The sequence below is a fragment of the Bombus flavifrons genome, chromosome 15, assembly GCF_040668555.2.
Source record: "Bombus flavifrons isolate JBK064 chromosome 15, iyBomFlav1_principal, whole genome shotgun sequence".
Classification (NCBI taxonomy): Eukaryota; Metazoa; Arthropoda; class Insecta; order Hymenoptera; family Apidae; genus Bombus; species Bombus flavifrons.
In genome coordinates, this window is record NC_138456.1 from 1637172 (window position 1) to 1868004 (window position 230833).

The following is a 230833-nucleotide window of genomic DNA, read 5'->3' on the forward strand; positions in this document are numbered from 1 at the left end:
GACACGACAATGTATTCCGTGTCAATAATGTAAAGTCACCAGGCACGTATCTTCACCCGTCGGAACATTCGGAGAATTATCAGGTCATTTTCAACACATACACTTAGACATTATCGTGATGCCATATTCACAAGGCTACCGATATTGTCTAACGTGTATCGACCGTTTTTCGCGTTGGCCCGAAGCCATTTCTATCGCTAACATGGAGGCGTCGCTTCGGCCCTCCTTTCCACGTGGATATCTCGTTTCGGCGTGCCTTTAAAAGTAACGAGCGATCAAGGACGCCAGTTCGAATCGAACCTATTTAACGAATTATGCCGGTTGCTCGGCATCAGGCATTTGCGCACGACGGCCTATCATCCCGCGTCCAACGGGATGGTAGAGCGCCTGCACCGATAACTAAATGCAGCAATCAAATGCCACGGCACGAGCAACTGGGTAGAAATCTTACCAATAGCTCTATTAGGCATACGAACAGCTATTAAAGAGGACATGGACGCGACGGCAGCCGAAATGGTTTATGGCACCGGCATACGATTGCCGGCAGAATTCTTTTTGCCGACTAAGCAACAGGCCAACTCGGAATACGCAAGTCGCCTAAAACACCAAATAGAAAAGATCAGGCCTCACCCAATTACGCGACACGGCGAAAAGAGAACCTTCGTGTTCCGCAATCTCGAAACATCGCCTTACGTATTTCTGCGCCACGACGCCTTCGGAGACCCCTTACAACCACCCTACGACGGACCGTATCAGGTTATGGAGCGAGGAAAGCAGACCTTTACGATTAAAATTAATAACAAAAACGTAATAGTGTCCATAGACCGATTGAAACACGCATTTTTACTTGACGATAACATTGAACACCATAGCACCGAAAAGCGTAATGTAACAACACCGCCTGGTGTCCGAAACGAACAAAGCGAAGGGAACTCAAGTGTTCATCACACTACACGCGCAGGCAGGAAAGTTCGCTTTCCCGACCGTTTCCAGGCAGGCCTTAGATAAGCTAACATTTAGATCTACCTGCGACATAGATATAAGAAAAAACGATATCACTGGTAAGGTACTGTGGCGGCACGGGCCACGGAACTTTCCAACGGCTCCGGATACAAAGCGCTACGCCGTCAAAGCGCAACACCGACGTGCCCAATGTGCCATCGATATCTTCACGCTCTTTCCGTCGAATTCTCAGAAGAGCATACACGTGCCAACCGCGGCGGCACATCTAATGAACGCACGCTAGTGGGGGATATCGATGGGCAACGAAGGGAAGAATTCGTTCGATCCGGAACAAAAGGACAAGCAGTCTGTCTTGAGCCGTTAAATAATAAAGTCTTCAGTGCCATTCCGTAGCAAACGCGTCGTTTGAACTCTTGGTGTCAATTGTTAGTTGTTAACCGTTAATAGTTATTTGTTGATCATATCTGTTAATTGTTATTTGTTGACTCTTCTGTTAAATTGTTTTTAATAAACTATTGTTCGTTAAACATCTGAGTATTCCTACACATCTATCACGACATACCACCTCAAATTGGTGACTACCGACGTGATTTAACGTGATATATAGTGAAAGAGGTGACCGTGATAGTGCTATCGTTTTTTTAACCACCGATATTAAGTGCGACGCGACGATGGAAAATAATACTCGGGGAACTTTAGCCAGCCAGGTGGTCAGTATGTCTCCACAGCTGCCCACGAACACGGCGGCATGGTTTGCTCTTCCGGAGAGACAATTCGAGGCAGCCCGGATTACGGAGGACAACGTAAAGTATGTGACGCTAGCAAAGTGCCTCAATGATCAACAGCTTCAGGACGTCGAAGACCTGGTGACGAACCCCCCAGAGACCAGACGCTACGAAAAACTGAAACACGCGCTCATTCGCATATTATCCGACACGGACGCATCTCGGATAAAGAAGTTGGTGGAAAGCGAAGAGATGGGAGATAGAAAGCCATCTCAGTTTTACCAACACTTAAAAAAACTCTCCACGCCCGATGATTTTATCCTCACGCTGTGGAGGAACCGATTACTCGCCCGCATCAGGCGTATCCTCGCCGCAGTCGACGACTCGGACCCGGGAAGGTTATTGCTGTAAGCGGATCTGATCGCTGAAGAATTCAAAGAAGATTATCAGCGCACCGCCCGATTAACAGCAGTAATGGACCCACCAGCGCAAAACGCTGGAACATATGAACCGATGGCTGCCGCAATCAACGTGTTGAGTGGGCGAATGTCACAGATGCAGGCACAGATAAACACGTTGAGCATCACTAATCATCGTCGACCACGTCCACGATCACGCTCGCGTTCGCGATACCACCAACGTACGCGCTCCCGAGATCCGCCGCGGCAAGATGGTCTTTGTTTCTACCATGCAACGTTTGGAGAACACGCGAGGAGCTGTCGTTTCCCATGCACGTGGAATTCGGGAAACGAGACCAGCCGTCCGTAGACGCGGCAGACGACGACGGCCTGAGATCCCGCCGCATCTTCGTTACGGACAATTGAACGAAGATCTCCTTCCTCGTAGACACCGGCGCCGACATCAGCGTATACCCCCGGAGTAAAATACATAGACACGTCAAGAAAAACGCGTATGAACTGTCCGCGGCCAACGAGACGCGCATCGCAACGTATGGTACCACGGCGATTTGCCTTAACCTGTCCCTAAGACGAGCCTTCAATTGGAACTTCGTGATTGTTGACGTTCAAACGCCCATCATAAGCGTAGATTTTTTGAGCCATTTTGGGTTGCTTGTGGACCCGCGAAATAAACGACTCCTCGACACGACAACCCAATTATCATCAAGGGGATATGCTGCCACGACAGAAGAAATATCCATTAAAACCGTAATCGGCGAATCGGTCTACCATCGACTTTTGGCGGAGTTTCCGGATCTAACTCGTCCACCGGTCTTCGGACGAGAGAAAATCCGACACAGTGTGGTACACCACATTGAAACCACACCCAGGCCACCCGTTTACAGTAGACCCCGACGTCTCGCACCGGATCGACTCAAACAGGTCAAGGCGGATTTTGCAACAATGATTGAGCAAGGAGTGATGCGACCATCGAAGAGTCCATGGGCATCACCCCTGCACGTGGCCCCAAAGAAGGGCGGAAGACTACGACCATGCGGCGACTAAACCGCGTGGAACGCTCGCACTATACCCAACAGGTACTCCCCACCGCATATCGAAGATTTCGCGCAACATCTGTACGGTAAGCGAATCTACTCAAAGATCGACCTTGTCCGCGCTTACCATCAAATTCCGATCGTGCCCGAAGACGTTAAGAAAACCGCGATCACGACACCTTTCGGACTTTTCGAAGCAGCCAACATGATGTTTGGGCTTCGAAACGCCGCGCAAACGTGTCAAAGATTCGTCGACGAAATTACCCGCGGTCTAGACTTTGTGTTCGCATACATAGACGATTTCTTAATCGCCTTCGAAACCGAAGAACAACATCGCGAACACCTACGAATTTGTTTGAACGTTTAAACGATTATGGCGTAGTCATCAACCCCGTAAAGTGCGAATTCGGTGTGAAAGAAATCACATTCTTGGGACACACCGTAAACGCCGACGGGATAAAGCCGCTAGCCGAACGCGTTGATTGTAGAAGTACCGCTCCCCGAGACCGTTAAAGCACTACGCAGGTACCTCGGTATGATTAATTTCTACCGACGCTTCATACCGGGGGCCGCAAAAATTCTTCAACCCCTAAACGACCTATTAAAAGGAGAAAAAAAGGGCAACGCGCCCATCAAATGGTCAGCGCAATCCGAAGCTAGCTTCCGCGAGTCGAAACGCGCCCTCGCTAACGCCACGATGTTAGCGCATCCGATACCTGGCGCACCTGTTAGCCTCGCGGTAGACGCATCCGACTATGCAATTGGAGCAGTCCTCCAGCAACGCGTCAACGACTCTTGGCAGCCGTTAGGTTTTCTTACCAAACCGTTGAACTCCGCGCAGCGAAAGTATAGCGCGTACGATCGCGAACTACTCGCTATGTACACTGCGGTCAAGCGAATTCGACTTGGCATAGGAGAGAGAAATTCCGTATTTTTCACCAACTATAAACCCCTTACATATGCGTTCAACCAAGATCCTGATAAATGTTCGCCGCGACAGTTCCGACAACTAGATTACATCGGAAAATTCGCCAGCGACATAAGATACATCAAGGGGTTAGATAATAATGTAGCCGACGCTCTGTCACGCATCGAAGCGATAGGAAAGTCTGTGGACCATCGAGCCCTCGCCGCCGCGCAAGAAATCGACGACGAACTAAGCAACATTGTCAACTACGGTACATCTGCGTTACGGTTAAAGAAAATACGTTTCCCCGATCACGACGTAGAAATATATTGCGACGTATCAGGTGACTTTGTACGACCGTACGTACCGAAATCTTTGCGGCGCGTCATATTTAATTCGTTCCATGGATTTTCCCATCCAGGGATACGTGGTCTCCTTTCCACGTGGATATCTCGTTTCGGCGTGCCTTTAAAAGTAACGAGCGATCAAGGACGCCAGTTCGAATCGAACCTATTTAACGAATTATGCCGGTTGCTCGGCATCAGGCATTTGCGCACGACGGCCTATCATCCCGCGTCCAACGGGATGGTAGAGCGCCTGCACGGAATAACTAAAAGCAGCAATCAAATGCCACGGCACGAGCAACTGGGTAGAAATCTTGCCAATAGCTCTATTAGGCATACGAACAGCTATTAAAGAGGACCTAGACGCGATGGCAGCCGAAATGGTTTATGGCACCGGCATACGATTGCCGGCAGAATTCTTTTTGCCGACTAAGCAACAGGCCAACTCGGAATACGCAAGTCGCCTAAAACACCAAATAGAAAAGATCAGGCCTCACCCGATTACGCGACACGGCGAAAAGAGAACCTTCGTGTTCCGAGATCTCGAAACATCGCCTTACGTATTTCTGCGCCACGACGCCTTCGGAGACCCCTTACAACCACCCTACGACGGACCGTATCAGGTTATAGAGCGAGGAAGTAAGACGTTTGCGATTAAAATAAATAACAAAAACGTAATAGTGTCCATAGACCGATTGAAACCCGCATTTTTACTCGACGATAACATTGAACACCATAGCACCGAAAAGCGTAATGTAACAACACCGCCTGGTGTCCGAAACGAACAAAGCGAAGGGAACTCAAGAGTTCATCACACGCGCAGGCAGGAAAGTTCGCTATCCCGACCGTTTCCAGGCAGGCCTTAGATAAGCTAACATTTATATCTACCTGCGACATAGATATAAGAAAAAACGTTATCACTGGTAAGGGGGTACTGTGGCGGTACGGGCCACGGAACTTTCCGACGGCTCCGGATACAAAGCGCTACGCCGTCAAAGCGCAACACCGACGTGCCCAATGTGCCATCGATATCTTCACGCTCTTTCCGCCGAATTCTCAGAAGAGCATACACGTGCCAACCGCGACGGCACATCTAATGAACGCACGCTAGTGGGGGATATCGATGGGCAACGAAGGGAAGAATTCGTTCGATCCGGAACAAAAGGACAAGCAGTCTGTCTTGAGCCGTTAAATAATAAAGTCTTCAGTGCCATTCCGTAGCAAACGCGTCGTTTGAACTCTTGGTGTCAATTGTTAGTTGTTAACCGTTAATAGTTATTTGTTGATCATATCTGTTAATTGTTATTTGTTGACTCTTCTGTTAAATTGTTTTTAATAAACTATTGTTCGTTAAACATCTGAGTATTCCTACACATCTATCACGACATACCACTTCATTTACTTGGAAGGAAAACCGACAACGATATGCTTCATCAATGGTAGTGAGTGTCCAGCCAAAATAACCAGTCTTATCGAAAACTCAAATACATACGATCAAGTCTTCACATTTAAAGATTTAGCCAGACTCTCGCATATAGAGAAAACTCTCCGCGAACCAATCGAAAAGATATTGCTGTTTTACCTCGACGTATTCAATTTAGAGCCCAACTTTTTACCTTGCACTAACCTTACTAAGCACACAATAACGTTAAAAGAAAATAAAGTCATTAACACAAAATCCTACCGATCACCCGAATGCCACAAAGAGGAAATTAAACGACAAATTGACGAAATGCTACAAAAGAACATCATAGAACCAACTGATACCGCGCAAAGAGGACTTATAAATAAACATTGCTTTGTGTATTTAGACGATATTATACTATTCGGACAGTCGATTGAAAAGCACAATAGCAACCTCGCGATAGTATTGCAACGCTTATGTGAACTCGGACTCAAAATACAGCCGGATAAATGTGAATTCCTTAAACCAGAACTAGAATATCTCGGACATATAGTAACCGCCGAAAGTATAAAGCCAAATCCTAAAAAATTAGAGGTCGTTAGTAACTTCAAACAGCCGCGTAATCCCACAGACATCAAATCTTTCCTAGGACTAGCAGGTTATTACCGCAAATTCATCAGAAACTTTTCTAAAATCGCGAAACCATTGACTGAACTTACAAAGAAAGAGACACCATTTCATTGGACAGATAAAACCCAAGAAGCATTCCAGACATTAAAAGACAAACTCTGTTCATCATCCGTACTAAAATTCCCAGACTTTGCAAAACAATTTACATTAACGACCGACGCCAGTAACGAAGGAATAGGTGCTATCCTATCACAGGACGGACATCCATGTTGTTCTGTCTCACGAACTTTGAACCCACCGAAACGAAATTATTCCACAACTGAAAAAGAACTTTTCTCAATCGTATGGGCAGTGAAACGCCTCCGACAATATCTGTTAGGCCGGAAATTCCTTATTCGAACCGACCACCAAGCGTTAAAATGGCTATAGAACTGCAAAGACCCTTCATCATGTCTGATGACATGACGACTAAAATTAGAGGAGTATGAGTACGATATAAAATACACTAAAGGAAAAGACAATACTGAAGCCGACGCACTATCTAGAATACATGTTCTGACGAGACGAAACGAAAATTTAATCATAGAACTCGATAAAAACTATCACGATTGGGAAAAATCTACCGACACGTTACCCAAAATTCTCAAAATGACTCCGAACGGTAAATATTTCTATCAATTATCCAAAACAGAGCTAGGAAGTTACGACAGAATCAACTGGTTAACCAAATTAAACGAAATCATTCGTAAAAACGATAAGATAGGTATAGGTGACGACAGTTTCACAGAAACCGAAAAGAATGCGAATTTTATTATTCCTGAACGACACCGTGAAAGAATTAAATTTTGCATGGGGCCCAATCCAAACATACAGCGACGACGAAATAGACGAATTGTTAAGGGAAAATCACGATTTAGTAGGACACCCCGGTATACAAAAGACATACGACCGCAATCGTAAACGGCCAAAAATACCAGATTTGATGGAACGCACACAGCAACACGTAGAACCATGCGACACCTGCCAGACATCTAAAACTACACGTATCAGACCGCGGGAAGAACTTTGTATCACTGACACGCCCCTCGAACAGAACGATAAAATTGCTATGGACTTATTAGGCCCATTGAAAAAGACAAAGAAAGGCAATCAGTACATTCTATCCATACATGACGAACTGACAAAATATTTAATACTCGTACCATTAAAGACTCAGCAAACGGAAACAATTTGGAACGCACTCTTGAATCATTACATCTATATGTTTTCTGCTCCAAAAAAGATATTAACCGACCGAGGACAGAATTTTATATCTAGTTTGATGCAACAGTACGAAGACGCATTTAAAATCAAATATATTAAAACGACATCATTCCACCCACAGAGTAACGGATCTTTAGAACGAACACACGCAGTAGTAACCGACATGTTAAAATCGATACAGCGAAATTCAGATGAAGAATGGGACAATCAACTTAACTTTGTGTGTCTTGCATATAACACGACGATACACGACTCCACTGGTTATACGCCATTCGAACTCACATTCGGACATGAAGCCAATCTCCCCTCTTGATATCACAAATCTCGAACAATTACAGCTATGATAAAATCCAGGCTAGACTACTAGAAGATGTTCCCAAAATTTCCAAGGAACGGCTTCGGCTTTCCTTTCATCTCCGACACGGCCATTCTGACTGTCACACGTCCTCAAAAAAAACATTAAAAATACAAAAAACCTCACAAAAAAATTAGAAATATTTTTCAAAAATATTAAAGGGCGTCAACGTATATTCATCTCACGAAATTTTGGCGAATACATCACAAAGAAGGTTCATGAATTCTTCGGTCACGTTGGAAGGAACCATATACTAAAGAAAATCCGACCTTTCTACTACTTCAAAAATATGGATCAGATAGTCGACAAATTCTGCAAACAATGCGAAATCTACATTAAGAATAAAAGCAGAACAAGAAGACCGATTGGATTTATGTCGAAACTAAGACCAGCTAAGAAACCGTTTGAAGTAATGTCATTCGGTCGGAGATTTTTCTAATAACAACTCACCGAAGAAATCTATGCACATTCTTATTGACTCTATTCTCTATTTATTTTACTCTAATTCTTATTGTTTTTATGTCCACATCAAAAACACAACGCTCAGACGATATAACAAAACTTATAGATTCGACGAGAGAAACCGACTCTATAAAAATGATCCTCGCAGCCCGATATCCAGTACTGACATCCAAAGAAATCCAAGAATACGCAAGGAAAAAGAACATCAAATTAATTTTCACCCCGAAGTATAACACCAAATTCATCCCAATCATAAGACATCGACCTCGAGTCTCAGGCACGTCACCACCTTATCATCATAGCCTACACCAATGCTGTGACGCAGCTTAGTCCACATCACAGATAAAGGGTTCGACCCCTGACCTTCGACACTTCTCCGACTACACAGAAGCTATGACACACCTTAGTCTACATCATAGATAAGACATCGACCTCCGACCTTCGAACACTTCTCCACATCACAACCCACACCTAGCCCCTCAACATCCTAAAACCAAGATATATATAAACTGAGACTTCACCCAGCTCGGGCAGTCCTAGTCCTAGTTCTTGTTCTTGTTCTAGTGGCTGTACTCATACTACCTATTTTCTCCGGTTCAGTGTCATCTCTGTAAGTGTTAAGATTATAATAAAGCTTTATAAAAGAAAACTAGTAGTTGGGTTACGACTCAAACTCCTTAGTACATTCCAAGTACCCATTTTACGTGACATTTTGGCGATCCTGCCAGGATAGTGAAAATTGTTTGTTCGGAAACCAAGACATTCATCATCTACGGAAGATAGAATTACTTGGGACTACGGTCATCCGCGACAACGAAGTAACTATCAACGAAACCGGAAGAAACACTCGTAAAGCATAAAACATCTACAGACGCTAAATCGCAGGATTGTGAAACATCGCTTCGTCTAGAAAACAAGGGCATCCATACCTACGGGAAGGACTAACTTGGACTACGGTCATTCTCGACGACGAATTCTTAATCCACGAAATCAGAAGGCCTTTGGAATTGGAAGCATCTATGGAAGCTAACAAGTCAAGGTAAAATTTTTACATATGAAGACAGACAATTTAGCTTGAACAAGACTCAGACAAAAGAATTAGAAACAATGTCGAAAGGTAAAGTACAAAGGTAAAAACAAAGTACTGAAATGCCAAGCCAAGTACAAGAAGAACTCACGCAAATACACAGACGCATAGACCTTTCAATTCAACGAGCAGATGAAGAGAGCAAGCAAAGGGTTAAAGAAATCGAACTATTGGGACGGTAGCTAAATTAAAGGTAGCATTGGACGACGGTCGAGACACGTTAATAACAGAAGACTTTGAATCAGTCCACGATAATGTACCTCGGCGCACCCGGCCGTCTGCACCAGAGACAGAAAGCGATGACGATGACGTACAAATGCAGTCAAGGAACACACGTGAGCCCCTTTTAACAGCAGAAAAAGCTAGAAGATATATCCCGATACTAAACGGTGATAACGACGTAGGTGTAGAGGATTTCATAGCAGATGTCGGGGCAATAAGAAACTCATGTTCGCAAAAGGAATTACTACTAAGGGCCATTAAAATCGAGAAAATAATAGGCCGAGCAGCACAAGGCATCCGGAATATACGAACAGAAAACTATGCCGATCTATTCGACGCATTACGACAAAACGTAGTCGCACAAGTGACGTCCGACGAATACGCAGACCAGCTCTGGGAACTAAGACAAGGAAGAGACGAGTCAGTTCAATCTTTCAACATTAGGTTCCGACAAGTGCTTAACAGAGTGACATACGCAATAACCAATGAGAATCCGCAACCGTTGTCACGAAAAATAACACTTGAGAAAGTAATGAAGGGAACAAGCCGGACATATCTGAGAGGACTACGCATCGAGATAGGACGAATGTTAATGGCGAGTAAACCATCAACCTTAGTAGAAGCCGAGAAAGAAGCTGGAGATATCGAAAGATTCTTCAGGGAAGAACAACAAAGACGGGTACAACCTATGAACAGATACCCAGAGAAACGACCCCAAATGGAAAGATTCATCACGGGCCGAGGAGCTATACCGCGCAGGATCCCAGTACGGACGAATGACGCAATGCCAACCAAATGCTTCAAGTGTGGTAAAATCGGACACATCGCACCTCATTGTCCAAATTTTCAGTCACCAAATAGAGAGGGAACCAGACTACGTATCGGAAGAAATTAACCAGAAACAATGTTATTGGAACAAGAAATACCAAGGGTCAACGCGATCTCGGGAAGATTGCTCACCGTGCAGTTTAGGAGAAATGACGGACCAGTGACGCACTTAGTCGACACAGGAGCCGGCATCAATTTAATCAAGGAAAACCGAGTGATATCAACCGTCTATAGTACGAACGAACCACGAACTTTTTATATGGGACAGAATAAATATAAAACTAACAAATACGTTCTGCTTAGAATATTTGGTAAAGACCATACATTTTTTATAGTACCTAGGGATTTCCCATTAATTGAAGATGCTATATTAGGTCTGCCATGTCTAGAAAAATACCGATACGAAATATCCAATGAGACATTAAAATTAGACGGTAACGATCTGCACTTCCAGAAACCCATAGTAATCCGACTGGGAGAAAAGAGAGTCCAAACGATCTACTTGGAAGGACAACCAACGAGAGTATGTTTCTTCAATACTGGACATTCATCGTAATTACAACACTAATTCACGCTAAGCTTGGGACAGGAATTAACGTTTTACCATTGGATGACAATGGTATATTTTATGAGAAAATTAAGCAAGCGTATTTATATTTCGACGAAATTAATATGTATATAGGGACCGATATAAATGACGTATTCGAAAAATTGAACCACATGAAAGCAAATGTCATGTTCATCGAAAAAGTATGCAAAAACAAATTAAGATAAGCAATCCCTCTATAATTCAATCTCCAGACGAACAATGTCATTTAATATTTAACGATAGTATAATGAAAATAGGACAATCCAAAGTCAACGTAACGTTTGATTATAAACTTAAAACGATTCCTTTTGAAAACGATACTAGAATAGACTACCTGCTAGACAAGATTGAGAGAACACCTAGAATCTTTAGTCACATTCCAGAATACCAAAACGATTTGAACCAAATATATGATCAAATTGATCAACTGACGTACTCTCACCGAGTACAATCGATTAAATCATGGGGACTTTCATGTCTGCAAATAGCAGGTTACGTTGCCTTAGGAATGTATATGTATGTATATGTATGTTCTTTTCTCCGGTTCAGTGTCATCTCTGTAAGTGTTAAGATTTATAAAAGAAAACTAGTAGTTGGGTTACGACTCAAACTCCTTAGTACATTCCAAGTATCCATTTTACGTGACAACAGACTGTCCATCCTCGAACGGATTAAACGAAAGAGTAAACCAAACACTAGTAAACAGGATCCAATGCAAAATTAATTCAAACAAAAAAAAGAAAAACTGGACAAAAATCGCAAAAGAAAGTGTGGAAGAGTACAATAACACCAGACACAGTGTCACAGAATTTACTCCGAGTTACTTACTGTACGGGAAAAGAATTGAGATCGCTCCCAAAGGAATAATTGAGAACAAGACAGATTTAGAAAGAGACAGGGAAGAAGCATTTAAGAACTCAATGAGAAACTTCGAAATTAACAAACAAAAATATGATAAAAAAAGAAGAGAGCATGAATTTAAAATTGGCGATATGGTTCGCTCACAATAGCAACAAATTAAATAGAAATAAGTTGGAGGAAATCCGGAAAAGACCTTTCAAAATTCTGGGAAGGGTCTCAAATTCTATGTACAAAGTGGATAACGGTAATCGTAAATCTGGAGGGAATTTCTTCCATGCGAGTAAACTAGTCCCCTATGAAAAGGACAATTAGCGATGCAATTGTCAACACGAGGACGGGAGGTGTAAACTCCCTAAGAGTTCAAACGCGGATAAATAAAGGGACTTTCTCTGTTTAACGGACAGTATGACCTTACTTGTTGTTACGGACAACCGATTTGCCAAATAGTCATTTGGCAAATCAAACAGACAGACGGTTAGAGAAGAAGAAGGATTTCGAGCGTTAGAAATAAACACAAGCATAAGAGAGAAATTATTATTTAGAGTAATGAAGATTGACAGAGGAAGAGTGGTAGTTTAGGACGTGGAAAATCGATTCTCGATTTTCAGGTAGACCTTGTACAAAGCTTTGTTATTTATTATTATTTATCGTTATTAATTATCATTAATTGTTGTTTACCTCTGTATTTTATTTAAGTATTGTTACAATAAACTCGATTTTCAGACTTAAGAATCGATCCCTGAATTATCCGAGAATTGAACATTATATGTATATTTTTGAAGTTGTTGTCTATGATTAAATCATATTTTGATTTTTACATCAATCCGACATATAAATACTGGACATATATATATTTTTTAACAACACGTTAGAAAACTTATGATATCAGTCTTCACGTTTATGTGCTAAGAATTGCAAAATGGAAAATATATATCTGTAAACTTAAATTACTATATAGTTAATGTTATATGTATGTATAATGTTACACTGATGAAGTATCCTAATGATAGGAAGTACTAAGATACGCAAAATACATTAAAACTCTATTTATAGGAAACAAATTGTGTTTAGTGCTCAATTAAATGAAATTCTGCGCAAGAATACATACGAAAAATTACTAAGAATAGGCAGAAAAATGCTACTCTTATATGTCGGAGACGAAAGGACACCAGGGCCTCCACTTTGGAACTTTAGGAAAAACCCTTAAAATTATAATCTAGGTTCTTTAGTCAATCCGACTGCATTTGTTCAATATTTGTAATAGTGAGCTTGGGCTCGAGGCGACAACCAGTCGCTGAACGTAGCCGCGGTCATGGGATGAACGCTTTGTCTAAGAAAGGTATGAAATAATTCTATAGAAGTATAGAAAGTCATTCTCTCGTGAGGTCTCATTAGCGAGTTACATAGCGTCTTTACGCTGGGCGAATATTTTACGTTTTAACAAAGAGCTAGTTTAGTAACACTTGTATCGTAGACAAGTAAATCGAGTCCAACCTAGACTTTGGAAGAAAGTACATTTGTTATCCCGTTGACCGCGGATTCGTTTTTGACCTTAAGACCATTGTCACTAGTGTCTAATCACCGCGGTTACTTGTCAATTCTAAAATATCCACACTTGTACTAATAATCATATTTGCACTAGTCAATGTCTTCTCTATTGCATAACAAGAATGTGTAATCCTAATGAAGATTCGTTTCACGCCCCTAACCCTAATTCTAGTGTAAACCCGACATATATAAACACCGGTTGCATGAATTGTTTGTGAACTGATGAGTACACATAAATGAGCTCGTATAAAAGTTGTCGTAATAAAAGTCGTAATAAAAGTTGTTTTTTATTACAATCAAATATATATTGCTATTGTTATGAATAAAATGAAGTAACTTCGCAAAATGTCAACTTTACATTTTCAATTTGGGTATTTAACTTCATATATACATATATATGTCTTTAATCTAATTACTATAATTATATATGCACACACAAACATATACACAGCATTTTAATGAATATATATATATTAATATATCCAAGATATATACATACATATTGCATTTTAATTAAATTTAAAAATAATGCATTCTAACTACATATTATATTTGGTTTTGAATGTTAAATGTAAATAATGATGCTAACCCGCGCTTTCGACTATACACTAAAGTATGCTTGCTTAAACTTCAGTGTTGCATTGATGAATTACTTTTCATAAATTGTTATCCGACGTACCAATTTCGCATGTATTACACTATTCGCTATATCTCACGAAGTGCATGAACAATCCATAGTACCATTCATTCATACATATGTATCAATTGTACTGTTTCTTGCAATAATGTTAACTTTCGTATCATAAGTTATTACGATTTATTATCTTTAATTATAATTTATTATCATTCTGTTATTATATCATTGCAAATATGTTATCCTTTTATTATGTCATTATTATTTTGTCATTATATTATTATCTCCTGCTAAATGATTAAAGCCTTGGAGATACTTTTTTTAACAAAACACAGAATGGTAAGCCAAAGTTGATTCACAAAATTATCCAACTTCTTCCGTTTAGAAAGTGTAGGGAAATGAAGAAAAGCGTGAATTGCATTTTTATGCGTGGTATAAAAATTATCGAACTCTTATGTTTACGAAACATATGATTGACTGTCCAATAGACAACACTTTTGAATCTTGAAGCATTTAATAAACCAATTACACGGTTTATGAATTAACAATTTTTATAAATTCAACTTAATCCAGTGAACGAAGAAATTCCTTCACTCCTTTATTGTTTTCCTTCTTTCGGTATAGTTTGCATTTCATTATTTCACCTTCACTTTTATTCCACATAAATTGCGATCAGTTAGTGCAAGACTTTTAGGTACAAATACTTCTGCACAACATGTAGCTTTATTCGTTTCAGAGAAAACTGGAGAACTATATGTCTTCTTTCACATGGTGTATTTTTTTTCGTTTATTAAATGAACTAAATGCAATCGTCTAACATTCTTAGAGATTTTTGCGCTTGCGCCATACTCGATGGGAAGAGATATGCGTTCTTTTGCCAACATTTGGTGAAACATGCAGTTGACAATTAAGTTTAACAACTGCAAAACCAGTTAGTATATAACTATCCTCAACTTTTATTAAGCATTATTAATCCTGATAGAATGGTAGAAGCTTTCAGTGAATAAAGCATATTTTATACCACTTCTTTTTCCTTCTTTCGATATCTTCATATTACAAATTAGGATTATTCCGCTGCTTGAATGAGTACTTCTTACGACGATAAATTAAAGTTATCTGTGAAATTATGTGCAAACAATTACAAGGATTAATTACTTTTGAGCTCCTGTGCTACATTTTTCCTTAAAGAAGTAATCCAACGATTATTAAATTTTTTCTAGAGAATACGTTTGCAGAGAAAGTAGTATGGCAATTACATTTCACACGATTGAATGAATCATGAATGAATCGTTGCCTTATTTATATTGAATAAGATTTACTTACTTATATTGAACAACTTGCGTAACAAATCTTCCATTAATTCACACTATTATAGAATTCTTGTATTACTGTGAATGTCAATTATTGACCATGAAAGATGCGACCATGAAAGAATACTGAAATGCTCGTATACTTCTGCATTACAGTAAAATATCTGAAGCTCGTCTTCTCACTTGGTATTCGATGACAAATTTATTTTATATATAATATAATCAACTTTATCATTCTTGGGAGAAGTAATTCACCGCTACAACTTCTCTGGTGACACCGAACTTCAATTCTTTATTATATCTGTTTGTAAAAGGTTGTGATAAAAATACACTTATAACACTTTCCTTCGGCGAATTTGAACACTATCTTCATATAACATCCAGTTTTTAAGTCAACCATAAGCTAGGAATTCCAACAATAACGTTCTGATCTCATTATTTACATCTATCGCACCCCAAATTCTTGAATTCACGATCATATCCTGCTTTTTGTTATTTAGCAGTTGTTATGTTTCGTTGTTATTTGTGATTTTTATCGAAACTTGTTTCCACAGTTTTTATTATTAATATTGTAAATTACAAGAAATGTGCGATCTATTACACCGATCCACAGAACAGTTATTGAGAATTGAAGCGGTCGCGAACGTCAGTACCGACAATGGATTATTAAATGATTCAATTTTTATAGTGTACATTGCATAAATCATTCACGTACCACTCGATTGTGTCCCACATACCAGCGATTAAGAATCGCTGGTGCATTACAATGATACTACATAGTTTGTATGTATTACTGAATCTGTGTGATAAGTAAAGAAGTGACACTTTTTTAATTTCTCTTGAGCTTTATATATGTAGAATGGTTGTAGCCAATTTGTTGAGACGATTCTTCAATCATAGCTGATACTACTTGTTGTTTGGGCTTCTTTTCATCCCTTTTCATGCCGACATCAATTTTTTTGGATAATTTATCAACTTAGAATATGTATACCAATCTACATTCGGTTTAACTGTTAGTATCTTGCTTTACCATTTTTCTATAATCGTTGTTCGTATTGAACGCCACGTTTCAGTAATAGTTGATAAACAATCGACTCTTCAAAGCATATTTGAAAATTAAAGAGAATATTGAGCACATTCTTCGTGTGATTTATTATCCAGTATCAACATTCGTCTTTGTCACATAACGTATTCTTATGTTCTTGCAAAAGCAAGAAATTTCGACAAATATTTTGTGCCTGCAATGCAACTGCAAAATGCAGTGTCACGTTATTATTAATAACTGCGTAAAAACCAGTAAAATTTTAGAAATAAAGGTATAATTTTGTTCCTGTTACATATAATGTATGAATGAACTACGAAAAGGTGCACAAAAATTTTCTAGCAAAATTTTATACAGTTCAGCTCATGAACGACAAGTATTTATAAGCGAAGCAATCTTTAGTTGCAATAATTGAATATGAAATACAAAGAAATGATTTACGCATTTAGTATATCGTCTTATGTATATATTGTAGCATGAATAGCATAATAACATAGTTATAGTAAATCATAGCAAGTAAATATTTTAGTCGAGCATTGTTGACTTAACTTTTTCGATGAAAAGTAAAGATGAGGATTAGTAACATAAGATTGATTTTTACTTCTTGTAATCAAGAACAGCATATTCATAAGATTAATATCTATTCATAACAATTCTATTGCAATAATTTGAGTTTACAATTTGAGTTTATAATTTGAGTCAGATGTAACTTGTATAGAACGCACTCACTAATTGTTTCATCATTTTTACAACGATATATTTTGCAAAAAAGAACAAATTGTATCAAATATATCTTGTGTGTATGTGTGTGAGTGTGTGAGTGTGTGTGTGTATGTGTATGGCGTTAAATAAGCAAATCTTATATAAATATAAGGTTTGATTACATGCTTATTTTTTATTTAATGTCAGGATCGTATTTCCTTAGGGGCATGAACCTGTTAAGGACTTATACTATATATTGCATTGTTGAGAATATAAGAAATGGAACTGATGGAACTAGAGACTCGTTTCACCGACTATATAAATGTTATACGAGATGTTCTATAAATCAGTATTCTAATTTGAATGTTTTATATATTTTTGCATAGTATGAACACTTTCTGCATTTTGTATTTTGTAATTCACCGCAAGTCCACCAATATTTACAGTATAATCGTGAGTAAACTATTTGCTAATTATAAATGCGTAATTTGAAAAGGAAAGATCAAAGAATATGAAAATATTTATTTCAAATTTTCTAAAATTTGAACGTTTGAACATTAAGTATGGAAAATAAAAGTATCTTTAATATTTCCATATGGAAGCGGGGTGCGAGGCTGGAATGTGTCAGCTGAACGAATGAGTTCAAAGATCATAAAGGCAATATATGGATAATATATGCATATACCAATATATGCAATAACGTGTTGAGAAAAGTTAGGTTGATATGATCGCTAGTTACTACAAGCTAAGTTGGTATGACTTCTAGCGATGCTCTTTTGTCTTAGAAGTCGACCAAGTGTATCCTGTGAGTTAAGACGTGTTGTACGAGGCGGAGAAATATATAGAGAAAATCGAATCTGTGTGAATCGATTAATTATCAACCCCAAACCTACATCAATTAACAGGTTATGTGCACAGGGCAGTAGACTGCGATAGTAAAGAGTATTATTTGTTGAGTTTTGTGTTTTCTGAGATTATCCGAGAAGAAACCACGCCATGGTCGACCAGGAGGGAATAGGTGATGTGGACAAGGATATGAAGGCGATCCTGAAAAAGGGGAATTATAAATATTGGAAGACAATGACGGAAGCCTCGTTAGTTTTCCTGGGCTGCTGGGATGCAGTAGCGCCAGGATTTACGGCAGCAGAAAGGTTGAGACCAGAATGCATGAGAATGGACAACAAGGCACGTGTGTACATTTTCCGACATGTTTGCCCCGAGTATCTCGGGGATATTTTTTGGAAACTTGATCAGGTAGGAACAAATAGATTGATACATGAAATAGGATTGATTCTATGCTAGAACCTTGAAAACAGCGAGGAAATGCTGGAAAGCTCTAGAAGACGTCCATAGGAGATCCACGTCGATGGACATCGTTTTATGCATGCGGGAATTGGGAACTATGGAGAAGACCCCCAGCATGGATATCTCCACATACTGCGGGAGGATCCACGACCTATGCGACAAGTTGTCCAGCGTAGGAATAAAAATTGAGGACCATGTGATGGCATGTTTCCTTTTGGCCGGCCTCGTGGCGGACCCAAATTACGCAACATATCTTAGGACAATAAGGATCGATAAAGATCTAACCGCGAGGGTCGTGAAGTCCGATCTTCTACTCGAAGAAAGAAGGGTCGATGCGGCCGCGGACTCATCCGAGAAGAACAGCGGCCCAAGCCTCAACAAAGTAAAGATGGCGCGAGGTTAAAGCACAGAGACCCAAAGGACCAGAAGTGCTATAAATGTGGAAAACGAGGCCACATGTCGTACCACTGCCAAGAGGGGAAGGGAGATAAGGAGGAGCAAAACCAAAGAGACAAAAGGGAGAGAGAATCAGAAGACAAATCGAGGTCCAAGGAACTTATCTCTACGTTAGCTTTATCGTCTATCGGCCACATGGAAAGGGGCAGGATCAGCTACCTTGACTCGGAGGTCTCAAATCACATAACTCCGGACAGGCATCGGTTCGTGGACTTCGTGCCTGCAACTGGACAAATCAGGATTGGTAAGGGGTACCTGGAGGTCAAGGGAAAAGGAACGATCGTCGTGAAGATGACTAAGGCCTGTGGCGGGTGGACCCTATCCTTGTCGAACGCCCTGTGGGTACCTGAATTAGATGTGAATCTAATCTCAATCAGTCAATTGGCAATGAAGGGTGTCACCACAGTGTATACGAGGGATGAGGCCATCGGTACATGATGATGGGGACGTTATATTCAATTCAAAGGTAGGAGACAATGTGTACTACCTAGAGAAAATACCATCTGAAAGGCATGTAGCAAACGTTTCCGTGGAGAACGATCAGGAGAGGCCTGGGAAAGATGACGAAGATATTGAGGTCATTGAAGCGAAGGCATACAAAAGTATTATCGTATCGTATTATTATCGTAGCGATGAGGAAAATCCCTGTAAGTTGCGTGAAGGAGAACTCGAGGAAACATGAGGAACTATGCGGAATCTGTGTGAAAGGAAAAATGACCAAAGTACCATTTCCGAGGACAGCTCACCACATGTGTCAGCGCCCTTTAGAGATTGTTCACAGCGACATTAGTGGCAGAACTCAATGCAAGTCGCTAGGCGGAGGTAATTATTTTGTGACTTACATTGATGATTTCTTTCGTTTCATGTACGTTAGGATCATCAATAGGAAGAGCGAAGTACTTAAGTGCTTCGAAGAATACAAGATGGAAGTGGAGGCTTTACACCAGTCCAAAATAATTGCCCTCCAAACTGATAACGGAGGTGAATACACAGGGGTCAATTTTGAAAATTACCTGAAAGAGAAAGGCATCTTACACAGGAAGGTCGTTCCTAGGAACCCTGAGCAAAATGGGGTTTCCGAACGAGCAAACAGAATCCTGTTTGAGATGTCTAGATGTTTACTCATGCAATCAGGGCTCCCTGACTATCTGTGGGGGGAAGCTGTGAACACGGCATGTCACATAAGAAACCTATACCCATCCGCTGCTATCGGAGACAAGATCCCACTGGAATTATGGAAAGGTAAGGGATGTGACATCCAAGGGGAGATCAACAGACTGAGAGTGTTTGGATGCAGAGTCTGGTATCTAAAGAGTCCAAGCGGAGGAAAATTCGAGAGCAGAGCGGATGAGGGGATATTTGTGGGATATGACAGACAGGTCAAAGGTTATAGAATTTACCTACCGAAGACCCAAAAGGTGATAATATCCTGTCACGTCAGATTCGAGGAGAGACAAGCAATATAAAAAGGAGATCCTCAGAATGGATATGGGACGTAGAAGATTTTGAACTTGGAAGGGGAGTTGACCAGACTGACGTCGAGACACAAAGTGATGGCGAAAACGATGAAGGGGAGACTAACTACTTCATGGACAATTTAACGAGTGAGAATAATCCGGGGGAGGCTGTGAGTGTACCGATTGTGCCCAGGAGGTTGGCAAGATTACATAAACCAAAGACATGTGATAGTTGCGCTCATACTGCGACCGTTTGCAAAACTCAAAGCATGTGTGTACCTGTGAATGTGTACGAAGCCCTGGGGGGCCAGATGCTCAAAAGTGGACTGATGCAAAGTAATAAAAAGTAAAGATGTGTGGGACATTGTGCAAAGGCCCTTGAACAGAAACGGTATAGACTGTAAATGGGTGCTTATAATAAAGAGAGATCCTGATAGATATAAGGCTAGGCTTGTAGCTCGGGGATTCTGGCAGAGACCTACAGTAGATTACTCAGGAACTTTCAGTCCAATAGTAAAACGCAGAACTCTAAGAATTCTGCTTGCTCTGTGTGCGAAGAATGAGTGGGTTTACGAGCATATCGGTGTGGAATGTGCATATCTCAACAGTCCTCTGGATGAGGATATATACATGGAGCAACCAGAAATTTTTAGAGTTCCAGGAAAAGACAAGACTGAATTTGTGTGAAAACTCAAAAAGAATCTGTATGGACTGAAGCAAGCTGGGAGAATGTGCTGGGTTTAGGTACATAAATAGTATCTTGAAAGGTATGAGTCTGAACCCATGTATGAGTGATCCGTGTGTGTATGTGAATGCGTCCAAAGATCTGATTGTAGCTGTGTATGTGGATGACATTCTTGTGTTTGGGACGGATTGGATTGAAGCGTTCAAAAATAGAATTAAGGACAAATTAGACGTTAGGATGCTAGGTACAAATACTCAATTTTTATCCATCCACCTGAGTAAGCCAAACAGTACCACTGTCGTATTTGACCAATCCGTACAGATAGATCAAATGCTGGATCTGTTTGACATTGCTCATGAGATTGGAGTGTCGACATCGCTAGCTAAGGAATGTGAAGCCGGTTTTGACATTGAGTGTGATGAGTCCTTCGATAATAAGTTGTACGAACAAGCTGTGGGGCATATAATGTATGTCGCAACTGTGAGTCGCCCTGCTGTCACGTGTGCAATAAGGAAATTAAGCCAAACATGCGCAAATCCGACTGTATCCGATTGGAAAGCAGTGAGGCGGATTTTTAAGTACCTGCTGAAAACCAAAAACTTAAAGCTAGTATACCAAAGGACAGGACAACCTTTGAAGGTGTTTTGTGATTCGGATTTTGCGGGCTATACGGTAGATAGGAAATCGAGGAGCGGGTATGTCTTAATACTCGGTGGTGGTGCAATATCCTGGTTGTCTAAGAAACAACCAATTATAGCTCAATCGACGTGCGAAGCGGAGTTCGTGGCGATGCAGGAAGCAGCAAGGGAAACTGTGTGGATTTCCTTATTGTTAAGGGAGTTGGGTCAGTTGTCATATTGCCCTCGCCCTTGCGAGATTTTTTGTGATAATATCGGGGCTATTTGATGGTCAAAGGATGAAGTAGTTGCTGAAAGTTCCAAGCATGTCCAAGTACGTTATTTTTATGTTAAGAACTGCGTGTCGAAGGGAATATTATTAGATTATACATATATACCTAGTCCTGAGAATGTCGCTGACATTCTTACCAAAGGCTTAAATAGAGTTAAGACTCAGTATTTTACCAAAGCTATGGGGCTTGTAGAAACTACGATCAAAGGGGAGTGTTGAGAAAAGTTAGGTTGGTATGATCGCTAGTTACTATAAGCTTGGGGAGCACGGGGTGGGTATGGGTTCTCAGGGCGTAGGACCACGCCCTGGGAAACCCCGATGGATCTGATGTTCTCCTATAGTCGGGTGGCGGCTGGTCGGTGCCTTTGGTACCCGTCGGTTCGCTGATCCGGTGCGGAGAATTTCGGAGAAGTTGGTGGGCCCATATCTGCCAAGACCACTCACCTCACCTTCTCGTGGGGCTCCCCGTCACCCTGCACCGGCCTTGACCGGGGTAGGGTGCGAAAGAGTGAGTGGCACCAGGATGGAGATTAGTCGACGACCCGGCAAACAAACATCACTCAATCATGGCAGACACAAAACTAGGTAAAAACGTTTACGGTGCAGGGGAGGGAGACCCCAGTACCGGCGCAGTCGTGGGTAGTCAAGTGGGCCCCGCTGCGTCGTCATCTCACGACCACGGCCGTTCGAGGGTGGACCGCCAGGCCCCCGGACGTGTTTCTGCGTCTGGCGAGGACAATGGGATGGAGATTACGGAGGAATCTCCAAGGAGGAGGAGCACGAGGAGCTCGCTCAGGAGCACGGACAGGTCGGAGTGCGCTTTTCTCGCTCCGCCCCTGGTAGACTATGCCACGTCATCGGTGGCAGTAGGACCGCGGACGCGAGTAAAGTCCGACGACGAGGAGTCTGTCGCCTCGATCTCGTCGCGTTCATCGCTGGCCTCTGCGACGTCCAGGGGTAAGAAGAGGAGGGTCGCCATTACAACCCCGGACGTGCCCGAAGAACTGGACATCCTGGTAAGGACGAGCTCGCCCGCGGAAGTCAGCGCGGAAGTGACGATGCGCATCTCCGAAATTATGAGGGTTGCGACGATATCGTCCAACCTGAAGGGGACGTGCATTAGGACGCTGAAAGACGCGGCGAGCTATCTCACCGCCGCTTGGAAGCACGAGTCCTCCAGGAGAAGGACCGGACCGGCGCGCGACAGCGATGCCGTAGACACGAGGCTGAATGCTCAGGACGCAGCGACCGAGAGCGCAAATCAAGAGACAGGGATCGAAGAATCGAGGCCCTGGAAAAAAGAATGGAGGAGCTGGGGCCCCAGATTGCGAGGGACATCCTAGACCAACTGAGGGGGTAAAAGACTAACTCCCCCTCAAGGAAAGCAGGAAGGAGTGAACCTATGATAACGTCTTCGGTCAGAACAACTATGGCCCCTCCGGTAAGACAAGAGGAGAATGAGTGGACAGTGGTGACCTCTAAAAAGGCAAGAAAAAAGAAGAAGAACATCACCACCACCACCACAACCCAAGGGAACGAGTAAAGGCTATGCCGAAACGGAGCGCAAGCTTGCCGAGGCCAAACGGCCCGAAGAGAGGGCAAGAAAACGCAAGCGCAAGGACAGATTGCAGCCATAAAAATGTTACTCCGTACCCCACGAGCTTCGGCGGTAACAGTAACGCTGAGCGAGGCTGCTAAGACGTCCTACGCAGAGGTGCTGGCTCGCGCAAGAAACCACATATCCCTGAAAGAACTGGGGGTAGAGAGGATGGAAATGCGTAAGGCGGCGACGGGAGCCATTGTAATACGGGTTCCCGGAGACAGGGAAAGGGATAAGGCCGCCAAGCTGGCAATAAAATTAGCCAGTGTGCTGGACCCGGCTGCGGTGAAAATAGCGGCACCGCTCAGGATGACAGAACTAAAAATCGAACGTATTGACGTTTCGGTCAATAAAAAGGAATTAAGACATGCCCTGGGCGTCGCGGCGGATTGTAAAGAGGAGGAAGTGCAAGTGGGAGAAACTGGCATAGCTAGAGGGAGGCTCGGAACGGCATGGGTGAGGTGCCCAGTGGCCGGAGCTAGAAAACTTGCACGGGATAGGAAAATAACAGTAGGGTGGTCCTGGGCCACGGTCACGGCCATCCCCAGACGCCCACTGCAGTGTTATAGGTGCCTAGAGCTGGGACATGTGAGAGCAACATGCACGTCGGCAGTGGACAGGGGCAACCTGTGCCACCGATGCGGCAGAGAATGTGCGGCAGCCAAGCCAAACTGCCCTCTGTGTGAAGCGCTAGGCGCTCCAGCAGGGCACCGAATGAATAGCATGTGTTCCCCCAAGAACCAGAAAGAGGAGACCCCCGGGTCAAGAAGTCAATAATAACTACAGAAGAGGCCCGATTAACGTAATGAGGAACGACCCGGGGGAGGTCATGGAGACGGGTTAAATTCAACCCCAAAACCGACCAACGCCGCCAACTGGGCGCAGGACATGAGCGGAAGAGTAGCTATAACCTGGTCTCCAGGGCTGGGCCCCCACGGCGTTCTACTCGACCGAGGCAATGGATACGTGGCGGTCTAGTGGGCAGGGATAGCAGTCGTGGGAATATACGTCTCCCCCAATTGCGGATTGGAGGCATTCGGGGACTTCCTGGACGAAGTGGGTGGCTGTGTCATAAGATGCTACCCCCGCCAGGTAATGATCCTCGGAGACTTTAATGCCCACTCAACGCTATGGGGGACGAGGCGAACGATCTCCAAAAACAAATGATGATAGTGTGCGATGCAGCGATGCCACGCGTCTCCAAAAACAAGAATACCAGAAGGACGATGTACTGGTGGAATCCAGAGATAGCCCAACTGAGGGAGCAGTGCAACCAGGCTCGCAGAAGATTTGCACGAGCCCAACGTCGCAGGTGGAAGAGAAACGCAGAAGAGATCTCCCGAACGTATGCAGCCTATAGAGGAGCGAGAAAGGTGCTACAACGGGAGATCAAGATGGCGAAGGATCAGTCCTGGAAAGAACTGATCGAGGCAGTCTAATCAGATCCGTGGAGGCGGCCGTACAAAGTCGTACTATCGAAACTGAGGCCACAGGCCCCCCATAGACTGAGAGCATGGACCCGGAAACCCTGGACAAGGTAGTTGGAGCCTTGTTCCCCAGACAGGAGGCACGCTCTCAGGAGCCAGAGAGCTTCCCCTCTCTCTCACACTCGGACAGCGAGGAAGAAGAAGAGAGAAGTTCTTCCGAGTGGAGGGAGAAGGAGGATGAGATTACCAACGAAGAACTCATGAGGGCAGTAAGGAAGATGGCCTCCCGGGATGTTGCATCGGGTCCAGACGGTATTCCAGGCCGAATCTGGGCCGAAACAATAGATCTGATGGCCCCCCGCATGCGACACCTCTTCAACCGGTGCTTGAGGGAAGGAGCGTATCCCCGAAGTTGGAGGGTAGCGAGACTGGTGCTGCTCAAGAAGGAAGGGAGACCGCCGGACTCCCCATCGGGATATAGACCAATATGTCTCCTGGACGAGGAGGGCAAAATATTCGAACGAATCATCGCCGCCCGTCTGGAGACGCACATGAAGCAAAGGGAGCCCGGCTGGCATGACGGTCAGTATGGATTCCGCCAGGGTCGCTCGACCATTGCTGCGATAAAGCATGCCATCCGGTCCACCATGCATGATATCCGGTCAGGGGGTGGCAATAGCAGTCTCCCTCGACATCTCCAACGCATTCAACACGATTTCCTGGTACAGGATCGTAGAGGCTCTGCGTCGCTACCAAGTACCGAAGTACCTGGTGGAAGTGATCAGGACCTACCTCAGCGACTGCTGGGTAGAGTTCAGCAGCCAAAGAGGGATAGAGAAGAAACCGGTCGAGAGGGGGGTCCCGCAAGGATCAGTGCTGGGACCGATTCTCTGGATAACAGCTTACGACCGGGTGCTGCGCTGCCCGAGACCACTGGGTACGGAAGTGGTCTGCTACGCAGATGATACTCTAGTCCTTGCTGGGGGTCGGTGGTGGCACGAGACTGCCAACCTGACTGAGGATGCGCTGGCGTGCGTGGTAAGGGAGATAAAGAGGCTCGAACTATGTGTATCGCCTACCAAGTCGGAAGTGCTGGGGTTCTATGACAGCCGGCATAGAGGCCCCCCGCCACCAGGATTGGCCGTAAGTATAGGTAAAGGAAAGGTGATGGTGGGACAACGAATGAAATACCTGGGTCTCACCATCGACGGCCAGTGGACCTTCGAGCCGCATTTCGAGCAACTTGCGCCGAAGGTGGCCACAGCGGCCAACGCGCTGTGCGGCTTGCTGCCGAACCTGGGAGGAGCGGGACTAGGTGTACGACGCCTCTATGAAGGTGTGGTGCGTTCTCGGGTCCTGTATGGAGCCCCGGTATGGGCAAGGGAGCTGAGTGCGAGCCGGCGTAGCTTGACTCTAGTAAGGGGGCTTCATAGGATGACAGCTATAAGAATTATCAGAGGATACAGGACAGTGTCGTACACATCAGCGACTGTCCTAGCTGCATCCCCCCCCCCTTTCGAGCTGCAGGCCCTCTAACTCGAAGAAAGATATGAAAGCAAGAAAGTATTACTGCAGGAGGGACCCGAGGAGACACCCAGGCACGTCGACTTAGGGGAAATACAGCTGAATATATGGAGACGCTGGCACGCATGGCTGGAGGAAGAAACCCGGACAAGACCACACCGGGCAGTATGCGCCGTGCTTCCCAACTGGGAGGAGTGGAGGAACAAAAACGAAGCTCCACTAACGTTCAGGATGACCCAGATACTAACCGGACACGGGGTGTTTGGGAAATTCCTGCAACCTTCTGTATGCAGATACATACATTCCTGCAAAGCGGCTAATATTTTTCTAAATCCCGTTGCATATTAGGCAAAAACATTTCTATTATCAATTTGTTTCTGAATAAATATTAATTCAATTGGGCTAGAGAAGTTGATTCTGGTTTGGCCGGTTCTTAGTTTAACAAGGAACATCCTTTTATTATTTAACATGCAAAATACAAAAGTTTTTAGTGAAAGCGATGACAACGAATCTAGTGATAGTGACGTGTTTGTATCAATCAGAAAGCGTCCAAGGAGTATGATTATAGATGAGAGTAGTGAAGAGGAAGGTACAACGCGTCAATCATGGATTTGACAGAAAGTAAAAACACACCAATAGTTTGTAAGTATTCTAAAGCTCATGACATAAAAGCGTCTGTTTTATCTCTAATTTGAGCGAGGATCCAAAAATATTAGACCTACTTTCTATTATATTTGATAACAAACTTTGGGAAATACTTGTTACAGAAACAAATCGCTTCGCACAATTCACGACGAGCGTAAAAGATGGAAAGTGGACAACACTTGGTATCCTATTCCTTAGACGAAATAAAGGCCTACTATGCACTGTGTATTTTGATAGATCAAGTAAAAAAAATCATATATCCAACTGTATTGGACTATAAGAGCAGTAGTAGAAACGTCAATATTTAGAAAAACAATGCCTTTCAAGAGATTTCGGCAAATTTCGAGATTTTTACATTTTTCTGATAATGAAACTTTCAATAGTAATGATCGACTTCGAAAGGTAAGACCTATCATCAACCTCTGCAATGAAAAATTTAAAGAAATTTACACACCCAATAAATATGTCAGTACAGATGAATCCTTGATGAAATATAAAGGGCGTTTAGTGTACAAACAATTCAATCCGTCAAAAAGAGCTCGATTTGGATTAAAAATTTACAAATTGTGCGGGGCAAGTACTCGTTTCTGTCATGGATTTAAAATATATACTGACCAGAACACAATTAATCGAAATGATAGTGAGTTGGAGAACGTTTGTGATAAAGTTATCAAAACCTATAATAAACAAGGGATATACTTTATTTCTGGACAACTGGTACTCTTCACTCAACCTCTTTTTAAAATTACACCAGAAAAAGGCAAACGTCATCGGGACAGTACGTAAGAATAGGAAAAATATGCCAAAAGACATTCAAAAGCGTATTTTGAAGAAAGGAGAATGTGTACGGAAGTGTTGCAATAATTTTATAGCTCTGAGATGGAAGGACAAGTGCGTCGTATATATAATATCAACAAAACACGAAAGTGTAGAGATGGTTGAGCAATCAGACAAAGAATTACAGAAAGTAATGAAGCCTAAATGTATCCTGGAATATAACAATGGTATGGGTGCAGTTGATTATCAAGATCAGATGTTATCCTGTTTCCCAATCATGAGAAAAGTCATCAAAGGATGCTGAAAACTTTTCTTTTACATATCGAAGAAGTCGCACAGTCGAAAAAGGGAAACTTATGTTGATTACCGAATAAATATAGCAGAGGAAAAATTTACCGGACTACAAAACACGTGTGAAATCTATATCAATTGAACCTCTTCGACTCCAAGCACAATATGGGGCTCATTTCCCAAAAAATATCGATTCGGCGCCTCGAAAGAAGCATCCAAGAAGGTGGCCGCCCCATCGATCTCGGACGACCTCGTCCTGACGCTTTGGAAGAACCGTCTTACAGTAAATACGCAACGGGGCCTGGCCGTCATAAAGGAAACGAATGCGGACGCCCTGGCCACGACGACAGACGGTATCCATGAGATACACCCAGATATGTATTTGTAATTTTTTGAAGATTTATATAGCGTCAGATTTAAACAGCGTCAAGGACACTTCACCATCAACGTTTGGGCAGAAATCACTGAGAATCATGTTACCGAACCTATTTATTTACCTACTTAACTAGCAAGTGCGGCGTATCTGCGATTTCTGCGTTTTCATTTAATACGTGAATTACGATCAAGTTATACCAAGGTACAGTTGTCATTCCTTTTTCTTCATCCATTATAATAGTGCAAGTTAACCTACTAACTGAACTGCTACTAACTAAATATAAGAACCAGAAATTCCAAATATACGGTCGATCTCGAAAAGATTCGAACACTATTCAATTTTAATCTTTAAGGTCAACATTTTCAGTAAATACATAAGGACCAATAAAAACGTATTACATTATATTATATTCCACTGTATAGATAACGAGGCACCATTTAATAAATGTGGAATAGGTAATATATACAACGAACATCTTTGCGTAAACAAACGCAAGCACATGAAAATCAACACCTATTAAAGCAAGCAAATTGCACATTTTTAGTAAATACCAGTATAGGAATTTTGAATAATAGAAACATTGGTCCATTTAACTTGTACGCGTACGAATATGTGCTTCATACGTCTACCAACACAGTGTAATGCATGTTTTCTAATATGAGAGTCGTGATCATGAATTGGGTTATATCGGACGAGACAGAGAAATGGATACAAAAATAAAAACAAATATTATACTGTAGCAGAAAAAAGTCCTTATGCACATGATTGCGAAGTACTCTGATGTTTTCTCTATAATTGTTTTGTATCGCCAGGCATTGTTTATTCAAACTACTCGCTAATTTACAATATATTGCATGACATAATTATTTCGGATTAAACTTCAACTAAAGATTGTACAAAATAGGTTTGGGGTTTTTAAAGATATCAGTCAGAATAGCACAACCTTGCTTTCAGAAGAAACTCATCAAATATTATAACTCAGTTCTGTCCGAACAGTCGAGCTATACGGATATGTGAATCAGTGCTTCCGTAAGTGCGACAAGTGGGAAAACAAAATGACTTATAATAGAACCAATCGCTGAATGATGGAAAACATGCAAAAATTACCACCAATAAAAATATTAAACAAAGGTGAAACATATTCTATAAACAGAGCTGTAGATAAAACAAACCCAAATAAATCAACAAACGAAGATCAGGATTGCTCAGTTATAAATGAAATAGAAATGGAAACTACACAAAATAATGATGAGAAGAATAATATCAATAACTATCTACCACACCAGAATAGAAGCTGGAAGACTGTAACTCCCAGCAAAAAACGAAAAATAACATCAAACACAAATGTTAGGAGGGCTTTAGAAACAGAAAGGCAACAATGGCTACAAGAAATTCCTCTCCAAAATTCCTTCAGCGCACTGCTAGAAGAGAAGGAATCAGACCCAGCTGAAAAACCAATAACACACATTGCCAAACCACCACCAATCTACATAGATGCTAAAATAATAGACCCCCTCATTGAACTGCTAAACAGAACGGCAGGAAAAGAAAATTACAGCATTAAACAACTAAAATTTGATCAGGTAAAAGTAAAAACTAATATCCCAGAAATTTTTAGAAAAGTGACAAAAGCACTAAAAGAGAAAAACGCTGGGTATCATACTTATCAGCTCAAAACTAATAAAAGTTACAAAGCAGTAATCAGAGGATTACACCCAAAGACAAATACAAGTAACATATGCGAGGAATTAGTCAAAATCGGATACCAGGTAAGAACAATAAATAATATAACTAGATATGATACTAAACAACCATTACCGCTATTTCTAATAGAACTTGAACCTAAAAATAATAACAAGGAAATTTTCGAAATTAAAAAAGTTCTAAACACAAGAGGTTAGAACAGTTTTCGAAGAGCAGAATCATATCGACAGTTCACAGAAAACTTTCAGAGAACTGAAAATATTAGGCTAAGGTAATTATAGCTTTAGCATAGATTAAAGCCACTTCTTGCAGATTTTTTAGATTTTTCTATTTTTAATTTATAGAATTTCTTTATTTATTGTTTCTAATTTTTTAGTTGCTTCTTTCTTTTTAATTATATATTTTTTATTTAATAACTTGGGTGTATTGTGTGTGCAGTGCGCATAGTGCGTGTAGTGTAGGCGTAGTGCGTGTGTTGTGTCCAATATAGCCGTACTTTACGTCCTCCATTATTTATATCGCCTATTACAAAATGTGATTTTTTGACCTAATCTACTGTAAAGAATCCCACATTTTTCTCTGGTTGAATTGTAATGCGATAGACCTTTATAAAAGTTTTTTGGGAAATTTACTATCGCGAAAAAGTTCGATCGTCGAAAAATAAAATCTAGCTTTATCGGAATATCCTAAGTCTATCACTATGGTCTCCTGGAACAACTTAGAAATGACATCGTCATTCTCGAAAGAAGGTCCCAAGGTTGTACGGATTGATACATCTATATATCGGAAAGGACATCGGAGCATTCCCTTTGGAACTTCGGAAAAATCCCTTAAACATTAACAATTAATTAAACAATTAATTAAGTAAGTAATTAATTAATTAAGTAAAAACAATTGTCGTCATTCGATCCGATTGTATTTGTTCGAGATTTGTGATAATGAGTTTGGGCTCGAGGCGGCAACCAATCGCCGAGATTTTAACCCGGGTCCTGAACGTTCGTAACCTAAGGCGCTAACCACTACGCTGCCGTTGTCCGGTGTTAGTTAGTGTCGAGTGGTGGTATTTGTGCTGTCGAGTGCCGCCACATATATAACCTGATTAGATTGATATATTCCGTCACACGTGAATTCATCCGAATCTGCATCCACCAAGAAAGTACTCATAAAGAAAAACGAGAACTGGATAACAGTTATCCGAGGAAATAAAGGAAAACCTAAAATGTAAAGGCGCGATCGGCCTCAGAAGCGGTTGGGTTGCATGACCCAAAATAATTCAAATTTCAGTTCAATCACAGGCAAAGACGCAGTGATTTTTACCATTTCCTACACGCATACTGCCCGTATAAATAGAAATCTCGGCTCGATCATCTTGATTATATTTTTAATACGGCGAGTACCACATCAAGCTATCAGTTTATAAGCATTCGTTCATAAAAGAATGTTACGTGGTGAGAGTGACCGTACGCGGAGAGACGCGGTCGCGAGGAAAACGCGTCAGCGAGAGGCGTAAATTCTCGCTACGATTCTGTTAATCGACGCCGCGAAATAGTAGTTCCTCTGTTTCGATTAGGATAACAGAGGTGGTTCAATGAATGTAACACTGTATTAACAGTGTTAACATAAAATAGTATATTTGACAATAATATGATGAACACGTCACGAATTGTTTAACAATGAATACTGTAAATATGTTACAGAAAGTCGACCCGATTTTACGATGAATTCGTTAGACTATGCATCTTTGATTTTGCTCGTCAGACCTCTCGATGTATAACGTTTGGCTCGTCAGAAGGGACTGATTACCTTTCGATAATTTCTTTGTCTTCTTTGGAATACGACCCCCACTATGCTCGTGTCACGCCACCGTTCGCGCCTATGATTACGTATGCCGCCTTCTTGTGTGGAAAACGTAACGGACAAAAATCGACATTTCTAGAACTCCCTGCTTGGCGACAACTATGCGCTCGTCGATACATTGTATATGTTCTGTCGGACAGATAAGACGATCTGCCTGCGACACTATAGGACCGCGAGCGACGGTTAGAAATACAGCCTGTGGTAAGCCTCGTGGCGTAACAAAGAGTATAGTACATTACCTAATAAATCTGTACTAATAAAAATGAAAACGCATGATTACATGCATTTTGTAATAAAAATAATTAAAACGGACTCACCGTACCAGTATAGGAGAAGATTTATCACGATGTGCCTCACTGAGGAATAGGTTTACCTGAATTTTACAAAGTCCATATATAAGTTTCTGGAGACCCAAACATCGAAAGCCCTAAAAAATGACAACAGATTAGAAAAATTAAATGTAAGTATCTAAATTCAAGCACAATCATTTTGTAAGAGCATAATTGTATTATATATTTAATACCTGCAATTAAGTTAAGATATTACAACAGCGTATCATTATTTGTTTAAGTTTCATCAAATACTTTTAAATAAGAGAATTTTAATAAAAACAAATAATTTATAGTACTAAAATTCTTTACTATTCTTACGGTATATTTATTTATAAGTTATCATTGAACTTATCGCTATAATATTCAAGAAACCACATAATATTCGCAGGATCTATCTCGTTACCTTTGTTAAAAAATTTTAATTTTTCTGTAATTTGCATGATTTAGGCAGATCCTTTTGTTAATCATTGATCAATCAAATTGATTATATTCTTAAAATCTGAATGGAGTTAGAAGAATTGATTTGAAAATACCGAAGTATAATACTAGATCTAATATTTCATAACATGTACATAGAAAAAAATAATTTTAAAGCAATCCAATTTATATAAAAAAGAACATTATTACAGTTTAACATTGTAAATTGTAATATATTCACATTTATAGAACTATTCATAAATGTAAAGGAAATAATCCGTCAACTGTTAATGCTTCATTTGGATTGTTTTGGGTGACAGAAATATAATTTCACTTGAACCAATTCTTGACAACTGAAACGATTCTAAAATCAATGGAAATGTATAATAATTTATAAGCTATGACGAAAAGTAAAAGATTCTACAAAAGTTCAATATTTTAATGTTCCATGCGTATTTATTACATTTATAACATATATTCATTTTATTTATTTGCGGTTTATTATATTTATTACATATTATTGTTATTGATAGTGGTTTTGAGACAGACAGGTTTCAACATGTAAAGTTTACTTTTAATACGCATTAAAGAGAATTGAGTAACTGTATTCTTAACATTATAGATATTAAAGGTGTACTAAATTCACTTGATATTTGTCACAATTCCTTCTTTATGTTATAAATAATACATTGGGGCACCAATCGTTTAAGTGCTCAAATTACAGAACATGATCGGACAGTGTTTAGTACAGATAGATATTTTTATAATAGTCAAATATACTACATTATTATTAAATATTTAACAAAAATGTTTAACATTTAATTTGCGTCGTGTATTCTAATTCTAAATTAATAGGTTTACACCTATAATAGAAGAAAAGAAAAAAATTGGACAGATAAAAAAGGTACAGCATATATACATATCTCAAGGGCGTAATGTAACGAAAAGCGTATTCAAACGCTTGAAGGTGAACGATGTTTATATCGAATGTCCGGAAAGAACGTTATATGTTCAATAAATTCGGTTGATGTTTGAAAAACTAATCCTATACATCATACTACATATATATCACTTATGACTACTTTATCACATTTTGCATAAATTTATTAGAAGCATTAATAGTAGCAAATTATTTTTAGGATATTTAACCTTCTATGTATACAACATAATATCGTTATAAATTAACGTTAAACATTTATTAAATATTAGAAACTGTAACGAAATAGATTCTTTTCATAATTTTCTTCGAAATTATTTTGCAAAATTCTTTATATTTTCACGTTCTTTTATCTTATGTTATCGTTATTGCTATATGATAAAAAATTAAATACTCTTTTTTATGTACAATAAATTAACAAGGTAGAGTCTTTTGTTAATAAAACAGTACAGTTTTAAATTTCTTTTAACGGAATGTTTCATGCGGACTATAATTTTTATTATGGATAAAGTTGGAAAACAAAATTACAAAAAATATTATAAAAAGGGCCTGTAGTGTAAATAAATATTCAATGCATAAAATCGAAGGATACTTACCTTTTTAATATACGATGCTGCTTTATTTTTCTTGAAACAACAGCGGCATCAGTCTATGATGCATTCAATCACCTGAAAAATACATATTTTTATCAATACATTTAACATATATTTAAAAGTAACATGGTAAGTAATATAATAAGAAAATAGTATATATTACAATGCACAATGGAGACACAGTCTTGGAAGTGAAAATTAAGTTACAATAATAACTTACCACCAAACTCTACTGAAGAACATACATCGCAACGTAACGCTCAACAGTTACTGATATCGACAATCGAGATCGAGATCGTCCAACGTTGCCGACTAGATTCCCATTTCTAGTGCGCAGGATTATATTGCCCGCAACAAGAACCAATAGCAAAGCAGTTTAAAAGGAAGGACGATTCTAGAAAATATTTTATCTTATCTTCATTTGAATTTTTTAAACAAAAAGAAATATAACTAAAGAATAATTTTAATTAACTTTGGGGAATAATACACATAATATCATTTAATATTATAATATATCTTTTGAATTTATTATTTCATTAAATGCATGAAGATATTACCAACCTAAGAAATGGTGAACATACTATACAAAAATGAAATCCTTCTTTTGCTTGAAAAAATAAACATTTGAATAGACGTGTGAATATATCTTGCTTAAGTGAATCTAAAAAAATTAAAGGTTTGGATAATATATGTATACCGCAGAAAATGAATATGTAAAATGAAAATGTTCTTACAATTCCTTGAAACGTGCCTCGGAGCGCCCTCTGAATTATTGTAAAGTACTTCATTTTTTTAAATTTATAAAGTATATGGTTTAAATCTCTCTCTCATTCTCGGATCTTCACTCTATTGGCAAATTCAAATAAAAAGAAAAGGGATAGCGGATTGCTTATTTCGGGTCAGTGATCAGTTATACATTTCAAGGAAAAACTATATATGCGAAAGTACTAATTAGAACTGGAACTAGGAAATAATGTTTTTCTGTTTCTAATATCATCCTTTCTTCACAAATATCAATGACGCTTTTTTTTCGAAGACTGTGCACAGATGCTTTGTAATGATATTCTCGGCTCATATGTACATAGCTATTTATATGGGAGAGACTTTATAGAGGTCGAAAATAGGTAGTAATAAAAAGTTTTTGAATCGATGATAAACTTCGAAGAAAAGATGTGGTCTACAGAAGAATATACACTTACTCAATCATATATATAGAATTCACATATACAGCTTCTCTGTATTAATTTATTTTAGGTTAATTAATTTATTTTTAATTAATTTTCCTTCTCTTCGTGCCACGATTCACGAATGTACGAAAATACTTTCTAACAATATTTTACAAAATGCGACAATCGTCGCTGTCGTTGGTTAAATGAGCAATTGTTTGAGACTTAATATGAATCGAACAACATATGAAATACAAAAAAGTAACGAAAACACGATTAGAAAAAAAATGAACAGCGAAAAACAACGACTTTTGAATTTTATATTTCGTTTTTTGTTTCCCTGTGAATGATATTTTTTCTTTGATTTCTTTAAGTCCAGTGGTATTTCATACGTGCTTATTTTCTTCAATATCTTGTTTTTATTTGGCGCGGAAAGTTGTCCTAAAGTATTCTCCTTGTTTCGAAATGCTGTCTTCATTTTTATTAACTTTCTCTTCAACGTTTCATTTCTTTGCTTCAAAGCTTCTATTTCGTTTAGACCTAATGAACAATCAAATTTGTAAAAACGTATAACAAAGAATTAAGGATATGTGATGTAAATAAAATTAATTTTAATGTAAATGTAATGTTATAAGTAATTGTAATAAGTAATTGTAATTGTAATTGTAATAATTTACAAATCATATTAATTTATAGTTATTACAATATAACTTTTGAATTAAGTTATAACAATAAAAAGATCTTGTAAAGAGGTTAATTTTTATAAAAGTAGTAAATGAAATATGTAATTTTGTAACGTTAAGTTACCTTCTAGCGGCAAAAACTATTCGCTATCGATTTCTCGATCTGACCCATTGCTACTGCTATCATGTATCTTCATCGCTCAAGAAATCAATCATGTGATTTTCGAAGTGTCTTGACTGGTCTCATATAATATTGTAATAATAGCGTCATTTTCAGTCTTTAAATTCGCTGAACAACTTGATTTACTGCGTTTATTAATGCTTGAGTAGCTTATAGACAACCAGTATTGCGAATTCTAAAATGAATACAAATTTCAATTTTCAGTTTTAGCGTTAGTATAATTTAATATAATTTTCAATTAATTCTTAAAAATAACTAAAATATTAGATCATTATACAATTTCTGTTACAATCATAATATGATATTATGATTACATATTTATTTTATATAGTAAAAGGAACTTGAGTATATATTTATTTTGTCAATTATAGTGCATCAAAAACGTCAGCTATTTCATGAATTAGTTGCTTAAAAAGAATGAAAGTAAAAATTATAGAAGTTAGAAAACTATATCTACAAAATTATTATTCAATAGATACATGAGTCCCTACAAGTACATTCAAACTTTCAATCAATTTCCTTTCCTCGAATGAGCTGTTTAAGACTAAACAAGAAAATGAAGATACGTTTAATAAAAATGTAAAAGCTAACATTACGTATATACTTGATATTCTTGTACGTGTATACTTGATAGTCTCTGTAAGTGTTGAAGAAACGTTACTAGAATTTAGCACCAAAAACGACAAACGCAATGCAGCGAGAAATTTTTTTTTGTAACATATTTTATTTTACATGTTGGTTTTTATCTTAGCAGGCTGTACAGATGTTATCCCTAGGCAAGAATGTGTTTAAAAGAAATAAGATCTTGCTGAAACATTACAAGATGATGATTTTGAAAATACCTGAACTTAAGACCATTTTTGCTCTGGTTTCTCATCGTATTCTCAGAGGTAAAAGACACATCGGAAATATATCCGACGAAACTATAACCTTTCTTTGCAACTACACAGCTACTTTTTGATGAAAATCTCTTTTTATTATTATTTTGTTTTTTATTTACTCAATCCTTAAGCTGATTATTTGGGTCATTAGGACTTCATATAACTATAAAGGGAATTTTATTTGGTACATGAAAGGAAATTGCAATTGTGATTATAACAACTATTCCTTGTTCCAAATCGTAGGCAGCAAATCTGGGAAATCTGTTGTATATTTCTGTTAGGTAGATAATACATTTGCCCTGTACACGTGAATGTGTGTAAGCGTCAGAGGGCGTCCAGGTCTCAGTTGAGACAAAATGCGATTGGAAGCCGTTAGAAGAACCTGGTGGGATCGGTTGACAACAAGCGTGCGCGCAAGAAGGTTATCGAAATCCTCAGAATGTAATATATATGTATAGCAGTTGTGTGTGAAATAAAGTAAACTAATCCTCTAACCGAACCCTCTCTATACCTTAGCAATTTCTTTCTCGTCGTATCGCAGTTTTGGATTCAGTTAACTTAACTGAACTCGAAAATGAATTTTTCAGGTCGATATCATGCTTCTGGAGGGAGAGTTTTATAACGTATTCACAATTTGATCAGTCTAACAATAACAGAGTTGGTACTTGATATCGTTTTGTACGTCACGAGTAACAATGTTCGATACTGATGGTTATTCTCCTTATTATTTATTATTATTATTCTCCTTATTATTCTCGTCTCTATCAGGGTTATTGATTTGACCAAAAGATTAATGTCACTTTTTTTCTTATCCGTTGATATCGTGCACTATGCTTTCTGATACAGCAGAACTCCATTTTTCTAAACTTGTCAAGGGACAAACAATTTATCTAGGGTCATTCTTATACTGTAACTGACTAAGCTTCCTTTAAAATGAAGGGAGGCAAAGCAGTGGTTAGCGCCGTAGGTTACGACGTTCAAGACCCAGGTTCAAATCTCGGCACTCGTAGTCCGATTTTCCTTCCACGACACCTGAAGGAAAAGAAAGCAGTAATACCTCACAGCGACCTTATACACCAGCAGCAACACCATCATCTACCGATATATCCACCTCAAAACTACACGCAATATACTAACTAATCCTAATACTATGTACTTCCATTATAAATTAATACTAATACTTACTAATATTATATTATACTCAACATCATCACAATATTTTTATTTCTAATAAATACATAATTATTCTCGGTGCTAGGAATTTCTCCCCTGTACTCTTTGCGTAGACATGCTGCTTGGTCTTCGTTTCCACGATTCAGTGTTTGCCCTAGAAAGGTACTGTCGAAACGTTCCAATACCGTTCCTGCCTTCAACAAAAACCTATGTATCTTAAAGTGAACAATAACTTGGCGTTGTGGACTTCGGAGACTTCATAATGCATTAGCTGTCCATTCGACAAAGGTATCAAATTGGTCTCGCGGTCGCACAATTAAACTGTTCATCGAACTATTAAACTGCCGCAGCCAACATTGTTGCGTTCCGTTCTCAGCCGCGGCGCGGGGCCTTTTTTCCTCTTTTCTTTTTTTTTTTTTTTTCGCGAGAAGGGGAAAAATTACTCATACCCAGTGCCCGCGTCATTGGGTTAAGTGGGACTCAGCAGATGGTCGCCATACCCACTAAAAACTCCTCTTTTATTCGCTCTTCTTATGGTACAAGTACCAATCCCGGAACTGACTTTCGGCATTATTTCAGGGTTGGTCCTAACTTGTACCCTTCCTTCGCTACATCTTATCAATTACTATTTCTGTCAGCTCTTATTCTTCTTCTCCTTTCTACGTCCATCTCCTGTTTATGTCTCGCCGTCATAATTCTTTTACATAGTGCTTGGAACTTATTCCAGTTGTCCTCTTTCTTAATTCCTCAATAATATTTCCCGTCGTTAATGTCGTGCCAACATAGCTCTCCAGTTCGGCCCTATCGATGATCCACCTAGGGCAGTGTAACAACGCATACTCCGCGTCGTCTACGCGTGTTTCCATTAAATATTTTATCATAAATTTCGTCGAATCTTAAAACAACTTTATTTAAATCAGCATCCTTCGACGTATACCTAAAATTTTCTAGGTTACGCCTCGTCTTTTTCGTTCTAAAATCGTGCAGGACATACATGTGTTCCGACGTTGTCCACACCTTTGGTATTTTCCCTCCCACGTATTTCTTGGCCAATCCTCTATCGGTACTTACCACGTCGATGAAGCTCGTCCCCCCGTTCCTACAGAACGTATAGCTTTCCTTCATGTTAATGGGTACGATGCCGTTCTTCACCAACATATTCATCAGGCTCGTATCCCTGCGATCAATTTTCTGGTCACACCACGCATTAGATTTCGTGTTAAAATCGCCGGCGATCATGAGGAATAACTCCGCCTGTTTGTCCGGATAATGGTCTCCATTTCCCTTAGGTAGTAGTAAAATTCTTCTAGCTTGACATTGGGGGAACAATACCCCCAATGCAAAACACGTCGCTGACACAAATGCTCACTAGTCCGTTTCTGGTTGTCAGAGTACTTTCATCCCAATGTTTTCTTCTGAACAGGGTCACCCACATCGATGCATCACCTTGTACCAGTAAGTCTGCTGTCGATAGGGCTCTGTGATAAAGACCACGTCGACTTTGGCTTCGCAGACATACTGGTACATCAGCTCCTGAGCCAACCTGCACCCATTCCAATTTATTATTAGGATTTTTATCTCCTGAATGTATTTCCTCTTCTCATCCTGTCTTTCACCGCTGGACATGCCAGCGATCCCGCTATATGTCTCAGGTTGGCTCTTCTTTCCGCCGCGCAGATCGCATGCCTTGGCGTCTTACCACAGCCGTTTATAGTGTGAACGCCATCGCCAAACCTCCGACATAGCTCCTTCCCAGGACTTAATACTGTGTATCTCGCCTCATTATGCCCCAGTATATGGCATCTATAGCATCTGAGGACATTCAGAATAACTCTAGCTGTCGCTATCGTCAACCCTGTCCTAATCCTGATGGTGAGTTTCTTCCTTGGAATGCTATTTGCCGGAATTACCACTAACGCTTGCTGGGTTGCCCAAGGTGTCATTCTCAGCGATCTGTAGTGTTTCGACCACTCGCGGAGAGACGCGATCGCGAGAAAGCGCGTCAACAGGAGCCGTAAATTCCCGTTACGATTAGATAATCGACGCCACGAAATGATCGATCCCCTATTTCGGTTAGGATAATAGAGGTGGTTTAATTGAATATGACACTGATATAACAAGTCATAAATCACAGCTTATTTCAACAACCTCGTAAAGAAGATAGTTGCGCTGGTGCGTATGTATAAGATAAGTGAGTGACTGATCTACGGGTGTAAACCCGGTTAACAAGATGTTGACTGTTTGAAGGATAGAAAATCAGTGAGGTTCAGTGATGATGCTGTGGCGGAGGAAAGCTAAGGATGGGTGTGTCTAGCGCACGGGACCATCGGATTTGTTGGTGACGATTTTGGCTAATAGAATGAGGTGAAATAGGCTTCGTTGTTAATTGGTTATTTGCTATAGTAGTGGGTGAGGAAGGATGCTAACCGCCCTCGAGATAAAGTCGTTAGTGGGAGGCCTCATACGTGAGAAACGGCAACTTTCCCGTGTCAACCCGTGGTGGGCAATAAACTTTAGAAAACAATTCAGCGAAAGAATATCTGTTCGGTTTGAAGGACCTCGACTAGGAAATTCCTGAGATTTATGGAGGGTACTTGAGACTATTGAGGGTACGCAGTAAGGACGAGCGGACATCTGGTTACCATCTTGCCCGCGGTGTGTGGCCTGGTCTAGGTAGAGTAATACTAGACCGACGTAATACTAGAGTCTCCCTATTTGCCAAGGGCAAAATTTCTATGTCCTTCTTCATGGCCGTCTTCAGCTTCTCTGCAACCTCGTCTGCCGATACCTTATTGTTTACTTCAATTGAGATGTGCCCTGCCCTGGTCTTCTTTACATCAGTTGTTTCCCCGAGCACATCCTTCGCTTCCCCTATTTCTCTGTAAGAGTCGATCCAGTTAGCGTTCTGGTTAACTTTAACCAGGATCCCCTCGTTCCTTCTCCTTGATACTATATCTCTTCTTTCCTCCCTACCGCCTTTACTTCTAGGTGCCTCCTCATCGGTCTTATCGGCTACACTCCTAATCCTTCTTCTCCTGCCATTCACCCCCGCTTTCAACATTTTCTCTATTCCTACCACATGCCTCAGCATATGTTAGCTCCTCCTGCCTCGGCTTTTTCCTTATTATTAGCTGTTCTTCTTTCCTCTCATGGCGAGATTTCTTTCCTTTTTGCCGACTGGCCGACTTCTGTTTGGACAGCTACCGACACTCTACCATGGTGTATTTCATCTCACTCCTTAGGGGTCATTTGGGTAGCCACCGTTCTCCTGTCCTGTCGTCTCCTTTTCATTTCGGCATTAGTGTCCATCCAACGCCTCACATTCATTATTTCGTTTTACATTATCTGTCTTTAACTTCTCCAATATCGGATCTCCCTTGCTGGTACTGCTGATTCTCCTCATCATTATCTCCATATTCCTTATAAAGAGTTCCAGACTCTTTATGAGGTCCCCGACATCGGTTAGCCCTAGCATTCGGCCTCTGCCTTCGTCCGCGGAAGACCCATCCTCCATGGCTACCTCGTTATTTCTTTTGACTCCCAACCCTTTCTTTTTTACCAACGTTTTTTCTTCCTCTTTCACTCTCCCCTCCTTTCTAGTTCTGCTCGTATCAGGTGTAAAGTAACTACTTTGATCGGTCAACTCCGCTTGGAAGTCAACCTCCATCTCACTATCCTGACCCACCAACTTCTCCTTTACAGTCGGGCTCCTTTCCCGTCTTCACCGCGGTTTGATGGCGTCCACCTCCTTAGTGCTCTCCTTCGTTCCGATTAGACTATTCGGAGCCTCCCCTAATCCTCTCTCCGTGTCACTCTCCAGAAGCGCTTGGTCCCAGATCGCTTTTACCGCGCGAGAGGTAGCCCTGGGACCGACCATCCTCTCGTCGTTTCTCACCCAGTCATTTGATGACCTCAATCTTTCTTAATACAGACTTTCTCCTGTGAATGATCTGTTGTATCAATAGTGTGGAGGATTAGTCTGTTTCTGGTGGAGCGAAATAACGAAAGCGAATTATTGCCGTCGCAATCCGTTAAATATATTTTCGAATAAATAAATTAATTACAGACGAATTGTGAGTCCGCTGGTACAAATTTAAGTCACGAAATAAATACCCGGTAAATACTCGGAGAAACTTTGTAGATCACTGTGATGCTTGTTTATACGTCAATACTCTTCGACTCTGTTCGATGAACTCTCTCGTTCGTGATTACGTATGTTTATTTATACTGATCGGGGAACAGCCGGAAAATTTTAACTCGACTGCGTTTGACGGTTGTATGTAGCGGCGACATTATTTTGCTCGGATTTCATTGCTCCTTACAATACTTGTGACCTAACGGTTGTAACGTCAATTCACATCAGAGACCAGACCACACACCGCAGACAGGATGGCACCCAGATGTCTGCACATCCTTGGAGCGTACCCTCAGTAGTCCTAAGTACTCACCAGGGGTCTTGGAATTTTCATAGTTAAGGTCCTTCGGACCAAGCGAGTATCTCTTGTCTTAGATTTCCTTTACGTTTATTGTCTACCATGTGTTAGCATAGAAAGTTGGTTTTCTTCACATCTGGTATGTTCCGTTAGCACCTTTCTCGCGAGGGCGGCTAAAACCCTTGCTGGTCCACCAACCCTCTTATTATCCAATCGGAGACGATGTCTACTGCCCTCACTTCCTTAACCGAAATTGTCATCAACAAATACGATAGTCCCGTGTCCTTAGACACACCCACCCCTAGCCTTCCTCAGACACAGTATCCGAAGACACCGAAGCGCGTCCAGGACCTCTGCCGCGTCCTCGCCGGTCAGTCCTCTCAGGGTGAGAGTACCACACCCTCACCCTTTCCGCGGCCTCTTTTCGAAGCATGACTTGCTCACAGAAGGAGGTCACGGCCCTCCCCCTTCTCTCGCTTACCAACAATGCCTCGAGGATCGTCGGCGGTGCGAGATCCCAACCGATTTCCACGATGAGGTCGTGGCGCGGCCGCGCCCACGCCGGAACAGTATTCCAGCGTGTGCTGGAAACGTCCCAGTTTGGAAGGACGGCCCCGAGGACCCTTATCCCCGACGCACCCGCTCTCGTGTCGAGGCTGGCGCACCATCTATCGAGCAAAGCTCGCCGAGCCCGAACCCTGACGACGGCGCCCACCAGGCCCGCCCCGTCCGACAGACCCCGAGTGTGGAGATAAATCTCACGACACCAAAGGGCCTGCAATTCGAACGGGGGAAACCCGGTGAGCACCGCCGCTACCGCCGCCGAAATGGTGCGGAAGCCCCTCACTACCCTGATGGCCACCGTCCTGTGCAGCCTCCTGACCAGTAGGAGACTGACATGTTGGTCATCAGGTCACGCCCAGCCGAGGCAGCAGGCGTCCTAAGGCGTTCGCCGTCGCCTCAACAGACGGCGTCAGGCGCTCGAAGTGAGCGCCGAAGGTCCAGTGGCTGTCGAGGGTCAGGCCCAGATACTTCATGCTGATTCCGACCCCGATCTCAGCCCCTTCCAACCTCAGGCGGTAACCCGCTGGAGGCGTCCCGTGATTGGCCTTGCGGCAAAACCACATTGCCTCGGACTTCTCAGGGGACACCCTCAGTCCCAATCCCTTGATTTCGGCGACCACGCAGGCCACCGCCAGCTCCGCCAGGCGGACGGTTCTACCCCATGCCGTGCCCCAGACCAGCACCAACGTGTCGTCGGCGTAGAACGCCAGTGCCGAGTTCGGAGGCATCGGCGTCCGAAGCACCGCGTCGTACGCGATGATCCACAGCAACGGGCCCAACACCGAACCTTGCGGGACCTCGCGGTGTACAGCCCTCCCGCTCAGCCCTCCGCCCCGGACGGTGTAGACGATACTCCGGTCCCGGAGGAACGCCCAGACCACATCTCGCAGATACGCGGGTACCCGATGAAATTCGAGGGCCCGGCATATCCTGTCCCAGGGGATGTTGGTGAAGGCGTTGACCACGTCCAGCGACACGGCCAACGCCACGTAACCACGCCGCTGGGCCCCCTCGACAAGGGAGCGGACACGGGCGACAGCGTCGTTCGTAGACCGCCCCCTCCGGAAACCGAACTGGCCATCGTGCAGTCCGGGTACGCTCCGGGACAAATGCGACTCCAGGCGGACAGCCACCACTCTCTCCAGCAGCTTGCCCGCCTCGTCCAAAAGGCACACCGGCCGGAAGGCGGAAGGCGAGTCTGGAGAGCGCCCCGGCTTTGGCAGCAGAACCATCCACCCCTCCTCCCACGAAGTGGGGAATTCACTTCGAGACAGGCATCCGTCGAACAGACGCATTAGTCTCGGGGCCAAGACCTCGGCGACGTCCTTCCACAGGCGGGCCGGGACTCCATTGGGACCCGGAGCTTTCCGCGCTCCGATCCACTCGACGGCCCCGGCCAGTTCTTCCTCGGTGACCCTCGATTCCAGGCTCCAAATTCCCGCAGTGACCCGTGATTCTTCTTCCAGCGGTTGAGACTCCTGCTCCTCCTCTTCGGTAAAGCTGCCAACTCCCTCGTTAGCTGCTCCCGGGAACAGGGTGCCAACGACCTCCTCCAGGAACCGAGGGTCCATGCTCTCCGTTAAGGGAGGCGCCTATGGACGGAGTTTGTTCAACACCATCTTGTAAGGGCGCCCCCAGGGATCAGAGTCGAGGCTGGCCAGAAGCTCGTCCCAGGCCCGCCTCTTCGTCTCCTTGATGGCTCGTTGCAGGGGCCTCCGCGCTTCGCGGTACAGACGAGCCACCGTGCCTTCGTCCTCTCGTCGTCTACGGCGGGATCTGGTGTACTGGCGCCGAGCGTGGATACACGCCTCGCGGTCGATCTCCTCGGACCACCAGTACACAGCGCCAGCGCGGCACGGCGCTCCAGACCGTGGCATACACGAATCACAGATCGCGTGCATGTCGCGCCTCAGCCGGGTCGCTCCCACTTCCGCGTCCTCGTCGGTCGGGGATTCTTCCAACCAAGCCACGGCTATAGCGGCCGCCGCCATGAAGTCCTCAAGGGGTCACCGCCCACCGCGGGAATTTTCTTCTCCTTCCCGGTGGGCCGATGGGCCCGTGCGCACCCGACGAACGGTCGCCCATCGCACCGCCAACCGCCACCTCCATCAAGATGGAGATGGTCCGAGAGGGTCTCCTCCGGGGAGACCTCCCAACCGGAAACGCGGCGGGATGCGGCGGGGTTTGCCCATGTGAGGTCCACTATGGACTTGCCCCGCCACGCCACGCACGTACTGGACGACCCCCGGTTCATAAGCCGGAGGTCGAGTTCGGCCGCCCAGTCCTGTACGTCGCGCCCCTTCCGTTGGTCCTGCGGGAGCCCCACGCCCAACGTTGAGTGGGCGTTGAAGTCCCCGAGGGCCAATGACGGGCAAGCACCCAAACGTGTCGTGCAAGCCGCGAGTCCGTCCAGAAAGGAGGCGTATTCTGTCCGGCTGCTGTTGGGCGACACGTAGACGGTCACCACGGCCAGGTCGCCCCATTTCACGACCACGAAGCCCCGTCCCCGCTCAATCACCGAGCAGGAAGGGCTTCTCGCAATCCCAGTCCAGAATATGGCGACCAAGCCGATCAGATCCCCAGCGTCTCGTGACGCGTCGGGTATGCTGTACGGCTCGGCCGGTGCCGTCAGAGCAATCCGCCGCTCCGTCAGGCTCTGAAACATTAAGTTCTGAGCGTGGCGGGAACGGTTAAGATTGCACTGCAGGAGCAGTTGTCCTCCTCCTCTTCTTCCGCTCACGTCGGAGAAGGCTCCGTCTCCATAGCCTCCTCCGGGCCGTTCCCCTCGCAGTCGTTGTGTCCGACTTCTCCATTCTCTCTTCTGTCCTTCGTGGGGTCAGTTGACGGCGGTATTGTTTCCTTCCTCGTCACCGCATCCCCACCGTCGCCTGGAACGGTCCTTGCTTCCTGTGCGGCCCTCCTCTTACGGGCAGGCGGTTTGTATGCCGGTGATCCCATACGGTCCGACGCGGGCAGTCCCAGGTCCGCGCACACCGGAAACGTGGGTACTCGCGCCGAGCAGTCCCTGGCGCGTTGTCCTTCCGCCCCGCACCGGTAGCAGCGCTCCGACCGGTCGGCCGTCGATGTATAGTCCCGGCGCACGTGACCCGACTCCATGCACCTGAAGCATTGGAATCGGCTCGCCGGGAAAGCGGAAACCCTCGCCGCTGACCAACCTGTGTTAATCCTACCTCCTGGTCGGCCGTCTCCTCCTCTGCTGATTTTCCTGGCCGCTGTCAGCGGGCAGCGTCGCCACACCCGAGGCCCCGAGGAGGGGAGCGTATAACAACGTTGATTTCGTCGGCGCGACAGCCCCCGCCCTTAGCAACGGCGGCTACAATCTCCTCCGAGATGACCGAGTCCTCCAGTCCGGTCACTCTTAACTCGGCCGTCCTTCGCGGCGCGGTTACCTTAACGGGCAAGTCCTTCAGCGTGGCCGCCATCCTCTCGGCCAGTCGCGATGCTTTGCTCCCAGCATCCTGGCCTGAGATCTCGAAAAGCAGCGCCCCCGTGATCGCCCTCCTCCGTCTTAACTCCATGATGTCGAGTTCGGAGAGCTTGACTTCCCTCTTCACCACCGACATCGCATCCAAGTACGTGAAGCCCCAGTACGGCACACCGTGGGGGTCGGGAAAGGCCCGGCACTTTCTCGCAGCGCGCATCTCGCCCACTAGCGTTACGTCTCTTTCCTGCTCCGATAGCTCCGGATTCATCGCCGCTGCCCGCTCCTCACATGGATTCCTTTCCCGTGCAAGGACGCACCGGAGGCCGAGCGGCCACCTCCGCGAAAGTCCTTGCCCTTGTTCAGTCATTGCCGGTCGCCGTCCCGGACGCCAAGGCCCCTGTTCGCAACGTCGACGGCAGCAAAGACGACGATACCCGTCCCTTCGTTCTTGCGTCCTTGGTCGGCGCATGGACCGTTGGGAGGAGTTGCGCCGTTGGCTTCCTGTTCTTTCGCCTCGCTCTCACTCTTCCTCCTTCTATGATGGTAGTGAATCCTGTCTCGCCGGCCGACGACTCCACGGTCGACCGCGAGGTGTCTCTCGTCAACCCCAATCGTGCTTGTACGGTTCTCGTGGCGACGTCAGCGTCCGTAGACGGGGGGATCGCCCCCCCCCTGGCGTTATTTCTCGTCGACACTTCTCCAACTTACGGAGGAACAGGATCTAGAGATCTCTAGTGGATCTTGAGGTCCTGGACCACCAATCCTATCCGTTTTCTTAGTTTTTGTATTACTCCCCGACCCGTCGAGTCAGCGGAAGCGGCGTGACGCTGACCGGTGGTGTGGGGGAAGTGGTGGAGGGGGACCCATAATCGTTCTCGTTGGGGCCTCCGGAGCATTTTCTTTCGTCCCCCTTGTAGAGGTGATCCCCACCTCTTGTCCTTCACCGTCGTTGTTACCATCTTTGGTTGCCCTCTCCGTGCATTCCTTGGTCAGCCGTTCCACCGTCTTTTGGAGACGACTGACCTCTCTCTCCAGAAAGCGCGCCCTTCTTCGCAGGTATGCGACGACCTCCTCTTCCTGACCGTGGGTTGGTTCCGCGTCCTTCACGGTCACTTGCTTGTCATTTCGTCACTCCGCGTGTCGTCGCCGACGTCGGGACCGCCGCGGATGGTAGAGGCGGAGGCAGCCACGGTGGCAGCCTCGGCGTCTGTGTCGGTGTCGCTGTCCGTCTCGCACCTCGCGCCCATCTTCTTCCTTTTATCGGGAGCCGGCAGTAGCGCGGAGTCCGGATACCCCGCGGACGCGTCCCCCCGCCGTGTGCGACGTCCGGTGCCACCACCGCGACTATGGATACGAGTCTAAGGATACGAGATTATCGGATTCGTTGAGGAAAGCGTTGGTTCGAAAAGTGAGGGAAATGGACGTCACTGTTAATTGGCTAAATTTTGAGTTAGTGGTTGGAAAAGGATGCTAACCATCCTTGAGAGAAAGTTGCTAGCAGGAAGCGTCGTACGTGAGGAAAGCAGATTTCCAGTATCTTCCCGTAGTGGGCGGTAGGTATAGGAACTGTTAAGACAAAGACTATTTGTTCCTTTGGAGGACCTTAGCTAAATAAATCCTAAGATTTATAGCGGGTCCTTAGGTTAGCTGAAAATATTCTGTAAGAATGTATCGGCATCTGGCAATCATCTTATCCGAAGGGTAGGGTCTTTGTGTAGCGAGCCACGGGACAGAAACCGTTGGGAAGTTTGCTGTCGAGTGCCGCTACAGATTCTAGGAATATAAGGAATGGAGCTCAGAAAGGAATGGAAGTAAAGAGAGACTCGTATCACCTCCTATGTAGATATTATATAAGACGTTATAAGTTCGAAGTAAAGTCTCGAAGGTTTTATATATTTTTACATTGCATGCGCATTTTCTGAATTTTGCATTTTATAATACTCAGTAAATACCAATTTAAAACAGACCAACAGCTGTATTATATTTAATCGTCGATATAATGTTCGTCGAATTTTCGAAAAGTCGACAAACATCTGTCTCCGTATAGCTCTGAGGTGGTATGTCGTGATAGGTGTGTTAGGAATACTCAGATGTTTAACGAACAATAGTTTATTAAAAACAATTTAACAGAAGAGTCAACAAATAACAATTAACAGATACGATCAACAAATAACTATTAACGGGTAACAACTAACAATTGACACCGAGAGTTCAAACGACGCGTTTGCTACGCAATGGCATTGAGGACTTTATTATTTAACGGCTCAAGACAGACTGCTTGTCCTTTTGTTCCGGATCGAACGAATTCTTCCCTTCGTTGGCCATCGATATCCCCCACTAGCGTGCGTTCATTAGATGTGCCGCCGCGGTTGGCACGTGTATGCTCTTCCGAGAATTCGGCGGAAAGAGCGTGCGATATCGATGGCACATTGGGCACGTCGGAGTTGCACTTTGACGGCGTAGCGCTTTGTATCCGGAGCCGTCGGAAAGTTCCGTGGCGCGTGCCGCCACAGCTCTATCTAAAAAGAGTCGTATGTTATGTGCTGTTGAGGTTATTAGATGTATGAACAGAGGAACGCGTGGATAAATTGTAAAGTAGAAAATATATTTTAATACAGAAGTGTAAGTACATGTAGAAATATAATTTGAGTTAGTCCAGATCCGCACGCCAGCAGTGTTACCCTATAACTGAAAACCCCGAAGCCATTGTGACATCAATCACATCTCAACCTACATCAGAGATAAGACATCGACCCCCAAGCTTCGGACTCCCTTGAACACATCACCACCTTATCATCATAGCCTACACCTTAGTCCACACCAAAGATAGGATATCGACCCCTGACCTCCGGACACTTTTCCACATCATAACGTACACCAAGCCCCTCAACATCCTCAAACTAAAACGCATATAAGCCGAGACTTCAGCCAGCCCGGGCAATTCTTGTTCTAGTTCCTGTTCTTGTGCAGCCCCTTTCTCCGGTTAAGTGTCATTCTATTCTTGTAGGTGCTTAATTTATAATAAAGTTCGATAAAAGAAAATTAATAGTTAGGTTACAACTCAGCCTTCTTTTCTTTTACAATCCAAGTGTCAATTTTACGTTACATTTTGGCGATCCTGCCAGGATAGTGAAAATTGTTTGTTCGGAAACTAAAAGACATTCATCATCCACGAAAGATAGAATTATTTGGAACTACATCTACAGCACGTAATGAACAATCACCACAGTAACACCAACACCGTTGGTAGCCGAAGCTACGCGCAAGTAGTCAACCAATCGCCACCCCTAGACAATCAAAATCAGAACAATTACAGCAACGACACTACAGAAATCAAGGAACTGCTCAAACAATCCATCAAAAACACCGAAATGCTAACAAAAATGATAAGCGAACAAAACGCAGTCCTCAGACAGCAAACGGAACAAATCACAGTCATGCTACAACTACTTACAAACATGCTAAGCAAAAAATAAAAATGGACATGCTTAAAATAGCAGCCTGGAACTCCAATGGCCTACGACAAAGGGCCCTAGAAACTAAAACATTCCTGTATAACTATAATATCGACATACTACTCGTATCAGAAACATATTTCACTACAAAAAGCTACATAAAAATACCGTACTACACCATATATGATATCAAGCATCCCTCAGGAAAAGCACACGGAGAGACCGCAGTAATAATAAGAAACGACATTAAACACCACTTACACAGCCAAGTTAGTAAGGAACATATACAAGCAACCACCGTTACTGTACAAACTAGCAGCAATCACTTACAGTTGTCAGCAGTATATGTACCACCGCGACACAAAATTACATCACAAATGTGGGAAGAGTACTTTCAACACTTAGGTGACAAGTATATCGCAGCAGGAGACTACAACTCAAAGCACACACTATGGGGATCAAGAATCACTACACCTCGAGGTAGAACCTTGGAAAACTACATTAGAAACAATAACCTCAATATATTATCCTCAGGAAGATCGACATACTGGCCGACAGACCTAAGCAAAATACCTGACCTACTTGATTTTGCAGTTACAAAGGGACTAAACGCAAATAAACTAAACATAGCACCCAGCTTTGAGCTTACCTCCGATCATACACCCATAATAATTACATACAGAAACAAACCAATACTTCACACCAATTCAGAGACACTATGCAATAAAATCACCAAATGGCAAACATTTAAAGAAATAATTGAGAGCAAAATCAACTGCAACATAACATTGAAAACACCTGAACACATCGATCAAGCAGTAACAACACTTACAGAAACTATTCAAGAAGCAGCATGGGCGACCACTATACCTGAATCAACCAACAGACAAACAAAAATAATTCCATCAGACATCCTCAAAAAAATTAGAGAAAAAAGAAAAGCGAAAGCAAAATGGCAAAAACATAGATCAAAAGAAAACAAAAAACGCCTAAACAAACTTGCAAAGGAAATAAAAAACAAAATAAAAGAACACAACAACAACGAGTTCACAAAATTCATAGAGTCACTATCCGCACACGAGAACACCAACTACTCCCTATGGAAAACAATAAAAAAAAATAAAGAAGCCAGTAAAACTAGTCCCAGCAATCAGAAAAGCAGATAACACATGGGCAAGAAGCAATGAAGAACAAGCGGAAGAATTTGCCAACCACCTAAGCAACACATTTACACCACATAATATCAATAACAGCAACCTCAATTGTCATACCGACGAGGATGCAGTAACCACTAGTACCTCAACTGATAAACACTACATCATACCTAAAACAACAGCACAAGAAATTAGAAACATAATCGAGAAAACAAAAAACAATAAAGCACCAGGAATCGACCTAATCAATGGTAAAATCCTAAAACACCTTCCTCCAAAAGCGGTACGACTAATCACAATAATTTACAATGCAATATTAAGAATCCAATACTATCCTAAACTATGGAAACTAGCACAGATCAAAATGCTACCTAACCCAGGCAAAGACCCACATCAAACAGCATCATACAGACCAATTTCACTACTTCCCGTACTATCCAAAATACTAGAAAAAATAATTTACGCCCGCTTAAAACAAATAATAGATAAGGAAAAACTGATACCAGATCACCAATTTGGATTCAGAAACAAACACTCTACGATAGAGCAAATGCACAGACTCACTAATGAAATAATAACAGCATTAGAAGGCAAACAATACTGTACAGCCCTCTTTATGGACATAGAGAAGGCATTCGACAAAATAAACCACGAATGCCTACTACAAACAATCAGGAAACAATTCCCGGAACAAATATATCATTTATTAAAATCTTACTTAAGCAGCAGAACCTTCGTAGTAAAAATTAAAGACACATACTCGGAAGTTAAAGACATCAAGGCAGGGGTTCCGCAAGGAAGCGTCTTAGGACCAATACTATACACACTATACACGGTCAACATACCAACAACTACCAACAGCAAAATACTGACATTCGCGGACGACACAGCTGTACTAGTCTGGCACACTAACCCAGAAACAGTAGTCAAATTACTACAAGAACATATCACAAAAATAGAAAAGTGGCTGCAAGATAAACAAATAAAAGCAACCCCCGATAAATGCAACCATATTACATTCACACTGCGAAAACAGACACCACCAAACATCCTACTGAACGGCACGCACATACCGCAAACAAGGCAAGTCAAATACCTAGGACTCCACCTAGAAACACAACTCACATGGAAATGGCATACTAAATCAATAATAGACAAAATACAGACAACAGGAAGACAAATGCATTGGCTAACAAATCGAAAATTCAAATTAAGCATAGAAAATAAATTAAAAATATACAAAACGATCATAAAACCAATCTGGACGTACGGAATACCACCATGGGGGACAGCAGCAATGCGCCATATAAGCAAAATAGAGACAGTACAAGCTAAAATTCTTAGAACAATAGTAAACGCCCCATGGATCTGGTAATACCAACGGTCAAAGAGGAATTTAGCAGATACGCAGGAAAATATAAAGAAAGAATAGGAACACATCCAAACCGACTAGCTGTGGAAACGATCAACACCTCAAACATGGATAGAAGACTGAAAAGGAAACACCCAGCAGACCTCACAAAGGACACAACCTAACAAACACGAAGATAGTATCCCACTGGGGGTAGCTACCCACATGATAATCAAACAGCTAAAAAATTCTACCAAATGTTCAAACTGGACAAATTGTGAATGTAAAGAATTAAATAAAAAAAAAAATTCCTATGCAAGTTCGTAGGAGCTCCGACTGATCGACAGACTTTCAAGAATTGGGTAGTCTTATCTCTATTTTTTAAAGCAGTTTTTTAAACAAATCCAAGTAATATTTTTTCGCATCTATAATTCGCTTCCAAGGGACAAAAACATCAATGAATGTACAAAATCTGTAATCATGTATGACTTTTGCAAAAAACTATTGATGTAGTTTAATTTCTCTAAAAAGTACATTTCTATGAAAGCGCCTGACTGTTCTTCTGACTGTTTATTGCACTCGGTAATTAACCAAATTCAAGTACACTCGACAAATATTCGAACTCGTTTTTCTTGAAAACTAAGCCTCCTACTAGTTTTTTCCATAAGCAATTACCTCCATATAATACAATTACAGTATTGTTTTCACAAACGAAATGCGTTAAAAGATTTTCTTATTATGAAACTGTTTATTTACATTTATTACAGTTAATAAAATTATAAGAATCTTAAAAAAACGCTAATATAGTGAACACGGTCCTTTATATCCGAAGTCATCGTTGTGCGGCTTATTCTATTACTATTACTTCTTCCGTTTCAATTTCTCTAATTCACTCTGTTGCACTGAAACTTTGCCAGATTTCTTGTACCTTGCGCTTAACGTTCTTCATCGCTCTTAATCTGTTGTTTTATTTGTAGTTTCGTTAAGAAAGCTCTGTCTCTTCGTATTTCACGCATAGCACCTTCCATTTCTATTTTATTTTGTGGAACAATTTTCTCTTTCACCTTTCTCCATGGACACAGTCTTCTGTTTCTTACCGTCATATTTGTATAGAATATACGACTCTAATGTAAGAGTAAGTATAAAAAGATCCTTTGAAATATCTATTTCATTTTTAATACGACATCCAAGTAGTATTTCAGACATAAATATTGCACAGGCGATAGTTACAGGATGTCTGAAATCAGACATTGGAAATATCAAAGAAACCAATTTGAAGAAAACAAGCTGAAAGAAAAAGATGTTTATTAGAAGATTATGATTAATACTGTTGAAAATATATCTTTAATATAATTATACGTTAAACATACTATATCTAGGCCAGGGTAATTCTTCTTATTTTTCTCAAAGTCATGGTGCTTTTCGTTGATTATTCCTTGTAGAACAGATTTGGCATTCCATGGATTTAAATGAGCAAGATCGTATCAGAAAGGAGACTAACTGAAATAAATATGTATAATATAATATGGATATAATACAAGTAACTAAATTTTATTAGAAAGTTATATATTACCTATCAATAATTTGGAAACCTTTAACTATACTTTCAACATCATTTCCTATAACATGATCATTTACGTGTTATAACTAAAACAAAAGTAAATTTGATAACTTTTCTTTATCTGTGTTATTCGGTGACCAATGATTACATTTAATTATACTATCTGCAATAATTGACTGGTAATCAGCATCGTAATTTTGCAAAAATTCTTGTAACTCTTCAAAAGTTTCTAGAACTTCGTACTTGTAAGGTAATTCCTTCCTTGCACTCTCCATGACGTTATTCATTTTTAAAAGACCATCCCCAATTTTTTGCTCTCTAGTCTCACCATCCAATTTCATAACACTTGTTTTTGATTTTTCTTTTGAACCATTTATCATATTGCTTTTGTTTAACTCCTTTTCTTCTTCGTTACAAGATTCTGACTCCTTTGGATAAGTTATCTCCTTCAGAACTTTCAGATCCTGAGATTTCACCGTTACGACCTTCAGCTAATTCCCTTTTGACAGAATTCTTTTTATCTATCTTCCTTTCTTTCTTAATAAGGTCATTCATTGCAGTAGTATTTAATTGTTTATCTCCCTGGATATTTATAGTCTCTTCATTATTTGAACCTGATTCTGCATCTTTAATTGAATTTTCTTCATGTGCTGGGACTTGGTCATTTATAGTTTCTAGCATAAAACCATCATCAACATTTGTGTTTAATCTCATTACTTATATTATTTACAAGTCCTTTCATTCTTGCCAGCCGATCTGCTTCTAAAGCTTCCAATTTCTCCTTTTCCTCTTTTACAATCTCTTCTTCAGATCTTAATTTATCTGACGGTGTACCTATAGCTTCAAACTTCAACTTACGTACTGCAATATCGTAATCATCAGCCTTTGTCTCGGTAGTTCTTTCTTTAACATTCTTATTAGTTGCTGAAACAATTGGAAGGAGATCCCTCCACTCAGAATCAAGTTTCTCCGTTAAACTTATAGCTTCCTCACGAATTTTCTGCTTCTCGGCTTTGCGTTTCTTTGATTCCACTATAAGTTGATGTATCAGGTCTTTCCTAGACTCTTCAGACCTTGATATAGACGAAATACCACCACCAAAGTGAACTTCACCAACAAACTTATGATCCAGTTTGCCAGCTCCACTTTCATCATCGCTATAGTCATCTTCGCTTCTCGGGTCATCAAATTTTTCAATTTCCTCTAATGTCTGACCTCTATGCGTTAATATTTCGTTGTCATTCAAATTATAAATATTCTTTTTTTTTATAAGCTCTCCTACGTTCTACGACAAATCTAGCCAAGGCTTTATCTTCTTTGTTCAGGCACGAATTTCTTTCACCTATGCGCTTATCTAAAAACAAATTATCCTTGTTTTTTAATTTGTACTCTTGAAGAAGCGTCTCTTTTTCCCCTCTTAATTGCTTTTGCACGAGATACACCTGGGAGACCTTTCATCTGTTTTGCTCTTTTTACCCAATACATTTTGTTTGTTCCTATTTACATGCACCTCAAACGGGTTCGAGGATTTCTTCTTTTGTTCATTACGTTTTCGTTGAGAAATTTCCGATAATAACATCTTTTTTGCTTTAACCATTTTTATTTCCTGCCCTTAACGTATGTATCTCCCATATATTTTAATTTAATTTTAAGAAATTTTAATTTTGTATTATAATTATCGTTTCGTAATAACTTATTGTTCGACCGTTATCCCGGAGAAACGTGTTCGCTGTGTAACTTGTCAACGAGAGTCGCAAGATGTCGTCTCGATACGATAATCGACGCCATGAATCAGCCGATCACTTATTTCAGTTAAGATAATAGGGGTGGTTTCAATGATTTTCACAGTTTAAATATCACTATTTATTTCCAACAACTTTTAAATGTGCGTTTAAATTAAGCGTTTGTGAATGTTGCGACCGAAGAGAAGTTGTAGTGTTCTTCCCGTAAATTTGATTGAAAGTGAGGATCGGTGACGATGATGTCAAGGAGGAAAACTAACGATGGGTTCTGCCTGCCCTCTACCAACTATCGCTCGCAGGTAGAAGCGGCCTTCGAGTATCGTACGTGGGAAGCCCGCTTTTTTCGTGTTGAACAGTGATGAGCAATAACCCCAAGGAGATTCTACCTGATGAATATATTCTATAAATTTGTGAAGGGCCTCGACAGTAAAGTGAAAAACGCTAGATCTTACGACGGCCATAGACTTGATCGTCGTAAAGAGAATTTTAAACGCGGCAATTAACGGTTCCTTGGGATTATTGTGGGTCTGTGCAAATATGTCGAAACAGCTGTTGAGCATCTTGGCCGAAGGATGCATTAGAACATATGTTCGGGTCACAGGACGTAACACATATTATTGCGAAATATATATGGATCATAATTAACATCGTTTTTTAAATAAAGCGTATTTCTCTAAATGTTATAATCATATACATTTATAAATGTAAAGTACAATATTGAATTCATAACCTATCTTATTGAAAGAAAGATGTATTAAATTATCCAATGATCGTAAAGTTATAAAATCAGAATACGGTCTTATTGAAAGAAAGATGTGTTAGATTATCCAATGATCGTAAAGCTATAAAATCAGAATACGGTCTGTTTGTGATATTGCAAATTAAAATAAAGCGTCGTTATTCAATAACAATGTTGTCGAAGATTTTATTCGATAAGATTCTCTTCAGGATTAAACGTGCTGCTCACGTGTATACGTATGATATACTTCAGTTCGGAACTATCAGGAATCAGAAATCAAGACATTCTCACGGAATTGTCAAGATCTTATGAGTCATAGAAACACGTATATAAAATTTCTTCGAACATTGCTAATTCCAGACTAGGTAGAAGTAAATAATCAGATTATTCTAGATGTGAAAATAAATCGGAAATGTAGAATAAAATTTATTCACAAGACGGTTTGTTTTCGAGAAAGATAAATTTGCAAATCTAACACACGTGTACACGAGGACAATTCTTAATTAAATTTCTTAATTGACAAATTTTATATCACACTTTTAATTCATTTTCGCGTGCAGAATAACCTTCTTCTGACTGTTTATTGCACTCGGTAATTAGCCAAATTCAAGTACACTCGACAAATATTCGAACTCGTTTTTCTTGAAAACTAAGCCTCCTACTAGTTTTTTCCATAAGCAATTACCTCCATATAATACAATTACAGTATTGTTTTCACAAACGAAATGCGTTAAAAGATTTTCTTATTATGAAACTGTTTATTTACATTTATTACAGTTAATGAAATTATAAGAATCTTAAAAAAACGCTAATATAGTGAACACGGTCCTTTATATCCGAAGTCATCGTTGTGCGGCTTATTCTATTACTATTACTTCTTCCGTTTCAATTTCTCTAATTCACTCTGTTGCACTGAAACTTTGCCAGATTTCTTGTACCTTGCGCTTAACGTTCTTCATCGCTCTTAATCTGTTGTTTTATTTGTAGTTTCGTTAAGAAAGCTCTGTCTCTTCGTATTTCACGCATAGCACCTTTCATTTCTATTTTATTTTTGTGGAACAATTTTTCTCTTTCACCTTTCTCCCTGGACACAGTCTTCTGTTTCTTACCGTCATATTTGTATAGAATATACGACTCTAATGTAAGAGTTAGTATAAAAAGATCCTTTGAAATATCTATTTCATTTTTAATACGACATCCAAGTAGTATTTCAGACATAAATATTGCACAGGCGATAGTTACAGGATGTCTGAAATCAGACATTGGAAATATCAAAGAAAACAATTTGAAGAAAACAAGCTGAAAGAAAAAGATGTTTATTAGAAGATTATGATTAATACTGTTGAAAATATATTTTTAATATAATTATACGTTAAACATACTATATCTAGGCCAGGGTAATTCTTCTTATGTTTCTCAAAGTCATGGTGCTTTTTGTTGATTATTCCTTGTATAACAGATTTGGCATTCCATGGATTTAGATGTGCAATATCGTATAAGAAAGGAGACTAACTGAAATAAATATGTATAATATAATATGGATATAATACAAGTAACTAAATTTTATTAGAAAGTTATATATTACTTATCAATAATTTGAAACACTGCTTCACAGAGCTATGGCGATGAGTTCTTCGGCTATAAAACTAATAGTTTATTCCGGAATATCGCAACATGGACAATTGTAGCTAGCTCAAAGACAGGTACGATTATTTGATTGCCCTACTGATTCGACTAGTGCTATGGTGCGCTGTTTCCGCTCAAAGCCTGTAGAAAACTTCTCGGACACGTTTCGCGACTTATATGTGAGTTTGATATAACAATATAGACCCAGCATGTAAAAATCTGGTCAACTAGGAACATTAGTGATATTATATTTTTGACAGGATTGGCGTGGAAATCCTATTGTGCTCTGGTCACCAGTTGTGGAACCGGAAGTTCCTGGTGTGTAAACGTTCCTGTTTGAACAGCCGTCCGACGCGATAAAGCACGAGAGTTTCTATCATGTTCCTTTAATGATGGGAGTTACGGAAGTCGAATTTAGCGGTATACCTGCTTGTGAGTATTCGAATTAAGATATTTTGCATAAATATATTATAAAGATATGAAAATTGAGTATATCCAATTGTTTTATTGAATTGCGCAGTGTATGAAAATGCCACATTAGGAAGTAATTCTGTGTACCCTGAGTTGAACGATAATTGAAATGCTCTCGCTCCGATCGTATTTATCTACGATCGTAATACATCGCGAGCGAATTACGTCAGTAGGGAATTACGATAATTCTATTTCAACGATCAGCCACTTAGCTGGGCTAGCTACAGAAAGCTCGGTGATGTACGTATCAAATTCTCTTCGTGCTCTAATTGTAATTTGTTTACCATTGAAATCATAAACAAAATATCAAATCTTTTTCAGATATATGGTGATGCTATAACTAAATTTCCTATGTACCGAGTAATCAAGTTATTTGTTACGTATTCGAAATTCCCGGTATATTTTTATAAATTTGCTTTCCAAGGACGATATAACTTTTATATGTTGAATGCCGCTATACCATATGGTAAAACTGTTTACTCTTCGTTTCTCTGGAAACACAATGAGTACCATATTTTAAACGTTTTACGTGTCCTTCAGGTGTATGTCATCATGACGATCTTCAGTATCTTTTTTTCATAAAGAGCCGTTTCCCATACTTCAACAGCGACGCACCAGAGATCCCTATGATGGAAATTTCTACCAGCATATAGTCGAATTTTGTTATGAACGGCGAACCGATCCGTAAGCACGATGGTCAACTCAGGAATGTAAGATGGGGTAGATTGGTATCCGAGCATGGCAATTTCCTGGAGCTGAATCTTCATCCATCGATCAAATTTGAGTTCTTTCTTGAAAGAATGCGAGAATGGGAAAGATTGTTCCCTACACTCTAAGTCTCAAATGCGATGGAACATTAAACACATAAATAAGAACCTATTTCTGTGATTGCTAATTCTATATTATATTATATTTTCAATAGAATATTACGCGAGTGCAACATCAATGGTTATTATTTTTCTAAATCAAATTAGAATGTGTAAATGAAATATGAGAAACGTATTACTATTTCTCGATTATCACTTTGCGGGATAATTAAATACAAATCATTCATACAAAAAGTTTAACGAATTAGAAGCCTTTTAATTACAGAAAATTTTCAGTTTTTAAAATAGATTACATAGATTTTTTACATAGATTAACAAAATATGTTTATGTGAACTATTATATTTTTGGATCTGATGATTGGAGTTTCACCATGGTTTCACTGAGTTCCCAAAACTTTTTACCTTGAGATGGATTCTTTATTCCGTGAGGAAGTTCGGTTTCCTAAAATTAATGATATGTAGCAGTAAACAATATCATCGTTATTTAAGAAATGCTATTTGTAAACAACAAATTGTGGCAAGTTTTGCTTACACGACAATCCGAAAAATATTTGCCAGAAATTCCACTAACTTCACTGGACACTGCTAGATGTATCGTTGTTTGCGCGCCCTGTTCGGTTGTTTTGGAAAATGTGTTCAGCAAAAAATTTAATCCCCAAGAAAATGGAGGCGGAACACTTTTCCAGATTCCAGTGCTTATTAGACCAGGATGCAGACAATTGGCTGTCACACCAGAACCTTCAAGACGTCGTGCTAATTCTAGTGTAAAAACGATGTTTGCATATTTGGAAACATAGTACAAATAGCCAGGCAAGGCCGTCGTTGGATTTACATTGTTTAAATTTAATCTCGCTAAGTAATACAGTCCCGATGCAACGACGATTATTCGACTTGGTTTCGATCGTTTTAGTAAGTCTGCAAAATAATTCTGCAAGTAGTATCTTAGGATGAAGAAGGAAATCGTTAAAAATGAAATTGTCGTACCGATCAAAAGATGTGTAAGTAAAAATGGACCATAGTGATTTGTTCCCATAGTCATTTCCAGACCGTCTTCCGTCACTTTTTTTTTGAATAAGTCTGCAGTTCCTGCGTTATGAATTAATACATCCAACCTAGACTCTTCACGGTTTATTTGCTGCGCAAATTCTCTTACCGAAGTCAGTGACGACAAGTTTAACTCTCGAGCAACGATGTTCTCGTTGCCTGATTCTTTTATTAATTCCTCTATGAAACAACAAATTTGAATTGTGAAATAAAAAATATATAAAACAAGAAAGTTTTGTTCTTTAAATATATAGCGACTTCCAACATACATGTTCATATACATGCTGTATACATGCTGAAAATTTCGATACCTGTCGCTTGTTTCTACATAAACTGATATCGATAAAATTTTTAGCATATATATAACTGATATGAATGTTCAATATGTGTTATTTAAATTTTCATTACGAGCCCAGATAAAAAAGTTGAAAAATTCGATCTCTACCTTTTTCTTCGCGAGCAATTACAATTTTTCAAAATATTTTTTGTACGTCATTTAATAAACTGATCCTTTTAATTTCTCAAAAAACCCAAGTCGTTGATTCAATTTTAAAAAAGTTATTTAGTTTCAAAGGTTGTTGCAACAGCTGCGGAAGTGTATCATATTAATATATCATTTTTCCTCTAAATAGTTTTTTACAGTTTTGTAGTTAAGTGCTAACCAAGTTACAATTAGCAATACAAATGATTTCAAAGATTTAATGTCTATTTATAGTATAAACATAATCGTCTTACTTAATTTGAATACATTTGTAATTGATTATATTGCCTCATCTTAAACAAATCCTAAGGACCTTTTGTTTATTTAAAACGCAATAGAACTTGAACAATGATGGTGATTTAATTTTATTATGATAAAAGTAAGATTTAAGATGAACCTTTTAATTTGTTCGCTGACTCCATATTTCGACAGGCCATGATCAATCTCGCTCCTCTTTTCGCGATATCTTTCGCAGTTTCTTTTCCAATGCCGGATGTGCATCCAGTGATTATCACTGTCTTTCCATCCATTCTGTTCTTACTCTTGCAAACTCCGAACGTGTACTGCATGAAAAAGTAGACCGCCAAAAAGAACAAAAATACAGCAAGCAATGCAGCTGCAGCCAGATACAACGTCGTGCAATGTAGCATTTTTGCTAACATGAGCTAAATGGATAGTATATAAATTGCCAGTATATTATAATAACATTTATTGAAATGTAATAAAGAAAGAACATTGCGGAGTAAATTTACATAGACAATATAGATATCGAACGTGTGTTAATTCAATTAGAATCTGGAGGCTTTATACAATTTTCAGATCTCGATGGACTTAACAAATTATGAAAAACAAAATTTTCTTCTCATATACATATGTTTATACTTAAGAACCGGAAATTTTATTCTTTTACGACATATGCAGCTAGTAAAAAGTAGACGACCATGAACGCGAACGATTAGAGACTGAAAGTATGACGTTCTACCTCATAGAATAAATTGTACAAAGTAACGTGTAAAATAGCTACTCTTTTTAGGATGTAGTATCCTAATATTAAAATTTCGTTTCGTGAAACTTGTGCACCTGTGCATATCTTGTTACGGTAACGCATGTATATGCGATAAAACATTTTCTTCATACTTACATACTTTCCAATTATATGTAAACTATTCTGCACAAAATTATGAAATTTATATATAATTTCATGAAAATTATTAAATGGAGTAATTAATTTTGCAATTTGTGTTCATCTACAGGCGTAGAAAGCCATTTTACTTGCAATAAATGAAACAATAGAATATATTAATGTGATTACAGTCGAATGAGAACGGTAGACGAATTTCAAAAGAACAGCGTTAAAAGTGTCAAGCAGTAAGCACAAAAAGCCGGCAGAAAAATTCTGTTAATTTAACGTTGAATTATACTCACACCAGTCGCTACCAAATTTTCATTCAGACTGGCTCAAGAGTCGCCGTTTCTGGCGAAGTGTTGCCTCTGTACTGACATTGCGATACGTGACCCTGCACCAAGCATTACCCCACTCTCTCTTCGTAGAGAACAGTGATGAGAGAGTGGCTTTTACAAACCTTAATGTCAAGTTTCTCGTAGCCTCGTTTTGAAAAGGAGCTCGTTACATTTTTCAATCCCGAGCGTCTTGAATATATATGTATACGTATTCACGTAGTTAGTCCATGTCAAGTGTGTTTCTCTTTGCCTTTACAATGTCGAATGTAGTCAAATAGCATGCGTTTTTGTTTTATCGTCTTTTCAGATCAGTGTGACGATTTTCAAAGATAAAAACTTCGTGTCGAGTGAAACATTATAGTATAAAGTGTTTTCTATTTTTATTTAAGTGCCACTTTCCTCCAATATCAATCGTTTCAGACTGATGATCCTCTAAACGTTAGCATAGTGTGTCGCCTCATTAATATTCGTTATAACGTAAAAAAAATCTTGCACGTATTTAAACATTTAAAATTCATATTTATGACGTAGTGAATATGAATGAGAGCGATCATACACAATTAGGAGTATACGGAACGAGTATTATTACACGAAGAAATTATCACTAAACGTTTCGTTGAAGTTATGTAAAAGTAGAAGTACATAAAAATTTTATGATTGTAACTAGTATATCTAAATCATACGTGGAGAATTAATATACATCATCTTTAAAAAAGATAAAGCGACAAGTATCCTAATTAGTTCTATGGTAATTGTATTTATTTAGTATCATTGGCACTGTTTCTCTATTTTTACTTTTTTCTGAACATCATGCGATCGAAGTTTGTGCATCGTTTATTTGGTTTTTTGCAAATTGCTTGGATTCCACAGTGTTGTCTATGATCTCCGACGTTAGGTTGGATATTCGTAGGTCTTTCAGCTTTATCGTGCTCTCAAGGTACGCAAGCTTGTGATTTAGGGTGCAGATAATATCGTCGATCTTCCGGATTTTTCGTCTTAATTGCGCGTATACGTGACGAGGAACAGCGTCTTCTTCGTTGATATTCTCCAATGTTCTTTGTGTTCTAGACGCCTCGGCATCTTCTTTCACTTTAACAGGTAGAAAAATATGTGGAAATTCTTTTGCAGAGGAATTCATCTATATACTACCATCTTTTAATTTTGGTAGGTATACATACAACTTACATGAATTTTGATTCTCTAATTGAAACTTTATATTTTGAAAGTAATTCCAGGTGTATAGCCAACTTATGAGCCATTCCAATATAAAGTAGAACATTTCTTTGGCGCGTGTAAATATTGATCTCTTACAATCAAGAGCCTTCAAAATTGGGTGACCAGCAGGACTTGACATTGATTTCTTTGATAACTTTGCCGTAACTTTTATATTATTGCCTAAACAAAATATTATACACTTTGGAAACATTATGATTAAATTCATATCAATATGTATCTAATGTTTGTATTACCTTCTTCGATAGAGTCATTTTGTGGTAGGTCCTGAAGATTCCGGGGTTCAATTCCATCTTTTATAATTTTCTTTCTTATTTCTAATAACATATTTTCAGCAGCTCCAGGATGACAGTTTACTAACTGATTAATAACATTTTTAGTTAATTTCATGTCAATTTTATTTAGTACTTTTCGATTTAACACTTTCCAATTTTCTGTCTTCGTAGTTAAACTGTTGGCTGGTACGTAATTATGGAGATCAACATAGCGAGGGTAATACATTTTAAGGATTTCCGCTATTATTACTAAGGAACAGGTTTCCTAATTATTTTAATTACAAGAAGCTAAATGAATTTCAGAATAATTGTTTCGTGCTATAACTACCAGCATCCGAAAGGTCTCTAGATAAATTCTTTGTTGATTTTGAAAGTGGAATCTTAGAGATCCATGCGTACAATTCTTCTACTTGATTTTTGGTATCCTTCTTATTTTCTTCGGCCATTTCTGTATGTATGATAGATATTTGTGTTACTATATTCTGAAATTAATTTAATAAACGCAATGGCAGAGATACAAGGTTGTATCGAAGATATTTTTCTACAATGTGCAAAATTTTGCACTATACATTGATATAGGTCGTAGAAGAATTTATTAGTACGATAAATCTTATTTTTTGATGGTATTCGTTCGAAATATTTAGTTAAAAATCGTCATAAAATTGACATTTTTCTTTTATTTGAAGTTGGATCCTACTATATAGAACCATTTTTTGATCATTTTTTAATCAAACACATACTTCGCATCGATAAAAGGATTTTTCACGGATTGTCTCGAGGAAATGCAAGATTTCCAAAATTTTGATTCATAATGGCAGAATTTAATAGATAGTAAGTAGATAATAGCAGATAAGTGTAAAAAAAAATGTACAGAAATTTTGATTTAAAAGTATAACCACAAATTTATATAGCAACACAAAATATCCCTAGTATAAAAATCCCTGTTGTTCTTCGTTCATGCATGTTGCCAAACCTTGCACCGAAAGTTTCACTGTATTTAGTAACCTGTATTGTTGCAAAGTAATTGTCATGGCTTCGGAACGATATAGCTTCTCGTTAACAACTTTCAGGTAAATGTTGTCATTTCTTATAAGAATTCTTTGACTTCAACGAATAAATTCAACTTCATAATTAATATCGTCCACTTCTTATGGTTTAATAAATTAGTAAAATTTCTCATTAACCTAACCTACAAATGAAATACATTTATCAGTTTACAGGATTTATTATTGAATATATATTAACAAGAAGGCAAATTTTTTCATGTACTTTTATTTATCTAAGGCTAGTTATAAAAATTAATATTACTTAATCTATTCTCTTATTGAAAACGAATTGATTTCAATGGAGTATATAATGACTCGTCAAATATCTATATAGAATAAGTTTCAAAACGTAAATATCTCACAATATACTTTGTTACACAGCCCGTCTGGAAAATTGGTGCAGATAGAATATGCTTTAGCTGCAGTTGCTGCTGGAGCTGCTAGTGTTGGTATCAGGGCATCAAATGGAGTCGTTCTTGCTACAGAAAACAAACACAAATCAATATTGTACGATGAACACAGCGTGCAGAAAGTAGAAATGATTACGAAACATATTGGTATGGTCTACAGTGGGATGGGTCCAGATTACAGATTATTAGTAAAACAAGCACGTAAAATTGCACAGCAGTATCAGCTCATTTATCAAGAACCGATACCTACTGCGCAATTGGTGCAGAGAGTTGCCACGCTCATGCAAGAATACACACAGTCTGGGTAAATATCATTTACATAATTTTTTAATTTATTGAACATTCAATACTACTAATATATTGCAAAACTATAGAGGAGTCAGACCCTTTGGAGTCTCTTTGCTAATTTGTGGCTGGGATAATGGGAAGCCATGTTTATACCAGTGCGATCCTTCTGGTGCATTCTTTGCATGGAAGGCTACAGCAATGGGCAAAAACTTTGTAAATGGAAAAGTATTCCTTGAGAAGAGATATAGCAAAAGTTTGGAACTGGATGATGCTGTCCATACTGCGATTTTAACTTTGAAGGAAGGATTCGAAGGGCAGATGACTGCTGATAATATAGAAGTTGGTATTTGTGATGCAAATGGTTTCAGAAGATTGGAACCCTCCAATGTCAAGGATTACCTTGCCAATATTCCTTAACTAATTCCTTATATTACGTTATTACAGTAATCTTCACACGATCTAAGGCGAATAAACTAGATTCTTATAATGACATGTTTTATTGAAAATAAAGTTATTAATCCTTTATTTGTGACGTGTATATGGAAAAGTTCTTTTTTTATTTCTGAAAGGTCGATATATTTTTGCTTTATTGGGAATTCATTGGAAGAAGATTATTAAAATAATTTTAAAGATATAAAATTTGTGACCAATTAAAATCATATGTTGCATAGAATTCGTTCATTAGATTCGATTTTTGAATTATATGAGGAAAATATAATATTTCTCTGATAGAGCGCGCCACGAGCATTCATGTTAGTTGGGCGCGATCGTGCGCAAATGTGAACGAGTTTTCGTAGTCGGTGCGCGGCCGGCCGGTTGGTTTGTTTCGTGTGTTGTTGCGTAGTGCTGTCAGTTTTCGGTGGTATTTAGTGTTGTCAAAAAATCGAGCAGAACACGTGACGGCCTCATCGGGCTATTTCTCAACGGATGTGCGTAGGTAAGCTCGCATTTCATTGCAATTAAAGTGCGTTTCGTGATGCTCATCTTGCCACTCGCAGTCTTGCTTCATCCCGATTATCGGAGTATTGTATGTACTTGTTTTTGATATCGAATATATATTCCAATCAGAGTTACTTTTACACGTGTTAATCTTCGCATTCGATAAAAGATCGTATCTATCGAAAATGCAAAATTATTAGTAACTGTCGATAACGGTCATTTATCGAATCGCGTGTTCGTCGCGTTGCCGGTTGTTTGTTTATGTCAGCCATTAGTCACGATCGGTCGTGGAAATATTATTTATTATTTACTTATGCGTACTCGTCTTTTGCAAAGGTCGCAATAGTATGTTGAAATTATTTACGTGTAATGTTCTCGTCGGATCTAACACCTAATTTCTGAGAGGTAAGCAGTATACATAATACGTATGAGCCTCTTAGAAACCGAACTATTCAACTCCACTCTTTGTAAGTTTCTCTATTTTATTACTTGAATACGTGATTAGTATTGAATTTTTGAAAGAAACAAATTATCTATTTCCATGATTTCATTTACCACAAGAAAATGATATATATTCCGAATACTTAAAAAATTCGAAACTCGTTTCTTTACTTTTCAATTTGTGGAGTTAATCAATATCGCTTCTTTATTCTTCTTTAAATTTATATTACTAAGATGACGAATTGTATTAGTAGATTTCTTTTTATCGTATTTCATTTATCTTTAATTACGCAAACCTAGAAAGAAGCATAACAAAATGTAAAAACTCAGTAGGTCTGTGAACGTTGGAATTAACTATCATGGATTCTCGATATTTATGTTTATTTTTATATTAGCAGAATATTACGTCAGTTTATGAGTCGCAAATTCGCGTTTTCTAGAGCACAAACCGCGGGCCTATAATAATTTAAAATCACGAATCCCGGCTAATCCCCGATCATCCCTCGGTTTCTATCTGTCCTTGTCTCGCTGCTATACCCTCTCTTTTTCTTACTAACTCACTTTTCCAAGCGTCGTCTGCATTCGAAACGAACAATACCAGACTTTAATATGACGCATCCGCAGACGCGTTTCCACGAGTAACGCCGGCTTTCATTTACTGCTGCTCGAACAGTGTTTCCACGTTGGTACTTGAAGATTTCCGCGGACAATCATGCCCGTCCAAAGTAAGAGAGGGAATTGCGAGGGTGAAAGAGATGGCTAAAGAGAGACACACAGTCTCGCGAAGACGAAGGCTTGGCTGTGCTGGTTGCATGGTTTGCAATTTTAATGTCGGCATTACAAGAGGCCAGTCAGTTCTTCCTTTCCAGCTGGCGAAAACGCTGAATTTACATTTCCGCTTTTGCAGAGAATCGCAAGCGTGCCGATGTCGCTTATTAAAAATTCTAAAAAGCCATCGAGCTCTCCCTCTTTCCATTCTATATTCTTCGGCTTTTGTCTCGGTCTATTGGTCTCTTGATGTCGCCACTTCTTTCCTTTCTGTCTTCTGCCTCTTCGATCTGAGTGTCTTCGAGATCCGGCACCTTCAGATCGACCGTCGCTTCCACCATCTTCGTTTAACACAGTCGCTGGTTGTTGCTCACTATACGGGGGAATAAGACTATAATGACGCAAATAAAAATTGTCAGAACTTTAATTCAATCATGTATTTCTTAAAAATATTTTTTAAAATCATCATTTATTTAGTTTCATGCTGGAAGATACAGGATGTCAGAAATATTGGCGAGAGGAGTAGAGATAGAAAAGAAGTCGTTTAGTAGAATGAATCCTTTTTTTATTCTAGAGTTTCTTTCCTTTTTATTCTAGACGTTTGTTCTACAACCTTCTTTTATTCTAATAAAAATTGGCTGAGAATGAAATTCCTTCTAAGTAATATATATATATATATATATATATATATATATATATATATATATATATATATATATATATAGAAGTCGTGTTTAATGCTTTTCGGACTTTTGCTTCCGAAAGTTGGGGACATCTGTCGCGACAGTTTGAACCGTACTAGGGTCTAATTACGGGCATTTTTTTTATCCTTTTACTCCTTCTCTTTCATTCCTTCTTTATCAGAGGTCAGCCAGTTGGACTTTACGCGCGAGACAAACAATATGAGAGTGAAATTACACGCTGGTTAATTGCGTGTTAGGTATGCAAGACGCGATCCGTTTGCACGAAAAACGTAATGAGCGTTGACACTTTTGCGGACGGTAGCATAATACCGATTCGATCGTGTCCGCATTTGTTCCTTTGTAATATTCTGCATAATCGACATACCGATTAGTTCATTGGATAATTTTGAAAGTTGGATTCTGACGAACGTAACGCAGTTTGAGTATATTTATTAACTATATTTTTGCAAAATGTCGTTTTTCGACACTCTGTATTTCTAAAAAATGTATATTCTGAATTTATATTCTGAAATATTACGTTCTGAAACTTCAAAATTCTCGATACGAAATTGTTAGAATTAATCTCCGTTTAAATATCACATTTTATCAAATTTATAAAATATCAAATTTATGAAACATTAAGTACTTGAATCCAGCTCGTTGAAATACGAATAAAATAATAATTATATGTTGCTTTCACGCGCTAAAAGTTTCGTTTATTATTTTACTATGTAATATCAGTTGATTAATGTTTAATTAAAACCACGAGAAACGTTCATTTTTCTCGCCACGTACATTAACGAGTCACGAGTCAGTGAAGCGAAAGGATTTTCGTCGACAAGTAAATGAACTTTGCCATCGTCCCCTTTTTCCACGGACGTTAGTAGGTATCCAAAGCTATAATACCACGTATCTATATATCTATATATTTAGAGCTATGCTATATGTATAATGTACACCGATCTAGTAGAACAAGTTCTTAAACTATGTCAGTGGTGTTCGTGTCCGAGAAGCTTCGGTTTAAATAATCGCGCGGTTAGTTCGATAACGATCATTCCAACTCCTCTCGTTACGGTTATAGCTGGCGATATTAGGTATTCGCTGTTTATTTGACACGTTGTCTACATTGCAGTGACTACCGATATCGAATAAACGTACAAATAGGAGGCTGTTATCCACACGTGTTCGACACTCGGACTCTCGTAACGTTATCCACGACGCAAAGTGGAATATTAGGCCACGTAAATAGAGAATTCGTCATCGATGACTGACTGAAGTGGTTGTTGAAAATCAATCACCAATTACTATATAATCCTATAATACGAACAGCTTCGAATCTCTTCTGCCAATTAAACACTCGAAATTTTTTCAAGCGAATGTACTATGGAAGAATAGCAACAAAGTTCTCGATTCATCGACTTAATCTTGTCCCCTCCTGTCTTTGCGTTCTTAATCATTTATTCCTGCAAAAAAGTTGCAGTGTCACGGAGAGCCATCTGTCGCATCCTGTAGGTTTTTACTAGCGAGAAAGGTAGGTAGGTAGGAAGGAAGGAAGGAAGGAAGGAAGGAAGGAAGGAAGGAAGGAGGAAGAACGCAAGACAAGCAATTTAGTCAGACATTTTCGCCGGCGTCTCGCTTCTTCTCGTATGTGTCTACTTTCCACGTTTCGAAGCTTCACCGACGCTGAAGATAGATGGCGAATACACACAGAGAAAATGATAAAAGATTCCTACGATACTTCTTCAAGGTTAGACAGCATTTTCCTTAAAGAGTCGTAGGTCTGATTTAACGCATCTTTTACGCGTTCTTCCGTTGCTTGATTCTTAATGGACTAATCTAGTCATCGGCAAAATCGCTCGTAGAATATCTATTCTCTATTTAATTGAAACCTAGTTCAATGTGGTCGACAGGAAACCAAAACTACGGTGTAGAGAAACCAAAATGGCCTGACATGTAACAAACAGGGCACGATTTCTGAAACGTTTCATTGGATCGCCGGTAAACCGATGGTCCATATATTTTCGACGTAGCTCGTGCGAGTAAAATATAATAGGCAGAACGTGTCCTTCTTCGTTGCAAGCGCAGCTATCCGAGATGTCTTTGTCTCTGTTTGACGAGAAACGGCATTCGGCCGAGCGATCAAAGCTTCCAGAAGCTGACAAGCCCCGGATGACGTCGATCGCTTCGGTTTCCCGTCGTCGCAAGCTCCGATGAACAGCTTTTTTCATCCCGGCCTGCACAAGCCGCCCTGCAGAAGCTCGTTTTCCCTTTTCACTGTGTGGGAGACCGTGCCCTCCCTCTCGGTCCACGGATAAAATTAGATCGTTGCCCGATCTATCTTCTCGCGCCATTTTTCTAGCTCTAGCGGTTTTGCTCGCACACGTTCACCTTGCTTGCTAGCTCTGTTCCTTTCTAGTTTGTTCGCCGTGGGAACACCGAGTTCGTGCAGACCAATGATTGGACTTGTTAGCGATAAAAAAAAGTTCTCCTGATGAACTTTTGTTCATCGTTTGGTGAATAGGTACCATAGAAACAGGTACACTAGCGTCCATAAGTATTTGCACATTTCGAAATTATTGCGAACGTGTGAAATACACTTGGAATGAATCTAAGAGACGTGGAAAAGAAAAGGACGACGAAATGCTAATACTGTTTCAAAATATTTCGAGTAAGCGGCACGATAGATTCATAGAAGTTGGTCGCAAATGTTGCAATACTTTGGTGTATCACTGTGTGGGCATGAGTGGTTGCGTATACGAAATCAAACTAATTTTCGCTGTATGAGCGCGATGCAGATCACTCGCGTTACCAGGGAATTCCTTTTAACGTTCAAGGTGTCTTCGTCTTTGTCCTGGGAAACATAACTTCGTCCAAGAATACAATGAGCGGCGAACATCGTGGAATGTAATTAAGCCGGAGTTACTGACGGAACACGGCTGATGTCAAATTATGGGGTTGCCTTACCCTCTCCTTCCCTCTCGCCCTAGTTCGTCATACTGATTTATTTCCTGCCAACCAATAGCTTCTGACGTTTTGCGGCGCACGTTCCATCCTTTTGTGTCCAATATCTTGGGAATTCTGTGTATCTGAAACTTTCCTCAATGACGGTGAAAATATTTTTCTAATTTTCATATTTTTCCACGGATAAGTGCTTTGAGTTATTTAAATTATCGAACAGAGTTACGCGGAAACGAGCATAGAGGTTTTAGATAGAGCGAAGAATGAAATTTCTCCGCTCACGTTTAGACGAGTTTGCTAGTGCAACGTAGTCACTAATACTGAAACCATACGGTAACCGACGTGCAATCAATACTATCGTCGCTCGAACGTTATTTCATACCACCTCAATAATCACCAGCACGCGCCAAGTTATTTTCGAGAATGTGTCATTTTAATTGAGATACAGGAATTTTGGAAGCTCTGTGGAATTCCTTTGATTTCCCAGATTGCGAATAATGAAAAAGAAACGAGTAGCAACGATCTTAAAGAATCTTTTCAAATTTACCAAGTTAATCATTGCATTTCGACCTACAAATCTTCGTTGCTTCTCTTTTACTTAAAAAATGCATTAGCCATTCGCCATCGAGGAAAGGAACTTTTCTTAATTACGGAGAAAAATTGCTCGGCATTTTGAGACTCGCGTTCCTCGGATCGTAATTATTCCGTAACTCCATTGTCGCGCTTGAATCACGTCTACCGGTTTATTTTTGTCTTGACTTTGCTCTATTATTCAACAATATTTCCATAACTATCGCTCTCGCGCGCAGCAATTACGAATTTTCTACGAATTCCCTTGCTATAGCTATATTTTCTAAAAGAGTAGGGCAGTTTCAATCACATTCGTAAGAGTCGTGGTCGATTATTCGACTCGCGTTGGATGTAAATGACGAGAAAAAGTCGTGCTTTTAACTGCACGCCGTCCGCCCCTGAATTATAGCAGTTTCGCTGGAAAGTTCTCAAACAACACATCGTTCGCTCGAGTATGTGTTCCCGGCGCTCATATACGAACGAATAGGTAGGAACAGCTCTGGATTTCGACAGAGGAGAACGATTCAACCAACACGGGAGAGGACTATTGCCAAAGTTTTGAGATATAGGAATACTTGTTTTTGCAAAAGCTCGCCAGACCCCCGTTTAAAGCGCCTAAGGCCTACGATTTCTCCGGGAAATCGCCAACAACGAATCGGTAATTCGTTCGTGAATCTGTAAACATCGGACATTTTCCAACTTCGACGCTTAGATTATGAAAATATGATTCTCGAGCGTGTTTAGCCGAAACTACGATGTTGTCTGCTGTTTCATTTGCTAAAACGCAATTTACTGCTACAAACTGGTATAACCCGTATTTGATTTTGGCCGAACGAAAACTAAACGCAAGTGTTACGAGGTTTCTCGAATCGCTCGTTTGACTTCTTACTTTTCAGAGAATAACGCAACAGACAAACAATGACCCCTGCAATTATTTTGTTAATAAACGTGTATACAAAACGCCGACGGTTATTTCCATGCTTCTACATATTGCCTAAAGTTTCGAAAGGATAAGGCTTGTTCTGAAATAAGAATGTATGCGCGGCATCCGCGTTATTTGTAACGCAAAATGCAGCAGCACTCGGAAAGTTGGGAACAACGTGGAAACTGAGTTACGACACTTGGCGCGTTCATCGAAAAAGTTACGGCGGTTGATAAATTTATTAAAAGGTAGCGCAGCGAGACGGTTGCTCGTGGTTATTACTTTCCCATGTAAATATTGTCGCTGGCGTAATTTGTTAAAAAAGGATCCGGCGGAAAGCTGCTTGCGGCTTTTAATTGTGGCTCGTAAACAGAATGCACATTTTCCTGCGAGAAAAGTTTACTCTAGCCCGGCTTTTAACGGGCGTATTGCATGATGTGTACAGTTTTACAGGATAGAAAAGATATTTCGCAAGGCAATTTGAGCTTTCAGCAAATCGCTGTAACTTTTTTCGTTACGTTTCGAATTAGAGGTGAACAAATTTATTTCCCATACGAGCAAAAATATCTTTTAACGCATGTATTCTACGAGGTATGGGGTTTCCAAAGACGGAGAGAATTCTTTATACGTGCGGCAATTTTTATAATCTCTGCTATGTTTCAGGTGAAAAAAGAAAAATTGCTTATTAATATAACTGGAAAATATGGGAATATTTGGAGTGGATTGATTTTACCGGTAGATGCTGGTGATAGACGAGTTTGTCTCGGGTTGTACACGGGATGCTAGGTTGCGGTTAGCCCTGCGCATCCTGTGGTATCAGTCCATTATCTCCTTTCCGCACGTATCGTAACATAGTCGCGTAGCAGCGATTAGTTTACTATTTTATCGTCTAAAGCCGAGTTCATTGCGAGCCGCCCTCTCGATGCCGCGGGGTGAAAGATCGACGATGGTAAGTCGAACCCTTCGGTAACTTGAGATGTCGTTTCAACCACCGGTTACCACTCGTCAGCTTTGCTCTAACTACCACAAGATCACTCTTTGAATGCTTTCGAACCTTTAATGCAACCGAAATGTTCGTTCGCACCATACACGTCGACGTAGATTTTACTTTACGCGTAACGTCACGCTTACGCTTCATCCCTCGTTCAACGAATTAATTATTTCCTTCGGCTATAAACATCGGAAGTTTCGTTTTTGAGAAAATCGAATTTGAAAACTCATTAAATATTCATAATTTTGGTCGTATTTTGAACCACAGAATCTTGCTGACTTTAGTCGAATCACACGACTTACTATTTAACATATAATTTTCATCGTTTCCATTTGATTCGCTAAGTAGGTGAATTTCTATCTTTATCTCATAAACTTTTAAACTTCTGTCTATTTCATTTATTTTGGTGTATACGAAACAACGATTCGAGATCCTATTCATACATATAAGAAAATTTACATCACGCTAAGGATGATCTTACCTATTCGACATGACGAATACGACGGCCAGGCGGTTCCTAGACAACAAATATCTGGATTCAGGCTTGCGTCAGGAAAGGAACTTCAAGCTCGGATAAAACAATGGAGATTCGAGGCGAAGACAATGCGGGTTGCCTTGCTGGTACACCGCAGCACCCGACAAGGTGCTCGAGCAGAATTCTGTTCATCTACGCGTATCTAAAGTAACTGCAGCTCCTTCTCGTGAGTTTAGTTTCACCTCCGTTATTCTCCTTGCGTTTTATGTTTCACCCTGTAGTCATTTGAAAACGATAAATCGCTTGATAATTAGGATCATCCACTTGCAAGCAAATTATTTTTTCTTCAAATAAATTTATACAAATATTCGTATGTTGGGGTAGGATCGTTCTAACGATTCTCGTTTTCGCAATTTTGTTATTTGGATCAGTGGCATAAAGTTGAGTGTCACTGACGTATTTTGGAATAATAGGTCGTTTATCATTTAACGTGATTTGCTTTTAAGCAAATTGTTGTTTCCTTAAAAAATTCTAACTAGGTATTCGTATATTAGAAGAATATTACTTTTTCGATTTTGGTACCTGGATCGGTGGTGCGAAGTTGAGAGTGTTTTCTAGACGGATGTAAAAGGCGACGAAGAAAGAGATCCAATCGGGAGGAAACAATTTGCAGGCGGGTTCGATCGCGACATTCACCGTTCGATCATCCCTTATGGGCTGCTCAGGCTCGACCCTCGTAATTGACCAAAGTTCCAATCCCCCTCTACGCTCGTACCACCATGCGCAAGATTAATTTCCGTAGGTTCAAGGTCTTTCTCTATACCGGAATAACCGGTGGGCATTCTTAATCAGCTCGCCGAGCTTCGATCTCACCTTGTTTCATCACGTTTAGAGTCGTTGGGATGAAATTTTCATTGTCGAATAGGAACAAAACTTTGTCGCTGAATGCTGAATCTGCAAGCGTAATACAACGTACCATCAGTGTCCATTAATTTATGAATAATTTATTAGTTCCGGAAACTTGTCAGTTGTAATTTGTAAATTTCATATACATTATATTAATCATATATTAATAAATTAGTCCAAAATGTACGACTAGGTAAAACGTACCACTTGATCGAGAAGAAAGTTATTGCTGGTCATATAAAAATCGTAGAGAAAAAAAATTATATCGACGGAATAAAAATGAGACGAGGAGTAAGAATCCTTGGGCTTTGCGCATGCTTTTCATCTCTCGTATCGGTATTTCCGCTTTTGAATCGAATTCTTGAGACCACTACGGAAGGATCTAGCAGGATCGATAACCTGATCCTCGTGGAACCGTGAGTTACGTTCGCGCCCGACTTTACCTCTGATATTTCGTCGTTATTTTGCTTTTCTCAAATGGAAACATCCGCGGACACGTTCCTGAGAATAGCGACTTCCTCGCGAGCTTATAACTTGGGTGAATAGAAATCGCGACTAGTAATTCGTTCGAGTAGATTTTTAATTAAAGTCTACCGTAATTGCTCGCTGCTTGAGGATATTCTCAAGGAGCTCCGTGATCTTCGAAACGCTTTAGTAGTCAAGACCGAAATGAGAATGAAATTTTAATGGATTCTTATCGCGTTTCCTTATATCGTGTACCCAAATTGCCCAGACCTCCATCATCTAATGTCTAGAAGGCATTTTTCGGGCTGGAAAATTCGTGCTGTTATTATAGATCTGTACAATTTTATAGGTACGAGTTTGTATCTATAGCTTCACGTAGTCTCGATGAGTCGATCATTATTCTGGTAAGTTTACCACTTTGTATTCGGCTTGCGAACACTTTGCTCGCTTACTCGCGGGAAATTATGCCGCTCGATTGTTTCTCCAGAAAGTGAAACGAAGTTTCCAACGTTTACTCGGGTACCCAGGTGTCTCCGGCAGGAACTTTCGCAGAGTCCCTTTAAGCTTCGTAAATTACAAATTGCCAAGTTTTTCTACCGATAGTATTTACTTATTCTGCTCCGCACTGGTCTCTCTATTCTTAGTCCCAAGAAATGTTTATGAACAAAATAGATATCTACGTATCGCATTCGTTGGAATGTCCTCAACGAACAAACGCAAGACTAATGAAAAGTACTTTTGACAAAATTTTGCAAAGTCACTTGACATATTTTCATTTTAATTGCACCTCTTGAAAACTGGATGCAAAAATTCGCGTCCCTTTTGATTAAAAGGTTGCGCACTATGTTCTCTCGATGTCCTCTGAATTCGTTACGCGGATAGCGATAGTTTGAACAAACAAGTTCTCCACTGTAATAGGTTAATTATTAGTTGTTTGTGTAGCTGCATGTGTACGTATCGCTTACGCGTGCACGCAAATAAATACAGGACAGAAATTATGATTGTATCGTTGTTAACGAGTCCTGGCACATGCAGGAAATAATCAGATTATTTTCTATACAGTTACTTAACTCGATTATTTTAACGCGACGCGGCACGGGTCTACATTACGCTCGCTACTGACGAGTGGTTTCGAAACACGTATTTTATTATGGAAAAATCAGTCGGAACGGGTAACCTAAAATGCAAAATATTCTACGCGAATAATATTTCTTACTTACCTAATTACTCGTATAGAGGCTTTCCAGTATATACGTTATTTGGTGATTTTTGCGCAGGAATTATTGCTACAAATTAACCCTTTGAAGGTGGATTTTTTGTAACGTTGAATAATATAATGGTAGAGACTATAATACACCGAAGGTTGAAAAAATATAGGTCGATTATAATATTTTTAATGAGGTATGTGACTTCATTTTTCATTTATAACGAGATTCTATATTTCAGTAAGTCACTCACGCTGACGCCAGAAATATTATAGCAATCCGGTAGTAGTATTCCTAAAAATTCCTTCGAAATTTATCGTAAGAAGTAAAGTGATCTATCAAAAAGTGTTTAGGGTCACCGTTTGTACAAAATTAAATCGATCAAGTAAAGTTAATTTTACTGAAACATCATTGTGCCGTATCATAGAGGACTTGTTGCGACTAGCAAGGAATCGCCGACATTTTGATATTTTTCATTAGATTCGCTTTAAACGGCGAGATTAAAATTCGTTATCGCCGTATCTGAAACACCTTTAAAGAGCTTTTAAAGGCTTTAACAGAGGGGCGGTGGCGTACAGCGAAGGGTGGATATTTTATAATTAACGTAATAATTTATCTCTCTCTTTTCGTCTCTCTCTCTCTCTCTCTTTCTCCCTTGCGATGGCAGGCACAAGAGCTACGACTTTTTTTCATAAAAATTCCGGGGTCAATGGAAAAATAAATAAAAAGAGGGAGACCGACTACCAAGCGGAGAAACCGTGGAAAATGATGTTATTAAAAGTAGCGCGATGGTGCGCGTGTATGCGCGTTTTTACACGCCCACACACGCAGCTTCCTTTCATAAATCGACCATGCTTGTATCCCGCTGGCTGTGAAAAATCTGCTGCTTCCAGTAATTAGAATTATCTCTAAATCACTTGATTAAACAATTAAACGAAACAACGATCGTCCGTTAGTTTCAAAGCGATCCTCGATCGTTTTTGCTCAAACGCAAAATTTAAACGCCAACGCGTCTCCGTTTTTAATTCATTTCAATATCAATTCAATTTCTATTTTGGAATTTTAATTATTCGATTGCACCGTTTGATAGAAGTTGGTTAACCGTAATTGTAATCTCGATACATAGTTAGTTGAGAGAAAAAAAAATGGTAAAAGAGGTCAGGTCGTAGCAAATTGAAAAACAATATTGATCGCGTTAAACTTGTTTAACGCTCGTAACTTACTGGTCCAAGGTAGTGGTATTTGTTTATGTAATGCAGGCGTCTCTTTACGATCGCAGCTGATGACAACAATAATGGATGGAACTGCCGGTGAACTTTACGATGTTCCCGCTGGTCGCATTCGCAATGGATGCTGCTGGAACAAGTTAAAGAACCACGCTTCGTTTTTCTGTCACAGAATATACGTGTAATGTATAATTTCATTTTCGCGAGATGGCATCAACGGCGTGGACAGAATAGTCATGAAATAATTTTGGTTAAATTCTGCGAAAATTGGCAGCGAGTTATCCGAACGAAAAAGCCGAAGTCCTCAGCTGAGGCGAGTTCTGCAGAGAATGGCCGACGCTGGGATTTCGCACGTTAATAATTTCGGTATAATGCGCCTATCTGAGATATATGACGAGCGATTTCTGCGTGCGGCCTGCTCGTGAAGTTTATCGCCGCCCCTTTCGTGTAGGACGTCGCTTGATGACAGAAAAACTGGCAGAAAGAAAATTTATACGATCCGTTGCGTCGACCCTCCTCGTACTAGAGGATTTGCTCTGCACTTGTCACCAACTTGCACGTTCTTCCTTTTGATTTATCTTGACGAGGATTAGTTGAACTTTCGATGGTCCCGAGTCTAATGATATCGCGAGAAAAAAGAAGTTAAAAATCCCTCGTCAATAATATAACGGAGCCTTTCTGAATGCAAGATGATCAAATTTTTATTAAGTCAACATCTTGAAACAGAAATCTTATTTTCATAAATTTGTCTTAAGGGGATAACATAAACTCGGAGGAAAATAAAAGGAGAATATTTGTAAATTGTCTTTTCATCCATGCGTTTAACTTATGAAGTTGATCGTGGCTTCTGAGCGACTCAGTTAATGAGAAGTGTATTGATCGAATTTTCCCGTGTGATATTCGATCGCAATGTCGAAGAGAATCTCCGCGTTCCCTTTTCCCTTGCTTTTCAAAACTTCTGCAAGCCCGGCCGAAGTTTAGTAAATCCAAGATACAATAGGCTGTGCAGTTTAATCCAACTCATGACTAATCCAGCCGAGAAACTTGCCTCCGTGGAAACTTCATCTTCTCGCTTGGAAAGACCGATGGACGAATGAGTAGCCATCGTGTTTAAACTTGAAGCATTCTAACTTCGACCGAGGCGGTGCATTTTTTTTTAGTTTAAATTTCAGCTGGCTGCTCGATTTAGAAGCTTGTTACTTTTCGAGAAAGAATCCTTAACATTTTATATTGGTTATCTCTCGACGAAATAACATATTTTTTAATAAAGCGAAGGGTTTAGTTAGGAAAGACGAGAAAAAGAACGTTATATTAAATCGTGTTTCTCGGTGGTGAATTTTCTCCGAAGGAATTTTTTCGCACAGCGACGCATCCCAGCAATTTGAACAATTAGGTAATTGGCACTTCTAGTAATTGTGTCTCAAGGAGGCGTTGCATAATTAAAATTGCGACCAGCGCTTGGGAAACTACTCGTATACCACCGAAAATCTTATACTTAAGTCTATCGATTAAATTCATTTTATACCTGCGGTGGTCTAACAAAAAGATTAGGTAGTACACAGGGAGGAATGTTCTAGAATAGAATAGAGTAGGTTCATCATCAACTAAGATCGTAAAAGAACGATTGAGATTTCTCTATACCTTGTATCTGTTCTATGAAACATTTTGTAGCACTGTAACCGCTGTAACGACTGTCGATATTAAATTCAAATAATTTTACCAGCTACGTTTCTAAAATCTACCGAGTTGAAAAATAAGTATTAAATAACGCGTATAGTAGTAAAACGGAGGCAAAATCTCGACGCAGTAAATTCACAGTAAGCTGACGCACACATCCTTCCATCCTTAACGTTGGAGAGCCCTTCAGTTCCCGTGAAAATAACGCGATAGTGGCAGAAATGCTGAGCCCTAGTTCCTTTGAGTGCCAAGCGCATTTTAGGGGGTCTAAAGTGCTCGAGCATCCCGAAGGGTTCTTTCACACCCTTGTTCTCCGCGTTTCCTTCTTCGGTTCCGAAGAATGGAATCGTCACGAAGGACAGATTGCGAGAAGCTCTGGATAATGAAATCTCACGCTCGACTAGAATATGTTTCGGATAACGCGTTTCGTGATACACGTACAGGTTCCCGCCGAAGTCCACGAACTTTTCTTTGTGAATCACGCTCTTAATCTTTTCATCTCTAGCAAAAGATTGAAACGATCGATCACGCATGTTGGCGATGGTTCTTTCATCTTTTTTTTTCTCAAACTTAAGACACCCGAAGGAAGACAGTCTGAATAATTTTAAAATTCGGTACGTGTTTGTTAAGGATAGGAAACTGTAATGGGGTTGAAAATGATTCGAAGAACGCAACAGGGTTATCTTTCGCACGAAGCACCTGTAAGCTCGTGATCGTACTTAGCGTATTATAGTATTCTGTAGTATTATAGTATAGCTGGAACAGTTTCAAACGATTGAAAACGACTGATTACAGGAAACAAGAGATCCTTCTGAATGCGAGAAGACGTTTAAAAATCTCAGGCTCGATTTCTATTACGGTCACCGGCTTGTCAGTTTTTTCTGCACGCCAACGAAGCTCGAACAAATTTTACGGCTTCGTTATTATCGAGAGCGCCTCACATTGTTGGCTTCTGCTTTCAGCGACATGAACGTAACGATCGAACGTTCCTAATCATCGAGCACTTTGGAAAGCTCTCGACCCGCTGAGTGCAAGCACTAGACGATGCACTAGGCAAACCTTTGCATAGAGAGGAGAAGGATAGGGTGAAGGGGCAAGAGAGGAGGAACGAAGGGGGAAGAAGGATCGGAACTAAATGCGCTAGTATGTGCAAACTACCATTCAATCAAACAATTCTGCACAATGGACGCAGACACTTGTTCTACGTATCTACTAGGATGGCTCGTCTACAATTCCTTTGCCAGTCATCTCTATTTGCTGACTTTGTTAGTCGCTCCTCCAGTTGACTGGACGCTTTTTAATCCTTTAAATTCACCAAATTCTTTGCACTCGTTCTGTTCTTTGTAGCTATTTCTGGTCTATTGTCTTCTTTAGTTAAAACTTCGTATCTATCTACCATTTCGAAACATTCAAGAAAGCCGAAGTTTTATTATTTTTTGTATCATTTTTGTTTCTCTTCGTTCGATTGAAAATATTTAATAGACGAATAGAAGTATTCCAGGTTTTAAGTAGTTGTATCTATGTAGTCGGTTAATCGATTAATATGGATGCTTTGGTTATTGGTATCTTTGATTGGAAGATATTCCCGCTCGTCGGATTTATTTATTAGCTGATTACGGGAAGGATAGGCGGAAAAGAGGAGCGTTAAAGTTTCGATTAAAGATGGACTAACAGCCAACTTTACGACCAACTTTAGTCACGGAATCTCGACGTCTGAAACTTTAATGGATTCCGTGTTTCCATAAAATTTAAGAGACGCGATCTTTCATTGCATTACTCCTACACGATAACGTCTTTCGCGTAGTTCATTAAGCTTCTTAATCATGTGACTCGTACATGCATATGCGCGATGAAAATTTTTGTTAAAAACATCAGACTCTCCTAGACAACCTCCTAAATATAGGAATGAATTTTTACAGTTCTACGTAATAATTATCGCGGTAGATTTGACACGAGTTGTAAATAAAATTATCGCTGGAGCCTGGATTATTCCTACATCACAATTTTATTTATTTACTTGTTATTTAGCGAACAGTAGTTACAAGTTTTATCTTCTTGAAAGTAAGTCGAAAGGAATCAATTCAAAGTTTTCGTCGTTCAAAACAACTTGGTCTCTTGGAGTTTCGTTAATTCGCGAATTAATTCACAGACCGTTGCCTCGTTGCATCAGCGTCGATTATTTATCAATGATGTCTAAATGACGGTCCATAAATCCGAATATAATACGGGGGATTCTTCGGTGCGAAGAAAACGGCACCGGTTATCTTTCCACGTGAGCAAGTCGAAGGAAAAGCGTATCGGAGGAAAAGGGGGTTGCCACTTAGGCTAACGAGTATATAATCGATGATATACTGCCGCGTGGCTTAATCACGCGCGAAGATAAAACCGTTCTCTTTATCTCCGGGCCCAGTTAAATCTAACCCTCGTGTCATCTGGCCACCCTTGCTTTACTTCCTGCAAGGTACGCTCATTATACGTCGCCAGACAGAGAAAGATTTTATTACCACGACGAGGAAGACTTTTTTACGGTCTGGCAAAAAGATATTTTTGCGCGCAGAATTTTCGCAACGACCGAGCAACTTGGCGATTCTTTAGGTTAATGTTGAAGTTGAGTAAACTTCTTACTTCTTTCTTCAACGTTCATCGTCTGTTTGTACGAATTAACCCCTGTGCAGCCAAGTGACTACCATTTCTTCACATTTCTTTTAACGATTCTTTATCGTCTTGTAAATCTAACGCAAGATCACTGCGAAATCTAAATCTTTGGACATTTTTACGTTGAAACTTATTGGAAAACTTTTAGATATTAATCCGATTGTCCACGTAGGATCAAATACGTGTTCGAAATAGAGGAAGATTAAAATACCCGAACATTTTTTGCTTTTCATCGCATTGCGTGCAGATCACCTATAAACACCGAGTCGTAAAAACGCATTGTACTATTTGTGTGCAAATTTTACCTCCGTAGACGATTTTTACGACTGATTTTACGGACCTTCTAGATGCAAGATAGTCTCACAATCCATCCCTTTTTCCCCCATCTCGTTCCTTCGATCTTCCCCATTGTCTGCGAGGAATACTTACGGTGCATCAGAGCTTGTTTGCAGTTCGTGAGCTTCAACGAAGGTAGTTTCTTGGCTTGTGCACCTTGGTGGAAGATTAGGCACGACCACTGCGCCTTGTGCGTCTCACCTTTCGGAATAAAAAATCGAGTTTTTAACAAAAAACCTTGGAAACGATATCGTTTCCTTTACTTTTTTCTTACTCTAGAATTTCCATCCGATTAATTAACGTTTCACGTATATCATTAAATCTCCTATAAAGTACGTGATTCAAACTTGGATCAAAATTTTCTACTTAACTCGCTTTAAACTTTTTCAATGATTTTTAGATTAGGAAATTATGAAGTCAACGTATATGTAATTATTTCACTCTATAACTCTCGCAAACAGCTTTTATGTATATTACATTGTTACGTTATGCTATATGTTATTTATTTATTTACAGAGAAAAAGACTAACACATTGCTTACAGTAGCCATGTAAGCGCGCGTAATATGAAAAATACATGCAAATTAAATTTACGAAGCTACATACCGACAAACAATAGCTTACAAGCTGATGTAAACTGGATAAGATACGACACAACAAGTTCTTAATTTTAAACGGTTGGGTGGAGGAAAAGTATCGACTTGAAGAGTAGACACTAGCGAAGTTTTATACTATACGGTTGACACCAGTATGCTACCCATACGTTGTTTTATGTGGGTTCGCATAGAGGAGACCATAATATCGCAGATTTCTCAGAGAAACGAACGAATTGAACAATTCGAAGTTCGACAATTTGTGGGAAATTCATAAAGCTATTGAATACTTTGTAGGCATATTACACAACATTCTCATCAATCGACCGTTTTCCTGACAATCTATTTGGATCGAATATGGCGTTTTGCATAAAAGACGTTCAAACACGCGTTGTGAACGGGGGTTGTAGGATAGAATATTGCCGAGAATTTGATGCGATTATCCTTAAATTCGTGGCAGCTCACAGACTGCGAAGGTTAGAGCTTATTTCCAGCGGAACAGTTCGACTAGATTGCCGGGTAGTTCCACCCGATTCACCTAGTTTTACCCGACGAAACACCGGCTGACATGCACACGTCTCTGCATACTCATTCTGCCTGTAATTCACAGGCTATCTACTTCGAGCGGGATCTATTAGGTATTAGGTAGCCAAGTGGATATAGGCATTGCCTGATTATGGATTACCTTCCTGTCGGATGACATTCACTGGCAGAGATAACTGCAAGTAGATACGTGCACATGTAATATCTATAGGGAAGTGGAGTGTAGTCGGCGTTGTGCGCTCTGATAGATCGCTAGTAACAGCTTCGAACTACTCCTGTAATTTCTCTTCGAGAATGAACGTTCTTGCGAGCCGATCCTTCCCCGCGGTAAGTTGTCCTTTCCACAAGAAAACCTGCCTACGCTTGTAAATTATCTAGCGTCTAATTCAAACTAAACTTCGACTAACATTGGATGTCTTTTGCATTCGATGACGACAAGATACAACCAACACCCAAATAGACTCGATTAGACAATTTTTGAATACAAAATTTCATAACTTACTGTGCTCTATATTAACGAATAATTTTTATATCATAGCTACCTATTTTTATACTGTAAGATTTTCCCACGTTGTTCTACAATTTTTTGAGTTTTACGTATTCGCATTGAAATCGGTACCATACAGATTCTCGTTGTATGGAGCAAACACATTTAATCGATTTATTGTATCATCGATGTGAATGACATTGATTAAGCAACGGAATCATATATATATATATATATATGTATATAATAGATAATCGCAGCGCGTCGTCACCGAATTTTGGTTGTTATTGTTTATCCGATCGAAATCGCAATGAAAAGCCGCACAGATATTTCGCTGGTCGACATTATACTCGACAGATTGACTTTGATTTTGCACATGACGCGCCAGTGATCGTTTCATACGATAATGGTATTGATGTATCAGTCCAGTTCGTGTAGGTATCGATTACTTTGAAACAATAATAGCTACGGTTAACACAGACTCCGCTAACAAATATTCAGTCGGCGAAATAATCATTTTTATTTGCTTCGAGTGAAACTAACGGCAGCGGTTCGTTTCTTCACGATGATTTATTTATATTACGTTATTCCATCAAGCTTTTCGAATTTGCCGCGTTCCCTCGATCACGTACGATATCAGAGATCGCCGAGCTGATTACTCGGTGAACATTTACTGTTCCGTTCGAAGGAAATTCCAAGATCTTAATGTTTTAGCATGACATATTTCTTATTTTCTCCGCGCTTCGATAAAAGCTCTGGTCTGAACAGCAACCGAAAAATGCGTCAAACGGCTCGGACGAATTAAAACGCTCGTCTCGCGGACAAACCGCGCACACGTTCTTAATTAAACTGCGCGAGTTAGATCGATACGCGTTTAAAAGAACTTTCATATCTTTTTTTTCCTTCTACGGTGAATAATCGGTGGCATTCCTTTTTAATTCAATTACATCGTTCGTGCGCACGATAATGAACCATATTAAAAAAAAAAAAAAAAGAAAAAAGAAGAAGAAGACGAAAGAAGCAAAAACGAAAAAAGAAAATATATGCCCTGAATTATTCAGAACCGACGCTGCAGCGGCAAGAGTACCTAGACTCTTTTACGGCGTTACGTTGAAACTGCTAAGAGAATTTTATCGATTACTCGATTCACCTTTTGTTCAAGGCATCGTACTTTCTCGCGCCTCCTACAACAAAATTGACGGTTTGCGATGGGCGAGCGAGTCCGATTCTTTTCCAATAAAATTTCATTCGTTATCCAGATGTAGCTTCTACATCGAAGCATTGAATGTACTTAAGTTACCATAGGTAGCAGTAAATACCTCTCTTCAGTTTTTAATTCACGTTTTTAGAAATTTGTTATTGACCCGAGTCTTCTTCGACATCTATTCTGCTATTTCGTTTTTTTCACACTTTTTCTTCGCTTTTTTCTTCCGCTCACACGTTCCATACTTCCTCTTCACCGGAAGTCGGTCCGAGTCTTGTTCTGAATCACTAATACTTCTCGGTAGAAGCTTCTTCTTCGTTCCTTTGCGCTTCCCTTTTAAATCTTCCATTCTCTCAACGATGAGAGAATTCAATGATTTAACTGATTGAAAAAGAATTGCAAATGAAATGTTGCGTTAACGTTGACCTTTAATGGATCAAATCATCTGTAATTCGATACGCGGGAGTCTAAAGTGTGTCCAGTTATGTGTTTTACTGGCGCCAAGATTTCTTTCAAGTCTTCGATATTTTCTTTAATGGAACGTCTATTTGAGATTATGTTTTCCTGGAACTCAAATCGATTAGCACGCTCTGTCTCTTAATAAAACGCTTAGACAAAAGGTTCCATTGTACCCTGGATGCTTTCATTTTCAAATTTTCTGGAGGCACAGCCGACTATTATAGCCAGTCGATAAACGTTCTCTTGGAGTTTACTGACACGTAAAGTGGCTACTATTTCGTGGATCACAACGATTTTCGCGTTGCCGACTCGATACGTTCGGATATCGAGTTAATCAGCCATGCGAGAGCGGCCGTCTCGAGCAGAGTCGCGCTTTTTTTCGAGATTATCGAGCGACCCGTGCGGCCAGGAAGAAAAGCGCTGCCAAGAAATTCTAGTATCGACGAAAGGAACGCTGGTCTGCCGTTGACTTTGCGAATAGGAATACGGGTCAACGGGTATCCCGAACAGAAATAATGCTTCGGTCATTTCTAGCGACCAGCTCTTTCTAGCACGAGTCGAGAATTCGTCCAGCGAAATCTGCGAAATGGCTGAACTGCGAGGACGTTTTCCCCTTTTCGCCATTTTCCGCTTAACCTCGGCTCTTTTATGAAAATCTTACGTGAATACGCTTCGTGTACGCACAGTAGAATCTCGTTTCTACGTACAAGCTACACTGTTCAGATTCAGATGTACGAACTGAAAACTGAACCTCTATTGTCTGAACGAATTTAAAGATCAGACGCAATTTCAGTTGCATGAAAAAAAAAAAAGAAAAAAAAAAGAACAAAATAAAACACTTATCTTACTTGTAATAAGTGCAATCCTTTCTTCATAGTGGAATGATGTAATATAATTTCGTTTCCTTTGGATACGGGAATGGAAGTTGTTTTTATGAAAACTACGTTCAGTTGGGATTCCGTGAGTGCCGCAGGTGGCTCGTCTCTACGAAATGGACCGTACTTCATGACTTATATTAACTTCCGGAAACAGACTATTCGCAAACCGTCGGACCTTTTCGGTAGATTAATTCCAGATGTTAGTCAATATGCTTTGCTCGTATTCCTAGCAAATTTACGATCAGCCCGTAATTAGGAATGTAACGGTATTACGACGGAGAAGTACTATTTTAATTCCACAAATTTACAGAAATGAAGAAATGTTTTACGAACACGTTACGTGCCTTAGGCGAGACGTTTTGAAACTTCATTGGCACCGTAACGAGATCCACATTGATCTCAAATTTTACCAACACGATCATTACGGTGCTAATGAAATTTTTAACCGTTTTCTATAATCTACGAAATAATGTATAGAAAAGTTTATGGTAATAGATACAAATACTTTTGCGAGCCATCGTATATCGATCCTTTGGTGAGCTGTAACTGCGAAAAATCGTAGTTCGTTGAAAGAAGACTTTTTCCCTCGTGTTCCTTGGTCTTTCCGCGCCACGGGAGCCATGACATTTTTTCCGCGGAGATGATTTTTCGTGGTAGGCGAATTACACGGTTGTCGGACGCAGCGTTGACTCGCCGGCGACTTGTCGCTTAATACAGAAACGGCGAAATCGAGCGTGATAATCCGTTTCTATCGTTCCGTAATAATTGAACCAGAGCCACCCTTTCCCTGACATTCATTCCGTTTTGCACGGTCGTGATCCTGCGGGAAAATTAACTCCCCGTTTTCGATCCTGTCGCTCAGGTTTCTTTGTGATTTCGACGATGCGCTTTACCCGAGGGGAATACCTTCCCACGGAGAACCTTTGTTTCCATTTTTCATTGTCACCAAGGTTTCGCTCCTCGTTTTGGATTCGTGTTGAGATCTTTTTCAATTTATCTATTAAATCGTGCGGGCTGTTGCGCCGATATTTATCCATACGTTAATCCATATTTTTACGAGCGTAGGTAGATAACTATATATTATTACAAATATAGTACTTAAAATATTTTATATATTTTTGCGCGTATGATTTGCATTCCGTAGATATTTGCGTCCTTAAATTTCACATAAACGTATAAACGTCCGTAGTCTAGTAATAAGCTCATTCCCCTCGCGTCTAACATTCCAAACTTGGTTTAATAATTTCCTAACGACTGCTTCTTCTTTTTCTCTGGATGGCCTGATACTTGTGAACGGGGATGTATATGCGAGTTCGATTTAGGGGTGGGAATCTGTCCTTTTCTATGACTTTTCGTTGCAGGAGAATCCCGAGATTAAAGAAGTCTGTGGACGACAATCTTTTAAAATAAGCACGTGGTCCGTATGTAATTCGCGTACAAAGCGAAGCGTGTCCTTCCGGCTCGCGCGTCGCGCTAAGATTAAAATGGCAGAATGCTTTGGCTACGAGGATCTCGAGAAAGAAAGCAGACGGCGAATAAATATGAGTTTGAAGCTTTGTCCCATCCTCATCAATGAAATGCGACGAGATATTCCCAGAAACGCGGCGGCAGTTGCAGACAAATTCTTTTTCCTCGAAAAATTCTACTCTTTTTATTTTTACGTTTTAATGCCGAAGTTGCGGGAAACGGTGAAACGTTCCGAAAGCAGAAAAACACGAGAAAAAACACACAACCAAAGAAGCAAAAATATTTAAAAAATCTACCCTGTTGAAAGCTTGAGTTCGAACGAAATACGCGAAGGGGTATAGTATGTTAAGCAAACAAGAATCCTTCGCAGCGTGCGGAGTGGAGATATTTTTGAAAATACCTTTGACTTTGCCGATATTACTCACGATCGAGATTTACGTCGCATGAAGAAACAAGAAGCGAGCGGACGCAGCGATCTGTCGATTATTACTTATTTCTGACGGTGCAGAATTTCTTCGATAATGAAAAATTTAATCGCTCGTCGTAATCAACCGTTCCTCGTTTCATTCTTTTGTTCCAAAACGACTGCAGACCTTTCCCCCAGCAGATATGATACTTGGAAAGTGAACGAAAAGTGTCTCGAGATTGCTATTAATATCGAAGCACGTATTGTTCATTGGTTTAAAAATGTTTCATATTTTTCCTTAACTCTTCAGTGCATAATACGTCAAACGTATTCATGTAGAACGTATCCAGTATTCAATTGATCTGTTGAACGTATTCCATAGATAACTCAAATTTTTCGATATCATTCTCGGTGTTCGGAACGATTGTATCCTTTCAAGCTTACAGTTATCGCGCAACTTTATCTTTCAAACAAAGACGTAATACAGTGACATTGTTTGCTGAGAAATCCTGTTAATTTAAGGGTTAATTCATGCAACTGGCAAATAAATATTTGCCAAAACGAGATACAGATTAGGTAGGAAAAAGAGAAGAAGCGTAACATACATACGTTTGTATTAATCTTTGAAAACTCGAGGTTTTAAAAATTTCAGTTGCAGAGAGAGAAAGGGAGAGGAAAAGTAACTATAAAATATTTCAAAACAGACCCTTCACGACGCAACCTATTTTTTCGCAGCGACGCGATGTCTTTTCTCCCCTTTTGTTGAGCGGCTGGCTATTCAAAAAATCGAAATGAGAGCGAGGAGTAATTAACTTCCTTTCCGTATTGTGCGCCACGTACGCGTGCTCCCAGTCGGAACAAAAATACTGTCGGGCAAACTTATTTTCGTTGTTCTTAAAAAAAAAAAGGACAGATTCTTTTTTAACGAATCAACCGGGAATCTATTATTCGATGACCTGAATACAAGATTTAATGTAGTTTACGAGAATCTATATTAACGCTCGTAAAAGTGTAATACGATTATAGCAGATTTGTTTCATCGATTTCATTATCGCTTCTTTCGTCCGTGTTTTGTAATCAGTCGTTGCAATTTCAGCGTAGTTTCAGTTTCTATTTAGATCACAACCTACAGAGCAAAATCAAACTGTGAATTGGTTGAAAAAATATTTAATTCAAAACGGAATTCAAGCGGCTATTTCGAGATTGAAGTTAATAGATTTTATGATCTGGATAAAATATTCCAGAACTCAAATTGCATTCCCATTTCTCTCACTTAAATTTGTAAAATGTTTATCTGTCCGTTAAATCGATCCACTCCAACAAATTCATCGCTTTATCTCGTAGAAATAATTTCTACCTAAAACGTATATATATATTGAAGCAATTATAATTATTTTCTAAAGCAGCAAGTATGTACTCTGTTACGATTTCCTTTTCACCCTGCCTGTTCTCGCAGTATTACTAGTGTACAGTGTACCTGAAAAACTAAGCAACAACTATTTTTCTCGACGCTAAGCTCTCTTTATGGCGCAAACGCTGCCCTAACTCATTGTAAATTATTTTGTAGCTCTTACACGTGGACGTCTTGTACCTCAACCTTGTTCTCACTGTACCATAGAAAAATTCCATTTTTTATAGCAATAATTTTATTACTTCCCCGTGTCAAGAGCTAAATGATATTGATTCTTAAATTTTTCAAAGCTAATGTTACTGAATCCATTGCATTCTAGAATATTCGTATCTTCAGTTGCTCGTGTGTAAGCGCGGATGCGTTTCGGCATGGAAACTTTAGCGGCTACGTCTTTACTATATTTCCGTTGATGCATATTATTCTTCGTAGGCTTGTTCTCGTCTGGCGGAGCCGTGACTTCGCTCGTGCTTCAGATAGATGCATGTTTATTGCTGCATTAGCGCGAGACCGTAGCGAGGTAAAGCCAGCAGCCGGTAGGATTCCGTTGGTTTACTGGAGGATTTCGTACTCCCCCGCAAAATATCCTACCCGGAAGATCTGCTCGTCCCGTTTTCGCGCAACCGCAAACAGCCTAGCATCTGAAGCTTCCAACAGTAAATCAGGATAACCTATTACAGTTATTGAATTTAATCTCATTGATAATCTCGAATAAACATTGCTACAAAATTCGAATAGAATTTTAATCTTTCGAGTGAAATAAGACTTATTTAGCAGCGTGTACCTTTTTGCTGTATAAGGTACCAGATTACGATATTCCTTTGTAAAATCATTACTGATGGAAATCGCTAGTTTAGAATGCAACGCGTGATGCAAAAACAAAGTACACGAGTCTAGTAGAGAGTCTAAACTGTAGAACCACAGGAGCAAAACAACGGTCCACCACTATGGGTATATTATTCCGCAATGGCGGAACGATTAGTCAGGCCTCCCCACGCACCGCTGACACTCGCACGCGCAACCTGCACATGATTAATAATCATAGCTGACCGTCGCGTCGTTATTGGCGCGGACGTTATCGTTATCTTCCGCCTATTTGCTCGCACTTTTGAGTGACGATCAGTCGTGACGCGACTGTCAGAAATTAATCTGCCCATCCTAAAACGTGATCAAGTATCTACCAATGTATCTCTACCAATTACTATATAGGCTAGCTATCTTTTAGACTTTTGGAGCGCTTGTTTCCCACCGCAAACATTCATTCAAAATGTACGCTGGCTGAACAAAGTTTTCGAACCTTTGATTTCAGACGTGTCTCGATACAAGGCTAATGAGATTTCGAAATATTTTATATATTTTATATAATATTTCATGTAATACACTATACATACACACACACACACACATATATATATATGTCGGAGAAGGATTGGAATTATGGGCGTTCGATGATCCTTTAGTTAATTTACCATCGCGGATGTAGCTAATGTTGATTGGTACGAATGTGGACACTACAAGAGGCTATGAGTCGTAGCAGCGATAGGATGGTCGAGATGATGGTGACAACGAGTTCAGGTTCGGTAACGAATCCACGATCCACGGGATGACGATTACCAGCGTGATACATGATACGGATAACTGTCTCAATAATTCAATCAGCAATGCGCCCAACGACTAACTAGCTAACTATCTGCGTAACTCCCCTGATCCAAAAGAAACTGCCCTTATATACTCCTGTCCCCACTTCTCGGGTCAATCTTTGTTTTTAATGAGGGCCATATAATCATTCCATACCTTTGTCAGGTACACGTTCCTCCCGCGACCGTGGCTACGTCTAGTGACCCGCTATATCACTTCGAGTCCGAACCCATCGTCATAAAGCCAGATTGAAACATTAGAACTATTTCTTATTTTTATTACTTAAGTGTAGCTATAGTAAAAGTCTGGACTAGGGTATTGGGGTTTTTCCCAACATTCCAGCCGGGAAATCCTGATGTTCTTTCATCTCCGACATATATATACATATTGTAGTAGCGTGGACAAATGGAAATATCGGGTGAACCATAAACAATGTTGCGAGAAAGCCTAAGTGCCGACAGGCCCATCAACGTGTCGTCGGTCTTTCAGTCGAATAGTTACGCGGAAAAAAGGCCTACGTGACTATAGCCACCGACGGTTGCGGAACACGTACGTGATGGGGCTATGAGAAAAGACAAAGGGATGGTAAGGGAGAAAGACGAATTAACAGTCAGTGTGAGTTGAAAAGTCAGCGTTGTCAGAGAGTGTGGTCCGCGTAAAAGAGTTGGAATCGTGGTAACGAGAGTTGTAAATTAACTATTTACTTGTCTTAGTTATAGCACATTATTGTATTTAGTTCACGTTAAAAAACCATCGTTTTCTGTTTAATCCATTTTAAATAAATAATAATAAAATCCTATAATATACAGGGTAGTTGGTAACTGGTGGTACAAACGGAAAAGGGGTGATTCTACGCGAAAAAAGAAGTCGAAAATATAGAATAACAATTTTTTGTTTGAGGCTTTGTTTCGAGAAAATCGACTTCGAATTTTCGCTCGGTACGCGTGCACTTTATCACGTCTCGTTATAACGGATCTCACTGTAGATTTTTTAAAAAATTAAAAAAAATAAAAAATAGAATTAAAAAAAAATTTCCATATTTCCAAAAATTCCATATTTTCGACTTCTTTTTTCGCGTAGAATCGCCCCCTTTCCGCTTGTACCACCAGTTACCAACCACCCTGTATATAGATAGGTAGATAGAAGTTTTAAAGCGAATGTTGAAATAGTTTGCGCCTTTGTACATAGAAATATTTTTTTCCAAGTTCCGTAGAATGGAATGAATTTATGGAACGATCGAGCGTTCGAAACACCTGTCTTGTATACGTGATTCAGAATAAGTTGATCGAGGAAATGCGTTCATAGCGCTTGAACGAATGACCGTGTAGTTGAAAGATCATGTTTCGCGAGGCGAATGCAGCAGAATCGTGATATTTGGTGTGCAGCGACGACATGTGCGACGCATCTCTGCAGAGGGGCGGCAGAAAGGGATGAATTATTCGTTGTCTCCTACACTCTGCACCCCCGGACACTGACACCGCGTTGTCCTGTCTGCCGTGTCGACCCTCTGTCGCTGACAGTGTCATCTATAACGTTCGCGAGCATCCACCGACGCGCACGTGTGTCGCTTTTTTTCCACCAAGGAACATCAACATTCTTACCCTCTGTTGTAAAAATTACACCACGCCTCTGCGAGCTGTCTGAGTCGAACCTTTGAATGTCATGACGAGCGGCTGCGTTATGACAAAGGTTCTCAGTACTCCTTAGTGACAATCGTTTCTTTTACACTACGATTGTACGACCAGTTCTTTAATAGCGTCGCGCGCGATAGCTTCCATAGATAAAGGGATAGAGAACTGATTCGAGCTCGTGAAAGATAAATACAAGGAACGTGATGTTTTAAATGTATCATAGTGAAAGCAACAGCGTTCCATCTAAGTAAAATTAAAACGAACGAACGCACGGAAATGGCATTGCTCCGTGCAAAATCCAGTTCGGACTAACACGCACGAATTCTAGAATCGTTTTCTCAATTGGAGAAACGTTACGTTCACGTCTTGACTACCCGCTAGTCACTTGGCCTCGTGATCCTTGTGCATCTCGAGACGATTAAATCCACCATCTATTTCTATCGAAGCTATCGTAAATGAAGAGATCGCGCGTCAGAAGGAGAACACACTCGGAGTTAGCACAATACAGCTGCGAAGTCGGACGAATGCTTTCGCGAGGGGAAGAAGGGTGAGGGGCTTAGAAAACGAGGGAACAGAGAGGGGCAGAGGGTGATTCGAGCGACGCGTTCCGGGGAGCCAGGAATATCTGAGCTCCGTGGCGCTAATTAATTGGTCCGTAAATTAGCACGCAACAATGCTCGGCCATCGTGTAACCAACGAATCACGGAATTGCCGGCACGCGTGCGAACGTAAGAATACGCGTGATCTACGAGGTATTCCAGGCTGCCTCGTCCTACCTGCAGCCCTCGTTCAATTTTCTCACCCCATCGTAGACTAGGGAGACCACCCTTCGACTTCTCCCGTTCTACGCTTTTTCGATTATCCGTTTTCAGGATGCAGACAGTTTCTATGGGAGGGTTGAGGTAATCCTGAGGTCGCGGTAGGAAACGTATAACGGTATATTCGATGATTTCCGCAAATATCTCGAATACGACGCAAAATACTCCGTGAAAAGATTGAAAACTATCTTTAACTTTTTTAATCGTCAAGTTACCGCGTTCTTAAATGTAGGAGCAACTACGTTAATCTTGAGATTACTGTGACTTTCCTGCGTTGAACTTTATCGAATTCAGGTTTTTTAATTTTATTCCTAGATGAATCACCTTTTCCTACATCTGTCGCAACTGAGGTGGTGTTGGATGTAAGTGTCCAAGAAATACTCTCGATGTTCAACAAAAAAGGTTTATTTAACAATCAACAGTCAACAATCAACAGCCAACAATCAACAGCCAACAATCAACAGCCAACAATCAACAGCCAACAATCAACAGTCAACAATCAACCGTCAACGATCAACAATCAACTATCACGCTTCTCGAATGTATTTGCTTCGCTGTTACGCTAGATCCTTCGCACTTTGCTGTTCGAAACGGAATGAATCTTTTGTTCAAAGCCAAACGAATTCTTTTCTTTGTTACCCCTCGATATCCCCACTACGCACGCGGTTGCTAGACGTCCGCGACGGTTGCCGCGTATGCATTCTTCCGAATATTTGGCGGAAGAACCGTAGGGATATCGATGGTACATTAGACATGTCGGCCTTACGCTTTGATGGTATAGCGCTTTGTGTCGCGAAGCCGTCGGAAAGTTTCGTCGTTGTACGTCGCCACAAACTATTACGCGATGGATATAATATTTTTTTGCGAACGTAATATTCTTCCATACGACTTCTGTACATCTTTGACGTATAATTGTTGAAATAATTGGAAGAATGTTGATTTACCTCTGTTTCAGACAAGCCAGAAGCATCCTGTGTAGCTGTCTCTTTTCTCGGTTTGATCGTAGATGTAATCTTCGCTGGTAAGCTACTTCTCTTTAAATTTCATCCATCTTATTTAGAAATTACAAACGAAGAGTGTAGGTACATTGTTCGCGAGAACTTTCATTATGGACTGTAAAACCACCGAAGACACGGAATAACCAGAAGGGAAACATTTGTGGAGTTTGCGTTTTTTTCAGAGAAAAGTACGGACCATCGAGAATTATGCTTTGGGAAAGTTGAGCGGTCCGGAGGATCGCGACGGTTAAAAATTAAATGAAAGGCGAACCGAAACAAAACGTGCGACTGTAAATGAACCGAGGAACCGGAATGACTTTCTATTTCGTTTAGAGAGAGCGTGCAGCGAACCGACAAGAAAAGATAAATAAATACATAAGTTGAAAAGAACAGGTCGGGAAGAGAGGATGTCCGTAGGCACGTGCATCAACCGACAGAAAAAACACCCATGTGCTTTTCACGAGATCTTCCGTCGTAGTTTTCGGTCCTTTACAGCTTCAATTCTCTGTGTATACATACCTGCAACGGCAGTCAGGTTGTAAAGGGTCGCGAATTGAGTGCACCTGTTGCGACTAGTTGCAGCCAACCTACACATGTAATGGGAAACAGAGTGGCAACGTTGTTTCGAGGAGCAGCCACAATTTCCTTTTCGTTTTCGTTTTCGTTTTCGTTTTCTTGCATATTATCACGTTAGCTGATAACTTGTGGGAATTCATAGTCATAAGAGAGAGAGAGAGAGGAGAGAGAGAGAGAGAGAGAGAGAGAGAGTACAAACTATTATATATGGTTAGTTGATTATAAATATTTATACATTTATGGGCAATTTAAAGAGCTATAGATTTACATATATGTATAACGTATATATAATTCGTCATAATATTTGATAGGTGAATCGAATTTCTATTTAGCGTAACACGATATTGAAATCAGCCATATATAGAACAGTTCTCAAATTTTGCCACCCTTAATCGAAATAGATTAACTTAGCATTGGTACGAGGATTAGGATTGCCTGTATTTATGCTCACCTAGCGATTATATAGTTACAATATTCATGAGAAATGGCACAGATTAATGTGTATTATTTATTCATAAACTGCCGTACTCTATTTCCATCCCTTAAGAAGGTAAAAACTCGCTGCAATAAATAAATCCGTCGGTTTCGATCGAGTTACTTGCAAGAAAGATGGTGACGAAATAACAGAGTTGGATCGATGGGAATCGCCTTGATAGATTCCCATAGCTGGCAACAAAAGTTCCGCTCCCCAGGGGATTCTCACCACTGCAGCGTTCGCCTGCTCGATTTTTCATAGAGCGCTTTTTCAGCTTATAAGTGCGTTTAGTCATCGAGCGAACAGATAAGCCTTTTACCATGCACGCAAACAGGGCAGGAACGTTTTGAACGCACCGAGTAGAAACGTTTTGTTGGGATTGAACGCGGCGTTATTGACTGGAAGCTTGATAAGCGAGAGGCATCCTCGGAGCTCGCCACCACGAAAATCCATCGGCGATAAAAACTTAATCGTAAATGATCGTGAATCCGGGATACAGACTCATCGACGAGAGCAGAGAAAAAATCATTCTCGATCCAAATTGCTCGATCGAGTTCGATTTGTCCCGATCGTCTACCGTCATCCTGCTATGTATCGATTCGAATCAACTTTTTTAGTTTCGCATAAATTGCATTTTGATCCGGTAACGGCAACATTGTTGCTGTATTTGTTGGAATAGGCCAGGATAGATCTAACTCAGTTTATGTTTCTAAAAAACGGCGTGCTATGCTTGTTATACTATAATTCTTGCAACAATTTAAACGAATTTCTGCTTCGTCCATGCATCGAATTATGATATTTTAATAACTATCCTAATACTTATGAACTGGACTACACTTATGTAAGATGACTCTCTCGGTAGTTGAAATTTCCAGTAGATAAAAATCGTAAGGAGTATCGATCGACGAGAGGAAATTGTTGGATCTGCCAGTAAAACTTCCTTGACTCGATATCGTGTCCAACTGCGGTCGTTGTCTGGCCATTAGCGAGCACCGGGCTTTTTCTCCTTTTTGTCGCTTCTGTTGGCCGTTTTTACGCCGACATGACACCACCAGTTCGGAAGCTCATAAGGTTTCTTGCTCGTTTCTGTCGACATTTCGTGCTGCTGAGCTAACGATTTCTCCCGGATGAAAATACGCTCTGATCTTTCCAACGAGTATGCATCGAGCGGAACCTTCCCGAATCGTGGCTAAATCGATCGGTTTTTTTACCAATCCTATTTCGTATAACGGGCTATGGTTCTGGCTATTTGCTGGCTAGAATCGTTCGCAGTAAATAAGAAAGTGGCGGTGATGTCGCGAATCGCTAGTTCGCAAGGTCGCGATAAAGCACGCGAATTCCTCGTTCTTCAGTTCGTCTGTTGGCTCGCGCAGCCAACACGATGGCTAATCATTTATTAAAAGCTCGTTCGCGAGTCTACCGCGCGTGGAATCACGGACTATGGTCTTTCTGCCAACGGTAGTCGCCACTATTATTAGCGTCCACGTGCATGACAATGAGACGAGGCGCGTTCCTGTTAAGCTCGAGATGGTCATTCTCCGAGCGATTCCGCTTCGGTTTTACGTACAGTGGCTTTCGAACTTATTTCAACGCCTGTAGAAACTTTTTCGATTATATCGGGTGTTTATATAATTTTCCGTGTCTCAAATTTTTCTGCACAAATTGCAGAGATGTAATCGATAAGTGAAAATGGGAAAGAACCGTTACATGGTGTTTCGCAATAAACGTTTTATTGGAAAGTTATGAGCAAATATTGAGCGCAATACGGAATACGTGTATACCAATTCATCGTTAAATTAACGGCAGCGTAGTACTTGTATACATAATAAATTGACTGTAGTATAGCGCGATGCAACTTAGTTGCTCGCTGATATTCAACAAAATTCTCAAAGGATTCGAAATATAATAAATTCCATGTTACATCGATGTCGAGCCTGGATCAACGTATCATTGTGATATTCTGAATGAAAATTTAAGCACTTCCGCGATTGCTTACGGTACGAATAGAATAAAATAAATTAACTACGACAGACCTTTCATGTTCTGTAATAAACAGTCCATATTTCAATCTGCACTTAATATTTATTTATAATACGTTCTAATAAAATAATTGCAACAGAACGTCGTATACTCTTTTTCCTTGAAGAATTGAAAATACCAATGGAAACGCGCTTGAAGAGGAAAGAGAAGATTCTGTTTTATGATTTCGCGATTGCAGTGAATAAGTGCAAATAAGATGCGAAAAGAAATTCCGCGTGAAATAACGTATCTACATTCGGTTGTGTTTGTCTGATTCGAAGCCACAAACTCTCCAACTCCAAAGCCGATATAAATCGCGTACGTGTGATGAAATTAGATTACAGCCGTGACTCTAAAGTTGGCCGAATTCCGTACTAGCGAATCGAATTCGAACTAGTAACAAATGGTTTTCGGCTAGGACGCGGATCGAAGAATTTTTGATGTTCGATAGAAACGAGAATAGACGTTCGCCACGCTGCGAGGTCGATTAACTAATACGCTTATCTTCTTACCTGATGATTTATTAATCTCACGTCACACCTCGATAAATCGTTCCATTCGAAACCATCCCATGTTGTACGTATAAGGCTTTTACATTTCGACTTCAGGTAAAAATATTTATTTACTTTGCATTCTTTTCGTATGCAATTAATTGCGTTCTGCGAAACTTCGTTTAATTTCGTTTTAACTCTCAGCTACAAAAGTATCGATGAGATTACTAATTGCGAGTGAGCTCGAGTTCAATTTTTACCTGAACTATTTTATTTTAAAGCCTCAATTCCATATATTTAGGTGATAAATTCCATTGATTGCCTTTAAACATATAAAATATAGAATGCAAGTTGATTCACTCGGTATCTGGATGGAGGAAAACGCAAAGCGATATTTATACAACGCGTGTCGTTTTGTTTGATGTACCTACAGATACGCTGAATGTCTTTTAACTGATGCGTTTATTTCGTACTAGGTGGCCGGTTGCGTGAACTGGTTTATCGATCCGTTATCGAATGTCAATAAGTAGAGTGATTTATGCACGGGTGTCAGACAACATTTGCGATTACATTTGCTTGCATCGTTTCATCAACAGGACGAAAAGGCGGATGCGATCTGCAAATTAATAGTTTATCCAGTTAATTAGACTTTGTGATCGATTTGTTTCTTTAATATTTATCGTACCAAGATTTTCCTAAAGTCTGTTGTTTTCTGCGAATCTCGGAATGAACGGATTTGCCAATTTTATTCCTTGTTCCAAAGTACATCTTTTTTCTACGATTTTACCCGGAAAATGATCGTACTTTTACAGTTTTATCGTCGACGATAATATTCCAGAGAACATATCGTTATCTCGTCCGTTTTCCCTACCGGTTTGCTAGTTTCCCGAGATGTTCTGGAATCATAGCGAATCAATACCAACGGAATGTTCCACCCACGTTCAAGCAGCGCGCGCTGGAATGCAATATCTCACTGTTGCGTTATATTAAATAAGTTAAATTACACCCGTTAACAAGCCGATTGCCCGCAAATTAATGTCATCGCGTTCGATGCATCTATCCAACCGTTCTTTGGGGCAAACGTCGTTACGCCGCTTTCCATTGATACCCATTTTCCGATTAATTAATAATAATTTTGCAAGATTTCAGCCGCGTTTCCGTTCAATTCTTTCCAACGATTTTTAAATCTATTTCGTACTTTTGGCGGACGAAGTAGCGAACTTACGAACTGAAGCTTTAAACAAATACATTGATCGATCTAATCACAGCTAGGACTATACGCATGTTCTGAACGCGTGTTCAGTTAGCAAACTCCATTCATAACTTGATATCTCGAACTGTTGTTTACAATTTTCAATTAAAATCACGCTGTGTTAACCCTCTATTATTTTATACCATGTAGTAATGATTTTCTCTAGTAAAAGTTCGCTTGTATCCCTGAAAGAAAAATTAGCTCGAACAGTGAGCCGATGTTTCTAGCTGCTAACGAAAACTATTAAGAGCTATTTTAAGGCACTAATCTTGATATTCGTAAAATACGATATAAATTACCAAAGACGAACGTAACTTGGGAAAACATTAATGGACATAATGACGTCCGATAACACGTACTTCAGAGTCACGACGTTATGCTTTTCAAACGTTTATCGCTCCTTTGATCCTCTCTCTTCGTTTCGATGATCCAAACACGTGTACTTTCAGGCCTGACTAATTTCACAAGCTCGTTATACGTATCTCTTGCACTAAACATATTGTGGCAAGAGACGTTACATAGTTGCACGTGTCGGCGAATTGCAATCGATCGAGTATCGATCGTGCAGCGATAAAAAAGCTACTCTCAGACTTGGCTGAAAACATTAACCGCAGCTAACGCGTTACTCGACGAGTAAAGACTGCCACCGCGCACTCTGCTGTGTATCGACTCGCGGTATGGTCCGATTAACGTGACGGCGCATCCTTCCCATAAATACACACCGACACCAGGATGGTTAGCGAGACGCCGATGCGGTCGCCTTAAATTTGCCAACTAACGTTACCTTAAATTTTCCCGTCTCCCGGGAGCTTAGAGTGCTGGTCTACATCGTGTTTCTTGTTTATCGAATGGCCCGTTTGCCGCGACGATTAATTCGTTGGCTCGTGTCGCGGTTTTGTACCACGGAACGTGTCGATATTCTACGAGCTTCGGGCAGAAGCTTTTCTCCACTCTGTGCCGCCACGCTTCGCCTTTCTCGCGTTCTTTCATTTTTAATGCTGTGTTTTAATCGTTATCCATAATCGGTGGCTATCCGTAACTTTACGTTCGTTTATTTTCAATGTCGGGTTTTAATTGCGTGTAAATTAACGATCCTGTTTCGCAACAGCGCGAGGTTGGGCTAAAAATTTCTATCGAAAGACGGTTTATAAGATACTTAACGTATACTTCACGTTACGGTGTGGATATACAACGTGACTTTAATTGTAGCGCGATGCGCTTTATACGATCGATTCTCGGTAACCAAGCCGTTTGCTGCGTCAGCAGCTCCATTGAGTCTTCGGGTAAATAGCAATGTTTCTGCCACTTTTACGATACATCAGCGTATTTTCAGTAATAAAATGTCGCAAATGTATGTACGTGTTTGTCGACTTAAAATAGTTAATTTAAGTTCTAACTTCTTGCATCGTTACGTAGAAGATGTGCATAAACTCGTTGCAAATACGCGTGCATTGATTAAAGTCACATTGAATTTTGTTTAGCGGCAACTACATTGTTATCGCGTTTGCTCGTTACAAGTACACGATCCAAAGTTTAATCTAAATCCTACTTAGGCCGCGTTCGCGTAAATACACCGGTCGTCTCGTAATCAGCACGGAGTTGAATAATATCTTTCGAACAATACGCTGCGAAAGCGACTAATGCGCCAAGCAAACTTTGCTCGCACGCGTTAAATTCGAAATATGCGCCTCGCTGAAGCGACAGTCGATAGAAAATATCTGAAATTTTCAAAGAAAGTTTATATATCCGATTGATTCTACGAAAGAGAAATTGATTCTCCCGCCATCCTATTCAACGACGGTATACCATTTTTATCGTATTATATTCACTTCCACGTAGAGTCACTAGGTATTCCATAATCTATGATTTAGTATTATGAGTTACGTATTTTCTACTTATTACTTTGCTCGTAACGTTGCATAACAGAATTGTTGGTTAAAACCATGATAACTCTCGACGTGACGCTATCGCCATACGTGTTAACTATTAGCGCTGATATACATATTTATTTAAGTATTTTTCCCATTACCTTACTAATATTCAAAGTTATCGAGTCTTCTGACAAACATAACCCAAATTCCGACGCGCAATTTACTGAACTCCAACGTTGACAAGCAATTAAATCCACCAGAAGATCGACGACGTTAGTTGCACCGTTTAGAAATTCATTGTGCCACTACCGTGGCCGAACGACAGCACGCGAGAAACAAATTACTCAGAACGAGCTTGACCCGAAACGAAACTGTCGCAGGACAGGTGTGAATCAATGGATGAAAAATAAAAGAGGGAAGAGCTTCCGTCGCTAGCGAGAGGGTTGCTCGGTTATATCGTCCTTGAGGACGCAGCGTGGTATGTGCAAGTGGTTCGCGCGGCCCGACGGCCGGCCCGATCAGCGTGACACGGTGCATCGTCTGCGTAAATAGACGTCGAGGTGGCCGGTGGCACCGGTGCCACCGGTTGCCACTTTGCGGGCAAAGCATGCACACGATCGCCGGACGCACGCGCACTCCTGTTATGTCGCTTTATAGACACCGAGCGAGTGGTGCACCCTCCTTCGCCCGTGCACCCTTCGTCCGGCCGTCGATGCCGTTCCTAACCAGCCGAGTGGGGGTAGAGCTCTCCTCCGCGGACTATCCCTCGAGGAGGATATCAAACTCAGTCGCAAAGCGTACGCTCGCGCGCGTGTTCGTTCGTGCGTCTTTGCCGAGAGACCGCTGCTCGCCGCGTGACTCCAATTATTCTGAATACAACGCGGTTTCCTCGATTGCAAGCTTCGATCTCCCGAACGGGAGATCCGTGCGTTCCTTCAACCCTTCGAACGACCGATTTAATTTACTTATGTGAGTGATCGAGCAGGAGGTGATCGAGGAAGTCGACTAATCAGTGACTTGTTGAACTTGCTGCAACGATATGAGGTGACTATCCGAGAGGTGTAAAGGGCGAAATGACATTTCATATGTTCGGAGGATTATTTAGAGGTTTCACGAGATACGGAGGTTTCCTACGTCCAGGCATATGACGTTTCGTTGTTTGAGATGTGTTTGAGTCAAAGCATACGTAACTCGTTTCGAGACGTGCGAGTAGAATACGCGTTAACGTCTCTGGTTGTTTCATCGATAAATCGTACTGTATCCCGCACGTTTTGACCATAATTTCGGTCTATCGTAAATCTGGAATAGAAGACGGAAGATGTGCATGATTTATATCTATCTGTGAGAGAAACGTGAATTACCAAGCTTTTATATATAAAGGTAGAAAAGTAAGAAAGATCGGCGTAGATGTTGTGCTTTGAGCTACCGATAGATCTCCGAGCGGTTTCGTCCTTCACCCGGAAAAGGAAATTGAAGACCATCGGGGTACGGTTTGGTGCCAGAATCAATAATTCCGGCGGCAGGCGAAGGCTGAACACGCGAAATATTCTGGCAAAGTCGCGACGAATGACGGCGATCCGTTGTCCCCGTGATCAGAAGCTGTGAATCAATCCGTACACGCACGCATCAAGCGACCTAAATCCGCGTGAATTAGTCGCTCGATGTCGGAAGTGGCGAATAGTCCGGGTAATCGATAATCCGCCGCGAATCGCTCCAGCAAAACTTTTCTCCGTCGGAGAAAAACCGATACCAGTCGTTTCTGCTTTGATATACCCGCTTGGAAAGCCTGTTTTTTTTTCGTTTTTATCAGCCGCTTTGCGAAGATCGTGAACTTTATGTTAAAAGGCGTCTCTGATCGAGTGGATTCGCTGCCGATCGATCACGAATTTTCGACGTCGTGAGTTATTAGGTTGTTGCATATGAAATGATCGATTTCACAAACGCGTGAAGATTTCAGGCTATACTAAAGTGACTAAAAGTGCTATTGAATAATGTTTATTGGATGCCGATGTAAAGCTTGAAGCTCGAGAGACGAGACGTAATCAGTGTTTTGTCGATCGTCTTATTATTAAAAGGGAGATTATGTGCATACCTGAGCGAACCGTGATTCCACATCGAATTGGAGTACCTACACAATTTTAAATCTCGACTCTAACAGAATAAAAACCATATTAAGAAAAGATACAATCTGCTGTTAACGTCGAGTGCTCACTAAAGTAACAAAACCTGTAGCCGCGTTAACGTATATTTGATTTTAATGCTGTACCGAATTGACAGATACAATTTGTTGATTTCACTAGAAGATCGGTATTGCTCGGTATGGATCGGTAGTCATTGAGTTGAAAGGGCTAGCGCAGAAATTTCAGATGGAGAAATAGAAACATAAAGATGAATCGAAATCTGATCAAGGATGATTAAGATATCGAGATATTGAAAGATATTGGTCTTAATGATCGTAACTTTGTCTTACAACAGACAAAATATATCGGCTCTATCAAATCATAATTCGATTATCGTCGTTTTCAAGGAAACTACGAAAGATTTCAGCCGTTTCACCTAAATCTAATAATCTGATAAAAGCGTACCTCAAAACTGTTGCATCCATCAAAAATACCACGTTGCGCGTGTCAAACTGCCCGCTTCCCTGCGCTTCCCTCGCAAACACACAAAGTTAACTCGATAAAAACTTTGTTGCATCCCGTGCAAGTAACTCGGTCGATAATATCTATTACGTTCTTTACGAAAACGAACAATCGGTTTAAAACCAGATACCCGATTGAAATTTCTTACGTCGTGGTCGTTTAACAATGTTTCTCGGTCGCGTGCATTGAACGTTGCACTATGGAATTTCGCGTAACGTTCCGTTGGCCTTCGATTTCTCGTTACTTTTGCAAATCGTTTAGTCGGCCGTTTTTCATTCTCCATTCTGTCTAGCTTTCGTTCACGTGAAATAAAACGTCGACAGAGAGCGAGAAGTATAGACGGAGAGGAATGCGAAACAGGTTACCGAACAATAGGGAAAATTTTATCTCCGCTCCGTACGAAAAGTTGGCGGTTTTGTTTTCCTGGCTTTCTATCGGCGATCCGGCCGGTTAATTTGCAATTATCGATTGAGCGGCTTTCGTCGGGATCCGAAAGCGTGTAAAGGCCGTCGAAACGTCGAACACGCTATCCGAGAGCAGTTTTATCCGAGCGAATTGGGTCACCAGTATCGTATTGCCAAAAGTTGATCGAGTCGAACTCTTCCGTCCCACCCATTCATCCTATCGTTACGTCGGCAGCGAGTCTCCTAGGTAATGTTAGAAGACACCTATCGAGCCTGTTTTATCGTTAGACCGGTTAGACAACCGAACGTAACTTCTTCGTCCATGTTTCCGAGCAGTGAAATTGAAAAATTCGTGTAAATGGAGTTCATCGTTGTGGCTTTCGAGAGGCTACAGTCACAATTTCTTATTACAAATATCGAGAGATAGTTTAGCACGTACGGTGTACGAGTTTCACGTACACAGATGAAAGGATTAAAAAATGCGGGTAAATTATGGAAAAAAATCGAATTTTTTAAATATATAACACGGGGGAGAATAAATATAATTTTCGAAGAACACGATGTCACCTGTCTGTGTTGCTATACCCAGACATAACCCGAGATAACGATGTGTTCCGCGTGATAAACCTTGAACTCGAATCGTTGAAGACCATCGACGTCTCGCTGTCTTAACGACTTGTTCTCACGTAAACTAATCTAAAGCTGTCTAATTTATTGGATTACGAATCCGATCGAGAATCGTATATTTTTCGACAACTTCTGCTTGAAACGTATTGCTCGAAAGAATGGCGCAGCAGGTTTATACGTGGCAAGTACTAGACGCGTCTCACAGATAAAGCGCCCTAAACACTTTCAGAAGAAGTTTGGAAAGCGTAAATATACCATTTTACTGGTTGCGTTATGACGCTGTTAAAATTTACGCCCGCTTGATTTAAGCCGCGCCCGTACGAAACCGTTCAAGTAATTTACCAGAGAATTCGCGTTTCACGAGCATATGGATGGCTTCTTCGCGCGTCTACCTTTGCTCTATTACGTAAATATCGGATCACGTTGATACTATTTTCATGATCTGTAGGTTATCTCACTATTTTCTAATTAAATATTGTAAATCTGGGTCGACCAATGCAGATTAAGAGAATAATAATACAAATTGCATAATAGGAAGTTTAATTAAATGATCAAATAGTGGTGGGTTATTTTAGCGCAAAGGAAAAAGAATTTCATAGTCAGTGGAGCGATCGTCGGTGGACGTCAGTGAGGAACAGTGGTTCCCTATTTAGAATTTCATTTTGATCGTTTAATATTCCACGCTATGCGCAGTATGCCGGTGTTTGCGGCACCCTCGTGCCACGGGGTGTTTTCCGCGCAATCTTGCCATCTACTCTTGGCGCAACATCGTCATCCTTCAACTTTGCGAAACTTCCATTGCAAGCGTGTCTTCTCGTGGCTCTGTTGGCCGTTTCCTTGATGGAAGACACAGTGTCGAAGATTTTGTGGTATCTTCATCCTTTCGCGCTCCGTGTTTCGCATACGCAGCATTCTAGATCGTATAAGTTGTTATTCGCTAAAAGATAAATACGTTTGTTAATACGTTTAATTCGTACGACAATAACCAGCTTTCTTCGCGTAAGTTTCGTTTATAGCGCAATTTTTAATTATCTTTCCTGTGTTCAACGCGCTTTCGTACCGTACAGATTCTTTTGCCTGCAATTGCGGCACATTTCACCGTGAACTCTTTACTCTCGCACGTCAACACAAAAATTTTTCTATTTCGTGCGACGTTTAAATCGATCCTTCCTTCATCGAGTCCACGTTCTTTCTTTTACGTTGTCGAAAGATTCGCGGAACAGGCGTAGCCTTTTTCGTCGATATCAACGACTGATAATTCCTTGTCAACTCTGGGCGAAGGGAAACAACTAGGTTCCTCGATTTACGAAATCGTCTATTTCGAACCTGATCGATGGTTCATCGAACCAGAGAATAGACTAAACTGGCTAAATCCGTAGCGTTTGGCGACTTTGACCGCAACTTCAAAGCATCTTCTTGCGTTGGACATTGTCTAGAAAATTGTTATTTCCCAGTCGAGAAATCATTTTAATCGTGTCAAGGTATCCGAGCCAGAAATGTCCTTCGCGTAGAAATCGTTATTAATTTCGACGAGATTATTGAAGTAGAGTATGAACGTGCGTGGAACGCGCAGGATTTACTCGGCCGTTTCGCCGTTTATTTCCAGCGTCATCTCGAACAAGCAGACGGGCTCGCTATGATTCAATCAAGCGTGAACGCGCTCGCTCCTCCATTCCGACAGTTTTATTGTTCTGGGGCGAAGGTGGCTGAACATGAAACTTAATGGTTGCACTGTTCTTGGCGGGATACCCTTGCTAGGATCCGCGTTGATTAATGATCGAGTACTGCCATAAGCGCTGATAGATTCGCCGCTATGCGTGCGAACCTCGCTCGTTACAGCTCCGGAAAAATGAGGAGGAATTCCTGCGAGTTGTATAAGCTGACGTTTCCAAACAATACGATCACGATCGACGAATTTTCCATTCGACGAAATCGTTGTTGAACGTCATATTTTTTCTTCGCGTCGCGTTTCTCCTTGTCCAGATAAGATAGGCTTCGACAGGGGAAAAGTCGTATAGTTTCGAGCACGGCTGAATTTACGGCGAGTGTTTCTGACGTTTGAGGAACTGGCGATAACTTGGGTGCACCGGGGATGATCTTCGTTACTGTTTTTTTAACCACAGAATTAACGAGGCTACGAGTATCGATTTCGTTGATTCTGTTCACTGGTCGAGTTAACACGTTTCACGTGTACCACGTGAATCTCTTTAGGATGCAGAATCGAATGTTGGAAATGCGAAGTGATGAAAAATCACAGGACCGTAGAAAAAATGTTTCACGATAACTCGTATGAAACAAACGTTATGTATTATTTAACGATGCAAAGACAGGTATTGTGGACAGCGAATGTATGCAGTGAATGTTTACGAATGTATGAATGAATGTTATATATTTAAACTGAATTAAAAGGTGCAAAAGTGCACAGAAAACTCACACAAAGCTGTATAAAATATGGATCGCCGTAATATACGATGGATACGATTAAAATCTCTGCCTAGGTTCTATTTCTTTGGTCGAATTCGCAGAAATATAATTTTGCGTATACGTCCGCAGCTGTAGGTGAAAATCGAATGTGTAGCGATCTAATTAAAGAACTTTAAAGAAGTAAAATATATTTCTGTATATAGAAATAGTACGAAAGTTATAATTGTCCAATCGGTGAACGTGTTAATCGAAAATCGACGTGTGATTGGAGAGCTGCGTTTTTCCTAAAACGAGCATCGCTCTCTACGCTATGTTTAGTATTATAGAAACGGGCATACGAAGCGAATCGGACCTGTGTCTCCTTGCTAAACCGCGTCAGCTGGCTAAACTTGGAACTTAGACTTTCGTCTGGCTTCCGTTGAACGGCGCTCGGCGTACTCGACCATTTTTGTTTTACTGTTTATGTAATCCTTAACGCGAACATCGCTTCCAATATTTTTAGAATCGCACTTTTCTTTCGATGACTCGGTCTGGCGCACGCGGTCACCCGTCAATCTTCCATTTTCTATTCAAATCGTAAGAAACTGAATCACCGTTTCACGCATTGCTCTTCATTTTACTTGCGAGATGTTTATCGTAACGTTGATCGATTCTCCATTTGTACGATGCACCTTGCACATCATCCCATTATCAAAACGTCAGATTTTCGACGCTTGGTTTTTGAAAAGATCAAGTTTAAAGTTCAATGGATGCTATACGCGTAATCGTACGTGTAATCGCGCTGTGCGTTATTGATTCTTAAAACGCGTGTGTTTATTCATACTGGAGATAGGTGCTAAATAGTTGCTCCGAGCGTCTATTCTTCGCCCAGTCTTCGCACATAGTTCACTGCATCTCGAAATATTCTGTATACGCTATTCTCGTCCTCCATTATGTTCTTAAATGTCTCTATGCGCAGATTGTTTCTTCGTTTTGAACGTCGCGTCGAGGAGAATGGGAACGTCGATCGATGGAGAAAGTTGCGGTTCCTTTCGATTTTTGTTTAAAGTAATCGCTAGACTGGCGTGCCAGTGGCAACGACGATGAAAATCATAGGGCCAGAAAGACAAAGGGAAGGCCGGCGATTCCGTGGGGGCAGCTAGGAGGCTGGAGATACGAAGGCCGAAACGAAAAGCGTGCAGAAAGTCTGTGTTACATAGCCGGAGAGAAAGAGAAAAAAGAACGAAACTCTTCGGCTGCGTAGCTTTCTCATTATCGCGATTGTTCCACGATGGGTACCGGTCGACAATAGGCGACACAGTTTTTTCGTCGTGGAAGAAAGAACCGTGCTGTCTCTCCTTTTCTTTCTTCTCTTGGCTACCCTGTCTCTTTCCTCGTCTCCGTTTCTTTCTCTCTCTCTCTCTTTCTCTCTCATTTTGTTTTTTTTCTCCTTCCAGGCTCGTCTTGAGTTGCAATAGTTTCCATTGTACCAGTACGTAACTAGAAACAGGTCTACAAACCGTCAATAGTAGGTCATCGGCTGGTTGTTGGTACACGCGCTTATTTACTTCCTCTCTTTCTCTCTCTTTCTCTCTGTCTTTTCTCTGATGTTCCTTTTCGAGCTCTGTTTCTCATTTTTCGGCTCAAGACGGTTTACGAAATAGATACAGAGAATAATTAAGATCGTGGCTAAATGAGAAAAAGGTAGCAGTGCAAAACATTAATTGCACCTCTGGTCAAATATCATGCTCCATGTACCAATTTTTAGATTAAGTTAACTCCGAGCTCGAAATCTTGAAGGTTTCGAGGTTTCCTCGGAGAGTCGGTTGATAAAACGACTGATCCCCCTGTTGTTCGTGTGTAATCGTGTTCTTCCTGTGTAATCATGTAGTCCGTGTTTGTTCAGTATTCGTTAGCGAAATAATTCGGAAGTAAGTTACTCGTGTCGCGGCAGATCAACTTTCCATGTTTCCTCTTTTGTTTTACAAAGAAAACCTTTTCACGCTTCCTTTCTCCGTTTCGGATTAACCTTTATACCCAGGTTGAGAAATCGCCTGGATTACAAGGAACTCGCGGTAACAGGAAAAAACAACATAATTTCATTCCGGTGATAAAAGTATGACGCGTTCGCAGTTAGCTGAAAACAGCTCCAACCTTCTCATTTCGCCTTTCTCGCCTTGCTCGCTGGTGCTGAGAGTCTCGCAATTATACTTTGCAAATCTGCAATAAAATAGATTGCGAATGTGAATGATAAAAAAAAAAGGAGGAAAGAAATACTCTTTGGGAATCCGGTTATCACGTAAATCGAACAAATCTGTCGCTCTTTTTACCTGAGCGAGTTTGGCTTTGTACAGGTAATAAACGAAAAACTGTTTCCAAACAGAAAGCTGTCATTTCGAGTTGTTTTATTATGTATATAAATTTTGAAATTCTCGAAACAAAGGGAAGCAAGTCTTTCTGCCAACTTGTATAAAAATGATGAAGATATAACAAATTTTTATGATAAAAAATGTTTCTGTAAAATGTAAAGAGGAAAAGTAACTTAATAGTGGCGACAACACGATCGACTAACACGTGAAAAAGAGCGAAAATCTGAATTAAAATCATAGAGGGGGAAAAGGATAGAGAACGGCGCCTCTGTAGAGGAAAAGATAATGGGGATGCAAGGTACACGCAAGGAAAATTATGTCGCGGAAATGTCGAGAATCTGTCTTGCTCGGTTCCCGCCGGTGAACCTAAAAAACAGCCGTCGAGGAGGTCGAGGAGACTCGCGGAGACACAACGACGTCAACGAGTGAGGAGACAAGATGAAAGGGATGAAATGGTCTCGTGACGCAATCAGTGGCGTAACTCGCTCAACGAAAAAGTCCTTTCGCTGCGAAAATCCCATTCTTTATTCTTCAGAAATTTTTTCGTAGGACACGGACGGTATGTCTCTGACCAGCAAAAGATTTGCCCGATCCTTTTTACGCGGTAACAAAATTGAAACGCAACCGGAAGCTATAAATGATCCATAGACGAAAGAATACTTAGCGTGCGGAGCAGATGGCATTACTACTTTCCAGTGATACAGGTCAACGCTGGGTCGGCAGATCGCCAAGTTTCTATGGACATAAAAGAAGTGAAACAGAGATTAGAAATCGTAAACGTTTTTTTCTCCTTTAATTTAATTGATTAAAATTGTTGTCCCGTTAATTGTAATTACATCAGTCTCTCGTGTGGGTTATTTGTTAGAGATGCAAAGGAATACAAAGTTACGATTATAGATTATTATGTAATCTTAGAACATCCTGAGTAATATAACGGTTCTTGTATGGATTTATGACTTCGCATAAAGTCGATGAATTTGACGAGGAAATTGGAAGAAATCGATAATCGAAAAATTGGATTGGCGACGATACGCCACTGCAAGTTGCGACAGACTCGATTTATCTTTAGCTGACGTCTTTATCTCGGAGCAAAACAGTCCGGGTTTTTCACAGACTCGTGTTTCCACTATTTTCGATCTTCCATCCCCTTCCACGTCCTCAGTCGCAGCCGTGCATCCCCTTGAAGACAGCAAATGGCACACGGCGCATGCAACACGATCTCTTTGTTGGCGAAGAATGAAAAAGTCTGGCGTGTATTGCTCCACCGAGCGGTTCGTGACTACACAAGGTACATTAAAAGATTTTCATCGGGGATTTCTGTGCTACCGTGCACATTCCCCGACGTCGACGAAGAAAAAAAAAACATTTCTGTGGAATTCCTGCGTGTTCGTCTGCGGTTTCATCATCAGAAGCAAAGTAATTACACATCTTGTTTTCTTGCACCGCGATTGATCCAACCTGACGATGGAACAGGATCGTTCGTCGAAACAACGAAGATTATTTTTATTCTTATTTCTATCTGGTTTATCGTACAGTGGCTACGAAACGTATTTGCGTGCAATTGTATTTACTGTTTATTGTAACATCTGCACATTAATCAATCGCATGCGACTATATTAAATTTCGTATTATTTGATAGAATTTTCATGCGAATGATAGGGATTCGCTTCATTAGATTAGATCGGGGTAAATGCGAGTACTTTTTATTGGGCCATTATAAGTGAAAGGTAAATTTTAAGTATGGCTCTTTCGAAGATCGATTCAAGGATTTCCCGGTATCATCGTACTAAGGGATTAAATATTTGGCCAAGGTTCAAATTGCAGGGTCTAATTTGGCCGAGATCGGACCGTCCACGATCCCCCGTAACGTTTTCTTTCGCGTATTCCCTATAAACGGACACTTTCGATAAATTATACCGGGATGCTCGGACGAGCGGGCGTTCTACTAATCTTGGAACAAACTTTGCTCGTTTTTCCGAAAGAAAACTTGGCTTTCAAGAAGCCAAGATACATCACGAGTACGCAATGCAGAGTACAGTTTTAAATCTTATAAAATCATCGATGCCGAACTAGAAATATCGTTCGTCCGTATGAAATAACATTAAATCATCTCGAAGGAAAGTACGTAAGTTTCGACTATTTTTCTCGATGGCTGTATAAATAAAATTCAGATCTAAAGACTGCTCGTTTTATAAAAACAAGAGAAAGGCATCACTCTCTGACCTTCTCTTTTTTTCTTTCTTTTTTCTTTTTTTGAAAAAAAGAAAAAATAAGGACTCATTGACACAATTCAAAGTCTCGGCGTGTATGAAATTAAGTGGCACGTGAAAGCATACCAACGCTGGTAGGATGTCGGGGTCAAGAGATTAAAGCCTCGTGTACGCTACGCTACCTATGTGTGATGCGTCGAATTAAGCTAAGCCATGCTCGAGCGTTTACGCCTGTTCGAACATCTTTCTTCTTTTCGGTCTTATCCGCGCGATAGAATATCTTCTGGAATTTAATTAGGCATTATACGTGCTCGAGAATTTGATAAGCGTTTACTTAGCCCGCTCGTTTTCTGGAATATGGCTAGTCCGCGTGGAAATGCGCATAAACTATGCTTCGAGGAGATAATTATTCTAGTTTCAGTCGAAATCCGGTCTCGAGGCTCCTTTTTACGGGACATTGCCCTATCTAAGTTTGCTCGCCAAATACAATGGCAGTGGGATTCGGCTGAATTCCTCCAGAACAAGTTCTTGCTTTCTCTGTGAAAGATTAACGTTAACCGTGCATATCGTACTCGGACTTTCGCGTAGCAACCACGTTATCTGACGCTTCTTCTTCCAAGCAATTTCATATCGCTTTGCCTTTACGATTTGTTACTATATCGCGAGATTGCAATGTTATCAGTCGTACGTGATTAATTCAATGACGTTTCGTAGCTCTGTTTCGAACCTCGAATTTTTATATCAGTCGGGACCATGTAGCGATATGCTGAATCGACTGAAACGACGAAAGGTTTTTAGTTACCCTTAGACGTTGACACGGCTAAACGTAGTTATAGGTTTTTATAGTAACCTCGTTATGAGCGAAGCGATGAGAATCGTGATTTAGCGATGTAACAACGAAACTGCATTTCACGCGAGTAGAAATAAGGCACGATAATAATTAGTTAGGTAATAACGTCGCGTGCTGAACGAATGTTCTCCTATCTCGGTAAGTAATCGCGGATGTGCACCACATTCATTCGACGCAAACTATGATAATTTAGATGTTAATTACTGTCGAGTACCGCATGGACACTGATTTCGTTCCATCTTCCAATTGCCTCGTCGTTTTCTGAAATTCCTAATTAAGTATCTGCTTTGCATTAGTATTCCAACAACTCCACTTAACGTGTACCCATTTACTGAAAATCTTAATCGTAGATACGCTTTCTTCGGCCGCCAAAAACGCTCGTACCTTTGTCTATATCGTGAAAATCAACGTGCTTCGTACAATTATCTACATCGCCGGTGGATAAATGGAGGCTGTAAAGAATTGACGGAGAGCAAATTGGGTTATGACGTAGTTACATTGTCATCCATAAAAGTCGACGAAGACGTTCGATACGGCAAAATCGCCGATAATGTTCTTAGCCTCGACATAAATGCCATGTCAATTATTGGCTAGCTCGACCCGATAATACTTCCGACAAAAGTCAGCCAGAACGTTGTTCCGTTTCCTAACGTTTACCCGACATTCCGTAAGGATCATTCACGTTAGCCGTTCACCTTTAACACGCTTCGACTGGACCGAAGTTGCGGGTTAAAGATCCTAATTTTTCCTTGCCAAGAAAGTATACGTCTCTCCTTGTTCCTGCTTGAGTCTGCTTCCTTAGGATAATCGGTCTCTTTCCTCGGACTCGAGTAGAAAAAAGCGGTGACGTAACTGTAAAAGATAGGCTGACTCGTGGTATTTGTTGTCACAGAGAAAACATTTTTAAAACGAGGTAAATCTAAAAAATTGTTAAGATATTGTTAGAACGTTTGGGAATTGCTGCTTCGTTCGATATCGTTAAACTAACGTGGATAGAGGAAACTATATATTCGATGTTATAAATGGAAAAAATGAAACGTATCGTAATTGTAACACGATCGTAAATTAAAGATTTAACCTTTCGATGCACATACTCGTGACATGGACAGCTATGAAAGTTGGAAAGGAAATATCGATGGAAGCTAATACGATTTACAGACAGAATCAAAGGAAACGTGGTACGCTTGGGAAATCCATTAAGATGTGTAACTTAATCGTTTTCCAGCTGGTTGACTCGGTGAAAGAGAAGAACTATATGGAAGACGAACAAGCGATACACCAGCCATGGCCAACGAGAAACCGTGCCCATTCTGGTTTGCCCACGTGTTCGTTTCGTTCGTTGACTCGTTTGATCGGTATAATCGGAAAAACAGCGTACTTCGTGATACGTTCTTATTCACAAGAACACAATTTAAACGATATGTTATTGTAATCTATTTCATTACTTGCAGACAAGCGCATGATTCGCAAGATTTTTTATTTATATAGAAATTAATATCATTACACTTTCGAATAAACTATTCCCAAAATTGCGATGAATATTCAGTCGCGTGGCTATTCACGCAAAAACAGACTCGAAGTATGCATTGTACGAATGAAATATAATTTCAGTAAAACGATATAATCCGTACGAAAACTAGCAGCATTTTCCAACAAGATTGCCGATAAGTTTTACGACTTAGACTCGCTGTTACATATTAAATTGCGAAATTCTTCGGATCGGAACGGGTTAGCGAGCGAGCTGTAACCTGTGCTATACACACGTCGAGTTGCGTAAAACATCATGCGGTTGCTTCGTTTCGAAGTAGATATACGTTGATGTAAATAGTAAAGGGGATTTACGACTTCCTAGTCAAAGGCGATAGAGAAAGTGGACGCGATTCGCAAGTCGACGGCGCAACTTACCGTTTATAGTCACCAGCCGTACTCTCGATACGTCTTAATGGCCATAACATCCACGACATATCGCCCTCTTCCGACTTCGATCGCGTTCGCCTTATGACTTTCAGTCCTCGGAATTACCAATGAGACGCTCAAGCTTCTACTCGTATTAACTCTTTCGCTATGAGGCTTTCAAACCGTCAAATATTACTATTATAATTAACAGACGGTGTAAGTAGCTCATCCTGTACATTGAATTACATTAAATTAAAGAAAAAAAGAAAACAAGAAAGTTAATATAACACGCACTGATATGATACATATTGTATTAACAAAGGGAGTACACGAATAAATTTTGTATACAGGAAGAAGGAACTTTGCATAGTGATAGATTTCCTCACCCTGTTTCCATATATACATAAATTATAGGAGCGGATACTCGATATTGTTGAAAATATTCATGAATCTTGATTAAAATTTCATTACCGTGGTAAAATAATCATGAGATCATATAATCGTTCGTTTAGTTCTCTGTAATATAGACTTGTGTTTATTTTCATCTGTATTTAACACGTTATAATTAATCGTATAAAGTATTTCAATGTTGATACGCGTATCATTTTCCTACTATCGGAAACCGTGTCGTTGTGGATGCCGAAAATGCCTTCAGTTTCTAAAGCGCCATAGCGAGAACGATTTCTTAGAACGAGCGAGTCTAGTTTTTATTCTCAGTCGTTCGGTTTATTCCCTCGAACAAGTAATTGTAGACAGTTACTTGCGTTGGATGTTCGCGATGAAAAACGAAGGTAGACACGCAAACGCATACATTCTACGGCAAAGTGAGTCATTGGTACAAATACGAAAGTGTGCAGAAGGCATATTTGGCTGTTTTGCCTTGTAAAAACAAGGAAATCCACATTGAAGATATTTCCACTGTTTTAAAGCTATCCCTGGCACCGTGCCAATCTCGTTGACCGCGGGATATCGGTAAAAACCAGATCGAACGTGAGTTGAAATCTGCCTGGTTTGTGTATCAAAGTCCAACAGGCTCAATGCGGAAATTTACTTATTCTCGCTTCTGTTTCCATACACTGTGAACTGGTTCTAATGGCTCTAAATTTCAATCTTTCTAACGTTCTCCGTGAAATTTATTTCATTAGATCGACGAAAGCGGTGCGAGAGGTTATTTAGAAATCTTTTTCATTCTGTATAGTTGGAAAGGTTGTAGCGAACAATACTTTTTAAATACTTTGCAGAACTTTATCGCTAAATTCGTTAAAAAGATACGTAATCCTACCTTTGCACGGTCGGTAGAAACTGTAAGATCATAATAGCGGGATTATCGTGTCATCGTGAAGAAGTCGGAATAGAAGTAACACGCGTCGGGCTCTCGACGAAATTGATTCCGTAGAAAACTAAAGAAAGGAAGAAAAACAAGCCACTCGACGTTGTAACCTAGATTTTGAGTGCACTACGCGAACCGGAAGACACAAGCACCCGCGAGATCCTCCCCGCTCGAATACGATCGCAAGTTCCTTTCCGGCTTTTCTGCTTCGCTTTTTGACCTTTTTTTCGTACGCGTTTCATCGTATTCAGCTCGGGAATTGCCGGACCGACTACTCTCTCTCTCTCTCTCTCCCTCTCCCCCTCCCTCCCTCACTCACTCTCTCTCTCTCTTTCTCTCTCTCTCTCTCCTTCCAGCGATCTTCTCAGGATTCTCCAGACAACCGTTCGTGTTCGCGGAACTCCGCGCCGTTTCGCTTCTTCGACTCGCTAGTGAAATTCGTCCCGCATTTCTCGAATGCTTTTCTCACGCCGTTCGTTTAGACTTTTGTGAATCCGACGATATATGTTTTTTATTTTATATGTTGAGAATTTATCTCAAGGAAAAATTCAAGCTAACGCTTTTCGGTTAATGTTACTAAAGGCAATGCGCGAAAGTCGAGCGATGGCGAAGATCAAAATCGAAGGAAAACGCAAAATAAAGAGTAGAATGGAATAGAAATCGGACGCACGGCCAGCGCGCTCTGTGAACTTTATTAATTCTCAGCTTTCTAATTGGATTACTCTCGAATTAATTGGCACGATTAAACGGTCAAACTCGACATTACCGACGTCAACGAACTCACCCCCACTTTCCGATTTAAACACGCGGAAATTTATTACACGTCGTTTCGACATTGCTCGAGTTTTCTTCGTAGAGTCGCAGAAATCTCGTCATTCAACTCTGACCATATCTCTACACAAGCTCGCGATTTTACGACGTTTCTTTAAATCGAACTGCATCGCGATAAAGATTAAGATAAGATTAGGGATAATTTATTATTTGCCTTCCTTATTAAACATTGGAATAAGCGCATTAAACGTCCGAACGACTCGTTAATTCTTACGAATTAAATCGCCGAATAAAATTTCTATATCACGTTCCATTGATACCTGGGCACTCGCTTCCTCGATTATCGTCGTTTATCGATTGTTTACGAATTCTATAGCTTAATCGCGACAGATCGCGTAAACATTTATCGGCAATTCGGCAATATGTATTTAAGATATTTCTATATCGTTTGATCCGCCAAATCTGAAGCTTTCTTTCTAAATATTTTTATTTCGCAAGGCAGAGATACGTGTCGATATGAACGTAACTTAACACGTTGAACTTTGGCCAACCAGCCGGAAGTTAGCTTGGAAGATTACCAAAAGATAGTTTGTAAAGGGGGAGGGCGGCAGTCATCCTGGCGCCCGTGCAACCCCATTTGACGATGACGAGAAAATAAAAACAAAGAAGAGAATGTAAGTTGCACGGATAGATTTGCATCGCAAGCGATTTCCTCTTGAACGCTTCTCATAAGCTGCTACACTTTTTTGCACCTTCCATGCTCCTCTTCTTACCAATCCCTCGATTGACACAGTTATCGATTATCCATTTTCCATTTTCCTAGCACCCCATTCCCGTTAATTTATTGATCTCTAGATCAAGAAATTATATTATCTTTTGAAACATGCTTTATATTCAGAATATGAAACCCATTCTTTCTCTCCCAATAAATATAATTTCTAGATATTTGAGTCGCCTTTAAATATCTATGTGCTGCCTGCTGGGTCGCGCTTCGGCAGAATGTAATTTGAATGCAAGAACGAGAGATACCCATAGTCGTTAAAGATACGAGCATGTCTCGCTTCAACAGGTGCAGAAGGTCATTCTCTACGTAACAAACCTGTACGTCATAAACTACAAATCTAATGAATATTTAACCAGTATCATATAAACTACAAAGTGCTACTATCAGTAGAAACGCTCAACTGTCGTGTTACTTAACTGCGTCACTTAATGCAACATCCTTTGGAGATCGAACCATCGATTGACGATAACTAATCCCCGCGAGAAAGCCTCTAGCCGCATATAATAGCGAGTCTATGCAGTCGCGCGAACTTTCTATTTGGTTCTTTCGCAGACACTTTTCGTTCACTGATTTTAGGAATCGTATACTAACGTAATCTCTCGTTCTTCTAAGAACGATTTCGTCGAGAATATTAAGTTTGCAAGGAGGTTATGTACTCGTGCGTTAGATGTGATCGATAACTGGTCTGTAAATTCTCTGCGCTAGGAAAATAATAATCGGCCTGCTGCAATAACGCGCTATTGGTGAAAGGTTGCTCGAGTAGCAGTGGCAGTACCGGTTCGATTCTTACGAATCACAGCTCTTGACATTTCTTTTTTCTTTTCGATTGATTGTCTTATCGTACATCGATGGTTAACCGCCTTGTCTGCCCGCTTTATGTTAGAATATTTTTAGAAAGTTGTTTGGATAATTCGAGATCCGATTGAAATTTTTTTAATTTATAACCGATAAGATGAGGTGTATGAAAGCCTAGGAACTCTTATTTCAGTGGTAATTTAAAACGACTATCGTACTAGTTGCGGATTAATAAGGAAACGATCGTTTTCTAAATCATTTATCCTGAATCTTACGTCAACTTATTACACAGTCGCAACTTATTAATTCAGCCCGAGGCAACGTAATTGCTTACAGAGATCTAAAAACAACGTATTTCACGCTAATTTCGATGATGTTAAACCATTGTACTTCCATTTATCGCTCACTTCACAAAACGCTGATAGTTTCTAACCATCCTTGAATGGAAGCAAAGTGGCAAATTGATGATCGTTGTTCGATCGTCTTGATGGAAGATCGTCGAAACGTGTCCTGATGGGATTCTCGACTCGGTTTGGATACCTCGGTCTATGAAGCTATTCGGTAGTGTGCTGATAGCCACGGTGGGGATTGTTGAGAGTCGCGTGACGCAACGGAGTAGGAGTAAGTAGACAGGGAACGTAGTGGTCAGACATCGTGGCGCTATGCTTCCAAACGAAATCTTACGCTTCGTTACACTTTACTCTACGTTTTCGTCCTTCGATCGATCATCGCGCTCAGGCAAATATTTGATTTCCGTACAATCTTCGCGTAATATTCCCCTGTAATTTAGTAATTCGATGGAACATTTCATTTCGTAACATAGCATTTTTCCTAAATGTCACGAAATCGAACGATTTGGAAATTCAAAGACTTCTCATTTGGCTATTTTCACCTCCCGTACATCATCTATTTCGAACTGGGCCGATCAGATGTTTCATTTGGGTAGCTGCCAGTTTTCCTACGCTACTATATCTATAATAAGAATAGAATTATCAAGATGTTGCGATACATTAACTTTCCGATATAACAGCTGCGATCCGTTGAATCATTTTGCACCGTTTTTGTGTAGGTTTTGGCTGGTTTTTGATCGTACGAAGGTCGTATGAAATATACTCGATTCTTAAATACCGGTCGATGTAGTCGATGTAAGTATACATTTTAGATGTACGTGCATAGAAGAAGAAGAAAACCTTCTGATCCACGAATGGATTCGTTCCATCCATATGCAATGGATCGTCTCCTAGGATGTTAATTAATCCGAAAACGGGCGCAGTTCGATGTACGTGTTTGTATGTATGCGTGTCGTTCGATCGATAGAACTTCGTTTCGGAAGTTGGTGGTCCAGCGAGGATACACGCAAATGAGTTCCGAACCGAGTTATGGAGAATTCGAATTATTGCCCCGAGATCGCATCGAACGCTGTGAATCCATCACGAACACAGCGTTGTCTAGAAACTTGTCGTCTTTTCCTTATCTTGCTTACTGTTTTACTTTTACTTCGGTAAATACTTCTTCGGATAATCAAAGCCAGAAAAAGAATATCGGATCCCTTTTATTATTTGTTCAATGTTTAATCCTTGACCAGAGAAGGCTGATCATAAATATTTTATCGTATGAAAAAATTCTCATACAATCGCTCGATTTATTACTCAAAGTTTGGTAGAATGACAAAAGTAAATATAACTTGGATTAGAAGAAATGTGAGACCAGAATGTGACCAGCCTTCGCTATTCGAGGATTAGATTTAGTTGTTGGAATGACTCGTAATGACAGATGATAAAACCTATCGAATCCAAAAAGGCTCGACTAGGCGTCCCCCGATTGGACACAATGTTCTCCAATTAATTCCGGAAGTCGAGCGCGCGCGTTTCAAAGCGATCGATGAACCATGACTCGAACAAAGAAGCCTCCCCCGTTTCGCCAACTATCCTCCAAAGATAATGCCACGAAACGCGAATCGCAACCCTTATCAACGACGCGCGAGCCGCCAAACAATGGCGGCGGACAATGCCGGCGATCGATGACAACGAATTTCGTGGCTGTCGCTTTCTCCATCCAGTCGCCCCGTTTCTCGCGTTCCCAGCGTTCTCCGATGTTCCCGCTAATTAGTACCACCCCCTTCAAGCCCCGTTTTCGGTCCACTCATCGACGAGAACTCGGCTCTTCGAGCTTTTCCACGCTCGTTTTCCAACTTTTCGCTTATGATCGGCCTTACGATCGATGATCTATCGTCAACGTGCGACGATATCCATAGGATATCGCGAAATTATTAATATTCGATTTAATGTTATAATACTATTCGAACCGTTCAGAAGACACACTCCACACCCAACTCCGTAAATTGAAACGCAGGAAAAAATGGTATTGCTGCAAATACTTGGAGTCCCATCCTCGTGAATATTTCAAAATTATCAATTGTCGCGATATTAAGTAGACTCTTGATTTTTTTTGGCAGAAACACGGTGTATTTCTTATTTTATTTTCTTTCTTTATTTTTTGTCTTGTAGAAATTTTCGAAGAATTCGAATGCGATTAGGGGAACTTTCGCGTAGGATGATTCGAATTTGATACAGAGAAGGAATTCGTCTCGATCGATTTAAGCTTGTTCCACGCTGATCCAGGATTAATGCTTCTCCTCCAAGACGATCCCGTACACGACGAATTTCTCGCGAAATTCGTGGATGATCCATTTGTTATGACGTAGGATAGAGCAATCTGCCAAATAATTTCCCCATTAGTCGGTTAATTTGGATCGCGCCGACAAACATTCCAGGCTGCGTGGAATTTGCATGCTGCTCGTGTGAAATCTATTTCGACGTTCTTGAATTGCCAACCACCCTTTGAAAGGTTTATGTAGAAAGCTCTTCGCGCGTTTGTTTCTCGCGGACGTTTAGCGACTGCGAATACCTAGTTGCAAATCGTTTTCATTTAATCAGTCGAAGAAAAATCTGGCTGAAATGAATGGTAATCTATCGTGTTCTCCGATAGTTTCCAATTTTACATTTTACTCTTGAACCGTCTAAACGAAAAGACTTAAGTTGAAAAAAAGTGACGAGAAGCGATTCACCGGGCAGACATCGATTCGTCGCGATGATGGTCGTTCGAAAATGGAATCTCGTTGCAATTTTAACGCGATATCGACCGAGTCCGAACGCAGAACAATAGAACGCGTACGAGACCAGCCTGAAGCATTGCCTAGAAAGGTTCCTCTCGGTAACAATTTTCTCTTCTTCCCCCTCGTCTTCGTCGCCCTTTTTTCCACCTACTCGAACGCTCTATCCTTCTACATCAATCTTCCTCTCTCTATCCTCGCTAACGGTATCCATAATCTTCTTTGTCGTTCTATTCTACTTTGTCTTTTCTCTTCTACGTTTCCTTCCTCTTTTTCGATGCGTCCACCCTTCTCTTTTAGTCTGTCGGTTCTCTGTGCTCGGCTACTGCGACTCTCTTTGCGCGATTCTTCTCCGTTATTCTCCACCCCTTTGCCCGGTCTCCGCGTATGTTTCAACGATACAGAGAATCCTCCCCTGTGTTTCTGTCGTCGGCTCGGTTCACGGTGGACCCGCTAACTGAGCATAATAAAGCGATCCATCCAGCCCTCGTATCTGCCTATTTATCTTGCTCAGCCGGCTTTTTCCGAGGACGTAGCCGGCAGACAATCAGGTAGCCGCGTGATAATGATACACGCAACAAGGACGAAGTTGAGCTTACACGTGTAACAACTCTTTCCCGGCTAGCTATTGGTTCGGCTGGTTAAAAGCTCCCCGGCTCGGGGGAAAAAGAAACGACGCGATTTGAAAGCGAGAAAATAGCGGCCGTCGGAGAAGGAACGACTCTAAAACGTACGGAGAACGGGGCAAAACGCGAGATAAAAACCGGCCCTTGGAAAAGAAAGGAACGCGAAGTCGGTGGAGAAAGGGAGAAGGAAACGGGTGGTGGAAAAATAAAAGTAGGTGAGGGAACGAAGGAATAGAGAGAGAGAGAGAGAGAGAGAGAGAGAGAGAGAGAGAGGAAGAAATCCACCGATACGGAGGAAAAGGGAGAAACCGGGTGAAAGAGTCTGGTAGGAATCCATTAACGAGTGCCGTTTTCATACCTCTTCTATGCCATCGCTCTCTCTCTCTCTCTCTTTCTTTCTCGTTTTCGTTCTCGTTCTCCAGTTGCCCCCGCCTCCCTTACCTCGTCTCTTTTGCTGTCTGAAAGAGCACCTACCAGCACAATAGATCGTTCATTACCGATACCGGGTGCCGGTACGACGCAGACCCAGCCGAAAGTAGAAAGATAATAATGCGAGAAAGGAAGAGCGTGGAAGGCGCGAGTTCTCGTCGCGGCTGTATGCCACCCCTCCGCGAGTATCTCCCAACGACGCTTTAAGTGCTAAATGGAAAATGTATCGCGGACATCCCTTCTAACTATACCCGTCAATTTTCTTCTCTTCTCTCTAACGAGCATCCATGAAACCTTTCCTCGCGAATTAGCGAGAATTCCGCGTCCTAGGTCGTTGTCCATGAGGGCAGTACTTTTAACCGAAAATCTTGCAAACATCGTGCTAATAACGGTTTTAAAAGATTCTTCGCTTTTTAGAAGCTTAATGAGTCGTTTTGCTTCTGTTTCAGCAACGCAACGGAGCCGTGAACAGTCCCGGTAGTGACAGGACAGACAGGATACAGCCGCGTCCACCGATGGCGGCCGCGAGCTTTCCGCCAAACTTCTCGAACGTCGGCATATTGGAGAACTGGTAAGTGATTGTGTCACAGCTTGTCACGCTTTCGAATTATTACTAGAAGCCTCTTAAAAGTCTCGAAAGCTTCGTTAAGACTAGAGGTTGCCACGAGGCTAGAGCAGAAATTCGTGCAGGCGCCTCGATACCATTTTCTTCTCTCAATTTTTTCCAAATTGCGAAATTTAGGTTAATCCGTTGATAGAAAATTGACAGGAAATAAATGGTCGAACGATTATATCAAAGATTTAAATAGTAAGTTCGCGCCGCTTATCTCTTCAGTATTTGTAAGCTTTCAACTTTCGTATTATTTTCATTTTCCTTAAATTACCAAATCGATATGAAACCTTTAGAACTTTAATAAATGCCTTTTAAATCGATAAACCGTTTCTTTCATTTGATTCGTTATGAATTTTATATTTTCGCGTCTACTCAACTAACGATATCCACCAATGGCGCCACGCTGTTGGAGTTAACTATTCGTGCACGATAAATTATTTACTTTACTTTTCACGTATTCGATTATCGAATTTTCTTACAGGATAACGCAATTGGACAATGGCGAAAAATCACGATACGTGAATTTATTTCTCTAAAACGGCATCTGTAGACTAAATTTCATTGCATAAGATTAATCGTCTCGCACGTTTATCGTTTCGTGCCCATAAAACAGCCAAAGAGTGCATATATACACATCGCAGCACGAGTATATCGAACGACCTAATATTTCCACTGTAGTTAACAGGGGATAATAACCGAGGCGGCTGCACGCGCTACCAACGTCTAACCGAACCCGTAGTGTCCCATTGAAAGCTTCGTTTGAGCATTAAATATCTATTCGTAGTGCATGCTGTTTGTGTGTGACACAAGCGTCAATTAGAATCAACAAAGACGTACATGTTCGCGATGGAATACTTCGCTCGTCGAAAGTCTCTTCGTGCCGCGTCCTTCGCCGATACTTCTTTACGCTCGTTACGCTTTTCGATAACGATTACGTTTCGCGCTTTGAATGGAACGTTGATCTCGAAAATTTGAAACTTGCGAAATTCTGGTTAGGTGTGTTCGACTCTGAAGGAGGCTTCGCAATCAACTTTGCCGTGGTTTCTTGATTAAATATCGCAAAGTGGATTAGACGCGGCGCTTTTTAAATGAGATCTTCTCGTCTTAACACTGAGACTACCGAGGGCTGAAATAAAAGCGAATAAACAAGATTTTATCCATATACTTGAGAAAGAATCGGTCGAATTCAGAAAAGTACATCGTCGCGAATAGAAATTTCCGTCGACAATTATTAATTTAAAAGTTTGTAAATACATCGTGATAGTTCTAGCGCCTGTTGAGTTGTAGAAAGGATTATGAATCGTCTATGTTCTCGCGCGTGTTAAAAAAAGCGGCAGAGGATAATATTATGGGAATAATACTCGAGTATTCGCGTTTAAATCAAAATTTAAACGATTCGTCTTGGCGTGCTACTTTTGAACAGCGGCCATTGTCAACCAAATCCGCACATCGCGAAGACTGAATCCACCTTAAAAGTCGTCTGGCGCACGGAGAAAGGACGAAAGCGTCAGAGGAGGCATAATGGGACAAAGAAAGCGGCAACGGGCCATTGTTGCGTGCAACGAAAAGCCCGAAATATACTTCAAAGAAAACGAAATACATTCGAAGCGCGGTTATTGGTACGGTGAATTTCAGATTTCAACGAGCTTGCGGGTATCCCGCAGCCTTTCTATGAAAGTGTTTTAACTCTTGCAGAAAGGCTGTAGGATACCCGCAAGCTCGCTGAAATCTGAGATTCGCCGTACCAGTGCTCCGAATGTATTTCGAGTTAAAACACTTTGGAGACTTCTCATGACGATAACCGTCGTTGAGATCCTTTCGTCATAAGTTGAACGCGTCGCTGGCTCTCCGTGCTTGCTCCTTGTCAAGGTAATTCAGAAGCAATTCCATTAGAAGATGAAACAACGAGAGATCGGCGAGCAGATTTCTCGAGTGTTATTAATGGTCCCGGTGTGCACCGACGACGGAATTGCCGTGACGCGTTCGCACTCTCGCTGTTGATATCGCGAACAAAGTGACGCGGACAATACATGATTGTCGTTAACCTTCAGACAACGTGACATAGGCGAAAGGTCAGACGAATCGCGTAGGTTTGGTCAGGGTAGCTAAAAAGTAGGTCTACTCTCTCGCGCACAGTTCTGATTAAAACTTAGAAGAAGGGAGGGGAGCACGTTGTAATTTTACAGCCGGGACCGTCCCTTTTTTTCGCGCTCCGTCGACAGTCAGGAAGTCGCGATTAACTCTTTCTTCGCGGACTTCCTTTATTACCGAGCGAAGGGCACGGAGATTCCGTGGATCGAACGAGGGAAAGATAATTGAGCTTTGTGAGCTAATCGACTTGCCCTGTTTACTACGACCCACTCGTCGTATTAATGGCGCCCATGACTTAAGCTCTCTATGATCGGTTACTTTCGTTAGATTCGAGCTAAACGAAACCACACGTTGGTTTCTTCTGGACTACCCACACGACTGAATTACATCAAAATTGCACAGCAGAATCGTTAACGTTAATGCAATCGATGGGTATGAGTGATGTACGAAGAACGCGAGGAGTACACAATGGCGATCTAAGTATTTCTCTCGTTTTCCAACATGCAACGTTCCTTTATTTCTCTAAAGCTATTAATTCAATAGGAGCTCCGAGTGTGCCGAGGCTTATACCTATTACTGCAAATCAACGAAAATATCCGCTACCGGCTCTCTACAACTACCAAGGAGTTGGCGAGTTGGCTAAATCGCGGTGTCAGCTTTTCATTGTATCATTCACCGCTGGGTATTCAGATCCTACGGTTGATTGTTCTAACGCTTAGTCGAAATAATTTCATAGAGGAATTAAACAGATAGAGGTGTAAGATTTTACGAGTATTTTCTCGAATTATATCAAGTTTCGGGTTCTTTATATTCTGATCACGTCACGAGGACGATGGATATTTTTCTTGATCGTTCTCTTTGTGCGTGAGCGCAATTATTTCTAAAATTCGACACGGGAGATCAGGCATCGATCATTCGGGAAGAGATTAATGGCGTTCGTCCCAAGGAAAGGCGTGCGCGCTATCTGCTCCGATAATTCGGATTGGATTCGATGGTTATTCCTACCATAATTCCCTGTTAAGCGAATATAATAATGGTGCAATTAGCCGTAATTAAACGTATGTCGAGGAACGCGTGACTAGACATGAGTTTGTTAAGTTGGCGCACACCTGTGACGCTTACTATTTTTAATGATTCATTGAAGTAGGAAGAAGATGTTCCAAGTGACGGGCGTCATCGGGTTGACTGGCGTGAGGTTAATTTATTTCATGAGAGAAACACACGTACAGTGTCAGGTGCAGGGACACCCACGCAGTGTAAATTCGGCGACTGGAATAACGTGGGTGGCGTTCTGACTTAGCTAATGCCAACCAGAACCGTAGCCTATTGTCGTTGGCTATTTAACAGCGTTAAAAAAGGATTTGAAAGTGTAAAGAGTTAGAGACAGGGATCAGAATCGTCTGATCGTCGTGGATCATAGAAGCGATGCGTTTTAATACGTTTTAAAAATTGGCGCTATGTGAAATAGAGACGAACTGATGAATTCGAAATTACTGGAGATCCTTCGAATTTTTTGAAACCGAATGGTTAGGAACCGCTCGTCGTATATTCTATTTGCACGCGATATGATCGGTGAATACTCCGCGGCGTTTCTACGTCACGCTGCCATTATCGTGAATATTGGAGGATGCGCGCGACCGTAATCCTTCAGAAGCGGCTCAGCTTTCGCAAATGGAGCGTTCGCGGCTATAACGATAGGCTTTGCCGATGCTTTCAAGATATGGGACACCGGCTGCTTTTCCACGACTTCGCTAATTTAGTGGGAAATCCAGTCATACCGCAACCGATACGACGAATTTAGTCGAGAAACTCTGACAAATCGTCGCGTCACGAGAATATAAGCTTAAAAGTGAGTTGCCCGGCGGCATAAAACTCGCGGCACACGGTCAATTAGACTACAGCGAAAGGATTAATAACATAATAGCTTAGCGTTAAAAAGAACGCTGACTCGAGAATGATAATCGAAAGGTAAATGCGAGGTTCGAATATTTTTTTAGCGTCGAGAGACGAATGAAAAAATTTCCAATAGTTGGACGTAGATGAGCAGAGGCTGTCTGTGCCGCCCCACGTTTTAATTACACTTCGCACGAATTTCGACGAAATACCCGAGGAGCTGGCTCGCAATTTTGTGCCGCGTAACAGTAAGGAATAAAATAGCGAGGAGGTTTGAACGGTGGAGAGATCCGTTGACCTAAAATATGCGGCGATACAGCGCGGCAAATGCGCCGGGAAGATTCCTCGATAAACCCGTAACACATATCGAACTATATCCCCGCGGCCCGGGTATTTTGTGTTACGTGTATCGTAACTAATATGCCGCGTTCGAAACGTTCGCCGCAAAATGTGAAAAATTCCGAACCTTCGAATATTTTCAAGCTCATACTACTGATGTACAGCGGCGGACACTGGCCTCTGATACGCCGACTATTAATACGAGTATTAATCGACCCATGTGCCAACTGCGCCGTGAATCTCCAGCTTTTATTTTAGACTGCCGCTACATTTTCGTAGCCAGGATGCGTTCGCTTCAATCTCGTCTCGTTCCACTAGCAAACTTTCCATACTAAAGTTAGACCGTCAACGCGATGTTAGATCACGATAAACGCACGGAATAAGTATTTCAGCCTCGACGACATATTTTTAATCAAGAAGCCCTTTGAAAGAAGTGCATGTAGGATAAGACGGTGGATCGAGTGAATCTAGTTGGAAGTTTCAGTTCCAACTATTTAATATCAGTTGGGGTTATTTTATCTAAGTTAATATCAGAGTGTTATCTTATCTGTAGATTCTATGATCTCGAGATTCTCGTATAAAACAGTTTCTAAGAGTCCTAATAATTGCGAACAGGATCGTATTTACCATAAATCTACAGACCTTTTTTCCAGAAAGGTCCTCAACTTCTTTTTCCGAATAATCATTAGGTTTTCTAGGAGAAAGATGCTCCGATGCGGAACGACTTCTCGCGGAATCGCGTGTCGATCTAGATTCCGATTCCCGTAATTATAATTATCGCGTGCAGGTCGCGAGGGCACTTCAACAAAAGGGAATTTCTTTCGTTTCAATTACGTTCGAGATAACAAGGTGATGCTTGCATCGGATCGATTGCGGAATAACGAAATTAATTATATCGTAATTGCGGTGTACAAGTTATATGTCAATAATAAGCGAGGGAAATCGCTAATGGATCATAGACTATTGCAATTATTTCATATATTTTATATCACGTTGCTTTTGATTCCAGAGTATTTATCATCGTAACACTGGATGAAACAGCATGAAGAGAAAACGCGAAACATCAATGATACTCACCAATGAAAAACACACAAATTCATCGTGGCGAAATGGGCCACTGTTTACGAAACCATGATTCTTCCAGTCCCGAGAGAGTTGTAAAAGCAGTTTGCAGCCTTGTAATAGCGGTTCCTCTCGTTGAGACGCAGTTGCTTAGTACACTGCCACGATTTTACTCGAGAAAACAGACGATACTGAATTGTAAAAGTCACAGTTCCCCTTCTTTTCAACGGTAAAGACTCGACGTTAGAAAAATTATAAGATCGAACTGTAACATTTGTCGGTTCATCGATCTCAATTTTATCGGACAGAACGATATTTCAATTGCGATTGTTTTCCTCAAATTATTTAAAATTAAACGAAACACGGAGAAATTTGATTTGGAGAAATATTGTTCTTCGTTGGCTGAGATAATTAAAAATTGAATGCTTTAACAATTTTTGATTGGATTTCTGCGAATCGAAGTGAAACAATTTCCATCTGAGAATCCCTAACATAAGCATTCTCTTATTGTTGCAGACACTACGACACAAAAGTTAACGAATTCTCAGTTCTTTTTTTTTTTTTTTACAAAAGCTTTGGTCGTTCTCAAGATTCAGACTTCGTGATTCGACTTTATTTTGTCTCTCGTTGAAGTACCAAACTCGATGACGTTAAGAAGAGTAGAAGAATTCGATTAGAAACAAATGAAAAATCCGTGAGAAAATTATCGAGAAATATTCGCAAAAAGGAAAAGCTAAAAGTTAACGAAACTCGAAGTCGGCGAATGCCAGGTATCTTGAGACTTGGCGTTACGCTCGAATTAACGTCTACACGGATGGCTTCCTTTCTCTGCGTGATCCTCGTTCCTCTCCGTTTACCGCGGAAATGCGAGTTTAAAGAGTGCATTCGTCCCATCAAGTTGACTATAAATAGACGGCCAACAGACGTTTTACCGATAACACGCTATCCTTTCGATGTCTTTCTTTCGTCCGCTAAACTGTAATACGTTCATCGTTTACGAATAAATCACCGAGAAAATATAATAGAAAGAAAATGGCAGAGAAACGTAAATTACATCAGGTAGAATTGAATCTTGCTCGCAAACGTCTTTGTATCGATTATTCGGCCTCACGTTACGTCCAATCTTCTTAGCTACCGACATAAACGCCAGAAAATCAACAAAAATGGAGTTATCGTACCTTTCTCCGTATGATCCCCGATTACAATTAATCCTATCAAGATGATCTTTTTCGCTGTAATTTCTAACGCGATCTTACGCTTCGATAAATCTCACTGGTACCAGAAAAATTATATTATGGTAACTAGCAATCTCGCTTAGGGCGGATTGTCCTGTTAGTCTCGTAAGGGTTGAACCAGTACGACGAAAACGAAACACGTATACGTATACATATAATGGTATTTCGATCTTGACAAAAATCTATATTGATTACTTCAAACACCTCTATCCGTTTCTAAAAATTGTAGTAAAGTGAAAATTGAAACCTGTCATTTTGACAGATTTAGCGATTCTACTTCTTTTCCCCGACGTCCGATTCTGACCGTAAGTCAAACCTCTCGGCCACCTTCCTAATTCCGATTTTTCTTGGAACCTACTCCCGGCGAGGCCACGACTCGACGATTCTTCGATCGGAATGACCCCGGGGCTGTCGATACTGGTTCCGGTGTCCGATAAGGGTAACGAAGACCCGTACTTTTGTCGTACGAGGAGAATACTACTTTCTCGCTCTTCCCTCTCGTTTTCCTTTTCCTTCCTCCTTCGCTCGGCCTATTCTTTCTTCTCTGCCTATTTCCTTTTCCTCCGCCTATCCCTCCTACCCATCGCTCACCCCCTCGTTCCTCCATTGCCGCTCTCTCTCCACTCTCTTTTTCTCTGTCCCCGTTCCTCCGTCCCTGCGTCTGTATGCCTCCTCGAATCGATACGGCATCAAGCTCGAAACAGGGCTGGAGAGTCGATGGTACGACAAGGTTTTGGTAACGATCTCGCCGTCTGATATACCTGCCAGGATATCCTACGAATCGACACGGGCTCGGTTTCGCGCGTTTCCACGACCTTACCCGACATCTCCGATCTCTCTCTCTCTCTCTCTCTCTCTCTCTCTCTCTTCCTCTCGATCCTCACGTGATTCTATTTCAGAGCGTAACACATTCATTGTCCAGAGTTTACAAAGTCTTAGATATTAATATACCCGAAACAAGAAAGTTACAAGAGCTAGAGGATCGATTTTAGTAACGAATTCGTATAGCAGTTTCTTCGAGCCGAACTTTCTTATTTAGCCGGTGAAATGTCGGGGGTTTGGGTGAACTAGGGGTTGGGCGTGGTGGATGCAAACAGCGAATGGTAAACAGTAAATCGCGAAATGGCGGGAGGGATAGAAATCGTTCTCGCGCACGCATTCTCGTCACGATGTGCACCGGCTGGCACGGCGCACCAGACACAAGCCGTACTTTACTACTTACAGCCCCTGCCCCTCGTTCCATCCGTTTCCTTCATCCCTCCTACCCCCATCGAACGCATACTTAACCCATTTCTGCGCGGGATGCCGCAAAATCAAGATTTCCTTCGTTTCCTCCCCACTCGTCAATCGATCGGTTGCTCGATCGATCGAATATAAATTATTTTATTTAACACTCGCGACCCGAGAGTCGTGCAAGCGACCCCGCTTCTTGCAGTTTATAGACCGTTGCCATTTTGTTTCGTACTTATAGACCGCTTTCGTGGATAATGTAGCGACTAGGCAAGCCTTTTGTTTCTTTAATTGCCCTTCGTTTTAAACGACATTATACAACGCAATTTAGGAGCGAACTGAGTGCGCTTGTTTTCGCTCATTTCGTCGAAAAAGCTAGCTTAATCTCATCATCCCCGTGGCCGAAAACAATGTCCGCCGGAGCCACTGAAGAACGAAATACGAGACAGCCAATAAGATTCTCAGCTTCTCGCGGTAATTGCGATCGCTGTCTTCGAAATGAGCCTGAATAGACGAGATTTGTTAAATTTCTGCCGACGTGATAAGGAGAGAAAAACGGCCATCGAAAGAAAAGGGCATGTATCATAGTTGATGGTTGGTCTTTTTCACCCTTTCCGTTTCTAAGTGTGTATGCTAGTAAATGATAACGATACCGCACTATACGGGATCAAGTTGTAACCTGAAGTGGAAGCACGGAAAGTTCCCACGACTGTTATTGTTATTGTTGCCGATTTCTGGAATAAACTGCCAGACATAGGTTCACGGAAAATTGAACTTTTTTGGAATTAAGGAAACGATAATTCCGTTGCGATAATCTTCGTTATGTACATATATAGTAGATATGCCTAAACTAAGAGGATACGGAGATCTCCAGATTTTTGCTCCATAAACTCGTATTCTTATTAAAATAAGAATGGTACTCGTATGACTACAAGTACATAGTATCATGTGCAGTCTTAAATTAGTCACGTGAGACATTCTTTCAAAAATTTCGTGTAGCGCACGATTTCATTTTCCCCATTCAACGAGGCATAGGGAAGAAAATATATTCCATAGTTCGTCACGAGGAAATGTCGCTTGAAACTTGTACGAGATGAAATACGATATTCTCCCTTTATGGGACCCTGTAGTCTCAGGGTTTACATAGAACAATGTAATCCCGCATCGTGTTTCTTGGATGAATAACACGTTTCACGCGAATCATGGCTAGTTTCCATACTTAGAAAATCGGGTTAGCGAAATATGTACTCTTATGATCTACAACTTCTTTGCCCTCTTTTCCTCGGCATCACTCTGAAGTACCTGAGCTTGTCAATTTTCACTATTAAAACGAAAGTATTACTTCCGTTCGGATCATATACTTTCTCGCGTCCTTTTTTTCTCTTGCAGCAGATTCGTTGCTTACTTTTCTCTCGGACAATGTTTCGGCTTCACCAGGGACGAGATGGAAACGCCGTTGGAGCTAGCCAGTTTACGCGCGGCAAGTTACGAAATTTATGGCAACGACAAATTTATAGATTCAATTTCCGCGATATTTAATCGGGTCGTGTCCGAGCTCCGCTTAGAATTCAAGCAAAGCCTCTCGGTTAATCGTTCCTAGCCATTCGACCGAAGAAACGGTCTGCAACATTCGTGCCAACAACTTTTTTTCTTCTCGTGCAGGTTTAACCATGTATATATTTATTGTCCAAACGTTCGGCCATTTAAACGCTTATGTACAAACTTGCCACGATCTTTGCAAATAAAAATTACATGGATAGAATGTAACAAGTAGTAGAATTTTCTTGATTTTCTTTGACATAAAATAGTTGAAATGAGATTGCAGAATTTTCTTTTTAATGGATTTCAGTTTTTCTTCACTGAATCTTTTAACATATTTATCATATATCCAAGGTTGTTACGTACGGATGAGATACGAGCTGTTTTTCGCATGATATGCCGATTAGTAGTATCGAACACACGTTAAAAAGGAAAAAGTACGTGTTCGTGAAGGCGATAGAAATATAATAAAGAAATAAAGACCAACGTTAATTATCCGGAGCGGCGAGCATCGTCGCGATCTCGATGTATCGCGATTTTAAATTACAATATTCACGGTTTGCTTGACACATGCCGTGTATTAAGTATCTACGTGACCATCAATTAACGTCGCGAGTTAATTAGTAAGATTGAATAATTTATTCGTCGTGGCATTCGATTAGATTCAAGGTGATAAAGATACATGGAAGATTAGTGGATTGACATTAGTTTGTGCCAAATTAGACAATTTAGATGTAATGTATTTCTGTTTTTTAACTTGTTTTCTAACATTCTGTGTATCAAGTAGATTGTAGCTTTTTAAGAATTCACGGCAACGAGACTTGGTGTCGTACTAATCATCTTACGATTAGCGTAATTAATCTTCCTTGATTAGTTAAAAATCGATCATCGAGTTCCTTATCGCGTATTCATGAAAATCGGAATATTCCCGAAGAGGATCGTTGCGAACGAGTACCGCGATTCGGAGCTTTTAACGTCCTCGGGGTATCCGTTGGATAGATACAATTACAACATACTTCATTAGGTAGATCCGCGATGTTATCTCCCGAAGGAGGATCGTCGACGTGCTGCGTCGTATCGCGCAAATTCAATTTACGTAATAAAATCGCACGTCCGCGATGTCTCGGTCGAAGTCACGGGAACGAACCGAAGCGTGAGGATAGGTTTCAACCGACGACGCCAGAAGCACTACGACTGTTCTCACCCCAGCTGTCTTCCCTCCCTCGCAAAGCTTCGTGTTACCGGACGAGGAAGTCCGAGAGTACTTCCTGCGTTTTGTCTGGGCCGAACCAGCTAGAAATCGTTTGCTTCGCATCGAACATCGAACTCATTTGCCGTGCCACGTTTTATATCCTTTTCGGCGATTCTAACTGATAAATAAAAAAATATTCTTGCGTTCAATAGACATCACTCTATCGCTCTGTCGATATACCTGCGTATTACAACACTCTTCTACTCTTTACAGGAACTTTCCACTTTTTACAGGATACATTTCTTATATACACGTATTCTTACCATCTTTGAAAGAGAGCTGCTCGAGAGTTTCGACGAGCATTAATCATCGCTAATACCATCGGATAAAACAAGTTGTCGGAGAAGTTGTTCGAAGTATCGCTGCATAAAACATCATGCGCAAAACGATTCTTTAAGTAATTACACGGCCGGAAGTAAGCGTGTTTCGTCGTTTGTACGGAAATGGTATCTACTTCGCGAGATTAAAGTCACGGCGCTGTGTACTTGCGCCATTTAGATATTGCTTGGTTAGAACCCGTATCCGTGTTATTCGAATCATATTGATATTCGTAATATCCAGCCAGGGCTGATACGCGTGCCGAGTATCGAATCGAATGAAAAATACCTACAATGGGAACAATACCCTTGTTCGATCTTCATTCAGCAACTTTCGAAATAACCTAGATATACTTATATTTTTAAGCGAAAGGGACGGGAACGAAGGTCGAACTTGCCGCTGTTTTCATATTCGATGGCGAACACTCGAACGCCATCGCCTTCCTTGGCTCGATACAAAAATAAAGAATAAAGGGGAGACACGTGTGAATCATCGTACGTGGCAGAGCCGCCTCACGATAAGATTCACTGACTGTCTTTTTGTTTTGTGTCTCGATGCGACGTACAGCCGTCAAATAACGTCGGCACATTTACCTTGTGTCGAGGCACGCACGTCCAGAATCTGGCCAGCGATTTGGAGGCCGGCCAGCTAGTCCCAGATCCTGACCTGCCCTCTTGACATTCCACCGTACAATTCTCAAGCAAAGTGGCGGCGACCGAGCGAATGTACGCTACAGGGGATTGGGTTGAAGGCCTGGGAAAAATGCAACGGCAATTACAGTGACAAGTTGGGTATACCGTTCTGGGTATATATATTGTGTATATATATATATATATATATATATATATATATATATATATATATGTGTGTGTGTGTGCGAAAAAAGGTTGGAGCAGGTAATAAAAGTATATAACAGTGGGAAAAGCGTACAGTCGAACTATCCAAGAAACGTATTCAGGTATTACTTTTCCAGGTCTTCGCTTCAAACTTTGTGTTGATTGTTTATTCGACCGAACGGTACTTTTTACTATATATAGCTTTTACTCTTAGCTGGTTTTATACTCACTAGTGAAACGTGCGCGTTATTCAGTTGCATAAGTCGTACGACGTTGGCTCGTGAGATTGCCGTCTGGTCTGATGCCGATTTCCCCACGTCAAGCTCAGCGAGCCCACCTCTCTTTGTGTCAACGTGCACGTGTTAAACAACGCCCACGCGTTAACATTCTCAATCGTTTCTTCCCTCTTCGCTTCCCTCACGATTCGTGGAAACGCACCGACAGTTCTTCCGGAAAAGTGTATTGTGCTGCGTCTTCCGAGAAAATGAGCGTGCGAATAGTGGGAGTTATTGGCTTAAGACCCGGCGATACAACAGTGGGAATTTTACCCGAATATGAACTCGGTATTCCACAAAGGTACAGATTCGAACACGTTTTGAATAGTATCAAAATGCATGTCATCGAATTTCTCTGCTTCCATTGACAACTTGTACGTGAACTGTCTCCAAAAATCTAAATCACATTTTCCACATTAACGAAGCAAATTTCATTAAAAGGTTGATCCCTTTTAAACTTCATTCACCAGCTTCGCCTGATTCGCTTGATTCGCTTAACTGTATGTACTGTAACTGTAACTTAAACCTAAGTGTATTTTCGACCAATCGCGGGGAGACGCAATCGCGAAGAAACACGTCAACGGGAGTCGTAAATTCCCGTTACGATTATAATAATCGACAGCACGAGTTGATCGATCGCCTGATTTCCGTTAAGATAATAGGGGTGGTTGAGAGGGTATAACACTGCGATTAATAGGGTTATAAACTATATATTTTTAACACTTAAGTTACACCGTTGCTTATGATATACGTCGTAGACAATGATTTGGCGTATAGAGATGCGATGCACTGGCGCAATATTCGTTGGTAATCAAGCAAGGCTCTTAGAGTTTTTGTTATAGTTGACGTAGCAATAAGGGAAAAAACTAACCTGGTACTGACATGTTGACTATTCTAACGTTGAAGAATAAGTGATTTACAGTGCCGATGCTGTGTCGGAGGAAAGCTGGCGATGGGTGTGTCGAGCGCACGGGACCATCAGATTTGTTCATGACATTTTTGGTCAGGAAAATGAGGGCAGTATACATCGGTTCTGATTGGATAAACGAAGGTTGGTGAACTAGGAAGGGTCTTAGCCGCCCTCGATAGAAAGTTGCTAGTGTGAAGTGTCATGCGTGAGAAAAAATAATTTTTCTGTGTCAAGCCGTAGTAGACAATAATCTTTAGAAAGCGATTTAGGAAAACGATATTTGTTCGGTCTGAAGGACGTTAGGTAACAAATTCCTGAAATTTACGATGGGTCCTTAAGACTATTGAGTGTACGCAGTAAGGATGAGCGGCCATCTGGTTCCCACCTTGCCTGCGGTGTGTGGCCTGGTCTAGGTAGAGTGTCGCCCGACGTAACACTAAGAGTGCATTTTATATATTTAAAATGGAACCTTTTTATCGTACAGTTGTTTTTTCTAAATCTGCAGTTTCGCTCGATTCGTTTTGATAGTAAAAGCGCCCAATATAACGTTGGTAATACGATCAACGATTGGCGAGCTTCCTAGGAGAAAGGAAACGCGTGGCACATACGAACAAGCCGTCGAGAGGCAAAGTGTGTCATCAATTAGAATCCTTAATCCTTTCCGTCTCCGGCAATGTGATTCGTTGCACGAACACGAGGGCTCTCGGCGGATGAAGTGGCCCTCGTAACAGGGCTCAGAATCAAGAGAAACACAGTTCTCTCTACGTACAGTGACTGACTCGCCAGTTCGTTTACATACTTCTAGCTTCTAGCAAATGCGCGTTTATCTTTTTTTTTAGATAAATTTAGAATGCGCACATTGTCGTTGCTATGTCTAATGATCGCAAGCAACAATTCTTACTTATGCATATTTCGAAGTTTCCCTATCGAACTTTCTAAATAGTGAATTGTATTAATTAGTAGATACTTACTTTGATTCCTCGTTCCTTTGCAGTTATGAGGAGGATTAAAAACATGGAAATTATGTTGAATATAGAAAAAGGAAATAAATAGAATAGAATAATATCGTGTTTCGAAGCACACGACAAAAGTAACGAAATTCTGGTTGTCCATCGAGGGGTCTGAGGTCCTTGAATGGCTATCCCAATCGCCTGACTCAATTCCCATTGAGCACCTGTTGGGTTTATTGAAAAAGTCAGTGGTTGATTTTTACTGTGGGAAAAGGTGCAACTAAATTATACCGTATAGATAGTTGCTTACAAGATTTCCCTTAAGTTTTTGTGCTCTTTCCGATAATAAATATCAGTTTATATTTATCAAATATATAGCAAATCAATCGGAATGAATACAAATCATGCAGTCTTAAGCAAAGCTAACTCTTCGGTAGATGTCAGCGTTGTTAACAGTAAAAGTAAAAGCGATCGTTTATTTATCCCCTCGCGTTTAAATTATCGATGAATGGATTACTCTCCTCGACGAATCTTGTCAGCGAACCGCGAATAGTTGAAATTTTCTTGCAGCAGTCGAGTAACTTGAAAACCGCGTACGATTCGAAAACCGATATTCGTTGGTAAAAGCAACCGTTTAGTGGAAGTTGAGAAGCATTTAGTGAGCACCACTGCAAAGACTGGACTCCCGGCCGCCGCGGAACAGCACGAGGCGTGGAGTCTTTTAGCGAAGGGCAGAGGAATTGCGAACAGGCATTCTGTCTGTGTGCGTGCGCCTGTTTCGTAGTACGCGCCACGGCCACGTTCGCATAGGGGTGCGCTCGCTTCTCCCTCCAGGTGTCCCAACCTAACCTACCCCTACTTCGCGGTGTATCCCTTGGTTCGGCCAATTCCCCCTTCCCCGTTGTGCTCGTCGACGGCCCGTGCGGTCGGTTCTCCGTGCTAGAGATCCCTTCGCCTATCCCCTCTCTGCCTGCCACGGGTTTCCCCCACCAATAGGTCGAAGAGGCGAGCGCACAGCTGCCACACTGTGAAGTGCGAGGACTGGAGAGACGCGCAGCGACGCCGTTATCGTCTAGCCGGTCGTTTGGACTAACCTACAAAACTGTCGTGGAAAGAAGAAAGGGGGGTCGAGAGAGAAAGAAGGAAAGAAGAAAGCCGACCGTGAGAGGGAGAGGGAGAAAGAGAGTGGCCGGCGTGCGTTTCTCGTGTTTTCCGGTTCTCGCGGTGACTCGCGTCTTATCAATCGTGGGTGCTGTTACCGCGTCGAAAGCCGGTCCTCGACTCGCGCGGCTCGTCGTTCCTGTCATCACGACTCGCCGTTCCTTTCTTTCAGTTACTTCGTATGCGCAGGCAAAAGTCAGCGACAGCCTGTTCGAATACCGGCGTAACAGAGAGACCCTTTGTCTCGAAGAGTCGGCTTGTTCGAGTTGGCCGGTGTGTGCGGTTCTAATTCGCGAATATTAGCCGGTCCAGTTGCTGCGTTTTGGCGGTACTGTGATTTAGGTACCGAGAAAGGCAGCCCGTAACGCACGGTCGCGCGTCATCGTGGCCCACCGACGCGACATCCTCGTCGTTTGGTTATATTCGTATCGTCACGACCTTGAACTTGTGCGTCTATATATCGTATCGAGTGGTTGTGTGTGGTTCGTTTAACCTGTGACGTCGAGGCATAGTGCGAGGAGAAGGTAAAAGAGAAGGTACACCGAGAAGAGTCTACCGGTTGAGAACCGAACGACGACAAGGATCCTGGAAGCGACCGCGTCCAACGATGTTTCCCTATACGACATTCCCGGCAGTAGGGTAAGCAAACGACCACTAGTCCTTCGTTTTTCCTTGCGGTTCAAGTCGTTCGACGGCAATTCCCTGTCCGTTTTCTTTTTGTATGTCACATGCATGCGTGTGTATGTGTGCGCGCGCGCTTGTATGTTCACCGTACGAAAGACCTGCTTTTTCTCTGGCAGCGAATACGCGTCTCGTCCTGCTGCATCTCACACGCTTCAACCATCTCGTGTCCTGGTGTTCGCATTCCTGTTCATGTTCATTTTGATGTTCATGTTCATGTTCATGTTTATGTTCGTGTTCTTTCTCCTGTCCTTGCGTTAACCCTTTCATTCTGGACTGTTTGTTTTCGTCGTGCTCGTCTGTCATGCTCGCTTCGAATCGCTTGATAATGAGCTTCACGTACGTACACGCTGTCTGCGTATTTGATCTTGTGCCCATGCTTTATTTCGCGTAGAAAACCGGCCAGAGGAAACAAAAACGTGCGCAACTGGCATCGCGATGTGCGCGGGTGTATGTGTGCGCTCGATGTTGCACGTATGTATGTATTTCACGAATGGGAAAGAGATAGGACGTGCGGTCGTCTGTGTGCAAACAAGAGACGGAAAACGCTGGACAGAGAAACAGAAAGAGAAAGAGAGATGTATGCACGTTTCTACGGGATAGGAGGTACGCCCGAACTTCGAGCGCGTCGACGCTTTGTCCTTTCCCCCTTTGCTCCTTCTCCCTTTCTCCGTCGCACTTTCGCCCTCCCGTAGCTTCCATCCCTGTCTCTCTTTCCCCTCTTGCCTTACTCGCTCGCTCTTTCAGCCCCGATGTATGTACGGCGTGCAAACGTGTAGATACGCGCGTGTATACCTACAAGGATCGTGGCTGAGCCCTTGTTGGCTGGTTTCAGAGAAATCAATCGTGTGCAAACGAGAATAGCTGCGTTCAGACCGATTCGAAAGTTGACAAAAAAGCTCACGTGTCGAACGACGACATCGGAAATCGTTCCGCCATACTGTCTTTTCGCTCGACGGACAGCAGGAGAAAGAGAGAAAAAGACAAACAGCCTGATGGTAAACGACGCAAGGGAGAGATGTAAGAAACGTTGAAGGTTCCATTGAATCACGATTCGGATCTTGTAAATTGCGTTTCGTTTAATCAAGAGGCTCCTTGGTCGTCCTGGCAACGCAACACGCCAATTCGACGCGGCTCGCGAGGGGAAGAAAACAGAAAGCAGGGAAAGGGTGCAGGAAGTAGCGTGACACCGAGGGCCGTTATGCTTGCAGTTAGGTTAGGTGGTTGTGATTCCGATTTTCTTTAACCCGGTCGTCATGACGATGAAAAAGCAACCGACTGTGTATTTGTGTATTGACATCGCCTCGACGGTAATCGAAAGCGAGGTCCGCGACAACTTTCCAAGCGAATTTCGCCAATCGGAATGGATAATTGGTAATTAAGCTCTCGTTACGTTTCGCAATAAAATTGCCTGCATCGAATAATCACTGATTTGCCATCGACAACTACGCGGCAATAAAATTTGTCAGCTTTTTGTTACTATACAGAAGCTTCGTAAAAATGTTTATTGGTACTTCCTAGCGCATTGACGTCGACGGTATATAGGATTACATAAATCTGTGTACGTCACGTAGTATTACCGTTTTTAATACTTTTATCGGAAAAGCATGAATAATTGCATTTTTGGCTGTATTTAGCTATGTTCCATAATTAAACCTTGGTACAAACTGTCGTGTCGTATGTTTGGACGCGATACAAGTATGAACGAATTTGTTCTGGTTTCCTTAAATTACTTTGAAGGTATCGCCTTCTCGAGATTTCTGAAAATGCCAACGACAATGACAGTCTTTAAATTCCTCTCTTTTGTTGTTGATGCTACAAAAGCTCAGGATAATTGTTAGTACGTAAGTACATAATACGAAAGATATTCTTACGAGGTCGTGGAAGGAAAACGAGATGAACAGCTGCATTTGCGCGAGCAAGGCGAGAAAAATCAAGCGAGGTCGTAAATTAACGCGTTAAGTGACGATACTCATTGATCTAGCCGTACGTATTGTTGTACGTGGCCCGCATGCATGCAGACACCTGTGTCAATTTTCCATAATTAATTTCCATCATTGTTAGTAGCGCAACAATGTGTCATTGAAGAACTGGTTCTTCCGAGCTATCATCGTTTGGCTTTGAACGAGGCTCGAGGTCCTCATATCTCTCAAAACGTCTGCAATTACATATGTACTTGTTTTGCTTCTCAAACATGTAAACTTTAATTTCTGATCAATTTTATGACCTCGCTGTATCGCCCCTATCATACGAGACGGGTACATATGCACATATCCTTGTATATATATTGTACGTGATTCAAATGATGTATACGTTGCATCACGCTGGACTAAAGAGCCAACTATGTCACTCTATTTGTATTCTCTCACTAGCAACTAAAACAGTTCACGTTTATTCGGTTACGGTCTTATAAAGATAAATTTTGTTTTATGGATTGTCCAGTCTTTCGCTCTCTTTCTCTTTGCAATTTGAGAAGTATAATTGGCTTTATAGAAGTATAATTTTCAAAAGATATGCGTTCAAGAATCATCCTTGGTGGAGTAGAACGGTAGAAAACGAAACTTTTTAGTTTACGGCAGGAGGAAACGCGGTTACTGACATACATGGCTAAAGTTTTAATTGAAACGTAAGCCTGACTGTTCTCTCCTATTGTTTCAATGAGTCATAAACAGTGGTACCATGAAAAAAGTGGTATCTACTTGCGTATCTGATGCTGCATGTGCAAATATTAATTATTGGAATTTCTCTGATGCTAACGCAAAGACTCGAATGAACGCGAACAATATCGCATCAAACAATGTAAATTATCGCATTATTCGTGACTCGTGCAAAAGGGTAAGGGTAAAAGGCAAATGCGTAGTCAAATTATCGAAGTGACGCAAAAGCTACTCAGTGAGGCTTTATTAGGAACTGCAACCCCGACGTATCGCATTCGTCGAGTATTTGTAACGTTCATTCGACAAATCGTCGTGCATCGAATCGCCGATCCTCTGGAATGTCAACATTTTTGTGACGGAATTCGAACCGTGAATATCTCGTAATTAATTAACGCGCTGCCCGCTCGCTTGTGGCTGTAGGAAAATATATAATCATTAGTTGTTACAAATGGTAAGCCAATAAATTCTTGCACAAGAATCGGTTTAATGTTATTGGGGAGGGAGGAATTGAAACTATTGAAATGCAGATATTTTCGCATATCCGAATTTTTCTGGATACGACTGAAGGAATCGAACTTGAGCAAAAATTTTGATCGCTTTATGATCAAACTGGAGGAAAATTATTAAGCGCAAATCTTAATTACTCTTTAAAGTAACTCTTTTAAGATTAGTTGATAAATCAATCAAATTCTCCTAAAAGTATAAGTACTAAGGCAAGAGATACTTTTAAAATTTTGAAGAAGATAGAAAAGGATGCTATACATGGAAGCAGGTGTAGATATGTGCGAAGTTTGGAAGGTATCAGAAATCGAACTTAAATAGTCTCTGCACGGTTTTTCACTTTCATTTCTCTTGCCACGCAATTCCCGGACGCGATTCTCTGGCAGAAAGCCCATGATAAACGCAGACGGAGAGCCAGCGAGCCGTCGTTTGTTTCTCGATGGAAAGCGTGGCTTGTAATTAGTTTGGACGATAGGTCGGCCGGTTACCGAGAAGCACGAAACACGCAATTGGTTTTGCTAGAACGGAGAAAGAGAAGAGCGGGTCCGGGCTGCGCGGCGCAGCCAGATGGAAGCTTCGGGACGAAACAGAGAGGAACGATGAGAGGGATCGAGTCACGTGTTTTCTTCGACCAGTGGATGTCCGTCATTGTGCACTTGTGCAGTCGATAACCAGCGCGGCTGGCTACGATCCGCGAATGTTGTGTCAATAAATGTCCGTCACTGACATCGTCAGATGCTTTTAAACCGGGTCTGGCCATCGCCGCGACTGCTCGATTATTTGCCTCGCTGGAGTATCGCGCTCGAGGTGCTTTCGATGTCACTGCTGTTCACTTCTGTTGTGACTCCCACACCGGCCCCGATAAATATCGGGAAATTTTTCTTTGCTTCTCTCGGTCTTTAAAAGACACCGTCGGCTCGTGTCTCCGAGTACTTGGCTCTTTCAATCTTTTGCGCACCGTCCATCGATCTCGCTTTGTGCCTCTAGAGATTCTTATTTAGACTGTTTGTACGGACTCTTTCAGAAAGTTGTGGTATTGAAATAATGATTCTATAAGGAAGCCGAAACGTGCATTTGAACGAATAGAAGTCATATCGAACGTTGTGAGCTGTAATTGTAATCTGTCGTCAACGCTGTAAGCAGAGACAGTCGATATTTGATCGATGAAAAAGTCTTGTAATTTCGAAACGAGTAAATGGACACATATCTATTGAAACTTTCTTGCTAGTTTTGATACGTAATATATACCGAAGTTTGGCGCCAGCTGTCTGAAACTCTATATATTAGAGTCAAATCGAAATCGATATACACTTGCTGAATGAAAAAACAATGTGTATCTGACTTTTAGAAACATCGATTGATTTCGGTTTGATTGAAAGAATACGCGATAACACAGCGGGTTGAAGATCCTTCGTGGTTTCGGCGATCAATCCTGGCATGGAATATTTTTTGGTTTCCTATATCCGATATCTTGATGAGAACAACGTTCGATACGCAAGATATAGAGCTAGTTAGTCGTGGAACCGGGACTTCGTGTGCCTAAAAAAGTAGCCTAGCAAAGAGAGAGGAATCGGCCAACCACCGGTGGTATCCAGAGACAAAGACCTCGGTCGATGCACGTGGTGGCACTATCGGGCTTCTCTTTCTCCTTTGGCTTCCCTCTTTCTTCCGCCCTCTCCTCTGTGTTCCCTTCTTCCTTCCTTCTCTCCTGTTCCTTTTCTCCTACCCCTTCTGTGTCTCTTTCCCTCTGTTCGTAATTCTCATCTGATCTACAACCTCTACGAGTGAGCTCGACTCGACTCCGAGAACTTCCCTTCGCGATATATACCGGGTGCATCCACCATTCGACCAATCGAGAGGAAATAAATCGTCGTCAGTTCGCTCGAGAAATTTTATCGCCCGATTTATTGATCCCGCGAACGAGAGGTATTCAATTAGAGCCATTCGCGGCTAGTTCTGTCCGTGATTAAATTATTTTCGTTTTATTAAATCGCGATATTAAATATCGTTAATTTGCGCAACTTTAATTAAAGTACTGTTCAAAGTAGGCGAAATGTCATACAAATCTGACCTTCTTCGGCGGTGTTCGTAGGCGACGGATATAAATGTCTGATACGTAGGAGTAGATCGTAGGTATTATTCCAGAAATTAATGTTCCCCCATGGAAAAGTAAAATTCGCAGCTTTGACGAGAATAGAGGATACTATTACGGATATAAACGCTGCGTCCGTAATGTTGAATAGAAACAAGGAAACAAAGCAGATACAATTTAAAGTTCGATTTAGTGCCACACCTCGTAGATCGAATCTCTTTCTCTTTCGTCCTCGTACAGAGCTCACTTACAATCGATTTTTCACGAAATGTCCGCTTTCACTCAACACGTCCAAGCCTATACATACACGTTCACTCTAATAAAGTGGAAGTTAGACAGGTTCTCCGAAGAAGCAGATAAAAGATCTTCACAGCATATTGAAAGATATGAGAGCCTCCATAAAATATGTTTTACGCTTTACATCCGCAAAATTGGAGAACCTATGTTGGATTAAGTTACATTAACACGATAAGAATGCATTCCTTATATTTTTTATATACCATCTTCATACGAAACCTATAACTTTCTGCACCTTTCAATAAACGCAGTTTGAATATCGGAACTGCCACCTTATCGCCGCAAACTCTTCGATTGTTCGCTGTTTAGCGTTTCAATTCTCCAAAGAAATAAAATTCTCCGTAGAAATTAAATTTCCACTACGTACCCACGGCCGAGATAAAGATCAAGAATGTCGAAAGCAAATTATGGTAGACGGAACACGCACTCGTCGCCGTTCGCTCGTTGGACCGAGACGGTTCACTTTTCTCTTTTATTGGCGAACTAGCGCGCTTTCGGTTCGACTTCTGCTCGATAATCGAACTGAACCGAATCGAGCACCGGGATCGCGCTCCAAAGATTTATTCGTTACAATAGCGTAGGTTTCCGTTTGTGCGAGTCGCTCATCCGGAAAAACGTTATTTCTGTGTAACCGGTGGATATACGTTTGTAGCTACAAGTTCGTCCAAAAGTTTTCGTTAAAAATTCACGTTGCACGCAATTTTCCAACACACGCGAGAAAAATCTCGACGAAAGTCGTACAAGGGAAAAGAGCTTTTTGTTTCTCTGTGTCTGCGTACGCGTCCGTAAGATGTTGCTTTCGCGCCAGACTTCGAGTCAGAAATAAAGCAGCCTTGGACGATCACTAATTTTACGGCCTAAATTAACACGCGGTCCGCGACAAGTAACCAGAATTGTACACTCCATACTTCGATGGTCCATTAACGATTTTGTCGTAGTGTTTTTTGGCATCGCCGAAATCGCTTCACGGTCTCATTGGCAGTGACTTTACCGAAGGCGTGGATTCACTCTGGTTTAGGTCGGAAGTTACGGTAAATTTTAGCTTTCTTTCAGTAGCCAAGAAAGTATTTCGTGCTGTCGAAAGAACGACTTTAAAATTCCCAAGTACGTATCAGCGATTATTCGTGAAGCAATCGAGGAATTTTCGTTTACATAGCACGTTTCTTGTAATCGAATTGAACATGCAACCTTGAATATCGTGGTTTAGTAGGATCAGATGTATCGATTTAAATCGTTACGACGACAATGACTTACGTAACGTAGCTCGGTAACGTGACTCGATCGAAATGCTTTTCGAGCATCGACTTACTAGATTCGTTTCACCTTCGTACAGTGTTATACATACATACGATCTGGGTCTTCCTGCAGTTTCGTGCGCAGTAACTCGTATACCTCAAAACCAGATTTCTTTCGATCTGAAACAATTACTCGTTAAGAGGTCTGAATTGATATATTAGACTCATGCTCGAAAGGAGTAAGATCATTACATTCGTGTCCGCCAGTCTCTCTGAAGAACTTCGTTGCTCGACTGACTCGTCGGTATTTTCTTTCCTTCTTTGGTTCTTTCATCTCGTTCGCGAATCACGATCGCTCTTCGTCTCTCGAAAAGCGTTGGCGTTTGATACTTGAAAGCCATCGAAAAAAGGCGAGCGAGTTGCGTTTTCGACTCGCGTCGTTGCAAGCCCCGGTACTCATGCGATGAAAATCGTGTGCCTGATGGATTTCGATGAACGTCCCTCGAAAGCACAAAGTAATGCTTTTTAGAATTTCCTTTCTTTTTCTTTCTCCCTCCTTCCTCCCTTTATCCGCTCTTTTTCCTTTTTTTCCCTGTTTAACTGTGTCACGATACATTTGCATTACTGCTACATGCAATCGAGCATCGAAAACCGGAGCTGAATGCAAGATGCAACACATCGCTTGGAACACCGTTTCGAGAAATGCTTTCTCCGAAAACGAAAAATGCGGCTCAAGCGATCGATTCATACGACTTCGACGATGAAACGTGACATCGAGCAGCACTTAAAAAACGCAACTTCGAGCTCCTACCGTCTAATTGATTCTACGTAATGGAATTCCGTCGGAGATCGAACGATCGAGGCTTTGTAGTCTTTGCTCGAGTTAAAGTTCCTGTGCCTGGTTAATGAAGACTGGCCAGACAAATTAATAATGCAATCTTAAGATAAGAGCACGGCTTATGATGGCGCGTTTAAAAAGGTTAGGGTCGAGTCTTATCTGAAAAGTAGTTTTCTTAATTACTACGAGGCAGTCTCTGGTTATTTTGTTTCGGTCTTCGTAAATGCGGCTCGATGGTAATTGGTTTAATACAATATTGTAGAATTAACGATCGTTACGAGTTCAGACTTTTCTGCAACAATAAACGGGTGTTCGTTAGATCGAAAATTGTATACGTGCTTAGTACTAAATCATGAATTGTAAAACGGTGGAGATTGAAGTAACTTTGTGAATAAACGAACAGAATAAAAAAAATACCCGAAATGAATGGCGTGGGTAAATTCGACGGTATATAGATCAAGTGAAAAACTTGTTCTCTCGTATGTGCATTGGTTCCGTAGGTCAAGTTATCCGTGGTTGGTGCTCCAACACAAACCCATTTGTCGTAAATCAAATTTCGTCGGGAAAACTCGCCGTTCTTTCAGGTTAAGCGGGCTCCCGTATCCAAAGTTGAGACAGCCAGAGTTGATGTGTAAATTTATATACCATCTCTCTACTTTGTTCCGTCTAGCGTCGAAATTAATTTACTCTTTTTCAAACACAAACGCATTTATAAATCCACCTCCGTTAACGCGATCATAAAAATAGGGCATGCGAATTTTTGTCGTTTATAAATCGGGGCCAAGTGATCGACATCTAGTTTCATTAATTTTAGTTGCCCCGATTAAACGTAATGAAACTCGTCTCATTATTTATAAAAATAAAGTTCGTGCAAATTCCCATTGTTAATCTTATTTTCTACAATTTATCGTACTATCTTGATTTTCTTACGGCCATCAAGTCTCTATAATTACCGAATACGGAAACAGCGCCGTCTCTTTCACTTTCGTCGCATATGTAAGACCATAGTGGGATCGCAAATTTTTTAGCCTGGCGCTGGTAATATCTGTCGGCGTTCCCCTTCGTCCGAGATTTTCTTTATAGCTGGCTTAGAATCCGTGGGCCGTGGTGCACGCTAACAAAGCCGAACGAACGAGGAAACATTTTACTGTCGAATCCTTCCGTTACGTTCGCTCGAACGCTATCGACTCACCAGTTTCATAATTGGAAGAAAATTTCGTAACAACCGTTCTCTCTGTACTCGATGCTACGAAATTCAATTATCAACGTTCATAAATTACGAGCTTGGAATGCTGGGTAGGACTTTTATATTCTGTTTTCCTTTCCGTTCGTTCTCATTCACGTATCGTTGAATTATTTTCCTAGTAGGATGCGTAAAAATATCGATAATTTTCTGCGGTATCTTTCTTAATATTTTTCATCGTGGTTTTTCGGAACGTAAGAAAATGATCTGCCAGTTCTTACTTTCTGGGAAATGAAAGTATCTGAAACAGAATTGCGGTCGATACCATTTCCGTTCACAAAGAAATCATTGATGCGTTGCAGGTGGAAAAAGTTCTAGTTGAAATCTATCCGTGCATGTCGCAGTAAAAAGTGTCGATGTTTTAGAGATAACGATACGAGTAACTGCGCGCGCGACGGTAAATTCTTTTTACGTGGTCGCTTACGAAAGCCTGCGAACGCGCGCCATTTTCGAAATACACGTTTCACGGCGGCGCCGTGGTACATTGCTGCGTTCAATTTAAATTCATCGTGCACTCGCTCAGGCGTTATTAAAGCCGTCGGCATAAATTTCGGCAGAATTGGCGGCGGAATCTAATAAACGTCAGATGGTTATCGGCCTGATGAAATATCAAATCAAATTCGATGACTATCGCTGGCGGTGTAGCTAATGAACGTTAAGAATAACATACGAGGGTGCAAGGTAAAGAATTTCGTTCTATCCATAAACTCCTGTAACGTATAAATAGATGGAGTGTAGGAATGTATAAATGGACGACGTCAATCTTATTTTAGCGTGTAGGTACGCTCGTACTTGAAAAATCAATAAGACAGGATTTATAATCGACTACACCGATCTAACTACTTAACGCACGCGTTACCGCCAAAAAATGTGACTTCTATAAATATATTTTGTTACAACATCTGCACATCTGTTGGTAACTCGATGAGGTAACGCGTACCATGTACCTTAGCTTCTTTGGTGAACTACGTTTACCATGTAATGTTCGGTCGAGAAGAAGTCTTTAACGTGCATGACAAAGCAGATAGTTCACAATACTTTGTGAACCCTACTATTCTACGAATCCTATTATAGAATTTTCATCCAAGGCATTTTCCTTTAGCTCGCCTCATTGACTTTATTGACTGCCATCACAAAAGGCTGATATTATAATTGGTTGATCGACAGATCAGTCTGCCTTCCACTTAAATCTCTTTCCCACTGTAAACTTCTTCTCGACTGTAAAATTGCATCTCTTTTATTAATATTTGCGAACATTTCATCGAGGTATTAAACACCAAGATATCGCCAAACGCGCCATCTCCAACATGTCTAGCCATCTAGACCAGAGTGCAGTCAATCCTCTTTCGGATTGGAGCGATTCTACCCTACGTAATCTCGCCTCCTTTTCATCGTCCGCGAGTTTCATTGTCACGACCGGCTGCTCTCGGCGAGTACATACACTCCCACACTGGTGAAAATGTTGCTCTCCGAGTACCTAAGTACCTACACGAGGAGAGTCGCGGCGCGATGCGACTTCTATCCTTAGCCTCCTCGTTCGGACAGACGAGGTTGCGAGGCCTCTTCGAGCAGCCGGTAGGCGCCAAGGCCGAGCATTCCTTCACCTCGCCCGATTTTTACTCTTTTCTTTATTTTCTCTCCTCTCTCGCCGCGATCTCCCGTCGATTATCCCCTCGTCTCCTTCTCCTTGCGCTTCCTCTCAAGGGGCCCGATGCCCCTTGCCCACTAGCTTCTTTCTCTTTCTATCTCTCTACCTGCGGTTTTCTCATTTGTTTAGCATCTCACGCTGTCCTGTCTGTCTCCGTTTTTCTGTCGGCTCATGCAACCAGTACCTAGAAGAAGAATGGGACTCTGCGAAGTCCTTTCAAATACTGTACGCATGCTCGATACGCCTTTAGTGCCATTTCTTTTCTCTAGTTTGCTACATAACTGTCTATATTTGCTGTATCGCGTGGTTTAGGTCAGCTGAGAAGCGGATAGTTATTTTAAACATGGCGCGGTTTGAGAAGCGGCCGGACGAGCAATTTCGATGACGCGGTTATTGGCTGGTTTGGAATTTGATACAATTCGCGTCACAATAAGTTCATATCGCGTTTAATTAATTGACTAGCTCGTTATCAGATTACTTGGTAACGAGTTTGTATAACGGAGCAACGGTAACGTAACCAAGTTACAACGTTGTTAGTTACATTAACGACTCTTAATACGTGTTTGTTGGTTCTCGCGATATATGTGCAATTTTTACAACGAGAAAGTTGTTAAAATCGATTTAAAATTGAAATGGGATCGTTTACGCGATGAAAGTGGAGTGCAATGAGAATTAAATTAGCGGTTAAGTGTAAATCGCTTCGTTTACCAGGTTACTGTCTTTTCTGGCAAACGAGGCACGACCGGCAGTTATGTTATTTAAGAATGCATATGATTTCAGTCGATGTTGAGTTCGTCTTCGTCTATGATGTCACACATGAATCGCTCATAACTATGCTGATCTATTCTATAAATAAGAAATGGTATCTTTGGAATTTACTTTTTTCCTGTGATAAGTAAACTTACGGAGGTAAATAATCATTAAACATTTATGGTATGACTTAGGCAACGAAAGAAAGAAATTTACAAAAATACAAGTTGGATGCTACCAATCAAAAGTTTGCAACTATTACATGTTTCTTATATTTACTTGACGAAAGATTTTGTCGAGGTAAACGATACTGTCATTGATATTTGCAGCTCTAACCTGTAGCACGTGAATGTAGGTATAAGCGCAAGTTTTTATTAAAAAGATCCGCGAGTTTCAAGTAGTTTTCAACCGAAACAAAGAGTTTATTTGGTTAGACTTCTCTTTTCTTTCGTAGTCGGACTGTTTTTCCACGAATCGCATTCGCACAGTGGTCGAAACGTCCACAGAGGAATAACACGTATTTGCGGTGTACTTATTCCCGTGGAACACGAGAAAGCACACCACGCCCTTTTTAAGTGGCATGCCTTTCTTTTGCCAGACGCGCACCGATGGTGTATACCAGATCCGCGATATAAACTCTTCTGAAGTGCTCCCTTCTAGCGGCGAGCGCGACAGAGAGAGGGGAACCAGCAAGGATTTTATTACGTACTCCAGCGAAAGTTCTTTCCGAGCAGTAACGAGGTGAAAATGAAAAGAATAGCGACCGCGATCGAGAGACACCGTAATAGCTGCTGCATCGACTACTTTCCTATCGTTTTCATTCGGAGAGCTTATCCGATAATGCGAACAGAAAACACTTATTAATCAAACTCGCTGATGTTCCTCCTAAGAATCACGTTGACTATTGTACAGCGAACATAAACGCTTGCTCTATGCGTTCGCGTGACGATAAACGCGCCACGATTAAACCAGCGACAGCCTGGAACGTGCGTATCTCGATCAACAAGTGTTAATCCGTTTAGAAAAAAGATTGGAACGGTTTTTGCTGTTCCGGACGCGATTAATTAACGGGACGAGGTAACGAGTTTGCGATTTTTCAACGGAAATTAAAGTTCGCCGTTGTTTCTAATGGAATGTCCGCGCGAATTGAGCCGATTCACTACACGTGCGTGTTATCTTTGCGTATCAAACTTTTCAAATTCTTTGCAGTTTTAACGAAGTAGCGATTTAATACGTTTGCTGATATTCACGCATATGTCGTGTCTTCTTAATCTTTTAGGTACGGCTTTTGCGCGGGGCTGTTTCTCTGTACGGTAGAGTTTGACGCGAATTACGCGTAAACGATACACCACTGTAATGTGTGACGGATAATGCCGTTCTCACCCAAGCACATTGGAACGAAGTTTTTGATAACTAAATTATAATTTTTCTTAAAAGTGTGATGCATATACTTCAACTTTAATAATTTACTGTAATAATTAATAATATAATTGAGTGTGATATATTTTAAAGCACAATGCGACACATAGACCCACGTTACAATTTTCACACTCATAGCGCGATAGTATCTGTCAAATTGTTCTTAATCTTCTATTTTGAAGCGACATTTTGAGGTTGAAGATTCTAAAAAATTATAAGGATAAGGATCGGCATGTTAAAAAGAGCATCTAATAATGGTATATTTATTTTAACGAAAAGCAACAATTAATACCTGACACTGGCATGTCAAAAACAAAGACCATATGTTGTCTGTATATTGTTAACACTGTTATAAAATGTTGTGAGGGCAAGAAAAGTGTGAAGCAAGACAAATGAAAAAGATCAGACGGTTCAAACGGTAAGCGAATGAGTCAGTAGAGTGAGCCACTATAGTGGCGCGTCGTAATATAAGATGACATCCACGAAAATCACTATAGTGGCGTACCTAAGAGGTTAGATTTTGTGTCGCTGTTTAGATTTTGTGTCGAAAAGTCCCAGTAAATTTGAACGCTACTGACGGCTAACGGTGTTTTGCATTTCATAGTTATCTTCTCAATAATTTTTATTGAACAAAACTTGAAATATTTATAAACTAATAGTACACATATATAATAATATAGATATATTCCATAAAGTAACAAATGTTGACGAGCGCTATTGTATCGCTTGTTTCTCTTCACAATCGATTAAAACAAGCGTTATCGCGCTGTTCGGGACTTTTCGGCCCTATTCTTTCAATGATCCGTGGGACTCAAACGGTTAATTATCTGAAACTTAGCTATCTGACTCTCGTTGGTAGGTCATAGACGCAACTGTTGCGTTTTCTCTTTTACGAATTTTAATGAAACCATTTGAAAAAACGAACGGAGCTTAAGCAATCGAAATGGAAATAGATATTAAAATAGATATGATAAACTGAAGATATCTGAGACGAAATAGATAAGTTGCTGGGAGGGAATAGTTACGATATTATTTTTCTTATTAGCGACGTTTTTCAGTCTTTTATTTTTCTACATTACTAAAACATTTCAACTAAGAACTATTACTAGATTAGACAGAGATCATTGGTCTACGTGAGACACTGTTGCAACTATGCGATTGAGGTTACATTTTGCCGCGAGAAGGTAAGCAGAAGAGAAAGAAAGAGCATAAACGAGGTATGTTCGGTCGTGAACAGTGGCGTCGATTCACTTTCCCGCTTCGGCGAGCGAATTCGTTTTCTTTCCTTTTCGCTCTCGCTTTCGCGCACCGTCAGTTGCTGTACGCTGTACGGTATAGCAGGTCTGAGAGCCAGCCTGTAAATTGCTCGCTAAAAGGGCTTTTCGAAATGGACGGAAAAAGGGAACACGAACGCTCCTCTTTTTCTATCCTTCCTTCCTTTCTATTTGTCCATGCGAAACTTCGCTGACATCTTTCGATCTCTTTCTTCATTTGTCGACTTTCGATCCGTTAGACTTGCATTCTGTCACTCGTTCATAGCCTCGGTCGACGAAGACAATAAAATGGACAGAAAAACGGTACTTGTATTATCGAGAAAGCAGTTAGCAACCTACATCGCGTAGGACAGACGTGACGATTCAAGGAAAAGACAAAATAGCAACCTTAGTATCTCTTTGTTTCTTTCAATAATTTGAAAGATATTACAAAGTTACTTTGGATCGTACTCTGGTGTGCGAATATTTTTATTTCCGTTACGATATTTACATTCGTGTGAAGCGTGAAATACCGAAGCTTCAAACTTGCTTGCACATTCATCGCACAACCACAATATTTGGATTTGTTTACGTAATTGAATTTTCCTAATCTCGAAATCATATTCTAACATAGTCTCCCTGTACACCATTATACTACAACAATACACATTACCATTCAACCCGGTCGAATCGATTTAATACGGAATAATTGTCGTTGTTAATCTGCGTTCAACCTGATGAAATCGATTCGATACAAAATGGTCGTGAATGTGTTAATTAATCGATGACGATTGCCCGATACGTCGGGTCGAGTGGAAAAATAGTATTCTGAAAGCTTGATTGCAGGCCATGTGCAGAGAAGACAGAGAAGGCACAGGCGGACAGGCAGGAGGCAGGCTTGTTGCAGCGGCCTCTCCAGCCAAGGCCATTGTCCGTGGCTGAATGAGCTCTTTGTCCAGGCACATGCTGCCCCCGACGACGATGTCGGAGGTAACGCAGGCCTGGTCCAGGCTGTAACCTCGTGGAAGGGTCCACTTGCTGAACTGCGTTAAACGATCCAAACACGCTGTCTAATGTATAGCTCTGATGTATGGCCTCTCGTGCAGGGACGAGTAACAGCTGTCGCTAACCTACCTACCTTCCTACCTTTCGCCGCATTAAGGGAGCCTCTCTTAATCGCTTTGCACAGACTATCACCTGGCCTGACCTTCATATAGTCATTATCTAATCCTGTTATATACTCGTTATATCGGAAATAAGCCATAGTCCTGCGATGGTCGGTTGTGTTTCCAATGACACAGTTTCAGAGTCCAACTTGTTTGCGAAGTGTCGGCCAGTACCTTTCTTTGTACCGTTAATGCCGAAGAATCCTACGCGTATACCTACCTGTACTTTTAACGAAGAAACGATATTTTACCTCTGCTTATCGATTTCCCTAATAGGCGAAAAGAATTCTAGTGTTATCGTTAAGAATGCATCGTGCAAGAAACCAGGAAACTCGGAATATAATCGCGTTCTTATTTGGAATAAAATGATAACGGACGAAATCGCGTAACGTTTTGGATTTTATCCAAATTACACGCGACGACGAGCGTTTTATTCGTATAAAGCACACGATCGTTTGTTAGTATGCTAGTTACAAAGTGCTGGAAATTATCCAAAACTAATTCGAAGTAGCACGCTATACCCCGGTGAACGGGGTGAGATCATAGATCGAGGTCTGGATTGTATTATCGTTGCGAAATTATCTGGTTATTAGAAACGTTCGCGGTGTGTGCGAACGATTTAACCCGTCTATGGGACATCGATATCGAGAATAGACGAGCCCGCCATTCCGGTCAATGTTCATTCGAACGTATTTCTCCACGTGTTACATAATTTTCGACCGGGATAGAGCCTCGTATCTCTCGGTGTCCGCTAATCTGTCTTAGTCACGCTCGATTCGAGAACCGAGCGTGAATTATCGTTTGGAAATTGCTGGATTGCTTGGTACGTGACAATTTTTGTTTCCACATAATACGAATCATCAGAAGCTACTGTAAATAAAGAATTAAACATTAGTAAGGACAAGTCAATTTCAATTAAATCGGTTTCGGCTTCGATCCTTTCAAACGTAAATACAATGTAATTTATTTTTAACGAAGATGAGTGAAAATATAGGAAATTCTAAATAAAGAAAGTGTCGCGTCCAAGAGATTGGTAATTCCGAACGACGGATTAACTGATTCTCCTCTATGTAACTGATTAAAGCGAGTTTACGGAGGAAGTGAATATGAATGACGTGGGTCTACGCGATACGCATTGCTTGATTGACATTCATTGACTAGCTTTCCCTTTCCTTATCAAATCGCCCTTATTGGATCCGTAGATCGAGAAATGTCTGTCTTTTGTGAGGTCTAATGCATCTAACGTATCGACATATTCCAACGAAAATTAAAATTGTCCAGTCTGCTCGAGACTGTATAGAACTGTTGGAGTGACGTGAATAATGCATACTCGCGCAGCAAGAATTATGTAGCAAAAAAGATTTTAACAACAGACCGAATCTCCCATAACGAAACTGAATAGAATACCGAAACTCTGGAACTTTGTAACGAGAAGCGCGAAAAGCGAGAGGATATTACTGTTTTTGTGTATACGCGGAGCATAGTTGGAAGTGTCGAGAATTTTCATCGAAGCATCGTTTCACGGTACAGCTCTTTATAATCTCGTAGTGGAACGTGCAACAGCTGCCTACCTACGTTGGACTAGCTACCATCGGACATCAAAAGAGGGTTGCTCGCTTCTCGCTTTCTACAAACTACCACACACCTGGCGTACCAGCTACGCGGTCCTCTTCCGCATGGATACAGCGTGTACGCTTCTTTCGCGTGGAAAAAGTTGGCCTATATCTTGAAAAAAATATTATTTCCTTCTAGCCAGGTCATACGTCAACTTATAAAACCTGATATCTTAGCATTCTTCGCTCGTAAAATTATACTTCTTTTCTTTTCTACTGTGCAACAAACTGGATTCCACGATGTAACAGAATAGATGCGTTAAGTTTACATTTAGTTGAACGTAAGTTCGAAAGGAGGAATTATTTATTGGTATTTGAGAAAATAATTCGAACGCGATACAAGGTTTTCTATTCCGTAATCTTTAGCCGTGGTAAACGCATGGTAAAATAATCGTGACCCTTTTCTTCCATTATAGCGAGTATTTCCTCTGGGCTAGGTGGCGCAGTTTCGTCCTCGCCGATTTGATCGGTTTCATTTCCGTTCGCGTCCAGCATAGGCTCGTTTCTCATTAACCGGTACCGATTGTCCAAGTGAATCGCTGGCTTTAACTTGTGCCGTTTGATTATCTGAAAACGAAGGAACCATGTTAAAGGTTATACTATGTCGGCGTCACTTTGTGACAGCGTATGTGTAAGGCTATGGTTAGAATGAATGTGTGTTCTGATCCGATGAACTGCTGTTCTAACGAACGAAACACCCAGAAATCAAAATGTATGCATACATGCGTAAAAATCTATACGGAGTGTCGGAAGATATGTGAGGATGTTTATAGAGACTGTAGACATCAAAGCGGTGTAATAGGTTCGCATATAAAAATGTCCTTGAGCTGACGTATCTTTCTTTTTATTTTGTACTTTATTTACTCACGCTCCCGTCTTTCACATTCTGTTAACGCAACAACCGAAATCCTATCCATATTCTATGTCACTTATTTAGATTTTTATCTCAAAGTAAAATGAAATAGTATATAACTTGAAAAATGTGCCCGAGCCGACATCGTAGTCCAATTCCTTTCATCGTTTTATCTACAAACATTTTCTACATGTTCTTTGATATTCTCTATGCATATTTATTTCGTTCCGATATATTCATCGAAATAACTGATCGTCAAAACACTCTTTCGCTATAACCGTAGTCTAAAATACACGCCCGACGATCGTTGTTAAAAAGAAGGGAGAAAGCGATAGAACTAAGGAAGAGGAGATGCACGATGCAACAGAGTGGACGGTTATCCAAACATCTCTCGTGCAATGAAACGACAGCAAAGTGTCAGGAACAAGTGTAGTAGTTGACCAAGTTGGTCTCGATGTTCGGGAGGATACAAAGGAAAGAAGCTTTCGCGGATATGCCAGCCTTCATCCAGCGATGTAAGAGTTTTTCGGTAGAGATGTCTCGACTGCACAGCAACTATCGGATAGAAGTCAACGTCAAACAGCAACGTCGCTGAAAATCCATACTGCGTCGCTCGCAATAAGCTGCTTACTCCGTGCCATCGCCCCTCTGTAAACCCTCAGCCCCAGTCCCGTTAGGAACTTTGTCGTTGCCATTGTCAATATTAAACCAAGCCCTGTATTTCTCGCCGTTCTGCTGCACAACGCGCTTCTCGAATAATCATCCAGCCTGCATGATTGTTTCATGCTCGCTGAAAAAATGCTCGAGTCGCCAGAACTGCGCGAAAGACGATGCAACTTTCTATCACCAGGAAATTGTGTGTGTCTTTTAAATTCATTTGCGGTCAATATCACCGAGGGAATACTTTTAGTAAATTCGACGGTATTATATCATGGTGTAAAGATGGATAAGAAAGGAAAAGAATTTTATTTCAGAAAGTGTGGCTTTTGATATCGACTGCAGAAGTAGTATCGTTCGCGGTGCAACGATATTGAAATGAAAGGTCCAGTTGTTCTTCGTATTGATCGACGCTCGATTCGCGATTCTAATGATCGTAGATCTCGTAGGGTGACGCGACACCGTCTGCGTGGCGGCAATTATAATTACAAGTGCGCGTCCATATTCGTCTAGCCTTAATTAATTCCAGTTTCATTCCGCTGCTGAAGCACACATTGAAAATTCAACAGCCATCCTGACAATTTTTTTCGACGACGAGAAAACGGGGAAAGCCTGAAGGAATCATTTTTGTCATAGCTCGAATTCGAAAATTTGTTGCTTTGTTTAGAACGACGCGAGAGGATGCGAAGGTAATATAGCGATTTTGAAGAATTTCGACGGTCCGACGAAGCGAGGATTTCGCCCTCGATGCTGCTGTTCTTTGCTGAGGCTTGAATGCGGCAGGGACGAAGAATGCCAAATAATGGCGGCGCCATCGTTCGAATTGGCGGCGTAGGAGGGGACTTCGTGAATTAATCCGCCGCCAACCGAGTCGCCTTTTACCTTTGGGACAAGTGATTTTCGACAAATTATGTAACCATCTCTCTATTTGTCGTGCCTCTAAATAATGATTTTCAAATTACAGAAACGACTCTTTCATTTATCACACAAAGTTTCATTGTACGTTGCAACGATGGAAATTAGGATAAAGAATTAATTAATGGAAACACGCGCACAGAGATGCGATTAAGGTCTGATGTTACAATGTGAACCGTTTAATTTTAATTCAACGCAAACTGGACTGGCAAATCGCAAATTAGACGCGACTAATTCAGAAGACTAATGCGTAGAATTTCAGTTGAAATTCTACGTGTTCTCCACGAGGAATTATGCCATAAAACGCGAGTTCGAGCGTGAAAAAACATTACCGGTGAAAACTAAATTGTACGACGCTACGACAAGTTTAATTATGCTCGTTGCACTGCTCTCGATTTTAAAACGATTATTTGCGCATCTCATGCCGCGAGAAAGTATACCAACAAATGGTGATCGATCGTTATTGTTAGCAGGTTGTACACGTATGTAACTTGAATCTATTCCAAATACATTTTGAATATCACTGAAACTGCAAACAATGGCTGTTCTGTTCCATCGTGTTCTACCTAAAAACTTTCTTTGCCCATCGTTGGCTGCGTTTTTCAAACTTTCGTTATTGAAAAACCGTAATTCGTTAAAAATCTATGTGAAACCATGTCGAAAGCGGTGATCTAATGAAACGATACATACAGTTGGCGATCGATCGATTGATCGGCCGCGTACTGACTTTGCTGCCGATTAAGCGGTGAAAAAAGTTTGTGTGAAAACATGAGATCTCGAGTGAAGCGGAAAGAGGAAGGAGAGAGACAGAAGGAGGAAGAGAGAGAGAGAGAGAGAAAGCAGTGCTTTGTGCAACCTGAAAATCAAATTATCTCGTTAGAAGCCGCAAAGCGGAGATTCCAAAGAGAGAGGAAACCTTTGGAAACTACCCTCGTAAGCCAAATGCCTGACCCGAATTCACGGGTCTTCCTCGCTCGTTTACGATGCATCCTTTTTTCCTTCCTTTTTCTTCTATGGCTTCCAAAGCGCGTGATATTCTAAATCGTTCGAACACCTGCGTCCGCCGATTCGTCCGTAAACAGAGAAACCTTGCTCGGCATTGTTACGAACAGCGGAATATTAGGCGAAACACGAGCGAAAAGCTAATCAGATTGCGTATGTTTGTGCATACGTGGAAAAATCGAACGTAGAAAATGTACGTAATACGAAGGATTGTACGGAATGTCCAGAGTACAGCGTGTTAATTATAATATTTGGATTCAATCTCTCTAGTGGAAACGTCATGGTAATCTGACTCCGCGTGGATATTCACAGTTTATTAATCGCAATTCTAATAACATACTTCAATCCCGTTTTCCAACTACGTCGGAGAATATACTTGCTTCAGCAGAGAAGATCGGTCAATTCGAATTTCGAAATGGAAAGGTATAGATCGTCTAAGAGAGAGAGAGATTAATTAAAGTTCCGAATTTTTACAATTAAGTTCTCGAACTATGCACGTGGTCGTACTCGAGAAATTATTATGCACACGCTGTACCCGCATTCTGCTTGCACCATGTTTCTAAATTATCAAGAAAAGCGGTGAAAATTAAAAGATGTAACCTTCTAGGGCATTTCGGTCGCGTTCCGTAGACTTACTGTCTACCCGTACGGTGTATTGATCTTAGGGGGGGTGATTTTTAAGACGAGTTTCCCGACGACCAGAACAGATGGCGCCACCCTATGGATGGCACTTTCTTCGCCGAACATCGTTCTCGCCCTCGAAAAATTCTCTCATCGATCCGATCGCGTTTTTCTTATTATTTTTATTCGCGTATTCCATTTCTAAGAGAATATTTCTTCTGTAGCCTCAACAAAATTTTCTGCCTCGTTCGTTTTTGTATGCTTTCAAAGCAGACAATATCACGAAATTTCATTGAAATTGTCGCGTCTACGGAATCTGGATCGGTCCGTTATAATTTCGAAGAACACGAACAACAGCCGTAGAATACTCGCTGCTGCAGTTGAGGGGAAAACGCTGGAACGCGTTTCGAAGGAAGGAAGGTTGTAACAATTCTATCAGCTTGCTAGAGAGAGGATCAATAGTCAGGATGGCGAGAGAAATTTCTGCCGTCGTATCAGTAGTTGGCAGAGACGCACGATACAATTTAACCAAGATATGACCGTCTTTAAAGAACGAAGATACGTATCACGTTAATTTTTGTCCACGGAGATAGCGCACGTACTTGTTCTCTGATGCGCGATAGACACAAAAGGAGATTCGGAAGGTAAAGGAATTCCGAATCGAATTAAAATTTCCATTTGAAACGAGTATAGACGAAGACGAGCAAACAAGAAGTTGTCGTAGCGCGTCGGCGGCACTCGATAAAACGACGTCGTCGTTTCTTTTCTCACCTCGTGGAAAGGGAAACACGGGTGAAGAAGGAACGAAACTGTGATGCAACGCGGGAGAATAAGAGCTCCGGATATTCGTCGATCAATCGCTTCCTCTTTCATCCCCTCTAGAAATACAAACTCGTTCTTTAATCCTATAGCGTGAACAATCCGGGCACTCAATTTTTATATCTCTTTCCACGTCATTTGTGATCCCCGTTCTTCGAATACTTTTACTTCGAAATTCACGCAGAATTGTTCGACATTAAAGCTATAGTCCGCTTGGAGCTAAATTTACCTATACGCCTTTAGTGCACCTACACGAAGGTTGACCGATGAGGAAGAAGAACGACTGAAAGAAAGTTTAGAAAGTAACGAGATGAAGTTCAACCCTGCGTTGCTATTGTTCGGTTTTAGAAAACGAAAATTAGTTACGAGTTTTGCTGTATTTACTTTAAAGTACCCAGTTTTCAGCTAGTATCTTATATTTCGCGCGATAAATGTGATCGATGGAAACTGAGCTCTTGAAATTAGCGCAGAGCATTCTAAAATCAAGTACGAACTATTATCCGGAAGCGTTGTGCGTCAACTGTAACAGAACGATACGTATTCCAGCGTTAAAGAAGAAAATCAAAACTGCTATACAGCATACGGAAATAAATTTAAAAGGTGCAAATAGAAAAAAAAGAAGAATAGAAGAGACACGTGTGCTATGTGGAAGCACGTTGATCCGAAACGCGATGGTAGCCGATTATGTCGCGGGTACACGGCACACGGCACAGCGAGGTTATTGACCAGGAAGATAGGTTCGTTGGGGGTGGCCTTCGAGGGGAGGTGTCGGCTGTGACGGTGGGGGAGACGGTGGCTCGAGCCGGGGGTAGAAATGGAGTTTGCTGGCTGGTCTCTCAAGAGCAGCCACCGGAGGGTGGGAGTCGCGAACGGCTCGGGAGGGGAGTTTTGCAACAGATCTACAATACTGCGCTCACTCGCAGTCCTTTTGCATGCCGGTTCGTTCGCTACCGCAGCGTTTCCATGCACGTGGAACGTACGCTCCACGGCTTCTTGGAAGGTGGAACGCGACGAGGGAACGAGAACGTTTCACCCTGGAACACGAGGGATGAGAGGACGCTGGCTAGTGGGTTTGACTCTAAAGAGTTAGATGAGTTCTGCAGGTGGTTCTCAAATCGTCGTCAACTCGTCGATGTAGCTGTGGATCTACCTTTCGCTTCTCTTCGTTTTTCTTCGATTCGATTCGATTCGAGAGAGAGAGAGAGAGAGAGAGAGAGAGAGAGAGAGAGAGAGAGAGAGAGAGAGAGAGAGAGATTTCTCAAGTAGAGGCTAGGATCGCATTGGAAGCGGCGATGCGAGCGAAGAACGTATTGGAACTCGATTTGGATCGTAAGAATCGATTCCGTTGAATGCCGCAGGAAATATCAACGTCGAGACACGCGGCTGGCGCGTTCGAAAGGCTGCTCGTTAATTCGCGGCGCGCGCCTACACGTGCTGCAGCTCGTTAAGACGATGCAACGACCGCGTAACGTATGCTCGTTAATTCGCGACAGAAGGAGCACGTTTCTCACGAGGAAGATACGGCTGCCAGACGATGCTCGCGAACTCAACCGATTGCAGCAGAGAAGTGCCAGTTTAACGCAGTGTCGGATTTGAGACTCGTCGTTGAGATCCGTGTGGTAAATGCTCTAGGATTTATCGACCGCTTTTTTAATCGGTTTCGTTTGCAAAACAGAGCGAGAAACATTGCATATGAATGAAACGAGAAACATGAGTCGAGCATTTGATTTACGAGGTGTTAGGTAACTTGGTTTTGCATATTGGAAATTATCGTAGTTAGGATATTAAGAAATTATTACAGTTGCCTTTGAAATTGCAATAAATCGTTTTCATTAGACAGACTTCAACAATTTGATTTGAATAATTGAATAATCTTAAAGTAAAAATCTACATATTTCACTGCTTGTATTTCGATGACGTACAAGTAGACAACAACAACGACACGGTCGACAGATCGAATCGATGATGTTGAGGATATAAGATTATCCTTAGTTTACGATACGGACAGTGTATCTGCTATTTTTGAGAAATTGGAATTTCCAACATTGCAAGTTATAAAATTTACAACTCGGATCACGTCTACAGCTTAATTAGCATCCTATGCGCTCGAAGGGTCCACTCAATAGCAAACGACGCGTCATAAACTCCGACAAAAAATTCATTGATTAAACGAGAATTACTATAAATACATTTTCGCTTATCGATCTCTCGCGTTTAAAACGATTAGAATCTCGCTGCGCTAAGGATTGTCGTTTAATTAATTAAGTCGTGTCGCCGATATTTTCGATTAATTCAAACAAGTACCCGATCTTGCGGAATAAATAGCTGCCACTCGTCCCTACAGATTCTTGACTTTCTTTACATTTTCATCGCATTTGTCTCTCTCTCTCTCTCTCTCTCTCTCTCTCTCTCTCTCTCTGCTTTTTTCTCTTTTCTCGTTCGGGGATGCCAATTAATTGATTCCATCCACGGGATGCCAAACAGCAGACAGCACACAATTCCACAACAGACACGATGTAGCTCCCATTTCTTGAATGATTTAATTGCAAACAATAGCTTTCAGACAAATATCGTCCGCGCAACGTCGTTCTAAGGGAACGTGTTTATTTAACATTTATACCATACCAAAGAGTCGATAGAATGACACGATATCAGAGATCTCATAGTACAAATACAACATTCGACCATTGGCAGAACCGTTTTTCAAGCAAACGTTTCCATTTTTAATAAAAGTACGCGAGCGGGCAAGTAAACAGTAAAATGACTTTGACCATATCGCAGCATTCCGAATAAATGATTCAAAGTTAGATAAAAATCGATGATTTATGCGATTTTATTTCTGATTTTCGTATCGTTTATTATTACTTGCGGCATTGGTGGAGCAGACAGACAGGATCTCCTTTGCTTCGTCCCTTGCCTTTATTCCGGTTTACTGCAGTTACGCCTACGAAATTGTCGTGGGCTGAGAAGACGTGGGTTTGCACGCGCATTGTTCGATATCCTCGATTTATCAAGAGACAACAGAGGAAAGTGACGATTGTGTCGATACCACCGACCTTGATTTTGCAGGAAGCAATTTTATAAGTCTCCTTTATATGTCTCTATTCGCAGATAAAATCTCTGTTCCTGCATCAAAATTGAGACATTTCTCATTTGATCGAGACGTTGAATATTAATCGTAATGATAATCCGATTTTCCATATTGAATATTAATCGCAGTGAGACTGAGAGATTTAGAAGAAGCAAAGTTGATCGGTTTGGCTTTTAAGAGGTTTAATTGTTATTCGCGCATACGAGACCGAGAAGCTGCGCAACACTTGGCATCTTCGTGACCGAGTAACTGCTATGAATACCGCCCTTAATCTGCTTTAGCATTACTCCTTTTTTGCATACCGTTGCTCTCTCTCTCTCTCTCTCTCTCTCTCTCTACTTCTTCTTCTTCTTCTTCTTCTTCTTCTTCTTCTCCTTCTTCTTCTTCTTCTCTTTATTCGCCACTATACATAAGGTGGCCATTTTCAAGAGACATCAGCAGGCCCTCGTGCCTCTCTCGAGGCAGTCCTCTCAACCTTGAAGCAACAGGGTCATCCAGAGCCCTCTCAAGTTTTCCACTTTTTTTCCTGCTTTTCTATCGTTTCTCGATTTAATCCGCGTATCAATTCGTCAACGTCGGAGAAAAGCGTGGGAAACGAGCAAACCGATCTGCTCGTTGTCAACGAATTTTCAGTTTTCTATTTCGTCGATTAACGATTCACTAAACAATTTTTTAAACGATTTTTTAAACAATTTAAACAACGATTATTTTGGAGACGAACGTAATAAATATTTTTAGTCGTTTGTATTATAATACTTATTCTCGTATTATATTTTATTTATGGGATTTTCACGAGTAATTTGTTACGATATTACGCGACACGTTTGATTAATCTGTGGACGAGCGTGTGCAAACTGTGCCGACTAGAATACTGGCAATTATTAAACGTCCCGATTATCTTCGCGTGTAAATATTAGTGAGAACGTTACATGCAAATCGGCAATCTAAAAGGGAAATAATGATAGTAACGCTAAAATTACAGACGATTAACGTATAAAACTTGCATCAAAGGAACTAGAAATTACCGATCAAAAGTTTGTAAATCAGTAGGTATTTCATGAAACAATCTTTTTATCGTAGAATAATTTCTAGTCAAAGATCGATGAAAATAAGCGAAATCGTTATCGATGTTTGTGACGTTAATTTTGAATCGACAATAGAATCGCAAGTTCCAAATTTAGCACAGCTATAATTGGAAAACTGATTACAAATTTTTCACTGGTTGTAAGAAACAAGCTCCGTGACAGATCGGTAAAGCTATGAAAAATAAAATTCCTATGGAAAATTGCGAAATAATCGTTTCAACTGCTCTGGTAGTTCTAGCGTTAAATATCATAATCCTCGTGTCCCGATTAAACATGTGTCTAAATGAGCTGCTCGTTTAATGTAACACGACCGCGTAAAACCGTTTACACACGTACATACATGTTATGACCTTAAAAGAAGGAGTATATATGTATGTATCGCGTTTGAGTTGAAATTAGCGTGGGCTTGGATTTAAAAAGAGCCGACGAATAAACCGATTCCTCGATCGATAGCGTATGCACCCTCTTTCCTCATAGGTTAAATAATATAGGTTAGTTCGCAATGGGAGCTGGCGTTGCAATTAATCATAGCGATCGACTAGCTGCAGAATTGCGTTTATTTGTGTATAACTGTATAGTAACAGCAATCTAACGATATCACAAGCTATACGGGTTATAATCGCTGTCTGTAGATCGTGTATACGTAACATATACATATCTCACACATTTATATATGTATATAAATATCGCTTGTAGTTGAAATATTCATTTTGACCTGCGAGAGCCTTTACTGGTAATTTAGTGCGACGAGACTATTGATATATCTGGTAGTGCGGCAGATTTGTCATAGAAACTATATTTTGTCGCTTCTCTCTCTTTTTCTACATGTATATATATATATATATATACATATATATACACGCACATATACATAAATTAGAGCGATTGTCCTTTTTATTTTTCGATTTCATTAATTCTCAGTGTCATATATCGAGTAGTGTTTTCTTAGTATCTATATATCTATATATCGATGTAATTACTATATTGTTACTATTACTCGTCGTTAGATTTTTATCATTCATCTCTATTTTTTCTAACACCGCTCTCCACCAGAAAGAAAAGAAAAGAAAATAAAAAAAAAAAAAAAGAAAAGAAGGAATGTTTCTTGTCTTATATAAATTTTGTAATTGTCGTGTCACCGATATAATCATAGACCACCATATATCGTTGAGATCGTTAAGATCGAGCAACTCTTCCCGATCCCCTTGGTTAGTAGGCATATTATAACATTAGTGTTGTACGAGCAGTCGAACGATCTTGCTGTGTCCACAAACGGTTCGAGAGATCGCGTAATAGTCAGAAACGAGTTTAAATGACGAAATACCCTTCTCTCGACCGAGTTTGTTCTCTTCCTAACCGTTTTGTCCAATCGTGTCTTCAGCCTCCCCTTGATATCTCTTTCCTTCCATAGTATCCATTTTTTGTTTTTCTTTTTTCTCGAGTCTCTATTCACACTGTCTTTCGCAACGAAAACAAGCATCGACGATTTTCGCAGGCTTTCCACGATTCTTCTCGGGGAAGAGGATCAGAGGAAAGAGGGGAAAATGAGTTAGAGAGACAGACAAAGGCGCAGAGCAGCGACGGGCCGGGCTACACACGAGACCGAGCACGAGCCTTTTCACCCGAGAACCCCTGTTCCGTCTCTCTTTTTTTCAAGGATGCAGGTACGAATCCTGGTCGCCGGTCCTGGTGAACCGACGTTGGACCACCAGGTGCGAACACGAACGACGGACCAACGGTGACCGGGACCCGGTGCTGTATTGTCTCTCGTGAGTCCCTACTTACCGAAAACTCTCTGATCAATGATCAGGTAAAGAGAGAAAGGCAAACGGAAAGGGCTGCGGACCGTCCATAGCAGTATACACCGTGTTGTTACTTGCTACACTTCCCTGTAGCGATGGGATCTCAAAACACCTCGAATCGCATCGCATCTGTATATGCTACGTTTGAAGAAACGTGGAACTTTGAACACGAATCGAAGCATACGATCTCTTGATAATCTCGATAAGTCTTGGAATTCCTGGATGTCTCGAATATGTTGCAATATCTTGATAGTTTGCAGAATTTCGGTAGTTTTTGCATTAGCTTGGTAAGTATTCGATGTTTTTCTGGTGTCTTCAATCGATACTTTTGTCCAAATAGTGCATCAACATGAGGTGTTGACGAAGGTTTGGAACGTTCGACTTGTCATAAACACGTTTATTTATGTTATTCGTCTTTATAATTTGCGCTACTCTAAAGCTACACTTAAGACCTTGAAGACTGAAGAGACTTCCAAGACGAAGAGTTGCAAATATTCGAATCATGTTCGAAATTCTTCGAATATTCGTAGTCTTGTATAACGCCCATCGCTACTTCCTGCCGGCTTTGCTTTCTCGATTCGTTCGTTGCTTTGCCGTGCAGCAATTTTAGATTCTTGGTTAGAAAAACCGCGAATTTGCTCGATATGCGAACTTTTACTCAGCAAAAACAGCGTACTACGTATGTACAATAATATGAACGATACGGGACGATCGATTCTCTCGTATACTCCCTTTTTCCTTTCTCTCTCTCTCTCACCCTTTTCTGTGCCTTTCTTCTCTCTCTCTTTCTCTCCTTTTCTGCTCTCCTCTTTTGCAATTCTTGCTCTCCGTTGCTCGCACAATGCACCAGCAAGCTATCTCGCTTTCTTTCTTTCTCCATTATCGCGCACCCAAGTAGAATAATCGTTAAGCAAAGCAGCCAGAAGCGTGCGTTGAAATACAAGACGAGGAAAAGGTGATACCTCGTCCTGGACCGACCTAGATCGCTAGACACCGTTAGAAGTATCCAACATCGAGACCAGCTGATAACTCGGGTCAACGCATCGTCTCTGTTCACCTTTCACTCTGCGATAGATAGCGAACTTCTCTACCGCTTATTCGTGCTACAGTCGACAGTTATTATCCGATTGTATCCGTAATAAACGAACGCGATCAATCACGATCGTTTAAGCTTCATTTTGTTTCTTTTATGGTAGACGTCCGTTCTATATAATACAGTTAAATCAATCTTTGTCGTTTTAGTTGGCACGCTGTTCGGCCGCGATTAGTAGATATAAAATCGTTGAAAACGAGAGAGCGTACAAGTGGAGCGCAGAGTAAGAAGCTCGATCAGTTATCGAGACGCGAGTAGAGGAAGCAGAAGAAGGTCGATCAAGACGAGTATTAATCGGTTGATCGACCAGTTTTGGTAATCGATTTAAATTACTAGAACCGGTTGTTTATCGGTAAATCTATTAGATGTTAGTCAACGTTAGAGATGATTGGCGCCACTCTAATTTCTCTCAATTATGGCCAGGGGTGTGTGGTTACGGACGGAAAAGATTCAGTTAAATCTGTTTCGATGAAACTCGTTACGGAACTAAATTGCACACGCCAACTTTACACACTCGAGTTAAGAATACTAATTGTTGTCCGTTTGTTTCTTCTTTGCTTTCTTTCTTAAGAATATACGTATATTTTTAAGATAATCGTTAATTTTCTGTCTTTTCGAAGCTAATTTAAAAGTTACGGTGACGATTGCTGGCCGAGGCTGCGCTGAGAGTTTCCTCTCGGAGGGAACGAAAGATTTCAAGTGAATTTGAAAAGTCGGAAAAACACAGGGGTTGGACGATCGTGAGTGAATATTGGGTAGGGAGATGATCGCGATAGCGCGTCGTGTTCCATGGTCGAGAAAAGTGCTGGTTGAAGATGAGTGACTGAGCAGAACCTCTGTACACGTCACGCCGCATCGCATCGGAAATGAGTCCTTTTCGATCTTACGAAAGATGCCGAACGAAATCCTGCATGCGAAGTATCCTCGACACGACATAGACGATTCTTTGTACGATAAGTGAGTTTCGTGATTAACGAACTTTCTCGAACGCATGGAAGAGGAGTCTGTTATAAACGGTACGTATGTATGTTACGACTCGTGTAACGCGTAATGGCACAAATGCGATTCTCTTGTCGAGGGCAGTGTCTAATCAGACAGTTCCTCGATACACTCCGTTTATGGACGATGAGCGAATCAATTATCTGGATTAGCTAATTACTTATCTGGAAATTGACAGAAATTGCTTTTAATATTTTTGCTGTATCGAAAACTGAGACTGTTGCGTGAATCGTGTTCTTTTTATACGCTGAAAATTTGGTTTTATAATTCTTTTTGCAAAAGAGATCATCGTTAAAAGTTTGTAATTGATTTATAATGGTAACTTTAGCGAAAAATTCGAAATAATATGCTTGAAGAAGAAGATAAGAAAAGGCAGGATTAATAAATTAGTGGCCGTGTTCCTGATCTTGGAATAGAATATAGAGAAATATTTTCGATGGTAATATTTAAATACGCAAATCAAAGTATCGTTATTTCCTATTTCGCGTAAAGGATGCGTATGTAGTTCCGTTTTGAATGAGCTGTGGTAGAAACTAGAACTACGTTTCAAACGCTTGCTTACTCGGTAAATCGAAATAGGAGAGACGTCGGTAATGCAATACGTTTTGAGCATTGTAGAAATCGTCTTTACCGACTACCAATAAGGTTTCTACCGTCTTTCTATTCTACCTTTCGCTACGATATAGCGGCCTGCAAGGTATGTACGTCAAAATCGATCACTGTTATTCATTCTAATTCTTGATCCTCTTTTTACACGAATATTTTTGTATACGTAAATAGATTATCTCTTGTTCTACATTCTTCTTTCCTTTTTTTTTTTATCTTCTCACATGTTCAATATTTGGCAATTCTTTTTGTACGTACTCTAATGATATATACCTATTTGAATCTATAATTGCAAGGACATCATCCGAAGCGAATGTTCTCTCTTCCAGAGGCAAACAAGTGTTTTTAATATCGCATTCCCGTTTGAAACACTTCGTTATCAGTTTTCTCTAGCGTCGTTTCTGTAATTTCATTCTACGTAACATAGGCTAATTGATATTTACGAATTCCAGTATGATCAGTTTCCGTGATCACGAGTTTTTACGTTCCGGCGAGCTTATTTCGGTCGATTATGGAGGAAAAAGGATTGGTATAGCAGTTTTCGCGATATGATATCGTGGTAAGGTGATTAATTAAATACAAACAGGACCACGCCCGCCTCAAACAGACGAGAAAACGCGATAGCCCGATTGCACGAAACGGCGACCCTCTAGACTAACGCGTTCTTTAACGAGTTACACGTTCTGCGTCCTTTTCCTATAATACTTTACTACTACCGGAATACTCTACTCCGATCGCGACGAAAGCTTTTTCATAATTGGACTGGCTGGGTGCGGATGAATAGCCATCAAGTAACGATCCAATTTTACACACAACCTTACACAAATCCACCGGGTAACACGCAGGTTACATAAAATATGAGAAAAAGGAAGAAACGATACGTTCTTGAAACGGATATCGATCTATCTTGAATTTTAACGTTTCTCTACCACAGAAACGAAAGATATTAAAATTATGGAAAGAAACAGACTTCGTTATAACGTATGAAGATGGAGGATTAATTGCATGGACGAATGACGAGAGACATATGAGAGAAAGAATGTTCGGAGGAAGCGTGATTTCCAGCTTTTCTTTCCTTCCTCGCGGTAGTTGGAGCACGTTGGAAGCACGCGAAGTTTCCAGTACGACGAACGGAAACTCGCGCTCGGTGTACAGCTGCTCGTTAGTACGCGAAACCGATGGAGTTGATGGGCTGTTCGGGTAACAAGGCTGGCCTAGATCGAGGAACCAGCCAGTGATGCCGCGAAGCAACTTCGACTCGCCTTTCGAACACGCAAACGACTTTCCTCCCGTTTCAGCTCGTCCGCGATATCGTTACCGATATACGTAGACGTTTGACAAGATTCGAAAAGGAACCTGCGATTGAACTGATCAACAGGGACAGGCGAATAGAAGACCATTAGGAAGACTAAAAAGAAAAGGGCAGGATTAGGTGGAAAAGAAAATTGTTGAAATCCTGAGGACAGAAATCGCGTTTGATGGGGGTGTTTAACGGTGAGACGATCAGACTATCGTTGGGATCTGGGTTGAAGGAAAGAGTAGGTGTTCTCTGATTGCTCGTTTCGCTTTATCCATCCCTGTGACCTCAAGGCGAGATTGCCACGATCGTTCTTCTAATATCTTCACGAAGAGAACGATTTTCTCGCGCTCCGCTATTTCACTTGTTTCCAAAATGCCAGGATTCTCAATTCTTAATTCTTTGCAAATGAATTCTTTTTTTTCAACGATAGCGCAGAATATAATACGCTAAAAATGAACGCAAACTGTAATTTTAAAAGTACGATAAGCGAGCGCTCTCATTTTTAATGGAATACTATCGCGCAGAGTTGAAAAGAAGCGGAGTAGGACGAATGCAAATTCATTTCTTATCCTAATGGATTGAACTCTCGCCTCAATCTCACACGCAATTCTCATTGTAGAGTATTATTGGTCGAAGCGGACTCACATCTACTAATTGCGCCCATTTCAAGCGTACAATGTGGATTCTTATCCATCAATGAAATATTCAAATATGCCTAAATATAAAATATCCAAACTAAAGTAGCTGTTATTGTATTAAACGAGTGGAGCGAAATCAGATTCCATTTCCTTGCTTATGTTCACGGGGTTGCAGGCTGATCAGTTACTTCCATGCCATCTCGCTATTCTTCTCTCCAGCTTTTTTCCACATAGTGCGTATGTAAATCCCGATAGATTTCGGTGCTGACAGAAAAATTCTAATTCTAAATTCTGGCAGTCTCCAGCTAGTTAGTCTCGAAAGGGTTAAGCAATAACTAATTCGACGCTAAAACCAAAGAGAACGAACAGAAAATATTCCTTCTGAGGCGGATATATCGCGTTGTTTTTCCGCTTTGGAGTTGCGCGGACGCGTCCTTATATACAAAAGCGCCTGTGCGATGCAGAAGGAGCCCCGTTGATGGCAGTGCTTGTGGTTTAGGAGGTTTGACGTAGGAGGGTACGATGTTTTCCATAGGCCGTCTGTCGAGGGCACCCCCTGCGGATTAAATGGAACCTAACCCTGCACGTATTGATCCAATAACATGGGTGCTGGATACACAAACCGAGGGAGAAAACTCTGGGAGGAATATCGCGAGGGCCAGTTGGCGGAAGACCGTAGAGGAGAAAAAAGAGAAAAGAAAACAATAGTACCGTTCGATCGACCGAATTAGGCGAGTAATGCTCGTCGCAATACTCCTACGACTTTTCTACATTTATACGTTAGACAGCGAAGATGTAACGGAAAATTGAGAATATTTGTTCTTGTTTCTCTTGTTTCTCAATATGTTTTATCTGAAATTAGGAAACAGCGAGGAGGGGAATCCGAAAGAATTCTATCGGAGAAGGAAAATTTGAAATAGACTTAATCACAGCCGAGGGCCGGTTAGTTATTAGTACTGTTACGTTTTACTCTTATTTTTGATATATCGCGTTTAGTTTATCCTGGGGATACGTTGCCGCTTCGTTTCTAAAAGATACCTGTTATTCTAGTCCACAACGATAGTCCAATAGCTAGGAAGTAAAGTAAGATCGTGAAACGAAGAACTAGACTTTAAGAACCGAGTGTAAAGTACTCGGGTGGGCGAATACTTTTCCGATCAATCGCAATTATCTTTATCCGTGCAATCACAAATACAAAGTGTAGAGTGATGGACGTTTATCTATGAACGTTTACCTACGTGTTCCAGGCATCTGCGATTTATAATGCATAGAGTGTGACTATAATCGTGTACGGTCGTTTAGTCGTACACCTGACCCGATAGATCACATACACAAGCACGTTCAGGAAAACGTACGTGTGCGTGTGTACGTACTTCCGTACGCAACACGCGTACGAAAGAAGAGTGGCGAGGGTTAGGCCCTAATCGACGTATCCCCCTTGAGAAGCTCTCGCTACGAAGACTTTAAAGCCAACTTATTTCCATCCGGTCTCACCGTGCCACCGACGACACCCGCTGACGACGTGTTTCGTGTTAATTGCGTACTTTAATTAAAATTAATATCGTCCAAATTAAAATTAATTGAGCCGCTCTCTCGGTCGTTCTTTAAAAGAAGGAAAAAGAAAGAAGGAGAAGAGAGATAGCGGTAAATTGAAACGAACCGAGTGTAGGGGTTGTTTCGTGACGCGTAACATTTAATCCTTTCGATCACGGCACAGTGCAATTATTTTAATGGACGTTTATGCGTGTAACTTGCAAATGAGTCACCTCTTGTTGTCGCTGGCCGATCGTTCCGACCAACTTTTCTTCTTCCTTATATCCTTCATCCTTGATAATCGCTCTTTCGAGGATAATATTTCGTAGAATCGAACCGGTGAAAACTATCGTCGAACGTTTGACCGTTATTGGCGCGAATCGAGACGTCAGAGATAAGTCAGAGAAATTGTTCTGGGTCAGGAAATCGAAACATCGAGGTAGATTCGTGATTGAAACAACTTTGTTTCGATTTATTGAACATTCACCCCCGTTACTATTATTCGTACATACTCTAGTACATTCGTGAATTTTTTAAGAACCGATTATAACATTGAATTCGTCTCGACGAGACTAGTTTCTGCGTGGTAAGATCGTTCTTGCCAGCGATAGTTGTAAAAGATATAATACAATCTACGTGTGCAGTTCTATGATACGCAAAAGGCAGTGATACTTAACATATAGAGTTACGGTAACGTGTTTGCATCGCTTAACTGCATATAGGTCATTTGCAACGCGCAATACATGCAAATTGCGCGTTGTATGTTGCCACGAGATTCTGTTCGCTCGCCTTTCTCCTATGGATATTTTGTTTCTCAAAACGCGTCACGAACCATCGTAAAGCTTAAGGGAACACGCGTATACTTCGATTCTAACAAAATCGATCAAAATGTTGCCTCGCACCGGTACGTGTAAACACACATAAAGAGCGAGAAAGAGAGAGAGAGAGAGAGAAAGAGAGAGAGAGAGAGAGAGAGAGAGAGAGAGAGAAATATATGCGGACGAGCGCGTGCGCACGTTTGTAAATAGATACGTGTATCCATGTACATAATATCAAGCCGAGTATACAACGAGTATCTAGAGCGAAGACGAAACAGTTTTTCGGCTAAAGCTATACTCTGTCTTCGTCATTTATATATAGATACATATATATATATATACTACATATATGTATACGTATACATATACGCGTAAAAATATCAAATATATAATACATAGATCTCTAAGACGGATTGTATCTAATCTATAACAATGTCTACACAACAACGACATCTGCGCGTAACGGTGCGTACTCTAGGCTCTACACATCTATGGGGGTTTCTCTTGTCTAAGGTGTCTCTCACGGGGATGAACATGGCGGAGCGTATTCGGTTTTTCCAATGTTCTTCTTGCTGCTCCCGCTGATTGTCATAGACGTGTATGCGTGTGTCGACGCTTCTATATCTCGATGGTAGGTTTCTCGTACGATTCTTGAAAAAGATATCAGAACGTACACAATGTTCGAACAACCGGCTAAACACAGACGCGTTCTTCGACGAAGACGACGACGACGACGACGACGACGACGATAGCTGCCGTAACGAACGGGGATAACCTGCAGCTTTCGTTTCCCCTTTTCCGTGCCCGCTCCCTCTACCACGTTTTCCTCACGATCAAACGTGTCGCCGCCTGGCGGCTGTGCCCTCTACCAACCGACAGGAAGGTTAAATGACAGCCCACCCCATTCACCCGGCATACTACCACACCATCACCGTCACCACCAGCACTAGTAACCACCATAGGTTCTACCATCTCCACGTGCATCTACGAGACAAGAGCACGACCACCAATACTGTCACCACCACCATCACCACCAACACCACAACCACCGCCGCATCACCACCACCACTACCACCACCACCGCCACCTCCATCACCGGTGAAATCCAACTCCAACCCAACGACTACCTTCGCAAGCCTCCTCCTCTCTTGAATCGCAAACGTGCCGCGCCCGTTAATTCAACGGCTAATCAATTCTTACCGCGATTTCTGCATGCCCTAACCTACGCTCGGCCTCTTTTCCATCTTCCACAGCCCCTTCTCTTGTCTCTCTCCTTTCTTTGCCGAGGTCTTGGAACGTCCGAGAAGATTCGTTCTTTCGAATCGATTAAATTTTACAGAATCGAACAGGATTACGTTAAAATTACGACAACGCGGTGGTTGCAAGGGGTAGCCGAAGCGCAGAGTTACTAATAGGATGCGATGTAGGGAACCCCGTAACATCCAGCCGCTAGAGTAAAACGAGACGGTGAATGATGTAACGAGCGTCGCGTGCCATCGATAATTACAGAGACGCGTATTCCTGTCTAGGTGGAAGATTCCCGCTCTTTTCTCCCTTTAACAACTACTCCCCCTATCGTATTTTTGTACTTAAACGACGTTGTCGATGTACCGTGTGTACAGTGACTACCAGCGAAACTCTGAAACGACGAAATCGATTCGATTCGATCCAGCCGGACCAGAAATTTCCAGCGAACGTTTACGTCTCGTGATCGCGGCCTGAGACTCGTCAACGAAGAACAACGAGCCCCGTGAATAGCTTAGAAGATCTGCCGATTCGATGAGTTCACCAGATTGTGCCATAGCTCGTTGTTTACAACGTCTGATGAATCGTTGGCGATGAGAGTGGGTGAATCGGTGGCGAAATCGTATTGCGCGTGATGACGAGAAAAGCAATGGGAATTACTTGAGTTTAGGCAAAAGACTAGGGTCGAACGTGAGTTACGAGCATATCCGTGTACGTCATTCGGACACCGATCGAACGTCGCCGCTAGTAGAAACTCTGATCGAAACTGGGGAAACCAAGCAACCTAGAGGGGAGTCGATTAGAGGAAGAGAGGGAGGGGCGAGTGGAGGGAAAGAGAAGGCGTACGATCGACCTAAACCCGACGTTAACCTTTTCATCGACCCCGTTCGAGTTCTTCACTGCCCCGTCGTGGCGCCGCTTTAATTCGGTACACTGCGTCGAGGATGGAAACAAGCCTGATTCATTATTCAATAAACGACCGCAGATATTTCGGGGTTGAAACCACGGAAGATACTATGTGTGGGCTACTCCACCCCGGAACTAGGCCAAGTGGACGAGCTCGTCAACTGTTCGATCGCGATAATGCGTCGACGATTCTGTTACGAGAACGGATGCGTATAACCACTTTGTTACGTATCCGCGAGAATGGAAAGCATTGCCTTTATTTATCGACGTGTGGCGTGGTCGAAACGAATCCATCGGTTCGATTCGATTGTTCGAAGAAATATACTTTTCACGAAATCCCTTAGATTTCGAGAACCACCCTTACGGGGATAGGAAAATGGAATCCACCGAAGAAAATAAGTCGGGGCCACGGATGATCGCTGGTTCGCGAGGAAAACACACCTGAAACGTTCTGACATCGCCATCTTGCCAATTCAGACATCACGATACGATTCCATTCAGAATCCATTCTACGGTCCACCGGTGCCAGTGATTTTAACGTTTTGGGAACAGTGTGGACAAAATGGACAGTTCTGACGACTTTCTTGTTCGTGGAAGGGGAACGAGCGATTATATCGAATGGAAGCTTCGTCTGTTTTTTTCTTTTTTTTTTTTTTTTTTTTTTTTGTCGAACTTAAACGAAGAATTCCTTTTTCGTTCGTTCTCGCTTCTTCCCATGAACCGAGAAGAAAGTCGTTCGATCAACCATCGTAGCCGCACCTTCCGGAAGCTGCCTTATCGACCGGAAACGCCGTGATATCCACGCTGGCAAGAATTAAGAGACACCTTGGCAGAGCCTTCGCCCGTTACGGTCACCTGTCGAGGGACGCGGAGTTACTTTAATCTTTCACGAAGATAACGCTCGAGATTCGAAAGACGAAAGTTCACGAAATTTACGGAGCTTCTTTCGCCTCTTCTTCTTGTTTCGTGTTCCCTGTCCTCCGATACCTGCAAATATCCCATGAACTCTATCGTTCTTATTTGTTCCGCTTCTCCACCTTTGCAAATCTATCACGAAACACAAAGAGACCGCCAACACTTTTGTCAGAGTTCCTTCCACTTTGGAATCCAGAGAACACTGGAACGAATGAGACTGCGTTCGACGATGGCCACGAGACGAGGACAATGTCCCATCACACCAGTAACTCTTTAAAGGCGTACTGCTGTGACAAGACAATATCCCCGGCGAGTGGTTGAGTGGTTCGAGTCCTTTCAGCCGGAGAGATTCTACTTCCTTCGACATCCTCGAGGTCCGCGATTCGATCGGGATTTGGCGCGGTTCGCTGTTCGCGATGCAACCCGCGAGCGTCCGAGCGTCTTCGATATATTTCTCACGCCAGATCGATAGCGAAGGAATGATTCGCGCGAAGATCGTCGATCGTTCTCGCGATACATGACGACGATGATAGAGGCAGGAACGGAAGATGCCGAAGGTGGCGACTGGTGGTGTTATGCTTTGGTGTCGTTTCGCCGATGGCGGCGTCGATTCGACTCTTGCGAAGGCGGTATCGCTCGGTCGAGCGTCTCGACGGTACTGCATCGCTCGCTGGCGACGGTGCCTCCGCACCCTGTCCCTCCCCCACCCGAGGGAGCTTCTCCTCCAGCTTCGTAGTCCCACCAACAGCGGTAAAGCACCCTCTCCTCGCCGGTTCGAGCCCCTTGGCGGGCCACCGAGGGTGGAAGGGTGAAAGGGTGGCTGGTGCGCGCCTGTCTAACCGCGCATATTCCGCGTGCGACCGAGTACGGGCTCGAGGGAGACTCGGAGAGAACAAGAGGGAGAAAGAGAGAGAAGTGCGCGGCCAGCCCGAACAAGGGCGGCAGAGAATGGGAGGAAAGTAACCCTCGATGTTGCCGAGGGCCATCAGGGGGACGACGACTACGCGCAGCCATAGCCTGCTGCTTACCGATACTGGAAATACTGAAACCGTTCTCGCGTATCCAGCAGCTTGACTCTCTCCGTCTCCCCTGGCCCGTTATCCTCGCTTCCTGTTACACCTCGCGTTTCGGCCTGTCGCAAAACGATCGGGGTCATGACTGGAACGCGCCAACACCGCGCTTCGACCACCAGTTGTGCCACGACGTCGACTAGAAATGTTTAATCGTTGAGGAATTCCCTCGTGTCTATCGTAAACGCGTTGAGATAGATGGAGAAGAGGTCACCGGTAACGATCGATTTTCCAATCTTTGAATACTTGCTTGGAATCGGACACGCGGCCGAAAGAATCGCGAATATATGGAGAAATGAAACGACGAAACTTGGTAAAGTTTGCGACAGTTTCTTGTATCGGAATCGAAGGGAGGAGCGCCTTCGAAGGTTCCTTCGATCGCGAACAATGAAGTCGAATGACAACAGAGATAGTTGCACGTGGAGAGTCGAGCTTCACCGGGATACGTAACGTAAATCGCATTGTATGCGAAGAATGGGCCGAAATAATTACACGATGTTATAATAGGACGATGTATCGTTCGAATCTCACGTAACGCAGAGTTTCAATCAGTTACGTTCCTGTCTGCCTGTTGGATCTAAATTTAGGCGTCTTTCTTAGGCGAACGAGTTCGATCGGTTGGATGGCTGAAAGTCTGATTTCGTGATTGACCTTCCTCCCCGCTCTCTTCTGCCAATTGCGAAGACTACGCTCGAAAGGAGCTCGAAGGAATCTAACGTATCGAAAAGAAAGTAAATCGATAAAAGAACAGATCTTGAGAAATTTCAGTAGAGTAGAAGAAAGGAATCGTCTAGTTGGTTAAAGGACGCGGATTCGGACGCGATGAGAATGAAATGACCGGAAGAAGGCGCGGAAGAAAAAGCCGGCTAATGCGGAATGGCACGTGAGAGAGACGAGTTTACGCGAAAATTAGGCGGCCAACGAGAAAAAGCAGCGTCGCATCTCTCGATAGACGTACCGCAGGGGTGGAACATTGCGAAAGGGAGAGAGAAGTACGAAGGGGCGTATTGATCCACCAGCTGCGCGTTCTCTCACCCTCCACTCCCGCTCTCTATCCATCCTAGCGTCCCCCACTGGCCGACTCCCTCGCCCCGAATGGCTCGCCCCGTTTCACTTTGCTCTTTCCCTCCCCTCTTTCTCTCGTTTCGCTCTTTCTCGTTCTATCCTGTTCGTCCACAGCAACGGGAACGATCCGCTCACGACCGCCATCGACCGACAAACCTTTCGTTCGAATACTCCTCGCAGCTTCCTTCCAGTTTAACCAACGGTCAACTCGAGTCATTTTCTTCTTGCTTGCCAAGACAATCTCCATGAATCGAGACTCATTCCCGAATCGACAAATCTTAAAGCCGAAAATATCTAAAGATATATGAAAATTTTACTCTTCGAATTGCCCTGACGATTCTCCTCTGGAGAACTACGACAGGTTACATTTATTTCTGCTGCCCTCCGGTCCGCCAGAGATACGGCAACCGCGAATCCAGATGGGTTCGGGATAATTGATAAATTATTTGGATGCGCGCGGAATCGAAGCCATCGCTAGTCGCCGCTCTTCCTGCCCCTCTTCCTTTCGTCCCTTGTCTTCCATCTCTCTCGCACCCCGCAACCGTTACGAAGCTTATCTCCTTTTCTCGCCGACCCTTCTCTCCCTTTGCCCCTGTTAGGCTGTGGGTGCACGTACACGCGCACATCAACATCCCTTCTTCTCTTTCTTCCCTAGCGCGATCCTCGGAACCTTTCCACCCCCGGGAGCTTCCACACTAGACCGCGCTGCGCCGCAGCCACGCCGCTCCCTCTGCTCTTTCAACCCCTCGCTACGCTCTGTCCACGTTCCTCGCGGTGATAGAGCCGAATCGGAGTAACGTGCGGCTCTTTTACGCCCCCCCCTAACTCCCCTCGCGATCCGCCTGCGCTATCTCTTTCTCTCCGACGAATGTTGAGCAGCGGGTCTCAACGAATCATGCCGGGAAAGGCAACGTACATCTCCACGACTTTGTTATAACCCCTGGAAACTACGTCTCTGGCTCTTTCTACTGGTTCGGGTCTCGCTCAGTCGGGATCGTCGATTAAACGATCGATCGAATTTCTTCGGACTTCAGGGGTTTAATGCTCGCGGGCGTTCTGTTGCCATTCAGACGCGTTACCCACGCCATCTTGTACGGTTACTCGGTACTTTAGGGTTATGTTTCCGGAAGCTTGAATGGACCGATCGAATAGAGGAAGTCGTATGGTAATTCGGCAGTTTCTCCAGGTTTCTTAAGGTTTGGTGAGAACGAGTAAAAGGGGAAAAATAGACGGCCAAAGGGATGATAAGAGGCGACTGAATGCAGGAATTTGTACGATAATTCTCGGGATTTCTTTAATTTTAAGATGTGGTGAAAATGAGAGAGGACGAGAGGCGATGGTAATAGCTGGTGATTGATAGTTTGTTACGTGACAACGATGGATGAGTACTACCATTCTTGCGATTCTTGGTGTCATTGTAGCGCTCGTAGGGAGGCAGGCAACGAATCATTGGCGGTTGAGAATAATAACGAGAGGAAGGGCGAAAATAAAATAACGTTGCGCATTCTTATCGGCTCAATCGAATCTTTCGAATGGAAGGAGAAAGAAACATGATAGCTAAAATGTTTTTCCTTCGGATGAATTCGTTGGATAACGTTGGAGAACATTTTCTTGAATACAATTTTCTAATGTAAATCGTGCATCGATTCAAGATCGCGGCGCTTACCTTGAGAATCCGAGGATTTCGTAGATCGAAAAATCCTGGAGGAGACGTTATCTCGAAACGACGATTTCGCAGCGGAATCCTACGTGTAAAGAATTATCGAGGGTTGATTGTAATCGTTGGATTGCTAACGAGAACCCTTCAGCGTAGGATGTACATATATCCGATCTGATTGGGCTAAACTTACTGAACATCGATCGTAGTGACAAATAGTCTGTGACAGCACAGGATAGGCACGCCAATGATCATGAAAGTTTGCAGTAGTAGTAACGGGATTACCTGAAACGAAAAGAGAAAATGCGTCACCCGAGTTTCTCCTGAAACTCGGTAAAAGCAAATATCTTTGGAACCTATTAATTTTGTAAAAGTGTCGGTTCGTAATAATTTTCCTAATAATTCGATAGATTCACGACGGTGGATTTTTCAGAATTTGAATAATTTTGCTCTTACATTATTTCTCCGAAGTACTTTTAATTTTGATCTTTATGGTACAAATTTTACGCAATTGTAATGTTAGATGGATTCGTCGATCTTACCGATCGCTCGACCGCTTTCCATAACGATTTAAACGAAACGACGATGAGATTTAGTTTCTTTTCTTAAACGACGACTAATTTTAAACGAAAATTTCGCGGGCGACACCAGCTCGTCTCACAGAAAGCGCGAGCGGGCAGAAAAGTAGCAGGGAGGTCGATTCGGAACATTTCGACGCGTTTCAAGTACATATATATACGTAGAATGTAAGGAACAAGCTACGCTTAATACCGTGCGACGCGTAAACACGTGCGCGAAGAAGAAACGAGGGCCCAGCCGGCGGTTCGCGAGTCGGACAATAAACTGCCGCTGGGAAACCGTCGCGAGGAAAAGGTTTCTTTTTTCCATGCAACTCGCCTTACATCAGTAATTAAAATGTAACCTGCTGTTATTTACGTAACGACGTCGAGTTCCAGTTTTGGCCTTTTCGTTTCCTTTTTCACGCTATTGTGACCTGATTTAATCGTTCGCGATGTCAAACGAGATTTACATAGATTTATCCGAATGTAAGTTTGTATGAAAGAACGAGATTAATCGGAGAGAGTGTTGAGAATCGAAGCTTCCGGGTGTATCACTGTACGCTGCTTCGAAAATGTCTTCTTTTATACGCTCGAGCTTGATGAACTAATAAACTTTGTTGGAAAGAACGTATCGTGATAAATATATAATATCTAAAGTAATATTAAAGATAATTGTGATTTCTACACTAATAACTAAGTACGTACGAGAAATTTCAAGTCCCTTGCTGTGCAATTACCTATTAATTTTGTATGTTAAACGTCACCTAAAAATGACGATTCTTACACCCTGAAAACTCGATTTCTGAAAATTCTGTTTTACCAAGCAACGAAAACCTGAAACCTTCGACTAAGATTAATCTCATGCCTCTTTCTCTTCTAATTTTTCTCCTTCTTTGTCTCCCTATCCTCCTTCATATTTTATATTTCTTCCGACGATAGAAATATCAACGAATAAAAGTCAAATGCAATGTCTAATCGACGACGAATACGATGTGTGTTTCAGCGCCGGCATGGAGGCGGCGAACGGTGCGATCGAACACGATTTTCACAATGCCCTGGTGCCTATAAACGGTAGCCATTCCGGCAGCTCCGGCAGGAGTACACCGAATGGCGGCGACCCGGCACCTGGCAAACTCTTCGTCGGTGGGTTGTCTTGGCAGACCAGCAGCGAGAAGCTCAGGGAATACTTTGGCATGTTCGGTACCGTCACCGATGTCCTGATCATGAAGGATCCGGTTACACAGGTCGGTTTACTCGATGGAAGCTCTCCGTCGGCTTGTCCATCTCAGTCGCTGGCCCGAAATTTTCGTCGAGCTTCCACAATCAAAATCGTGATAATAGAACTTTGCCGAAATTATCAGATGTTTCCTGAAAACATCTCGCGTTTGAAAGATACCGAGGAAACGTAGAAAAGATGAAGAAGCTCGGGAACGGGCCACCGACGCGTTCAAATTCTTGTCCATTTCCTCCTCGATAGGTCAAACCGTTCGCATCGAAGGAAAAAGATTCGGGATCGGTAATGGGAAGGGGGTAAAAAGAAAAAAAAAAGAGAAAGAGAAAGAAAAAAAAGATGAAAACGCAATTCGCCTCGAGGAGATTCGATGCACCAGTTTCTTCCTTCCACTTTTGCACGAGACTTCACACAGTAGATCGTAGACAGAAAGTTGTACTAATCGATGTAACTAATTGCTGAGACAGTGTAAAGGAAGTAGAATCGTATTTTGGTATTTTACTGTATTAAAACATGTATTTAAAACTTGTAAAAGGTGGAAAAGAGGCAGAGGCTCGTTTCTAAAAGATACGTTCGCACGGGATTCGAGAGAAATCACGAACGAGGACTGTGGGCATAGATTATACATATATTACTCGTATTCGGTAGCGATGCAATTAACGACCGTAACTTCAGTTGATTCTTATCATATTTATTCGAAGTCCTTGTCTCACGTAATCCTAGAATGTTTGTCTTACATTGGCTTGGACAGTCTTGCATGTAAACGGTAGTTTGGTAGTAATTAGTTAACTGTACATAAAAGGAGATTTTATGGTACCTATTTTACAATACAGAGTACGATATCGAGATAAACGAGACAGGATACTTTTTGGACGGAACGCGACGGTAATAAAAGAGTTTTCTCGTCACAAGCAAGTCTACTAAAAAACTGAACGATACGAAAATATTCGCGACGCGTTTCTAGCGCCGCGTGCGTTTTATAAAAGTACAGGCGAAATCGACGTCTCGCCGGATTAGATCGACGGAAAAACGAAGCAATATCCATAGACTATAGGCAGGTTGTCGAATACAGTTAAAGAAAGGGACACTCGATATAGGAAGCAGCGAAAGCGTGCGTGCAGACTGAGAGAGAACGCGCGTGTGTGCGTGTGTGTGTGCGTGTGTGTAAGAGACAGAGAGAGAAAGAGAGAGAGAGAGAGAGAGAGAGAGAGACGGGGAAGTTGGAAGAGACGGTCGTTGTGCATCGTGGCCGTTCTGGCTTGTTCGGTTACAGCGTAGTCGCGGCTTCGGTTTCATCACGTTCGCCGAGCCCGGTAGCGTGGACAAGGTGCTGAAGTGTCCAATCCACACATTGGACGGGAAGAAGATCGACCCTAAACACGCGACGCCGAAGAACCGCGCGAAACAGGCGAATCGCACGAAGAAGATCTTTGTCGGCGGCGTGAGTCAGGACACTAGTAGCGACGAAGTGAAGGCCTACTTCAACCAGTTCGGCAAGGTGGAGGAAACGGTGATGCTGATGGACCAACAGACAAAGCGACATCGTGGCTTCGGATTCGTCACGTTCGAGAATGAGGACGTGGTGGACCGCGTGTGCGAGATCCACTTCCATACGATCAAAAACAAGAAAGTCGAGTGCAAGAAGGCTCAACCCAAGGAGGCGGTTCAACCAGGCGCGTTGACCCTCGGCAAGAGGGTGGTTTTGGGAGCGTTGGGCGTTCGACTGGCGCCACAGCCTCCACTGCCGGTTGCCGCGGCCTCGCAGATCGTCGCGGCTCAGGCGCAGGCCCAAGTGCAAGCTGCCGCGGCCGCGGCTGCGGCTGCCCAGGTTCAAAACGCCGTCGCCGGATACGGAAAACTGTTCGCCAGCAGTTACCCGGCTTTGTCCGCTTATCGATACGCGCCGTACCCGATCCCCGCGGCGGCGGTCGCCGCAGCCGCAGCCGCAGCAGCGCCGGCCCCAGCTCCGGCTCCACCGGCAGCCGCCGCCGCCGCAGCTGCCGCGGCAGCAGCCACTCCTGCAGCGGCTGCCGCGGCTGCGGCTGCGCCCGCCAACCCCTACCAGGGATACTCGCTCACCAACGTCGACATGTCCAGCTTCCAGGGCGTCGACTGGGGTTCCATGTATGGAATGGGCATGTACGTTTAAACGCCGTTGCTTCGGTCGCCTTTCACCCAACGTCGGCTCTGCGATCGGAAATCTTGCGCCGACCGAGTCTCCGCTGACTCTTCCTCGCGACGCGGGTGTCTTCGTTCCTTCGGACGATTCTCGGTTTCTTTTCCTCTTCCTCGCCGATTCTATACTTATCTGGCTGCCACTTTGAAAAATATTTCGCGTTCGGGTCAGCGCGAAAACTTTCGACATCGTCTTCCCATTGAATGGATAAAAATGTCTGCTGTCCTTTTTGTAATCGATTATCGGTTCTACATCTCTTTTTGCTTTCGTCACGTATTTGCATTACGTGTTAGATATACCGAGAATTTATACGTTGAGAAGGATGAGTCGTGGAAAGCGGTGCGAGAAAAAGAAACGAGAAGAGAGCGGATACGGACATAAACTCGAAAGCGTCGCAGAGTCCGAGGTGGTGTCCTCGACCAGGGCGTGAGGATTTCCCAGCCGGAAAATCGAACTTATTCTTCTTGCGTTTACTACTCGTCGTTATCGCTTGCCGATTAATTTATTAGCGAGAGAGTGTGAGGCAGCGAGGACGAGAGAACAATTGTATGTATGTGTGCATATGTAAAAGAGAAACAAGTCGCGCGTAATTCGATCGCATCGTATATTTTGTTGCGATAACATTGCATCCTTCGTTCGCGAATTTTCGTATATATTTTTCTTTTCCTTTCCTATTTCCTTCATTTTCAATTTCTTTGATTTCGTCCATCGTAATTGTTTCACGCGTTCCACGATATTCTCGCCACACATTCGGTTCCTAGTTAGATTAGCACAGTCCCTGGCAGGATACGCGCGACGTTGTTCAATCGCGCTTGCTCGTATGCTAATTAATTACTTAATTATTTAAACGATATCGGCGGTCGTTTCGCGACCGTTCCACTCTCAAGGATCTCGACCACGAAGCAATAAAACAGGGGAGGTAGAATGAGAAACAGAGAGAAAGAGGACAAAACATTTGGATGTGTTACACCGTGAACGAACGACCTCGCGAGCCCGATTACTCACTGGATTCGTTCGCTTTGCTTTTCTTTTCGACGTTTCTTTCGTCGGCTCCATCCTATATCCTATTTTGTCTTTTTACAAAAAATCACGGGGCGACGTTGTTGGCAAACCCGAACGAAAGCACGTGGAAAAGGAACGCTCCACGTTGTAAAGAGCGACACGATCGCGGTCCGCGACACCCCTTTCTTCCGCTCCAGAGAACGAGGCAGTTCTCCTGTTTGTCGCGCGACATACTCCTCCGCCTCGGTCAAAGTGCCAAACGAAGCATATGTGGAAACGTTCTAGCTGTTCGTCTGTCTATTTCTCTCTTCGCCCATCCGTTTGTCAGCTTTCGTCGCGACCTCAGCTAACTTTTCTCTTCCCTTTTTTCCCCTTTTTTCCTCTTGTTTTGTCTCCGTTTTTGTTGCTGCGCGCTTTCGTTCGGTGAACGACTGTTCGCGCGTTCGGTCACACGGTCGCAAACGCGCACGGTCAACCACGCGTACACGTAGAGAGAAAAAGCAGGCGTGCGAAACAGGCGTTACACGGGACGCGTTTAAATAAGATAGCGCATAGGTATACATATATTTTTCTTCGAGTAACGGAAGACAATATTTCTCCATCGCGCGAGTAGCACGAGCAGTCCGCGATTCAACCGCGATATACAGAGAAAGGGAAGGAGAAAAGAGAAAAGAAAACACATTTCTGAGGGATACTCGTTTCTAGGTGTACTAGAGTCGCGAGCAACGCGACCAAGATAACAGGAACCCAAGATTGAGATTAGCTCAGCGTTAATTAAGCGATCCTAGTTGTAAGTTTCAAGCAGATTAAGACTAGAATTTTAAGGAGTTCGAAACAAAACGAGTCGATACTTAATTTATACCTATCCGTAGGCGTCACGCTGTTCTCGTTTTCGCGACCAGGGATCGATCGAGGCGACTGCTTCCGTGGCTCGATCTTCCGCCGCTTTCGATCGACTCGCGCCTTTCCATCGGTGTATTCGTCTCGCGTCTCTTCGTCATCGATCCTTCGCTCTTCGACCAACTCTTTTTCGCTCGTGAAAATATATTTCTTTTCCCTTTCGCCTCATTCTCCCTTTGCTCTTCCGCCTTTCTTTCCTTTTTCTATCGACGCTATCACGAACGACCATTTTCCTCGACAATTGATAAAATATGATTTTTGTCACATTTATATGAATATGTAGTAAATTGAGATAGTTGATTTTTCTTGAACCTCTAAATAATGGTAGAGATACGTCAATGCTTAATTCTTACGTGGCATCATCCGGTTGCTGTAGCGTTAAGAATGCTCTACGTCTAGTGGATATTGTCGATGCAGGTGCGCGAAGGATCGACCGAGCGGATGAGAGAACAGACGAGTCTCCGCAAGACTTAAATTGACGATCGCAATCTGCGATTCTTCTATTTATTTATGATACCGTTTCTAATTCGCGAACGATTGGGCGGAAGATGGTCGAACAAAATGGTCCCGCGCATGCAGACGCCGCGATTTGCCGCTAGCAAACGACGAGAGAGAGAGAGTGGTCGTCGGCGAGAGGAACGCGATGCCGCGAAACAAATGTGAGAAACTTCGAGCAATAAGCGATCTACTGAAACTGTAAGCTGTGTATTATTTAAGTTTAACGAGATACGATAAGCGTGATGACACGAATCGAGTGAGAAAAAGAAAAAAAGAAAAAAAAAAGGGAGACGATAATCTGTACGCGTAAAGAGATATTTAAAGGAAAGAGATTCGCCGCTCCGGCGAACAGAGAAAAAGAAAAAAAAAAAGAAAGAAAACGACGCGGCGAAAACGTGTTATAGCGGAGCGGGAGAAGTTCGAAGAAAGAATCCTCTTTCAAACGACAAGTAATATTCTTTAGTGATATATACTTTAAACATATACTTAATATGTACCGTAATATTAACGACGACAAAGCTCGCGAGTGATATTTATGACTTATAAGATGGTACTTAGATGAATAAGAAACAAAAAAAAAATTTGAAAGAGAGAGTGGGAGAGTGAGCACGCGTGAGAGTGTGAGGAAGTAAAAGAGTTAGCGAATGTATGGAAGAGAGAGAGTGAGATAACGAAGCACGCCTTAATACGAGAAATCGCGGAAACAGGTACGCGTGCACGCGTGCGCGTAATCTAGCGAAAAAAAAGCAAGCAAGAGGCGATGATTTGACTAGAGACCACGGTGCAACCGAATTCTATTTTCCACGGTCTGCGTACTTCGAGATGGTACGCAGTTTCGAGATAGAACATGGGTGCGTACTTAAAACTGACCTCGAAGACAACCCGATATCGGTGTACCCTATAACCCTGCAGCTCCCACGTTTCCTTTTCTTCTTACCATGCACCCTCTTCGTTCCATCGTGTCCCGCTTATTTGTTTCTTTCTTTGTTTCTGAAAAAGAATTGCTCCTCTTTCTATTTTGTCCTTTCCCTCTTTCCCTTTCAGGGAAATTGATCGTATATTCCGAAATGTCGGTCGAAAGGAAGGAAAAGAACGCTTCCACGGTCTCGCGTGAAATACGTCAATCGTTTGACGCGAGAACGGAAGGACGCGTTCCGACGAGGAAGAAACGCGGGGGCACTCGATCCGACCGATCGATTTCCTCGTCGACGCGGAGCAGAACCTTCTCGTCATTTGCAATCGACAAGAAAACATCATCGACGACGATTAACCTGTTCCTCCTCTACGAACGTTTTCCTTCTTTTCTTTTTACCTGAAAACCTTCCGAAAAGAAATCCCTTCTCATACATATGCCGGTGATTATGTATTTTATACGCTACACGCACATGCTCATACATAAAACACACGTACACACGTTAATGTACTTATTGCGAATGTCGAGAGTAATTCTTAGCGTAGTTAGTATTTTAATGATCGCTAACCATCCATTAGTTGAGAATGATCAGTAGGTGAAGCATGCTGGTTGAAATATCTTAGATCCGAATCCCGTTGTTCCTTCACCGCCCTCGTCGTTTCATTGTATTATACGTGTTTTAAGAATAGTATAACTCGCTGCTCTGCTTCCTTGCAGACGTTTCATCGCGACCGTGTCTCATCGAAACGATCATTCGATCGATCTTTCCTTTTCCCTTTTCTCTTGTTTATCTTCGAAATTATTTTTATTTTTTTTTTTTAATATTTTGTCAATGAATGTTTGTGCGCGTACGCAGTACGTTTTACTTTTTCTTCCTTTAATTACAATGTTATCAATCTGAATGTACATTCGCACAAAATATTATCGATCGAATGTCTGCCACGTCAGTCATGCTCTGATACTTCAAATATTCGATCGTTTCTATTTTTCTTTTCTTTTCCTGGTATATGTATCTTGTATATGGCTGGCATACCCTTTACACGGAAATTAAAATGCCCACCTTCCAAAACCCATCACTTTTAATCGTTTAAAACTTTCAATTATCCGATATAATTCCTCCGATACCCAAATTTTCAAATTACGAACGAAATACTTGATCGTTTATCGACGAAGCAGCAGTGAGTAGAGGATTAAAGGGAAAACTTTTTCAGAGAATCCGAGTCTCTTAACGGAGATCGATCGTTTCTGTAATAATACCGCAACTTTTTCTTAAACTCCCCTACCGCTGCTGCTGTTCTTTCACGCCGAAGCAGCGTTCCTCGAAAAATAAAAGGGAGGGAAAGAGCCTTGGGATAAATACCGTTTTTTTCCTCGGCCAAACGACCAAGGCGGACAACGGAGCGAGAAAGAGGGATCGGATGAAAAGAGACGAAGACAAAAAGAAATAATTTACCCTCGCCGAGGCACGTATCAGACGTGTCTCTCGACTCGATTAGACGAGTCCACCACCCACACCCTACACAATCCTCCGTTTATGGCTATCCGATATTCCGTATACCTCGTTCTATCCTTATTACTATTTACTGTCATTATCGCTCTATTATTACTATTAATATTGTCATCATCATCGTTACTACTACTACTATTATCACCACACTTTATCATTATTATTATCGGTTATCATCGTTGATTATTTTTACCGCCGGTATCGTCACCCCTGCAAGTACGACTGCGATCATGGTTGCTGTTGCGTATCGTTGTTATAGTCATCGATCGTTGTTTTTCTATTTTTCTGCTTTCCATCGTAATCTTAATTACCGATGAATCGCGAGTTTCCAACGTATTTTAAGGGAAACTCGAAAGGATTGGAAATACATTGGTAATCGGGATGAGAAGACAGACGAGCGTATTTAAACGAACGCTCGAGAAATCTGATTGTCGATCTTCGTCTTCTTTCTTTCCCTCTTTATTTTTACCTTTTATGTTCGTACTTTTTCTTTCCATTGTCATTCTTAATTCTTTTTCTTTTTCCTTCTTCCAATCATTGCTATAGTTGTTATCTTAATTTGGTTTCGCTACTTTGTTGTGCCATAAACGCGGATCCGTTGAACGAGCGATGCCCGTGATAGAAAAGGGACGATAGAAACGCGCGATACGATACATGGACGATTCCGAACCGCGGAAGGATCGAGACACGGCACGATACACAGCAAGAGTACGCAGGGCGGCGAACGCGAAGAACGACGGATAATTAGTTTAGTTCCATGCCTAGATGAGTTGCCAATAAAGTAGTTCGTTTCAAACTTGTAGCTAACCTGTATTGTGTGTACGACAACCTTTTTTTCCCTTCTTCGTTGTTCCTCCTTCTTTCGTAATAGAAACCCCTTTTACGATCGTATTTGTACATCGCGGCTAACTATATCGTTTCTCTTACTTTCGCCAGAAGTAACTATGTTTTTTTTTATTTTCCTTGTTTTTTCATGTTGTGTAATACTTGACTCACTCACTCACGTATGTATTGTTTCTGTCTCTTCTATAACTCACTTAAACTTCGAATTAGCGTACCTATCAGTATTTACCGCCATCCGTGATGGCTCTCTCTCTTATCAGTTTCTTTTTTGTATTTTTCCCCCTTTCTTTTTTAATTTTTTTTAGTAGAAGATTCATAGATTTCTTTCCTTTTTTCTTTTATTTTTTTTTATTCGCCGTTCGGTCGGTGGCGTCGAAGGCTGGCGCAACCGTCGGTGCCGGAGGCACAGTACCGCGGGCGCATCGCTAATTGGCTAATTAATATTAAGCCGTAATTAGCCTCGTTAACCCCGGTAGGCATTCGTTTCACGCCGCTCTCTGGTTGGTCGGAACACGAGCGTTGCGTGCCCTTTGCATTCGCCGCGTTTGTTCGCAACTCCGATTCACCTTGTACCGCGCATCCAACCCTCTACCCTCGGCTACTCCTATTTCTCGGGTACTCGCGAATCGCCGTCACCTCGCTTGGACATTTTGCGAAGCGTCACAAAAACGTGACCGACACACGTGAAGATCGCGACAAAATATCTTGCACGATATCCCCGAAAAATCCCAACGAACGAATAACTTCCGTTTGTATGGAAACGATCGTCACTTGGAAGATTCGCTTTCGCGGAAAGAGTGAAATAAAAAGAACGAACAGTTTCCGTTGAACCGAAGAGCGGCGTGCCCTCCTCCGGTATGCGTCGCGCGTACGCGTTACGCATTACGCGTAGACGAATAGAATTTTGAAAGTTACTTTCCTTTTTCTGTCGCTCCATGTTGCTTCTTAAGCGGTTTAAGATAGCCAGCGGATGTGTTGTAGCGCATGCATCTTAGTTAGACCACTCCTGGCGCACTCTAACCAGCAAGTAAGAGTAAAGTTTAATAAATTCGATATGTACACAGTTTTTTTTTTTTTTTGTCAAATCTCCAGCGGGCCCATCTCGCCCCAGACGATTCCTCGGCGGTTCTCGCGGCGGAGGGATCGCCCGCACTACTCGTTTCTCCATTCGATCCCGTTTTACCTCCTGTGATTTCTCATTGCCAACGAGAACGCGGAGGAGCGGCTTAACCGCGCGTCAACCCCTTTTAACCCTTTGCACTTGGTAGAGGGATCTTTTCGATCGAGTCTCCACACAAAACTGCGTTGATCTCTAGCTACGGATATCGAGGAGCGAGTTTTGTCGATCATTCTGTCGAACAAGTGGGCCGTGCGCAAAGGGTTAATCGCGAGCAAATTGGTTTCGTTTCGTCGCCGATTTCGGAAAAAGTGACCGTCTTCCAATCCTGTCCCTTTCGATTCGTACGCTCGAGCGAAGTCCGTAATCCACGAATCACTGACGGTTACGCTTGTATGATTTAACGAAGCTCGATGTGTCAAGGTCGATAGAACCGGAAAAGGAAGAGGAACTCGCGAACGACATCGGAAGCATCGATGGTGGACTGGAAGTTCTCCCGAGCGTACGAATACACCTGGTACCCGGAGCACGGAGAAAGAACCTCTTCCGATTTTGATCGTTTCACACGGATGAACGAACGCGAGTTCGGACGGGTCTGCCCGAAAAAATTCTCCGCGGTAAGACGCGCGAAAATCTTGCCTTCGAAGCTGTCTTAGATGAAAAGATTCCCGATCCTTTTCGAGGCTGGGATCGGTGTGTACATATCGTCGTCGAGTATTAGTTTAATACGAACCTTTAGAGCGTAGTTCGTTTTATACCTATACGCCGCGCTGTGATTCCTCACGTGTGATACCCCTCGAGTAAGAGGGCGAGAGGAGGGCGAAGAAATAGGGAGTGTCGAGCAGCGGAAAGCCAAAATATCGCGAGTTCGTCGTCGTACTTAACGGACCAATTTGGTAGACGTTTGAACGTATTCCTCGAGAGTCGAGCGTTCCGTATATCCGAGCGTTCGCTACCAGTTTTTCAGCTGCGTCGGCCACACAGCTTAAATACATATCGACTCGCGCAACATATCATTTTACAATTTATCAACTAATTCGATTCTGCTGTATCTTCCCGCGAGTATTGATCCTCGATCATGGATCTTCGACGTGCCGCCGGGACCAGTTGTTCGTGGATCCGCGTCTTCGACTTAGAACGTCTATGAAAAAGAAAAAAAAAGAAAGAGGAAAAGAGGAGAGAAAGAAGTAAAAGAAAACGAATAGAACTGGCGCAGTTCTCGCGCAACAGATTGCACCACTTTCTCCGTGCAATCGGCTACCCCTTCCCCTCGTTTCACAAGATTATCGATTCAACAGAGACCCGAGTGCCTTAATCCGATCTCTATCTTGAGCCCCCTCACCGATCGTTCCCCCTCCGTGAAATTCGAACGACAAAGAAATGAACGCGAAATTAAGAAAGAAAATACAGAACGATAGAAACCGAAAACAAAAAAGAAAAGAGAAACATATGTTGCACAAAAAAAAGAGAGTCGAAGAGAAGAGAAGCAGGAACGATTTAGACGCATATTATATCCCATAGGCAGTAGAATTGAGTGTCGATCGATAGAGAGAACGCGAGAAACTGAGACGCTTCCACTGATTCAGATCCACGATTTGGCGACTACGACGGCTGAGAATCAGGTAAGACTACTTTTCTTCATCCCCTTTTTACCTTTACTATTTTTCATGTATATATGTATACAGACTGATTCGGGAATCGTAGTACGCTGAGAAAAACAAAGAAACGACAATATACGCTTCTCTTTCCAAAGGAAAACTACTTTCCATATATTATGTAGATATATAATATATATATAATATATACATATATATTCCATATATATTCATTTCTCCTTCTTCGAACGGAAGGACAGCAAACTACTCTCGGTTGTACCAAGATTTTCGACTCAGCCAGCGCAGATGGACGCATATGGACGCATTACACGTATTATTACAAATTTGCATTATTTGACCTTATCTTAAAAGTAGATATTTCGCATAGCGAGTGTAGACGTTGCGAGGTTTAGAGGCGTATTAGTTGCGCGCATTATTTATTGTCGATAACGAATCTCCCTGTGGCTTGTGATGAGCCCAGGAACGATACCACCTTCTACCCATACGCATTGTAATATATGATAAATGTTTGTAGTTATTAGTAGAGTTGAATATCGTCGATAACGTAGAAGTAGATAAGATATGCACAATTGAAACGTTTCCTTTTGTAACTGATTCCAGAGCCTCGTTACCGCGAACGGTTGACTTCCGTTTCAAAACATAATAATTTGGCCCTTCTTTTCTCTCTCTGTCTGTCTGTCTCTCTCTCTCTCTCTCTCTCTATATATATATATATATATATATATATACACACAGTTCGTATGATCGAAAAGATTCAACCGTATCCCAGTAACGATGGTTCTAGATATCATATCGTCGAGGAATTTTCCACGCGGCAACGTATCCGCAATCTCGCCAATCGGATCTGAGCAGAGAGTTCGATGACCAGCATCTTTTCAAAGTTTTCTTGTTAACGAAACTCGCGAAGCATCAACGCGACCTCACTTCACGTTAACACCTTCGCAACCATTCTCGGAACTTTTTTCTTAAAACCGTTTTTCGTTTCGAAAATTAATCTTCTCCCGGTGAAAAATTTCTCGCGTTTACGATCGATCCCATTCGTTACCGCGTGGACAATTCAATGACAAGAAAGTACCAGTGTCAAAGCTATTCGTCGATGGCCAGTATCGAGGTTTACAGTAACGGTGTGTGTCGTGCATGTGTAACGACTTGTACATAACTAACATGTGTCTGAACGATTATCTCGTATTCACGCATGATTTTCACTGGATACTTGCTACTAACGCTTGAACCTTCGGAAAAAGAAAAGAAAAAAAAAGAAAAAGAAGAAAAACACGTCAGTCAATTGAACGTCTCCGAGAGTTCGGTAGTGAAATGCTTGGTGATACGAGACAGTCGTGCCGGATCGAGGCAAAGCGCGAGGCCTTACCCAAAGTCACATGCGTGACTCGAGAAAGCAAAGAAACAGAGGAACAAGTATACGTAACTTTGCAATCGTTGATCTCGCTAAAATGATTCACCACTACTGCCACCATTACCATCCACTACCAAAAACCATCGCTGCTACCATCGTTGTTTCCATCGATCGGAAAGCGAGAGAGAATGTGTGATAGGAAAGAAAGAGAGCGAGCGAGTGAGAAAGAAATTATCCGAAGATCAAAGTTGAAATGAATCGCTTTTATGACGGTGTGGTGCACTCGAATGTCGGCTTTTACGGTCAAGCTTTCCATCGTGTTTAACGGCATAAATACACTTTTCTTGCGTCAAAATTCTCATCGTAACCTATCGCGTTTGGAGAGCTTGCCGCGTGTAAAAAGGGACGCTCGAAATGAAGAAAGTCCAGCCAATCTAACTGGTGAGAAAATGCAAAAGATTCGTGAACGAAAGAAAGGAAAAATGCGAGGTCGTGCATCGTGGCTGGCCTTTTTTTCGTTTTTCAAGGCACTCTTTCAAAATGGGACCCACGCGTTTTACGTAGCGCTTCTTTCAGGCCGACGAATTTGTTCGGCGTCTTGTTCTTCCAGTACATATATACATATAAATATACATATATATATTATACATACATTCATACATACACATATGCATACACGAATAAATTAACAAACAAATAAATTCTATATATATGTATGTAAAAATATGCGTATATGTTAACGGATGTGTATAGGTAACCAAGAAAAAACAAAAAAAGAAAAATCGGCGATCGAGCCGACTCTCGACATAACTCTCGACACGAGGAGATCCTCCAATCGATATCGAGGGACAACGAACTATCGATCGTCGCAACGTCGTTTAGTAACAAAATTTTCTCGTCATTCGATAGAAATCGTACCGAGCGATTATCGAGAATCCGATGGATACGAACTTCAGTGCTAATTTCCCTTATTTCCCCCGAGTTTTCCACCTACATCACGTTTACTCTCCAGATCGACCGACTACGGCCTGTGTCTGTAAATAATTAATCCTGAATCGGTCGTCAAAGCGGTCGATCGATCATCGATCGCCAAAGAAGCATAGTTTGTGACGCGGGAAACGCCCAACGTTCAATCCCACGGAAATTTTAATACAAGTTTTTCAGGCATCTACCTCACTTCTATCTTCCGCTGCGTCGTATCGCAGCACCGTTTCTAAACGCATAACGTCTCCTTTTCCACCTTTGCTACTCTTCCACGTTAACGCGATCGTCGCACAAACTATTCTTCTATCACGGGGCCCGCCAATGGGATCGTGTTTTTCTTGTCCAGCCGATGCGCAAGCTCGATTTTTGCGTGACGACCTTAAAAGGACGAGACTCTTAGAATCCGAGGAACGATCGTCGATCCCACGGCGGTCGCGATCGGCGTTACGTTTTGTACATACGTACAGAGTTTTGATAAACGATATCGATAGAAAGTTTTTAGAAGGAGAGTTTAGGTTTCGACTGGAAAAGAAAACGGACGGGCCTTGATGATTATCGCGTGTGTCATTCGTTTCAAGGTTCGTTCGTTTCCCTCGGCTAGTGCTGTTGTTACCTAAAGTTTTGCCACCTGTACTTTATTAACGCTCGGTATTGATAAGTCGAATACGATATCCCATATTTTTTTATTCAACCTGATCGAAACATATCCCGACTGTTGGTAAAGAAAGAGAAGGAAGAAAGAGAGAGAGAGAGAGAGAGAGAAGGAACGGGGGAAAAGCGTCGAGGAAAAGGAAATGCCAGTTAGTTCGATCGAGCTCCCAATCGTTCGATACGCGTATTTATCAGATTCTCGTACTCCCCCTTCGTTCACCGCGGCACACAGATTGTTTCAATTTTCTTGCTCCCTCAACAACGCGTACATCGACAGAGGTAAGCTGAAATCAGCTAAAAGACTCAGAGATGAGCTTTCAATGGTATATGCAACCGGCTTGAATTTACGCGATCGCATTTCAGCCCGTACGATCAAGCTTTCTGTACGTTTTGCGAGTACATTTCATACGAATCGTTTTCACGAGATGCTCTGACCCGTCGAGTTAACCTGTGTATTGTAAAAACGACGAAAAGTTAGAGAGCACGTCCCACTCGAATCGACGACCGGAGGTACCAAGCGGTATATGCGAACCGAAACTCAAAGACGAAAATAGAGTTAGGAAAAATAGCAAAGAGAACGACGAAAGGACCTCGATCTCGCCGATTCGAGCGGTCGCTCGAGCGTTCGTTCGTTCAACGATACGTGACAATTATGGGACGAGGACACTTTGCAGTCTCGAGGGTGTTGAAAAAGTACAAACCGGGATAAACGTTAAACCGGGTCGACTAGTTACGACAGACCGGGAAGGACGGAGTCCCGTTTACGCGAGCCCTTGTCGATCGAGATCTACAACCAAGTGAAAAGAGACGTTCTTCCAGGACATTTATCCCGGCCGACCAGGCTCCCCGAACACGGGACTTTTTCCTCCCATTTAGCATGTAGCCACGCGTGTAGCGACATATCTCGCGTGACAGTTACAGGTGATTTTAATATCGATATTATGGTTAGTCATACACAAGTATTACCACCATCATCACCATCACATGTCGTCGTCTTCTTCACCACCATCATCATCATCATCATCATCATCATCATCATCATCATCATCATCATCATCATCATCGTCGTCGTCATCGTCGTCGTCATCACCATACGTCAAGTAGCATTGAATATATTCTTTCGTCGAACGTGCCATTAGTTTATAATCGTTGCTATTAGCATTCTTATTTTCATTGACATCACATTAGTGTTATTTGGCCGCGTAAGTTGCGCACCGAACGCTTCTATTCCTTTCAATTGACTCGAGAGTTAAGTAATTTACTGTTCGCAGCAAAGATTGCTATCGTATACAATTGGAATTGATGTTTCTTCTGTACTTTCCGTGTTCCGAGGACGAAGCTTCGACACAGCGTAAGCAACATTCACCTCGTAAGCAGCATTCCCGCCGGCAACGATCTTACTGACTTTCCAATAACGACCTCCGTATTCGTTAGCTTTCCAAGCTGTTTCGTTCGTCGTTAGGGCGCTTGCTCACTTGTCCTTACGCAACTACCGTGACTTTCGATGCGACAACCGTGTATAATTTTTACAGAGAAATCGCCAGGATCATATAGAACACGCGATAGATCTCTCACTGTAGAAACGATCGCGTACGATAAGATGAATGACGCGTTTATTGGAAAGATCATGAAATCGTAGCCAGTAGATCAACCCAACTCCACAACGCAATTAGTATAGTGTCAGCTAGCTAGACAGCCGAATAGTAAAACACAATGTGTAGTCAACTCGTGTAATTTACTTACTCGATTTAAATGGGTAAGCAACAAAAAGACAGTAATAAGTGAGGTTTAATTAAGTAGTAGTCGAACGCGAGACATAGCAACAGCGAAGTAGCGGAAAAACTCTGTGCGTGTGTGTGCGTGTGCGCGCGTATTCGCGTATGTTTATCGAATGCGAGGGAGAGGAAGATGATCGAGCGAAAGAAGAACGTGAATGAGAAAGGGATATCGAAGGAATAATTATCAACGTATTTACTGCAGGTAAACTGGTTACTGTACCTGTTGTTGTTGAAAACATTAAAAACACTCTTATTCCATGCTAATACCGCTTAATGATATTTTACCCCTTTCCATCGACTCTCCGAAATATTCGATCGACTAGAGTGAGATCAGACCCTTGGCGCACAGACTATCGGTCAAAGTTTAATTAATCGAATCGTTTTCAATCGATGGGATGGCGAGTCAACGCGGTAATATCGATTCCTTTGGTAATCACGAGACGAAATTTTCAATTTCCAACTGATCAGAAATTTGCACGCAGCAATACCAATCATCGCGCGACGAACTTTCTTAGAACCACATCGAATCGAAGTGTAGTTCGAACGTTTTTAAATCCTTTGTTTCTTTAGTACGTGTACGTTATTACACTTGGCTGACGCTGCTTATTTCCAATTTTCGTAATATTCAGATTCCTTTAAGCCCGCGGTAAGTTCGTATAACGGTCAAACGAGATAACACGAAAAGACACAAGCTTGCGTAGGAACTCGATCGATCGGTATCCGTCGTATTCCACGTTCCTCTACTCTGTCAAATCGTACTTCATTCGTAATACATAAATATGCTATTATACGGTAGCGTAAATGAAGCGTCACGATTATTACGCAGTTATTGGTATCTCGATGCATCACGCGCCCGCGTGTGTACATATTATATATATATATACACGTACTATAAATATTAGTATCTCTTTGTAGTAGTTAATTGGCCCCTTATTTGCGCCGCTGGCCGTATTTTCATACGTTATTGTTCCTGAAATCCAACGCATACCCTGTCTCTTTCGAGTCTTCTTTCTTTTTCCGTTTCGAAAGAAAAGGAGGAAAAAGAACAAAGAAAAGAATATTTCCACTTGTTGAATTTCCTTAATTTTTAACGTGACGAACGGCCAGTAGCGCACATTCGTAGGAATTATGGTTTCTTCCCGTTCCTTGGTCGAAGTTCTTCCGAACGATACGATCGCAACCTGAACCGTAATTAAACAGAGCATGAGAACTGCGTGTAAATTGACTTTCGATTCGTATAGGGGTAAACAGTAGTATAATCAAATAAATAGATATAATGACCGCTGGTAATGAAACAGTATCTAGTGAAAGAACGGATGATACTCTGGAACGGTTGTTTCCGATTCGAGCAACGTGGGAATTTTAAGCAACTGAAGGTGAGTGACAATAAAGGGGGATTATTTTTACACGGATTTTAATGACAGTGAATTTTATCCCCCTGGTATCATTTTGTGTAAAATAGAGTTAGCGAGAGAAGAAAAACGTTTATTCGCCGGACGTGCCGAATTCGAAAATATCTCTGTGTAGCGAAATATCATTTCGACTCAACTGGAAAGGCTAAGTACAGTCTGTATCGACGAGTGTGTGATATAACCTTAACAATCATTATTGTTTGAATGAAAGCGTAGGATGATGTGGTTCTACAAATATTTGTCTTACCCTCCTTGTTTCTGTGTCGACGTTTCTTAAATATAAACGAGTAGTTTGTTACTTTGTTCAATTATAGAGGAAACTAGGTTTTACTTGGACCGACGACAGGAAGAGTTTTTTTTTACGTGGCTTGTTTGATGATTGGTGCAAGAGTAGTGAGACTTTTATTGTAAAAAAGCAAACACTCAACTTAGAGTAATCGTCTATTTTATTCGATCATCGAACGAACGAACAGGGAGACCCAGTTTACCAATTACATAGCATACTCATCATTGATTAAATAAAATCGAACCAATGTCCCGTAAATGTTTTATCGTAACTGGATAGGTGCACGTCGCTGATCGAATAAAACTCGACGCGTTCGATTCTTTGTTATCGATTAGAAGAACTTTTCTTATCTGTATATTGGCTCGGTTTAGAAAAGATCTTGAGAGACAGCACGCGTGTGCATGGAGCCATCGTCGAAATCCAAATGAAAATTCAAAGTTCCTTTCCTTCTCGAACGTGCCTAAGAAAAATGATATTTCGTAATAATAATCTATCTGTAACCACGAAAATCGCTCCATGAACATACGAAAGATGAGAAACGTACTCGTTTTAATTTCCACGATAAACCCTTGAACGATCAATTTTCTTGCAGCATCGTAGAAAAGTAGCACCCTTTAATACTTGAAACAATTTACACACTTTTAGACATAGTTGCAGCTGACGTAATGGATAATGTTTAGAATCTAGGTAGAGAAACTAGGTATTTTCGTCGAAAATCTGGACGATGGTAAACCCGTAGGATTAAAGAGAAAAAAAGAGAAAGAGAGAGAAACGCCGCAAAGGCGTTCGATCCCGTTTCTGCAACGAATTTCCAAGAACGAGCGTATCGCGTGGCGTTCACCAACGAAAACACGAGTTAGCATGCGATATGCTAATGGAAGCTGAGTGGATCTTCCTTATGGATTTTTCGCGACCAAAGAAACGCGTGTACATTGAATTTTACCCGTGAAGAAAGGTCGAATACTTGCTCGCTGCTTCGACGAGCGAGATCGAACTCGATGATGCGCTCAATTTCCCTCGGTAGCCCAAAGTTCAACAACGACGCGGGTTAATTCGAACGAGGGCTGGCCTAATTCGATTAGTAAAAAAGATTTTGTTCCGCCGATGGTACAAAGTTGACGAGGAGCGAACCATTTCGAACTATAATTGGAGGAAAAAGAAAGAAAGCGAATAATTCTACGAAAGAATGAAATCTATTCCATGCGAGTATCCATCGCTTTGATATTGCATTTACAACAGTTTACAACGATTCCGGGGCGAGAGCGAGTGCACGCGTTAATGCGTACGAGGCTGTTGAACAAAATTTTCTATCGATAACCGTTCGACGAGTCAATTTAGGAATACGACGAATTAATACGCAACGCTCTCGTCCCGAGAAAACCAGACATTCCAAAACGATACTCGTTTATGTATTATATGTGATAACGAAACCGCTTTGATGAATTTTGTAATTGTAATACGTTGTCGGGCTGGCGGCTCGCAATTCTCCTAGCAACGAACGAAAATCGACATTTTGCAGGCGAAGAGAAACGGAAGGCGAAAGCGACGCGCGAGGATACACAGGGAAAATAAAGGGCCTCTATCTAAATTGGCTTTTCGTGCCACGAAAACGGAAGATTCAGGGAAAGAGATACTATCCTACGAATATATTCGATCGAAAGAACGACGCGGCGGTCTCTTTTTCATACGAGAATCTTGTGATCCACCTTTCTCGACCAAACGTCGCAAGACTTATTTTGTTACGATGTTGTAGCATTAGCGAGTCATCGAATTACCTCAAGCTACGTTAAAAGATACAGTGTAAAGGAATCGATGCGGAATAAGCGTGAAAGAATCGTCGATGATTGAAGATTGTACCGAGCGATGCGTACAACTCGCGACCGTTTGTATCGTTATCCAATATCGTTCTGTTCGACAGAGGCACGACTGTAGATACTCTAGGGATATAAGCGCTTTTGTATGCCAAACGAGTACAAAATCTGTACATATCGTCACTGTATTATCATATATATATATACATATACAGGGTGGTTGGTAACTGGTGGTACAAGCGGAAAGGGGGTGATTCTACGAGAAAAAAGAAGTCGAAAATATAGAATAAAAAATTTTTTTTTTTTCATTTTTCCATCGAGACAACGATCCACAGTGAGATCCGCTATAACGAGACGTGATAAAGTGCACGCGTACCGAGCGAAAATTTAAAGTCGATTTTCTCGGAAACAAAGCCTCAAACGAAAAATTTTTATTCTATATTTTCGACTTCTTTTTTCGCGTAGAATCACCCCCTTTCCGCTTGTACCACCAGTTACCAACCACCCTGTATATATATATATATGAAAAAAGAATGCTATCTATGGAAGTAGATTGCTAATGAGAAAGAATGCTAAAGGAAAACGCGATACGTAAAAACTTTGTGCGAACTTTACACGAAGGATGATGCTTTATGATTATTTATACATTTGTTTAATTTACGTAAGAACAACGAATAATGAGACGCGTTCTCGTCGATATCGTTGGGTCGTTCGAACCAACAGATTTTCGAATCTAGTCGTTTCTAGTCACATTGGAATCTACAGAAGTTCGTGATAAATCGCGACTAGTGTAGGATTTTGAGAGTTAAGAATTAAAGAGTGGGACTGGCCGACTTCCGTAGGACAGCACGCCTTTTTGAGAAGAAGAGGAGGACAAAAAGAACGAAGAAGATAAAACAGGAAAGCGGAAGGGCAGATCAGAGTACGCGGAGGACCTGTCCATTTCCCATAGAAGGAACACACAATTGGAAACGAGCAACAGAGTGAAATAAAACGTTATCAACTATTCATTTCTGAAGCGTAGAACTTATTTGTATACTTATTATATTTATTTCCGCCACTACCATTGTTATTACATATATTGCTACATTATAATATCATCGCCATTATTATTATTATTAGTATTACCATAATTATCGCCATTATCACTCTAATTGTATATACAATGGAATTCAACCAATGTACATCTATATGTTTAAATACTACATTCCCGTCGATTAAGTACATATTAATAAGTAAGATTATTTGACGATACTTTTTAAGAGAAAAAAGAAAAAAAAAGTAGAAATAACAAATGACACGACGAGAGGTTTCCGAGCACGTCGTTGGTTTATCGAAGGTCCAAAGGAAGCAGAGGAAACCGGGAAGAAAGGAAATCGATATTTGGACCCCCAAGAGTACGCGTTATGTACGCCTCTGTCGGCTAAATTGCGACCGCTCTGGGAAAAAGCCTGCCCGGAAATTTTTCCGTGCCCTTGTCGTTGATCCTACCTCCAGAGATATTAGGAAATATCCCGCGGTGCTTGATCGATGCACTTTCCGCGGGAAATTCATTTGTCCAATTGAAGTACCTCTCATTTTCGCCACTTTGATCATTTTTTTCTTTTTTTACCAAAATTAGCTCAACCTTCCTGCTTTAAGTAACTTACATTTCAGACTGACTTTTACGTGAGACATTTCGAGGGTAATATCAGTATCTCGTTATTTAAAAAGTTACGAGTAAAATCTTGTTTCGCTTTGCATCAAAAATGGAACACTTCAACGAATAAATTCTATCGAACTCTGTTTTTCATCTGTTAACGTTAAAATCATTTCAGGAAATAACTTGGAGCGCAACGATTAAATAATATTTCCTATCCATATTTAAACACAACGTAGAAAAGCTTTTAGCTCTTACAGGTTCTTCTAGAAATTCTATTTTTTAGAATGATTTAAAGAAAGCTAGTAATCGACAGCAGCTGCACACGGAATCAGTAGTCCGGAGGCGTACCCAGCGGGAAAACGATGCCCATCGTTATTCGATAACATAAGTTCGTCTCGCGCGTTTTATATCTTCCCTTTTTATATCCTATTCCATCGATTGATATCGCAACAACACGGAACGGAGCGATATGAGGAGACAACCGGGCATATTTTCACCCCACGTATGCGAGCCGAGGGAGCAAAGGACATTTATACGCATCCCTCGTGCTACACTTGCGATGTGCCGTCCTTCCTAGCCTATCATCGATGTATCGTGTCTTCTCCCATTCCCATTCCTTTTCTTCTCTCCTTTAACCCTGTAGCCGAGTAAAAAATGGATCTATTATACGGACGAAACATGTTGTCTCGCGTCTTATTTCGCGTAATTGACACGTATCATAATCGATATCTCGCGTACGACGCTACAGAAAGTACGAATAAAGGCATAGCTAGATTAGCGAGCAAACAGAAAAACGTGTAAAAGAGCCATCTCTTTGGAAAGAAACAAAAAAGAAGAAAAAGAGAGAAGAAAGACGGAGTAGCTGTTAGTTGGTAGCCTTTCCTTTTGTTCTTTGTTCTCGTTCGTCAGTTAGGGGAGGAGTAGCTGCGTCACGAAACCCGGTCACGCGACCCCTACGATCGCGTGGGTAATGATTTTTTATTTATTTATCTTCCGTCCAAAAATATGGGCAACTATCACTACCACCACGACTACCGAGGAAACTGTGTTTCGATGTCGTAACTGACTGAATTACAGCGATAAAGGTAAGTGAAATTTTTATTACGGTAACGCGCTTCCCACAACGAAACTTGCCTCTCGACGTCGTAAACTTTGAAAAGGAAACGAATATTTGCAACGAAAACTACGTTGGCAAACGATTCATCCGCGTCGAGATAATAGTAATGATGATATCACCGATCGATCGATCAATGTCGCTATTTTTGTCCCCGTTTATCGGTACTTTAGCTAGGCATAAAATTGCATTACTTAAACGGATCAGTGGCCGTAAGTAGTCTCCGTTTGCGGAACGATATTAGCTTAAGGGGGAAGTAGAGCAATTCATAAGGGTGGTTAACCAGCCTCCTACCTCTTTCCTTGCACAGTCACTCTTCGCGATTTATTGTTCGTTTGTTGCCGGATCTAGACTATCGGTTGCAGATTCCATTTTATCGTGATTCCTGAACGATCGGACCACGTTCCACGTGTCACTTTCAGACTAGGAAATATTCTATTCACATACTTAGCTTAACAAGTAATTTCGTAACGAGTAACGAGTTGGACAAACTTCGAAGTTTGTAAGAAAACGTAGCTTAATTCGAATTGTTATTCAACCTCGGACGCAAAAAGATATACTAAAAGATCGCGTGATGCGATATTTCTGTTATCGACGATGTTCCGCTAAATATAACTCGAATAAAACTGATACCCGCATTAATATCGTTTTTTGACATTCTACGATTACGAAATTGTTTCTTCCTAACTTGGCTAGGTTGTTCGGAATTTTTCAAACATTTACAGGGGGACGTGAGACCTAGACGTGTCCCTGCTACTCCACCGAAATACACATTCGCAGTAACTTGTTTCAGACTACTGATAAATAGTTCACTCGTTCGGTAGAGTCGAGACAGGGAGCGGGTGAAGAGGAGGATAGGCAAGAGACACTCTACACGAGTACGAGCGCAAAAGACGAGTGACGGGGTAAAGAGATGTGGAGCTTAAATCTTTGATGCCCTTAGGTTGCTTAGTCGGCTGCTCTGTTCTCTCTCTTCGTTACTTTTCCTCTGTTCTAGCGCTACGTGGAAACACGTGCCAAGGAACGTTGCGAGTAACCAAACTTTTTCCGAGTCTCCAGCCGATAATTTAGAGAAAGAACGACGATGAATGTACGAGAAGAGTTGATAGGATGGCCACGAATGGAAAAAAGGGGGGAAAAGAAGTGCGCGGAATTACCTCTATGCGCCGACCATCTCTGAGATACAGGCGACATCTGACCCTGCAGAAATTTTTATAGCTGGCAAGAAAAAGAGCAAAAAGGAACCAACCTCGTATCTTCGGTTTAGTGCCGCCATCGCTACCGATCTTTTAAAAATAAACAAGCTGATACACGTCGCCTCGTATCTCATGGTCCGAATTGCGCTTTTACCTCGATTAACACTTGCGTCCGCTTAATTAAAAATCGAAGGTCGTTATGTTTAGGCCGTCATCGGATTAAATTTTCTTTTAGTAAATAGCTCGATCGGATCATTGATAAGGATTTTTATAAATCGTGCTTCGTCACAAATGTATGTCTAACGATAAGGTGTCACAAGTGAAGAATAGGAGAAACCGCAAATCTCGTCTTCTGACGTAAGATCACAATGGAGAAAAAATTGTGATCGTAGGCGTCGATATAGATATACAAATTAACTGTAGAAAATATACCAAGAGTCTAAGTGTACTCTCGTTTTTCATGCAATGATTTTGTGTTAACTGTATCGATTATGTTTCGGCTAATTTTGTTAATTTTGTACCTTGCTTCAATTCCTTCGACCCGTAAATCTTCTGTTTGTCTGTTGCCTTGCGTCGTCTATACTCTGCAAGAGTTCTAGTTATTTGCACGTGCTTTTCGGTATTAATAATCCATTTTGTTATACTTAAGTTCTATTGAATTTCTTTAGTAACGTCAACATTATAAAATTTATAAATACACGCTCAATGTTGTCTCGATACAGTTCGGTATATTTCCACATAGGGGAAAGACCGAATTAAACTGACACAGCGATTATGTTACGAAAATAACCAGCTGTGGAAGCCAAACTCATAAACGTCGACCATCTATGAAAATTTTAGATTATTACTCAACGACCTGTTGTTTAATACCGAATCGATGCATTCGATATTTAAGCGAGCTTTTAGGGGCTCGCTCGTAAGCCAAGTATGTATTTCGTGTGAGCGTGCAAAATGAAAGAAATGTTGTATCGACGCACGAAATGGACGTTAAGGATGTATATTTGTATACATATACATGTATATGTATGTGGGGAAACCGAAGAGGAACTCGATCGAAGTATACCGCATCCGTTCGGCTTTCTCGAAATTGAAGCAAATAAAAAGAAGCAAGCGACCCTCTATTTATCAGTTTGTAATACGATACGAACGTGCAAAAGTATTTCTGGAAATAGTGACAACAAGGATATACATATATAATCTAATAAAATAAACGCAATATGCGCGATAAGACCTCGATTTTATATTTTCTTTTTGTACGATTAAATATTCGTATATAGGAGCAAGAAATTGTTATGAAAATCTCTCACTGTTGCTCATTATCAAAAAATAATTATAATCATTACGTATACGATTTCGTAAAGAATCCTTGCTTTTCAAATAAGTGAACGCTAAACACTCTGTAAATATTACCCAGTATAATACTTTACAAGCTTGAAAGAGTCGTACTTTTAATTGCAAATAAAGAAATTTAAAAAGAATATAAATTAAGAGACATTAACGTTCATCTTCACATTTAATTATTCGTACCATGAATTCCCGTACGTGTTAGGTAAAACCAGACAGTTCCAATTCAACGTTTATTACAATCAAGTAGCTTAAATATATCTGTCGTTAATTCATTTGTCGTATAACTTCTTTAAGTATAATATTATAATCGCATTTGTAATGATTATGTGAAGGCAATTAATAGTCTTACCGACCAATTCTTCTTGATTTTTTCGGAAGTGAATAAATCAAACTTTACTACAGGCTCGCTGTATGGGCGGCGCATTAGGAAACACAGCGGAACTCTCAAGCGACCTATCATCCTTTCATTTCTGCAATCAACCAAAACTAAATGACATTACGTCTAATAAATACGATAAGAAACTGGTAATAGATTGCTTTAAGTATCGTTAATAACCTGCTTTGAAAGTTTCAATAAAAGGGGAGATCGTGACAGTTTTGACGTTATGCGAATGTGTGTCGTTAAGGATTGTTTGTTTTTTATTTGTTATCGTACCTTTTGAACGATTTTCTGTTGTGATCTTGTTTGGAACATGAGTTATTGCCGTATAAGACAAACCAATCAATATGTTTGTTAAGCAAGCATTTTGAAAAGCATGATTAAACATTTGCGAAGGTTCGATCTTTCGATGAGAAAACAATAATAATAAAAAAAGCTATTCCAGTAGGTATAAAACAAAAAAAAAAAAAAAAGAACGGGAGGGTCGGAGGAGATGAACATTGAATATTTAATATCAGAACGTACGTGATCTTTAGAACTGTAATTCAAGTCTCAAGAAACGAAGGAAGTCAGAGGCAAACTGGAAAAATAATATAGAGTTAAATGTTTTCTTCTCTTAATTCTGCTTAACGTTTTATGCGAAGTAATATTCGTAGTAGCGTTCTTAACGACGTTATTTCACTGAAATTGTTCTATGTTTCTAATAATAGCACTTATGTGAGAAACAGTGGCAGAAAGCGTGCGATGAAGTTCGATATTCTTATATAATAATACAAATAAATGAAGTGATATTTAAATTTCAACGAGTAAATAACTGTTTCTGAAAGTTATAATTGAGAATCACTGACGTTGAGGAATCCGCGAATTGTGCATTGCACGTCAGTCGCGATTAAGAGTGAAGAAAGGAGAACGTTACCTGAAGGCGAAGAAGATTAACGAGGAAAGAAAAATGAACGAAAAGATCAAGGCAAACTATGTTTGTTTAATTATTGTTACCATTACTTTCTGTTAAAGTAAAACGAGCACTGTCTTGTCGAAAAAAGACAACAAAGAGAGAAGATGCGTTAGCTTCCCCGTGTTTATGATACAGTATATATGACTTCACGTGTCGTTTTTCCGTGTCAATGGGTGTCTACTTCTGACGACTGCCAATAGATAGGATTGTCACGCTAGTTGCCAATTAGTTATAGGTGACTGAGAATTTTTGGCACCCGTATTTACGGAAAACAGATCGAAACTTGTGCTGACGATTTCGCAAAATTAATGTCGTGGGGCTTGTCGAGAGAAGGGGGAGGGAGAGGCCGTGTTTGGGGAGTAGGTGAAAGTGAGAACCATCCACGAACATAACCTAAGAATAAGCTGCATCCGCGGTTGTCGCAGATTTTCTGGTATTTACGACGATGCGGTACCGTTTTTGAAAAATTCTTTGTAATGATCTTTTCAAAGTACTGTCTTCTTGATGAATGACATCAGAAACGGAGGTAAGAACGGAGAAAATATGGAGACTTGCAACGAAGGGGGCGACCGGATTTTAACTGACATCGCTGTAACGCAAAGAAGTTGGTCGGAATTGAGAAGTGTCGTCAGTGATTTACGTAGGAAATTGTCCGGTGTATCGGTAGGCTCTGTGCCTGGATCTATAACGTTTCGATCTTTACCAGATGGACGGTAAGAGATGCTTCTAAAATAGTAACATAACCCTTACATTGTTGAAGTTCTTTATTTTTGTAGTGTATGTTTTCTAAATTGTGTGTAACTTCTTTTTAGAACAAGGATATATTTTCTTAGTAGTCCAAGCAATGGATGGGAAACTACGTTACTATTTGTGGACATTGCACATTCAGATCATGCAAATGGTTATCGCCTTCATTGGCAACCCATTATAGAAGCAAATTTTCAAACGTAATGCAATCTCTTTTACTAAAACGAAAGAAGGTATTTCTTTTCTAAATCTAATTATATGACTATATGAAAATTTATTTGCAGTGTTTCAAGTACCAAAAGGCTATCGAGAGAAGAACAGTTACTATGGGAAAGGAAAAGATTAGCTACATGGGGTATTACTAGTTATGAGATTCATCTAGACAGTGGAAAATTAGTTTTTCCAGCAGCAAGCAGCCTTTATCAATGTATAGACACAGGATTCATGGTATTTTTCTCTAGAGCTTTCCATTTTTCTGTATAATTAGGATAATAAGACAGTAAACGTATTTATACATTAGGCCGGACCTCTTTTTCCATCTGAAATTCGTATGTCAACATCAGGTGCAAAACTATGTCCACAAATTTGTCCATGGAATAATGCGTTAATTGCTCATACGTGCTCAGGCGACCTGTACCTGTCCCATAGTATCACAGGTTCTTCTGTAAGATTAACTCATGCAAGAAAAGGTAGTAGAAGCTTAGCAAATGATCCTCTCACTGCAGGAACTCCTTCTTATGTAATGCAAGAGGAATTTACTAGGTTGGTAGCATAATACAGGTTGTGGTATAATGTTTGCTTTATGCAGATATTTTTTATAATATGATACTTTTATTTAGATATATCGGCTATTGGTGGCAGCCGAAATCCAACGATGGTACCTATAGAATAGTATATGAAGAAATCGATGAAAGCGATGTAAAAATATTTTGTTTCCCGTCAACATCAAATTCCGAAGATATAGATGAATTCAGGTTTCCCAGGGCTGGTACACCTAATGCCAGGAGTAATCTTAAGATGGTGCAATTTCGATTAACAGAAACATTACAAATTGTTGATATTGAAATATTAGAACTCCAGTATCCATTGCATATTATGTTTCCATGGATGGAATACATGGTAAGAGTAGGATGGACTCCTGATGCACAATAGTAAGTCGGAAACGTTCTGAATTTGTATTTCATCGTTCGCTTCTATGAATATAACTTCTTAAATATTGTACGAATATAGTGTTTGGGTGCAGCTGTTGGACAGAAAGCAACAAAGGCTGGAATTAGTTCTGTTATCGATAGATAATTTTTGCGAACCACCACCTAATGTGTACAATTCGGAAAACCACTTTACACCATCATCGGCGAGTGTTCAAGTAATATATTCTGAGCAAAGTTCAATTTGGATTAATGTTAATGATCTCCTTTATTTTCTACCATCCGACGATCCAACGGAAGTAAAACTTATTTGGGGCAGCGAAGAATCTGACTTTAGACACCTATATCTCATTACATCTAGCATAGCAGGTAAAGTAGCAAATGGTCCTAGGACGGTTAATTATCTACTAAGATTGAAATAATACATTTTTCCCTACATTTCTCTTCCTATAGGTTTAAATAACGAAGTTGAAGAACCATTGGATAAGATGGATAGTATTTTTCTGCAACCTCGAGTTACTTCCAAAGTCGCCTTGACCCAAGGAGATTGGGAAGTTCTGGGTAAAAAATTGTGGGTAGACGAAATCAATTCTATCGTTTACTTTTGCGGTTTACGCGAGGGTCCACTAGAACAGCACGTTTATGCTGTATCTCTCCGTCGTCCGCTGGAAGTGAGACTGCTTACCAGGCCGGGCTATAGTCATAATAGTATATATTTTAATAAGGAGTGCACAATGCTAGTGACTGTTTACAGTTCCATCAAGACGTTACCAACTTGTCAAGTACGATCCTTTTGTGAGAGTAGACATTAAGCGAATCTTTGTGACAATCAATTTTTTTTTAGGTATTTAAAATATCACAATCAGATTGGACAGTAGAAAGTATTTCTCTAACACCTGTGGGTTATTTATTAGAACCATCTGCCTTGGAATCCGAATTATTTTCTCCGGAAATTTATACCTATAAAATATCATCTAATGATACTATTTATTCAATGATCTTTAAACCACACAATTTTCAAATTGGTGTAAAATACCCCACGATATTGAACGTGTATGGTGGTCCTGAAGTACAACTGGTATCGAATACGTTCAAAGTAAGCATTTTAAAGATATAAGTATAAAGCGATAAATTAAATTTTATTCGTTCAATAATTTTGCACATTTCAGGGAATGAGGCACTTAAGAATGCATATGTTGGCTGCTCAAGGCTATTGTGTAGTATTAATCGACTCACGTGGTTCACATCACAGAGGTTTAGTATTTGAAAGCCATTTGCAGCACAGAATGGGATCCGTTGAATTAAACGATCAAGTCGAGGTACTAAAATGGTTAGCGGAAACTACTGGTTACATTGATTTAAATCGCGTAGCAATTCATGGTTGGTCTTATGGAGGATATTTAAGTCTTATGGGCCTAATACAATATCCAGAAATATTTAAGGTATCTTCTTTGATTCGAAAATTTTGAATATACACATACACATACGCATACATATACACATAGTTGTACATACATATATATTTAGAGAAGCAAATTCGACAATCGAAACGTACAATTTTCAGTTAGCTATCGCCGGTGCACCAGTTACTTCTTGGAATTTTTATGATACTGGATATACCGAACGTTACATGGATTTACCACAAGATAATCCTCATGGATACACGTCTGGTTCTGTTTTGACGTATGTGGATAAGTTCCCTGATGAAGAAAATAGATTATTGATCATTCATGGGCTTATAGACGAAAATGTACACTTTTTCCATACAAGTCAATTGATCAATGCTCTTATAAAATCTGGGAAACCATATCAACTGCAAGTTTACCCCAATGAAAGACATAGCCTCAGAAGTTTGGATGCTAGTAAACATTATGAAACTACATTACTATCATTCTTACAGAATCATTTATAAATTTATTACTTTTATTCAAGTATATAGCTACAGCGATAAATGCTGGTTAAAATATTTCAACAATTTAAGTAACTGCCATTACGTTTATGTACATAGATCAGACGAATTAAAAATTACTTTTCGCATCATTGTGTTCGCGATGGTTTTGCCTAATGCAAATCTTACGTTCTGTATGAAGTCTCCGAAATCACTACTTAAACAGTATTATAATTTTAATACAAAAAGCTTATAATAAAAAACAATTAAAAGTTTTATGCGTATATGAAGAATAATGTTTCTTTTTCCGTTCATAAAAACAAAAAAAAGAACGTATATAAATATTAATATCGATAACACATTCGGGCATACAGCCATCGCGAAACTTATATTAAATGCAATTTGCAACCTTTTTAATGAATGATCATAGATTTTTGGAATTGTAAGACTTATTGTTACTTTTTTAAGAAAATGGACAATACTCGCAGTTTCTCTGTACATATATAAATAAGGGTTATGAGATCTGTATTAATTTTTTTAGAATTTTTTTCTAACTGTACTTACAAGTGTCGATAATTATCGTCAGAAATACGTCTGTTTCGTGGCTGTCACCATTTTATGCTTAATTTTGTATATATAAACGAGTAATCTCTCCCTCTTTCATCCACATTTCTAAAATACCTTAGATGTATATGATAGCAAAGAATTTAAGTGGAAGAGTATTTACATTACTCCATAATTAAAAATAAATCATATATCCGACTAACAATTGTTTGTCAATAAATAAATACGTTGTTTTATATTTTGTTACAACGTGTACCATTATTATATCCAAGGATTTTAATGTTATGGAAATAAAAATAGAATGTATTAGTCTTGCTGCAGTATATAATTATATTTTCTGACTTTGATATACATTACTGTGGTGAGCTGTAAGTTTTAGTCTTCCTGTTTAAATATCTGAATAAATATTTTAGTCTCTTTTTTAATTCTTTCCATTTAGTTGGTCTTGCTATTGGAAATATACCATTCTTCAACATTTTCTGTTTTCTCAGTAGTACCTGATATTCGTTTCCACTTACGCCTCTTAGCCAAGATGGTACATTATATAAGATTCTAGTAGGATGAATTTTGTCTGAACCCAAAATATCTATATAATCATTTTGACCAAACAATGCTCTCTTTTCAGCCCAAGCATCCTTTGGTCTATATATTGGCATGGGTAATTTCTTATCACTATTGCGAGGTAGTAATCCTCTCATATCTATAGGATCTTCATAGCCATAACGCCTCACAAGCGGACCTCTAGCTATCTTGTCTGCATGATAGCGAAATCTAACAGACATTACTTGTGGTACCCAAATGTTGACAGTTATACGTATTGTATTCGCAAACCACGACATGCTAGCGAATAATTGATTTAATTAATACTATAATCATATCTCTCCTTCTCTTAAAGCATTTGTAATATTAGATTTTTACATTGAACATATACCGTTCAAAGTTATAAATTTTATTTCGAACAGAACTAATCATTTAAATGAATTACACGTAAAGCTAAGTAATTGACATAACCTTACTTTCTATATAATACATGTAGTTTTGTAAAGGTTAGTAGTATTCCTTATAAAGCAAAATTTACCTTTTAAGAATATATCAATGCGCACATTTAATATTATTTATTTAAGTTCCTTACTTAAAACTTTTATGGTACATTAAACTGTAAATTATACTTTGTTTTCCATAACCTCAATGATATTTATATATCACATATAATACATCTCAGGCGTTTGATGCTAGTACTACTCTAAATGTGAAGGCATATGAGAGTGTCAAGTTCGTAGTATATCTCAATTTGAAATTGATATAAAATAGATCTAGCATTCTACATTATATAAATTTTTAAAAGCTATCTACTAATACTATGTTTGCCAAAATTCAAACCAAAGAATTAGACAATGTATTAATGTTAACGTTATTTGACTAGTCAACTAGTAGGTAAGTATAACTACGTATTTTGATATGAAAATATATTATATGAGTTTGATTTTGATAAAAATGAAAATTCAAAAAAAGAAATCAGTGTAGTTTCATAATCGAAATAGAATGTATTAGTAATATTACTATTATTTTGGTATTTGATAAAATGGTAGAAGGAGAATTAAAATATATACCAATAGTGCATTGAAATAACCAAATTTACAAATACGTATGTCGGAAGATAAATGGAAAGATAATATATCGAATTATAGATTATGTCGCATGAACCGCACACAAATTTGAATTGTACGTCGTATTATTGTGATACATATGTATAGCTGATCGTATTTGTCACGATCGATCGTGGGAACGCGTTATAAATCCTAACGTGCGTACGAACTATTCTAACATTTTACTCTTATGTTTTGCAGCCTCACAAATAACTACTAATATTTGAAAGGAAGAACATATAATAAAATAATTTATTAATTTGGAGAATCATAGTTGGAAATAATAATATGATTTGTTTAGAAAGATGACGTCTATTTGTTAAATCAGTCAATATATAAAAGGTAAAAGCACCACAAAAATTCCAATAAAAGCGAGCGTAACACCTAAAAAAAAAAGATCCGTCAAAAATATGGATTTACCAAATTATATTGCAGCATGCAATTAATTTTGGTTAATCTCTGCGACAAGTTTCTTGTTGAGAAATATTAAGTTAGTATGATCACTGGTTGCTACAAGCTAAGTTGGTACGACTTCTAACGACGCTCTTTTGTCTTAGAAGTCGACCACGTTGTTCTATTGACTTGGAGATTCCTGTGTGGTAAGACGTGTTATAAGACTGAATTATCAGACTGAAATATATTGGAGAAAACGAATCTAAGTGAATCGTTATTTTATAAACCCAAAACCTTATTAAATAACATTTCTTGTCCGTTTTTGCAAACACTGCAAAATTATGCGAGTTCTTTCTTTATTACTGCTGCAGATATTAAAGCTAATTTATTTGATGTATCTATTCGGCGAACAATTTTGAACAACGAAAACTGTATAATGGCGATTCATTGAATACATAAAATAATGTTTTCCCGATTCGCAGTTGACGTCGTATTATGTATATGTATTTACGTATGTGTCTTCCTGCTCAATAAAATTCATCAATGGCAGTTGTTTTTCAGCTACGATTAGAATCGTATATTCTGAAATGCGCTAGACTATTGGACCAGAAGCTACGAGGTTTCCTAGTTGTTTTCAATATTCGATGGTAAGTTAAAATTGTACTATTCAACCTACTTGGCGGTTCGCCTGTGGAGCAAACCCTTATTGTGCCAGCACATTACATACGTTAACATCTATTTGATGTACCAACGTACACTACTCAAAGAAATAGTCACTTTGATAGCATTTGACTAAGAAGAAAATTGAAATATTTTTGAAATAAATATACAAAGTTCAATATATTTCTAGGAACGTATTTGTGATTTTTCAATCACGACTTCCGATCGTGTTTTCAACAGCGTGTTGCTCTATTCTGGCACGTGGGGCGAGGGAAAGTGAAACGTAGATGCGACAGCCGACATGTTAAAAATTTGATTTCTAAGTATGTAATTAACGCTTTAGTATCTATTTCTGGTAACGAAGTTAATATCTAGCTCCTGTGTCAACAGTTTAAACGACAGCTAGTGCCTGATAATACACATACGTATATACAATACTTGCGCATGCATTCGTACGCGAGAAGCTCTGATAGAAGAAAAATATGTATATTTTCATTTGTACAAATTTTTTAATATCATCAGCAAGAGTAGCAACCGTTATCGGAAAATAATAATTAAGAATCACGATATCAAAGTATTTTTTAGATGATTCGAATAGTTTTAAACGATTATTGATAAATCTATCGATCGAGTAAAATTTTCAAAAAAATTACGATTATCCGATTTTTCTAATAAATATTTTGCTGTTCGCTATATCGCCTCTTAGTCTTATCTTTTCTCATTTAAGGATCATTTTCGTAACTTTAGAAATGGATAAATCGTGATGCAACGTTTATTAAATATGATTAGCCGTCTGACTGACATTTTATAACATTTTTAGTTTCTTTGAAATAAAAAAATTCAACAGTTTTTACTAGATAAATAGATACTTTTGTGAGAAAAGTGAAAAGTACTTTTGTAAGAAGCTTCGAGGAAAGTATATTGACGAAAGTCGGGGTACGTATTAAGCGTACGTGCATGGCTTATCTTTGAGAAATTACCAGAAAATACATGTAAACGTATATTTACGTGTCGAAGTGACAGCATTTAATGGCAAATAATTCGAAGCAAGCTGGAATCTTCTGAATATAAAAAGGGGGCAAAAAGGAGGAGAGGGGTAAACGTGTGCATACTACTAAATTATTTATATTCATTGTATTGTTATATTAATATTATAAATCCATTTCAAGTCTGTTTTCTCCAAGCAGATACTTGTAATTAATTAAATATGTAGAAATTCTGGCGTGTCAATTTTGTATTGTCTTATATTTTCTGTTTCTAAATCGATGCAGATTGTAATTATAATAATAATAATTGTAATAAATAGATTTATTTATTTTATTTAAATTCCAAAATTAAAAATGTAGATTTTTAAAAATGTATCATTATTTATTTATATTTTATCATGTACTAAATAGAATGCTGTTTCTAATTCATTAAGCGAAATATTTGTTCTTCGTTATGCTGCGAGCCATGAGATTTCGTTTGCTAGATCATTCTCAATTACATATGTAAATCAAATCATCGAAGTAGCGCCACGTGTAGATAATAAGAGTTTATCATTAGCTCGTAGTAAATAAGTATGCAAATAGATTAAAATTGAATTACGACGACAGCAATAGATTATGTCAATGCTACAAGAAATTCGATTTTGAGTCGAGCAAATCTCAACGGACCCTCTGATTTTGTCGATCATAATTAATTTTGAAAGTACAATTATATCAATTAAACAAAATTAAACGACTATCGGATAAAATACAACAATGACAAATTTTTCATATTTTTCATTCAATTCTTCCTGGCCGTAAATTTTGCTGGTACAATATAGTTGTCAAAGCATTGTAAATCTTTGAAACTTGGTTTTCTAATTACTGTTATTTAGATGTGCGTGTGATCGTATCGTTAAATACATTTACATCATGGACGAGATGCAAAATTTTGTTTTTGTTACTGTGTACGATACTCTTTGCATATGTTAGATCGATGTGGTCAAGTGTTAATAATTATAATTAGAAAATAAAGTAAGAGATACGTAAATGTCAGAACTCAGAACAGCACTGACAATACTTCTCCTGGGAGGAGTTCCATTTGATTCTCTCTGCATAGTAGTACAATGGGCATTAAGGGGCCGAAATCTCGAGATCCTGAATCAAAGTGTTATCGTTGACTAAGTTCCACATATACCTAGTCTGTGGTGTTATCCCCAATTATCTTTCGAATATTTTTCGTAAAAATTGATTCTATAATCGATACTTTATTAAATTATTATAAGTAAATATTATGAATAATTAATAATGTACAAAATCGTTATGACCGATGCTTCTGATTAGATATTATGTCACGTTACATGAAAATTAGTACCATTTTTATTTCCTTTTTGTTCTGCATGAATTTTTATCGCATGGAATATCATATTAAAATATAACAAGATAAAATATACATAGTAGCAACTAATTGACACTGAGGCGTGACATTTATAATCGAATGTATTATTTGCTCGTATTGCGGATTATTAATTACAAATTACATTACCTGTCACATAATTTAATTGTTTGATTACGCATTAGTTACGAAATGGATACATAGACAGTTATGACTAAAATAATAATGACACTTGCAATTTGCAAAAAGTATGTATTATAAGAAAAAATGAATTGTACCATGTATAGCGGACTTTATCGTAAGTATATGTTCATAAGTATTATATTGGAAATTAATTTTTTTCATTCATTTCATTTATGGCTTTCACAACTTACATCATATTACATTATTAGAACGATGGCAAATCTTTTTCTACAAACTATCTTCTGAAATTATAAGCAAGTATTGAAATTATTTTTCGAACATTCATATCGCACAGTACAATTTTAATAATGAAAGAGCATTTCGTTGCTAGCCTTACTTAGCTTTTTGAATTTACGACCGAAAATACGTAGAATCAGATCTGAATCGTCTTGAAACATTGCATATTTAAGTACCATTCATTTTTCAACTGTATATTTTTTACTACATGTTTTTTGTTAACTTAGTCATTAACTTAGACCTTGCAGTAAGCAGCGAGTGTTATTACATCAGCTTGAAAAATAATTACTACTCTATGCAAGTGCGTATTTGAAAAAGAAATTTTTTAAAAAGAACTAATCTTTAAAGAATTGAATTTTCGTTTTATTTTTTTTAAATTTATCACTCAAAATCATTAAATCTCTCCTCGTCAAATTTGTTTCTATCTTTTATCGTTTTAACACTTCGATTTGTTAAAGTTGCATAGAACGTTCCGTGTACTATATATTGTGATTACTTAAAAGTATGATCTCACCAATCTCGATGACCTATGTTGTCTTGGTCATCGCTCTGAATAACTTTTTCCTATACATGTTACCATCGTTCGGCCTCAGTTTCCGAAATATTCAGAAGAAACTTGTTAAGCTGTACAAATGCATATGTACAATTTTGATCAGAAGTTGGAAATATTTTTGCCATCGTACTATCGTCAAAATCATGTTCTCGTCGAAATAAAAGTTCTGCTACGTATCCCATATCAGGTTGCCATCACTTCGCATTTTCCGGGATTTGTCCTAGTTTTTAATATGTTCGGGGGAATTTTCTGTAGCGATCAGAGTTTCTCAATACTCGGTCGTTGTCCAGACCGATGGCCTCGCCAATCATCCTTGTCATCATGCTATATGTACGTTGCAAGCGGTGATCTGACACATGTCAGACGCACTATACTAATACACTGGATAGCAACGCATTTGTTTTCCTAGGGGTGATTTTCAAGTGTCGCGTTCGCATCGGACGCATTAGAAGCAGTTTAAATGCAAACGCAGTGCTACCCGGATGTTACGTCGCCTAAAACATCTGCGCTGCAGCTCTCGCGACCGGACAGCCGATGGCCTGCGTAACGTCATTTCGACCCTCAATAAACCTGAGGACCAACCATAACTTTCTCTTTCATTGTGTACACATGTATCTTCATTCAATCCGTCGTCCTGAAAGATTTTTGAGGCTAAAAATATTTTCGACGCACATCTGGTTTTTAGAGAAGTCCTTGGGTTTATTAGGCGCAATTAAAAACACGGAGAAAGCGGGTACGCGCCCATTAGGAAAAACCAAACATCTGTCTAACAGAACAGGCTGAGTTTTCCCATGTACAAGGTCATTTATGAACCACGTCGGTAGGAGGACTCCGACTCATTCCTTCAGGTTTCAGCATGGGTCACAGCCAATCGACATCGCGGATCGTTGTCCTCACTTTTCCTGACGAACAGCGTGAATAACGAATCCGCGTTCTTCATGTAAAGGGCACACCCACACCGAGCTTTCTTCCGTGCTAGCCTAAGGGCGGCAATTAGTAAGAAAAACAACGTCGAAGTGTAACGTCTAACTCTCCCGTCCACTAACATACGAAATTCGATTGTACGAACTTTGCTCTATTATTCATATCTATCTCATATTCGTGCGACAAGGTGTTATTGACGATTTGTATCTACTCAACAGTGTAGTTTAAGTGTTGGAAATATATATTTTATAATTCTGTGAATCACAGTGTTATATAAACTTAATCACCCCTATTATCTTAACGGAAATCAGGGGATCGATCAACTCGTGGTGTCGATTAATATAATCGTAACGGGAATTTACGACTCCCGTTGACGTCTCTCCTCGCGATTGCGTCTCCCCGCGATTGGCCGAATTAACACCGGATATAATCTATTTATAATTTACAAAAGTTTTTATCTTGCGATATCAGACCTGATTTAAACAATAGTCAGAAGTGTACGGGTTTGAAATGGTAAAGTCCGAGGTTCCAGTGCTCTCTACCTTAGATCTATAAATGGCAACCCTAATCCCACATAATGTGACATGCGAGTCCCATAACGTGGAACATCATAATATATTGGATTGGCAACTAAGTGATTGCGAATTCTGTCATTAGGTGGTATTGACAAAATCCGCAATCACTTAGTTGCCAACCCAACATATTATAATATCTCGTACCTGGCTGTTCACTTCCTATATCTTGCGCGTACGCTCTAGTGTCCGGATCAACAAATTTAGTCTCATGGATACGGTTTACAACCCTTGGGATTGAAACAGCTGTAAAATCTACAAGATTCCAATACTACTGTCGTATCCGATTTAATGCACCTTCGTACAACACTAATTGTAAATAACGTCTCGGCATATCTGTTCGCAACTGGCTCGATAAATAGTCGTTTACTCGACCGTCCAAAGTCTACTGTGCATGTTCGAACCACCTGTTACGGAATACCCCAATTTTTAAATCATATTATGTTTTAACACGCTTTGAGTTGCGATTTTTCTTGTAAAATGTGTTCTTCCAACATGTAAACGTTAGTTTTTCACGATCAAATTTCATTGGTAAGTTTTCTTTCGACTGCCGAAGCGTGTAGACGTGTGTCTAGTGCTCAGTGAAGTTCACAATACAATAAGTGACGACCCTCCGTCGAATTTGAGTTGAAACAGAAATAAACTAAGTGTTTTAACTAAACTTACTCGTAGGAAATCCAACACTTCTAATCTCTAATCCAAATCATAGCCTCTCAACTAGTTATTTCAATTTGAATTAACTAGCTCGAAGATGGCCCAAGTAACCAGATCAGGCTCTCATGAACAAAACTACAACCGCACCGTTTTACCTCCTCCGTAGCAAAAGGATAATATATCCCATCTTTCAAACCACACTAACAACATAAAAAAAACGTAAGTTTAATTCAGTAAAAAAAATGTAAACACTAATCAGAACGAACTGTCAATAAGCCATGTTACCACTTATAACACATTTGCAATATTAAAATCTACAGACGATTCTATGAACGTAGTTGAAACATCAACAAATCAACACACACAAAAAAATCCTCCTCGCCCACCAATGTTCATTGATGATGTTATCGATATTCAAACAATGATAAAGTCCATCGAGAAAGATATTAATAAAGAGGATTACGTACTAAAAATTAAGAATAATCAGATTAAAATCCCGCCGGTCAATCCAGAATCCTCCAGAACTCCTATCAACTGAAACAAGAAAGACCTTTTCGTGTGGTGCTACGCAACATCCACCACTCAGCTAATTTAGATGAACTGAAACTTGAACTCTTAAATCATGGCCATGAAGTAACCAACATTAGCAATATAAGGCATAGAATCACAAAAGACCGCTATCCTTATTGTTTATTGACTTAAAGCAAAAACCAAATAACAAAGAAGCCTGTATCAATCGTTTAATGAATTCGGTAGTAAGAATTGCATCACTTTTTATAAAAAAAAGAGATAGTTCAATGTAAAAGGTGCCAAAGGTACGACCATACGCAAAAATATTGCAACCACAATCACTGCTGCGTTAAATGTGCAGGTATTCACCCTACAGATTAGTGCACTAAATCTTCAGAAACTCCCGCGAAGTGCGTCATTTGTCAAGGAGAGCATCCTGCTAACTATAAATGTTGCACAGCCTACAAGACCTTGTATAAAAATAAGTACCCCAAACCCAGAGTTAAGGATCTAACCAACCAAGCACTTAATCCACAAAAATTCACTATTCCTTCAATCTCTTATGCACAGGTGGTTCAAGGAAATCAAAACAGTCCGAAAATCCATAGTGACCATTCTTAAAATAGTGTTCCCAGTTCACAAAACACGGATAACTTCTCTAGATTCGAAAAATTAATCGAGAAACAATCAGAACAAATTAATAACTTACTATCATTATTAACACACATCGTAGACAAATTAACACGCTCCGACGTAAAATAAAACTAATACGCATAGCTCTTTGGAATGCTAACGGTCCAGCTCAGCATAAATGTAGTAACTTAAATGGGTCTTAGAGTAAGGACAAGTAATGATGTTTTATTTGGAGTTAAGTTTAGTTTAACAAGCAATACTCAATACAAAAGCTGATATACAATATCGTCGTACGTCTTATCATCATACTCGGCTCTCAACTTCCCGATTCATACTCTCCGGCTCCTCCACTCACACTCTGCTTCTCGGCTTCTCCACTGATTCTCTCTGATTTCTCAACTGACACACTGCCCGTTCTAGTATTCCTTTGTTTTTTCTTAAGCTCACCACGCATGTGTTCCGCAAATTCTCGTTGCCAGGATCACGTACACAACAGTAGAGCAAATCCATCGTATAACCCACATGATCAGCCAAACCCCTGAAAAGAAAAAATATTGCTCAGCGGTATTCCTAGATATTCGACAGGCATTCGACAAAGTATGGCACGAAGGGCTACTATACAAACTTAAAAAAATCTTACCACACACCTACTACTCCATTCTAAAGTCCTACCTAACCAATAGACAATTCATGGTTAAATACTTAGACGCCACTTCCACAACATTCCCAATAGAATGTGGCATACCCCAAGGTAGTGTCCTCAGACCCCTGCTGTTCTCCATCTACATGGCCGATGTACCTATATCAACTGAAATAACAATAGCAACATTTGCTGACGACACAGCGCTATTAGCTTCCCACGCAGACCCGATAATTGCTTCATCCACTCTCCAGCGATGTCTCGACTCTATGGAAAAGTGGTTTCATAAATGGGGCTTCAAAATCAGTGAAAAAAAATCCGCACATGTAACCTTCACGCTCCGAAAACAAACCTGCCCCCAGGTCACCATCAACAATACAACAATTCCTAGCAAGGACTCAGTCAGATACTTGGGCATGACCCTGGACAGGAGACTAACATGGAGAAACCACATCACGGACAAAACGAAGCAACTAAAGGACAAACTAAATAAATTCTATTGGCTCACGGGCCGAAGCTCCAAACTAAACATACAGAATAAAATTACCCTCTACAAGACCGTAATAAAACCTGTCTGGTCCTACGAAATCCAACTATGGGGAACAGCAAGTAATTCCAACATTGAAATACTTTAACGCTTCCAATCGAAAACGCTAAGATCCATTATAAATGCACCCTGGTATGTCACCAACGAACTAATACATCGCGACCTCAAGATACCCACAGTGAAAGAGGAAATAGCAAAATATAGCGACAGATATAGCAAAAGAGTCAACAAACACCGTAACCTCCTAATCACTGGACTACTTGATACGTCGGTCCAGATCCGCAGGCTGGAGAGACATTACCAGCTAGACTTAAACGCTAGATTCAATTAGTTATTTAAAGTAAGTAATATTTTCTTATTTATAATACTTACTTATAAATTATACTTATCTATAATAAGTATTAACTTATTATAAATAATTAGCCATGTCACTGCGCCACGCCAGAAAAAATTACTGAAAATTCTCAATGCGAGAATTGATTGTAAATTTTAATAAATAATAATTAAAAAAAAGGGTCGCGTAGACCTATTCTATGAACTATAGAATTGAAGGACCGACGACACATTGATGGACTTGACGACGCCTCGGCTCTCGCGACATTGTTTATGGTTAACTTGATGTTTCTTAGACCCTTTTCCACGATGCTACATAAATGCGAACCAGAACTCTTCCTAAAAAAACAAGAAATTGACATAATGCTTATATCTGAAACTTGCTTCACCGATAAAAATTACCTGAAAATAAATGGTTATAACTTTTACCGTAATCAACATCCCAGTGATAAGGCCCACGGCAGCACCGGAATTATCATCAAGACCAGCATAAAACACTGAGCTTCGATCATTTCAGAAGGACTACCTCCAAGCTACAAACGTAGCGATAGAAGACTGGCATGGTCCAATCACCACATCAGCAGTATATTGTCCTCCTAGACATTCTATTTTCAAAGAAAACTTCGATAAATTCGTCGAAGACCTGGGCAATAGATTCATAGCTGGAGGAGATTATATCGCTAAATATACGCAATGGGGCAGCAGACTTATGACAGTAAGAGGCAAAAATCTTTTGAAATGCATAAACCGCAACAGACTTAATTACCTCAGTACAAACGAACACACTTGCTGGCCTACTGACACTAACAAACTACCTGACTTACTAGACTTCTTTATAACTAAATACATCTCGCCAAGATACATCGAAATCAACTCTTCTGTGGAACTCTCTTCAGATCATTTACCCGTCATAGCAACAATTAACTCAACAATTATCGAAAACCAACTTAATGGTTTTATTCATAACCAGCTCACAAACTGGCAGCCCTTTAGGGAAGTATTCAATGATTCAACATCAGCCTCAATATCCCTAAAAACAAGCGAAGATATAGAAGCAGCCACGGAATATTTAAACACCAGCATAATAAACGCGATCGGTTCTTCCACCCCTACTAAGTGTTTTGTCAATAAACATGAATACCCCCATTACATAATAATAAAAATTGCAGAAAAACGCAGACTTAGAAGAGTATGGCAAAGTCATAGAACACCTGAAGGCAAGCGTAAGCTAAATAACGCAACAAGAAATCTAACCAAAATCCTTAAAAATTACAAAAATGACTGTTTTCAAAAATATCTTGCTAATCTGTCTCCCACAGCTGACTCCAACTACTCACTATGGAAGGCATCCAGGAAACTCACTCGTCCTCCGCAAATAATCCCTCCAATTCGTTGTCCGCAAGGTGGATGGGCGCGTAGCCCTTTACAAAAAGCCAACTTGATTGCAAGTCACCTAACTAATGCCTTCAAACCGTATCCCTCCACTATTGCCGCGGAAATAATGGAATATTTACACTCTCCCTTCCAGATATCTCCTCCTATTGAACCTTTCTCATCTTATAGAATTAATCCGTCGTCTAAATCCCAGGAAAGCATCGGGGCATGATCAGATAAGTAACAAAGTTATCAACGAGCTTCCCATAAAAGGGATTGTTCTCATTACCTCTATTTTTAATGCAATTCTTCGCCTTGAATACTATCCTAAGTCTTGGAAAATATCATTAATTACTCTTATCCCTAAACCCGGAAAACCAATACACGAAACTAGCTCTTATCCCCCACTAGTCTTCTACCTACTTTTTTTTTTTTTATTTATTAATATCTACAATCAATTCTCGCGTAGAGAATTTTCGGTAATTTTTTCTGACGTGGCGCAGTGACATGGCTAAATATTTATAATAAGTTAATACTTATTATAAATAAGTATAATGTTTAAGTAAGTGTTGTAAATAAGTAAATATTACTTAATATAAATAACTAATTAAATCTAGTGTTTAGGTCTAACGGGTAGTGTCTCTTCAGCCTGCGGATCTGGTCCGACGTATCAAGTAGTCCAGTAATTAGGAGGTTTCGATGTTTGTTGACTCTTTTGCTATATCTGTCGCTATATTTTGCTGTTTCCTCTTTCACTGTGGGTATCTTGAGGTCGCGATGTATTAGTTCGTTGGTGACATACCAGGATGCATTTATAATGGATCTTAGCGTTTTCGATTGGAAGCGTTGAAGTATTTCAATGTTGGAGTTACTTGCTGTTCCCCATAGTTGGATTTCGTAAGTCCAGACAGGTTTTATTACGGTCTTATAAAAGGTAACTTTATTCTCTGTGCTTAGGTTGGAGCGTCGGCCAGTGAGCCAATAGAATTTTTTGAGTTTGTCCTTGAGTTGCTTCGTTTTGTTTGTGATGTGGTTTTTCCATGTTAATCTCCTGTCCAGGGTCATGCCCAAGTATCTGACTGAGTCCTTGCTAGGAATTGTTGTATTGTTGATGGTGACCTGGGGGCAGGTTTGTTTTCGGAGCGTGAAGGTTACATGTGCGGATTTTTTTTCACTGATTTTGAAGCCCCATTTATGAAACCACTTTTCCATAGAGTCGAGACATCGCTGGAGAGTGGATGAAGCAATTATCGAGTCTGCGTGGGAAGCTAATAGCGCTGTGTCGTCAGCAAATGTTGCTATTGTTATCTCTGTTGATATTGGTAAATCGACAGTGTAGATGGAGAACAGCAGGGGTCTGAGGACACTACCTTGGGGTATGCCAGATTCTATTGGGAATGTTGTGGAAGTGGCGTCTAAGTATTTAACCATGAATTGTCTATTGGTTAGGTAGGACTTTAGGACTTAGTAACCCTTTGTGCCATACTTTGTCGAATGCCTAGTTGAATGTCTAGGAATACCGCTGAGCAATATTTTTTCTTTTCAAGGGTTTAGCTGATAATGTGTGTTATGCGATGGATTTGCTCTACTGTTGAATGTTATTTCCGAAAACCGAATTGATAATCTGGTAGTGTTTTCAAATCCTCTAGGAGTAGAAGGAGTAGATTCGTTAGCATCTTCTCGAATAGTTTTGACAAGGTAGGTAAAGACTAATTTGGCGATATAAGCTAGATTCATATATTGGTTTTCCAGGTTTAGGGATGAGAGTAATCAGTGAAATTTTGCAGGCCTTAGGAAAGTATTCAAGGCGAAGAATTGCGTTAAAGATCGATGTTATGAGTGCAATCCCTTTTATGGGAAGTTCCTTGATTTCCTTATTGCCTATTAGGTTATGCCCCGCTGCTTTCTTGGGATTTAGGCGACTAATTGATTCTATAATCTCTGCAGAAGTGAAGGTTTCAATAGGAGGAGACATTTGGAAGGGAGAGTGCAGGTATTCAGTAATGTCTGCGGCAGTTTTGGAGGAATGGGGTTTAAATACTTTAGACAAGTATTTAGCAAACAGGTTGGCTTTTTCTATAGCGCCCATCCACCTTGCGGACGGCGGATTGGAGGGATTATTTGCGGAAGGCGCGTGAGTTTCCTGGAAGCCTTCCATAGTGAGTAGTTGGAGTCAGCTGTAGGGTACAAATTGGCGAGATATTTATGAAAACCGTCATTTTTATAATTTTTGATGATTTTGGTTAACTTTCTAGTTGCGTTGTTTAGTTTGCGTTTGTCATCCGGTGTTCTATGGGTCTGCCATACTCTTCTTAGTCTACGTTTTTCTGCTATTTTTTTAAATATGTAATGAGGATATTCACGTTTGCTGATAGAAGTCTTAGTAGGCGTGGAGGAGCGGATAGCGTTTATTATGCTCGTGTTTAAGTATTCCGTGGCTGCTTCGATATCTTCATTAGTTTTTAGTGAAATTAAGGATGAAGTTGAGTGATTAAAGACTTCTTTAAAGAGCTGCCAGTTGATGAGTTGGTTATGAATAAAGCCATTAGGTGTATTCTCGATAATTGTTGAACTGACTGTTGCTATCACGGAGGAATGATCAGAAGAGAGATCAGCTGAGGAGTTGATTTGGACGTATCTTGGCGAGATATTTTTAATTATGAAGAAGTCAAGTAAGTCAGGTATTTTGTTAGTGTCAGTGGGTCAGTGTGTGGGTTCATATGTGGTGAGATAGTTGAGATTGTTGGTGATTATGCTATTTAAGAGATTTTTGCCTCTTACTGTGACCAGTCTGCTGCCCTATTGGGTATGTTTGGCGTTATAGTCTCCTCCAGCTATGAATCTATTGCCCAGAGCGTCAAGGAAGTTATCAAAGTCTTCTTTGGCAATGGAGTGTCTGGGAGGGCAGTATACTGCTGACGTGGTGATTATACCATGGCAGTCTTCTATTGCTACGTTTGTTGTTTGGAGGTAGTCTGGAATGATGGAGGTTCGTAGTGCTTATTGCTGGCTTTGATAATAATTCCGGTGCCGCCGTGGGACTTTCCACTGGGATGTTGGGTATGGTAGAAGTTATAACCGTTTATTTTCAGGTAATTTTTGTCGGTGAAGTGAGTTTCAGATATGAGCATTACGTCGATCTGTTGTTGTTTTAAGAAGAGTTCTAGTTCGTATTTGTGTTGAGCTAGACCATTGGCATTCCAAAGAGCTATGCGTCTTGGTTTTATTTTGCGTCGGGGCGTATTAATTTATCCATGACGAGTGTTAATAATGATAGTAAGTTATTAATTTGTTCTGATTGTTTTTCGATTAATTTTTCGAGTCTGGAGAAGTTGTCTGTGTTTTGTGAACTGGGAACACTATTATGAGAATGGTCCCTATGGGTTTTCGGATTGTTTTGATTTCCTTGTACTGTTTGGGCATAGGACATTGAAGTAGTAGAGAATTTTTGAGGACTGAGTAATTAGTTAGTTATCTCTTTTGCTCTGGGTTTAGGGTACTTATTTGTGTACAGGGTAGGCAGAGCAACCCTTATAGTTCGCAGGATGGTCTTCTTGACAGAGAATGCACTTCGCAGAGGTTTCTGGAGATTTCGTGCACTACTCAGTAGGGTGTGTACTTGTACATTTAACCCAGCGGAAATTGCGGTTGCAGTGTTTCTGCGTGTGACCGTACCTTTGGCATCTTTTACATTGCACTATTTCTTTTTTTATAAAAGGAGGTTCGAATTTGACTACTGAGTTCATTAATCAATTGATGTTATAAATTTGTTTATTATTTAGCTTTTGTTTTAAGTCTATGAAAAATAAGGATAGCGGGTTTTTCGAGATTCTATGTCTTATGTTGCTGATGTTTGTTACTTCGTGGCCATGATTTAGGAGTTCGGACTTCAGTTCGTCCAAGTTAGTTGAGTGGTGGATGTTGCGTAGTACCACTCGAAAAGGTCCTTCTTGTTTAAGTTGGTACGTGTGGTAGTTTACGATTTTTAGTAGCTTAGTTAGTTTTCTGTAGGATTCTGGGTTAGTCGGCAGAATTTTGACTTGGTTATTGTTTATTTTAAGTTTGTAGTCTTCTTTGTTAATTTCTTTCTCAATGGACTTTACCATTGTTTGAATGTCGATGGCGTCGTCAATGAAGATAGGTGGGGGAGGGGGATTTTTACGTGTATTTTGGTTTGTTGGTGTTTCAGCTGTGTCTATGGAGTCGTTAGTGGATTCTAGTATTACGTATCTATTATAGGTAGTTACATCGCTTGTTGTCTGTTCGTTTTGGCTAGTGATTGCATTTGTTTTAACTATTTCTAACTTACGCTTTTTGATGCTTTTAGTCTCGAATGTTAGGAGGAATATATTGTCCTTTTGCCACGGAGGAGAAAGAGCGGAGCAGTTGTAGTTTTGCTCAAGAGAGCCTGGTCGGGATACTTGGGCCATCATCGAACTAGTTAATTCAATTTGAAATAACTAGTCGAGAGGCTATGATTCGGATCAGAGATTAGGAGCGTTGGATTTTCCACTGATTAGTTAAGAAACACTTGGATTAAGTCTGTTTCGAATCACTTTCGACGGATGGGTGTTGCGTGTTGTTTTACGAACTTCACAGAGCACTAGACACCCGTCTGCACGCTTCGGCACTCAACAGTGAACTGATGAAGAAAATATGTATAAAGAATGGAGCGACATAATTTTCGGAACATCCTGCTGCGAATGGTACAAACATCTCTGGATCTCGTCGGTACATTCTACTCACTTTGTCCAAAATATTTGAGAAGATACTAACGAAACGACTCCTTCCACTCTTGGAGGATTTGAAAACAATGCCAGATCATCAATTCGGTTTTCGGAAGCAACATTCTACGATAGAGCAGATTCATCGTGTAACTCATAGAATTAGCCAAGACATAGAAAAGAAAAAATATTGCTCTGCGGTATTCCTGGACATTCAGCAGGCGTTCGACAAAGTGTGGCATGAAGGACTTTTGTTCAAACTGAAGAAAATCCTATCACACACCTACTACTCCAGAACAGAGGTCCTAGGCAGTGTCCTCGGAACTCTGCTGTTCACTATCTACACTGCCGATTTATCATCCTTAACAGAGATAACCACAGCGACATTTGCTGATGATACAGCTTTATTAGCATCCTACTCAGACCTGATACTTGCCTCAACTATCCAGCGAGGTCTCGACTCTATGGAAAAGTGGTTCCACAAATGGCGCTT

At 41.0% G+C, this 230833-nt stretch overlaps 5 protein-coding genes, 2 long non-coding RNA genes and 2 pseudogenes across 15 annotated transcripts; 4 read left to right on the plus strand and 5 right to left on the minus strand.

Annotated features, from left to right (window-relative positions):
• Nucleotides 1–54143: 54143 nt before the first annotated feature.
• LOC138187760 (nucleolar protein 14-like) lies at nucleotides 54144–56663 on the minus strand (annotated as a pseudogene).
• A 1438-nt stretch (nucleotides 56664–58101) lies between these two features.
• On the minus strand, nucleotides 58102–58841 carry LOC138187598 (uncharacterized). Its single transcript, XR_011175217.1, has 3 exons — nucleotides 58736–58841; nucleotides 58533–58662; nucleotides 58102–58449 (listed from the first exon to the last, which is right to left on the minus strand). It is a non-coding gene; the product is annotated as an uncharacterized LOC138187598 (long non-coding RNA).
• On the plus strand, nucleotides 58827–60613 carry LOC138187592 (esterase E4-like; annotated as a pseudogene).
• On the minus strand, nucleotides 60310–63453 carry LOC138187590 (retinol dehydrogenase 14). 3 transcript variants are annotated; one of them, XM_069128545.1, is made up of 5 exons: nucleotides 63025–63453; nucleotides 61997–62162; nucleotides 61059–61298; nucleotides 60607–60989; nucleotides 60310–60516 (listed from the first exon to the last, which is right to left on the minus strand). In XM_069128545.1, the coding sequence occupies exons 2-5, from the start codon at nucleotides 62127–62129 to the stop codon at nucleotides 60412–60414; spliced, it is 861 nt and encodes a 286-aa protein (XP_068984646.1). In that variant the 5' UTR covers nucleotides 62130–62162; nucleotides 63025–63453; the 3' UTR covers nucleotides 60310–60411. The 3 variants fall into 3 exon arrangements, with proteins under 3 accessions (XP_068984646.1, XP_068984644.1, XP_068984645.1); XM_069128543.1 differs by having other exon boundaries at nucleotides 61997–62264; nucleotides 63027–63452; XM_069128544.1 differs by having other exon boundaries at nucleotides 61997–62215; nucleotides 63025–63452.
• A 414-nt stretch (nucleotides 63454–63867) lies between these two features.
• On the minus strand, nucleotides 63868–64614 carry LOC138187600 (uncharacterized). The gene is made up of 3 exons (XR_011175218.1): nucleotides 64530–64614; nucleotides 64239–64455; nucleotides 63868–64149 (listed from the first exon to the last, which is right to left on the minus strand). It is a non-coding gene; the product is annotated as an uncharacterized LOC138187600 (long non-coding RNA).
• An 897-nt stretch (nucleotides 64615–65511) lies between these two features.
• On the plus strand, nucleotides 65512–66802 carry Prosalpha2 (proteasome alpha2 subunit). Its single transcript, XM_069128548.1, has 3 exons — nucleotides 65512–65638; nucleotides 65996–66328; nucleotides 66399–66802. Exons 1-3 carry the CDS (start codon nucleotides 65526–65528, stop codon nucleotides 66727–66729), a joined length of 777 nt encoding a protein of 258 aa, XP_068984649.1. The 5' UTR covers nucleotides 65512–65525; the 3' UTR covers nucleotides 66730–66802.
• Nucleotides 66803–67092: 290 nt separating this feature from the next.
• msi (RNA-binding protein musashi) lies at nucleotides 67093–199171 on the plus strand. Of its 6 annotated transcripts, XM_069128533.1 has the most exons (5): nucleotides 67112–67249; nucleotides 96016–96081; nucleotides 124440–124561; nucleotides 183341–183581; nucleotides 184842–199171. In XM_069128533.1, exons 3-5 carry the CDS (start codon nucleotides 124506–124508, stop codon nucleotides 185715–185717), a joined length of 1173 nt encoding a protein of 390 aa, XP_068984634.1. In that variant the 5' UTR covers nucleotides 67112–67249; nucleotides 96016–96081; nucleotides 124440–124505; the 3' UTR covers nucleotides 185718–199171. The 6 variants fall into 6 exon arrangements, with proteins under 6 accessions (XP_068984633.1, XP_068984634.1, XP_068984635.1 ...); XM_069128532.1 differs by lacking the exon at nucleotides 96016–96081 and having other exon boundaries at nucleotides 67093–67249; XM_069128534.1 differs by lacking the exons at nucleotides 67112–67249; nucleotides 96016–96081 and adding an exon at nucleotides 103524–103786.
• Nucleotides 199172–204092: 4921 nt separating this feature from the next.
• Nucleotides 204093–213665, plus strand: LOC138187578 (dipeptidyl peptidase 9). 2 transcript variants are annotated; one of them, XM_069128514.1, is made up of 11 exons: nucleotides 204093–209482; nucleotides 209568–209762; nucleotides 209862–209996; nucleotides 210081–210243; nucleotides 210317–210558; nucleotides 210636–210947; nucleotides 211027–211313; nucleotides 211398–211726; nucleotides 211789–212040; nucleotides 212114–212386; nucleotides 212509–213665. In XM_069128514.1, exons 2-11 carry the CDS (start codon nucleotides 209593–209595, stop codon nucleotides 212854–212856), a joined length of 2511 nt encoding a protein of 836 aa, XP_068984615.1. In that variant the 5' UTR covers nucleotides 204093–209482; nucleotides 209568–209592; the 3' UTR covers nucleotides 212857–213665. The 2 variants fall into 2 exon arrangements, with proteins under 2 accessions (XP_068984615.1, XP_068984614.1); XM_069128513.1 differs by having other exon boundaries at nucleotides 204093–209762.
• A 37-nt stretch (nucleotides 213666–213702) lies between these two features.
• On the minus strand, nucleotides 213703–214658 carry mRpL51 (mitochondrial ribosomal protein L51). The gene is made up of 2 exons (XM_069128549.1): nucleotides 214475–214658; nucleotides 213703–214236 (listed from the first exon to the last, which is right to left on the minus strand). Exon 2 carries the CDS (start codon nucleotides 214233–214235, stop codon nucleotides 213750–213752), a length of 486 nt encoding a protein of 161 aa, XP_068984650.1. The 5' UTR covers nucleotide 214236; nucleotides 214475–214658; the 3' UTR covers nucleotides 213703–213749.
• Nucleotides 214659–230833: the final 16175 nt, after the last annotated feature.

Bases quoted from the DNA above. Each gene is read 5' to 3' on its own strand.
- LOC138187590 (XM_069128543.1), bottom strand. From the start codon at position 62,261: ATGTTAGCAAAAATGCTACATTGCACGACGTTGTATCTGGCTGCAGCT. The intron at 60,990-61,058 runs GTACGACAATTT...ATTATTTTGCAG, and splicing joins ACTTACACATCTTTTGATCG to ACTTACTAAAACGATCGAAA. The intron at 60,517-60,606 runs GTAAGCAAAACT...CATTAATTTTAG, and splicing joins AATATTTTTCGGATTGTCGT to GAAACCGAACTTCCTCACGG.
- Prosalpha2 (XM_069128548.1), top strand. From the start codon at position 65,526: ATGCATGTTGCCAAACCTTGCACCGAAAGTTTCACTGTATTTAGTAAC. The intron at 65,639-65,995 runs GTAAATGTTGTC...TTTGTTACACAG, and splicing joins TTCTCGTTAACAACTTTCAG to CCCGTCTGGAAAATTGGTGC. The intron at 66,329-66,398 runs GTAAATATCATT...GCAAAACTATAG, and splicing joins CAAGAATACACACAGTCTGG to AGGAGTCAGACCCTTTGGAG.
- msi (XM_069128532.1), top strand. From the start codon at position 124,506: ATGGCGGCCGCGAGCTTTCCGCCAAACTTCTCGAACGTCGGCATATTG. The intron at 124,562-183,340 runs GTAAGTGATTGT...TGTGTGTTTCAG, and splicing joins GTCGGCATATTGGAGAACTG to CGCCGGCATGGAGGCGGCGA. The intron at 183,582-184,841 runs GTCGGTTTACTC...GTTCGGTTACAG, and splicing joins TGAAGGATCCGGTTACACAG to CGTAGTCGCGGCTTCGGTTT.
- LOC138187578 (XM_069128513.1), top strand. From the start codon at position 209,554: ATGAATGACATCAGAAACGGAGGTAAGAACGGAGAAAATATGGAGACT. The intron at 209,763-209,861 runs GTAAGAGATGCT...ACTTCTTTTTAG, and splicing joins CGATCTTTACCAGATGGACG to AACAAGGATATATTTTCTTA. The intron at 210,948-211,026 runs GTAAGTCGGAAA...GTACGAATATAG, and splicing joins TGGACTCCTGATGCACAATA to TGTTTGGGTGCAGCTGTTGG.
- mRpL51 (XM_069128549.1), bottom strand. From the start codon at position 214,235: ATGTCGTGGTTTGCGAATACAATACGTATAACTGTCAACATTTGGGTA.